This window comes from Sus scrofa, unplaced genomic scaffold, assembly GCF_000003025.6.
Source record: "Sus scrofa isolate TJ Tabasco breed Duroc unplaced genomic scaffold, Sscrofa11.1 Contig1914, whole genome shotgun sequence".
Lineage (NCBI taxonomy): Eukaryota > Metazoa > Chordata > Mammalia > Artiodactyla > Suidae > Sus > Sus scrofa.
Window position 1 is genome coordinate 3,253,464 of NW_018084979.1, and position 268,186 is coordinate 3,521,649.

The window sequence follows — 268,186 nt, forward strand, 5'->3', positions numbered from 1 at the left end:
GCACCCCACCCACTCATGGGGTCGGGAATGCTCTTCCCTCGGCCCTGCGCAGGGCAGCTCGGCTGCCCCCTGGCATCTCGGACGTGTCCCCTCCTGACATGATGTGCCCACAGTGACAGACAGCCCCCAGGAACACCTGTGCCGGGAGGTGCCCATCACTGGGGCACCTATGTCCTGAGTCCGCGGCCTCCCACCCCAGGGCGCTGGGCTCATCGGAGACTGACGCAGACTCCAGCCTGAGGGCCAAAGCCTGGTTTCTTCTGCTCAAGACAGCTGAGCAAGACGGCCCGCGCTCCACTTGCCCCCAACGCACAGGGGCTGAGTTTAAACAATGACACTGGAAGGCGGGGCTAAGGCGGAAAGCAAGAGGAGGGCGGCAGGGAAAGCGGCCGAGCGGGCGCTGACCCCGCAAGGCAGGGCTGGCGGCCCAATGCGGCTGCGAGGGGCTGGGGCCTGGATCCCCAAGGGGCTGGCACTGGGTCCCCGCCCGAAGCAGGCCCCTGAGGGCCGGCCCCAGGGAAGGTCCCTGATGGGGCAGTTGTCCTTCCTGGTAGCAACACCCCGGAGGAGGCTGTGCCCGCAGGAAGAGTCCTGCTCCTTTTGTCCACGTCCAGCCCACATGCCCCTCAGAGGCCAAACACCTCCCTCCAGGCGCAGAAGGCAGCCGCCTGGGGCCCACGGCCCGGAGGGCATCTCCCTGTCAGCACCACGCAGGCCCTGCGCCCCCCGACCCGCTCTGTTTCCTGCCCTTGGATGGGAAGGTGTCCCAGCCCAGCCTCATGTGCGCCCGGGTCCCCATCACAGGAGCTGCTTTGGTAAAGTGTCCAGACAGAGCCCGGGCTCGCGGAGGCATCGTGAAGCGCTTGTTACCTGTGGGCTCCAAGCCGGTCTCCGTCCAAAGGCAGGGGATAGCCCACTTTGGAAGCTGTGTGTCCGTGGCTCTGCGTCCCCCCTAGGGTGGCCCCCCCAGGGACATGCTGGCACCATAACCTCAGCTGTGCCAGCCTCGAGCTTCTGACAAGGAAGGCGACACTGACCAATGAGACCTGGCCCAGCCGGCACAAGCTGTCCTCCACCAGACAGCCGAGGCGACCGAGCCCACGTCGTCCAGGGGTGCGTGCCAACACCAGCTCGAGGCGGCACGTGTCCCAGGTCTGACTCTAGTGCTGGGCCTAGAGGAACGGGGGCTGAGGCTGGGACGAGAGAGCAGCCCCTGCAAAAAGCCACCTAGGAGAGGTCACCCAGGGCATCTGCGATGCTAGAGGGACGCACCTCTGCCCCGCGTCTGGCGCCCACTGTGAGCTCGGGGTCCCAAGACCTCCCTCGGGTCAGAGAACCCACCAGAAGGGCCTCGGGGCTCACAGAGCCTGGCCGGGCTCCTGGCTATGGTTTACACCCCAAAAAGACGGACTTGAGTCTCAGGGGGAGGTGCCTGGGGGGGCAGGAGGGTCGGGCACAGGCCTCCAACTGTGCTCCCCGGACTCAGCATCTGGGACGGTCCCCACGGAGGCTTGCCATCCAGGAGTCCGCGGCTGACCGCCACTCTGGGGCCAAGCTGACCCCAGGCCCCACCCTGAGCCACCCCGCCAACAGGCCCCCAGACGGAAGAGCACACTCTTACGAGGCAGGACGTCCCAGGAGCTGAGGCAAAGGGGCCTTTGAGGACACACCTGTCCAGCAAAGGGAGGCTGGTCTACACAGGGGGGAGGGCGCTTCCGCTGCCCAGGAGGTCGGAGGGGCTGCGGGTGCAGGGCCGTCAAATCCATTTGGCCACCTCACATTCCACCCTGATCTCCCGGCAATGGTGACGGTCACACAGGCACCTGCTGAGGCTCTAACCCAAACTCCCTAGTCCTTCTGCACCTGCAAGCGCAGTTCTGCACCTGGCTTGTAACTAAGTCGGTGCTGAGGCTCCACGAGGTGGTTTTAGGGCTCTCGTGGACATGGCCCACGTCGTAAGCGAAGAACTAAAGCTCCGGGCTCTCACTGGCCTTCAAGAATTGCCCACCACCCCATGCAGGTGTCAGCAGCCAGCCAGTCCTTGGTCCTGTGCTAAAACCATCACAGGAACAGCCACCAGTCCTGACCTCTTCCTGCACCCGCACCCTAACAAGGCAGCTTGGTAAGTCTGCCCACCCCCATCCCACGGTGGCATCTGTCCCCCTTCTCCTGAATCCCGGAGGTGGATCCAAGGCTTCCTTCGTCCCACAGAATGGGTGGGAGGTGCCATATGGCCGTTCCAAGCCTGGGCCTCAAGATACCTTGAGCAAGGACAAAGCATAAACACCCACCATTCAAACATTGCTGGACGAGAGGAAAGCTCTAAATAGCGAGGCATCGTGCTGGACAGCGCCATGCTGCCGAGGCGGCCGCGCTCCCATTTTCGTCCCGGGACCCCCACTGGAACCCCTACCAATCCCAGATGGCTTCTTGGGGCTTTTTTTGGCAGGAACCGGTAGGCTGACCTTAAAATTCATATGGAAATGCAAAGCACCCAGAGGAGCCAAAATCATCTTTAAAAAGAACAACGTTGGAGGAATCACGTTTCCTACCTTCAGAACTTCCTTCAGGAGCTCCCTTCGTGGCTCAGGGGTAAACGAACCCGACTAGTATCCATGAGGATGAGGGTTCGCCCCCTTGCCTCACTCAGTGGGTTCAAGATCTGGTGTGGCGGTGGCTGTGGTGCAGGTCAGCAGCTCCAGCTCTAATTCGACCCCTAGCCTGGGACCTTCCATAGGCCGTGGGTGTGGCCCTCGAAAGACCAAAACGAAAAAGAAAAAAAAGAGAGAAGGCGGTTCTGACGTGGGCTGTAACATGGAGGGACCTTGAGGACATCGTGCTGAGTGAATAATTCAGTGGATAATTCAGACCAAAGGAATGCCGTGGGGCACCACTTGCAGGAGAGACGCAGAGCCGACGGATTCACAGAAGTTGAAGCCACCAGGGGTTCAGGGAGGAGAAAGTGCAGAGCTGCGGTTTGATGGGGACCTAGTTTCAGATGTACGAGACAAGACGTTCCGGGGCAGCCTTCACGATGTGAGCGTGTGTGCCAGCACCGGACCGCTGGGATGCGCTGCCCCGCACGGGGGACACTCCCCAGGCGCTCCCGCTGGACCGTGGCGCAAGACCACAGAGGAAAGGGAAGGGGTAGTCAGGGCGCCCGGGTCACTGTGCTGCCCTGCAGAAATCGGCACAACACTGCAAACCAACCATACTTTGATTTTTTTTTTAATGGTTAGGATGGAAGGTTTATAGCATGTGGGTTTTGCCACAACCAGAAAAAGTCTTTAAATCATGATGCTCGGGTCGCAACGTGAATGTAGCTGAAGCCAAGGAACAGTTCGATTTGTTGGGGTTTTTGGCCGCACCTGTGGCACATGGGAGTTCCCAGGTCAGGGATCAAACCCATGCCTGCACCAGAGCAGTGCCAGATCCTTAGCCCGCTGCACCACACAGAGACTTCTGAACTGTGCACTTTCCAAGCTGTTAAGATGGTGAGTTATTTTACCCGTATTTCACCACAATTTCTTAGAACAGAATGAAAAAGAGCACGGGCGACGTCAACACTGCTTCTCCGGACCTGTCCCGCTTGGCCATCCAGTGGGGACCTGAGCCAGGCCAGGATGGCGCTTCAGGGAGCTCTTTGGAGACCAGGCCACCTCCAGGGTGCCCGCTGGACAGCAGGGTTTGGGGTCTGCTTCCTGGTCAGTGCCCGCCACACTGCCACAGCAGACCTCAGGCCCCGGTGGCACAGGCCTCAGGCCCCAGTGGCACAGGCTCCCAGGCAGCTGCACCAGTGGGCTCACTCACTGGGCACCAGTAGACGGGCCAGCGCTGCCCCCGAGGCTGCGACCATCCCCTCTGCAGGCATCGGTCATCGTCCCACCCCCCGCAGTGTCCCCACCAACCGTGCGGACCTGACCCTCCCCGGGTCATTCCACGCCCACCGTTGCTGTCCCACTGGGAGCCTCATGCCGATGTCTCAAATTGTCAGGAAGTTGGAGTGGCTTTGCTTTCTTTGTGGGGTCCCAGTTGCTGCCACGACAAAGTGCCACATACTCAGCCACATGGGTTCATGATCTGGCGGTCACAGAGGCCAGAATCACGCCCTGGGTCTTGAGGGGCTGTGCTCAGGGTGTGGGCAGCACTTTGTCCTCCTGGAGCCTCGGGGGAGAAGCCGTGGCCGCACCTGTTCCAGCTTCTAGAGGAGCCGCGTCTCTGACCTTCTTCCAGGCACTCCCCAGCCGTGGCGGCTTCCTCAGGACTCGGCCAGACAACCCAGGACCATCACGCATCTCAAGACCCTGCTTCGTCACATCTGCAAAGTCCCTTTTCCCAGGCCAGTCCCGTCGTCACAGGCTCCAGGATGGGAACGGCCTCAGTGCTCTGTTGCTCTTTGGGTTTGCTCTTCAGAGAAGCCCTGCCCCGTCTTCACCTAGTTTCTTTTCTCTTTTTCTCTCTCTCTCTCTTTTTTTTTTTTTTTTTTTTTTTTTGTCTTTTGCCTTTTCTAGGGCTGCTCCTGTGACATGTGGAGGTTCCCAGGCTAGGGGTCCAATCAGAGCTGTAGCCACGTCTGTGACCCTACACCACAGCTCACGGCAACGCCGGATCCTTAACCCGCTGAGCGAGGCCAGGGACCGAACCCACAACCTCATGGTTCCTAGTTGGATTCGTTAACCACTGCGCCACGACGGGAACTCCTAGCCTAGTTTTCTGTCGCACGTATTTGTCTTCCGCATTAATTCGCAGAAGAGCTTAGAACCGCGTAGCACCAACCTCTCAGCTTTATGCTGAAGTCTTTGCAAATTTTGTTGACAGAAGGTGGGAGCCCTGTGCAAACACGCTTCCGAAAGGACCCATCCCTGAAATCCCACTTTGTCACCTGGGTTCTTTCTCCTTCAGAGCAGAGATTTTAGGTTCTGTTCCGCTGCTGAGAAGTCAATGTGCGTGTGAGAGTGTCAGCGTGCGTGGCTCGGGCACTCACAGCTGGCGGACGGGTTCCTAACCCCGCTGATCACCGTGCCGGGCCCCGGGGCCCGAGGGCAGAGGGCAGAGGGCCCCGCTTCACCCGTGCCGGGTGCTCGGCACCCCCGCTGGCTCCTCCTGCTCCGGCCAGGCTGGCTTGATGCCCAAGCTCACGTCTGCCTCCCACCCCCGCCTCCCACCCCCGCGCCTCCTGGGAGTGGGACTCGCCTGCGCTCCTGCTCAGACACAGCAACCCCCTGCCCTTGGCAGCCGCGCTGCACCCCGCGGAGGAGCCTGTGGCCTCACACGCTCCCCCCGACCCCAGGCGACGTGGACACGCTCGCCGCCCGCTCGGTCCCTCAGTGGAGACGCTTGGCTTCTCGGCTCCGTTTTCTTACGACGGTTGCCTCTGTCTCCGCCGCTGGTTCTCCGCATCCTCCATCCATCCCAACTTGATGGTCTGTGCTCAGGCTCTTGGTTGGTCCAGGCGCTGGAGGCACAGCCCCTCCTCCTCTGCCGGCTCCCTGGGGGGCCGAGGCCTTGGGGAGGGGCCTCTGCTTAGTGCTCTGTGGGTCTCTCTCAGCTGCAGGTGCTGGTCACTGCCCTCCTCAGGACAGGGTGGCACATTTTGAGTTCCTTGGAGCCCCCACCTGCGGGACCACGCGGCTCTCCCCTCTCTCAGCCCGAGGGCCTGGAGACACCCGCCGCGTAACCTCCCTCGAGGTCCTGATGCTGTGGACGCCGGCACCCAGCCACTCCTGCAGGGCCCTTGTCCCCTCCTGAGCCAGGAGGCAGGGTCCCCCTGTGCCTCTGTGCCCGGGGCACTGGTCAAGCCCCCACTGAGCCCCCTACACTCTGACCTCAGGACCCACGCTCAGCTCTGTGGATTCTGCAGCTCGCAGACCCCCGCCAGGGCGTGGGGCGGGCTCCCTCCTCCAGGCCCCCCTCACCAGGCTGGAAGGCAGGTGGCCTCCAGCCCCTGCGCCACAGCTGCATGGATGGGAGCTGGGCCACCGGGGAGGTGCTGGCCCCGCCAGGCGCCCTGGGCGGGCGGGCACCTCTCCCTGGAGGGTGGGGAGAGGCCCCCGGCTCGGACTCTGGGGCTCGGCTGGGTGGGGAGTCCCAGGCCCTGTGGCAGCCTCTCCTCCTCTCTCTGGAGGACAGAGGACAGGGTGGGGAGGGCAGCAGAGAGCCGTCCGGCTCTGCCTCTCCTCCTCAGCCGCTTAGCGTCCATCCTGGAAGGTTCTCGGCTTCCGTGAGGGTGAGTGAGACCCTCTCCGTGCCTCGCCCATCCCGGGTCTCTCACACTGGCTGCAGCGGGCCCTGGCACTGGTCCTCCTCCCTCAGCAGCCACGCCCAGGGCCACATGCGCCCCACAGGGCCAGGTATGCTCCCGCCCTTGGTGCTTGTAAATTGTCCCAAGTCCCCCTGCTCGGACTGGACGTCCCAGTGGAGCAGGCGCAGGGCCCGGGGGCAGTCCTCAAGGCCTCAGCCCCTGTCCTGCGGCCCCAGGCCCCTGGCTGTGGGGAAGCCCCCGTCACCCTGCAAGGACACTGGAGCAGCATGTGGGCCCTCGGGCTGAGGCGTCAGGCCCCAGAGAGCAAGGGAGCTCAGAGCAGAAACGGAGGTGATAGGCGATTTGCCATTTTAAGCTGCTCGGCTTTGTGGTAACATGGGAGGCAACAGCAGAAAACCAAGACTAGCGCAGGCGGCCCTCACAGATCCTGCGGGTTTGGGCCCAGGCCATGCCCGGGCGGGGGCTGCAATCAGATGGATCAGGCGAATGCTTTGGTTCCCAGCGCAGATAAAAGCAATGCGTACCCCCCACTGTGTCTACGAAGCGTGAACAGCAACAGATCTAATTTAAAAAATGGACAGACCTGCGCCGTGGGGTCTGGGAAGGGCCAGGCAAGCCAGGCTGGGTCCAGGGACAGCTCCTGGGACAGCTGGAGTTGGGCCGCCAAGAAGCCTCCAGTGCCTTCTGCGGCCTGGCCGGCAGGGGTTAATGGGCCCAGCCGCCCTGGGGATGAGTGTGGAGTCTCCTCCCTGCTCCCCGGGGCCTGGTTTCTTCGGAGACCCAGCAGTCAGAGCTGTCGCCAAGCAGAGCCAGCAGGCACAGTCCCCAGGGCGAGCACCAAGGAAGCGCGGGTGGCCCTGGGGGCGGAGGCGGGAGGCACGGATCCTGGCCTCGGATCTGCTCCACTGCAGGCACCGGTCCTGTCGCGTCCGTGGCCCAGGCCAGGCCGGGGTGGGACCCTGCTCCCTGCTCTGACTGTGTGGGAGTGAGAAGAGGAGGTGAGAGAGGGCAATGGGACCCCAGCCCCACAGAGGCAGCTCTCCAGCTGGGGGGTGCACCTCCACCGCCTCCACCCTGGCCATGGAACCTGCAGCGCTGTGGACCAGTCCCTCTGGCCAGCGGGCACCGCAGGGCTCTCAGGGTCCCCTGCCCTTGGGGAGAGCGCCCGCTGCCCAGGGCTGCCCCGTCTCCACACCTCCCCCAGCACAGCCCGGTAAGGCAGCCACCCGGGACCTCAGACGTCTGCCTGGACCTACCCCATCCCAGGCCGACACCTCAGACCTGCCTTGGGAGCCGCCTCGGCCCTGCACCCCTTTCTCGGTGGTGGACCCTGTCTGCACCCTGCCAGCCCCCAGCACGTGTCTGCAGCCCACCTCCCTCCTGACGGCTGCCCTGACCCCACCACCTTCTCAGGTGCACAGCACTGGGGTCACAGATGTAAATGTGGGGACACAGAGACCCTGCGGGGCCCACTCAGCCTCCCAGGACCCCAACCCGGAGCAAGTCTAAGGGTCCTGGCTGGACTGTCCTCTCAGGAGCCCTGAGGTCCACACCCGGGGGCTTTGTGCGGCCCCCAGAGCCCAGGGCCCACCAGGCTCTCTCTGGCGACATGTGCCCCAAGGAAGAGGCCCCGCCAGGCACGTCAGCCACTCGCGCCACGCCCCGCCGTCTCGGAGCTGCATCCGGGTTGTCTTCTTCTGCCTCCTCACTCACGCTTTCTCCAGCAGTGTCGCATCACAGAGCCGCTCTCCGGGTTTTCACTTGGGGGTGGTAACTGGTCATTTCTACGGGTCCCACCCGGTTTCTTCTTCAAAACTGCGAGGTTACTTCCCGGCTCCCATCCGCTTTGCCCAGCCGTCTTGTTTGAGCAGCGCCAGCAAATGCCTTTCAGACTCTGGGTCCGAGAGTCCGACATGCACCTGCAGCCCGTCAGGCAACTTGCGGCAGTTCTTGTTCACGGAGCCTGGGTTTCGTATGTGCTGGGCTTTGAACAGTGGTCTGTCCCCTGACCTCGCAGGGAGCTCCAGGACAAAGGTCCTTGGCACTTGCCTCTCCCAGGAACACGGGCCCAAGTCACATACACTGTTTGAAAGGAGACTCGAAGCTTGGGGCCTCTCCAGCCGGGGCGGCCGTGAGCGCTGTGCACACGAGGCTGAAGGAAATCCCACGACCGGGCGACCGCCCGCCCCTCAGCGGCCCGCGCCCAGACTGGTGGAGGCCAGAGGCAGCCCTTGTCACCGCCCCCCAGGGGGCCAAGCTGCATCCCAATTTGCCCAGTCCGCCCACTCAGATGCGAGAGCCACTCACAGCCTCGGGTGCCGTGGGCCCAGTCCCCTGAGCCCTGCCAGCTCTTCATGGCTGAGAGACGTCACACTCCCTTACAGGCGTTCCCAGCCCATGGGGACTCCAGGGTCAGCAGGACCATCGGGCCGCTCACGCGAGGTCCACCCTCCAGCCCCCAGACACCCGGTCCCCGGCCCAACTCTAGGAAACAAAGTCACAGCATCCAAAGAACAGGGAGGCCAAAACGTTTAAGTTATTAAATCAAATATACAGAGTGATTCATTTAATATGTACATATTTACAAAAATGCACTTTCACGAGGAGGGGTGGCCGGGGCCGGCAGGCGGGCAGCGGCTCGGTGCCCACGGCAGACGCTGACAGTTGCGAGGGGAGAGTCTGTGTGAAGGCACTTGTCACAAGCTTCGATACTGCCACCGTCCCGGGGAACAGAGCAGCCAGGAAGGGCACTTCTGAAAGCACAGTGGAGAGATCTCTGGGGCAGGTGTTCCGGGCGGGAGCAAGCGAGGACGGCGGACCGCAGGGGACGGGCCGGCGAGGGTCTGTCCACGGGCCTCGGGCCCACCAAGGACCTCACGCCCCGCTGCAACCACAGGTGCCACCGACAGCCACGCGCCACGCCGAACGTCACGGGTCCCACCAAGAGCCGTGGGTCCCACTGCCAGCCACAGGTGGTCCCACTGACAGCCACGGGTCCCACGGGCTCTCCGGCCTGGGGCCACCGAGAACCCCGAGTGAGGAATGAAGGAGGAGTCTGTAAATGGTTCGCCACCTCTGGTGACAGACGATAAGCAATCCGGTGCGAACACGGACACACCTGCTCTCTTCGGCCACACGCGCGTGCGACACAGACACGTTACAAAAATAGCAACTATCTGAGAATACTCCATTGTTTCCCACCTGTCATCCAATAATTTATACAAGGTTAAAGAAACACAGAAAATAAACATTTGTTTTTTGCTTTGGGTGGGGCTTTTTTACACAAAATAAACTATGCACACGGCCTCGGCCTCCTGTGGTCCGGTGGGGGGCGCGGCGCCCGGCGCCCAGCGAGGGTCCCGGGGCGCCCGGCGGGCTCCCGGGTCGCCCTACTCCTTGCCGGCGCGGCGCGCAGCGCTGATGCTCCGGACGGCGCGGTTGTCCACTTTGGGGCCCGGGGCCCAGCGGGCCGGCCTCCCGGGCGAGCAGCTGGGGTCTTTGGTGAGTTTGCGCGCAAGGAACTTCTCGGCCTCCGGGGCGTCGTCCTCGCCCCGGCCGGGCTCCTCGTCCTCCTCGTCCTCCCCGCCGCCCGCCGGCCCGGGCAGCGCCTCGCCCACCCTGCGCGGGGGCGGCGTGAAGTTCTTGCACGGGCAGAGCACATCCTTGGGGCCGCCGCCTGGGCCGCCCGGCCGCTCGATGGGGTTGCGGATGGGGTTGAGCGGGGCCCACTGGTTGTTGGCGCTCTCCTCCCGCGGCAGCCGGCTCCTCTCCCGCTCTTTCCTGCGCTTGCGGGTCCACCACACGCAGGTGACCACGCACGCCAGACACAGCACGCTGAACACGCCGCACAGCACCGACACCAGCAGACCTGGGGCGGGGGTGCCGTGAGCGCCCCGGGCCGGGCTCGCCCGCTCCTCCGGCCCCCGGCGGCGGCGACGGGGAGGGCGCTGGGGCCGGGGCCCCTCCCCTGGCCGGCGGTTCAGGGTCCCGCAGGCTGGACGCCCCGACGGCCAAGGCGCCGCCCCCGACTGCTCACCTGTGGACGAGCTGCCTATGACGACCGTCTCCACCTTGACCTCGCTGACGGCCAGCAGCAGCGAGCCGTTGCCCCGCTGGGTGATGGCGGCCACGATGGCGTGGGCCGCGCTCTGGATCAGGCTGCTGTCGGGCAGGTCCCGGGCCGGGCTGAAGGACTGGGACAGAGGACAGTGCTGAGAGGCCGCCCGCGACACCGCCCCGCTGGGAGCATGGCCCCAGGAAAGGCCGAGGCGTCCCCCCAGGCCGGCAGCTCCAGGAGGCGGCAGTCTGGGAGCTGGGCTGACCTGGGGGAGCGCGCTGGGGGGTTGGGGGGGGGCCCTGAGGGGTTGCCTGCACACTGGGCAGTTGGCAGGGAAGCGGGGGTGGCCTGCTCTGCGCCTCCCACGGACCCCCGGACACCGGGGCAGGGATGGCTGTCCCTGCCAGGCAAGCTCCCGACCCTGGCTGGCTATGCCAGGAGACCCGGGGACGCCGTAGACCCAGCACCACCCCTGCTGCCACCGTGCAGGCCCAGCTACTCCAATGCTGGCACCCTGCCAGCACCCTGAAAAACTGCTCTGCCCTTCCCCTCCTCCCCATCCACGTCCCCCCAACTTCAGCCTCCCCGACCCTGTGCCACCTACTGACATCTGAGACCTACTTGGGTAGGACACCCACTCAGCCAAGGACCCACGCAGATACCCAGGCCCAGACCCCATAACTCAGGGCAGCCTAAGCCCGTGGGCACCCTCCTACCACAAACACCGGGGCACAGGCAGAGTAGGGGGCAAGGTGCAGACGAGGCTGCAGGAGACCGAGGCTTCCACCTACGACCCTACCCACCCATCCAGAGAGCAGGCCCCGGCCTTGTCACGGCACCCAGGCCCCAACCTGCCCCACAGTTCAGCCCCACGGTCCCAAGTCAGGATCCGAGGGCCCCCCACCCTGATGGCCCAGCCCCTGGCCGAGTGGCCGAGCTTTCCTCACCCCCTCCCTGCCCTCGAGGGGTCCCCCAGCTGTACCCCGTCGCTGTCCACCCGGGCCCTTGGCCAGTCCCCTTCCCTGTCTGGGTACAGTCCCTGAACCCCACCACCTGCTGCCTCCCACAGTTCCAGGGACCCTTGCCCCGAGTCCCCGCTGCTTGCACTGGCCCCCTAAGCTGCAGGGGTGTCCTGCCCGCTCCTGTCCTCTAGTCCCGCCAGGCTCCACCAGCCTCCAGCAGGGAGCACGGAGATGTCACAGCCCCATCACTCGGAGCTGCGCCCGAGGGGACTCCTGCGTCTATGAGCCCCAGTACCTAAGGGCCAGCCTGGCCCAGGCCCTTCGCCCCAGCCCCTCCCAGGAGCTCCTTCAGAGCGGGACCCTGGAAGAGGAAGGCCCCCACTCGCCACTCACCAAGGCCACCTCCACTGCGCTGGCCTCTGAGGACGGCCGGTCACAGAGCAGCACAAGCAAGCGGTCCCGGGCCACCGCCCGCGTGGCTGGGAGAGCCCGGATCCCTGAGCAGATGGCACCCACGGTGGTGCCCTGGGCAGAGAGGAGCTACATGTGAGCAGGGCCCCGAGGCCAAGGAGCTAAGGGTACCCACCCCTCAGCTGGCACCCTGGGCACAGCCCGTTGCGGGCAGAGAGCAGAGACATGGGGGCCAGGGCTGGAACTGGCTTCCCACAGCGCCCCTGCTGGGACGCAGGTCACGGCCACGCGCAGGGCTGCCGGGCCTTGGGGGCCAGGCCTCACCCAGTCCTAAAGCCCTCCCTCCTGGGTTCCAGCGCTCAGGCTGGAAGGAGCAGGAGCTAGCTGAAGAGCTGCAGGCTGGCCTGGCCTGCCCGGAAGCCCACAGGCCCAGGGTGGGCAGCCCACGGCCACCTTCAGCCCTGGGACAGCTGGACGAATGGGCACCTGGGCCCAGGCCGGCCACGCACAGCCTCTCCTGGGCTCAACACTCCTTCTCATCTAACCCCACGAGTGACGGTACAGCCACCCCCACCGCTGCACAGGCGCTGAACTGCAGCCAGGCGGCTGCGCAGCCAAGCGGGGTCTTGGGCCATCTGAGGGGCCCCCCCGCGGCGCTGGGGCTCTGCAGACCCGCGGGGGGCTCACCTGGGGCACCTGGTCGCGGTTGAAGCGCAGGGTGAGGCGAGCACAGTTGTTGTCCAGGTGGCCGGAGCGCGGCCGGCAGGGGGTGCTGGGCAGCAGGGCCTCCTCGGCGCCACACTCCCCCCAGGCCGCACAGGGTGGCTGCAAGCATTGGCCTGGGGCCTTCTCCTGGCACCGCTGCCCAGGCGGGCACTGGGCATTCAGGGCAGCAGACCGGCCGGCCAGCAGGCAAGGCTTCCTCCCACACCACACCTGGGCCGGACACGCACGTGGAGAGCACCGCCAGGGGAGGAGAACATGGCCGCAGTCAGCGAGGCCTGCGACCCCGCCCCAGCTGCCAGGGTGCACTCGGCCCCGGGAAGGACCCCACCAGAGCAGGGGCGGCCCTGAGAACAGCCAGGCAGGGCCCAGGGCTCTGAGGCCGGAGCCAGGTCGCGCCTCAGTTTCCCAACCGCACCAGGAAGGCCTGGCTGTACCCAGGGGCCTGCCTCCCAGGGCACCCAGCAGAGCCCCTCCCCAAGCACCCCCCAGGGTGCCCAGTGAGGTCGAAGATGGACGGCGGGGGGGGACCCCAGGCCAGGGACACTGCGACGTCAGGCACAGGCAGGGCTGCGGGCGGGGGCTGGGGAGACGGGCAGGGCCAGACGGAGCGGCCTCGCCCCCACACCTTGCTGCAGTCCCGGCGGCCATCCAGGCAGCGGCAGCTGTTGCAATCCTCCACCCAGGAGCTCCCGTGTGGGAAGGGCACACCCTGCGACCAGCAAGACCTCCCGAACACCATCACTGCGGGGTAGAGAGGTGGGGGGTCGGTGGCGGAGGCCAGGCCCCCACAAAGCACAGCCGCGCCCTGGGGTCCCACACCTACCCTCCTGGCACCGCGGGCCGGCCCGGCCGGGCGGGCAGCTGCAGCGGTAGCCGTTGATCTCGTCCACACACGTGGCCCCGTAGGCACAAGGCGAAGACTGGCACTCGTCAATGTCTGCGGGAGAGACGGCCGGCTCAGCGAGCAGCGAGGAGGCGGCTCAGGACAGCAGGGAGGCCCCGCCAACAGGAGGCAGCAGCCCCCCGGCCAGTCTGGGCCACAGGCACCAACACCCCAGCCCTTGTGGGGCAGCCCCAGCTGCTGGGGTGCTGCCAGCAGGGCACAGGCAGGGAGAGCTGCGGCTCAGAGTCTGGCTGGACTTGGCCGTGGCTACACCATCCTCCAGGGTGCGTGGACGTCACCGACCCTGGCTCCAGGCGCCTGGGCCCGGCCGGGAGCAGCCCCCAAGGCTGGGGCCCCACCGCCCCGCCCGCTCGGTGCCCCTGGCCCCTCACTGATGCGGCAGTCGGGACCCGCGAAGCCGGGCGCACACTCGCAGCGGAACCAGTTGACACCATCCACGCAGACGCCACCGTTGTAGCTGCAGGAGAGACGGCAGGTGTCACAGAGGCCCCAAAGCAGGCCGAGCCCCCCGTTGGCTCGCCTCCAGGGCTGGCACTCACCAAGGCAGAGGATTGCAGTCGTTGGTATCTGCACGAGAGAAAAGGGGACGATGGGCATGGCAGCCACCTGCCCGGCACCCTGTGCCCATCTGGGGTACCTGTGGACACTGCCCTACGCCAGTCCCCCGGGACCAGGTTGGGGGGCTGGGTGGCCCTGGGAGGCTGCGTAGGAGGCTGGGCTGCAGGGTGAGGGGCTGGCAGGTGGTGAGCAGAGGCCAGAATGCACGGGAGAGACCAAGGCTGGGCAGCCTAGGCTCCGTCAGAGGCGGGCCAGCATCTTGGGGTTTGCCTGGGCTGGGGGGACACGTGCAGAGGGCAGGTCCACAGGGCAGAGTCCAGGGGGGCAGGCCTAGGGGGCAGGGTGGAAAGGAGTGGGGCCCCACCCCCAAGCCTCCCTCCCACAGCGCGAGCTCACTGTGCGTGCAGGTTCGGCCCTCCCAGCCGTCCCGGCAGATGCAGGAGAAAGAGTCCCCGCTGCCCACACAGGTGCCCCCGTTCACACAGGGATTGGGCAGGCAGCTGCTGTTCTTGGCTGTGGGGGGGGGAAGGATTTTTCACTCAGCTCTGGGGAGACGGGGTCCCCACACGCCTCTGCCCCAGACAGGGTGGCCAGGGCCAGGGGGCTCCTCACCGATGTTGCAGGTGCTGCCCCTCCAGCCGGGGGGGCAGGCGCAGCGGAAGGTGTCGCCGCTGTCATAGCAGGTGCCCCCATTGCCGCAGGTGTAAGCGTCACACTGGGACTCACCTGCAGGTACATGGTGCTCAGTGGGCACGCCCCGCAGCAGCGGGCAGCGTCCTGGCACGCAGCCCCCCGTGCGGGGGCCCGGCAGGCACTCACGCGAGTGGCAGGTCTTGCCCTTCCAGCCGTCGTCACACGCGCAGTAGAAGTCGTTGACCAGGTCGTAGCAGCGGCCGCGGCTGTGGCAGGGATCGGGGAGGCAGTCGTTGGGATCTGGGGGCGAGGACGCCGGTCAGCGAGGGGTCGCCGGCGCTCAGGGAGGGGTTCCCGGGGAAGAGGCACCAGAGCTGGGCCGGGAAGAGATGGAGGTGGGCGAGGAGGGAAGGCCCGGTGCCCGGGGGTGGGGTGGGGGGGCTTGCCACACACACAGGCCAAGCAGAGCCCGCCACCCCCTGGGACCGGTGGGCAGCGAGGTGCGCCGGTGCTGGGCGCCCAAGGCCCGAGGGAGGGCAGTGCCACCCACTCACTGGTGTCGCAGAGCTCGCCCTCCCAGCCACTGGGGCAGAAGCAGCGGAAGGCGTCCACCTCGTCGATGCAGGTGCCCCCGTTGCGGCACGGCTGGCCCAGGCAGTCGTCGATGTCTGCGGGAGGCGGGGGTTAGCTGGGGCTCAGCCGCCCAGCCCCCGCCCGGCCACGGGCCACAGCCACTCACTCTCGTGGCAGTAGGTGCCCGTGAAGCCGCTGTCACAGACACAGGAAAAGTTGCCCCCAGGCTGGCTGACACAGTGTCCGTGGGGGCCACACACGCTGGAGGGGGCCACGCCGCCGGCCACCCGGGTCCCGGGCTCCAACCCGCAGCCATCGACCACTGCCAGAGAGACGGGAGGAGTCAGCCCGCTCCGCCTCCACACCCCCGCCCCGCAGGCCCCACCCACCCCGCCCATCCCCTAAGGCCCCGCCCACCCTAGAGACCTCACCTACACCCTGCCCACCTGTCTCCAGGCCCCACCCCCTGCAGGCCACACCCACGTCTACCAGCCCACCCACGCCCCACCCACCCTGCAGGCCCCGCCCACACCACACCCACCTCTGCAGCCCCGCCCATAAGGCCCCCACTCTGCAGGCCACACCAAGCTGCACCCACCTCTGCAGGCCCCACCCACAACACACCCACCTCTGCGGGCCCCGCCCACAACACACCCACTCTGCAGGCCACACCCACACCGCACCCACCCACCTCTGCAGGCCCCGCCTGGGCAAGGCTCACGCAGCTCAGAGCAGTTCTTGCCGCTCACGTGGTCAGGGCACGCACAGTAATAGTCGCCCTCCAGGTTGTAGCAAGGGGCACCATTCTGGCAGGGGCTTGGCTCACAGAAGTCGATGTCCACCTGCGGGGCACGGGGCATCCACAAGGGCCACTGATAAGGGGGGACGAGTCAGACCTGGTGTCCAGTCAAGGAATCACCAAGGTCCAGGCCCCATTCAGCTTGCGGGCCTCAGCCTCTGCAGCCAGAGCGCTAGGGCTGCCCAGCCAAGACCGTCCAGGCCCCTCGGCTGCACGGCTGCACGGACACACCTGCAGGGCCCCTCCTGCCACCCTCAGCTTCAGGGCAGGAAGGCCAGCTCCTGGCCCCCTCCCCAACCCCCAGGGCTACCCTGAGCCCAGTCTGTGGGTCCTTCCCAAAGCACAGCCACCAGGCTCCGTGGCCCAGAGAGTTAGGACCTCTACCCTGGACCTCAGGAAGCCTGCTGAGGGGCAGCCAGCTGACCAGCCAGGGCTCCCACCCACTCCTAGAAGGGACGGGTCAGGACAAGCAGCGACCCTGCACCCCCCACGGCCCCTGCCCAGCCAGGGAGCTGGGACTCTGGATCTAACCCTGAGCCCGGGGCACTGCAGGGCCAACACCCACCGTGGCCCCTCCTGGGCAGCCACTGGGGCCCAGAGCGCAGGCAGTGCATCCGCAGGCCTCACCTCACAGAGCGGCCCGGAGAAGCCCTGGGGGCAGTGGCAGCGGAAACCGTCAACCAGGTCTTGGCAGAAGCCGCCGTGGCAGGGGCTGCTGGCGCACTCGTCCAGTTCGCGCTCACAGTGCCGGCCACCGAAACCCCGTGGGCACACGCACTGGTAGCCATTCACCAGGTCCTGGGTGGGCGCAAGGGGCAGGGTGGGGGGTGAGCCCCCTGCATGAGCCCCGCAGGCACCTCCAGCCCCAAGGCCCCTCCCACAGGTGCACGACAGTGGCTGGTCCCACCTCACCTTGCAGGTGCCGCCATGCTGACACTGCCCCCGACAGTCATTGATGTCTGCGGGCAGAGGAGCGGGTCACAGGGCGCCCTCCCTCTCCCCCAGCCCTGCCCGCCTGCTGCCCACCCGCCCACCCATACTGACTGATGTGGCAGTTGACGCCCATCCAGCCCGGGACGCAATCACAGTAATAGCCACCAATCAGGTTTTTGCAAGAAAAAGCATTAAGGCACGGCTTCCCTTCGCACTCATTGGCGTCTGTGAACGAGACAAGGGGCGTGCTGGGCCCAGGCCCCGCCTGCCCCGCCAGCCCCGGAGCCCGCAGCCCAGCAGCGCCAGCAGCATGCGCAGCGTGGTCCATGCACGCCCCCCCCACCTCTGGGGGCCCTTACCCAGCTGGCAGGTGGCCCCCACCCACTGCTCAGGACAGATGCACTCGAAGCCGTCCACCTGGTCCACGCAGGTGCCCCCAGCTGCACAGGGACTGGAGGCGCACTCGTCAATGTCTGCAGAGGGTCAGAGGGAGGGATGTGGGAGGTGTAGGGGGGTCGCACAGGGAGGGGCAGTGGGGCCCTGAGAGGCCGGGAGTCTGTGCAGGAAGGAAGGGACACACCTGGGTCTTTCTGTCACCCTCCCCCGACCACTAGGCCCACAGCCACAGGCAGGGACTCGGCCACTCCACCCCCAACCCCAGCACGCTGTCCACCCCCCACCCGCCGGAGCCCCCCAGACGCACTGCAGTGGGCACTCACCAAGCGCACAGGTGGGCCCGCTCCAGCCCGCCGGGCAGTGGCATTCAAAGCCCGAGGGCACCTCGTGGCAGGAGCCCCCATTGGCACACGGGTTGGAGGCGCAGGCGTGCTCAGCTGTGTTGGAACCAGAGGGGTGGGTGTGGAGGCCCAGGCCTCCCTTCCCATCCCCCAGGGCCCTGAGGTGGGGAGGCAGTGCCCACCACACAAAGGCCAGAGAGAAGCCCGCCCTGCCAGACGCCCCGCCCCGACGTACCCCGCTCGCAGTTCCTGCCCGAGTAGCCGTCCGGGCAGACGCAGCGGTACTGGTCGGGCTCTGCGTTGATGCATGTACCGCCGTGGGTACAGGGGTGGTGGCTGCCACAGTAGTTCAAGTCTGGGGGCAGGAGTGGGTGCTCAGGGGGCAGGCCGCGCTCCTCGCTCCCCACTTGCCTGGAGCCGCCCACAGGGGCCCCCCAGCCGCCCTGCCGCCCACCCTGCACCTTTGTTGCAGAGCAGGCCGCCCCAGTTGGTCTCGCAGTTGCATTGCCAGGGCTCCACACAGCTGCCGTGCACGCAGCCCGGGTACGGGACGCACTCGTCACAGAATCTCCCCTGCCAGCCGTAGCTGCACCTGGGGGAGGCCGAGGGGCGTGACGCCCAGAGCAGGGACATGAGGGCCCCTGGGTGAGCGCGGGGCCCCAGGAGCTGTGGCCACTCCTAGGGTGGCTTGGGGACACGTGCGCTGAGTCACGTGAGCCACCCGCGGGCTGGCGGCCTCAGCCTTTGAACTGGAGCAGGCCCCGGGCCAGGCGTGGGTCACGGGCACTTCCCGGGCGCTGGCCTCGCGTGGTTGGCCGCAGCTGTCCAGTCACTCCTTCCAGAGCTATTTTGGGACTCAACCTGGGCAGGGCCCCAGGAGCAGACGCAGGAAAGGCAGGCCCTGCTGGGACCCCAGGGGTGAGAGTGCTACTCAGGCCAGGTGCTGCCAGGGCCAGGGGGCAGCAGGGCCTGGAGGGGGGGGACTGCCAGCCCTGGGCACAGCGCAGCCTCACCTGCGATCCAAGGGCAGTAGCTTCTCTTGCCACCAGGCCCACCCAGGGCGTGTCCGCAGATAGGACACTGAGACCCACAGGCTGCGAAAGACCCGATCCAGGGATCTCCTGATCCAGCAGGAGTCACCCGCTCCCTGGCAAAGGGCCCGAGAGACCTCTTGGCTCCCAGGCCATGACCCTGAGGCCTGGGCCTGCCCGAGCGGCGGGCTGGCGTCCTAGCCGGGAAGTCCTTCAGGAGGCGGGCCATCAGCGCAGGCCCACCGCAGGCGTGGCCAGCCCTCCGGGCCCGGACCTCCGCCTGCCCGGGCCCTGCCCTGCGAGGGGGAAGCCGGGCACCCTGCAGCGAATGCCCAGGTCCCAGGACCCCTAGGACCCGCCCTGGAACTCAGAGGTCTCACGGGAAGGAGGGGTGTCTGCGCCCCCCCACCCCCACGCGATTATTCTTGTAAAGGAGAAGAGGCACGGCCCTTCCTGGGCTGCCCCCAGGTCCACGGCACCCAGGAGGGACAGCGGCCAGCTGGGCGGGTGCAGGACAGGGGAAACCAAGGCTGTGGGACGGGGCTCCGCCGTCCAGGCCCCAACACAGGGTGCGGGCTACGTGTCTCCACGCAGGATCCGCCTTGCAGGCGACGTGGGGAGACCGCGGCCGAGGGGGGGCCGTGACAGGCCACCCGCCAGGGAGCGCGAGGGTCCCAAGAGTCTGTTCCCAGCCCTGGGTGGGGCAGCCCTCTCCAGGCCCCACCTCCCCAGCTTTCCTGGCCTGCGGCTCCAGAGGCGCAGGGAGGAGGCGGCAGGAAGGCACCGCCATCTCCGCGGCATCCGGTGGGGGTGGGGGGTTGTCCTGCGCTGTAACCTGAGCCCTGAGTCCAGGCAGCAGCTGGGCCTCACCCACGGGGCCAGGGGGGAGGCCAAGGAGGGGGGGCTCACCTACGGCCTCTGTCCCTGGGCGTCCCGCCCCCGCCCCATCTTCCCACACAGCCCACACGGACGGTGGAGGATGCGCCAACGGGCCTCTCCCACCCGCCCGCCACCCAGCTGCAGGGTCACTGGCCACCCAGAGCCCCAGCAGGACCCAACCTGCACCGCTTGGGGCCAGGCCAGGGTGCGTGGGGTGGGGACCCAGCCCCGCCTCGCTCAGGACCCGCGGACCTGTCTGCCAGGGTCATGCCCACCCCACAGGCTAGGGGCAGGGCTCAGGGGAAGGGAGCAGTCCCACACCCAGCTCTCCTGCCCAGAATGCAGCTCCCAGAGGGGCCTGCCCCCCCAGACGTGGACCCACCTGGGCCGGGCCCCAGCTGCCCTCCCCCGGCCCGTCTCCACACCGCTTAGAGACCCACTCATCTCCTCTGGAGCCTGGCAGGGCCAGCGGCTGGGTGGGCGAAGGCCCAGCCCCACCCTTCCCTGGGCGGCCCGCCTTACCTCCCTGCCCTGTCCCACGTGCCACCGCCCAGGCCAAAGCCACCACAGGACAAGCAGGGGGTCCGCGCCCTCCCTTCCTGACTCCCACGCCCGCCAGCTCCCAGGCCCGGCCCTTCCATAAACTTCCCCTCCGTGGGTGTCTGCCCTCAACTGAGAAACGCACAGAAAGCGGACCCGCCCCCAGAGGGGGTCCTGGGACGGGGGACACCAGGCCTGGGACAGAGGCCCGCTCACCGCACCTGCTGCCCCAGCCAACTCGCCGGCCCCTCCAGAGGGCCTGCCCTTGGCATCACCTCGTCCCCAGCCCCGCCTCCCAGGCCATCCTCAGACACCCCCAGCACCCACACTGTAGAAACGCCCTGCGCTAAGCCCTCACCACCCAAGCCCCTGGCCCCGCGCCCCAGCTGCTCCACGCACCTGCTCTCCGCTCTCCCACCAGGCAGAAGGGCTCCCCTCAAGCCCGACCCTGCCCAAGCTGGCAATGATGCCCGCCCCAGGTCTCCAATGGCCTCCCCCTGCTGTGGGACCCCTTGCTCTCGGGCCAACCCTGTGTCACCCCTTGGTTCCCTCCGACTCCTGGCAGTGACCCCTGCCAGCTCCTCCTCGTCACCGCCCAGCTTCACCCGCAGGAGACCACAGCTGGCTCCACGATCTCGCCTCTGCCTCTGCCCGGGCGGCAGCACTGCCTGAACGCTGCAGGGCCCTCCCCACAAAGCCGCCAAGGCAGAGACCACCTCCCCTTCACCTCCGCTCTGCCCCCGTCCCAGCGGCTCCACCGCTCAGTGGCACAGAACACGGAAGACTCGGGGTCCGCCCTGATCCCCACCAAGTCGAAGCCGCTCCGAGACCCCGCAGCACGCAGCCCCCTCTCCCCTCCCAGGGACCCTGGCAGCACACACCCCCCATCCCGGATCCCCACGGGTCAGTGGCGGGGGGGGGGGGGGCTCTGCTTGGCTCCTCCCACACGGAGGCCTCCCGCTCCACGTGCCTCTGCTCCAAACCCTGCTGCAGCCCCTCCGGCGCTCCCTGTCACCCCAGGAGCCCGAGCCACCGAGCCCTCCATGCTCCTGTGCTGCAGACCCCGGCCCTGGGCGTTCGTGCGCCAGACCGCCTCAGCCACGTTCCTGCAAAATGGCCCTTGGCCACCCTCCCCGGCCCTGGCCACACCACCTTCAAGGGCTGTCCCCACCGGGTGCCCGGGGCTGCGCAGAGCAGGCACTTAGCCGGCTCCCACCAAGGCAGCGAGCACGCGCAGAGCGAAGAGGGGCCGGCGGCCGGCACTCACCGACACTCCCCGGGCACCGCGCACCCTCCGTGCAGCAGGTTGCATCCTTGTTTACACACAGCTGCGAACAAAGGGAGCAGAGACGCGCCGCTGCAGCCAGCTGTGCCCAGCCCGGCGGGCCGGGAGAGGGCTGGGTGCCCGCGGCCCCGCGGCTGGCTCACCTTCCTTGCATTCCTTGCCCATCCAGCCGTCCATGCAGGCCTTGTTGCCGTACTGGTCGCAGGTGTAGTGGCCAAAGAAGTCGTTGCGGGGCCGGCAGAACTTGTTGCAGGTGGCGCTGTAGTAGTTCTCGTCGCAGCGCACGCGGATCTTCAGCTCCAGGTGCGCCACGTGGCCGCTGAAGTGCAGGCTCTTCCAGCGGTCCTCGGGGTTGATCATGCCCGCGTGCGACACCCGCTCGATCAGCAGCTCCTCTTGGGGAGGCGGCGGAGTCAGCCAGGGCCGCCCTGTCCCGGGGGGGGGCAGCCCAGCCCGGAAACCACCCAGCCGGCAGCCCCAGAGCATCAGAGCGGCTGGGCAAGGAGGGCCCCGAGCCAGGACAGCGGGGACCCCCGGCCAGGGACTCCAGCGCCCCAAATGCAGAACAGGAGGGCTGGGCTGGGGCCGCCCCGCCTGTGCCCCGGGCGCCACCACGGCCTGGGCGTCCCCCCCCCGGGAGGCCCTTCCCCCGTGAGCCCACTGCTGGCTGCTGCCCCCATCTTAAAACAGGCCCGAGAACGCGTGGATCCAGCGATCCAGGGGCTGGGCCTCACTGCAAACCAAGCTGCCGTGCGGGTGGCAGCGCCCTGAGATGGCAACCACGGCCACGTGGGGTCCCTGGTACGTTTCCCTCTGCGTTTGTACCAGTTTGGAAAATCCTGCAGCAGAAAGCTAAGGCTCCCGCTGCACCCTCTCCCTCCAGCTGCACACGAAGGCTGGCCCTCTCCTCGCCAGGCCCCGGCCACGCACCGTGTCATCGCCGTGTCCTCCACGGCGGCCCTAGGCGATGCCCTAGGCGGCCATCGCCTGCCCACCCAGTCCCCACTGACGGCTGCCCCCAACCGGGCCCTCTGCATCTCCACGGCATCATCCCCTGTGGGACCCAAGCCTGGTCTGATGCTGCCCCGAACGCAGCCCACGCGCCCTGTGCCCCAGCCCGTCCCTGGGATGGCCTCTCCACCCTGCAGCTGCTCGGGCCACCCCTACCCGCGCTCCCTACGTCCAGCTCGTCAGCAAGACCCCGCCTCCGCCTTTAGGGCGGCCAGAGTCCTTCTCAGCCGCACAGCTGCTCCTGGTCCACATACATGCCACCAGCACCTGGATTCGCTTAACAGCCTCCCCCCGGGCCTGGCAGTCTGCCCGCCTCGCTGCAGCCTGAGCAGTCCCGCTTCCAGGACCCCGCAGCCTCAGATGAGCCCACAGAACTGCCACGACCTGACCTCAGCCTTGCCGATGTCATCACCACGCCCCCAAACACGTGGTCCTCACTCCTGCCTCAGGGCCTTTGCTCCTGCTGCTCCTGCTGCACACGCAGTGCTCACCCCATCCAGCCACAGAACACCTCAGGCCTTCACAGACACCCCCCCACATGCAGGCCTGCCGGCAGGTAGGCCTCAAAAAGACACACAGCAGGGACACTGGCCAGGGACTCCCGCTGTTCCGGGACAGACAGGCAGGGAGGGGGCCGCTATGCCACTGCCACGGCCCCCCAAAACAGGCTCAGGGGTGGGCATCAGCAGGGGCTACAGGACGCTGGTGATGGCTCAGGGAGAAGCGTGCCCAGCAGAACAGCACCAGTGAAGCTGAGGCTGGGGAGGAGGACAGCGCGTGTGCACAGCCACCAACGTGGATGAGCTTCCTGGCAGCCAGGGCAAAGCGGGAGATAGCTCGCAAGACCTCAGGATAGAGACAGCTTTCCTGCCGTCCCCAGCAGGCCAAGGACCAGGAGCCTGGCTACACACATCTCCGTGAATGAGGGGTCAGCCTCCCAGCGCCCTGGGGAAGGCCCCCAGACAGAGCCCACCCAGGCCCGCCCAGCCAGGCTGACTCACCATCAGGTGTGGTGTCGTTGTCCCAGTCCCAGGCCTCCACAATGAGGGTGAAGGAGCGCTGTGGACACAGGGAAGGGACTGGTCAGGTACCTGAGGTTCCCTCTGCCGGCCGCAACACGGCCATAGCCCAGCCCTGGCCCACTGCCCCCCACCCTCAGCCCTCAGCTGCCTGGCACCATCCTGGGCCACGTCTCAGCAGATTGCAAGCAGACCCCCTGAAGGAGAGACGCTGCCCCTCCGTGGCACAAAGGCTCGGGCCAGCACAGGAAGGAGGACGAATGACCCAGACAGAGCAGCAGGCACGGCCAGAGGCGCCGCAGACAGGGGCCCCCGGGCACCGCACTGGGGCCCGAGCCGCCGTGGGGAACAGGACGACCGACCCGCCTCAAGCCCGTGTCAGAGACGATGCCCCGTCACCACTCAGTGTCCTCTGCCAGGCACACGGAGACAGCGGGACGGAGGGGCGCCCACCGTGAGGCCCCCTGGTGCAGCCCCCCCAGATGCGGCAGGCCCACTGCAAAGCGGCCCACCCGCGACCCCCCGGCCTCCTCCCCCGAGAACGGGAAGTGCGGCAGACGGGGCCCCCGTCCACACAGACGGCGGTGAAGCGGAGACCCAGGGACCGCCCGAGGCAGCCTTAGCCCGGGGTCGTGCCCCAGCCCCAGGCCATCTGGCCCTCGGGGCGCAATGGGGTGACCACCCCGTGAGGATGACCGCGCGCCGCAGCACAGCTCGGCCCTCGCCTCGCGCCCCCTGCCCGGTTCCGGGCTGCCGCACCTCTCCCTCCACACCACCCGCCCTCTCTTCGGACCAGCCGTCCACCAGCCCAGCTCCGCCCTGGCCCGGGGGCCTCAGGCTGGCCAGCGGCCTGCCTGAGGGGCACCACGCCGGGGGGGGGGGGGGGGGGCGGGGAGGCTGCTCCCGCCCTCGGCCCCCCCTTCCACTCCTGCAATCTGGCTGTGCCTGGAAAACCACCCCTCACCCCTGCAGCCTCCTGCCAGTGCCCAAACCCCAGCCCCCGCCTGGCCAGCCGGCCTGGCCCCACGGCCCCCAGGAGCAGCCTGCCGCGCCCAAGCGCACACAGCCGTGGGACCCTGAGCACAGCACAGCCCTCCCCTTGTCCCAGCTCCCGCCTGCGACTGCCCTTCCTCCTCCCGCCCCTCCAACGGCCTCAGGGCTCAGACAGGGGTGCCCACCCTCAGCTTCCTGCAGCCCCGCCCATCCCGCCGCCCCTGCCCTGAGCCCAGCCTACCCACACCTGCCCCTCGACACCCCCAAACACACAAGTAGCCACACTAGGACCCCCACCCACCCAAGGAACCACCCTCTATCCTTCTAGAACCCTCACCACCCCGTGGGGCTGTCCCCAGGCTCTCAATTCCACCTCTTCAGAGGCCCTGAAGCCCATCTGCCCAATCCTGCCACTGCTCCCCACCCGCCAGGCCAGCAGGCCCAGTGTCCAGCCTGCCCATCTCCTCCAAAGGCTTCCTGCAGCCACGCGAGCTCCAGGGACACTGTCCACCGCCCCACCCCACCCTCCTTGCTGCTCAGAGCCCTCTCAGGGCTCCCTGTGGCTCCCGCCTCCTCCCAAGCACCCAACACGCCCACCCTGGCCCTGAGCCTTTGCCCACACAGCGCCCCCTTTCTGCCTGGAATGATGCCCTCAGCCAGCCTGTCTCTGGCCGGTCCCACTCCCAGGGACAGCTGCCGTGCCTGGAACCTCCACAGGCTGCATCCACTCTATTCGTTCAATCATCCACCCACCCACCCACCATCCACCCATCATCCGTCCCTCCACCCACCCGTCAAGGGTGCACCAAGTTGTGCTCCAGGGGACTGGAGCCTCTGCCCGTGTGGATGGGTGAGTCAGAGGGGCTCCAGGGGGAGGGAACGGAGATACCGTTCTAACAGGGGGTCAGGGCAGGCCTTGGGGAGGGTGCTGCTTAGGTTGAGGCTGCACAGAGCAAGGCAGGACACATCCCAAGCAGAAGGCCCTGCGGCGGGGCCCCAGGGCTGGAAGAGCAGGGCTGTGGGCACAGAGGACTCAGGGTCAGACGTGTGGGGCCGTCAGACCCTTGCCCACTCTGGTGCTGAGCAAAGCGGGCAGCCGTTAGCTGAGTCTAAATGAGACCAGAAGCCACCAGGGCTTCGGCAGCCACCCCGGCCACCTGGCAGAGCTGGCCATGAGGGAGGCCCGGAAGGGAGCAAGAGCTGACCAGGGGCTGCGCCCAAGAGGACGGGGCCATGGCGCTCAAGCCGGCCGGCAGGGCCGGTGGAGGAATGTCCCAGGGTGCCCTCCCACGGGCCGCCACGGCCCACCTCCCCGCGCCTGGGCTTCTGGGAGCTGGGAGCTCCTCCCGGCTCCTAGGAAACCCCATGCCAGCCTCCCGGGTAGAATTACCGCGGCCTTCGCCCAAGCCCAGGGCTCCGATTACCTGCTCCCACAGGGACGCGCACCTGCCCGCCCACCCCAAGGGCCCCATCGCCCGCCAGCTGGGCTCCCTCCACCTGGACGGCAGGAAGTCACCTGGAGAGAACCTGAGCCGGCGGCACTGGCGCCCCCTCCACCCCGGCCTCAGTTTCTCCTCTGCAAACGGCAACCTCTCACTCCAGAGCTGCTGCTCATGGGCCTCCAGCCAGGACAGGACTCTGTCACACCTCTTCAGAACAGGAAAAGGCGACAGGCCTGGAGGCCTCGGAGGACTCCCTGCCACGCCGGGCCGGAGCCGGCTTCCCTGGTGAGCAGGCAGAGGAAGCTCCCTGGCTAAGCTCCCTGGGCCACCAGCCTGCCGACCTCGAGAGACCCATCCGGTCGGCTGGCCTTAATCCCTGAAGGCCCAGCCACCCCTCTTCCAGAAACCCTGCCCTGACCCACCGCACAGACCCTCAGCCCAGCCTCCCTGGCCCACCCCTGAGGCTGGGTTTGAACCCTTCGTCTGACCCCAGAAAGGGATGAGGAAGCAGCAGCGCAAAGACAGGAAAACGGCATAGGGCAGAGCACACCCCACAGCACCCCGTGGCCCAGGGCACCCCAGGCTGAGAAGGCCTAGCACAGCCCAGGGACCCCCTGCCCTGGCCCTAGGCACCAACCTGCTTCCCCCACCCCCGAGGGGCCCTGCATCAGCGACCGGGCTCCCCCACAGCGCCAGGAGCTCTAGGCGCAGATACAGTTCCTGAAACCCGAGCTTCGCAGAGTCCCAGGGCTCTGCCTCCATTGTCATTGTGGGGGGGGGTCACCTCCCCAGAAGGCGCTGGGCCCCAGGGCCACAGCAGGAGTGGACCACAGCCCTCCCACGAGGGAACCCAGGGGCCCGCACTCCACACCAGCGACCCACCAGGGCTGGCCTGGGTGCACCCCACCCGCCGTGGGCAGGCAGCCCTCGGTGTGGCAGCACCCCATCGTGCGCACCCTGGGGACGGCAGCAGAGCCCGTGACCAAGCCAAACCCGGTCACACCAGACACACCTGGGGATAGAGACCCCTGCTCAGGCCTGACAAGGAGAGATGCTTGTCTCCACCACAAAATCCAGCATCGGCCCAGCCCATCCCAGACACCACCTCCGAGTGCCCCCGGGAGCCTGGCTCCCTCAGCAGCCTCTTCCTGGCCAAGCTGCGGCCCTGCTCCCCGACCCCCCAAGGCTCAGGGACAAAGCCCCGAGCCAGGCCCAAGCCCTCCACTGGCTGAGGCAGCCCTCCTGGGTCCACCCTTGGCCAGGGCACCCAGAGCCCACCCACTGCCCCAGGACCAAAGCCCTGACCTAGACCTGGGTCTACCAGACCCGTGACTGGGCACAGGGCGGGTGCAGCCTGCTAAGCCCCTGCTGAAAGGGCACGGGGTGGGGAGACGCTGGGCCCCTGGGCACAGAGGGGATCCTGGGAGGGCTGGAGGGGTCAGGGTGCACGGCAGCCCCCACGCTCCCACGGCAGCCCCAGCTCCTCGGGGGCAGGGAGCAAGGAGAAGACGGAGCCTCATGGCACCAAGGGCGACCTTGGCCTGGCCCACCGTGGGCCGAGGGCTCATGCGGCAGCTAAGCCCCCGGCAGCTGGATGAGGTGAGGCTGGGCCCTGTGCTCACACCCCAGTGGCCCACCTGGGGCAGCCCGCCCCCACCAGCCAAAGTCCCCCCCACAACCCTCAGCACACCAGTCCTCAAGGGACTCTAGCCTGCTGGGCAGCTGGGGCGGGGGGTGGGACAAGGCCGGCGGGAAGCGAGGCTGGGGGCTTCCCTGAGCATAAGCCCTGCAGCCCCTCCCCCTTTCGCAAGACCACGTGCTGGCACCATTTCACAAGTGGGAAAGTGGGTCGCTAGGGTCTCAGGGGAGCTGTACTGTCAGAACGGGGTCAGCCCCAGGGCCCCCTCCAAGAGGACAAAGCCCACGCCCACCTGGGTTCTCCCGACTCCAGCTTTGCTGTCCACAAGTGGCTGCTGCCTCTCCCTGCGACCACACACAGTCACCTGCTAGAAGCCACTATGCCCCTGCGGGGAGAGGGCTCCACCTGGAAACCGGGTCCTGGGTACCACAACGGGGGCCAGGCAGGCAGGGCTGGCCTCTAGCTGGGCAGCAGCCCCCCTCACTCAAGGCAGGGCCCCCAGTGCCAGACACACCTCCATCAGCCCACCCCACCAGGACCCACCACAAGCCCCGGTGGCCCCCTGCCACGCCCCAGCAGAGCGTGCATGTGTGCGCACAGCCTCCACCCCACTAGCTACAGGCCAGGCACCGGAGCCAAAAGGCCTCCCGGGGGGCCGTGGGAGGTAGAGGGCATCAGAAGAGATGCCAGGCTGCACTGCCCCCCATCCAAGACCCTGAACCCACCCCTCTCCAAAAAGCTGAGCCTGACACCAACCTGAAACCACAGATGACAGATGGCACGCGGACCCCAGACTAGGCGACCAGATCAGGGTGCAGAGGGTCACCTCACCAGCCAGGCCTGGGGCACTGGCCGAGGCCGGGGGGGCAGGGGATGGGGGGGAAGGGTCCCTGGAGGGGCAGAGAGAGTGCGGAGCCCAGGCTGGCTCCCAGTCCCCCTGCCTCAGGGGACCTGGGCTGGGAGCAGAGGGTGGCTCCCCACACCCCATTCTCCAGGGGATCTGAGAGTCGAGAGCCCCAGGACAGGAGCCCCCCTCTCCCCCAAAGCCCCCTCCTTGGGCCCCAGGCAGCAAGGCACAGCCCTCGCCGGACTCCCCAGTGGGCACTCGGGGTTCCGAACTCAGCCCAACTCGTGGGATGGAGCTGGTCTTGCACGAAGCAGAAACAGCGTGGCCACGGGGCTGCGGCCTGCCGAGCAGAAATACCAGGGCGCTGGCATCACCGCACCCGCTACATGCCCAGCAGCCAGGCTACACTGCCGGCGGGGAAGGGGAGACAGGCATGGCCCCCCAACGCAAGACCCCTCTCCCTGCCTGGGGGTGGGCCAGCCACCCCTCCCAGGGGGACGAAGCTGGGAGCAGCAGGAAGGGAGGCGAGCTGGCCCAAGACCTGGTACCCCGACTATAGACTCCTGCCTGGGGAGGCCAGGGCCTGCCCCATCCCGTTCCACCCAGGGCCGGCCAGCGGGGCCGAGAGCCGTGAGGGACACGCGGTGGCCCGCCACATTCCTCCAAGGCCTCCCTGCCCCCACGCCCACTGCTGCCAACTCGAGCAGAAAACACATCCTCAGGTAGCGATTTTGAACCCTGCTGGCTCTGGCCCCAGTGCAGATGACAGGCTGCGGGCCCTGCTCAGACCTGCCTGCCGCGCCGCTGCGGGGGCGAGGGGGCTGGGCTCATCCTAGCGCCCGGGGCCTCCCAGGCCTGCCCCTGCCTTTTCCTCCTCAGCGACGCATCCCCCACCTGCAGCCCCAGGGTCAAGAGAGACCCCAGAGGCCAGCCTAGCATGTGGGGGCAGGGCTGTGACCAGAGATCAGAAAGGGGAGAGACGGGGGAGCAGGTGGGGCCCCGGCCCAGACTCAGGAAAAGACGCCAATGGGGGGCTTAGAGCCCGGGGGGGGGGGGGGGCTCTGCAAAGGACGCCAGGTCTCCACGCCTCGTCTCCTTCAGACCAGGGCACCAGGTGGATCTACTGCCATTGCCTCCTACTGGCTGGTCCGGTCAGAGCTCCCGGGTCAGAAGGACAGTCATTCAGTCACAGCCCAGCACCCTGCTCCGGCCACCACCTGCTCACAAGCCCGGGCCAGCCGAAGACCCAGTCCTGCACAGGGAGGTCCCACTTTTCAGGGTGCTCTCTCATTCCCGCCCCACCCAGGTCGGTGCCCACAGCACAAAGAACTGAAGGGCCAGGGCCAGAGCGAGGCCTGCTCAGGCCACTTCAGGCAGCAAGAGGCCTTGGCCGGCCGCCCATGTCCCAGCCCTCACCCACCATGGCCCGGGACAGCCCTCACCGGTGGGCCACATCTTTATCGCCATCCCCTGGCCCAGGGCTCCTGCGCCACAGGCTCCCACCCCTCCTGCAGAGGACAAACAGGACCAAAACCCAAGGATGGAAAACGGCCGGCAGAGAACCCAACACCTAGCCCCGCTGAGTCCTCCCGGGGTCTGGGCAACGGCAAAGGCTGCCACCAACACAAGCGCCTTAGGCCCTCCGGGAGCCCTAGGTCCCCGGGTGCCCGCCGGAGCCGCACCCCCACCCCCACCCCCGGGCATCCAGGAAACAGTGGGGCGGGCGCAGGCTGGCCGCGGGCCCGGGCGGCTCCGCCGGGGCCTGCCCCAGACCAGCCCCAGCACGCGCGGCGCACATGCCTCCGCGGCCTGCCCGGCCCGAGGCGCCTCGCGGGGCCTCCCCACCCAGACAGACACGCGCAGGGCGACGCAGGCACACGCCGCGGGCCGCCGCCGCGCACGCGGGCTCAGGCCACCCCGCCCCCGCAGCGACCCTCGCGCGCCCACGTGGCCGGGCGCGGACCCGGCCCCACGGAGCAGGCGCCCGGGGTCTGCCCACCGCGCGGCGCCCCCTGCCGGCCCCGCCCCGCCCGGTCCGGGTGCGCGCGGCTCGCACGCCGGGCCGGGGCCGCAGGTGCCGGGAGGCCGAGGGACTGAGGGGCCCAGGGGCGGGCGCGGCGGGGGCCGGGCGCCGAGGGAGGGGAAGGCCGAGGGACGGGGGTGGGGGCGCACGTACCGGCCAGGCGAACTGGAAGGGGATGACGACGAGGCCCGGGTCCTGGTCGCCGCCGGCCCGGGCCCGCGCCCGCGCCCGGTCCCCCGCGGCGCCCGCCGGCGGCAGGTAGAAAGAGTTGCCGCCCAGCACGGGCGTGGCGCCGTGGCCGTAGTTGCAGGGCCCCGTGGGCGTCACCTTGGCCTGGTACTCCTTGAGGCACACGCGCACGTACGTGTCGCACTCGTCGTGACCGCAGCCCCCCGCGCGCGTCGTCCGGCCGTCGCCGTCACAGCAGGCGCCGCTCAGCAGCTCCCCGTTCACGTTCCGCAGCGCGCTCAGCTGCAGCTCGAAATAGCCCATGGGCCGTGCCGCCTAAAAATAAGGCAGAGCGAGAGCGCAGGGAGGCGCGGGCCGGGGTCGCGAGCCGGGGCGCCCCGCCCCCACCCCTCCGCGCGCCGCGCAGCCTCGAGGGCTTGCGAACCGCGGCGTCTGCAGGCGGTGCCGCCGGCCCCGAGGGGCAACCGGTGCGTTCCGTCCGCGCCCCCGGCTCACCTGCACGCAGAGCGCCAGCAGAAGCAGCAGCCGCCGGGGCAGGCGCCCCCGTCCCCAAGCCCGCATCGCCGCCTCGACCCCGCCCGCCGGCCCGCCGCCGCCGCCGCCCCTGCGCGCCCGGCCCCGGCCTCCCAGCGCCCGCTGCCCGCCCTCCGAGCGCCGGCGGCAGCGGCAGCGGCAGCAGCAGAGGCGGCGGCAGCGGGCGGGGTCGAGGCGGCGCCGCGCGGACCCGGGCGGTAGGCGCGCGGGGGCGGCGGACGCGCGGGGGCGGTGGCTCTCGGCTCCCAGGCAGCCGCGCTCCGGCCGGACCCGGCTCCCTCCCGGTGGCGGCAGTAGTGGCGGCGGCGGCGGCGGCGGCGGCGGCTGCGGCGGTTCCCGGCCTCGGCTCTGCGCGCCCGCGCTCCCGGCGCCCGCAGCCAACAAGTTCGGGACGAGACTGACAGCTCGCTCGCCCATTCGTCACCCGCGTACCTGCATATGCATGAGGGGGCGGGGCCTCGCTGCGGGGTGGGGCTGTGGGGGGGCCCGGGCGCCCGGGATTTAAAGGCAGCGGAGGGCTCCTTCTGCCAGCGCCCGGGCCTGGCGCACGCTACCCAGGCTCTTGGCGGCGGGGCCGCGGGGGGTTCCGCTAACGCCCCCGCCGAGCTGGAAGAGCCGGGACCAGCGCCTCGAAGCGTCCTCGCCTCTCCCAGGCCCCGCCGGGTGTCAGGAGCCCGCGGGTGGGGCGCCCCCTGAGGTCACCGCCGTGGTCCCCTCCCATCAGTGCGCTGCCGCGCTCCTCGCGCTCCCAGAAGAGATGCCGCCTCTTGCACAAATCGGGGCTCAGTTCCACGGGGGGCGGGCGCAGCCCGGTACCCCAGCCCGCCGGGCTTACTCCGCGCCCCCCACCTCCGGGAGTGCCCTCCTCCGCGCGCCGCTCCTACCGCCTCCACTCCAGCCGCAGGGGGCGCTGCTCCCTTCCTACGTCCCTGCCCTACCCGCCTCACGGCCGGCGGGTCGGGAAGCCAGGGAACAAACGCTTTTCCGCGCAGGCTGTGTGCCAGGCTCTGCGCTGCCGCTGGGGTCGCCAGGCCACACTTTTAAGGAACGCCCGGGATGGGGGTCCGGGCTCGGGCCGAGGGGAGGGGTGCGAATAAGCGAGAGCCACCCAGGGAGGCTCCTGCTGCTGCCCTGGTCGGCCAGGCCCCCGTATCCCACCCTTCTGTCTTCACCTTGTGCCCTCTGGTGGAGCAACCTCGCCTCACCTCCACGGAGTCAGTACCAGGCTGCTGGTCTCCAAACACCGCCTCTCCTCGGCCAATCAGTGTCCCTCCAAGGCTGGAGGTCCCCTTGGCCGTTAGGGTTACTGATATGGTCTAAAGGGGTCTTCTGGCCCAGCCCCCATAGTAACGGGGCTGTTTTCATTCCTCTGGCTCCTCGTGCAATTCCGCTTCCAGCCCTGGGCTGGAGGCCGACCCTGCCCAGAGCTAGTCACTGCTACAGCGGTGGAGGGGGCCAGGCTTCCTGGAGCAGAGCTTTGCAGCAGGCCAGGTTCAGGGGCTGGGAGCACTGTGCAGAAGGACCTCGGGACCACAGGCACTGCCCTCTCTTACACTCGAATGCATGGGCACAGCCACTTAAAGGCCCAACGCCCTGGTTTCACTGCCCAGCCCTGGAGTCCAGCCCTCAGGAGTAACCGAGGGACCCGGGATCCCTCCCTCCGAGTGCCCGTCCCTACCTGAGCCCCTCCGTACTCTGGGAGGGAGCAGGACACAAGCCAGGCACGGCACGCACAGCGACACCCAGCAAATAAGGGAATGTGGGCTGTGTTTAGGGCCTTCTGGTTGTTTCTTCCTCAGGGTGGGCAGTGGCTACTGCTTGTGGGGGCGGGGGGCTCGCTGGGGGGAGATACTGAGTCCCGGAGGCCCCTGCAAGGGCGAGGAATCCCCCCATCACCCCAGGAGTCCAAGGCTCCATCCCACCCATGCCCATGGCCCTACTACCCACTCAGTCAAGTGGTGGCCAAGGGGGACACAGCCCCTGCCCACCCTCGGGGGTTCCTGGCCCAGGGGTGGGCAGAGAACTTGGACAAATAGCAGAGAAGGGCAAACTGAAAGGGGGAGGCGTTGGGGGCACTCAGGGAGGAGGCCTGCAAAGACCCAGCTGGGGACAGCAGGTGCAAAGGCCCGGGGGCTGAGGACAAGGACACGCGGCCAGGGCAGAGGGAGTGAGGGATGCAGGGGAGGCTGGAGGTGGTGGTGAGAGCTGGCTGCACCGGGCCTGCCCGGCTGGAGTCTTCCTGCTAAGACTGACGGGAAGTCACGGAAAGCAGCTGGGCTGGGCTGGGCTGTACATTACATTGTCACAAAGATCCCTGGCTGCAGGGGGAGGGGCAACAGGGGGCGAGGTTGGACAGGGATGCCATTGGGGGGCCAGGGCCAGAGCACAAACCAGAGGGGCAGAGGCCGGGCCAGGCCTGGTGGTGCAGGTGGTGAGGACGGGGACTCCAGCCAAGGCAGAGCCAGAATCGAGTCCAGTCCCCTGTGTGCCCCTCGCTCATCCACCTCCGAAGCTTCCTGCTTGGGACCAGCTGTGTGGGAAAGGACGGCCCGGACTGGCTCACACGGTTCCAGAAGCCACTGCGTTTCAGCTGAGACTTTTTCTGCTCAGGGCGGTCTCGGCTTGAAGGCCCCAGTGAGTGACACTCACCCCATGGCAAGACTCCAGCTCAACACACCAGGGGACGCAGACTCCCTGAGGCCCTGCCGTGGGGCACAAAGAGCGCCCACCCGCCCTGCAGCACTGGGGAGACGTCGGCCTGGCCCCATCTGCCTCCCTGCCCAGGTGCCACCCTGCAGGGCACAGAAGCCCTCCCCACCCACCACGTTCTCCTTCCTCCTCCTGCCTCCCAGGAGCCACAGCCTGGATCAAATGGACCAGGAGAGATTCGAGGAAGGAAGCTGGCCACTCCAGGGAAGGCATAGGCGTTGGGGCTGCTGAGAGGTGCCCTCCCTCCCGGGGTCCCCTCCTGCTGGGATTTCCGCAGCCTCGGGGCCATAGGGCAGGAGGTCCAGTGGCAGCCAGGGCTCCTGCCTTCACCCTTGCAGGGCCAGGCAGCCCTGCCCTTTCCAGGAAGACCCCCCCATCACTGTTCTGGGGCCCCTTGAGCCACGACACCCCTCAGCCTCCCAGTTCCACCTGCCTCCTAACCCAAGAGCCCCCTCAGGAGCCCCCCAGCATCAGGGGCCCAGGCCCACTCAGGGATGGGAGCTCAGCTGGTGCTGGATGAGGGCCGGACCCCTGCTCGGCCTGGCCAGGGGCCTCAGGACCAGATCGGGTGCAGGCTGTCAGGCGTCGGGGACAGAGGCACTGCGATGGAGTGAGCTGCGCTTCCGCCCGCTCTGCGGTGCTAAATATAGCAGCCAGGGAGGGGAGTTTCCGGTTACAGCCCCCCCCCCAGTGCTGGGAAATCGATGCCAGCTCCATTAGGCCCAGCGGCGGTGCCTGCTGACCTGTCCCATTGGGCTGCAGAGCAGAGTGAGGGGCTGGACGGCGCCCAAGCCCAAGGGCGCTGTCCCCCACCCCTGCCCCACCCATCCAGAGCCCTGCATGCTTCCCAGGGCAGAGGGCCCCCAGTCTCACCAGGTACCCACCAGAGGCCCCTCTGAGAAGCCGGCAGTGCCCGCAGGCCAGCGCAGAAGACCCCGGAGGGCAGGAGGTGGCCATCGAGCGGGTGGCAAGCCGGAGGCAGGGTGGGGCCGCTCTAGCCTGGGCCCTGTTCTGGCCCCAGGAGCCTCCAGATGTTCTGGGCCCTGAAAGCCCACCAGGCCTCCTCTGGACACGGCGGAGCTGGGCTGCTCAGGACCCCACCCCACCCCTGGGCCACGCATCCGTGCCTGGGGGCCCCTCCCCAGCCGTGCGTCACTGCCCGGCTGGGCTCCGGAGAAGCCACCTGGGTGGCCTCACCTGGGTCACAGCTGGCATTTGCATACAGGTGGTGCTGCTTGAGTGGGCCCCTTGGGCACAGCCGCCTCGGGGCAGCTCCCAATGCCAGGCCCAGGGGCTGTTGGCCCTGAGCCGCTCTGGGCTGGGTTCAGCCACAGCACGTCCCAGGCTGGCAGGAAGAAAAGCACCTGCCTGCGCTGGGGGCGGGGGGATGACAGGAGCGGGTGACGGTGAGGTCCCAGCAGGAGCCGAGGCGTCATGTCCTGTCGCGGTGTCCTCTACCACTCCGGCCCAGCCCAGCCTGGGGCACGTGGGGGCACAGAGCACTAAGTCAGGCTCCCAGCAGGGCTCCTGGTCACTTGGGCTCCCCAGGCCCCCACCTGCCTGTCTGGCAGCACCCCCCGCACAGCAACCCCCCCCTCCCCCCCCCGGTCAGTGGACTGAGACCGGGCTGCCCCTGTTCTATCCCCCAGAGCCTTGTCCCCAACCAGAAGATTCGGGGACTTCTGGGAAAGGGCCAGGCCAGGTCACTACCCCCAGAAAGGATCCCTATCCCCAACTGAGCCCAGCCGCACCCACAAATGTCCATGGCCACGGCGACCAGCACACTCCCCACAGCGACCGCCAGCCCATCTGTGACATACGGAGGCCTTCTTACTGGGTACCCGGCTAAGCGGGCATCCAGCCCCCCGTGACCCCCAGTGCTCGAGGGTTATGGCAGGTGGCTCACGCAGTCCCTGGCCACCAGGACAGGCCAGTGTGCAGGGCAGGGGTCCCTAGGGGCTTGCAGGCCAGCAGGCATCAATGTCCTGAGGACACAGGGGTACTGAGGTGCCAGCCCAGCCCCGTTCAGGGTGGGGACCCCTCACCAGCCTCAGGAGAGCAGGGAGCACATGCGCTGTGGTTCTGTCCACACCCACCACTCCCCTGGCCTCAGCTCCATCCACGGCCCGGTGCCCAGTGGGCCCTGAGTGCCTGGCCTGGCTGAGCCCCTGTCCCCAACATCTCCTGCCCCAGAAGCCTGGCACTCCCTGCCTGACCCTGCCCCTTGCTGGCCCCACCTCAGCCTATGGCCCTACGCAGGGTCCAGCCTCGCCGTCGGCCAGCCGCCAGTCCCTGCACAGCCTGCAGCCAAGGCTTCTGTTCCGGGGAGCTGAGAGGCTCTTGCAGAGACCCCATCCTCCCGGCCCCCAGCCTGCCCCCGACCCCCAGTCACAGCTCAGAGTCGGCAGACACAGGCTAGAGCTCCACCAGCCTTTATTGGGTCTGTAGGGCAGGTGGCCGGAACCGGCCTCATCCAGACCCCTGGGGGCCCAGGGTCTCACTGGGGGCCCAGGACAGGGGCCACGCAGCTGAGGAACCACGAGATGCCAAAGATGACTCCGAGGGTCTTGGGAACATCTGGGTCATCGGCGAAGGCCTGGGCGCCGTCCAGGGGCAGGTGCACAACCTCAATGAGCTCGCCCTCCTCGGCCAGGCCCCCGCCGGGGCCGCCCCTCTGGGCATCTGTCACCGCTGCGTAGAACATGGTCTGGCTGGAGCCAGTCAGTCCAACGCCAGACCTACAGGACGAGACAGCCTTGCAGAGATACCCACGCAGGCCCCCCCCCCCCGGCCACCCCTGCCCTTCCCGGCCCCGGGAAGGCAGGGCTCCAGGAGGCCCCCCGCCCCCCAGATGCCCTCCCCTTGAGCCTGGGGGAGACCTGGGAACATGCTGGCTGTGACTTCCCAACATGGTTTAGCTCCCAGCGTGAGCAGGCTGGGTCAGGTGATGAAAGAATTCTGCAGACGGAATTAAGGGCCCTAATCAGTGGCTGGAAGTTCCTCAAGAGGGACCCGACCCTGGGCGGGCCTGACCCGAGCAGGGCCCTCCCCACAGATTTAGAGCTCGGAGATGGAGAAAGTCTTGACGCCAAAGCGAGCCGCCAGGCTGCAGGAGGCGCCACATGGCCAGGGCCTGCAAGCAGCCTCTAAGAGCTGACCGTAGGCCCCAGCCGACAGCCAGCCAGGAGACAGAGGCCTTGGTCACAAGGCCACAAGAGCTGGGTTCTGCCACAACCGAGTTAGCTGGGAAGACGGCCCTGAGCCTCAGCTTAGACCTCAGGCCCGGCCGACGCCTAACTGCAGCCTGGTGAGACCCTGAGCGGTGGGGCCAGACCGCGGACCCACAGCAACCGTGAGGCTGCAAATGTGGGTTCCTGCAAGTGCTCAAGTCTCTGGCAGGTTGCCCTGCAGCACAGACCATTAGCAGGCTCTGCGCCTCAGCTCATGCTGCGCCCTCAGCCAGGGCCTCCCTGCCACAGCAGACCCCACTCGCACCCAGGGCTCCTGCCGTGCCGCCCGGGTCTGTGAGCACCCCCACGCTGGCACCTGGAAGATGCCAGCTCCAGACTGGGTGAAGGACTGGGGCTCGTGGGGGTGTTGCGGGAGGGGTGGCAAGGCCCCCAGGGGCGCAAAGGAGTCCCCTCTCTCCAGGGGTTGGGGGCAGGAGGGGGCTGCTGGCTACCAAGAGGAGAACAAGCACCCAGGGCGTGGGCAGGGCTTTAGGCCAATGCCAGTGGAGGGCAGGCGCGGGCAGTCGTGGTGAGCGCTGGCCGGGAGGACGGGCTGACAGAGGGGCCAATTCAGATTCCAGAACAGGAAAGGCGGGGGCTTCTGGGGAGATGTCCACAGGCCGGGGAGGCCCAGGCCGGCCAGGGGGTGAGCGGGGCCTGCCGGCCACAGCCTGGAAGCTGCCCTGGAGCAGCCGGGAGCAGACCTGGAGGGGCTTCCATCCCACTCCCCCCAGGCGAGGGCCCCAGCAGACTGACCTCGCCCAGCTGCTTCCTCCGCCCTCCAGCCCTTATCTCCCTGGACCCTTCCTGATGGCCCATTTCCGCCGGCAGCCACAGCCTGCGCCTTTGATGGAAGCGCTGGTCTGTGGAGTTTCCAGGCCCAGTTTCCGCCGGCTTGTGCGGGAGACCGGCGCCAAGAAGAATGTGCCCAGCCAGGCCGGGCACTGCCTCTCCCGCCACTCCATCACATCCTCAGCTGGGGGATTGCAGACAAGGGCCCGGGCCTTGTCACCTGGGACCGGCAGCTGAGTGGCCTGGCTCAGCCCCTGGCCCCACGACGGGCAGCAGGAGCCTGCTGCTTGTCCAGCCCACCGTCAGGCTCCGGTGGGGGGAGCGCTCGGCTCCAGCCCCTTCCAGGCCAGCCTCCCCACAGCCATTCCTCATCTCTAGAGCACAGGCTGAGCAGGCTACACACTGCCTAGGGCCCTCCCTGGCTCCCGAGTACCCTCAGCATCAGGCCAAGCCCAGAGGCCCGGCTTGCGGAACCACAGCAGCCAGGGCTGCCATCCCCCCGCCCCATGCCTTTGCCACGCAGCCCCTCGGCCGGGACTCGGCTCAGACTCACCTCCTCGGGGGACCCCAGCCGTCCAGGGCACCTCCGCCTGCCCCCGGCTCGCCCCTACCCTACCTAGCTCAGGCCCCTTGGATTCTCCCCCCGCCCCCCAAACCTCCAGCCCAAAAGGCTCCAGGGCCGAGTGGCCACCAGTGGGCCCCGTGGAGGGTGCCTGCACATAACCAAGACCCCTCTCCCTGAGAGGCTGGATCCTCCGACGTAGAAATCCCACACTGAACGGGGAGGCGCCAGGCCCTGGATCGTCTCCTTCGGCCAACTCCGTCCCCACGCTCGAGGCCCTGTGTGTTTGAGGCAGGGCCCCACCCTGAGTGGCCCCTGCGCTAGACTAAAGGTGGCAGAGCTTCCCGAGGCCCCCTCCCCGTCTGGAGAAGGTCGCCAGGGGCTGGTGCTCAGCGTCGGGGGCACTTCTCCTGCCGGGGCTTCACCGGGGTCAGGGACCCATCGCATGTCCCCAGGGGAAAGGCAGGCTTCGGGCCACCATCCTGTTCTGGGAATGTGGCCCCAGTGTGACCTCCCGGGAGCGGGTGCAGGCGGGCACCTAGGCTCTGAGGGGCAGCCCTGACGTCCAGGCCCCGGGCTGCACTTCCTCCCCTCCCAGGAGGGCCCGAGCCCCACCCCCCCCACCAGCCCCGGCCCAGGACTCTCCCTCCCCTCACTGCCGAGCCGCCGTCCGAGCAGACCTGTGACTCACCCCACCGCCAGTGCCCGGTGCTTAATCCCGCAGGAAGTGGAGGCATCAGTCAGCAGCAGCTGCCACCCGAGCAGGCCCCACACGGCTCGGGGCTGCGGGGGGCGGGGGGCTACAGAACAAGGCCCTGGAGCCCTGGGTTCCGGCCTGGATCAGGAGCTGAAGGGCTGTCCAGCCAACCTTCCCAAACAACTCCAGGCTGCAGAGCAGGGATTCGCCCTGCCTGGCACGCCTCTGGGGACGGGGCGCTCCCTGCCCCCCGGGCAGCCCGGCCCAGCCCCTGCGCTGACTACGGGACCCCACGGCCCAGCCCCACTCACTTGTACGAGGCGACCCGGCGCAGGTCAGAGGGGGCCAGGCGGTAGCCGCACTCCTCCCAGGCTTCCTTGCAGGCAACTTCCTCCAGCGAGAGCCCGGGCTGATCCACGAGGCCGGCGCACAGCTCGAAGGTCACCCCGGCCGAGCCGGGCAGCGCTGCCGGCAGCTCCCGGGGCCTGTCCTGGTCGGCGGCGACCAGGGAGCCGGGGAAGAGGCGCTCCACCGCGCCAGCATACACAGCTGGGCGGGGGCGGCAGACCGCGGTCACAGCCGGTGGCGGCCCCCTCCACGTGACCGGGGGCGGCCTCAGGCTCCCCACGTCCGCGCCCTGACCCGCGGGCCTCCCCTCCCCGCTCCCGCTCGGGCCCCCTCACCTGGCCGGAACTGCTTCACCAACACCAGGCTCCTCCGGGAAGCGTTGAACATGAGAAGGGTCACACTGCAGCGGGGACAGTGCTCAGCGCGCCGCCCTGGGGGCCCCGGCGTCCCATCTCCTGTTCCCAGCATGCCCAGCCCACCGCCTCTCCTCAAAGGCCCGGGAAGGTGGGGTCCCTTGTTCAGAGGGACACTGTGAGGCCAGGCCGGGTCAGAGGTCCCCAGGGTCGCGCAGTCAGGCCAGGACCCAGGCCGAGGGCACGGGGTGGAAGGACACGCTGGGCGGCCGCTGGGCAGGCTGGGGGCGGCAGCAGCTGAGAACGGGTGACTGACAAGACATGTGGCCCCTGCTGGCCAGCTGTTGCCAGCTGTGCTCCTGAAGCCACACTGCCACCCGGCCCACACCCCCAATGTCAGGGGCAAGGGCACCCGGGCGGCCTCTCTCGGGTCCCAGAGGGCCCGTCGCCCACCACGGTCCAGGAGGTCTGAGCTCGGGGCCCAGGCCTTGGGCTGACCCCCCAGTGAAAGGAAATGAGGGCGGGGACTTCAGAAATACAGGGTCCCCGTGGGCATCAGGCTGGGGCTTCCCCCGTGGCCAGCCCGGCTGGGACCTCACCTGTCATGAGTCTTCACAAAGTCCCACGACTTCTGGGTGCCGTTCTGAAAGAGGCGGGCAGCAGTCAGGGAGGGCGGAAGGGCTGCCAGTGCAGGCGGAGGTGCTCCGGGAGCTGAGAGGGCCACGCAGACCTGCCACACCAGCTCCGACCAGGGAGACCCAGTCACCGCCCGGGTCCATCAGGAGCCAGAGCTGTAGCAGGTCAGGGTCGGGGGCAGGGTCAAGGACAGCCTGACTCTCTCAAGGGGTGAGGGTCCGAAGGCGTCCCAGACCCAGCGTGAGCCACCACCCAGCACGGGCTGAGCACGAAGCGCTGCAGAGAGCTGTGCGCTGTCACCAATGCGGGAAAGACGGGGGGTGGGAGAAGAGGGGCAGGCGTGAGTGTCCTCACGGTCGGGGGGGGGGGGTGTCCCAAGTGGGCGGAGCAGGTATCAGGCTTTCGCTGCTGAGGCTTCCTTGGGCCGCTGGACAAAGCACGACAGGCGGGCAGGAGGGACAGGCAGGCCTCCTGCGAGCAGCAGCCTCGGGACCAGCTGGGGAAGGGCGTGCCGGGGCTCACACCACAGGACACAGTGATTCAGGGATGGTGCCTGGACCATGGGACAACCCCTTCCAGCCCAGTTTCTGTCTTGAGCTGTCTCTCCGACATCCTGCGGTCCTGCTGCTCAGTCACTTCCCTCCGCCATCCTGCTCCCTGCACCCCGCCCCGACCCCAGGCACTCTGCCCCGGCGGGCTCAGCATTCAGGGACCAAAAGGCAGGGCAGGGGCCCGGGCCAGGACCACCAAGGGCAGTCACAACTGATGCTAACGTGGCAGGCGGGGCGTGTGAGAGGCCAGCACCCTGCCGCTAGACAAGCAGGCGAGGCAGGCTCCCGTCCCCGGGGCCATCCTGTCCGGCCCGACCCCTCCCCAACGGGTCTCTGAGGTTGGGGCTGGCCCGGGGACCCTGGAGCCCTGCCCTGCAGACACCTGTCACCAGCTTGCTTAGCCCCTCAGCCACTGGGTCAGGCCACGTTGACATGGACAAGACCTGAGACACAAAGAGTGGAGCCAGGGCTGCAGAAGAGGCAGGACCCTAAGGAACATCCTCTGTGAGGACTTCCTGGAGGAGGTGACATGCACCAGGCCTCGCAAGGAGAAGAGAGCAGCGCAGGAGCGGGATGTTACAGGCAGCGGCCCACGCGCCGCTCCGAGGGGAGTGGCCAGAGGCAGAGGCAGCCTGGATGGGCAGCAGCCTTGGTTTCTAAGGGCAGGGCAAGCTGGCGTCCCGTGCTGGGCCGGGCCAGCTGCCTCGGAGGCCGTTGCGAAGCACCACCCCTAAGAGGCAAGCCTGGGCCTGCCTGCCACCCGGCTGCCCCCCAGGCCGGGCTCCAGGGAAGGCCAGCCCCCTCGTCCGCCAGGAGCCTGCTGTGTCCCCTGCCTCCCTCAGGGTGTCTGTCACCCTGGACAGGCTTCAGGGGCCTTGTTGGTTCAAGATCAAAACACCTGTCAGAGCCTTAGGTCCAGCCAAGGAGGGTGCAGGAGGAGGTTCCAGCCTGCCCCTCCCACGGGACCCCACCCAGCTAGTTAGGACCCAGGCCCAGCTCGGCCTCCACAGCCTTGGGATGAACAGGACTGAAGCGGAAACACAGGCCCCTCCCCCTCAGGGCCACGGGGTGCCCTGCCTCTGGTTGGTCTGTCTGCCCATCCACCAGCTCTCCCCTGGCTGTGAGTGGCTAATGACCAACGGCTGCAGATACCCCTCGGTGCATGCACCACCCAGCCCGCGTCCCACGGCCCCTCAGCCCGTGCCCACCACAGCCCGCCCCCCACCGGGGCCCAGCTTTAGCTACCAGCATCCCCCTGCACTTCTCAGGGCGTCGGGGAGAGAGTGCCACAGCCACAGACCAGGGCGGCTACGTACCTGGCCCACCCCATGCGACCTGCTGCACCCAGAACCCCAGTCCAAATCAGGCAGCCCGCTCCAGGCCACACCAGGCAAAGGCCAGCGGCCCCCACGGTCCTCCACTCTGCCCCCACCGCACCCTGGCTTCTGCCCCGACCTGGGTCCATCCCAGGCAGAGGAATTCCCTGTGCCCAGGACCCGAGTGGGCAACAGTGACAGGGAAAGCAGGAGGCTGCAAAAGAGGCAGGACCCTAAGGGACAGCCTCTGTGAGGACTTCCTGGAGCAGGTGACACTGCAGTGTCTCTCAGGCTGGGGGCCAAGAGGGCCTCGCAGGCCGGGAAGGGGAAGGGGCCTGGGGGAACAGAGGGACAGAAGGCTGCAGGCCCAGGGCTGCGACGACCTGGACCACCTATCCGCACAAAGCAGCGGTGGGGGTGGGGGGAGAGCGCACCAGGTGCTGCAGGAGTGCAGGCCTCACCTGCATGGCCTGGAGGAACGCAGCAGGACCCCAGCGCTGGGGACTGGTGAAGCAGCAGGCAAAAGCGGGAGGGGGGGGGGGCAGAGACGGTCATCTATCACCCATCACATGTTTCTTGTGCACCTGCTATAGACTTGGGGCTGGGGGCAGCCTTGCTCCTGCGCTCCCCCGGGGCAGAGGCAGCCCGCCAGTAGGGCAGGTGGGACGAGGAAGAGGAGCCTTCGGGAGGAAGCCCCGCGGGAGAGGCTCTCCACTGCTCACCAGCTTTCTCTCCTCCTACCTTCTCCCTCCATTCCCCTTCCTCTTCTGCCCAGAACGGAGACCGCCACCTCCAGGAAGCTTTCCCCGAGCCTCGGGGCGCCCGCCACGTCCCACTGCACAAAGGGCCAGTACCCAGCAAAGCTTCCTTTGAGGAATGGGTGGTCCCCCGAGGTATTCCGGCCTGCACCCGTCCCCGACCTGGCCGGCAAACCTGGCCTCACCCGCCCGGCGCTCGGCGGGGGAGGCGGGGTCTGCGGGGCGGGGGCGGGGCTCCGGGCGGGGGCGGGGCCCGGGGCCGCGGGCCGCGGAGGGCGGGACAGGCGCGGGAGGCGCGGAGGCCGGGCAGGCGGGCTCACCTGGCGGTAGTGCAGCGTGAGCGGCCGCAGATAGGGCGAGTCTGCACAGCGGCCCACGGCCGCCCCCTCGATGCGCTCCATGGCGGCGCGCGGGACAGCCCGTGCCGGGGGGCGGACTCGGGCCAGGTCCGCGCGGGACTCGAGCGGGCGGGCGCGCGCGTGACCGGGCCCCGGGCATGCGCAGTGCGCGCGGGGCGGGGCGGGGCGGGGCCAGCGCGCAGGTAGCGCCCTTCCCAGTCCGCGAGGAGGCGGGGCGCCGCCGGAACCGTGCAGGGTGTGGCCGGGACGGCGCTGCGGGGGCTCGCCAGGTGGGCCCCGCGGCAGGGTCCAGGCAGCCGGCCGTGTGGCCAGGAGGGGCGGCCGCGGCTGGAGGGGGCGGTCTGCGAAGGTTACGGCCGGCGCCGGGGATAGTCAGGCGTCCGGGTTAGAGGCGAGAAGGCTGCGCGGCGCCGCCCTGGCCCAAGAGGATGCCTCCGCCACCGGGACTGATCCAACCCCGAAGTCAGGTCACCGGGGGCGGAGCAGGCCCCCAGGGAAGGAGCGCCTAGGCCCTGAAGAGAGAAACTGACGGTCCCAGCTTGCCTAGCGGAGCCAGCAGCGGAGGGAAGCAGAGGGGGACTGGGGGCTGCGCGCAGTGTCGCTGCGTGGGCGGTGGTGGGGAAAGAGTGCAGACACCTCTAGGGGCCGGTGGGTGGCAGGAGAGAAGGCTCTGGAAAGAGGGCAAGGCGAGAAGAGCCTGATGGCAGAGCCAGACCCTCCCACCCGCGTTCCAGACTCTTTCCGCGCCCCGCCCCGCCGGGAGGAGCTGTCACTCCCCGTCTCTGGTGGCTGTCCTTCCTCCGCCTCGGCAACCCACCGCTGTTGCCTCCCCCAAGAAGCCCCTCCCTGCGGTGGCAGGGCCCATCCCTCCTTGGGTGTGGATCCTAAAGGAGCCCCTCCAAACGCGTCCCCCTGCCCACCAGGGGCAGGCACAAATGGTGGGGTGGGGCACCTGAGCCCTGAGCTGCTTTCTGAACTATGGTTCCAGGGGGAGCAGGGCCTGGTGGGGGGGTCACGTGGCCTTGAAGTTGACCACCAGGTCCCCATTATCAGTTGCTGTGTAGCAGCTCCCTCCCAGTGGGTGGCTTCAAGCAGCTGCTCGTGCCTCTTCTTCCCAGTCTGTGGACCGCCCGGCTCACTAGGCAGCTCCCCCTTGGGCTTCTCTGCAGTGTGAGCTGGTGCCAACCGGGCAGGGTCTTCTGAAGGCCGACCGGGACTTCGAGGTTGGGTGGCTGGGACAGCTGGAGCTGGCTAGCCGTGTCCCTGTGTGTGGCCCCTCCGGCTTGGGCTTCCTCAGAGCAGGGCCGTCTCAGAGTCACAGGGTTCTTCCACGCAGCTCCCCGGGGAAAAGGGTCATGGGGCCAAGCTTCTCACCACCCAGCCCCAAATGCCCGACAGCAGCATTCGCACTGCGCTCTCTGGGCCAGAAAGCATTCCTGGCTACCCCGATTCCAGGGGAAGGGCCTTCCCAAGGGTAGAGCACCAGGACGCGTGGTTCACTGTGAGACACTGGCTCTGCAGGGGACTCAGCTTCCTGGCCGCGGCCTGGCCGCCTAGTGTCCTGGGGGCCGGGCAGACCACCTTCCAGAGAGCCCCTCCCAGGCGCTGGTCCCACGTGCCCAACAAGCAGGCAGTCTCTTCCAACACGCGGGGCCGGGGGTGTGTTCCCTCCCCTCGCACACAGGCCACTTCCTGCTGCCTGCCCCTCAGCCCGCCCGGCTGCGCCGCCCCCGGGAGACCCGGGTAGGAACTCGAGGGAAGAACCGGCGTCTCCACAGAGCATCGTCTGCTCCTGTCTGGGGGGGAAGCAACATTGACAACGATGCCGAGGCAGCCTGCAGCGCTGATTGCAGAAGGGGTGAGCCTGCAAAACATCCGCGAGGTGCCACCCACCAGGAAACCGCAGGCGGTCCTTGGGTGTTCAACACAGAGCTGTGTCCGGTGACCCAGCAGCTCTGCCCCCTGGTGTCCAGCCCTGGAATCGCGACCAGCTGAAACACGTTTGCGCCATTGACAGGCACGAAGGTCGAAGGTCGGGGCGCCCCAGGGGTGCGTCAGGTGAGGGACCAAGTGTGGTCTAGACGCCCCGGGAATATGACTCGACTTGAAGAGGAGTGACGTTCTGACACATGCTCCTCCTGGGGTGAGCCGGGGAGACATGGTGCCGAGTGAAGAAGGTGCCACCAGAGGTCGTGTGTCGTGTGACCCCTTAGGCTAAATTTCCCGAGTGGGGAAGCCCCGGTCGAAGCACCTAGCCGGTGAGACTCTCTATGCCGTGGGTGCAGCTTTAAAAGCCACCAACCAACCAAACAACAACAAAAAACAGCACAGCTTGGGAGTTCCCGCTGTGGTGCGATGGAATCCGTGGCATCTTGGGAGTGCTGGGACAGAGGCTCAGTCACAGTGCGTTGAAGATCTGTCGTTGCAGCAGCCGCAGCTGCGGCTCGGATCTGATCCTTGGCCTGGGAACTCCATATGCTGCAGGGCAGCCAAGAAGGAAATAAATAAAAAATAAAGCAGCACAGCTTGGCTGTCCCGGGGTTGTGAGGGCAGAAGCCCCGTGTGAGCCGGGCTGCGTGCCTTCCGGGGGCTTCAGGGGAGAGCCCGTCCCTGGCCTTTTCCAGCTTCTGGAGGCGGCAGCCCTGGCTCCCCGCTCCCGGCTCCGTCTTCACAGCAGCCCCGTCCTCTGACTCTGCTTCCTGCCGGCCCGCCTCCTCTACCCTGACCCACCCGCCTCCCCCTCACAGGGGCCCTGTGGTGACGCAGCCCCGCCACCACCCAGGATCACCCCATCCCAGGGTCCCTCACTCAGTCACATCTTTGCCGCGTAAGGCTCCACGTTCGCAGGATCTGGGCTCGGGGTGTGGACACGGGGAGCTTGGGCCCGGGCGGGGCCTGAGCCAGCTCCGTGCTGCTGCTGGACTGGAGGAAGCTGCTGCCCCCCTTTTCTCTGTAAGAGGGGGGTAGGGTCATCTGCCAAGATTGGGGTGGGAGAGAGGCGGACTGCGCGTGGTCCCATGGGGCGGGGGACCCCGTGAGCACCAGGCCGGAGGATGCCTGCGGGCGCCCAGCCCCTGAACAGGTGCACGTCAGCCTCCTCCAGGGCTCTGCCTTTCTCCGGAAAGGTCCAGGGAGCTGAGGTGCTGGTCAGGGAGTTGCAGACCCCTAGGCTGGCGGGCGGCGAGGGTCAGAGGGGCTGGGAGTCCAGAGCAGACGTGGCACGAGCACCCGGACCCAGGCCCAGCCAGAGGGCAGACGGGAGGGTCAAGGTCAGGGCACGAGGGCGTGTCAGAGGAAGCCTGAGCAGGGGAGGTGAGGGGGGGGCTGCAGGGGTAATGAGGTGAGCTGGGGGGTGGGCGGAGGAAGAGTGATACCCCGAAGGCAGGGAGTGTGGAGAAGAGCAGAGCACGGAGCCACCACCGAGTGTGTGTGTGGCGTCCTAACCCCTGCATCTGCAGCGGCAGGCAGAGGGCACCAGGCTGGGCACCGGTGGGTCTGCCGAGCAAAGGGTCTGAGGACCCAGGCGCTGAAGGCCTCACCTCGGTGGTGCCGGGGCAGCAGCAGAAAACTGGGGCCGGACAGACCCCCTGGTTTTCAGGGCACCTGGAGGAGCCTGGCTTTCTCACCTGAATTAGGGGGTTTTGGTGATGGTTAGGTGTTTCTTAGGGGCGGCGGGTTTTGGTTTGGTTTGGGCATTTTGCTTTTTTTACATTAACTTAATTTTTTTCAGAGTAACGCGTACAGCGCAAAAGGAAAAAAGAACATTAAGTATTCCTGCAAGACTCTTACGCCCAAATTAGTTCCTGCCACCCTCTCCACGCCTCCACCCCCAGAGGCGGCCACTGTCCACCCTTCAGGCTGGTTCTTCTGATGGTTCCCTCCGTGCGTCTCTGCTCCCTCGGCTTCTTGATTCTGTGGTTGTGGGCATTTTCCTCTCACTGCACGGTGTGTGGAACGCACTGGTTGGGCCAGCAGAGCCGCCAAAGCTGCTCAGACAGCATAGGGTCCGACGTCTTATGTGAGACACCGAGAAGGAGTCTCTGAAGCCGTCCTTAGAGCTCATCCCCCGGGCACAGCAGGTCAGCACACCCCCCCCCCCGCCCCTAAACCTCACGGTCATAATGTGGCTGCTGTGGCCCAGGCATCACCTACAGACCCAGTGGCGGCAGTAGAGGGGAGGGTGTCTCTTCGCAAATGAGGAGGAGACCCTTGCCCAGAAGCCCCCATTGTGAGGACTGATGACCATTCACGTCCAAGGTCTGGGCCAGGGTGTGGGGGGCGAACGCCCCCAGGTGGAGGCTACGCCCATGAAGAGCAGGCCAGGTCGATGTAGGAGAGCATCTCCTGCCTCGGCCTCGCAGCCCTGGAGGGCTCGGGTCTCGCACCTGCCCACGTCCTTGTGTCCCGCCTCACCTCAGGTCTCAGCTGGTCAGCAGTGGGTGTCGCCGTCCTGGACGAGCGTGTGCACCCAGCACCTCGGGAGCACCCTGAGGCCCCTTCCTGACGTAACCCCTGCCTCTTCCTCCCTCTGTGTTAGCTCATTTCATGCGTCCGGGCGGCTGGCCACGGGGGCCCGGGGATTCGGCGGAACATGCCTCTGGGCGTCTCTGGGTGAGCCTGGCATCTGAACGGACTGGTGAGCTGAGCAAGGCAGGTGCCCTCGGGCGCCGTGGGCCTCATCCAGCCTGGAGACCTGAAGAGCGCAAAGGCGAGTCCACTCTCCCCGCCCCGGGGCCTCGACTCGAACAGCGGTCTCCTGCCTTTGGACGTGGACTGGAACCACGGCGGCTGCCCCGGTCCTCAGCCGGCCGCCTGCAGATCCGAGGACCCGTCGGCTGCCAGAGCTGCTGCCAGCTCCCCACGAGGCTGCACGTGTGTGTGTCCACTCGGCAGGTTCGTTCGCGAGCTCTCCCTGGACAGCCTGTGGCCCCGCCAGGCCGCCGCCCCGCTCGTCCCACCGTGGGTCCTTCTGGGCCGCCGCCCTGCCCCCGGCCCCCGGGGCCCAAGGTCCATCCCGAGGCACTGGCCCCAGCCGGCCTCTTCCCCGGTCCACCCCCTCTGCTGGCCGCGTCCTCCTTGTCCTCGAAGTGCCTCGCCAAAGCTGAGGAGGGGGGACCTTGCATGGGTATGGAAATGTCACCAGCCCCTCGCCCTGCCGGGCGCCTGACCGGATGGTTGGTTCTGGCCAGAACGTCATCTGCCCACGGCGAGGGCTGCCCGGGCCGCCCATGGAGCCTGTCCAGCCCGCGGGCCCTCGAGGGGCCTCCCTGCGCGGTGCGCCAGGGAGTGTTTGCGCCCGGAGCGAGCGGTGCCCGGCCTCTGGGGACTTCCTGCGGTTTCCTCTATCATCTTCTCTTCTGTCTGGAGGTCCAGTTCCACGTGCGGTTATGGGAATGGGCCCCTCTTTCCGTACCTTTCCTCTTTATGTCTCTGTCTCTACAAGAGAGTTTCTCAATTTTATCTTTCAATCCAACTGTCTTTTCCACATTTCCACCAACACATGGAGTCCGTCCTGCTTCCTCTTTATAGCGTGTCCTTGTTTTGTGGACGTGTCGCCCCCAAAGGCCATCGCAGTTGGGTTTTTCTGGCCCACGCTCACGGTCCCCGTTTCCTTGAATTTGGAGCTTGGGCGGTAGCCCTGTCTGGGGCTGTGTTGTCAGCGGGGGGCCAAACTGTCAACCCAGCACCCTTGCGGGGCCCCCAAGTCTCAGTGCCGGGGGGGGCGCTTTTCTGTGGGCCAAGGGGAGCCCTGGGACCACTGGCCTGGGCCACAGAGGCAGAGTGGCTGGCACCTCTTTGCCCACAGCCTCAGCTTCACGAAAGCAGGTCCTCGGACCAGGTCCTGAAGCTTCCCGCCTCCATGTGCCCTTCCCAGAGTCTTGCCCTCGCCAGCCTTTCTCCACCCTTCCCTGGAATGGCAGGGGGCTCTCCACCCTCCCGAGGCCATGCCTTCGGCTCCCTGAGCCCCTGTGCTTTGAGCTTCTCTTCGAAGCCCCTCTCTGGTCTGCCAGCCCGGCCCCCAGAGTGGCTGGGCCATGGGGCTTCTCTCCCCTCCTTGCCCGGTGCCCAGGCTCCACTGTGGAGCTTGCAGAGCTGGGAGAGTAGTGCTTGCCCCCTCCTCGGGCCCTCCAGGGTCACCAACAGCCCAGCCCCTTCTTGCCCTTGCCTGTAGAAGCCCCCAATCCCCCCCTGCCCCCGCTACCCTGCCTGAGCCCTGCCCCCCCTCACCTGTCTCAGCTCTGGTCTGGGGCTCAGTGCTGGGGGCCCTGGGGTCTGGAGTTCCTGCTGGAGCAGCCCCATAGCTATACTCCCCGGTGCCCACACTCCTTGGTGGGGTCCCCCAGGATGTGGGGAGGGGTGCATGCTGTCCATGACCCTTCTGGGCACTACTCAGAGTCACCGGGGACCCCCTCGGCCACCTGGCACTCCCCATGTGCAGCCCAGTTGTGCACGAGCAATGCCACCTCCCCTCCCACGGTGGCTCACACACCCAGGTGGGACTCGATGTTAGGCCCGGGGCAGGTGTGGGGGCAGATGCAGGCTGTCTGTCCCCACACTCCCCCCACCCCCTGGGGCCTAGGCTGAAATTCCCGGCCACGCAGGCAGGTCTCCGGGGCAAGAGTGGCCCGTGCAGGCCAGAGCCGGGTTGAGCTGGGGCAGCAGGACAGCTCCGTGCCCCGGCTGGGTCTCAAAGGCTACTGGGGGCACAGGTGGAGGTGGGGGGATCCCCCGGAGGGGGGGGAGGAGGAGAGGGGTGGGGCCTGGGCCAGGTGCTGGACCCCAGCTCTGACCTCACATGCACCCCCACCCTGCCCAGCGCTGGCGCCAGGCACAAGCACCATCTTGCGGGCGTTGTGGGCGTGCTGGTGTCGCCTGGCTGCCGGCTGGACCGGGGCCCCACGTTCTCAGCATCTAGGCGCCCCTGGGTCTTGAAGGGAAACAGCCCAGCCGGGAGCCCCAGGACCGCACAAGTCCCATCACAGCCGAGCCCAGCGGAAGGCACAAGCCCGCAAACAATGACCTTCGTGTGACAGACTCTCCCTCTGTGGGAGAAAATAGTTGAACAGAATGGCGATTTCCTGCATTTGTGCCTGCGTCTGAGGGTGACTCACAGAGACCTCCCACAAAGAGGAGCTTCTAGCCAAGTCAGCCAGGGCTGGGTGCCCCGAGGGCCCTGCACCCGCTGGGGCCAAGCGAGGGCCCACCAGCCTCCTCCGAGCCCCCCCGCCCCCTCCCAGCTCCAGCTCCAACCCATCAGGCAGCAGCAGGGCTGGGAAGGGACATGGGGGGCTTCCTGGAGGAGGGGGCCCTGGACAGAGCGCTATCAGCTGAGCAGGAGCCAGCCAGGGGGACCTGAAAGAGCTTCTCGGGGGACAGAGTGGCCAGCAGGTCTCCGTCTCAGGAGGTCAGGGATGGGGTGCCAGGGTGGGGTAGGCCAGGGGCCCTGGGTGGAGGGCAGCGGGTTCTGAGCAGCAGGGCCTGAGCCTCCTTCCACGTTCTGATGAGGAGGGTGGGGTGGCCTGTGGGCATCGACAAGGGTCGTCACGCAGGCTGAGGCCCAAGGTACCAGGTGCCCGCCAGCAGGTCCCGGGTGGCATGTAGTCCTGAATGGCCCACGTGGTCGGACCCAGAGCCCAGGGGGCGTGTGACCTGCTCACAGGGTGGGGATAGGGTCCTGAGCTCTGGGCCCTGCCCCAGTGTCTTTCCCCTCTGGAGACCTGACGCCCCCGACCCAGGGGATCCTAGGGGCCGTGAGAAGGAAGCTCTCAGCCCTTGCAAAGGGGCTGCAGGCCGAGTGCTTACAGCCCTGACGGTCTCCAGGGCGCTCAGCCTATAGTTAGGCCTCATCCCCACCTACACGTCCACACCTTTCTTTTTTTCTTTCTTTTTTCTTTTTAGGGCCGCACCTGCGCCACATGGAAGTTCCCAGGCTAGGGGTCGAATCAGAGCTCCAGCTGGCGGCCTGCAGCTCAGCCACAGCCACACCAGATCTGAACCACGTCTGTGACCCCCAGCACAGCTCACAGCAATGCCTGATCCGTAACCCACTGAGCGAGGCCAGGGATCGAACCTGCGTCCTCATGGGTTCTAGTTGGATTCGTTAACCGCCGAGCCATGACAGGAACTCCTATATGTCAACCTTTCTGTGGCCCCCAGGGCACAGGGACTGGTGACCCATGGGCAGCCTGGCCACCACCCCCAGCCTGCTGCCTCTCTTGGTCTTGCCTGGGCGGGAGCCCTGGCCTTCTGCCGCCCCCACACCAAAACCTCACCAGGGCTGGCCCTTCTCCTGGAGCGCCGAGGCCTCCCCTGCTCTCACTTTCCTCCCTGTCGCAGCAGAGAGGGTGGGAGCAACCCCTCTGCTCTGGGGACACCCTGCCCTTCTCTGTGGGCATCCAGGATAACTGTGCGGCCACTGCCTGCCCACAAGGGGTGCAGAGGCCCCACTCCGCAGCCACACGGCGGCTGTGGCCCCTGCTGCCCACATCTTGCCTCTCCCTCGCGTTCCTGGGGGTGGCGCCCTGCGTGGGGTCTGGGCCCCCCCACTGTAGCTCCCTCCTGGATTCTTCACAGGCGTTTCCCCCAATCTCCTCCCCCTCAGCTCCCCACCTGGCCTCTCAGATGGGATCAAGGTCAAGCCACCACCTCTCCGGGATCTTGTGACCTCCAGCTCCTCAGGCCAAGCCTCTGGGGTGCCACGGCTCCCCTCTCCCTGGTGGGCGCCCAGGCCCTCGGCAAATGCTCTCTGCTCTCTGCGAAGCCGTCCTGGTGCTGTGCTGGGCTCTCCGCCTGACCCCTCATGTCTGCACAAACCCCGGTGTTATCATGAGCTCAGAAGGGGGCACGGCCATGGTGGGTGGGGATGACAGCTCTCCCCTGGGCTCCTCAGGCCTCAGGCAGAGGCCTCCAGCCCTCCCAAGGCCTCTGGGGCCAACGCTTCTTACGAAATCCTGCCATTTGAAATACACGCGGTATCTTTTCCTGGCTGAGTTGGAGAAGGCTTTGCAGGCTGGGCCACAGGGGGTTTCAGAGGAAGGAACTGCAAGAGGTTCCAGGGGACAGGGAGCGGGCGGGCTGGGGGCTGGCCAAGGAGGTCCATGCTGCGCCCTGCGAGATCGGGTAGGGGCTGGGCTGTTGGCGCCTTGGCTGGCTTGGTGAGATCTGAGGAGCTGGGGTTCTGGGCAGCCCCTGCCCTGCTTCCTTCCCACAGACCCCCGCCAGAGCACCTCAGGGCTGGGAAGTGGGCAGCCTTGGAGCAGAGAGGACTAGAGAGAAGGCGGCCTGGCGAGGGCCCAGGTGGACAGGCTGTTCACAGTGGGTGGGACGGCAGGGCAGAGCCCGTGTGCCGGAGGGAAGGGTGGCCTGGCCCAGGTGGGGTCCCAGTGGGCTCCTTCTTCTGTGATGAAGGGGTGGCGGCCTGGAACTTGAGTCCTGGCTGATCAGGCTGCCTCTCGGAGACTGGCACCGCTGCCAGGGATCCCAGGACGAGAGCAGACCTGGGAGGGGCACCCTTTGCCAGAGGATCTCCCCCTGCCCCAAACCCCAGCTCTACCGGGTCTGATCTCCTGAGCCCAGCCCCCACCAGGCTCCCCCCAGGGGACATTCTGGCTCACCCTGCAGATGGGCAGACTGAGACCCAGCGGAAAGGGCTGAGCTGAGCCCAGCTGATCTCCCGGCCCCGAGCCCAGAGTGGCCCAGGGCAGGTGGCCGTCGCCTCTGACCCCGAGCTGGGGAGGCCTCGGAATCTGAGCCTCGGCTCGGAGCGTTTCCTGTCCACCCGCCCCAGCCCAGCCCCGCAGGAAGTGCCGCCTCCTGAACAAAGGGGCTGGCGGACAATGGCCATTGAATTGGGCCGGGGCGCTAGCGCACGGACAGGCCACCAGCTGCCCGCGCTGATAAGACTGCACCGCGGGCTCCGCCGGCTCCGGGACCCGCCGGCGGGAGCGCGGGGCCGGCCCAGGCAGGCGGCCAATGGGGAGCCGGCGCGCCCCGCCAGCCGCTCGGACACCAATCGGGGAGCTCACGGGAAAGAGGCCCCGCCTTCTGAGCGGCCCCGCCCCCGGGTCTGGCCCCGCCCCCTGCCAGGCCCAGCGAGCGTGGAGTTGGCCACCTGGCCGCCGGCCTGAATCCTGCTTGGGCCAACGAAGCCACACTCTGGAGAGGGTTTTCCCTCCAGCAGCCTCGCTGCGTTTCATTCGCCTACTTTGGTGGAACAGTCCAGTCTGGGAGGGCGGCATCTCCAGGCTCTCTTTAAGGATCACCAGGTCCCGCTGTGCCAGGGATGGGGGCGGGGGGCAGCCTGGTCCTCACGCCTGCCTGGGCGACTCCTCCTCCGGAAGGCCCCTGGACACATGGTGAACATGAGAGCCACTTCCAAGAGTGGTCCCTGCCCAGGCTGAGCCTGGGAGCTGAGGTCCTGGGTCTGCCCTGTGCTGGCTGGAGGGCCCAGGTGCAGCTGTGTCGCACCCCCGTCTGGGAGGCTTTGTGAGTGAAGCAGCCACAGAACTGTAATCTGTGGGAAAGTGACGGGGTGCATGTGTCCTGAGGGACTCACAGCGTCTTGAGCCCCTGGGAAGAAGTCCAGCCCCAGCCACCCTAGGAAGCTGCAGGTGGAGGAGGGCTGAGCGGGGCAGACCTAGAGGTTCTGGAGAACTGAGACCAGTCCTTTCTCCCCGGCTGAAGTGGCCCACTCTGGTCCTGGCGGGCCCAGGCAGGGCAGGGGTCTGGGCAGAAGCCAGAGCTCAGGCCCACAGCAGCCCCCTGCTCTGTCCAGCCCACAGCTCTGCCACCACTCCCTGGCCTTGCCTTTTCCAGCCTGCAGTCCCCGCCCTCAGCAAGCCTCTGGCCTGTTGGGTGCTGTCCCCAGGACAGGGGTGACAGGGTAGGCAAAGTCCGGGCAGAGCCCAGTCATAGGAAGGCTTCTTGGAAGAGGTGACTCCCATGCACATTTGCCAGGGCAGAACGGGGTGGGGGATAGAGCCACCAGGAGAAGGGGCCACCCAGTCACAGGCTGCAGCCAGGGAGGACCCGGGTATGCGGGGAAGGCAGGCGGCCCAGGAGCGCAGGTGGAGCGGTGGGGGGCAGGGGGGAGGGGGCGCCCAGCCGAGGGGGTGCCCAGCCAAGGCGGCGTCCTGGCACAGTGGCCTCTTGGGCCTCTTCGGCCCACTCTACTCTGCCATGATGGTGGCCGTGGCTGTGGAGAAGGGGGCTGCTGGAGGCCAGTGCTAGCAGGGGAATTGCATGCATGGTGACCCTGCTGAGGTCCCCAGAGTTGGGTTGGGTGGGGGGGACTGTGGTGGTGGTGCTGCTGGTGATGCAGGCCCAGCCCAGCTGGTGACAGTCCTGCTGGTGGGCTGGCATGTTGTGGCCACTGGCATGGCCCAAGGGCTGGGATACAAAAGGGCTTTAGTTCCCAGGCACGGTGCTGTAGGGCTGCCCACGAGGCAGGGCCCAGACTGGCACTCGATGGCCTGGGGTCACGCCCTCCAAGGAGCCAGGTGCCCCCTGCAATTCCTCCTGCCCCTTCCACATGCTACGAGCAGCCTGGGTAACTGACCCCTCAGTGGCCTGGGCAGATGGACACACCTGCCTTTCAGGTGGACGCAGTCAGACCCTCCAGGGGCCGCACACCAACCCTGGCCTGCCTGCCGTGCTCTCCTGGCACTGGCTGCACCCTCGCCCTAACCACCTTGCCACTCCACACCCCCACTTTTTTTTAGGGCTGCACCTGCAGCATATGGATGTTTCCAGGCTAGGGGCGAATTGGAGCTGCAGGTGCCACCCTGCATCCTCATGGATACTAGTCAGGTTCTTAACCCGCTGAGCCGCAACGGGAACTCCCTCCACTCCGCCCTTTGATCTGAAGCCTCAAAACTGCGGCTGTCCTTCCTGCCAGCTGCCCCATGAAGCTCCCCACGCCCACCATGCTGTCTCCCACCATGTCCTGCAAGCTCAGCCAGGTGGTCCCAGGTCACATTGGCAGTGTTCCATGAGCCACGCAGGACCAGCCCTGTCCAGCGCCAAGCCCTGCTGCTTGGGCTGCAGGAAGTGGGAGGCCCGGCGGCTTCTGACTCCCGCCCTTTATCAGCCCACGAGGCTTCCTGTGGCCTACATGGCCTGGGCCCCTGTGGCGCCGGACACCAGGTCGGCAGTGACTCACCGGGAGCCTGGCCTGGGGACACCCCGGCCCACACCCGCCTGTCCCCTTTGAGTCCCTGCCCTCACCCCTGCCCACACCTGGCTGGCAGGGCTGCCCTGGGCCTCCCCCCAAACCCCCCACCATCCTCCACTCGCCAGCATCTCCCCATCCTGACCAGCAGGGCTGAGGCAGCCCCGCCTGTTTGCAGCCCCCCAGTCCCCAGGGCCCATAGCCAGCAGGTGGGCAGCCAGGGCTGCGGAGCCCACTCCATAGCCACACGCTTTCTCCCTTCCCACCAGCTCTGCTGGCCGCCCCTCGGCAAGGAGCACAGCAGGCTGACCTCTGGGGACCCTGACCCTCTGACCCGTAGTCCTCCCCGCCTCTCTCTTTGCCCTTTGTCCCCAACTCCAGGTGGCCAGCCCACCTGCCTTCCCCTCCCCATCATGGCCTGACCAGTTCCTCCTCCTCCTGCTCCCAGTGGGCCCCTCCTCCTCCAGGAAGCCTTGCTGGCCTAAGCCCTTCACCCCTCCCACCCGGGGGCTCCCAGGGCATGTCCCCTCTCCATGGAACTTGTCTCTCGGCGTTTCTGGACCCTCAGCGGGAGCCCAGAGTACACAGCTCAGCGGCAGCGCCCACCCTCATCCCTTGCCCAGCGTGCCTGGGCACACTGCGTGGATCGGGATGGGGTCGGATGTTGGGGACAGGACAGAGAGGGGCCTGGGATACTCATCTCAGTCTCATCCCGCAGGCCACTCCTCTCCGCGTCGGGGCACACAACCCCCCCCCCCCGGGGCAGGTGTAAATGGCGAAGGAACCAGCTGTCTGGGTGGCCCTCCCGGAGGTGCCGGCCCCTCCCCAGCAGGGCTTCCCATGAAACTGACCCACGTGCGTGCCCATGTGCCCACAAAACCTGCAGGAGGGTCATCCTGCATGTCCAGCCGTCCACCTTGGGCCCGCCTGGGTGTCCTGTAGTGCCGCCTGCTGGCTGACCACGCGGGACCCCCTTCCGCTTGCCCAGCCTGCCAGGCCGGGGAGTGGGTGCTGTGCCCAGCGTGTGCGTGGCTGCTGCTTTGCATCCTATGGCCTGGGCCCCGTGACCACCGCACCACCCCCGACATTCTCATGCCCAGGCCCAGGTCAGTGATGGTGGTTTGGGAAATCTGTGTCTGAATAAATAGCAGGGCTGCCAGGGGCCAGGCTGGGGGTGCACTGACGAGGGGCTGGTGAGTCCCGGATCTCCATGCCTGGCGCGGCCCCTGCATCACTCCAGGCTCTCCCACCTGCTCCCCTGCTCCCTCCAGGGACAGCCACAGGGCCACCTGCTCAGTCCCTGCCTGCCTCCACACCTCTCACCTCCGCCCCTCGCTGCACCCCGGCCCTGCCTGCTGTCTGTCCCCTGCCTGCTGTATTTCCCCACCACGTGGAGGCTGTTCCCTGTCCCCACGGCCGCCCTCAGAACCTCAGAGCTTTGCCACGAGGCTCTGCCAGCGCTTCCTGAGGAAGTAGGTCTGCAACCTCATGAATGGGAAGCATGTGCTCTGCAGGGTCTGGTGTGGCTGGGGGGCTGCGCTGGGGAAGGAAACCCCGAGGTGGGGAGACAGGGAGAGCCTCGCGGGCGGGGCGCACACAGAACCCGGGCCTCCGGCTCCCCATCGCCGACCCACACCGTGTGTGCCTGGCCCTCGCCGACCCACGCTGGCGCTGTGGCTGGGGGCGGGTCCACGGTGGCCACGGTCAGGCTCAGTGCCACACAGGGGCTTCCCAGGCCCCTCCGGATGGGGGCGCGGCTGCTCAGTCTGGTCTGTGTGAAGGCCCCTTGACGCAGAGGAAAGGACGCGCCCCCTTTTTGGGCCGAGCGGCATAGCCTCTGGTCAGCGAGGGCCCCCCGGGCTCTGGCTGGGTCTCGTGGCCTCAGCGGTTTGCTCCTCGCAAAGCGTGACGACCCCCACTGCCCACCCCCGAGTCAGCCTGACGACCCCCACTGCCCACCCGAGTTGGCCTGACGACCCCCACTGCCCACCCGAATCGGCCTGGCACCTGCTCCACCACAGCCCCATCGCAACCCCTCAGACGGGGACAGCCTTCCACTGGCCGGGCCAGGGTCAGCGGTGGATCAGGGTCAAGGTTGTGGCGAGGGTCAGGGGCAGGGCTGAGGTCAGGGGGAGGTCCCACCAGTCTGGGGTCCCTGCCCTGGCAAGTCCCAGCCGGGCCCATTGTGTGGGGACAATGGCTTCCTGAGCCAGGTTCCTCTCCCGGCAGGAAAACCACACAGCCTCCACTCTGCCACCGCCCACGGCCCCTTTGAAGGGCCTGGGCCGCCAGGGCTTGAGGCCCAAAGCCTTGGAGCTGGTCCCTAGGCCCCCACCCCTTGCCAGCCTGGCCGGGGCCCAGGCCTCCCCAGGGACTGGCCAAGCCTCCCGGCACGTAGGCTCAGGACGGTGCAGACAGAACTGACCCATTGGGGATGCTGGTGGCCGCACGCAGGCACAGGCCCCCACAAGGCACCAGAGCTGGACATGGCACGATGCCTGGAGGCCCTGACCAGGAGCCCCTCCCCTGGGAACCAGCTCTCGGCGTCCCACACACAGGGTGGCTGAGTATCCTGCCGAAGTGGCAGCTCGGGGCTCAGGAGGGTGTTGGCAGGACACCTGGGCTGGGGGTGAGGGCCCAGAACCCACAGCCCCAAGAAGGGCTGCCCAGGAGCTGAGTGTCCTGCCCGGGCCAGGCCAGGCCAGCCGGTCCTGGGGCGCCCCCTGCTGCCTGGGGTGCCACCGCACAGTTAGGTGCAGCCTGCGGCTCTCTAAGCTCACAGGGACTGGCTCTGAGAGCCCCAGTGGCCCAGGGGCCCTGTGGCAACGTGTGGGGAGCAGCCACGACCTGGGCAGCGGGGGCCTGGAGTGGGCTCGGGCTGTTTTCCCGCCACACCGGTCGTCCTTGGCTGGGCAGGGGGGTCTTCAGATCCAGGAAGAGACCAGGGTGGGGTGAGGATGGTGGGGTCGGGGCGGTGGGCGGAGCAGCTGGCCCAGCGGGCAGGCCCCACGTGACTGGAAGAGGTGTCCGGGGACGGAGCCCCGGCCCCACCCCGGCTCTCGGGGACGGAGTGTCCCTGAGTGCGGGGTCCCCGATCCCTGTGCTTTCGACTGGACCTAGTGTGGCCTGGAAGCAGGAAGCCAGCGGGGGACTAGCCTGGGGAGTCTGAGGGCCATGGCTGCCTGCCCACCTCCAGGCCGAGCAATGGTGGCCGTGGGGCTGGAGACAAGGACCTGGCTTTTCCTGCCCACGTGGGCACGGCCCGCCGGCAGGATCTGCACGCATAGACCCCTGGGTACCCGCCAGCCCCTTGGTGGGTCCATGGTCGTGCCCGCTGTGTGCCCAGAGCTGTGCCCTCACCAGGCCTGCCAGGCAATCTGCTGGGCAGGGGGTGAGGGGCGGCGACACCTCCCAGGCCAGTGACAAGGCCCCCTGCTCCGCCAGCGTTTCAGCCTCCCGGAGGTGGAGGTGGCGGAGGCGGGGCCAGGGAACGGCCGCAGGGAGGGTGGTTGGTCTGCAACTTGCCTCGGCTACCAGATGGTGGGAGCAGCGTGTTTCGGGGGCACCGGGGGTGGGGGGGACACTCACCCCAGGAGGGCACGGCTGGGGCTCAGTGAGGTGGCGTCAGGGGACCTTTGTCCCCGGCCCAGGTGGCCTTGGTGGCCATCAGCCCTGTTGCCTGCCTGGAGGCCTGACCGATCCAGAAACCACTGGGGGGCTGCGTGAGGACATGTGGGGGAGCAGCTGGGAGCTGGTGGGGGGGTGTGGAGCCACCCCAAGCAAGCAGTACCTGGAAGGACAGAGGGGCTCCCTCTGACCCCAACCCCCACCCCCGGGTCTCCACTGCCAGCTCCAGGCACCTGGAGCCAGGTTGCCAAGGCCCCAGCCAGGGCAGCCTACAGCAGGCTGGCTCTGGATGTGGCCCACCCCCACCTGAGGGCCCTGGGTGGGGAGGGATCTCAGGCCTGCCTGAGCCCACCCTAATCCTGAAAGGGGCTCAGGCAGTGAGTGGCACTGTCTACCCAGTCCTGCCAGGAAGGTTTCCTGGGGTCCCAGCTCTGTGGCTTGGAGAGGGGCAGGAACGCGTGGGCTGTGACAAGCAGCTCCATGCTCTTTGGGCGGTGGGCCGGTGGGCAGCCGTCACAGGTGCCCTGCAGAAGCACTGTCAGAACCACTGATGCCCAGGGGCACCTGAGACTGGCTACCATTGGGGTGTGGACCCGGGTCCTGTCAGAGCTCAGCACCTGGGACCCTGTGGGGTGGTCCAGAGGCTGCAGCCCCTCAGGACCTATGCATCACAGGGCGGGTCAGGGCACATGTGTGTGCACCAGCAGGAGCGGGCAGGCATGTGTGTGCATGGATGGTGCAGACCTGAGCTGCACACGTGTGAACACGCACGTAGCCTGTGTGCAGTGCTGGGAGGCCGCCTGCGCCATCCTCCAGGCCGGCCTGGCCCCGCGACCCTCCCCTGGGCCTCTGGACGCTGGCAAAGGAGCCTTGACTCGGGGGAGGGCAGGAAACCCAGGGGAGGGCTGCTCGGGACCCCCCACTTGGAGTATGCCCGCCGGCCCCTCAAAGGGTCTGGCCTATTGCAGTATATTGGGGGGCGGGCCTGGGCTTCACCCTGGAGGACAAGGGGGCACACTCGTGTGCAAACCCGTCCCCAGATGTCACAGCACGGCACGCAGCCCCACCCGTCAGATGGGGGGCTCAGACACAGGGAGCAGGCTGCCTCCTCCTGGGGACGGCGTGCGCCCTCCTCGGGGGGAGCTGCCTCCCCGGCCAGACCCCGCCCCCTGCGCCCACTTCCCCAGAAAGGCGGTGGCTGTCAGGACACGGAGGCCACCTCCCGGCTGGGTGACTGTGGGTGGTGTCACAAGCTCCTGTTCCTCTCTGGCCTCACCTGGGACTCAGAAGAGACTGGACCCACCTGTCAGGAGCTGGGGCGGGTGGGGCCTGAGTTTACAGCAGCGGCTGGGGTTCACTTGGATGGGATGAGCCACCCTTGCGTCCCCATCCCCGGGTGAGCGGGCTGGCCCGCACTCCCCACACACTGCACACAGGCCTCGGGCAGCAGGGAGAGGCCAGAGGTACCCCAAGGCTGCCCCCCAGCCGGGGGCCTGATCGCTGTCACCACTCCTGGGGACCATGCACTGGCAATCAGGGCCTCAGAGACGGACAAGCAGCAGAGGCTTCTGAGGGACCAGCTCTGCTCACCAGGAAGTGGCGGGGGGCGGGCCCTGTCCTGGGTGGCCAGGCCTCTCCAGGCCCTTGCAGTGCCAGCTCCTGCTGCCCACCCAGCAGGGCCACAGACGCAGGCTGGGGGAGAGTGGCCATGCCCGAGACCTGTCCCGGGAGCCGCAGGGTCCCCCCCTGGCTTCAGGCAGACTCCAGGCAGCAAACTTGGGGTGCCCTGTCCCCTTGCCTCCCCTCCCTGTGGCCCCCAGGTCACAAGAGCAGCACATTCTCTGGGCGAGGAGAGAAGCCTGCCGACCTGAGATGGAGGAGCACAGGTCTGCATGTCCCCAGGGGCTGTGGCCAGGGTGCAGAGGTAGCCCCGGTCGTCCTGGGGCTTGGCTCCTACCTCCACCCCACCCCCCGCTGGGTACCACCTGCGCCCAGACCTCCCTGCTGCAGCCCCTCTGCCTCTCAGACTCCTTTCCCAGTGTGACAATCCCTCTGTCCCTAGGGTGGGGAAAGCACAGCTGGATTCCCATACCACCTCTGGGCCTGAGCCCTGCCCATTACCCTGGGCACCTGTCCCCCGCCCACTCAGGGACCTGCCTGCATCTTACTGGGCTGGGCAGCACCATCCCCTCCTCTGCAAAGCTCTGGGGCAGTGGTGCCTGCAGGACAGCCCCCCACGCCTCCACCAGAGCCCCTTCCGTCCCGGCTGCCTAGTGCGAGCATCCAGACAGGGCTCCCTCTTGAAAGGCAGCCTGGCACAGCTGGGCGACAAGGCCACTCTACCAGCCACAGGCCCACCTCCCCCTGGAGGTTCCCCAAGCACCCCCAACCCACAAGGGCCCGGGCCCAGGGACATGTGGCTGAGGAGGCCAGAAGAGGTGGTTCCCCATCGTGCACCAAGCAACGCCCCCCGGCCCCCACCTCAGCCCGCCAGAGAATCACAGACCACAGACACAGGTTTCTGCTCAAGTAACAATCTGTTTGACCAAACCAACCTTCCGCTCCAGCTTTCCGGGGCTCCTGGGTCCAGGCTGAGGGGCAGAGCCACAGACCTCAAAACCCCACCCCACCCCCGCCCGCCAACGCTGGTGCACTCTGGGAGGGGGTCGCCCACCCCAGGAGATGGGGGCGGGGGCTGGGCCCCAGGAAGACAGTGGGGTGAGGCTATGCCATTGTAAGGGTGGGCGGCCGAGGCTGGGGCCTCGAAGGACAGAGCGTCCGCCCCCCTCCCTGGACACCTCCAGGCAGCGCCGCCCAAGCCAAGGCCAGATGGCCCCGGGCCCTCTGATGATGAGGCCCAGCCCGGGCAGCTCGGGGCGGGCAGGAACCGTCGAGAGCAGGGCTGCCAAGCCCGAGGATCCTCTGCCCACCACCCCGTGTAGGATGGCATGCTGGCTCGCGCATAGCTCTCTGGCCCAGGCCGGACACGCAGGCCACCCAGGGCCACCGTGCATGTGCCTGCTGAGGGATGCTGGACTGACTCGATTCAGCAGCTGCCAGGCTGGAGCCAGGCAGCCTCTGGGCTCCTGGTATCGACCCACGTGGTCCCCGGGCCCAGACAGCAGCAGGGGGCACAAGGGCCTGGCCGGGAACTCCAGTTGGAGACACGGGACCAGTTCTGGACCAGCAAAAGGAGGGCTGCTGGCAAAATGCTTCTCAGACAGCGGGGGGCGGGCAGGGCAGCCGACCCCACGCACGAGGACGAGCGGCCAGGCCGCCCGGTGCTCGTTCTCTCGCGGAGACAGGACGGCGCCTCCGGCAAGCCTTCCTGGGCTGTGAGACCCACGTCTGTTTGACCAGACGCACGGACACCGGTCCCGGCCCTTGCTGGGCGGAAACATGCCTCACGTGACTCAAATTGTGGTCGCAATGGCAAGAGCCACAGAGGCCACGTGTGGCTGCGGACAAAGCTGCAGGGCAGCACCCAGCTTGTCACCAAGAGTCCGACGCTCTCCCCGATGAGCCCTGGCCCCAGAGGCCCTGCCTGGTCCCTCGTGAGACACCCGCGGGGTGGTGTCCAGCACCAGGACACAGCGGCGGCGAGGGCCCGTCTCAGTAGTTGTCGTCGTCGTCGCCGTCACAGCCATAATCTGCAAAGCGCCAGGAGGGTCAGGCCTTGGGGGCGCGGCCCCACCGCCGTGATGGGGACGGCCCGGGGCCCTTTCCTTCTGCGGGCGGGCAGCCCTCCCAGCAAGCCCAGAGCCCACGGCCTTCACGGCCAGCGCCCTCGGCCCTTCCTGAGACGGCAAAAGCCCCCCGCATGCGAGCGGTCCGCCCCGGCCCGGCCCCGGCCCCGGCCCACGCGAGCAGGGCCCTCACCGCTGCCGCCCATCATCTGCAGGGCGCTGACGCAGGGCTCGGCGTCCTCCTCGTCGGCGTCCTCCTCGTCGGCGTCCTCCTCGGGGTGGTACGACACAGGCCCGCTCTCCACCACCACCGCCGTGGGCCTGGCGGGCTCGGCTGCCAGGGAGCGAGGACCTGGTGGCGAGGCCTGCGGGCGAGGGGCGAGCTGGGGACCCCTCCAGTCCCCTGGGGGCAGTGCTGCGGGCCGTGAGGCACCATGGGGACCCTTCCCACCTTTCAAGAGCCATCGGTGAGGACCCCCTGAGCCCCGCAGCCTCCCCCCGACCCCACCCTTGGAAAGCCTCCCCCCTGCCGAGGCCCCGCCTGGGGGAGGCACCCGCCCGCAGACGGAGCTGGCAGCTGCCCTGGGACCCCTCAGGGACCACCCTTCCCTGCTTCGCCCTTTGGCCCCTGGAGCAGACCAGGACCCTGACCAGGCTGGACCCCAGCCCTGGGCCTCTCTTCCCGTGAGGACACCGGGGGGCTGCTGGCTGGTGCACACTGGCACCCTGGGGGCAGGGGCTCCCCCCAACAGGGCCCCCCGGCCAGCTGGGTCCACACAACACACCTCTCCAACGGCCGCCTTCTTAGCCGCCTGCGTGGACACCATCGGCCTCAACCTACAAGAGAGCACAGCACGGCGGCCTCAGCCAGGCCGCACCGCCGGCCAAGAGGACGTGGGCCCCGTCCTGAGGCCTGTGCTCCAGCCAAAGGGCAGGACGGCGCGTGCTCTGAGGTTCTGGTCACACCACCCTGCCGTCATGGTCCCTCCCTCCACGGTCCTTGCCCCGCCCAAGGCTGGGCAGGGGACACGTGTGCCCAACAGACACGGCAGAGCCGAGGTCCCCCCCAGCCCCCAGTCCAGGTGAGCACTGCACCCAAGGCGGGGCGGGCACAGTGCCAGGAGCGGGGGGGTCACCAGAAGAAGTCAGAAACGCAGACTCTTGTATAAAAGCTTCTTTCTACATGATGGTAACAAAAATCAAATTACTTAAGCCACTACACAGGCCGTTAGGTCTTTCCGGACAGAACCGCTGCCTGCCTGTCAACATGTGACGAAGGATAAAACACGAAAATCGGAATTCCCACTGCGGCTCGGCCGAAATGAATCTGACTGGTATCCATGAGGAGGCAGGTTTGATCCCTGGCCTCACTAAGTAGGTTAAGGATCCGGCGTTGCTGGCCTCTGTAGACCACAGCTGTGGCTGGGATCTGGTGTTGCCGTGCCTGTGGTGCAGGCTTGCAGCTGCAGGTCCAATTCAGCCCCGGCCTAGGAACCTCTGTGTACCCCACATGCCGGCCCTGGGTAGGGAGCACCGTGGAGAGGAGGGGGAAGGGGGAGGAGGGGGTTGGAGGAGAGGGGAGAGGGGAGGGGAGGGGAAGAGGAGGGGGGGAGAGGCGCGTCCCAAGACCCAAGCCTGCCCCGCCCCTCCAGCCTGAGAGCCTGGGCTGCCCCCCACCCCCAGCAGCCGCATCTCACAGCACCGCTTCCAGGGGCCTGCTCTCTCCTGCTCAGACCCTGTTCCAACCTCCAACAGGGGGGACACCTGACAGCAGGGGTGAGACCTCAGCAGCAGGTGGCGCAGGGCTCGGGGGAGACCCGCGCTGGCGGGGATGGGCGGGCGGCCTGGAGGGAGGAGAGGGCCAACGCAGCGGTGCCAGCAGTCTGCAGGCAGGCCTGAGAAGAACCTCCCACTGCTCTCCCGGTCGGTCCCCACCTGCTACCTGGGGAAACCTGAGCTCGGAGCCATGGGGGCAATGATCTGAGGCCCAGCAGAGAAGGCCAGGGTCCCCAGAACCCAGGAGGCGGGCGGGCAACTGCCACGGTGCGCCCCACTGAGGGCTGGCATGGCGGCCAGTGGAGCGGGGTGAGGGGGTCACAGGCCCTGCTGGTACAAGAGCACCTGGCAGTCGTCCACGTGTCCTGCATGCGGCCCACAGAACATGCTCCACCCTCGGCCCCCGGCCCCGGAGGACGTGGCTGCCGCACAGCTCCCGCAGATCAGGTCAGGACGGCAAACACCACGCCCGCGAGGGCACCACCAGACGGCGAGACAGGGCTCACCCGCAACTTTTCAGCGACACAGGCGGGCAGGGCCGGGGCTCTGGGAGGGCAGCCCCCAGCCCGTGCACGGGGAGCAGACGCCAAGCACTGCTGCCCACACGGCAGACGAGGCCCCACGAGCCACAGCTCGGGGTGCACCCACGCTCCACCTCGCCAGAGGCCAGGCTGGACCGGAGGGAGAAGGCTCGGGGTCCCCTGGCTACCTGCCACAGCCCTAGAGGACAGGCAGTGACCACACTATGCCCACAGAGCGAGGAGGCAGGCTGGGGGGCGCTGCCTAGGAAGGGGGGCAGACGTCCCCCCCCAGTGCCCACTCCTGTGCCTGTCATCAGAGGGGACACGGGGACACTGGCAGACAAGCCAACCAGGTCCCTGGGACAGGACTGGGCTGACCAGCCGCCTGGAGGGAGGCAGGCTGTAATGGGCACCTGAGCATGCGGGGGCTTGGGGACCTGAGAGGAAGGAGCGGGGCAGGCGAGCTACAGAAAAAATGCCACAAAAATCGCGAAAAACGATTACTTCCACCCGAGAGCAGCAGACCCGCCAACCAGAACATCTTCACGTCTCGGGCGAATTGTGGCTAGAAAACCACAGCGGACCGGGGCCGGGGCCGGGCAGGGCAGCCCCAGAGCGCCGGGCACTGCCCCTCCCCGGGGTGACCCGTGAGTCCCCAGCCCCAGCAGTGCTCCCAGGAGCCAGGCTCTAGCTGGGGGCTGCCCGGCCCCGGCCCCAGCCCCGCAGGACGGTGGGTCTGCCGGGTGACGGGGACCCCTCCCTGGAGAAGAGACCCCTGGGACGGAGAATGGGCCAGGCCCAGAACAGACCTCACGCCCAGGCCCCCTTCCAGGGCAGCAGGGGGCCACGCAGGGGAGAGGTGAAGGCCCCGCACGGTACCTCTTCCCCACGCTGGTCACCAGGCTGGCCCTGCTCCTGCTGGCGGGCCTCTTCCTCCGGGACAGCTTCTTGGCGCCGGCCCTCTCCTGGGGCCCGGCGTCCCCCCGGGGCTGGCCGCCGCCGCCCTTGCTGTCCAGGTCGCGGAGCACGCTGTAGTTGATCTTGCTGGAGATCTTCTTCTGCTCCAGCATCTTCTCGATGGCTTCCCCAGCTGTGCTGGCTTGGATCGGCTCCCGCCGCTTGCAGGACTTCTTGGGCTGGAGGGAAACACCAAAGTCACATTCCTGTGGGCCCCGTGCTGTGACCCTGCCAGGTACCGCCGAGGACGTGGGCTCTGGGCCAGGCAAGCCCGGGAACAGGAGGGTTCGAGCAACCTGCGTCGACTGGGGAGCCCCACCCTCCACGGAGTAGGGCGCTCGGGCAGCCCCCGCCACGGGCAGGAGGCAGGTGCGGGGCGTGTAGTCAGCCCAGCGCTGGAGCCGGGGAGCTGCAACCCGGCCACAGCCCCCTACGCAGACCCGTCCCTGCTGGGCCTCACGCAGGCCTTCCCAGGTCACGGGGCCGGGAGGGCTCCTGCGGGCGGGCAGGCGCTCGCAGGTCCTGGGCAGAGGCTGCGGCCTACCTTGTGCTCCTTGTAGACGCCCAGCTCTCTCTCCTTCGCTATTCTCGCCTCTTTCTCTGAAAGGCCAAGGAGCGGGGTCAGCACGGCCGGCGCCCCCGGGCAGGGGTGGTCGAGGGGCTCGGGTCCGGGCGCCTGGGCGGGCGCTTACCCCGCTGCTCCCGCAGGTACTCCGCGTTCTCGCGCATCCACAGCTCGGCCTTCACACGGGTTTCCGCCTCATTCAGGATGTACTGGAGCAGAGCACAGCATCCCGTGGAGGGCACGCTCGGGTCCCAGCCACAAACCTGCTCCCCTCCACACGCACTGGTCGGGAAGCAGGCCTCCGACCCACGAGGGGACACGCATGAGACCTGGCCGAGGGCTCGGCATCACCCGGCCTTTCCAGGCCAGCCCGGGGGGCGGCACCCGTGAACCACGCCCATGCCCATGCCCCCGCCCACCCTGGGCAGCTGCAAGCTCCACGGGCACAGGCACCTGGCCAGTCAGAGTGCAGGGCCCAGGCCGAAGGTGACGAGTGGCGACTTGGAGAAAGGCTTCCCACGTGCCAGGGGACGGCACTGCCGGGCACACTGCTGCCCACAGGCCAGGGCTCTGGGACGCGCAGACATGCCCCGCACCCCGCAGGGGGGCCAAGGCCAGGTGCAGGGACAGCGGGTACAGGGGGCCCCCACGGCCGCCACCCAGCGCTGGGAGGGCCAGAGAGCACGCGGCGCTCACTCTGTCGATCTCCAGGTCGTCGATCCCGCTGAGGTCCAGCTCGCCGTCTGCAGAAGGGTCCTCTGGAGGAAAGCACAGCCTGTGGTTCAGGGTCAACACCCAGCTGGCCACCTCGGGACTGGGCAGTGGCCAAGGGCTTCAACTACCTACAGGGGAGCCGCCCTGCCTCGCACGCTGCTACGCGTGGAGCTTTTCCCATCAACAAGCCCAGGAGAGGGGCCACGGGAGCTCCGGGTGCCCAGGCTCAGGACACCCCCAACCCGTCGGCCAGCACCCTCCTGCCACAGCAGGGCCAAGAGCACGACCTGCCCCAAGGTGGGACTGGTCCTCCTGCTGCTGCCCCTCATCCACCCTGCTGAGTCCTGGCGACTCCGGCCCAGCGCTGTGAGCCGTGAGCCCGTCCGTGGCCAAGGCCCTAGAAGCGCTCGCTGTGGCTCTGAGGCCTGCCCCACGCCCACACCCTCGGCTCCAGCCAGAGGGGCCTCTGCCTGCTCCGGGTCACCGAGCCCCCAGCTGCCTCGGGCATCTACACAGCTGCTCTCCGGCCCCAGGTCCCACTCAAAGAGCAGCCCCTTTGCGGTGCAGCCTGCCACACCTCGCTGTCCCTCTCCCCCGGTCCACCCCGCCCCTGGGGCAGGTGCACGAGTGCCCATCACCAGGCTGGGCCGACAGGGCACATTGCCCCCGCAGCGGCTCCTGGCATCCAGAGGGCCTGCCCTCGCGGTGCAGTGCGACGGAGCCCTGCGCGCCCTCCTCCGGGCGCCTCCCCCCGAGGGGAGGAGCAGCTGCCCCCGCCAGGGGTCTGTGTCTGCGGGCACTGGAGCCCAGCAAGTGAGGCCCGAGCAACCAGTGGGGCTGGTGCCTTTAGCACTGCCAGGTTAGACGGATGTGGAGGGACAGGCAGGGGACGCCAGGTGGTCCCCGTGGCCCCACTGTGACATGTGGCGGCTATGACTTCTTAGCCGAGATTTGCAGGTGCTCTCTGCACGGACGCCTCCCAAAGTGTGAGGAGCAGTCCCAACCCAACCCAACGGGGGTCCTAGAGATGGGACAAGCCTGCTGGCACTCGGGGGTCAGCACGGCTGGGGGCACTGGCTGCTCACACAGCCCTGCAGTGGGGCTGGCAGTGTCCCTTCCCAGCACCCCCTCAGAAGCAGTGGCTCCACTCCCACAGGCAGGGCAGCCCCCAGCCCCCAGGGACTCACTGGGGTCCTGGCTCTGGGAGGAGATGCACTCGCGGATGGAGTCTGAGATGCCCAGGCTGGCTGCTGTGGGCAGAGGGCCGAGTAGGGACTCCAGGGCAGGGGGTCTGACGCCCCCCTCGGGGCCTCCTGCTGCCTCTGAGCTGCCAGGAATGCCACTGCCAAGGAGCTCCTGGTAAAAGTCCTTGTTCAGGTGGCTGGCGGCGGCCTCCAGCTCCTCGTCCTCGGCGTCCTCCTCACCAAACGGGCTGGACGTGCCATCCTCAGCGGAGCCTGGGGACACAATTCCACACGCCGCCTGTTAACCAGGCGGGAAGCAGGGCGCCAGCTTGGTGCACAGCAGCACCCCCACCGGCTGCAAGGGCACACGTTCCCAAAGACACGTCTGCCCCCAAAGGGCGTCCGACATGCAGCCGTGAGTGGGCCTCGGCCCGCACCTCGCACTTGATGCAGAAATTACTCAGAGTGGATCAAATGTACCAGCTGCAAGTGCCAGCGTCTCAGAGGAAGAACAAGGAGGGCTGGGACTCTGGTTAGACGGGCACTTCCGAAGGGACACTAAAAGCAGAGTCCAGAAAGCACTGGTGCATCAAACGCTGCAGAAGGTGTGAACTCCACCTTTGAAAGACACCGTGAAGAGAGCAAGACCACCCAGGACCTACCCAGAGACCCACGTCTGATAAACACTCGTCTCCAGGACACGTACACCACCCGCAACGTCCCGCAGGGACGGATGGAACGTGGGGCGTGGAGGTCACAGTAGCGCGTCCCTGCGTTGTGACGGGCACACAAAGGCCACAAGGAGCGGCCACTCCCACCTCCAAGAACAGTCAGTGCCAGGGGTGTGGCACGGCAGACGCCACACTCCCAACACGACCCCGCCGGAACCCAGTGGGTAGCTTCTCACAGACCTAAACGCACCAGTGTTTACATGCGACAGCCCAAGGCCAGAAGGGACTCCAGGGCCCTCGTCCCAGGGCTGGGGATAGGTGCGGACCCCCGCACCGCAGAGGGTGACGCTGAGCAGACAGTTCACTGCAACCCGCTGGGGGCACCGGGGAGGAGCAGGGCACATGCACACCCCCTCATGCCGTACAAGCCCTTTCTCACGGCGGGCACACCCCCGTCCATGTGCCCAGCTCCCTCACGTCCTCCAGCCCCTCCACCGGGCCCACCCCTGGCCACGCGTGGGTACATGCCACACCCCCAGAGGAAGGACGGCCGCTGCGTCTCCTCGCCAGGTGGGTGTCTGCCACAGGGCTGGGGCTCCCAGACTGGCTCAGGCGGCGGCAGGTCAGCTCAGCCCAGACCGCAGGAGCGCCGCCGGCAGCCGAAACGAGGCTGGTGGGCACGACCAGCCACTGTCCAGGAGACAGAGGACGGCGGGGGGGGGGTGGTCAGGCCAAGGAGACCCTGGGACCCAAACGCACACTCGCCAAGGTCTGGAGAAGGCCACGCAGAAAGGCCCATCAGCAGAGGAAGGGGGCCGCCGCCGCCACGCAGAGGGACCGTGGGACCCGCGGCCGCATGGCTGAGGGAGGCCGGCCGCTGGGGCAGCGGACGCGCGGATCCACGGAGGGCGCCGCAAACAGGCCAGTCACCGCCGGAAAACGGCGACCACCCCTGCGGGTGAGAGGATGGCGAACCCGGCCGACGTGGGGGGCGGGCGCCCAGCCCAGGGGCCAGAGTGGGGCATCCAGCCGACGACCCGGCCACCAACAGCAGAGGGCGCGAGCAGGGACAGCAACGCTCGCGGTCCCACGGCGGGATCGCGGAGCTGAACGTGGCAGGCAGAGACCAGAGCCCCTGCGTCCCGATGCCAATCTCCCTCACTCAACCCTCAGCATCCGAGAAAGACCCCGCGAGACGGCGGGCGGCGGACAGGACCCGACCCAGGACAGCGGCCCTGCAGCAGCACACCGGTCGGCGGGGCCCGGGGGCTGAGAACACGGAGGAGGCTGCCGGGAGGGCGGCAGCAGAGACAGAGGCAGCGAACCGACCCGCAGGCGGAGAGGAGGGAACGAGGGACAGCAGGCGAGGCCGTGAGATGCGACCGCGGGAGCGCCTGGCGCTCTGGGGTCGGGCCTCGACACCATCACGGCTGCGGCCTGCGTTCGATCCCTGGTCTGGGGACGGAGGTCTCACGTCAAGCCGCTGCAGGCCACGGCCAAAAAAAAAGGTACAACTCGGCTCGGTTCTGGGCCTGGATGGGACTCACCGTCCGGCCAAGCGGAGCCCCCGGGACCAAGGCAGGCTGGATGCGGGCGCCCGTGAAAACGACGGGTTGAGTCTCCCGACCCAGAAGTGCCGTGTCCTCTCTGCAGCCCCGCAGCATCGCGGGCAGCACCAGGCCTCATGGGGGAGCCTGGCGACGCGCCCGCTGTCACCCCCAAGACTCAGCTTGGTCTCAGCGGGAGACGCGGGGCTCCACGGGCGTAAAGGCCGTGACAGCCGCCGGCCGCCCAGGACCCGACACGCTCCAGAGACGAACCAAGAGGCTCTCAACGCGGCGCCGGGGCCCCGAACGTGAGCACACAAAGGCAGCACCTCGGAGCCGGGACCTTCCACGGACACAGCAGTGAAGAGGAAGGCGGCGTGGCCGGGACCCAGGGCACTGCAGGTGGCCTTGGACTTGGAGAAAACCCAACGGAGGGAGGAGGACGGGCGGGCACGGGCGCCGGAGAACAAGCAGGGTGGCTGCAGAGCCCAGGGAGGGGACCCTGAGGCTGCACCCCCTCCAGACCAAAGAACCGACAGAACCAACGTCCACTCGGCAGCCGGTCCTGGGTGGCCTGAGAGAGACGGCAGGTGGAGGGCACGATGGGGGCAGTGCCCCAAGCCAGACGGAAGGCCACATGGGGGGATGAAAGCCAGGCACACAAGGACCTGGCCAAGAGCGCTCCTGCGGCCTGGCGAGGCCCCGCGGGGCAGCGGGCGGCTGCTGAGATCGAGTGAGGCCCTGGGGCGCCTGAGACGGCGGCTGGCGCCTGGCACGGCGCGGGGAGGCCCGGGCGTGGGGAGGCGAACCCACCAGGCGGGGCGACACGGCTGTACTCACCGTCTTTGGTCAGGCTGGCAAGGGCCCCCTTTGCCTTTGGCCGGCTGTTCTCCAGCTCGATCTCAATCGCGTCCTGGTAGCTGCAAATTTCCCCTGGAGCAGCGAAATCAGAAGCAGAGTCGGCAGGAGATCCACTCCTGGAACGACCCGACGCGCCTGCGCAGGAGGATGAGCCGGTTACCTTCCACCTCCTCCAGCTGCTTCGACAGGACTCGTTCAAGCTGAAAGGAAGAGGACGGGCGACTGAGCGACCAGGCGTGAAACCAGGTGCTCGCGGGCCTCTCGGCCCTGAGAGCTGCCTGGCATGGAGCGCCCTGCAGCACAGGGCTGCTCCCCCGGGCTGACCAGCGGCATGCGTCCGGGCGCTGGGAGACAGAGCTGAGGCCCGGGGCCCCCACCTGTGACGACGGGCCACAGGCTTCAGCGCCTGGCACATGCTGACAACAGGGCCCTGCGGGCAGGCAGCTTCCCTGAGACTCCGCGCCAGAGGCCCTGGAGGGGCGGGGGACCCTCCCAGCTGATGACGGGCTGGGGCCCGGTCTGCCTGAGTCCAGTGTGGCCTACCCCAGCGCCCCCCAGCTCAGCACCCATCCCACAAGCTCTGCGTGGACACAGACCCTCGGCCAGCCGGGCCTGCGGGTGGGCTCACCTCTTTCATCCGCAGCTTGCGCTGCCCGGCCGTGTACGAGGGGGGGTCGCACTCCTCCTCCAGGTCGATCTTCATAAACTCATCCACGGTCAGCTGACTGGTGGGGGTGTCCTCAAACTCCGTGAGCCTGAGACAGACACGGGGACCCGGCACACGGTGTGTCCTGTGCGGTGGCCACAGGCCTAGGGACTGTCTGGCAGCCTCTCAATCCCTCCTCCATCCACCAGAAGCTCGGGTCCCCAGGAGAAGAGGGCACAGCACCCAGGTGGCTCCCCCTGCTAGACCCAGAGGGGTCCCTAGAGGAGCGAGGCCCAGCAGGCAGGGCTTCCGGGGTGCAGCGAGCCCGGCCATGGCCAATCCTCGACAACGTGGCCTCTTGGCTGCACCCCACACGCTCTTCCAAACATCTAAGGGAAGAGCTTTGAAAGAGAACCAAGAGTCTTCACTCAGCAAGATCAAGTCCTGCCTCTGAAAACGGCCACAGGACGTGGCCTCGGTGGGAAAGCAGCCCCAAGCGCCCCAGGCTCCTGGGGAACACGTGCAACGACCCCGTGAACACGGCACCCCGAAGGGGGAGCTCACCGGCCGCCCCACTGCAGTGGCCCTCTGTCTGAGCCTGTCTTTCCCCAGGGAGAGCGGTCGCTCAGGCTGCACCGACCAGGGGACGGGCAAGGCCACGGCCGGTGCCCGTTTCCTGCTGGGTGAGCTGCAGGTCCACCGCACGGGGCTGGAGGAAGGGCCACCCCGGAGACCAGCCGCGAGGCAGGAGGCACCCACCTCTTGCGCAGCGTGGACTCGCACACCTTGACCACGCCGATGACCTCTTTGACAGTCCTCCGGAAATCATGCATCCTGGCTGCAACCAGAAGCGCTGGGGAGGAAAGCAACAAGGAGCCAGAGCAGCCCCGCTGAAACCAGGGCCCGGGTCCCCGGGTGACACCGCCCCCTCCCTGCTGTGGGTGGTACTGCTGAGTCCGCACGCCTGCCAGGGCACCTGAGCGCCACAGGCTGCTGGGCACGCTGTCACCCAGTCATGTTAAAAGCACAAAAAATAGGAGTTCCCGTCGTGGCGCAGTGGTTAACGAATCCGACTAGGAACCATGAGGTTGCGGGTTCGGTCCCTGGCCTTGCTCAGTGGGTTAAGGATCCGGCGTTGCCGTGAGCTGTGGGGTAGGTCGCAGACGCGGACCGGATCCTGCGTTGCTGTGGCCCTGGTGTAGGCCACGGGCTACAGCTCCAATTCGACCCCTAGTCTGGGAACCTTGATATGCCGCGGGAGCGGCCCAAAGAAATAGCAAAAAGACAAAAAAAAAAAAAAAAAAAACACAAAAAAAATTGCATCGCATGTTCCTTTTTGAAGTGCGAGAAAAATTAAAGGTACGTTTTTTTTTGAGGACTTCGCATAGCCCTGCAGAACGAGGAAACTTGAAGGTGACCCGTATAGGAAACTCTGGCTGGTGAAGGGCAAGCCTGGCGCTGGGGAGGGAAGGAGCGAGGCTGGCATGCCCCACGGGGTGACCACCACCTGCTGGAGCCGAGAGGCCCGGAATCCAGGCTGCAAGCTTGGGAAGCAGGCACGGAGGTGGAAACACATCCCGGCCCTGCTGACCCTGCCGGCCACCGGCTGTCCCGGGAAGGAGTGGACTGGACCTTGTGGTGCTGGGCAAGGGTCCTCCTAGGGAGGGGTCCAGGAGCAGCACCAGCCTGAAAGGCCAGGGTGCTGTCTGCAGCGCTGGGGCCGGACTGGCCACACGGCTGTGCCCCAGGAGTCAATGGACGGTCAACACAGGAAGCCTGTGCTCACCTTGGCCTCTGAGGGTCCTGGTCCTGCCCCGAGACTGCGGAGGCCGAGAGGAAGTGGGAGGAAGTCCTGGCAGGCTGTTAGGCCTGGGCAAGGGAGTCGGGAGGTACCCTGGACCCCCAGCTGCCGGCTCGGCTGCCAAAAGCCCCAGCAGGCTGGCAGTGTCCCGGCCAGCGTGACCCCACGGTCGCCTTACCTGCCCCGCAGAGGCCCGAGGGGCGCCGGCCCGTGTGCATCCAGTCCCTCTTCATCCTCTGCAGCAGCCTCAGGGCCGTCATGGACACCTCGTGGTTCTTGTCGCCAAACTCCAGCAGGTGGGCGAAGCGAGGGATGTACAGGCAGGGGTCTGCGGAAGACACCACCTCAGTGCAGCCACGCGCAGAGGGCCCATGCCGCACGCCCACTCCAGACTGACCGCCCCCGAAACGGGCCCCTGCGGACACGAGCTCGCCCCACCCCAGATGCCTCGGCTCCCGGGCCCTCCTCTCCGATAGGAGCCTCCCTCCTGGACATGCAGAGCGCACAGCACACGCTCCTCCAGACGCACACAGGGAGCCTGCTGGCATCACCTGGGTCACCTGGCACTCCGCGGACGACCAGCGAGGCCGAGCACAGCGCGCACGCACTTCCTCTCGCGAACCGCCAGCTCCCACCTCCCGCACCGCCTACGGGCGCACACACACGCGCCTCTCTGCAGGAAGGCTGCCCGGCTCAGGGGGGCCCGCTGCGCCCACACACGCGCCCCCCGCCTCCTGCCTGGCCCTCCCTCACGCGGCCCCGGGCCTCACGGAGTGGGCGGACACCACCAAGGGGTGGACGGACCGCGACTGACTGTCAGGACCGCCAGAGGCGAGAGAAGGGCGCGCCCAGGGTTCGATGGCACAGACAACTGGCACAAGACCCCTGCTGGACAGAGTCCTCAGGTGGCCGCGCTCAAGACAGGCTGGGCCGGGCCCGGGGACGAGGCTCCCGCAGAGGAGGCGCTGCCTGGAAGCAGGCTGCTGGGGGGGAAGGGGGCCGGTAGGAAAGACCCTGTGAGACCCCAAACAGCTGCAGAAGCAAGTGCAAGAGACCTCGGCTGCTTTCCAGCACCTTCCCTCTGGGCGCCAGCTTCTCCAGGAGCATTCAGGACGGGGCTCTGGGCCCTGGAAACCCCGAAAGGTCCTACAGGCACCCCTTCCATCCCCTGCCAGCCTTGGTTCACAGGGAGGACCCAGAAAAGGTTCCTGAGGCCACAGAGACCGCGGCTGCTGGACGCAGCCTGGTCCCCCAGGGACCCTGGACTCGAGCGGGCCCTCCTCCCCACCAGCTGACCGAGGAGGCCGGGCAAAAGGAAGCTGTGCCTCCTGGCTGTGCCACTGCCCCAGGATCCCAACAGCCTGTCAGCAGCCCACCCAACCGCGAAGACCAACACAGGGAAAGACCTCATGGAAAACGGAGTCAGGAAGCCCTGAAGGGGCTCCCGCGCACGCCCGGGCTTCCCGGGCAGGAAGGACGAGGAGGAAGGGAGCTCTCCGCCCGGCCGGCCCGGCCACGACACCCCCACTGCCCAGACGCTCACTTCCCTCCAAAGGAAACCTGAGAACCTTCCAGGCGGCCCTCCCTCCTCCTCCTGCCCTGCGCACTGGGCCCCCTGGAGTCGGCCACTCCCCTGCCAGGCGCAAACCTGCAGATGCGGGGAATACAGCAAGAATTAGGGCACGAAGTGTTGGAAACAAATGTCCACACTTGGTATGAAACCTTAGCAGGTTTCTAACTCACTTCTCCCAACACGACGGACTGACCTGGGGGAGAAAAGCGAATGGCGGAGTGGGAAGCAAACGACTCATCGGCACAGGCTCGAAGTAACGTGTGCTTTAAAATCGGCGTCCTGTGAAAGCAATCACTGCTTTCCAAGGTCTGTGAGGCAGCTGTGAAAGCTGACCACGCGTTAACAAAGGAAGAGACCCCCCCCACCTCTCAGAGAGCAAAACACCACCGCACGCGCCTTTGACCTCAAATGCAAGAAAACTAAAACCGAGCAGGAAAGAGACACGCAATTCCCTCACCTCCATGCAAATTACCAGGAAGTTAAAGAACAACTCTTCAGGTAACTTGATAGCCTTAAACGCTTGATTGAGGAAGAAATAACACATGAAGTAGCTGAATAAAAAGCTAAGGCTGACAAAGTGAGAACTGGGGCTGCACCTGCGGCTTGCGGAGGTTCCCAGGCTAGGGGGCGAACTGGAGCTTCGGCTGCCATCCTGCACCACAGCCATGGCCACGTCAGAGCTGCCACATCTGTGACCCGCTGCCACAACCTAGCATAACACTGGATCCTGAACCCACTGAGCGAGGCCAGGGATCGAACCCACGTACTCACGGACACTATGTCCAGTTCTTGACCCACTGAGCCACGTGGCAACTCCCAAAGCAAAATATTTAAAATAGGGAGGAAAGAGTAAAAAGGAAAACTAAGTATATAAATAAACTACTTTCACGAGGCAAAGAATTTTCACAGATTAAACCCCAATGAACCTATCTGCAGAACAGAAACAGACTCACGGACATGGAGGACAGACTTGGGGCTGCCAAGGGGAGAGCGAGGGAACGGGATGGACGGGGAGTTTGTGGCTAAGAGATGCAAACCCTGGCACTGGAGTGGATAAGCAATGAGGTCCTGCTGCGCAGCACAGGGAACTAGATCCAACCTCTTGTGACAGAATATGATAGGACATTTCAAGTCAACTACACATTAGTTTTAAAAAATCTAAAAATGCAAAAATAGCGTGATGCTGATACAAAGACAAACCCAGAGACCAACGAAACAGAAGAGAGCTCAGAAACACACCCACACCTACACGGCCACATGACCTCTGAAAAAGGTGCCAAGACCACCCAAGAGGGACAGGGCAAGGCCTCGACAAATGGTGCTGGGAACACTGGACACCCACGTGCCAGAGAAACAAGACCGATCCTCATCTCACATGCCACACACACACACTAACTCCCAATGAATTAAAGACCTAACCACGGGACGGGAAGCGGTCAAGCCCTGAAAGAAACGAAGGGCTACAGCGTGACCTTGGAATGTGCCGTGATTCCCTGAATGGGACACCAAGAGCACAGACAACAAAAGCTAGCACAGGCCTTCCTGCCCTGGCTCAGCGGAAATGAATCCAGCTGATACCCACGAGGATGCGGGTTCGATGCCTGGTCTTGCTCAGTGGGTTAGGGATCCCGTGTTGCCGTGAGCTGTGGTGTAGGTGGCAGACGCAGCTCCAATCCCCTTTGCTGTAGCTGTGGTGCAGGCGGGCAGCTGTGGCTCAGGTTCCACTCCTAGCCTGGGAACTTTCAAATGCCACACGTGTGGCCCCAAAGAGGAAAAAGAAAAAAAAATAGGCAAACGGGACTATGTCAAAGTTAAAACCTGTGAAGCAAAGGAAACAACCAATATAGTAGAAGATGCAACTAACAAAATGAGAGAATGTATTTGCAAATCATACACCTGGTAAGACCTTAACCTCCCGAAAACGCAGAGAACGCCTAAATCTCGATAAGGACAAAAGCCGATTCAAACGTGGGCAAAGTGGTTGACGAGACATTTCTCCAGGGACATAAAAATGACCCACAAACACCTGACTCGGATCCACACCCCTGACCATCAGTGAGACAGCATCGGACCGGTTCCGGGAGCGAGCGGCCCAGGGTGGGTCAGGCCCAGGGACCCCTCCCCTGACCGCGCCCCCGCCCCCGGCCCCGCCCCCGCCCCGAACAGCCCCCCCACCAACCCGCTCGGCGCCCGCGCGGGCTGCCGGCTCCGCGCCCCCCGCAACTCCGCCGGCGGGGCGGGGCCGGGCCTGGGAGCGGGGCCGCGCGCGCGCACGCCGGCCGCGCGGGGCGGGGCGACAGGCGCGCACGTCGGCCGCGCGGGGCGGGGCCGGGCCGTGACGCGCGGGCGGCGCGGTGGTGCGGGTGCGGGCGAGCTGGAGGCTCAGGCCGGCGGGCGGGGCGGCCCGAGGGAGCCGCGCCCGCCGCCCCCGGCAGGCCGCCACCGCGCGCCCCCGGCCGCCGCGGCCCCATGCTGCTGCCCCTGGCCTGCCTGCACGGCCGGGTGGCGCAGTGCCTCACCGCGCTCCTGGTGCTCGCAGAGCCGCCACCCAGGCCCCGCCGCGTCGCGAGGGTGCACGGCGCGCGGCCCCCGCGCGCGGAGGCCGCCCTGCCCGCGAAGATGGCCGCGGAGCTCTACGCGCCCGCCGGCGCCGCGGCCGCCACCGCCACCGCCACGGACATCGCCAACAGCAACGCCGCCGCCGCCGCCGCCGCGGGCAGGAAGGGCCGGCCCAGCGCCCCCCTGCCCGCCCCGCCTCCGCCTGCGCCCGAGCCGCCCGCGCCGGACAACAACAACTTGGAGAGCCCGAACTGGCAGTCCTTCCATCCGACCCTGCGCGAGAGGTGAGGCCGCGCCCGCCCCGCCCCGGCCCTGCCCGCGCCCCCGCCCCGCGCCGCGCCCCCAGCCCCGAGCCGTGTGCCTCTGCCCTTTGCAGGAACGCGCTGATGTTCAACAACGAGCTCATGGCCGACGTGCACTTCGTCGTGGGGCCCCCGGGCGCGGCCCGCAGGGTGCCTGCCCACAAGGTTGGTAGAGGCTCGGCCCTTTGAGCTCCCAGAGGCGGCCGGTCCTCTAGCCCGGGCGTGGCAGCCGCCGGGGGCGCGCAGGGCCCCGGGCTCAGGGCGCGCTCTCTCGTCCACAGTACGTGCTGGCCGTGGGGAGCTCTGTCTTCTATGCCATGTTTTACGGGGACCTGGCCGAAGTCAAGTCCGAGATCCACATCCCTGACGTGGAGCCCGCGGCCTTTCTGATCCTGCTGAAGTAAGCCGGCTCAGCTAGAGGGGGAGGCCTGAGGTCCACGAGGCCGGGGGCGGGCGGGGGGGCGGGGGGCTCCTCTCCCAGACCCGGTTGCCGGGCGGCGTGTCCCTCGCAGCCTGTGACCTGGCGCCGCCTCCTGCCTAGGTACATGTACAGTGACGAGATCGACCTGGAAGCCGACACGGTGCTGGCCACTCTCTACGCCGCCAAGAAGTACATTGTCCCCGCGCTAGCCAAGGCCTGTGTCAACTTTCTGGAGACGAGCCTGGAAGCCAAAAACGCCTGCGTCCTGCTGTCCCAGAGCCGGCTGTTCGAGGAGCCCGAGCTGACCCAGCGCTGCTGGGAGGTCATCGACGCGCAGGCCGAGATGGCGCTCAGGTCGGAGGGCTTCTGCGAAATCGACTGGCAAACGCTGGAGATCATCGTGATGCGGGAGGCGCTCAACGCCAAGGAGGCCGTGGTCTTCGAGGCGGTGCTGAGCTGGGCCGAGGCCGAGTGCAAGAGGCAGGGCCTGCCCGCCACCCCCCGCAACAAGAGGCACGTCCTGGGGCCGGCGCTGTACCTGGTGCGGATCCCGACCATGACCCTGGAGGAGTTCGCCAACGGCGCCGCCCAGTCGGACATCCTGACGCTGGAGGAGACCCACAACATCTTCCTGTGGTACACGGCGGCCAACAAGCCCCTCCTCGAGTTCCCCCTGACCAAGAGGAAAGGCCTGGCCCCCCAGAGGTGCCACCGCTTCCAGTCCTCCGCCTACCGCAGCAACCAGTGGCGCTACCGGGGGCGCTGCGACAGCATCCAGTTTGCCGTGGACAGGAGGGTGTTCATCGCGGGGCTGGGCCTGTACGGCTCCAGCTCGGGGAAGGCCGAGTACAGCGTGAAGATCGAGCTCAAGCGCCTGGGGGTGGTCCTGGCGCAGAACCTGACCAAGTTCGTCTCCGACGGCTCCAGCAGCACCTTCCCCGTCTGGTTCGAGCACCCCGTGCAGGTGGAGCAGGACACCTTCTACACGGCCAGCGCCGTCCTGGACGGCAGCGAGCTCAGCTACTTCGGGCAGGAGGGCATGACGGAGGTGCAGTGCGGGAAGGTGGCCTTCCAGTTCCAGTGCTCCTCGGACAGCACCAACGGCACGGGGGTGCAGGGCGGGCAGATCCCCGAGCTCATCTTCTACGCCTGAGGCGCCGCGCCGCTTGCGGCCGCCTCGCCGATGCCTGACGGCCCCGCGCCCCGGCCTCTCGGGAGCGGCTGTGGCCGAAGGCGTGACACAGACCCGCTCCTACACGGCCGGAGCCTGGGTCTCTGGATTCTGGCCACTGGGCCCGCTGGCATCTCCTGTACGCTGGGGTGCACGTCTCAGGTGGAGGGCAGGTTTGGGGGGCACGAGGCAGGCCCAGTTCCCTCCCAGTGGCGCCTGTTTTGAGGGCTCTGCCACCCCTCCCAGCCTCTTGGATTCTCCTCTAGGTGGTTCTAGGCTTCTGATCCTCTCTTCAAATCCAAAATGGAAACATCACTTAAAGTACGTCAGCTATTTAAGTGGATTTTCATAATAAAGTTTTAACAAAACGAGAGGCACACGCAGCTAACGACCGTGAGTCTCGAAGCGGGGCGCCCGCCGTCTCCCAGGACTGACATGCACAGAGGACACCTCGGCCCTGACGGCGCTTAGCGGGGAGTCCCCAGAGGCCCACCTGTTCGCGAACGCCTGCGAACGCGTCCTAAACTATCACTAGCCACTTGAAGTCCTCCTGTGGGGGTGGGGGTGGGGGTGGGGGTTCTCTGCCAGGGGGGCCCCAGCCCCTGGGAACAAACCCAGCTCGGGCTCACTGGCTCCTGCGTGGGCGTGCTGCCCGTCCTTCACTGCAAACGCCTCAGCAGTGGCTGTTTTGGGGGAGCCTCAGCGTGTGCCCCAGAGGGAGGCCCTGTGGCCCTCAGCGCGGGGCTGTAGCCCCTCGGGAGCAGACCACCCCAGCCAGTGTCTCCCTGCCGCTCTCCTGCTGGCTGTGTCTTCTCGCATCACCCAGTGCCGTGGGTGTTCTGGGACTGCACCCGGGCCCCACGTCCTGCCTCCTTGACGTGCAGAGACAGGCTTCTAGACAACAGGCGGGGGAGGGAGCAGCCCCTCCGGGCAGACCCAGCTCCAGTCAGGGCCAGTCTGCGGCCAATAGGTCCTGCCTTCTGTGGGGCACCGCACTGCCAGGGGTACCCTTCCAGGTGTCCCTGCTTCCCTCCCTCTACACCTGCCTCCGACCACGGGCATGCTGGTCCTAAGCCAGAGGCAGCCCCCATGGCAGTTCCGCTGTGGCGCAGCAACAATGAATCCGACCAGTAACTGTGACGATGCGGGTTCGACCCCTAGCGTTGCTCAATGGGTTTTGCCGTGAGCTGTGGTGTAGGTCCCAGATGTGGTTCGGATCTGGTGTGGCTGTGGCTGTGGCCGGCAGCGGTAGCTCCGATTGGACCCCTAGCCTGGGAACCTCCATATGCCACAGGTGCGGCCCTAAAAAAAAAAAAAGAAAGAAAGAAAAAGGAAAAAAAAGAAATAACCCCCATGCTGCTGGGCTCCTGGCCCCTCCCAGGGGCCTTTCTTACCTGGCAGGGGGCGGGTCCTTGCCCTCGCACTTGCCTCCCCCACCCCCGAGCGCTGGGTGCCAGCGTGCCCCGCGGTACCTATGGCCGGCGCGTTGATGCACAGCTCTCTCGCCAGAAGAAGGAACGTCTTCCCCAGCACGTAAACGTTCACCTGTCGTGAAGAAACCACAGCTGAGGAAGGCGAGGCGCTGGTGGGCAACAAGTGTGTCAGCCTTTCATCGTTCCGTCTCTGAAAGCCCCTGCCGGCCCCCAGGACCCCGCAGCACAACCCAGGGCCCTCCCTGCGCCCAGGTGGCCTTTTTAGACTCCACCGCGACCTTGGCAACACGTGAACCTGCTGCGAAGGAAAACTGCCAGGCCTGCGGGCTCTGCCGCCCACCACTCTCCCCCTCGTTCCTCGGGGCTCCCTGGGGGTCCTCGTCTGTGTCCTTGGGGTCTCTGCAGACCTCACCACCCGCCATGGCTCCCAGCGCGGGTCTCTTCCGCGGAGCCCACCCTGACCCGGATCCCTCCAGCAGGGCATGGGCTGAGCAGCGGGTGCAGACCCCCAGCGCCCCTGAGCCTGGGGCTTGGCCAGACATTGTCCTAAGAGCCTGACCGAGGGCTGGGCAGCCTGTGGGGCAGCGGCTACTGAGCGGGGTTTGGTGACAGGCTCTCAAGGAACCGTCCAGCACTGGTGGGAAGACGGGTTGGCCTGCAGAGCCAGTTGAAGACTGAGCTCCCACCTCAGGCCCGAGCTATGGCTCCGCCACCCCAGCCTGAGCAGGAGACAGCCCCACACCCCTCGGGCCCTGACACAACCTCTTCCCCAGCCCTGCTCATGGGACTCAGGCCTCCCTCTGAGGGGCCGTGGCCCAGGCAGCTGAGGGCCTGTGTCAGCCACACTGTAAGAGGGGGACAAAGGGGCCCCCTGCCAGGACCCTCGGTGTGCGTGGTCCCGCCCAGCTCCGGCCAAAGGGGGTGTTTGCGTCCGTGCCACCTGGAGGAAGCCTAACCTTGCTGTGCGTGTGTGAGCGGGGATGAAGCCAGCCCTGAGCCCGGCCCGCCTGCCAACCCTGTCCAAGCGGCCAGCCCCGGGCAGGGAAGCAAGCCCCCGAGGGATGCTCGCCCAAGAGGCACACTCCACACCCACCGTCCAGTGCAGAAACACCTGCCCTGTGAGTGCCCGGCCTGTCCCAGCCCCAGGAAGACAGTGCCAGAGGGCAGGGACGTGTCAAGGCCAGTGTGAGGCCGGCAGGGGTGACAGCTGCCGTGTCACCTCACACACTCCCAGTGTCCAGGCTGGGCTCTGCCAAGGCCCAGGGGGCCAGACGCACCCCCCTCCACCCGAAGTGTTAAAAGTCCGAAGCAAAGTCTGGGCGGTCTCGCCAGTCGGCAGTGACCTTCCCCTGGGCCCTGACCATCCCCGGGGGCGCTCCAGGACTCCCGTCACCCTCTCCCGCCTCAAGCAGCTGCTTCCCACGTCCCAGGGTGTGAAGCAGGAAACTCCTGGAAGTTCCCAAGCACTTTGGCTCCAGCTTTCGCTCCTGTCTGTCCTGGGAAGTCAACAGGACAGAAGCCAGGCCGAGTGGCCTTGCTCACCAAGCACAGCACATGGGGGGCTGGATTTTCATGATTCCAAGGGATTATTTTTAGCCTGACCCCAGCACATTGCAGCAGGACTTCTGAGAAGTGCCGTTCATAAGGACAGCTGGGAGGACAAATACAGGCGGCATCGGAGACACGGGAGTGGCCCTGCCGCCCAGCAGCACAGCGCAGGCTTGGGCGGGAGCTGCTCTCGGAGGGGGCGGGGGTGCAGAGTTCATGGGTCCCTGAGGGAGTCCCCACACTGCCGTCACCTCTGCTTTCGATGGCATTATTTTTCTTCCTGAGTCCCCACTGGTGATCACCACAGGGCCCAACCCCAGGGCCCAGGGACGAGCCTGCCCCAGCGCCACCACCAGGGACACAGGCAGAACGGCGGGGGCCCCACCCTGGTGCTGCCCCCACCCTGAGACCGTGCCCCTCGCTGGGTCTTCCCATCGTGGGCAGGCATCTGGAAACGAGAGACGCGGCCCTGTACCCAGGAAGCCAGTCTCTCTAGACAGAGTCTAAGCCTGAGTATCATTTCAAGTGCACACAGGTGCGTCTGCTTCCTTCTTTTCTAAGTCTCCCGGCCCTGGATAAAGTCTACCTGAGGCTCTGCCCTGGTCCAGAGGCCAGGGCTGCCGGGACCACACCGTGACCCGTGTCCACTGCCTCCCTACCCGCTCCACTTGCCAGCTTCCACCGAGACCCACGCCCTGGGTGGCCTTCCCCCGTGGACCCTCCCGACTGGGGCAGGAGCACGCCTGGCCTCCGGGCACAGCCCCTGGAGAGGGTTGAGAGAGGAGGTGTGGCTACCTGGAGCAGGTCGCTGAGGTCCAGCAGCATGTCTGCGAGAGAGTCAAGGAGCAGCGCCCAGGCCCAAGGGCTCCGGTCACCTGACAACTTCCAGGAGGCAGACGCCGGCTGTAGAACTAGGTTCAGCCCTGGATCCCGCCGGCAGAGGGAGGGGCTGCATCGGGGGGACCAGAACCTCGGGAGACGCCTGAGTCCCTACCACACTGAGGGAGGCAGGGCAGGGCCTTCCACTCAGTCCTCAGGAGGCACCTGCATGGGCCCCGCCCAGCCACCTGTCCCCAGCACTGGGTGGCCTTCTGTCCCGCAGGCCCTGCAAGTGCACGACCCCGCTTGCTGCATGCCGCAAGCACCCCTGAGCACCTACTGGGCACTGGGCAGTGTCGTCTGTCCTCATGGCTCCCGATGCTCCAGGGGCAGCGGTGGGACTCAGGAGGGGGACCTGTGTTCACGCACAGCAGACGCCGAGTACGCCCTAAGCGATTCAGAACTCGGCCAGACGCTGACATGAAAGGATAAAGCCCAAGCCACCGAGAAGGGCAGCTCATCAAATGAGGTGGAAGCAGTGTGACCCGTGGGTCTGCGAGGGCTCCGAGGAGGAACTAAGAAAGAGACCCTGAGGACGCTGACCCAGAGCCCAGGCCAAGTGTTCAGAGGGACAGCCTGGCCCAGCACAGCAAGGAGAAAGGAAGCCACAGCCCCACACGAGGCGGCGAGGCTCTCCACACGACCTCCCGGGCCCTTGAGGAGAAGCCAACTCGTCTCTCCACCTCTGAAGGCAGGGGCTTCATCAGGGAGTGGAGACAGGTGACACCGCAGTGCAGCCCGCGGCTACTGAGAACTCTGAGAAAGAGGAGGACAGCGCCAAGGAGCCTAAGGGAGGCCACGTGCACACGCGGGCGGGCCGCTGACATCGCGGAGGAGAGCCGGGAGCAGCCACACGAGGCCGAGGCGCTCCCCTGAGGTCCCAACCACACGACCTTGCGGAAAAGGCACAACGATGGAGAGAGAAACAGGACCCGGGGCTGCTCAGGACCGGGCGGGAGGGCGCGGCGGCGGAGCCCAGGGCCTTGCCTGCACGGCACCGCACCGGCGCACGACAGCCTGGGTCACCTGTCAAAGCCCTGGAGCGCAGACAGCGAGCGAGCCGCGGCAGCTGTCACGTCACCACCACCCGACAGTCCCACATGGGTCCTGGGCCGTCACTGCAGCACCCGGCTCGCTGACATGAGGGGCCCGCAGAGAGACTGCACGGTTTCGCCACAAACCTCTAACCGCCCTTAAAACGAAGTCTAGGAGTTCCCGTCGTGGCTCAGCCGTTAGTTAACAAACCCGACTAGTATCCGTGAGGACGCGGGTTCGATCCCTGGCTTGCTCAGTGGGTTAAGGAGCTGGCATGGCTGTGAGCTGTGGTGTAGGTCGCAGACGCGGCTCGGATCCTGCGTGGCTGTGGCTGTGGCTGTGGCGGAGGCCGGCAGCTATAGCTCTGATTCAGCCCCTCGCCTGGGAACCTCCATGTGCCACGGGTGCAGCTCTTAAAAAAATAGGAAAAAAAGAAAAAATGAAGTCTATTTAAAAAGCAATAGTAATAAAGGCAGGAGCGCCTGCTGTGATGCAACGGGCTCAGCAGCTCTTTGCTGCTGGGACGCGGGTTCAATCCCCGGCTCGGCACAGTGGGTTAAGGATCCCATGCTGCCACAGCTGTGGTTTCGGTTGTGCCTTTGGCTTGGATCCGATCCCTGGCCCGCGAACTCAAAATGCCTTAGGGCAGCCAAAAGGGAAAAAAATAAAACAAAAAATAAAATAAAGGCAAAAAAACAGACAAATGTCTTGAGCAGATGTTTCACGAAGAGAAGCAAAGAGCTCCCTTGGCAGCTATCGCAGAAACGCAAGTGACAGCGCCCAGCACGGCCGCGAGTGCTGGCAAGGCCGTGCAGCGGACGCCAGGGCACAGCCCACACGCCCCACTGGCAGGACGCACGACGGAAGGGCCTTGGAAGAGGCCTGCAGGCTCTCAGGACACCGAGCACACACCACCCTCTGACCATAAGGAGACTGCGGAAGAGCCTTCACGGGAGCCTTGCGCACAAAAGCAAAGGCCGGGAACAGCCCTGGTGTCAGTGGACAGAAGCAGTGACGCCCACCACACTCCCCAGGACGCTGAGCTCCCAGGAGAGAGCGCGCAGGCACAGGGCCTTCCAGAACTAGAGGGCGCCCTGGGGACCGGGGCAAAGATGTGGGCAATGCCCTCGAACGGGTGAGACCTGATTGCGCAGGCGCGTGCTCATCACAACTCCCCAGAGGGCACGCGTACACCGCCTCCTGCCAGTTTCCCTGTACAAGGTAAGCAGGTATTGGTACTGGCCAGTGACTCATCTGTCTGCTAGAGGACTTGGGGACAGGGGACACATGTCTGCAACTCACTTCGGAATGTGCCGAAAAGAAGAGGCTGACGGCGGGCTGGCGGGCGGAGCACAGGCTGGCTGGGCGTGGACGGCAGACCCCGGGGTGGGCGACAGTGGGCAAGCTTTCCAAGTTTGCCTCATGTTTGAGAGGGTTTTTTGTCCTTTTAGGGCCGCACCCGCGGCCTATGGAGGTTCCCAGGCTAGGGGTCGAATCGGAGCTGCAGCCGCCGGCCTCCGCCACAGCCACAGCCTCGCCAGATGCGAGCTGCGTGTGCGACCCACACCACAGCGCACGGCGACGCCGGACCCTTCCTCACGGTTCCTGGTCGGATTTGCTTCTGCTGCACCACGATGGGAACTCCATGTCTGAGATTTTTCATACTAAAATAACCGGGGGGACGTCCCGGTGACTCAGCCAGTCAAGGAGCACCCCCACGGCTGTGGCCCCGGGTCGCCACTGTGGTGCAGACTCCATCCCTGGCCTGGGAACTTCCACACGCCACAAGTGTGGCCAAAAGTAAATGAGATGAAATAACTGGGGGGAAAGTGCATATTTTGAAAAGGAAGTTGGGATTCAAAGTGTAACTAAGTTGAAAGGATTGCTGTCCCTGAAGTGACACTGGCAGGGCACCCGGCCCTGTCCGTGGAGTGTTTGGTCAGCTCAGGGTCCTCCCTGAGCCAAAGGATCTGACTGCTGCTTCCTGAACAAGGCGCCACACTCCCCTCGTGCCCCATCCTGGCAGAGCCCACCAATGCCCTTGGGGCCCGGGGCCACAGGGTCCCCCGGCTAATGGGCATGTGGGGACCCTGTGCGGCTGGGGAAAAGCCTCCTGTCTGGCTGCTGGCCCCCAGCCGACGTCCTTCTCCACGGTGTCCCCTTCTGCTAGGCAGCTGCTTCCAAGCTCGCCGCAGAGACCCCAGACCTCCCCGGCGGCGGCCCGTGTGAAGCCGATGCAGCCCGAGCGTGGTGCTCATGGCCTGGGAAACTCTGCCTCCTCCGTCCGTCTGGGTCCCTGCCACTTTCTGCAGGTGGCACTTCTGCTCAGGGAGCACCCGCTTGAGCGCTGCTCCTCTGAGAGACACGTCGGCTCAAAGAAGGGCAGCGGATGAAGCACCTTCAGAAGACCCGGCCCTTCCTGCCCGTGTGTCCATCAGAGTGTGCGGCTGGCTCTGGTGCCACAGGGCCCCAGCCCACGCTGTGCCACACTGACCCGGGGGCCCAGGAGACCCCCTGGCAGGCCTGCACGGTGCTTCTGGGAGAACAATCGCAGACAGGAGCCGAGTGAAACTGAGACTCATTTTCCAAAACTGGGAAAAGCTCACAGACATTCTGGGAGGACAGAACTGAGGGTTAAAGGTGAGCAGGCTCGACGCGGCTCCACCCGGCCTTGCGCAGCGCCTCCTCGGGCGCCCAAGGGAGACTCCCCAGGCTGCCCGTGCGTGTCCGGAAGGCCGGAAATGCCGTGGGTGCGAGGTGACGGGCGGGGTCAGTGGGGCGGCCTCGTGAGCCAGCACCACGTTCCCGGCACCCTGACACGAGAGGGTGGGTTCCAGGAACAAGAGGGCCATCAGCACCAAGGACCGGGGGCCTCGACCCCCCGGGGCCCAGCACCCGCCACCCTCCCCGCTTCTGTGATGTCCCCCGTCTGGCTAGTTTCTCAGCAGGAGCTCGAGGCCGCCAAGGACAAAGGTCACCAAGACACCACGCCCCACCCCGTGCCCTGCTGCACTGGCTAGACCTGGCGGTGAGAGGCTGCACCTGCAGAGCGACACCGAGCCCCCTCCCCGGCACACACTGAGCGCCTCTGGCAGAGGCCCTGAGCCCTGCCAGAGCCCCGGGAGTAAGCACGCAACAGGGCAGCAACTGCCCTGTGGACTCCAGCCCTCGCTCCTTCCTCCCGAGCTGCTGCGGTCTGGCCACGGGCAGAGGGCACAGTGAACCCCTCACCCCCAGGGCGGGCGCCACCGGAGCTTGTCTACAAGCTGGGTGTCGCCTCTGAGCTTGGGCAGCCCCCGTACCACGATGTCAGCCCCCGAGGACCCGCGGCCCAGCTCGCGTCTCCCCTGGGGAAGTCACACCTAGAGTTCAGGGACTTCCAAGACAGCAGACTCGAGGGACCCAACCGCCAAGAAGGGGCCAAACAGCCTGTGCACAGGCCCCCAGGCCCACACCAGGCCCACACCCAGCCCCGAAGGCCCAGGCCTAGCTTCCCACGCACCCTCTGCCTGCAGGGAAATGAAATCCCCTCCGGGCGCAAAATTATCCACAGCTGCCACAATTTCTCAAACACTACATCCAGCAATTCAATAAAAACTTACCAAGCATGACAGCTGGCAGGACCAATAACCAAAAGCCAAGAGAAACTCAGGCAGTGAAAACAGAAACGCTGCGGATCCCACTGTGTGGTTATTAAAGGCTTCCACGGAGCTGCAGTGACGGAGACTCTCATCAGAGAGCCGGAGTCTAGAAACAGAATCTAATGAAGGCTGTGACTGCAGTGAGGAAGTAAATCGGCGGGTTTAGCACCCGTTAGACACAAAGAGGGGACGCGTCACTGGACGGGACTCAGAGTGAAGCAGAAAACCAGGCTGGAAAGCCCGGCACACAAGCCGAGACATGGTCAAAGGGTCCAGCGTGGAAGCGACTGGGGTTCGAGGAAGGGAACACAGAGAATGGGGGAGAACCCGTGTGTGCAAAGACTTTCCCCAAACAGACAAAAGGCATTAAGCCACAAATCCCGGAACCCGGAAACAGGTACTTTTTAAAAATAGGTAGGGGAGTGCCCTCGGGGGCAGGGGGTTAAGGATCCGGTGTTGTCTCTGCAGCAGCTCAGGTTCAATCCCTGGCCGGAACCTCCTCGTGCCTCGGGCACAGCCAGGAGGTGGGGTGCGGCGGGGCAGGGAGTGACAGGAGGTGTCACCTTCCAACAGTGACAAGACGACGTAAAGCCCACTGAGTGGAACCAGGGGAGGCAGGAGAAAGGGGGAAACCGCAGCAAAGCTGCAGAGAAAACACCTGCTGACCTGGAATTCCACCTCAACAGAATTATCTTTTTTTCTTAGGGCTGCACACGTGGCACATGGAGGTTCCCAGGCTAAGGGGTGAATCGAGCTACAGCTGCTGGCCTACACCACAGCCACAGCAACACCAGATCCTTAACCTGCTGAGCGAGGCCAGGGATTGAAGCCCCGTCCTCACGGATCCTAGTCGGGTTCATTAGGACTGCGCCGTCATGGGAACTCCCAAGCACATTAAATTTATTTATGTATTTTCTTTTTTTTTTCCACATTAAATCTAAATGGATGAGGAGTTCCCGTCGTGGCGCAGTGGTTAACAAATCCAACTAGGAACCACGAGGTTGGTGGGTTCGGTCCCTGGACTCGCTCCGTGGGTTAAGGATCCGGTGTTGCTGTGAGCTGTAGTGCAGGTGGCAGATGTGGCTCGGATATGGCCTTGCTGTGGCTCTGGTGGAGGCCAGCAGCTACAGTTCCAATTCCACCCCCAGCCCGGGACCCTCTATATGCCACCGGTGTGGCTCTATAAAGACAAAAGACAAAAAAAAAAAAAAAAAAAAGATCTAAAAGAAATAAAAATGGAAATCAGGAAAGATTTTGAACTGATCATAGTATAAACATGACACATCAAACTGTTCAATGTAACTAAAATCTGCCCAGAGAGAAATTAATAGTCTCACAAGCTTATATTAAGAAAAACAGAAAAATTTAAACCAAGAACCTAAAAATACCTGCCTCAGGAAGCTGGAAATATAGTAAATTAAACTCAAAGAAATTAAAAGGCGAAAGTAACAAAAAAAGAAATCAGAGGGATACACAATGTACGTACAGCAGAGATAAATAACAGAGCCAACGTTTGGTTCTTCAAGAAAGCCGAGCGCGCTGGGAGGATGTGGAGATCGCGGAGCCCTGGCCACGGCTGGCGGGCCCGCGAGCTGGCCCAGCACCTCACAACGTCACACAAGACAGGGGCCCAGCGACGAGGGCGTGACTCCGTTTACAAGACTGTGGAGAACCAGCGAGCAGACAGCAGCAGAAAGCAGGCTGCTGGCCGCTTAGGACAGTGACACGAGCGACACGAGTGACGGCTGCACAACTAACTTTGTGAAGAGATCTAAAAGTCACTGACTTGTACCTGGTGGTGAATGACACCCCAATACAGCTGTTACTCGAAAAAGACAAAGGAAACTGGTAACCCCCTAGCCACTCGGAGCCGAGAAAAAAGGCAGAGTTACCACCACGAGACGGAGGTGAAAGCAGGATGTCACTACGAGGGCTGCAGGGGATGGATGACCACTTTACACCAAGCAAGGCCTCGAAGTGACACGGAAGACGTCACGAGAAACAGTCTGGAGCGTTCTCCCGTCTGCTGGAGAAACTGCAGCTGCAGCTCCAACCGAGCCAGAGAACCTACGCTACGGCCCCCGCGGCTTCCCTGTGGGTCAAACCCCCGGACCGCCCAGAGCGGGAGCTCGAGGGGCACCCTCCGGGGCGGGGGGCGCGTGTGACTGGGACACGCTAAGTTGACAAGGACACTGCAAGCAGACAGACTCAGGCCAGCCAACCGCACAAGTCCACACAAAACGGCCGCAGTCGCTACAGAGCAGGACGTGTCATGACCGCGTCTGGGTCCGCCCGGTGGTTTAATCCTCGAATGTCAGTGTTGTCCCTGCAGCAGCTCAGGTCACTGCTGTGGTATGGGTTCGATTCCCTGGCCCAGGAACTTCCACATGCCGTGGGTGCGACCAAAAAAAACCAAAAGTGTCACTCACGCTGGTGCAGTTTAAGGGGAAGACCCTGCACAGCGACCACCGCGGACCGCGCCGCTCTCCTCCCGACCGAGGCTCTGCCGTCACCGAGGAGGAAACCCCCTCAGTCGGGCCCCAGCAGAGGCACCCGGAGAAAACCTGGGGCAGAATCTCCGCCAACACCCTCCCTCAGGGCACTGCGGGCGGGCCACGGCCACAGGGCATCGCGTGGCGTGTGGCCTCCTGTGTGGGTGCCTCCCCTCTGTGTCCCGGGTCCAGCTTCACCCACCACCTGCGCGGGTGGCCCCCGGCCCCGGGGTGCACGCTGGGCCCGGCACCACGGGCTCCTGGGAGCAGGACCCCCACGCGAGCAAGAGCGGGGCTGCCAGGCCGACTCCCGCCTGTCCAGCTCGTCCGGGCCACCTTCTCCCACAGGAGCACCGCACTGCCCCCGCGCCCTGGAGCTGGGCTTCCCGCACCCCCGCCTCGCCGCCCAACCTCCAGAGCCCGGCCCGCCTCCCTGCCCAGACCGGGGCAGAGCCTATGCCAGGGACCGTGCTCAGAGCGAGAAGGGCAAGGCGGTGACCACAAGGTCCCCTGCCCCACCCCCCGGGGGGGGCTGCCAGGGCACTGAGCTTCACCCCCTAAAACAAAGGCTACTTTTATGCCGAAATGATACGTTTCAAATTTAGAGACATTCTACTAAAGATTCTGATACTGAGGCTGGCCCAACCGGAAGGGCAGTGCACGGTGTCTGGGACCAGGCCACCGCGGTGGAGCCCAAAGGCTCAAGAGAGGAGAGCTCAGAGGCCGCCAAGCCCGCAGCCCAGGAGCGCGCATCGCGGGGGCAGATCAGCACCACGGAGGGCGGCTCCCATCAGAGCAGGAGGGCAGAGGCCGAGATCCGGCTGGAAGCCGGGGGGACAAGAAAGAAGAAACCAGGACGGGCAGTGGGACAGCGGAGTGCAGGACACTGAGGGAGAGGCTGCAGGGGCATCGCACGGGGACCTCTGAGCCCGCAGACAGGCAGGAGGCGCTTCAGGCCGCAAGCAGCCCACCAGCCCACAGGGGACCGGAGCCAGGGCGTGCGAGACCACAGGCGCCACGTCCAAATTCTGGGGCAGCCGCTGTGCGACCTGGAACCCTGCCAGACGGTCTCCAAGGCGCGGGTGGAAAGCCACCCTCAGAGGCTCACGGGGCCAGGAGAGGCAAGGGGCCCGGTGTCGGGAAGAGACCCAAGGGGCAGGCGGAGCAGACGCAGTGGGGGCCAGGGAGACGACACGGACCGACGCCTGGAGCCGGGGGAGCGTCCCAGGGCCGCTGGCAGAGGAAGTGGGCTCCGACCCGCAGAGGGCCGGGCTGGCGAGGAGGGGCAGACACCCACCGGGGGGGCCTCGGACGCCGGCCTGGCTCCCAGCGTCCGCCCCAAGGCCGAGGGGGCAGGCACGCAGCCGCCCAGCCCTGAAAGCCCAGTGTCCGTCCAGACGTCCACCCAACGAGGTGTTCCCGTGAAACACGAGCACCGGCCTCGGAGCCCAGAGCCCGCGCGGCGGCAGAGGGAGGCGGAGCTGAGACAGGGCCTCCGCGAGGCCCGGGCCAAAGGATACGCGGGGTGCCCTCCGTGCGGCACACCAGGTAGAGGCAGGCGGCGATGACGTGGGCCATCCTGCGGCCGCGGGTCAGGTGCTTGCTCACGGCCATCTTGAAGAAGTTGAAGGCCGTGTCCAGGCAGTGCTGGTTCAGCTGCAGCTGGTTCCCCAGGTGATGGATCTGCCGCCGCCCTAGGACACAACACGAGATGTTACCGCGCGTTCCCAACCGCCCGGCGACCCACAGGCGTGTTACACAGACTGCGCCCCGCCCCTGCCTCGCGGCCTCGGGTGCAGCAGGAAGACGGGCCCTTTTCTTCGCACGCGAGGTCCCAGTAAAATGCGATGCAGGGACCGTGGATGCGAACTGCCCACGACGCCACGGGCCATGAGGTGCCCCTCCCCACCCCGGAACAGCCTCGCCCCAGGACCAGGGCCGGCCGGGCACCCCCTTGAGGCCCCTGAGCGCGTGTGTCTGCAAAGCGCTCCGGGGAGGCCCGCCAGCCTGGCGCTAAAACAACGTCCCTAACAAGCTCACGCTCCCCCTCGAACGCCCCCTCCCTGTGGCTGAGCACCCCAGGCCCTGCTGCCCGGCCACCTGCCCCCACAGGCCAGGATGGCAGCTGACCCCAGAACACAATCTGGACACACCCTTCATGGAGCAAGCCCAGCTCACAAGCTGTGGGCCAGAGACAGCAGCAGGAGAGGAAGCAGAGCGCTGTCCACACAGCAGAGAGGCCACCAGGGCAGAGCAGAGGAGCCCAGGGCCGCGGCAGGAGCCCAAGAGCCGGCAGCTCCCCACGGCTCTGCTCCGGGCCCCCCCGCCCTGCACACCCCCTCCATCTGCAGTGTCGGCTCCGGGCAGACAGTCCCATCACAGATGCCCGGGCCCACCGGCGTCCTCCGGCACCCCAGACCCTCACCCCTCTGGCAAAGGCCTCCCTGCCCAGGGCCGGGGACCTCTGCTTTGCCCACAAGGAGCTAAGGCCCAAATCCCCGCCTCAACACACACACTAACCCTGACCAGCACTCAGGATGGGCACCCAGGCAGACAAAACCCGGGGAACTGGCCCCAGGGGTGCGGGCTGGCAGCTGGGGGCGACAGGCCCAACCACCTAGGGTGGCGCGTCCCAATGGCTCCCCCCACACGGCCCCCCTGTCCTTCACGGTCCTGCTCCCTCACCCCCCAACGAAGCCTGACCAGAGCCCAGGCGGCTCTGAGGGGTCCTGCCACAGCCCCAGAGCAGGGCCTGAGCAGAGCCATCGCCACTTCAGCACAGCACACGTTCACACACGGGACAGAGGTGGTCCACCCCACGGCCCAGCGAGGCTCGGGGGTCAGCAGGGCGGCTGACGGACAGCCCTGCCACCAGCTCCTCCGTGCACGCTGGGCGCTCCTGAAACAGGCAGGAGAGGGGCTTGCAGAGGGTGTGCACTCCAGGCCGGAGACAAAGCCACCCCCATGACCACAGGCCGGGCTGCCTGGCAGCGCGGGGGCTTGAACTTGTCACAGTAAGTTGTTTCACAGCAACTTTACTGCAAAGTCACAAGCTGTAACACTCACCCTCATCAACTGTATGATTCAGTGATTTCATGTATCCATGGAGTCGTGCGCCATCACAATTCAGTACCTTTTCAACATCCCACAGGAAGTTCTGTACCCACTGACACTTACTCCCCACCTCTCAAAGAGGAGCCGTTATTGTTTTTATTTATTTGTTCTTCATGGCCACACCCTCAGGATATGGAAGCTCCTGGGCCAGGCACTGAATCTGAGCCAGAACTGCAACCTATGCCACAGCTTTGGTAAGGCCAGACCTTGAACCGCTGCGCTGCATGGGCTACCATGGTAGGTTTAGGATCCCAGGCTCGGGGTTGAACCTGCACCTCCACAGTGACCTGAGCCACTGCGGTCGGATTCTTAACCCTCTGCACCACAGCAGGGACTCCCCGAAAACGAGGTTTTAACTCACGCGGTTCAGCAGGCCCCCCCGGCAGACTGAGCAAGTCCCCTGGTGCAGACGCGCGCGGGTTTTCAACGCCGGCTGTGCTGATAGACACGAAGTCACGAAGGCAGAGTCCTAACAACCACAGCGCCCTCTCCGTGGATAACGAGAGACGATGAGACGTGAAGGCGGCAGCAGCTAGGTACCCTCACACTCCGACACTTTGTAAAAGTAAGGCCTGCCTTTCCATCCGAGACGGTGGCTGACCGGCGTCCCTCTGGCCCGCAGTGACAGCAGAGAACAAGCGTGAACGTGGCGGCAGCACCGGCAGACAGATACCCCGGCAGCAGGAGGAGAAGGACCTAGGCAGCCCGGCCGCAGAAGGCCCACCCTAGGCCAGCAGGACTTTCCCGATGCCAGCCGCGACTCAGAGCTGCGGGGGCTGCAGGCTGCCCGTCACACCCGCCCCCGCGTGGTGACACACCAGAAGCCCCTCCCGAGAGCAGGTCCTGGGGCACCCAGAGGCCAACAGGTGCCCTGGGAGGGGGGGCTATGGATGTGAAGGCTTCACTTTGAGACCCACATTCATGTAAACGTGAGCCACGGGCAGAGAATCAGCCAGCTCTGCAGAAAGGAGCACCGCGGAGGGAAACCCCGCGTCACCCAGCAGGCGCCGGCGGAGAAAGCCTTCGAAGGCCCGTTCCGGCCTCCGAGACGCCCATCCACAGAGATGGGTGAACGGGCTGCGACCAGAGAGACACGGCCCCGGGACGTGAGCAGGGAGGCCACTGATCCTGTGGTAGAACCCGAGAAGCAGCACACCACGGAGCGGGCAGAGGAGGACTCCGGGGGCGCCAGGAGGCAGGGGAGGGACAGGCCCAGGATGCAGCCCCGGCTGGCAGAGGCCACAGAGGGAGGCTTGCGGCCGACAGGGCAGGCCCGTCCCTCCAGACAGGCGCAGAGGCAAGGAGCAGCCTCAGAGACAAAGAGGGCAAACGAACTCCACCGGCAGCAGCGACCACCTACACACAGTGTGAAACGCAGCAAAGGGAAACCTCGGGTAAGGTGGAACCGGGGAGCTCTCGTGGCGCAGTGGGTCACCGACCTGGCACTGTCGCTGCAGCGGCTCAGGTCGCTGCGGTGCCGCAGGTCTGCTCCCTGGCCCGGGAACCTCCACGTGCCACGGGCACGACCAGAAACAATGGAGTCAGGAAGCCCCGAAGGGCAGGAAGGACGAGGAGGAAGGACGATCTCCTGGCCTGGCCAGGGCACCCCCACTGCCCAGAACACTCACTTCCCTCCAAGGGAAACCTGAGCCGCTTCCAGGCAGCCCCCCCGCCCCTGCTCTGCTTGCAGGGCCCCCTGGGGCCGGCCACTCCCCTGCCAGGCACAGATGCTGTAAAACACCCGCTTTATTTCAGGGAACACCTCCCAACAGTGCTCGCACCGTGACCCGCCCGAGGAGGCGGGCTCAGTCTCCCTCCCCGGGCTGAGTGCGGCTGCTCTCACGGAACCGTGTGGAAAAGAAACACGTGTGACCTCTCCTGGTGACCTTCTGTGGAGGAGCCAGCAGTGATCTAGGCCAGCGTCGCCAGCGGCCCATCACGGGACCTGAGGGACACCTGCCACGGGGCAAAGAGAAAGGTGCCAGGCCCCTGGGACGGCACCCCAAAGCCACAGCAAACTCAGCCGAGAGACTTCCACAGTGTACCCCAAACAGCCCAGCTGGGGGGAGCTGTCACGGGGGAGGAGCCTAAGAAAGGCCCGGGGTCCCCCAGGGCCCTGCAGCATGGAGGGCACGGGAGGGCAGAGCGCTCGGAGTCTGCAGCTCTGACGCTGTCGTAAAACAGACGTCCAAACCCCACGGAAGTCAAAGGAGAAAGAGCCATCTCCAAACCTGGGGTTACCGTTACACCAAAGCCTAGAGGAACCTACAGCTGAGATGCAAGCATCAGGAAGAGAAAGCCCGGACAACCGACGAAGCTCCCAGCTTAAGAGGCTGAGAAAGAAAAGCTAAACAGAAGACGTGGAGGAAAGGGACGGATGAGGAGCAGAAGCCAGTTGAATAGAAAACAAACACCAGAAGGGCAACAAAGCCAAGCTCACTCTACGCTAAGATTAACGCAATTGCTAAACTGAGAGCGTCCTAGCAAGATCTTTCAAGAATAAGAGGGATAAAGCACAAATGACCAATGTCAGGAATAAATGAGAACATCGCTGAAAATCTAGGAAGCAGGTAAAGGCAGAAGCGGATATTAGGAATAAACCTCCGTACTCCGACCACCTCCACGTGAATGCGAATTTGCGTGACTGAGACAGAGAGTAATTTGAAAAGCTTGTCTTAGCAAAACTGACAGGAAGAGACAGAAAATCTAGGGGGTCCCATGAAAATACTATTTACAACAGTCCTACCAAAGAAACCTATCCGGGGCTCCCATCGTGGCAAAGCGGGATGGGCGGCGTCTCGGGGGCCGGGGACACAGGCTCGGTCCCCGGCCCAGCACGGCTGAGCATCTGGCAGGTCTCGGATCTGGTCCCCGGCCCAGAAGCGCCATATGCCGCGGGGCGGCCAAAAAAGGAAAAAATGAAGAAACTGTTGTTAAACACAAGTCAAAAAGAACGAACGAACGAAATTGTTATTAAAGTCTCCTCACAGAAAACTCAAGGCCCAGACGGTCTCCGAATAAACTTTCCCCCATGTTCGAGGAGCAAAGTGGCAAAGGGCACAGAGACTGGACAGGGGCAGAGAAGCCCGGAGCCGCAAGGTGAGTTCATCGATCCAAACACCGGTCAGCGTTTAAGTCACTACGGCGACCGAACGAGCAGGAAGAGACGGACGGTCATCCTGGCGGAAACGAAGAGCAGGCGACACAACGCAGACCCCCCCTCCAATAACAGACGCGGACGGGACAGACCGGCCCCCGGGCAGCCGGCAAAGAGCGCGTGCCCGCGGGGTCTCACCAGAGTCTGGCTTCGAGGCCTCTGTCTCTGGCCATCGGATGTGTGGCGAGGCACTGTGCCAGCCAGCAAAGGACCGTCTTTCCGACGGGCGCCGCTGCCCAGCTGGGCGTCCAGGCTGAAACCCGCCCACCTCACACCGCACGTGAGAGCCGGCCCGCGGCGGATCACAGGCGCACACACGACACACACGGCAAGGCAGCTTCGGAAGCATCTTCAGAGGCTGCGACAGACAAGAATTTCCTTTTTCTTTCGCCTTTTTTCTTTCTAGGGCCACACCCGCGGCATACGGAGGTTTCAGGCTCGGGGTCCAGCGGGAGCTGCGGCCACCGGCCTGCGCCAGAGCCGCAGCGACACGGGATCCGAGCCGCGTCTGTGACCCACACCACAGCGCACGGCCACGCCAGATCCTTGACCCACGGAGCGAGGCCAGGGATTGAACCCACAACCTCACGGTTCATAGTTGGATTCGCTTCCGCTGCCCCACGACAGCAACTCCTTTTTTTTTCCTTTTCATGGCCACACTCACGGTATATGGAAGTTCCCGGGCCAGGGGCTGAATCCGAACAACGCTGAATCCACTAACCCACCGGGCCAGGGATGGAACCTGACCCTCTGCAGCAACCTGAGCCCCTGCACTCAGGTTCTAAGCCACTGCGCCACGGCAGGAACTCCGGAGGAGAATTTCTTAAGTCACAAAATCCTCTTAACATAAAAACTGATACAGTGGGACTCTGCCAAAACTAAGACATTTCTGGAGTTCCTCTGTGCCTCAGCAGTTTAAGGATCCCTTGCTGTCGCAGCAGTGGCCCAGGTCACTGCTATGGCTTGGATTCCATTCCCGGCCTGGGAACTCCCATACACTGCGGGCGCGGCCCTAAAAAAAAAAAGAAAAAGAAATTGTGCGGGGAGTTCCCCTGTGGCTCAGCAGGCTAAGGAGCTGGTGTCGTCACTACCATGGCTCCGGTCACTGCTGTGGCTCAGGTTCAGCCCCTGGACTGGGAAGTTGCACGTGCCACAGGTATGGCCAAAAAAACCTGTGCAGGAGATGCGTCAAACAGGCACTCTCCAAACAGCCAAAAAACATACCCAAAAAATACGCAAAAGTAGTCGGCGTAACCATTCACCGGGGTAAGCAAACTAAGGCACCATGAGTGCGGTGCCCGCCTGCCAGAAAGACCCACGGATGCCTGGCGCCGCCAAGGCCCCGAGCTCGGGCTGCCGTGTGCCACGCGGCTGGAGGGTGAGTCAGGATGGCCCGGCCGGAGGGCCCCTGGCCGAGTCCGCTGAGGACGACGAGGCCAGCAGACCAGACGCCCCAGGAGTCTCGCCCACAGGCACAGTCCCCAGAGAAGGGTCCATCCAAGGGGGCTGAAATGGGAACAGCAAACGTCCCTGGACAGGAAAGGCAGCTAAACTGCTATGTTCACAACTGGAACCTACAGAGCAGTGAACAGACGGCTGACCCACACACAAAGGGGACATTCGCTGTGGTCCCAACTGCCTGAAGCAGAAAAGCAAAGCAAACTAACCGACAGCAGGGAGCATTCTGGGTACAAGGAACGCTCCACCTCCTCTGTGAGGCCACCTCAAGGCGCATAATGTCACCCAGCAGAGTCCACTTAAGGTCGGGACGCTGCATGCTCTTTGCTACGCATACGTCAGATCACAAAAAACAAACACACAAAAAGACCTCAGGAGTTCCCTGGTGGCCGTGTGGTTAAGGAGTTGGTGGCGTCACTGCTGTGGCTCAGGTCGCTGCCATGGTGCAGGTTCCACCCCCCACCCAGAAACTTCCACATGCCACAGGCATGGCCAGAAAAACAAAACGAACAAACAAACGGAAAAACAAGAAGAAGAAGACGAGAACAAAGTTCCCCCAAGAAATATTTCCAGGGAGTCCCCTTTGTGGCCCAGCGGTTCACGAACTCGACTAGGGTCCACGAGGATCCCTGGCCTCGCTCAGTGGGTTAGGGAGCTGGCGTTGCCGGGAGCTGTGTGTAGGTCCCGATGTGGCTTGGATCTGGTGTGGCTGTGGCGTAGGCCAGCGATGTAGCTCCGATTAGACCCATAGCCTGGGAACTTCCCTGTGCCAAGGGTGCGGCCCTAAAAAGACACACACACACACACACACACGCGCGCGCACAAAGTCCCAAGAAGTATTTTCCAAATGAAAGGGCTTGTCAAATCAGTGAAAAAAGCTCTGGCCCGGAGGCCTTTCAGCACGCCAGAGGCAGAGAGAAACCCAAAAGGCGCCAGCTAAGAAGGAAAGGGATGGGAGCCTAGACTGGGATAAACCCCTTCCCTGGGGGCACTGCCCCCCTTCCCCGTGCTCTGTGGGGCACCAGAGGGAAGGCAAAGGCGGGTGTGCACAGGGGGTCCAGGGTGTTTATCTCACCGACCACGCCTCTACCGTGACCTGCGTACCTTCCCAACATAACCAGAGCCAAGCTGGGAGGGGCGGGTGTGGGGGGAGGGGAGCTGGCAGGTGCGGGGCAGGGGGGCGGGGGGGGGCAGGTGCCAGGACACACCTCCAGGAGGGCGGGAGGGGCCACATGAACAGAGCAGCCCCCGGCATCCCCCTCCCAACTCTCTTGTTTTCTCATTTCTTTCAGCAACCAAAACTTAACAGAAATAGTAAGAGCTGAAGTGAAATCCACAGATTTCAACCAAACCCAACAGGTTCGGGGCAGGTGGGGGCGCGTGCAGGGAGGACCACAGACCGGCTCTGGCCGCCGGGGAGAGCGCTGGGGGTGGCCGGCCCCACGCCTGTGAGCCCAGTGAGACTCCCGGCGCTGGGGCAAGAGGAGTGGGGGACACACGTTCCCGAGACAGGCAAAAGGAGCACACACCGTGGTTAAACCAGCGAACGGCCGTGAAGGGGTTAAAAAGCTCAGCGCAGGGGAGCTCCCATCTCGGCGCAGGGGTTAACGAATCCGACTAGGAACCACGAGGTTGCGGGTTCGATCCCTGGCCTCGCCCAGAGGGTTAAGGATGCAGCATTGCCGTGCGCTGTGGTATAGGTCGCAGACGCAGCGTGGATCTGGCATTGCTGAGGCTGTGGTGTAGACCAGCAGCTGCAGCTCCGATTTGACCCCTAGCCTGGGAACCTCCACATGCAGGAGCGGCCCTAGAAAAGGCAAAAAGACAAAAAAATAAAAAAATAAAAGGTCTGTGCAGAGCATGAAATGAGAGACAGGAGCAGGGTCCCCACGTCGGAAATGCAGCCGGGGCGTCTCAGAGGAAGCGCAGAAGACAGGCTGCCGTCAGCCCTCGCCTCTCCCCAAAAGCTCCAGGGAAATGACAGCAAGGGGGTGAAATCGGCGCAACCTCGCCCAGGCAGAGAGAAGAGCCCGGAGAGGCCAGGGCGCGGCATTCGCCCTGGCGCGGCCAGTCAGCACTGGCAAAGCCCTGGCCGGCCCGAGGGCCTCCTCCACCCTCCGACCAGCCCCAGCCCCACAGGCAGGCCGCTGACGGCGGAGGCGGCCGCGGAGACGGGAGAGACGCGCCCGGGTGGCTGGAGGGAGAGCCGGCCCCTCCTCAGGCGCCAGGCCGCTGGGGCTGGGCGCAGACCCTGGGCAGGAACCCTGGGGAAAGGGGTGCAGGGGGGACGGCCCGGGGTTCTCCCAGGGCTGCGGGCCCCCCTCAGCGGAGCGGCTCCACCTTGGCCTCAGACCCCACGCTGTTCCCAGGAGGCTGATGGCTCACTTAGACCAAGGGTTATTTCAAGTGTTTTAACCAGGATGGGTTCTTTCTCTTTATGGTTAGCTCCCAATTTTACCGCCATGAGCAGGTCTGCGTAAGCGTTGCTCCTGGTAACCGATTTGGGTCTGGTGAAGAAGCTACTCGAGGTTTTCAGAAGGATGCCCTTTCTTCACGTGCGGGAGAGCTGATGAAGGCAGCCCCAGAGGGGAAAGATTCTGTGACAGCACCACCTAGGAGCAAGCCGAGGAGCAAGGCCTGCACAGCGGGCATGAAGGCCGAGCAAAGGGAGGTCAGGCTGCCAGCCAGGAGGTCTCCAAATCTGCAAGTGCAGCGTCTTCATAGAGGCAAAACAGGCCCCCCTGCGACAGCCAAGCAGACCCGAAACCACGGAGCCCTGGAGGGAGATCCCACCCAAGTGACACGTACGGAACGGCCACTTGCTGCAGAAAAGCCTCTTCCTTCAAGGGCCCAAGCTGCTGACTGTAACTGACCACATGTTAGGCCATAAAGCAAGCGTCAAATCATTTCAAACGGCTGAAATCCTGTGATTTCGAAACACAGAAGGATCAAGCTGGAGATGAGAAAAGAGCCAGCAACACCAAAGACCCCACGGGGTCAAAGGAAAAAGCTCAAAGGAAACTGGAAAACGTTTTGATGCGAGTCGTAATTAGAAGCCCACCACCTGCCCTCACAGCAGTCAGCCCTCCCGGACAGGGGAGCTGCTGGCCACTCCCCCGCCACCAAAGCCGCCGTGCGAGGGAGGTGCAGCCTTGAGAGCCAAGGGGAAAGGGACCCACACGCAGCGAGGGTGCTCAGTTTACGCAGCCCCCGCTCCCGGCATGCACGGGAGACACGCTCACTCCAGAGGCGCCCGCAGGCCAGGGCGTTCCCGAGACTGTTCCCCCAGAAACGTCTGAGGTGGCAGCAGAGACTGCCCGGCCCGAGCTGACCACAGCTAACATCGCACCTGACGGTGAGAGGCCGGGCCTCTCCCCTGAAACCGGGAACTAGACGCTTGTACAGAGCGAGCTGCGGGGGCTACAGCCAGGGCTGTCGGGGGGACAGTGACTCGAAAGGCATCTAGGCTGGAAAGTAAAGCTAAGCTCTATCTATCTGCAGGTGTTATGATCTTGTATATAGAAAATTCCCAAGAATCCACTAAAAGACTGTTTTAATAAGTGAGTTTCTCACGGGCTGCAGAGGACAAGATCAATATACAAACCTCTACCATGTTTCTTTTTTTTTATTTTGTCTTTTTCCAGGGCCACATCCACGGCATATGGAGGTTCCCAGGCTGGGGGTCTAATCAGAGCTATAGCTGCCGGCCTACGCCACAGCCACGGCAACGCCGGATCCTTAACCCACTGAGCAAGGCCAGGGATCGGAACCCGCCACCTCACGGTTCCCAGTCGGATTCGTTAACCACTGAGCCACGACAGGAACTCCAAATATCTATCATGTTTCTATGAACTGGCAACAAACACTCAAAAAAAAATGAAATTAAGACAGCAATTCCGGAGTTCCCGTCGTGGTGCAGTGGTTAATGAATCCAATGAGGAACCATGAGGTGGCGGGTTTGGTCCCTGCCCCTGCTCAGTGGGTTAAGGATCCGGCATTGCCGTGCGCTGTGGTGTAGGTTGCAGACGCGGCTCGGATCCCGCGTTGCTGTGGCTCTGGTGTAGGCCGGTGGCTACAGCTCCGATTCGACCCCTAGCCTGGGAACCTCCATATGCCGCGGGAGCAGCCCAAGAAATAGCAAAAAGACCGAAAAAAAGAAAAAAAAAAAAAAAAAAAAGACAGCAACTCCATTTACAATAGCATGGAAAAGAGGAAACTATTCAGGAATAAATTTAGCAAAGAAGAACAAACCTCAGGGAGCTCCCTGGTGGCCTAACGGCGAGCCCATGGCACTCTCGCTGCTGTGGCCAGGGTCTGTCCCTGGCCTAGGAGCCCGGACCCCACATCCGGCTGCTGCACAAGCAGAGAGGAGGAGAGGAGGCAGGAGGAAGAGATGTAAACAGAAGTTGCTGAAGCAAATGAAGGAAACCCTAACTCAATGGAAAGCTGCTGCAGGTTTCCACATTCAGGGATCAGAGGACCTTGGCTGGTTGTCTTTTCTTTTCTCAGCTTTTCGGGGCTGCACCTGCGGCCCACGGAGGTTCCCGGGCTAGGGGGCCGAATCTGAGCTGCAGTTGCCACAGCTCACGGCAACACCGGATCCTTAACCCACTGAGCGAGGCCAGGGATCGAACCGGCGTCCTCATGGTTCCCAGTCATATTCGTTAACTGCTGAGCCGCGACGGGCACTCCGACCTCGGCTCGTTAAGGGGGCCGTCCTCCCCAAGTTGGTCTGTGGATTCAGCCAATCCCTATCAAAACCCTAGGGGCCTGCTTTGCAGGAACGGACACGCTGATCCTCAACCCGTAGGGAAAGCCAAGGGACTCAGACGAGTCGACAAAACCATGTTAAATGAAGAATAAACGGGAGGACCCGGCTTCCTGATTCCAAAACTCGCTACGAAGACACAACAACCGCAAGAGTGTGACACTTGCAAAAGGAGAAGAGACGGTCCATGGGGCAGAGGGAGAATCTGCACGTCAACCCTCACCTGTACGCCTGCCGACTCTGACAAAGGTGCCAACTGGGCAAACAGTCTCTTCAGCAAACAGCGCCGGGACAGCGGGAGACCCGCGTGCGAGCGTGAAGCTGAGCCCTTTCCCACACGGATGTAAACCCCACCGCAAAGAGGATCAAAATCTCAACCAAGAGCGAGCCCATAAAACCCAGAAGGGAGCGGAAGCAGAGACCTTTGCGATTCGGATTGAATGGGGCAATTTTTCCCAGTTATGACACAAAAAACACAAACGACAAAGGAATACACTGACAAGCTGCACATCATCAAAACTAACACCTTTGTGCTTCAAAGCTCACCATCAAGAAAGGGAAAAACACCCCAGAACGAAGGAAGATTTTCTGTAAATCACGACTAGAAGCGATAAGAGCCTTGTGTCTAAACGTATAAAGACCTTTTACAATTCACTGAGGAGGCGAATAACCCGCTTAAAAACAGACCAATATCGGAACAGACACTGCCCGTCCGCTGCGGCCTGGAACTGCAACGGAGCTCAAGGAAAATGGTACCTGTCACAGCACTTTTCTCGGCAAAACCACTAACCAACAGGTGTGGGCCCAGCAGCATCCAGAGATCTCAGGGAGAAGCCCTGACAGAGTCTCTGCGGGAGACCCGGGGGTCCTGCAGACCTGGGGGTGGGACTCTGGGTCACCCAGGGAGTCCCTGACAGTCTGGGGTGGGACTCTGGGTCACCCAGGGAGGTCCTGACAGTCTGGGGGTAGGACTCTGGGTCACCCAGGGAGTCCCTGACAGTCTGGGGGTGGGACTCTGGGTCACCCAGGGTGGTCCTGACAGTCTGGGGGTGGGACTCTGGGTCACCCAGGGAGGTCCTGACAGTCTGGGGTGGGGCTCTGGGTCACCCAGGGAGTCCCTGACAGTCTGGGGGTGGGACTCTGGGTCACCCAGGGAGTTCCTGACAGTCTGGGGTGGGACTCTGGGTCACCCAGGGAGTCCCTGACAGTCTGGGGGTGGGACTCTGGGTCACCCAGGGAGTCCCTGACAGTCTGGGGGTGGGACTCTGGGTCACCCAGGGAGTCCCTGACAGTCTGGGGGTGGGACTCTGGGTCACCCAGGGAGTCCCTGACAGTCTGGGGGTGGGACTCTGGGTCACCCAGGGAGTCCCTGACAGTCTGGGGTGGGACTCTGGGTCACCCAGGGAGTCCCTGACAGTCTGGGGGTGGGACTCTGGGTCACCCAGGGAGTTCCTGACAGTCGGGGGTGGGGCTCTGGGTCACCCAGGGAGTCCCTGACAGTCTGGGGGTGGGACTCTGGGTCACCCAGGGAGTCCCTGACAGTCTGGGGTGGGGCTCTGGGTCACCCAGGGAGTCCCTGACAGTCTGGGGTGGGACTCTGGGTCACCCAGGGAGGTCCTGACAGTCTGGGGTGGGGCTCTGGGTCACCCAGGGAGTCCCTGACAGTCTGGGGGTGGGACTCTGGGTCACCCAGGGAGTTCCTGACAGTCTGGGGTGGGACTCTGGGTCACCCAGGGAGTCCCTGACAGTCTGGGGGTGGGACTCTGGGTCACCCAGGGAGTCCCTGACAGTCTGGGGGTGGGACTCTGGGTCACCCAGGGAGTCCCTGACAGTCTGGGGTGGGACTCTGGGTCACCCAGGGAGGTCCTGACAGTCTGGGGGTAGGACTCTGGGTCACCCAGGGAGTCCCTGACAGTCTGGGGTGGGACTCTGGGTCACCCAGGGAGTCCCTGACAGTCTGGGGGTGGGACTCTGGGTCACCCAGGGAGTCCCTGACAGTCTGGGGTGGGGCTCTGGGTCACCCAGGGAGTCCCTGACAGTCTGGGGGTGGGACTCTGGGTCACCCAGGGAGTCCCTGACAGTCTGGGGTGGGACTCTGGGTCACCCAGGGAGTCCCTGACAGTCTGGGGGTGGGACTCTGGGTCACCCAGGGAGTTCCTGACAGTCGGGGGTGGGGCTCTGGGTCACCCAGGGAGTCCCTGACAGTCTGGGGGTGGGACTCTGGGTCACCCAGGGAGTCCCTGACAGTCTGGGGTGGGGCTCTGGGTCACCCAGGGAGTCCCTGACAGTCTGGGGTGGGACTCCAGGACGGTCTGGATGACCCAGGGTGGGGGCTCCACAGACATGCCCCCTCCAGGAGCCAGGCCTGCAGCAAGCCTGGAGGGAGACAAGGCTGGGGAGGGACTCGCTGCAGGCTGCCCTCTCGCCTTTCGTGCCACCCCCCCGCCCCAGGAGCCCGCCCTCTTCCAGCAGCACCCGTGGTGGACACACCGTTCTGCAGGGTCTGTGCTCGTGACTCCTTTCCCAGGTTCACATGGAAGCCGCCGCCCAGGGTTGGGGTTTTGCCAGCACCTGGAAACGCAAATCAGACTGATCAGGCAAAATCTGGTGGAGACCTGTGTTGACAGCCCTTTGGGGGCATAAGGTGCTTCTGGAGCAAGAACACAGCGGGGTCAGCAGCAAGTGCCCCCCAGCGCCGTTCACACCTCTGTCCTGCCAACAGGGTCGTGGCCTTGACCTGGAGCTAAGGCAGGTGGGCCGTGCCCGTCTGCATCCTCCCCGAGTGGCTAGACCACCGTCACCAGGCGGCTGAGTGGGAGCACAGCTCTCCAGGGCGCAGGCCTGGCCCAAGCCCAGCCCAGCCCCTCGCCCTGGCCCTCGGGTGCCCTGGGCCGGCCCGCTCCCAGCAGCTACACCTGCACCACGACCGTCTCAGTGCATCTCTTTCCCCGGGGGGACTGCGGGCTCCTGGAGGGCAGGGACCTTGTCCCTTGTGGCCTGGGGCCTCGGAGCCACGCGTCTGCAGGAGGCACACGCACCTCGACCCATCTGGGTGCTGCCTGCCTACCCACAGAGTGGCAACCTGCAGAGCCTAGTCTTGCCGTAGCTGGACCCATGGGCACCGTTCTGAAACTGCCGCTGTCTCTGAGCCAGTCCAGGAAGTCCTGCAGGGCTTCCGGACCGGGGTCCTGCTCTGCTTCCCTGTGAAGACAGCCAGGTGGACACATCCGGACGGCTCACCAGACGTATCCATCCCACCACTGAAGACAGATCTTCCAATGGGGACCAGCTGCTGCCAAAGTGAGGGCCCGGGGACCCAGCAAAGGCTGCGAGCGGAAGGTGCTGCCCGTCCCACAGGCCAGTGTGTTTGTTACAAAGTACAGACCCCGGGGTGAGAGGCCCCTGAAGCTAGGGACACGACCTCACACTCTCAGCCACCTGGGGGAGGTCAGGAGGCAGGGCCTGCTGGAGGGACCGGGACCCCAGTGCGGATGAAATGGACACGCAGAAGTGACAGGGACCTGGAAAGCCAGCTCTCTGAATTCTGACAAGAGGCCTCTGAGGACAGCACGTGGCCCACCTCCCGGGGCCAGCAGGGCCCCGTGTTGTCCATGGGCGGCCACCAGCACAGGCAGCTGAGGACAAGCTGGCCTCCAGCTGGCCTGTGACTGCATCCAAGTCCCAAACCAATCCCAAACCAAGACTATTTACAAGATCCGAACAAAATGAGTCTCAAGTTCAACTGGGAAAAAAAGAAGCAAGACGGGCTAAGGGAACTCTGACGAGTGTCAAGGAGGCCTGGCTGCGCAGTTTCCGGGCCACGAGTGGCTGGACGAAGCCAGGAGCAGAGCAGGGGCCGTCAGGGGGCCAAGCACCCAGCGCTCCCCACCTCAGGAGTCTCCCTGGGGCCGAGGCCCCCGCCTCCTGGGGTCCAACAATGGGGACAGGCAGGGGGCCTGTGGCCCCTCCCACAGGGCGTGGTGCCTGGGGACAGGCACGGTCCCTGGAGATGGTTTTGTCATCACACCCGGCATATGGCGGTTTCCTACTGCTGCCCTTGCAAGTTACCACAAACTCGGCATCTTCAAGAGCCGGCAGCACAGAGCAGGGAAGGCGAGACCAGGCGGGGCATGCTGGGGCCTGGAGAGGGCCGGGGCAGCACAGGCTCCGGGGAGACCTGTCCCCGGGCCCAGAAATGAGGGGCTCTGACACACCAGCGCTACCGTGACGCTGCAGAGGCCCTGCATCTTCTACCCTATCCCGGAGGTAGTAGCTTTTTTGCTTTTTTGGGGCCACAGGCAGCATGCAGAATTTCCCAGGCCGGGGATGGAACCCGGGCCGCAGCCATGACAATGCCGAGTCCTTAACCCTGAGGCTACCAGGGAACTCCAGCTTTCTAACCTTTAGAATTTTTATTTTTACGATCTTTTAGACATAGGAACCACTGAAGAAGGCACAAGCCCTCAGTCACCTGACCAGCAGAGACGCATTTTCACCTGCATCCTGTGCTGCCCAACTTTTATTTCACAAAAGGTAAGAAAACACCTTGTTTAACTAGAGTGGGCATGTGCTTTAACAAACAATTACAAAATATCACATGCAAAGGGACAGCGAACAGTACAAATCTGGAGGCCCCCCTTCCAGAACAAAGACCCTGGGTGGCCTCCCTCCCAGCCACTCTCCTGCTTAGACGCAGGTGGGGGACCAGGAGAGAGCCCACGAGGACACTGCTGAGTCAGAGGGGACACCCGCTCTGGTGAGTGTGACTCCCACCACCTACCCCTGCCCCTCCCCTGCACTCCAGCTCTGGGCGCCCCTCCTTGCACCCCAGGGACCTCGACTTCCTGGTGCTGTGCTGTCCTTCCCTGCCTCTCCCAAAGCCCCGTCACCCCTCCTGGGGCTGTCCCGGGCACATCTGCTCCTGGAGCTGACTCCCGACTCTTGCTCCCCACGCACACTCACACACACTGCACACCAGCCTGTGCGCCCCGAGGGCCTCGTGTGCAGCCTCAGGTCATCCCTGCGCCCAAGAGAAACATGGATTAAGCTCCGGCAAGGAAGGCGCCTTACGGGGTCCAGCCGGCTAGGAGCAGGGAGCAGGCAGGAGGCCAGAACCTGTTGGCCAAATTGATGCAGGTTCTTTCATCTATTTATTCATCTGGGGGTCCTTTTTGGCCGCGCCGGGGCACACGGAGCTCCCGGGCCAGGGATCAGACTAAGCTGCAGCTGCAGCAACGCCGGATCCCTGACCCGCTGGGCGGGACCTGGGATCCAACCCGAGGCCCGGCCGGATCCCTGACCCGCTGGGCGGGACCTGGGATCCAACCCGAGGCCCGGCGGCCCCGGGACAGCGCCGATCCCGCCCGCCACAGCCGAGCTCCAGACGCAGGTTCTTCTACTCAGCGAACACTCCCCCGGGAGCCGGTTACCAGACAATGTCTGGACAGCGAGGTGGACGGTAGGAAAGTGCCGCTTATTCAGCAAACCTCTGACCACTAACACCCCGGGGCTGGGGTCCCTGAAGGAGGAAAGAAAGCTTGGGCACCCCTCTGGCCGAAACCACCGAAGCATGCTGTTCCAAGACTGCTCCTCTCCCTCAAAACACCTGGTATTTTCCACCAAGAGAGGCTGCCTCCAAGAAGAAGCGCACACGAAGTCGCGGCTTTTGTCCAGGGCGGTGAGGCCAAGCCTGCCCCCTCGTGGCGAGCAGGAGAGAGGCCCCAAGTTCCCCCTGCCGCCCTCTGGGCTGAGGGCTGGCGGCCGCAAAGCAAGGGGGGGACAGGCACGGGCTCGGCCACTCGGAGCCCTGAGGACCAAGCACCACCTGCACCACGAGACCAGAAAGAGAGAAGCAGCAACGGGGAGCGGCCCAGACCCACACAGCACCAGCCTCCGTTTCACCCTCAGACCCTCCGCGGTGGGCGAGCAAAAGCTTAGTGAGTTTGTGTTCGTTCTGTTTTACACTTGCTCTTTAGGGCTGCGCCCGCGGCATACGGAGGTTCCCAGGTTAGGAGTCAAATGAGAGCTACAGCTGCCGGCCTACACCACAGCCACAGCAACGCAGGATCCGAGCCACATCTCCAACCCACACCCCAGCTCACGGCAACGCCGGATCCTTAACCCACTGAGCGAGGCCAGGGATCGAACCTACCACCTCACAGTTCCTCGTCGGATTCGTTTCCACTGCGCCACAACGGGAACTCCAGTTTGTGCTCATTGTAAAATGAAGGGTTTCTGTCGCTGTCTTGAAACTCCTCTTGAGGGGGGACACCCATACGAGGTCCAGCTGAGGGCTCCAGAACAGAAGAGAAGTCCAGCAGCCCCTCAGCCGAGCTCAGACATAACTCCTCCAAAGCGCGCAAAAGACAATGGACAAGGCCTTATCAGGGCCCGGACGCAGGGCCGTGGCCCCAGCATGGACTTTGCTGCGGGCAATAAACAAGCCTAAACACCTTTCAACCAGACATAGCGACCCAAGGGCCTGCATCGTCCCAATTATGATACAGAAACATACAGCAAGGAGCACGGGACGTGGCAAAAGCAGCAAATGACTTTTTTTTCTGGCTGCACCTGCAGCACATGGAAGTTCCCAGGCCATGGATCGAATCCCAGCCACAGCTGAGACAATGCTGGACCCTTAAGCGCTGCGCCAGGCCAGGGATCAAATCTGCACCGCTGCAGAGACAACACGGATCCCCAACCCAGTGCACCACAGCGGGAACTCCATAGGTGACAGTCCTCTCTCACCTGAGGCTTCCAGGACAGAACTCGGCTACTTCCTGAGAGCAGGAGAGAGCTGAGGCCAGCCGGGAACTCAGTGGGGCTCTGAGGGGGGGCCACAGGACAGAAGGAAAGATGCAGAACCTTCTAAGCTCCAGGACCAGAGCCTGGCCAGGACCCCAGCAGGCCGTGCCTGACAGAGCCCCCTCCAGGCAGGGCTGCTGTTCTTTGAGACAGAAGGAGTGCCCCCAACCAGCACGCTCTGCCTCCTCGGGGTCAAAGCCGGGCTTCCTCCCTCACAACTGCACGAACACAGGCACCGACAGACACCTGCCTTCAAAGACCCAGTTTCCAAAGGTTAAAAGTGTGTCTGGCAGGACTTCAGTCAGAGAACGAATCTGACTGATACCACGAGGACACAGGTTTGATCCCTGGCCTCCCTCAGTGGGTTAAGGATCCGGTCTTGCTGTGAGCTGGGGTGCAGGCCACAGATGCAGCTGGGATCTGGTGTTGCTGTGGCTGTGCCACAGGCCAGTGGCTACAGCTCCAATTCAACCCCTCGCCTGGGAACCTAAAAAAAAAAAAAGTGTGTGCCTGGGGACCCCCAGGAGATGCTCCCCAGAAGAGGGGGGAGGAGGAGCCACGTTGCTCGGAGCGGGAGCTCCCTCTGCCTCCAGGCTGCATCCCAGGGGACAGCTCCTAGGAGGGCCGCCAGATGAGAAGGGAGGCCCCAGGGACGGATCGGCTACCCAACACCCTCCAAGGAGGCTGCCTCTGCGCCTGAGGCCGTGACTCCGAGCAAGCCCCGCCCTCCGCGGAGTGAGCGGCAGCACCAGCCGCAGGAGGGCAGAGGCCCGCTGCCCCAGCCGGCCCCCTGCCAGGCCCTTCTGCGGTCCTCGCACCCATCCCTTCTCTCCGCCATGCCCGCCCCTCACCAGCTGCCCATCAACTGAAAGGCCCAGCCCAGATGTCCCCAGCACCACGGCTGCCACCAGCATTCAGCAAGGTGCCATCTGTGCATCCGGCCAGGACACTGGACTCCCTCTGCTGGCCCTCGAACGTCTACCAGGGGACCCGGGGCAAGCGGGCGCCTTCTCCTCGGGATCCCGGCAGGAGCGCCAGTCACGGCAGGGCCTCTGGCCACGGGGCCCTGATGTCTCACTCACACACACTCAAGTCACCTGCCGAAGTCATCACCCACCACTCATTCTCAAAGACGCAGCAAGGACACTTAGGAGACACAGCGGCCTCGGGACCCAGAAAAGGGCATCCCAGAGAGAAAGCTAAGCTTCCGGGATGAGGCTGGCGCAGAGGAAGAGCAGAGGAGGGCCAGCTGGGCACACACTCCTGTGCCAGGGAGGTTCAGGGGCCCAGTGAGACTGCCCTGCATGACTGCTGCCGTGATGGGGAAGGGAGGAGGCCTGGCGTCCAGGAGATCCCTGGAGGCCCCACCTGCGTGGGGTGGAGGGTTTGCTGGAGGCAGGTAACACCCCCCAGCCCCCGCCAACAGCCACCTCCCTGGGTCCCCCCGGAGCTAAGGACCCATCATGAGCCCCTGTAGCGCTTCCCTGTGGGCCCTCCAGAGAGGGAGCCCACAGGACAGAGCCCGCCTGGGCCTCGTCCCACCTTTAATCACACGGCGCAGCCCGAAGCCTGGGCTGAGCTCACCCCCACATCCAGACCCCAGGCGTCCACCTCCTCTGCACCCGGCCTTCTCGTCTGCGCGAGGAAGGGCTGTCTGTCGTCGGTCGCGGCACTCAGCACAGCGCCTCCCACGGAAAACCTACGTGTCAGCCAGGAAGGTTCTTCCTTTTTTTTTTTTTGGCTTTTTAGGGCTGCACCTGTGGCACAGGGAGGTTCCCAGGCTCGGGGGCAAATCCAAGCTGCAGCTGCCGGCCTGGGCCGCAGCCACAGCAACGCAGGAACTGAGCTGCGTCTGCGACCTACACGACAGCTCTTGGCAACACCGGATCCCTAACCCACTGAGTGAGGCCAGGGATTAAAGCCGAGTCCTCAGGATGCCAGCTGGGTTTGTTACGGCTGAGCCTCAATGGGAACTCCTGGTCCTTCCTGTTGTTGCTCTTCTTCTCCTCCCGAGAGACATCCAGGTCTGGGAGAACTTGAGGGGACAGTCTGGCAACATGTGACAAAGGTGCAAACACAGCCATGGAGACGTGGGGACTCCTGGGACCACAGAAGCCCCAGGAAGTTGCTCAGGAAGAACATGAAGATGTTTGCTGTGCAGAAAACAGGAGGAAAGAGCAGTGAAACTCAAAACTGGTTCTTTGAAAAGACCAATACAATTGATAAACTTCTAGCGAGAGAGACAAAGGGAAAAAGAAAAAACACCAAAGCCCCACCAATATCTAAAAGGAAAATGGGACACTGCCACAGACCCTGTGGACATCAAAAGACTAAAGGAACAGTACCAACAACTCAGCTTGCACAAATTCGACAATCTAGAAAACCACAAGCCCACCCAAGATAAGGAGACAACCTAAAACACGAGCAGGGGTTGCTGTTGCGGCTCAGTGGGTTCGGGACCTGACACTGTCTCTGCAGGATGCAGGCTGGATCCTGGTCCGGCTCAGTGGGTTCACAAGCTGTGGCACAGGTTGCAGATGTACTCCAATCCGGCAGTAAAAAAAAAAGAAAAAGAAAATAAAACCAAACCAAACAAAATATAAGTAAAACCTATAACTATTAAAGGAACTGAATCTGCAATTTAAAACTCGTGAAAAAGAAACTTGCAGGCCCAGACAGCAAAGTGGTGGATTCCACGAGAGTCAAGAAGGCAATGCCAACTCCACACATCTCTCCCAGCAAAGAGAGGACAAGAAACATCTCCCACCTCAGCCAGGAGACGCGTGACCTTGAGAGCAAAGCCAAAGGCATCAGGAGCAAACTGCACACTAATACCCCACACGGACATAAACACCCGAGTCCTCAACAAAGTATCAACTCATCTGATCCAGCAACACCCACGAAGACTAAGAGCTCATCATCAAGTGGGTTTGCCCCAGGAACGCCCAGCAGGCTGAACCTTCAAAAAACCAGCTGCCCTGATTGACTGAAGAAAGAAAACATATGACTGAACCGGCTGATGCAGGAAGGACGTGGGACCAAATTAACATCCACTCATGACAAACAACTTCCAGCAAACAAGGAGAAGAAAGGGAACTTCCTGAACTTTACTGACTAAAAAAGAGCTATAAAGGAAAAAAAAACCAGCTATCAAAACCCTATAGCTAACACCATACTGAGAGGGGAGAGAGCCAATGCCTCCCTGTAAGACTGGGAAGGAAGCAAGCATGCGTGCTCACACGTGAGAGAGAGAAACAAAAGAAAGGGAAACAGCCCCTATTTGTGGACAATGTGCTTGTCCACATGGAGCATTCCAAGGAACCTATTAAAAATTCCTGGAACTAAAGTTTAGTAAGGTCACAAGAAACAGGCCAATGGTAGAAATCAGCCATATTTCTATAATCTAGCAATAAGCAAGCAAAAAATGCACTTTAGACTTCTCTTGTTGAGAAGCTGTTTAAGGGTCTGGCATTGCCACTGAAGGGGTTTGGGTTGCTGATGTGGTGCGGGTTCAATCCCTGGCTTGGAAACTTCCTCATGCCCCAGGCACCAAACAATGAAATTTTGAAAAATACCTTTTACCAGAGCTCTATTTGGATCTTCGGTAAACAGCTCAACCACGTACAAAACCTGATGACAGAGCAAAGGAGACCTAATGAACAGAGAAGCAAACCTGTTCTCACGGACTGGAAGACGCAATGCAGTGAAAACGCCAAATCTCCTCAAATTTACCAAGAGATCCAACGCCATTCCCATCAAAGCCCCAGCAGGATTTTCATAAAAACACACAGACTTACTTTAAAATTGAATGAAAAAGGAACTACAGTGACCGAAACACTCTGAAAGGAAGAGCAAAGCTGGAGGAACACAGCATCTGGTTTTGAGACTCACTGTAAACGTGCAGGAGACAAACCCTTGCGCTGCAGACACAGAAGCTGGCACCCGCCTCCAAGGGGTGGAACAGGGGGCCCAGAGAGACCCACAGAAACCCGGCCCCATGCCGAGTGCCAACGGAGCAAAGGCCGTCCGAGAAAGGACAGTCTCGCAACATGGTGCCGAAGCAACCGGCCGTCCACTGCAAACCACCACCTCGACCTGCACACCTCGCCTGAAACTTAAGACGGTCATCCATCTAAATGCAAAACATGAAAAATAAAGCTTTTAGGCGTTCCCTCGTGGGCAGTGGAAACGAATCCGACTGGGAACCATGAAGATGCAGGTCTGATCCCTGGCCTCGCTCAGTGGGTGAAGGATCCAGTGTTGCCCTGAGCCGTGGCATAGGTCACAGTCGCAGCTCAGATCTGGTGTTGCTGTGCCTGTGGTGTAGGCCAGCAGCTGTAGCTCCGAATCAGCCCCTAGTCTGGGAACCGCCATATGCCTCAGGGGCGGCCCTAAAAAGCAAAAAAATAAAATAAAATAAAGTTTTAGAAGAACATCATGCCTTAGGCTTAAGAGATTTCTGAGAAGGACAGGAAAAATACAATCCACGAAAGACAAAATCAATAGACTCCATCACATTTTAAAACTTTTAATCAAAATTTTAAACTTCTGCTCTGCAAACACCTATCCAACAAAGGACTTATAGGGGAACATTTAAAGAGTGTGCAAAACTCAACACTTGTTTGTTGTAAGAAAACAAACAACTTGAATACAAAAATGAAGAAGACACTACCTGCAGAGCCACGTGAGCAAGGAGGATTAAGGGTGGCCAGTGAGCACCTGAAAAGCCATTAAGATCCCTCTGCACTAGGGAAACGCGTTAACACGGATTCGAGGCACCGACACGCTCACTGCAAGGACTACAGTACGAAGACACCCCAAGTACATATATATATGTATACACACAGACGAAAACACAGACAACACAAGATCTGGTCAAGAGGGGAAGCAGCCGAGAAGAATGCAAAACGCTAGGGAAGTCAGCCTGGAGCTTTGCCATAAAGGTGAAGTGAGGCTACCCCCACTCTGGGTAACCACCCCGGAGATGAAAACTGGCGTCCACGAGAGAAGCCACACACTACGTTTTCAGCAGCTCTGCTCACCACCCCACACTGGCCACACACCCTAGCGTCCTCCAACAAACTGGGTCTCTGTGCAGGTCCACGCGCTCCGGAGCCACCACGGAGTGGGGCTCAACACCTGGGCCCATCGCACAGGCACTGGCCCAGGGAAAGACGCTGCTCCCCGAAGTTTGGGTCCCTTCGCCGGCACCCCTGGAACACGCGGCTGCAGGGAGCAGGGCGCCGCGGGCAGGGCTGCTCCCCGAGCGCTGGGGCTGGACCTTCTCCTGGTCCTCGCCGTGGTGCTACGAGAACCCAAGGGTCACAACTGCCCCCAAGGAGCGAGGCCGCCAGAATGACAGAGGGAACTGGCCCACGACCCCGACCCCAATCTCACACAACTGTCCCCAAGGAGCGAGGCGACTCTAAGGACGGAGGGGGCTGGGCTGCGACCCCGACCGCGACCCCAGGCCGCCTCCCGCTTCCTCCTCCGCTGAATGCCGTGACGAAGACCAGGCCCGCACACGCACCGCGTTCCAGCGCCGCCCGGGGCTCCCCCGCCCGCCCCGCCGGGACCCACCGTCCAGCGACACGAACTGGCCCACGGCCGACGAGCCGCCGCCGCTGTTCTCCACGAACTGCACCTCGGACACGATGATGTTGTCCTCGAGCACCGAGCCGCAGCCGGTGCACACGGCGTCTCCGCGCGCCGCGTCCAGCTCGATGTCCGTGCCGCCGCAGCCGCGGCACACGCGGCCCGTCATGCTGGCGGCTCCGGCCGGGCCCCCGCCCGCCAGCCCCGGCCCCGGTTCCAGTCAGCCGGCCCGCGCGACGCCGGGCCCGCCCGCACCCCGTCCGCAGCCGCGTCCGCGCCACCCAGACTCTCGCGAGACCGCCGCCGCCGCCGCCGCCGCCGCCTCCGATTCGCAGCGGCAGATTCGCCGCGCGCGCCGGCACTGCACCGCCCGCAACGGCCTCGCCCCGGGGGACGGGCACGGGCTCCGCCGCCGCGGCGAGGACGCGAGGGCTGAGCCCGCGACCTCCGGCCCGGACGCTGCCCCTGGGCCTCGGAACTAGGCACCAACAAGCCTCGCCGGCGGCTGCAGGAGCGGCGGGGACCAGGGCTTCGGGGGCGTGACCAGCTGGGCGGGCTGTTTTGGTGGGCGGGGCTCAGGGCTTCGGGGGCGTGGTCCGGCAGGTTGTGGTTGGAGTGGGCGGGGCTCAGGGCTTCGGGGCGGGCCCGGGTGGTGGGCGGGGCCCGAGGCGGGGTCAGAGAAACTGAGCTCCGCGAATGGTTGGTGCTGGGTTGTCCGCCCCTCCCTCCAGCCTCCAGGGGCTGCGGGGGTGGCTTGGTGACCGACTTTCAGACGGTCTCTTCGGCTCTCTGGCTCCCCGGGCTGCCCCCAAGCGAGCCCCACTCCCTATCGTGTTTCCCAGGACTCCCCACCTCCTGACAGGTGATTGTGCCACCTGTGGTTGCCCATGATAGTCACATTTCTGTGTCCCACCCACCCCACCCATGCATGCCCTCAGTTATCTTCAGATGCCATCACAATCACCCAAACACCCCACGGGGTCCCCAAGAATGAGCCTGAAAAGAAACGTGTGAAGTGCCTTGTGGTGCAGTGGGTTAAAGATCCAGTGTTGTCATCGCAGCGGCCCAGGTCACTGCTGCGGCCCCAGTTCCATCTGGCCCCGGGAACTTCCTTCTGGCACCGCCAAAAGCAAAACAAAACTCTAAACCTTGACTGTAATTTAGTGCTAGCTAAATCAGAAAACTCCCCCTTCCCTCTTGAAAGCTGAGTTGTAAACTCTTAAACTCCTCGCCAGTCAGATTGTAAAGTCAATTTAATCCCAACCAAGGTGTCAACAGGATTTTCGCATAACTTGATGAGCTGATCCTAAAGTCATCTGGAAGAGATAATCCACAAGAAGAGTCAAGAAAATTCTAAAAGAAATAAGAAAACCTGTGGAGACAGGTGCCCATCTGTACATCTAAATATATCAAATACCTCCATTAAACCATGTGGTATTTGTATGGGGACAGACAAATGGACAAGTAGAATAAAACCGGGTGTCCAGAAAAAAACCCAACCATATGCAGAAATGCAGGGGCCTCAAATCACTGACGATAAGACACACTCTTCAATGGTGTTAGAATTTCCATAGAGAGAGAAGGAAAAGGGTAGATCCAATCCCAACTTTCCATGGTTCTAAAAATAAATTCCAAGTGGCATTAAATGCTGAAAGTGGAAACGGAATTGCAAGAGTCCTGGAATCAGATACAGGAAGGTATTGTAAGTCTCTGTCCTGATGGGGAGGGTGCTTGGCCCCCACCCCCTTGGTCCACATCAAAGTCTCACCTGCCAGGGCCAGGGGGCTGCCCTCCCAGCAGGGAATGGACGATCAAGCCAGCGAAGCTAGAACACAGCACAGTCCAGGACAACACACAAAGCAACCTGAGAGGCTAACCCCGGAACAACACGCCTGCTTTGAAAAGCCTCAACGAGTGACTTCAATTTGTTAAGAAAAATACCTCAAGTAAACCTAAGAGCAAAGAGAAAACACGAAAAGACAGTCACTCGGCCACACCCCAAAATTAGGATTTTCTCATATTTCTTCTTTGTTTTGTCTTGTTTTGATGTAACTCTGTTTTGTGAAGAACACAGCCCATGAGTCCACCCAAAGTCCGGTTTCCTCCCTCCTTGCCCAAGGATAACTACTACCCAGCCCTGGGCTGGGCCATCACTAATGCCAGGCAGGTTTTTATACTGCCCGTCATCAATGGACATGAGGGTTCTGCGTGGGGTTTTTTGTCTGTTTTCATCTTTTTATGGCTGAGCCCATGGCATATGGGAGTTCCTAGGCTAGGGGCTGAATCAGAGCAGCAGCTGCTGGCCTACACCAAAGCCACAGCAAAGCCGGATTCGAGCCAAGTCTGTGGCCGACACCACAGCTTGCAGCAATGCTGGATCCTTAACCCACTGAGCGAGGCCGGGGATCAAACCCGTACCCTCTTGGATACTGGTCGGATTCTTAACCCACTGAGCCACAGTGGCATCTCCTGCATGTTTTTAAACTGTACATAAACAATCTCAGGGAGCTCCCGTCCTGGCGCAGTGGTTAACGAACCCAACTAGGAACCATGAGGTTGCGGGTTCGGTCCCTGGCCTCGCTCAGTGGGTTAAGGATCCCGCATTGCCGTGAGCTGTGGTGTAGGTCGCAGACACGGCTAGGATCCCCTGTTGGTGTGGCTGTAGTGTAGGCCAGCGGCTACAGCTTTGATTCGACCCCTAGCCTGGGAACCTCCATATGCCACGCGTGCGGCCCTAGAAAAGGCAAAAAGACCAAAAAAAAAAAAAAAAAAAAACCCCAAAAAACCTCATATCTCACCTTCTACAAGGTGCTTTTCTTTCTCATCAATGTTTGTGAGATGCATTTGCCTCGAGACCTTCCTTTTCGCTGCCATACAGTCTTTGGTTGGAAGGACAGAGCAGAGATTTTGTTACAGTCTCATACTGGGGAACCTGAGGCTGCTCAAGTGACAGTCCCTCTTCGTGTCCCGCGCACACGCAGACACGGCCGAGGAGGGCACCTCCGGGGCAGAGCATTGGGACGCAATTCCCCGAGCACAGCGAGCCAATGCCTGTTATGACCTAGTTATGACCTAAGGCGCAGCTGTGGCAATGCCGGGTCCCCAACGCACGGTGCCAGCCTGCGCGCCCATTGTGCCACAGCGGGAACTCTGACTTCGTATCTTTTTGCTGTACTTTGAAGGTAATGATGCTTTTACAATTCCGGCTTTCAGCAATTTTACCAGGATATTCCTAGGTGTACTTTCTTTGTATTTATGCTAATTAAAATTCATAGAGTTTCTTCAGTCTACACTCATTTGTCTTCAATCCTTTTTAGGGCTGCACCCGAGGCACATGGAAGTTCCCAGGTTAGGGTCGAATCAGGGCTACAGCTGCTGGCCTCCACCACAGCTCATGGCAACGCCGGATCCTTAACCCACTGAGCGAGGCCAGGGATCAAACCCACATCCTCATGGTTCTTAGTCGGATCCACCTCCACAGCGCCACGACGGGCACTCCTGGAAGCATCTTCTTTGGAAGGCAGGGGTCTGCACCTGTGCCTGTCTGTTCTGCCCACCCGCGTCCTGTGTGACAGTGAGGGCGGGCAGTCCACCGCAACCACAGGAGCCAAGGGCCGGGGCCACCTCCTCCTGGCCCGACACAGCCATACAACCTTGCACAGCCGGTCACGGGCTCCCAGCTCCACAAGGTGTCACCTCCCTGACCGTCCCCGGGAGCACACTGAGGGCCCCGGTCGGCCGTCACGCACAGAGCCCAGAGGATCTGAGAGACTTGCCTGGTTTCTCCGTGCTGGGCATCCTTGGGGAGTGGACCCCGAGGTTAAGGACGGGGGACCTCTGGATGGCCTCACGTGTCCAAGCCTCAGCTGACTCTCACGACCCCAACACATGTCCTAAGAAGAGAAGGACCTGGGGAGGAGACAGTGTGGCCGTGACACGGCCCCGTCCCAGGACCACCTGGATGGTTCCCAGGCTGGGGGTCGAATCAGAGCTACCGGCCTAGGCCACAGCCACAGCCAAAGCAACACGGAATCCTAGCCCCATCTGCAACCTACACCACAGCTAAAGGCAATGCCAGATCCTCAACCCACTGAGCCAGGCCAGGGATCCAACCCATATCCTCATGGACACTATATGAGGTTCGTGACCTGCTGAGCCTCGACGGGAACGCCTAGCTGGACCCCCTGCAAGCTTTAATGTTACGTACAAACACATCATCTCTGACCCAAAGTGGAGGATCTGCCTACTGGTCATTTCCCAGATGGGTCAGGTTCTCCCTAGACCAGGACAACCCCACAGCTGCCCTCCGCTGGGCAGGCCTGGCCTGGGAAGCTCAAGGCCGTCCCTCAGCCCCAGGCAGGCAGCCCCTGGGGTGACTCTCCCCCTCTGTGTCTCCAGGGCATGCCCGTCCATCCAGCCTGTTGCCCCTAGCAGACGGGCCGGGGACACCCTGTCCACAGTGTCCGTGGCTTGCTGGGAAGCGGGCAGAGTATGCCCGCCCCTTGTAGGCTCCCCAGCCCGCAGCACCGCTGCCCAGACGCTCCTTCTTCCTTTGGGTGTTACCTCGCTTTCGGTACCATGGCTCCCCCACAGGAATTTACTCTTTCTCCTGGGAGAGACACTCACCCTCCAAACCGGGGCTGGTTCGGACTCCTCTCTCCCCCAAACCCTGGCAGTCACCGCGTCACTGCCTGGCCGACCCCCGGGGCTCTCTCAGCAGGCAGCCAGGCCCACGCCCGGCTGTGGCAATTCACCCCTGGACTCCTGCGGCCCAGGTGCCCCAGAGGTCCCTCTCCTGTGTCCCATGCCACCATCACAAATCTTTGAAATGTGCCAGGTCACTGGGTCTCTTTTTGCTCAGCCCCGTGCCATCCTTCCCACGTGTGCATTTGGTACAAACCTCGGCATGCGGGGCCCACCTCCACCTGCCCGACTCTATTTCTTTGGCTTGAGAAACAAGGGTGCTACCGAGGTCATTTTTCCTAATTGCAAAACATCAAGAAACAAAGACAACTCCGAGGAAAACTAGGAATCATCTGAACGGGAGTTCCCGGCGTGGCTCAGCAGGAACGAGTCTAACTAGCAACCATGAGGTTGTGGGGTCGATCCTTGGCCTCGCTCAGTGGGTTAACGGATCCGGCATTGCCGTGAGCTGTGGTGTAGGTTGCAGACGTGGCTCGGATCCTGAGTTGCTGTGGCTCTGGTGGAGGCCCGTAGCTACAGCTCCAATTTGACACCTAGCCTGGGAATCTCCACATGGCGCAGGTGCGGCCCTAAAAATGCAAAGAAAGAAAGGAAGAAAGTCATCTGAACGGCCCTGAGGGGAACATAGATGCGAAGGTGCCGGTGTCGCCTTGTGCGTCCGTAGAAGCTCTCTGAAGGTTCTCTGCTGGCCTCTGCAGCAGGGCCTTGCTGTTTTCCTTTCTTTTCCAGCATTTAACTCTTGTACCACGTTGTTGGGACACAATTCCCACCATGCGAAGCACAGGAAAGTATTAAAATGTACCTCCAAAGGGGCCCTTCGTCTCAGGGCCCAGACCAACCAGGTGCGAGACAGGAGGGCGTCTGTGCATCACCCGGACCCAGGGCGGGCTGGGCCCAGCGGCACAGGGATCTCGCACCGTCTGCTCTGGGCGCCTGCCCCAGGTCCTGAGAGCTGCACAGCCGTCCACTTTGCCAGCCCTTGGACCACAGAAGCTGCTGCTGTCACTGTCCTTTCTTCTCCTTGCACAACTGACACAGTCGTCACGGAGAAAACATGAAATAAAGATAAGCGAGCAGGGAAAGCTAAATCAACTGCGTTTCCACCAAAGACATAATTTCTTAACACTTTGGATTCATTTCTAACCTTTCAGTATTTTCCCCAAACGTGTTTTTGGTTTTTTTGTCCCTCCCCACCCCCCGCACCTGGACGTTCCCAGGCCAGGGATCGAACCTGTGCCGCCACTGCAACCAGAGCCACAGTAGTGACCACACTGGATCCTTAACCCACTGAGCCACCAGGGAACTCCTTTTCCTGTGCTTTGAATATAAGCCTTTCAGGAGTTCCCTGGTGGCTCACAGGGTTCAGAATCTGGCATCGTCACTGCTGTGGCTCAGTTGCTGCTCTGGTGTGGGTTCGATCCCTGGCCTGGGCACTTCTACATGTCACACGCATTGCTGACAAAAAGAAAATAGGTCTTTTACATGCAGAATCACTCACACGTAAGTACATATTTTAACCACACAACTTACATAAACATGATGCACTTACACGTGCTTCGTTAACCGAACAGGATCGTGTTGGGCCGTCTATCGGCAGCCGTTTCTTAACTTACCATCTGTCACAGCTGTCTGCTCCGGGGGTGGCTGTGAGGTGGCCGACCAGACCTCACCCGGCTCTCTGACCCTGGAGGCGGGGCCAGGCTTCCCTCTCAGGGGCCCGGCTGGCTGGCGCGGGGCAGACCTACTCCCCGGGGTCCTCGGTGACCTCGGAAACCTCCTGTAAAGTGTCGCTGCTGCGCAGTGCCGTGCATCTCCAGAGAGGGTCTGCAGCAGCCCCTGCAGTCTCGGGCACGCACTTCCCACCAGCACCAACGCAGGCATCCCGGTGCTGGATGCTGGAAATCTGCGGGCGAAACGGGTATCTCCCTATGTGAGAAGCCTATTCCCGCGGCTGCCGGCCCATCCGCCACGCTCCCCAGGTCCTTTGGAAGGCCTTTCCCCGTCTCTGCAAGGGTCCTACCCCCTTGCGGTGGCACTGGTGGGCAACTCTGGCCCGCGACACACATCACAGACGTTCTCCCGTTTGCCTTGACTTCGCCGATGGCGTTGGTGTTGGTTTTGGAGACAGCGGCCATCTCCGGGCACACGAACACCGCAGGGCCGTCAGCCAGCGACCCCCTCCGGTGTCTCTGTGCTCAGAAAGTGCAGGGTGGCTCTGCCTATTGGATGCTGTATCGTGATGGTGTCGTCCACCTGGGGCTGGGGTTGGTGTCTCTTGCGAGGGCAGCTCCCCCTGGTTTTCTTGGAGCAGCTCCCACGCCTGCTCTGCGTTTCCGACCCCTCTTGAGCTCCTGCAGTGACAACTGTCACTGCCATCTCTTGAGACCTCAAATACTGGTTACCAAGACTCCCCTTCTTCCAAGGCCTGGTCTGGCAATGACCATAAGAACGCTGCCCACTTCTCCCGGGGCCCTTCTGGGCAGCAGCTCTGTCCGTTTGCCTCCAGGGCCATGGGCAACCCAATGACCAACCCCACGACAGGGTGGCACCATAGCCATCCCGTGTCACGAGTGAGGAGACGAGAAAGGGTTTCTCTGCTATGACAGCTGGTGTCGTCTGCCAGCCTAACTTCAGCATCAGGTGTTCAAGCTCCTTGCGCTGGTCAGCGTTCCAGAGACACAGCGCAAGTGGGACATGCACAGAAAGGGGGTTTATTGGGAGGAGTCGGCTCTTATCCTCCCGGAGGCTGAGGCTCCCATGGGTGCGATTCATCCAAAGTCTGAAGGTGGGACAGCAGGAAGGTCTCTCGTTCCTCGCCTCTGTACTAGTCAGACCCTCAGCGATGGGCGAGGCCCACCTGCCTGGGGCGGGGGCACCTGCCTCACTGAGTCACCCATTCAGGTGCTGGGCTCCCCCAGAAACACCCTCACACACACCCAGAAGCAGTGCTTGATCTGGGCCCCTGCAGCCGGTCAGCTTGACCCAATCACACGTGAGTCTCCTCACCGACCATTTTGGATGCCTCCGCCTGTTGGGGAGCAGCTGATGGGTCTCCCAGAGAGGACACCCCCCGGGGCACTGCTGTCCACACACAGGGGTTCCTTCACAGCCCAGCCGCATGCCCCTGGCCTCTGCTGGACGCTGGCGGGGGTGGGCAGGGAGGGTGTCTCTCTTCGGGGGCCTGTGTCCAGCCCCAGACCAGGAGCTCCGTCCCTGTGGAAAAGGAGAGAGCAGGTGTGGGGGCCAGCCGGCTCCCTCTGCCAGAGAGGTATTTTGCGTGGCTGTTGGCGGTGTCAGGGGATGGACTGCCCCCTTTACTTCCGACAGCCTGCATCAGCCTTGGCTCTGGTTAGCTTCCCCACTTTGCCACATTCTTCTCTTGGGTTTTTCTCAGGATACAACCAGATTCTATTCATTAGAATTAATGACACCATAACCGTCTCGTTCCACCCACTACAACCTTAGCTCTTATTCATGTTTTAAGGACCAAGGGACTTTTCTTTCTTTCTTTCCTTTCATCTTTGGCCACCCCGCAGCATATGGGCCAGGGATTGAACCTGCGGGTCTGCAGCGACCCGAGCTGCTGTAGTCGGATCCCCCGCCCAGAGACAGATGGAGTTCCAGGGCCAGGACCAGATCTGAATTGCAACCTACCCTGCAGCTGCGTCAATGCTGGATCCTTTAACCCACTGTGCCGGGCCTGGGATGGAACCTGCGTCCTGGGGCTGCAGAGACACTGCCATCCCATTGCAGCACAGCAGGAACTCCTACAGCTGGTTTCTTGTTTATTCAGTGAACAAATGTGTGAACCTCTGGACCCTACTCGGCTCTGTAAGGGTCCCCTGTGACCTGTTTACTGGGCAGCCCCAACGGTAGGGTCAGTGGGGCACCTGCTCCACGGCCGCCGCTAGAGGGCATCCTGGGGAGGTGCTGAACTCCGTTTTGACTTCGGGAGCTCAGGCTCTGTCGGGGTGGACAGGTAAATGAGACCGGCAGAGTCCTCAGCGCCCGCATCTCTAACCCGGAGTGGACTGTCAGCAGGTGGAGCATTGGTGGCGCCTCAAGCTGAGCCCCCACCCCGCTCCTGCCCACCTCGCAGGGCCCCTCTCAGACCCACCCTGGGGGCTGGCGCTGTGGGGCCCGCCTTTCTGCTCACATGGCTCCCAGGACACCAGCCCTGAGCTGGGAGCTCCCAGCTCTTTCTTGTGAGAGGACTGCTCCCTGGCCACTGCCCGCTGTCGGCTGAGCCTTCTGCAGAGTGTTTCCGTCCCTGCCCCAGACGGTCCCTCAGCCGCGCGGCGTCCTTCACCCCCGGCAGCGGTGGCTCCTAGGTCACATCGGGGCATGGATCAGGACCTGTTCCACTCCCGCGCGGCTCCTTCCGCGCCACCCCCAGGAAGGGGAGATGACGCATGGCTGCGGGCTGGAGCCGCTAGAGCCATCCTGCTGATCCAGTGGCCCTGGCCACTCCCCTGCCCGGCTGGAGCGGCTCCAGGGCGGAGGAGCACAGAGCCCCCCACCCCCGCGATCCCCACCGGGTGAGCGGGACAGAGGCCGGAGCCAGCGTGCCCCCTCTCTGGCGCGCGCCCGCCTGCTGCGCTCCCGGCCTCCGGACCCCGAGCTGCGCATCGCGGTTCTTGCCGGAGGGGACCCTGCGGGGTCCACACCCGGAGGCGAGCGTCTTGCCAGCCGGGGCCGCCCTGCCCGGTGCCGGGTCGCTCCCACGCCTGGGGTGATTTACCTTAACTCGGGCTGAAGAGGCGTTTCCAAACAGCCCGAGGTCCAGAGGGCTCGCACAGACGGGCGAGAGCCGGGACTTGCAGGCGCAGGCCCCCCCGCGACGCTGGGTGGGACCGCAGGAAAGCGGGGGAGCCTCCACCCGGAGTGGGGAGGTGGCAGCGGGGCGGCTTCCACGCAGCCGAGTCCTGTCACCTTTTGGAAATCCGAGGCTTTTATGCATTGGAGCAGCTTGGCAGGCAGGTGGCGCAGTCAGGGCCTCAGCAAGGGATTTCAGGGTGCCCGCCTGGGACCTCAGGGCTCTGGACAGCCCTCTCCTCCAGCTTCCTCCCCAACCATGCCAGCCCAGTTGTCCAGGGAGGTTCCTCTTTAACCAGCTTCCTGTTTTAGAGGAACAGCCATTAGGAAAAAACAGACGGCTTCCAACATTTGTTTATGTGTCGCACTGTCCCGTGAGGAGGGGTGTCCTCTCAGACTTCAGGGCGCTCATCCAGGGACTCACAGTCCACGGTCATCTTCAAATACAGAGGGTGGCAATGTGTGCAACAGGTTCTCGCCAAAAAGTGACTCTGATCAGCAAAGTGACAGCCTGCCACTCTGTCTCACCACCACTAACAGTTCGGCGCCCAAATGATCCCACCTTTAAAAATAAGTGGGAGGGAGTTCCCGTCGTGGCTCAGTGGTTAACAAATCCGACTGGGAACCATGAGGTTGCGGGTTCGATCCCTGGCCTCGCTCAGTGGGTTAACGATCGGGGTTGCTGTGAGCTGTGGTGTAGGTGCAGATGCGGCTTGGATCTGGCGTTGCTGTGGCTGTCGTGTAGACCAGTGGCTACAGCTCTGATTAGACCCCTCGCCTGGGAACCTCCATATGCTGCAGGAGCAGCCCTAGAAAAGATAAAAAGACAAAACAAAACAAAAACAAATGGGAGTTCCCTTGAAACTCAGGAGGTTAAGGAGCCGGCATCGTCACTGCTGTGGCTCTGGTTACAGCTGTGGGGCCAGGGGACTTCCACATGCCCCGGGTGTGGCCAAAAACCAAAACCAAAAAATAAACGTAAATGGAGTCACAGGTCCAGCACACACAGCATGTCTCTGCCTCCCTGCCTTGCAGGAGGGTTTGAGCATTTCCACCATGGTGGTTATTGGGGCAGCTCTGGACCGGACTGTGCCACCCCCCTGCCTGGCTCCCGCCTGGGTAGCTGCATATAACCTCATGGGCCTCAGTTTCCTCGTCTGTAAAATGGTATGGGAAAGGCCGTCGTATCCATGAAGGGCTCACAATGGTGCCTAGTACAGAGGAGGGGCGTAGCTTTACTGTGGGGGGCAGCTCGTGTCACACCCCGCTTAGTCACCCCACGTTTCTTTAGTTGACCCCCAGGTACGCACCCCTCCTGGGTGAGATGCCAGGGCACACAGACCCGAAGTATCCGGCCCACTCTCCTGACACCACCAGCATGTGGGACGCAGAAGGCAGCGGGGTCCGTGTCCTCACGGGGGGGGGGGGGGGCTGCAACCCACTCTCTGAACACCCCCCACCCCATCTCGTTGGTGTGAGACCCACAGGTGGCGTTGTAAGACAAGACCCCGTCAGCTGCTGGGACAGACAGCCCCGTGTGGCTTTCAGCTGTACCACCCCGAAGGAGCAGGAACATGTGGGAGACACAGATTCTCTTGTTCTCTCCGAGGGCCACCCCGGCTTTCAGCAGCCACAGCTGTTTGCAGCTCCAGAGAGGGAGCTGGTGCTGGAGCTGGAGGCCGGCCTCTCACAAAGGAGGGGGCCGCCGGGGGGCTCCTCTGCAGGAGAAAAACTAGCCGCCCTGGGATGGTAAAACCCACGGGTAAGGCGAGAAAGTCCGTTTGCATGGGCTGAGGTTGTTTCACTAGGAACCAGAGAGAAAAGCAACTGTGGATACTGTGGCTACAAAGGAACAGAAGAGTTAGTTGCCCAGAAAGCTCTTCCTAAATCGCAGCAGCTGATGTGGCATCTGATGGGAGGAGGGGACTCCTCCTTGGGCCCCCAAACCTAGAGGTTCTTTTCTAGGGACTCTTCCCACCTGCCCTTCTTCCGGGGCGTCATTCTGTCATTGCCTCCTGCTGACCTGAGTCCCCAGGTTCACTGTCACCCCCACCACGGTCAGGAGCCACGCCTGCCTCCAGACGTTTGTTCTGCATCGACCTGTGTAAAAACAACAGAAGGGGCATTGCTGGGTGATAGGAGGCTCGTGCAAGGAGGGCCCTCTGGAGGGACTTTCTGGAGGACCAGTCTATGCACCCAGCCTACAGGCGGCCCAGCGCGCCTGGGGCCGAGGGGGGGCGAGGGGGCTGGGCCTTCAGCGACCCAGGTCCTCCTGCTTCACTCCCCATCCCAGCTATCCTCCAAGGGAGACGGTGCTGGGGGAGGGTAGAAGGAGACGGTGGGGGAACCACGAAAGTTCTCGGGGTGGGTAAGCCTCTGGGGTACACGGGGGGCGCGGGAGCCCAGTGGTCTAGGGGTCGGTGCGGAGGACACAGGGGCCCGCAGGGGACAGGACAGGGCCAAGGGACACAGAGGGTGCGGCGGGTGGGGAGACTCGGAGGATGCGTAGGACTGGGGGGGCGGGGTCAGTGACACGCAGAGGTCCGGGGGACGCAGGGAGACAATACGTGCTCCTGGGGCGGAGCGGGGGGGGGGTCTTGGGACACAGGGCTGCAGGCTGAACCTGAAGTCTCTCCCGACCCCTCCCAACCTCTCCCGGGGGGGCGGGGCGCGGCGCGGGGTGGGGGTGGGCCTGTGCGCAGGCGCGGATGCGCGCTCCCGCGAGCCGCGGGCTGGGGCACCTCCTGGGGCGCGGACGGGAGGGGGCGCACGAACCTCACTTCCGGCGAGAGCTCCGCGGGCTGTGATTGGGCCTGAGGCGGCGAGCGCGCGCCCGCCCAGCCAATCGGGGGGGCGGCGCTGTCGGGGGGGAGGGGTGCTCGGCGGGGGCGCGCGCGGGCGGGGCGGGGCGGGGCGGCCGCAGCCTGGTTGCCGCCCGCGGGCCCGTCCGACGCCCGCCCGGCTGTCCCCGCCGCCCGGCAGCCATGTGACCGCGCCGCCGCCCTCCGCGCGCCCGGCCCGCCCGCCCGCCCGCCGCGCGTCCGCGGCCCGGCCGCAGCCCAGGCCGCCCAGGGAGCGGCGGGGCCGGCGCCATGGCCGAGCGGGGCCGCCTGGGCCTGGCCGGCGCTCCCGCCGCGCTCAACACGCCGGTGCCCATGAACCTGTTCGCCACCTGGGAGGTGGACGGCTCCAGCCCCAGCTGCGTGCCCAGGTACGCCGCCGCCCGCCCGCCGCTTTGTTCCCGCGCGCACCTGCCGGCCACCCGGGACTGGCTCCCGGGGGCCTCGCGCCTGGGCCCCCATTCGGGGCCTGCAAGCCGGGGGCCCCCACTCGGTACGGTACCCCCGGGACCACCCACTCCAGGATCCCCACCCGGGAAAGTCCACCCTGGGACCTCCACCGGGAACCGCTCACCGCGGGACCACCATCTGGGGCCTGCACCCGGGCTGTCCACTCCGGAGTCCCCACGGGGACCGTCCACTCGAGGCTCCCATCCTGGGCCGTCGCCTTTGCGCCCCACCTCCGGGCACGCGCCTTCCCTGCGAGCAACCCCTGCCGCGTGGATGGTCCCTGAGGTCCGCGTCCCGTGCTGCGGAGGAAGCGGCCGGATTTCTCAGGCCCTGCGGACCTGCGAGGCTCTCCCAGGCGCTCACCTGGTTGGCTCCCCACTGACATCCTTGCACCTGCCTAGATGCGGTGCTGGTGGAGCTGACTTAGGTTGTCTCCTCTCTCCACCGGGTACCATATCCTTCTGATCCAGCCATACTGTCAAGTCCGAGGAGCCTGGGAGTCTCTCTCAGAGTACGTGGTGTGCCGGGGACATGCAAATCTGGGACCTGAGACCAAGATTGTATTCCTCTGGCCCTCGCCCTTGTGAGTGTCTGGCAAGACCCTCTCTGTCCTGCTGGCCGCGGGTATCCGCCCTTGCACTGTTTGCACTGTGCTTTGTGATTTAGAGACTTCCTTATACAAAAGCACAGCTCTTTGCATTGTGCTGTTAGTTTTGTCATCGCAAAAGACGCTGTCCTCTCCACTTGGTGCCTGTCCCCAGTGGTACAACAGGACCGCACTGTGGCCGTCCCGGCTCAGAACGGCGGCTTCCGCGTTCCCCTCGTGGGGCATGAAGCTCTGCGGGTTTCTTCCTGACTCAGTGGTCTGGCTGAGGGCAAGGAGATAAACCCACGCCAGGACGTGGTTCTGGTGTAGACCCCAGGCCACGAGGGCTGCAGGTGGGCAGCAGGGGAGGACACTCCCTGGGGAGACCTCCCGGCAGGGCCAGAGGAAGTGGCCAGTGTGTGCCTGGGTTGGGGGGTGGGCGCCACCACAGCTCCTTCAACAGGTGTGTGACGAAGTGTTGGGGATGCAGGGGGTGCAGGACGCCAGGGTTTGCCCTCCTGGAGCGCAGGGCTGGCCACGTGGAAAGGAGGGATGCCCCCAGGCCTGTGTGGGGCCTCCTGGACGGTGCAGTGTCCCCATGAGACGCCCCCCCGCTTGCCTCTTCTCTGGGAAGTCTCTGGGCCTCTAGGTGCAGTTCAGGAGCACTCCCCAGGCCTGGCCTCCTCTCCCTTCCCGTCCTGGCACCTGGCTCAGTGTTGGGCCCCCTGGACCCTCCCCCAAGGCTTGTCCATTCCCTCTGCACCCCCACCCCCACAGACGTGGTGCTCTGGATGCCTTTCCAGCACTCAAGTGACACTTGCCCCGGCCTGGCCAGAGCCCCCTCCGGAGCAGAGTGTAGCCTGCCTTCCCCGCACCTCCTCAGCAGCTTTCCCGGGCTCCTGGAAGACCACTGGGGTCTTTACGGGGGGGGGCACAGACGGGCTATGTCCCGGGGCCCCCTCAGCCCCCGTGGAGCTGGTCCAGGAAACCCACTCGTGTGTGCCGGGCGAGGAGAGGGTGGACAGGGTAGGGGGCCTGGGCAGGACTGCGTTAGGTGTCGGGGTTCCCTGGCTCTGCCTGGTGAGGGGGGCACTGGGGGCCGGGATGGCAGGTTGCTCTATGGGTGTGGGGCTGAGCAGCCATCCAGTTGGGCAGGCGCAGCTTCGCCATAGCGTGCCCAGTACGGGGTGCCGAATGCCCCTGCCTGTCCCCGTGCCACCCTCCCCGAAAGGTGGTGCTGATGCCCTCCTGGGACAGGCTGGTCCTTGTTCTGCTGCTTGGGAGACTTTATGTGAAGGGCTCACACCCTCAGTGCACTTAGGCGTCTCCCCCTTGCCCAGCCTTCAGGTCTCCGAGCGGCCTTGAGCCTCTGGATGCTGCTGCCGCGGCGGTTCCCCTGAAACAACCGCACGTGTGTGGGTCTGTTGTGGGCCCCCCCACCCGCCCCCGGCTGCTCCCAGGTCCTGCCCCGAGGGTGTTCTCACACCTGCCCTCTGTGTGTGTCTCCTGTCCCTGTTCCACGCTTGGCCGGTGGTAGCTTTGGGCTGTGCTCGTGTTACCCCTGGGAAGCTCCCCAGGGTGGTTGTGCCAGCTCGGCCCCCGCCGTGTCCCCACTGCTCTGCATTCCTGCCAGCCTGGTGGGTGTGAGATGGTCCTGCGGTTTATTTGAATTTCTCTGATTACCAGCGTAGGCCGTTTGGATCTCCTCGTCAGCGAAATTCCTGTTCATTTTTTTTGTTGCCAACTTTCTTCTCCTTTTTGTGCTCCCTGCTCCAATCTCAGCTGCTTCTTAGGGGGCGGTACTCCCCTTTGGCTTGATGTGTTGCAGCCTCCGTCTTTGGACCGTGTGTCTCGCGTGCCACGAGGCTGTCTTTGTGATGCCCCCCAAGGTGCCCCTGGCTTTAGCCTTGGTCCTCTTCTGGGCTCCCTCCTTCCTGGAGGTGGCAGGAGAGCGCTCTGCTCTTCCCAGGGGCTCGCGCCGGGCCCACGGGGCTGTACCACGCAGCAGGGCTTCCTGGAGGGGACATCGCCCCTCCCTGGTGACCGCCGCGTTGCACCTCCTGTCTCTGCCCCTATTCTGGGACCCCGGAGTGGCCTCCTGTGCCCTCACCTCCCAGCCTCCGCAGCGTCTGGGTCGTTTTGGACCCTTGCACTCCCTCGGGATTTTTCCTTCTGGCGGGTCTACTCCTTTGTTTCGTGGGGTTGGACATCCTTCCACGTGCACGTGGTCCCTCACGTCCTTCTGCCCCTCTTGTCCTGTCTTTCCTCTGCCCGTCTGACTGAGGGTCCGCTCGCCAAGGGTCTTCAGCTGGTCGCGGGAGGTTGGCGGCCCTCGGCGGCCCTGCTGCTTCTCTCGCCTCGTCGCACCGGGTCGGGTGTGGGAAGAAGCCGCGTGTGGTTGGAGGCAGGTTCAGGTCTTGTGGGTGAGGGTTTGTTAGAGGTGTGTCCCCGGATTCTCTCTGTTTCAGGGGATGTGAGGGACAGTCAAACACTGAGAGCCTGATGGGATGGTTCTCCTTTAATTACCGATACGGCAAATCACGTAAGTGGATTTGCTAGCATCGTTTCTTTAGCTTTCGGAAAAATACCAGCGTGCCGGGCTGCCCTTCCTGCACGTTGGTAGCTGTAGATTGGGGTTCCGTTTGAGACTTGGGCGTCTCTGTCTAGGTCTGGATCTCCTGCTCACCCACTGCCCTCACCAGATTCTGCTGCCAGGATGCCCTGTCCAGAGAACTCTCCTCTGAAGCTGGACTTGCTGTGCCCTGGGTGTTCGGGAGAAGTCAGCTGTATAGTCGCCTGGGTTCACAGTTGTTTTGGGGAAAGTGTAATCTCTGGTTTAATTTGTTTAATGATGGTAGGACCCCCCCCCCGAGTTAGTTTTGGAAATATGGTTTTCGGGGAATTGTCCATGTTGTCCAGATTTTTGAGTTTATTGCCATGAAGTTGTTCCTAATGTTCTTTTTTAAAAAGATATCCGTAGAGCTGTCCCCGTTTAACTCCGTCTGTGGAGCATTTGGGCGGGTGGATGTCCACCTCTGGTCGCTGTCACTAGGGCTCATTCGTTTTTTAAAACAAGGATGTTCTTATCTTTATTTCCTTCCCTTTAGGCGCCTTCATTTTATTTTGCGGTCCTTGTTCTAATTTCTTAAATACATAGCTCATTACTTTTCCTCCTTTCCTTTCACAAAAGATTTTCTAGCTACAAAGTAAGTAACGCCTTGGATGCACCCCATGAGCTTTCATGTGTAGAATCATTCGGTGAAATACAGAAAATGTTTCCATTGTTCTTACTTTAACGTGATGGGATATTTCAGTTTCTTCACGTCCAGACACACGTGGTTTTTCCTTGGTCATCTTTCCGTTGTCGAGTCGGCTTCTTCCCCGCCCTCCCCTTCTAACCGGGTTATGCTGTGGTCAGTCTGACGCGAGGTCCTCGCACCGTGTCGTGTCGGGCTGGCAGTGCGGCTCAGTGGGAGTCCGCGTTCCCAGTGTTCTGTTTGTCCTGAGAGGGTGTGTGTCTGGCAGTGGGCGGCGCGGTGACTGTCGCCTGTCCCTCGAGGTCAGGGGTGGTTTGTTGCGGTCTTCAGGCCGTTTCCTCTCCGTCTGCCTGAGGAGCGAGCTCCGTCGCCTCCGTTGGCGGTGGGTCTGCCACCCGGCAGGGACACGCGGCGTCCCCGTCCAGTTTTTGCGACTTCTGACCGGTGGTGGTGGTGCTTTGCATCAGAGGACAGGTTTGGTAAGAGTGCAGCTCTCTGAGCTCTTCCTTTGGGAGAGTGTGTGCGGGTTGCTTCTTTCCCCACCTGCCTCCCGTGAACCGTCCTCTGGTCCTAGGCGTCCTGCCCGGGCCCCAGCCGCAGAGCACGTGCCGGGGGTCTGGCTGTCAGGCCTGATCTAGGTCTCGTTTCCCTTCCGGCTGACAGTCTTGACTTTTAACTGGGACATCGGTCCGTTGTCATTTTTCTAAATTGCGGGTGTCTTGGTTCACGTCTACCGTTTTGTTTTATTATTTATTTATATATTTATTTTTGGCCGCACCTGCAGCATGTGGAAGTTCCTGGGCCAGGGGTCGCATCTGCTGCCAGGTGCGGCAACGCTTGATCCTTAACCTCCTGTGCCGGGCCGGGGATCGAACCTTGGCAGCAACTTGAGACGCTGCAAAGACAACAGTGGATCCTTAACGTTCTGCACCATGGCAGGAATTCCCGCTACCATTTTATTTTTGTGCTTATTATTGTTCAATTTTTTTTTTTTAATCTTTTTGCCCTTTTGCCATTTCTTGGGCCGCTCCCGTGGCATATGGAGGTTCCCAGGCTAGGGGTCGAATCAGAGCTGTAGCCACCGGCCTACACCACAGCCACAGCAACACAGGATCCGAGCCATGTCTGCGACCTACACCACAGCCCACGGCAACGCCGGATCCTTAACCCACTGAGCAAGGCCAGGGACCGAACCCGCAACCTCATGGTTCCTAGTTGGATCTGTTAACCACTGCGCCACGACGGGAACTCCTGCCAAGGTATTTTAAAAGGTGTTTAGCACATTGCTCCATTAGGTCTGAGTTCTTGAATATTTTATTTTATTATTCCTATTTTTTCTTTTTAGGGCTGCACCCGAGGCATATGGAAGTTCCAGGCTAGGGGTCTAATTGGAGATACAGCTGTAGCTGTAGCACAGCCACAGCAACGCCAAATCCGAGCAGCGTCTGCAACCTACACCATGGCTCAGGGCAAAGCTGGATCCTTAACCCACTGAGCGAGGCCAGGGACCAAACCCGCAACCTCATGGTTCCTAGTTGGATTCGTTAACCACTGCGCCACGATGGGAACTCCTGTTTTACATTTTTTATATTTGTTTCATCTTACTTCATTTTGCATTGTTTTTTTTCCCTTTTTTTTTTTTTTTTTTGCGTTTTAGGGCCTCACCTGCAGCATATGGAAGTTCCCAGCCTAGGGGCTGAATCGGAGCTGCAGCTGGAGCCACAGCCACAGCCACAGTCCAAGCCATGTCTGCGACCTACACCACGGCTCACGGCAATGCCGGATGCCTAACCCACTGAGCGAGGCCAGGGATTGAACCTGCATCCTCACGGGTACTAGTTGGGTTCTTAACTGCTGAGCCATAACGGGGACTCCCACATTGACTTTTTTTCTTATTCCATTGTGCCCTAGGTTTGAAACTTGTCACTGTTTCTGTTTTTTGGTGGTTGCCGAGTAGATCGTAAACTGCACAGTTGCTGCTGTATTGTAGGATTGATTGTACGCTCTCCTCCTGAACAGAAATCTTAGGGAATGTTTTCTCGACCTAATGCTTTTCACGTCTGTGTGCTCTTGCCTAGTGTTTTTTATTATTTATTTATTTATTTATTTATTTCTTGTCTTTTGTCTTTTTAGGGCCGCACCTGCAGCCTATGGGGATTCCCAGGCTAGCGGTCCAATTGGAGCTACAGCTGCCGGCCTGCACCACAGCCACAGCAACGCCGGATCCTTAACCCACTGCGCGAGGCCAGGGATCGAACCCGCAACCTCATGGTTCCTAGTTGGATTCATTTCCGCTGCGCCACGACGGGAACCCCTCACTTTCTTCTTTTTAACCCGTGTGAGCGGCTGTTGTTGCTCGTGTTGTTAGCAGCCGATGCCTCTCCCACGTCTCTGCTCTCTTTATTCGTCTGTAGCTCAGGACTCGGGCTCACGTCCTCCTCTCCCTGAAGACGCCGCTTCAGGGGTCTCTTCGGCGAGGCGTGCGGATCATTAACCCTTCTTCTGGTGTCTCTGAAAATGCCGACCCCGTCCTGGAGGGCGTTCTGTGGTTGTGGGTCCTGGGCACCCCTCCCGCGGGTGCAGGTGCTCAGGCTGTGGGGTCCCGGTGGCATCTTCTCTCACTTCCCCCGTCAGATGTGTCCCGTTTGAAGGTCTGTCCTCTCGCCCTGGTGGCTCTGAGGCCACCTGTCGTGTCCCGGTGTGGGTTGCTCTCGTGCGCCTGCGTCGGGCTCCCTGGACTTTTTGACTTTGTGGGTTGGTGGTTTTCATTAGTTTCAAGAAGTTCTTAGGCACCTTCCCTTCGGCTCACGCCTCTTCCCGGCCTCTCTTGGCCTCCTGGACACAGCAGGACTGACGGCGTCCCTCTGCTCTCGGCAGAGACCGGCCGGCTGGGCAGGCCCGCAGGGTCGCCGTCCCCCACTGGGCACAGAGCGGCTACTCGGCGTGTGCCTGCAGTCGAGCAGGACGCTGTGTCGGGGACCAGGGCTTTGCGAGCAGTTGCGGGGAGGTCCCTGGTCTGTGGGGCGGGAGTGTGCTGGGAGCGGTGCTGGTTGGCGGTGGGCTACAGCCGGGGCCGGTTCGCAGGTGTGCGTGGGGCGGGACGGGGACCGCGGGGCTTCGAGAGGGGACTTGAGGCTTTTGCAGCTTCGGAGGGCTGAGCGCGCACGGGGGTGGGGTTTGGGGGGAGACTCAGGGATCTGAGCCCAGCCGTCCAGGCCTGGGCCCTGGCTGCGGTCAGTGCAGCTCCGTTTAGTGCACCCCTGCTGTGCCGGGCAGTGCCCAGCCGCGCCGGGCCCCGGATTGCTCCTAGGAGGTGGTCTGCTCCCCCATGATGCTTAGTGGCCTGCCCACCAGGTGGGGCCCGTCTAGTCACCCTGCCGCCTGTTCCTCTCTTCTCAGGATCGGGGCCCCAAAACATGCTGCCCGCCCTCTGGCCAGCGTGCCTCGCACCGCACCCCGGGAGGGTTGGGTGAGGGAGGGCCTCTGGGTGCAGGCGGGTGGGGTCGGGGTGGTGCCAGAGTGGCTCTGCAGTTGGGAGAGGTGTCAGGGGTCTTTGGCCCCTATGATGGGCACGTGGTCAGACCTCCAGGGTCCTTCAGGAGCCTGGGCGGCACAGTGAAGCCAGAGTGACCCACCTTGGGGATAGGGGTGCCCAGGGGCAGGTGGGAAGGGCGCGGGAGGTGGGGGTTGCCTCTGAGGCTGCGGCCTGGCGCTGCTCCTTCTCCCGGGGACAGACATTCCAGATGCAGCCCCTAGGCTTCTAGGGAGCGGCTCCCAGCTGTCCTTCCTGTGGGCGCTGGGTGTGACTCCAGGGCACAGGAGGCTGGCACAGGAGGCTGTGAGTGCGGAGCTGCTGGCTCCTCCCAGCCGCCTGTCCCAGTCGCTCGACAGTGGCATGGAGGGGAGCCCTAAAAATAGCACGTGAGCTGTTCAGAAGCTGAGCTCCCTCCTGGCCTGAGGTGGGTTGGCACGGATGTGTCGCCAGCCAAGGAGGACTTTGCAGAGGGCTGGGCGTGTGCTGAGGACATCCCTGTCCCAAAGGACAGATTTTGCTAGAAAGAAAGTCAAGCCTTTGCTGCTGCTGAGTGTCTCCAGCCCGCACTGCCCTGGCCGCCTCTGCAGGCTCTGCTGGCTGGTGGTTAGTTTGCCCCTTTCGAGGTCAAGGCCATGGACCTGCAGCGTAGGCCAGCCTGGGTCCTGGGGGGTGTCCGGAAGCACGAGGCAGGGGGGCGTGCCACGGACTGGGTGCATCAGCCATCCTGCTGCTGGGTTTGCGGCCACCCTGTCCCTGCTGCCCCCGCCCACCTTTCCGCATCACCCCAGCAGATTCCCCAGGAGCCCGGTGTCTTCTCGGCCGCAAGGAAGACGCCTCTCCCGCCTCCTGCCCTGTGTGTCACCTGGCTCCATTGCCAGTGTCCGTGGGGTGATTCTGCCCTCAGCACAGGCACACTCCGTGAACCCTGGGCGAGCAGCTTGGGTGTCTGCCCCCCTCGAAGGTGGAACCCTGCGGGTGGGGGGTTGGCCCACGACCTTCTTCCCCCGCCAGGCCCGCGGTGAGGTCCGACGTGGCTGTGACCTCGGTGCCTGGGTTCCCACTGCCTCTGGCCTGCATCCACTGCAAGGGCCGCGTAGGGCACACGTCCCCCTTGGGACAGTGGAGATGCCCCATGGGGACACCCTTAGTGAGCAGCGAGCGCCCGGGCCGCGGGGACCCCTGGCATCTTTCACTTGTCTTGAGCCTCGTTTTCCAGCGTCACCCTTCAGCACCCCCTCTGTTGCTTCCAGCAGCCGGGGCCTCCTGCTTAGTTGCAGGAGCCTTGGTGGAGCTGTTCTGGCAGGATTTGCATTCCCGGCCTCGGGGGGCTGCCATGTGAGGGTCAGCTCTGTGAGGGTGGCCCCAGGACTCAGAGGAAGGGGTCACCACCCTGGGGCTCCTGGCAACCAGTGCCCGAGTCCCTGCTTCTGAACCTGGCAGGGGCCTCTCCTTGCTTGGGGGTGTCGTGGCTCGCACGGAGGGGGTCCCCGCCTTCCGGGAGTGGACACAGCCCTTCTCCAGGATGCCCGACCGTGCCTCAGGAAGGGGCTGCGCTGCTCCAGGAGCCCCCTCGGTTCCTTCACCTGAGCTCTGCTGAGGGGCTGGCCGGCTGAGGCACCCGGAGATGCCCGTTCCACACACTGGTGTGCCAGACGGCGGGGGGCAGGCAGGCTTTGTCTGTAAAGACCTGTCCTTGCTTCTGGGCTCTTGTGACCAACCCCGCAGCCGGGGCCTGCTGCCTGGTCCTGGTCCAGGTCTCTGGGGGGATCCTGGTGGCTCCAGCCCCACCGTGGCTTGCATGCCCACTGTGCTCGGTCAGCACCAGTCACTCCGGGAGCACCGCTCTTCTGGATTCCAGCTTGGGCTCTTCCAGACTTTCTGCCGGAATCGGCTGCATTGTGCCTTAGGGGTTATCAGCTTTGGAAAGTTAGGGGAGAATGGCAGTCCCCGCACCCTCCTGGCTGGCTCAGCGCCGGCAGGGGACAGGCGGAGTGTGGAGCATGTTTACAGATGCTGCGCTTGTTAGCGCAGCACCGGGGCACCGGAAACCTCCTGCGTGGGCCGGTTTGCTTGGAGAGTGAAAACTGGCCTGAGGCCCCACGGCAGACCACCTGCCCCCCGACCCCAGGAGTAAGGACGGGGCGGGCATGGCCCCCCGGAGTGAGGAGGAGGCGGGCGTGGGGCCCCATCAGAACCAGCCTTTGTGGGGGCGGGCAATGGAGGGGGCTTCCCAGAGGGGCAGGCACGGGAAAGGCCCTGACAGCCGGGTCTGGGGGGCAGTGGGGCTGTGCTCAGATGGGAGAGGCAGGTCCGGTCCGGCTCCCTGCCAGCCAGTCGGGTCCTGGGCTGGCAGCACCATAAGCAGGGAGCCACGTCCGGCCTCGGCAGAGCTGAGGGCAGCGCCTGCTGCAGGTCCTTCCTGGGGACCAACACCTCGACGGTCGGGGTCTGGGCGCGGGAAGCCTGCTGCCTCTGCCCCCCACTCCCCCCACGCCTGCGGCCCTTGGTCTGGCAGGTCATCTGAGGTCTCAGACTTTGTTTGTTAGTAACCCAGGTCAGGGACCACTGGCGACTGAGCCCCTGGACCCCGATGGGGTCACAGCCTTGTGTGGCCAGCGCACCAGCTTTAGGGCCGCGGTGGAGGGCCTCGAGGGGGACTCAGCACAGGCGGGAGCCCGGAGGCCCCGCGTGGCCGTGGCGCGAGCCCCAGCCCTCTGCTTCCCTCTCTCCTGTCTGCCTCCTGAAGAGGTGACCAGGCCTGATGGAAGCACCGCCCTCCTCAGGGGCCTGGCTCGGCCTGTCGCCCTGCCACCATGCAGGGGGGCCGAGGGGGACAGCTGCCACTCCAGCCGCTGCTCTGGGCACAGGAAGACTGCTCTGGGCGGGGCTCGCCGTCCCTGGGAAGCTGGGGCCACCGTGGGAGCCCAGTGCCGCCGCCCTTAAGAAGAGGAGGCTCCTGGGCTGCGTGCATGGCGTACAGGGCCCGTGCAGACCCCAGCCCGGCCCCTTCCTGCTGAAAACCAGCCCCTGGAAGGGAGGGCCTGGCGCGAGCTGTAGGAGTGGAAGGGGGTGCGTCTGGCGGGCCCTGAGAGGACGGCTCACCGGGAAGCCCTCCCACCCAGGCGTCCTCAGGAGCATCTTTAAGAGCAGAGGGGGGTGAGCCTTTCTCAGTGAGAGATGCGGCCTGGCAGGCGGCCCTTCGCCTACTCCTGACCAGAGACTCAGAGTGTCGGGTTCACGGGGGCCCAGAGCCTTGTGGGAGGGAGTGTGGGCAGACTCGGAGGAGCAGCGGTCGCAGCCCGAGGGCTCCACGCTCCCGTCCTCCCGTGGCTGCGGCGTTGACTTAACTCAAAAGCTGGGACTCAGAGCCGCTGCTCCTGCGGGGCTCGACCGGCTCCGCCCCCTTCGCCTCCACCCCCTTCCTCTGGGCATGGCAGCCACAGAGCGGTGGCTGGGTGACAGCCTCTGGCCAGGCACGCTGGTGGGCCACAGCGCCCCCTCCGCAGTGCCTCTCCTTGCCCTCTCAGGCCCGTGTGCCTGGCACCTGTGCCCTGGCCGTCCCAGGGTCCAGACTGGCTGGTGGTCGAGGAGGGACACGGACCTCCAGGGGCTCTGATGCCCAGGCTCGGCCTCCACAGTGCAGTTCTTCAGGGGTCCGGGGCCCCGAGCATCCTGGGGGGACCGTGGGGTTGGGCTTCTCGCAGAGGCCCAACGAGGTCCAGGCAGCCCTTCGCTTGGGCAAAGCTGGGACGCACACCTGCAGTGCTCTTTCCACACCGGGCTCCCAGTGGCTGGCAGGGCCTGGTGCCCTGGTTGAGAGTGAGCCTGCAGGTCCTCAGCAGGTCCACCCCCTGAAGAACAGGCCGGAACCTCTGTGGTTGGAAAACAGAACTTGGGGCATGTGCCCACTGTGCCCACGCCCTCGCCCGTGACCAGGGGGGTGTCTCCAGCTGGCACTGACCCCACCCCTTCCCCCTGGGGCCTTGGGGCCCCTCCACGGAGGACAGGCTATGAGGCAGGACCCACCTGAACAGATGCAAGGGTGGCTTCGTACCAGGGAAGGATTGGGGGCAGGAAGGACCACTGTGCCTGTGGTGAGAAGCCGGGGAGCTGCTGGGCCTGCCCACTGGCCCTGCCTCTGTCAAACTTCCCCAACTCCTGGTGACAGCCCGGCGTGGCCCCTGCCTGCCCTAGTGGTTTGGCTCGGAAGAGTGTCGAGCCCTGGGGCCTCAGAGGTTGGAGGATGGACCGTCCCAGGCAGCCTGGGGCCCGAGAGCCAGTGTTTCCAGAGGGGGCAGCCGGACGCAGTCCTGCAGAGGCACGTGGCTCTGGACCCTGTCTGGGCCGCCCCATCCCCGGTGGGGGAGGGAGGGGCAGGGCAGCCCGAGGGGCTCGGCGTGGGCGTGTGCCATGACGGCTGTACCAGGAGGCGCTGGTGCCAGTGATGGGGTGGGGAGCGGCGGGGGGAGCCCAGGAAGGCTGGAGGCTGGACGTCTGTGTCCTGGGCCTGGGCGGCGGCTGGTGCTCAGAGTTCTTCAGGGCTGTGTGTCCAACATCTCAGGGGCAGAGTAGTTGGTGAACTGGGTGCCCCAGGTGGAGCCAGAGGGAAGGAGAGGGGATTCAGGGTTCCAGGCGGTGGCTGGCATGGGGTGGCAGGCGTGGGTCCGGTCTGGAGGATGTGGGCTAAAAAATGGGCAGTGGTCTGAGAGGAGGCCCAGGCGTGGCGCCTCCTGGGCAGGGCAAGGCCCGGTGGGTCGGAGGTGCCCGCGACTGTGTCAGGGGAGAGCGGGGCAGCCTGGGCGGAGAGGGACTAGGGTTCCTGGGGTTCTGTTTAGTGGGGTGTCCCTTCCAGCTGAGGTCACGTAGGTGACCGGGCGTGCTGCATTGCTGCTTGGCAGATCTCCTACCGTTCAGGCCTCTGTGACACACCCTGTCAGCTGGGCACAGCATCTCCGTGGCCCCGGGTGCCCAGGTGGCTGCCGGTACTTCCCAGGTCAGTGCCCTGCTGGGACCCGCAGGTTCCCACCGATCCCAGAGGGAGGCAGGCTGGGTGGTCCCCCTTCCGGGGGACGAGCCCTCTTATGGCCTGTTGTCACCTTTACCTGAATCCTGCTTTTTGCCTCAAGCGTATCTCGGCTCCATCTCAGTGCGCGAACCCGGCCCAGCCCGTGACGTCAGCCTGCCTGGCCCTCGGGAACAGCGTCCTGAGACCCCGTGGGCACGTCCGTGTTTCCGTGCCACCAGGTGCAGCTGCAGGTGCTTCCCCCGTCGTTTCTTCTCCTCTGCGCCTGCCGGGGTCTTGTTCCTTGGGTGCTGAGGACTGGCCGGCTTTTCTTTGCCTCCAGGGATCTGTGTCCAGGTTCACGTATGCATCACAGCCTGCTTGAACCGTGAAGGGGACCGGTGCCCCTGGTGGCCTCCTGAGCACGCAGGGGCTCCAGAGCGCAGGGCCGCCCCCTCCCAGCCCCCAGCGGCTCCCCGCTGCCCCGGCCACACCCCAGGCCGTGCGCCCTTGTCCTCAGTGGAGGCCCGGCTGGGGTTCTGTCCCCCGCTGGCTCTGGCCTCTGGTGGTTTTGACGCGTTGGTGATACACCTGCTGGAGACCCCGTGGGCGGTGGGCGCTCCCCGGTTACTGGGAGGGGGTTTGGACTCGGCGGGTCTGGGCGTGTTTGTCGCCAGCACCGTTACCTCGACCTCCTCGGTGCCCGGGTCTTGCCGGGGGTCTGGTCGCTGTCCTGCGTCCCCTCCTCCACCTCTCTCCATGCCCTTCCCTGCGGGAGCCGCGCTGCAGCGCCTGGGCAGCCCTGACCAGGAGGGGCGGCCCTCAGCCCCGTGGTTGTCCTTCTCACCGGGGTCAGGGTTCACAGGTCATGCGAGTCCCAGGCTGTGCTGGGAGCAGGGGCCCACCATGGTGGCCTCTGCGGCCAGCCTCCCAGGGCAGGGGGGAGCTCCTGAGCAGAAGCTGCGGCCGTGTCCAGGGCTCTGGGCCGCCCTCACCTGTGGGCTTCTGGACCCAGGGTTCCAAGGGCTCAGGCTCCTGCTGGACGCCCCCTAGCCCCCCGTCCCTTGGGCCCCGTGACCCCCAGAGGGGGCGGGTCTTGATCCTTAGTGAGGAGTTGAGTCCTAGACGTGCCTGCCTGTTGGGCCAGAGCACGGGCTCGCACCCACCCCAGCGCCTCGACGCCAGGGCTTAAACAGCAGGCACCTGCCCCTCACGGTCCTGGCGCTGGTGGATTCAGCACCTGTGGGGGCGTGTCTCACCTGCGGAAGGGGCCGGGGTGCTGTCTGGGCCCTTGGACCGGGCCTGATCCCGTCCCCTGGGGCGGCGCCGCGCTAGGCTTCTCCTCCTGGACGTCCCTCCTCCCGTTAGCGTCAGGCTGGGGCTCGGGCTTCAGCGGAGGAGCTTGGGGAGGTGGCGCCTGCCGTGCCCCGGGTCCCCGCAGATGCTCCAAGGGTGATTGGCACCCCCCGCGTGAGCCCTGGAGCCTCCTGCAGTGGGCCTGCTTGGCACGTGCCCGGAGGGGGCTCCAGACGTGTGTGGGGCGGGTTGGGGGCCTTGTCGGCCGCCTGCTGGAGGACGCCAGGAGGACAGGCAGATTCCCGCCACCCCGCTGCCCTGGGTCCCTTCACCTCGTGTGATCTGACAACACGAGCCGCCTAAGGTCCCCAGATGACCACGCTTCTGGCCCAGTGGCAGCGTCACTTGTGGTGGCCCGTGGGGCCTGTCGCGGAGGACGGTGCTGCCTGGACCGGGGGCCTCAGGGTCCGGGAGTGGAGACTCCAGGCCTTGCTGCCGTCTGCCTTCCCTGAACCTCGGGAGGCGAGTGTCCAAGGAGCAGGGAGACCGTCTCCTCCCAGGCCCGGCTGGTGCCCTTTCTGCCTCCCAGCCCTGGTAGATTTTGGCAAGACGTGTTGCCAAAAGGAAGGAAAGCGTTGCCCACGCCCTGTGCGGGCGGACCCCCGCCCCGCAGCCCGCTGGGCCCTCCCATCCTGGCTCCCTGGAGCACCGCTTCCCGTGGAGCAGGGCTGCCTGGGACCGTCACTCAGTCCCAGGAATCCGCTGTGCTGAGGTCCAGCCGGCAGGCTGAGCCGGAGGGCACGTGGCCTGGCTTCCCTGCGCTGGCCTGTGCCACCCCCACCAAAACAAAGCCCCTCGCTGGGGGAGGCTCACCTGCAGGAAAGCGCTGGGCAGCTGGGACGGCGCAGGGCTCCCCTCCAGCGGCAGGCCTGCCTGCGTTCCTGGGACCTCCAGGTCGCCCGGGCAGAGGACACAGGCCCAGCGGGCCCAAGGAAGGGGTCCTGGTGTGGCCGACACGCAGTGCAGCCGTGCGGCGGAGCTGCTGGGTCCCGGGCCTGTGCTGAGGTTGTACGTGTGTTCCCGTCTTGTCTGCACAGCCCCCGCCCCACTGCAGATGCGGGGTGCTCTCTGCAGGCGCCTGGGCTGCTGTGGCCTCCGTGGGCACCCGTGCTCGGCCCACGCGCAAGCAGGCTCCTCCGTGTACGTGCCACGCTGGACTCCCGCACTCGCCACTCCCTCTGAGGGACCAGCCCTCCCTGAGCCCTGGCCGTGGTGGGGTGGCCTCTGCCGGGGCAGGAGGGGCTCACAGTGACTCAGCTTCCCCCATCAGCCCCCTCCATCCCTTCCAGGGGTCCCGGCCTTGGGGCCAAAGGGTCGGGCTGTCCTGGCTTCCTGCAGCCCCACGCTGGCTGCAGGGACAGTGAGGCGGCACCTCTGACCTTCTCTCCTGATTAGCAGGAAGCAGCCGTGTCCAGATAAGGCTCGGACAGCAGAGAAAGCTGAGCTGGGCCAGTCTGAGCTGGCAGCCACCCCAGGTTGCCGCAGAAAGGTGCCCAGTGCCCAGGGTGTGGGTGGAACTGGAGCCCACGGCCTGTGGCAGGCTTCACCCAGAGCCATCGGCCACAGGCGCCACTGCTGGAGCTTTTTCTTCATTATCTCTTTTTTTTTTGGCTGCCCCACAGCATATGGAGTTCCCGAGCCAGGAATCAGATCTGAGCTGCAGTGTCAACTTAAGCCTCAGCTGTGACAAAGAACTTTAACCCACTGCGTGGGGCTGGGGATCGAACCTGCGTCCCAGTGCTCCAGAGACGCAGCCCGTTCAGTTGTGCTGCAGCAGGGAACTCCTGGATCTTTTTTTTTTTTTTTTTTTTTGAATTGTTTTGTTAGAGTATAAATTTTTTATTAGATTTACAATGTTCTGTCAATTTCTGCTGTAGAGCAAAGTGACCCAGTTTGGTACATACATACATACACACGCACATTCTTTTTCCCACAGTGTCTTCCATCATGTTCCATCTCAAGAGATTGGATATAGTTCCCTGAATCTTTTTGTTTGTTTGTTTTGTCTTTTTAGGGCGGCCCTGCAGCATATGGAGGTTCCCAGGCCAGGGGCCGAATCGGAGCTGTGGCCTCTGGCCTACACCAGAGCTGCAGCAATGCCAGATCCAAGCCACATCTGCAACTTAGACCACAGCTCATGGCAGCACTGGGTCCTTAACCCACGGAGCAAGGCCAGGGATTGAACCTGCATCCTTGTGGATCCTGGGAAGATTTGTTTCCGCTGCACCATGACAGAAATGCCTCCTGGACCCTTTTTAAAGCAGGTGCATTGGGCCCCCTGCTGCTCCCCAGGCCTCCACGTGCCCCACCCTGCCCTGCAGCCATGCTGTGGCCTCGCTATGTGGACCTGGAGGCTGAGTGAGGCGGGGCATGTGCCCACCCCATGCCGCTCCTGGGCCTCCTGAGCCAGCCAGTCCCAGAAGGCAGGCTGGGCACGGGGGCTGCCTGGCCACCTGCCACTGTAGAGCCCCAGCTCCCACGAGGGCAGACACGCGGCTGCACAGATGGGTCAGCTCCTGGAGACAAAAGGCCCCTTAGTTTCCCTCCCACTGAACACAGTGCGTTTGGGGCCACAGAGGCAGCGCTGCACGTGGCCACAGCTTAACCTCTGACGTCCTGTGCGCCTGGACAAAAACAGCCGTGTCCATGTGCCCCTGGGAGGGCCAGCCTGGCACTGGGGCGGAAATGCACGGAATGCCCTCCTGTCCTTTGCGGGCTGGGCCCGCGCAGCCCCGAGGGGCTCATGTGGTCTGTCTGTGCCCCGAGCCGCGCGTGCTGCCACCGGCGTGTATGTGGGGGCAGCTGCCCTGGAAAGTCTGCAGCCCCTCAAAAGGCACGAGCCCATGTCTCCACGTGGCCAGCAAATCCCTCTTTCAAAAGACGAGGAGCTGGGCCCAGAGCCGCCCCCACGCCCCCGTGTTCACAGCAGCCCGGGGCCCAGGGTCCGGCCTGAGACAGGAGGGACGTCCCCGGGCCTGCCAGGCAGGCGCGCTGGGCCGAGGCCCTCAGAGGAGGAGCCAGCGCGGAGGCCACACCTGTACAAAACGACAGCCCAGGCGGCCCAGGGAGCGGTCGTGCGGCTGCCAGGGCAGGGGCGGCCGTGGGGGTGAGGCCGGGCTGGACGCCGAGGCGACGTCGCTCTTCCGCGTGAATGTGCTGCGCGCCCCGGCTCTACACGTGAGAGTGCTTACGGTGTCGGCTTTACGCTGTGTGTGTTTTACCACATTAAAGAAGAGTTTTTAAAGGGGGGCAGGGACAGTTCCAGATCCCAGGAAGCCAGCCAGGCGGGCGAGCCGGGGTGGCGTGTGGCGGGCTCGGACCCGTGCTGTGAGGCTGGGAGGACCCCTGGGGCGCGGACGGCGGGCTCCCTGCCCCCCGGAGCGTGCTGAGCCCTGGCTCACCCTCCACCGGGTGGCCTGAAACCCCGGCGCCCTCGGGAGGGGTGCCTCTGGTCGGGGCCGGGGTGTTGGCCGAGCTCAAGCTGCCCCTGGAGAAGCGGGGGGCGGCCGGCTCCTGGGCGGGGGGTGAACGCCTGCCCCGGCGGGGCCTGGAGCCGAGGTGCCGGCGCGGGTCTGCGCCTCGCGCACACTCCGGGCCGACTGTGCCCGCGCTCCCGCCCCGTGCGAGGGCCTTTGTGCTGGGACGTTAGCCCTTTGTTCGGCATCACGGCCCTTTGCCCGCAGCCACTGTCCGTCTCGGAGCTTTTGCTCACGGAACTGTCTCAGGTAGTTGGTGTCCACGGAGCTGGGGAGCCCCGGCTTGGGCGCGCCCAGCGCTCGTCCTCTGAGGCCCTGGGGAACATACCCCCGTCTGAGGAGACACCCAGGGCGCGAGGTGGAGGAGGACCTGTCTGGTTGCCAGGGCGACAGCGTGGACCAGCCTGGCTGCAGCTCGGTGGCGGGGCCGCTCGGATCCTGTGCTGGGAGTGCAGGAGGCTGGCCAGGGCCGGTCACCGGGCTGTCGGCAGGTGCCTGCCCCTGGCTGGCGGCCACAGGATGGCTCGGCGGCGGGAGGGCCTGGGATCAGCCCCGGGCGGTCGGGGAACACTGGCTTTGCTCTGGACGGACTGCACCCTGGGCTGGAGCGGTTCATTTCGGAGGGAAGATGTCGAGACGAGCAAAGGGGGGCAAAGGCGGAGATCTGCCCGCAGACGGGCCCCGCCTCCCCAGGCCGGTCAAGACCAGGAGTGGCCAGACACCTGGGAGGGGACAGGGAGGAGCCCGCGGCCACCGGGTGGACTGGCAGGGGGAGCTGAGGACCGGCCGGGTCGGGGCACAGACCCCGGGGCTGAGAGAGGAGCCTGGTGGCCTCATCGCCCCTGCTCTGGGCACAAGCAGACGTCAGAGTCCGGGCCCGGCAGGGTGACGGTGAGCGGCTGTCATGGAGTAGGAGGCTCTGGTGAGAGAGCATTCCAGAACAAGAGTCGAGAGTCCGTGAAAGCCAAGTCCATGGCAGACAAGGAAGCCTCCGTGTGAGGAGCGGTGGGCAGGGGAAGGAGGAGCCCCCGCCGACCCCCAGCCCATCCGCTCTAACTGCCAGTGTAACCGCCCTGCCCTGCGCTCTGTCCACCCTGCGCACAGGCAGCCAAGGGTCCCCCCGGCTGATGGTCCTGTGTCCCCCGTCCAGGGGTGGGGGCAGCGTCCCAGAGGGAGAGCAGGGGGCAGTGAAGGGGTGAAGTCTTGCCACGGGGCAGCCCGGGGCAGCCGGGAGAGACCACTTGCCCTCCCGTTAGGGTTGGGGAGCCCTGTTGACAGAACCCCTTTTAATCCAAAGGTAAAATCGGCCGGCGCTGCTGGTGAGCGCGAGGAGTGGTCTGGTTCCGCCCCAGGGCGAAGCGTGGAGCCCCCGCGATCCAGCACGCGTCTGGTCTGGGTGCCGGAGGGCGAGGCAGGCTGGCCCGTGTCACGGCCACCGTGTTCCCCAGCACAGAGCACGGCGGGCCAGAGGCCGGCGCGCTGGGTGCCCTGGACCAGGAAGGCGATCCTGACACGGCTGCCCGCGGATGGACCCGCGGATGGTGGGCTGGCTGCCCACGGACGGACCCGCGGACGGCGGGTTGGCTGCCCGCGGATGGACCTTGAGGCTGATCCCACTCCTGCCTCTGGAGCAGCCAGGGTCCTGGGCAGAAAGAGGGAGGGCAGGGGGTGAGGGTTTGGTGGGGACGGGGTCGCAGTGCGGCCAGATGACGAGAGTTCTGCGCATGGCTGTGCGGGCGCGTCTGTGCGCCTGATACCACTGAACCCTGCGTTGTCACTGCTGTGACGCAGGTTTGATCCCCTGCCCAGGAACTTCTACATGCCATCAGCGCAGCCAGGAAAAAAATAAGCAAGTTTTGTGTTACGTATTTTTTACCGCAATAAAAAAAAGAGTGAGATAGACATGGCCAAACAGTTCCTCAAAAGACGGCTGTCGCAATTAACACCCTCCCCAGAGACGGGAAAGGTAAAACCAAGAGCCGCAGCGTTAACCAGCGCCCACCCTCAGGGGCCAGTCTGCCTGGGGTCCTGCTCAGGGGACGAGCTGACACCCTGCCTTTGCCTTTGCTGTGTCCCGCCCAGACCCCACCCTCAGAGAGCCTGGCTCCACCCAGCCACCTGCACCCTCCTGCAGCTGGAAGGAGCCCAGGCTCCCGGAATCTGGTTTAAAGGAGGTGCCCACCCTGCTCCACAGGGACACCAGGGCCCCCTGGTCACCACGTATGTGCCCGTCTCTGGTTGGCTTCACATGCAGGGAGGCGGGGGCAGTCATTCTTCCAGAGGGAACTGCTTTGTGCTGTTTCCAGCCTACCCCCCCACACTTGGAAGGTTTGAGATGGGTGGGCTGAAGTTTTTGTCCTGGGGCCGCGCCCGGGTGCCAGCCAGGGTTCCGAGGCAGCAAAGAGGAGCAGGAGCTTTCTCGCCTGCCACGGGGGCTCAGGGGGGCGGGCAGACTGGTCTCCCGCAGCCCCTGGGATGGTAACACGAGACATGCCCATCAGATGGAAACGCCCCGCAAGCCTGCGTGTATAAAAACGTCTGTAAAACCGGATTCCATGGACTTTCTGAAATGTCACTTGCTTCACAACTCTCAAAACCAGGGTGTCAGGAAAGGGCCTGACCCCTTGTCCCTCCCCCAAGTGGTGCAGGTTCTGGCCCGGGGGGCGGGGTGGGGGCTTGTTGAGTGACCCTGTGGGGAGGTGCCTGCTGCCCCCGTGCTCCCATTTCCAGGGTTCTTGGCTTATCTTCATGTCCCTGTCCCTCCCCCAGCATCTGTCCCGGGGCTCAGTGTCCATTCACTGCGACCCTGACGCCATGCTCGATTTGACCCCTACCCTGCAGGGCCCACAGCATCCCGTGGAGCCAGGTCAACTCCCGACCCTGGAAACCCCCCCAAGGCCTGGCACCTCCCTCTTCCTCCGGCTCCGGCCCTTGCAGCACAGCCTTCTGGGCATTGGTGGCTCCCGCCTCCCACAGCCTCACCAGGCGAGGACCAGCCCCAGGAGGCTGCCCGCAGGCTCTATCCCTACAGACTGCCGGGGTGGGCCTCAGGCCTTGGTGGTGGTGGTGGGGGCTTGAGGGCTGACTCCTGGGAGCCCCCTGGGCAGGAAGTGGCTCTGCGGAGGTCACACCTGCCTTTAGTCCTTTACAGCCCGGCCTGGGGTGTTCAGGTGCCTTGGGCTGTGGGCACCTCTGCCATCACAGCGACTTCTCCTCGGTTCCTGCTTTGTAAGTGCCTAGGGATACATGGTTGTCCCCGAGTATCCCTTGGAGTTTGCAGTGAGCATGAAGGCCCAGCTTCCCCAGCACAGCAAACCAGACCCTGAGGACAAGTCACAGGCGTCCCCTTCCAAGGGCCGGGGTGTCTTCCGTTGTCTTTAGGACAACCCCAAATCAGAGCAGCTCCTCCCGCCCCCACCAAGGTGACCTCTCAGCCAGACGGCTTAATTGGAACTGCAGGGAGGGGAGGGCTTCTGCCCATCACCACTCCCAGAGCAAGACCAGCTGCTCTGAAAGCCCATCAGATACGCAAGGACAGAACAGGAACCATTCTTAGCTGTGTCCACGCTTGAACAAAGGGGGACTTGCCTGGATGAGGAGGGACTTGGGCCAACTGGAGCCATGGAGGTGACTGGGGGAGGCTGGAGGCCTCAGAAGCGGGGTGGTGGTGATGGGGCTGGTGAAACAGGAGCAGTGAGTGGGGGCCTTGGGTCCATCCGCCCTGGGGGTTAGGGACCCCACAGCAGCAAGGAGGCTGCCCTGCGAGTAGGATGGTGGACTGCTGTTTGCATCAAAACCCCATGTTGCTGTTGAGTGTGGGTGTCCATTCTGAACCCCGAAATGCCTCGTCTTGAATACCAGTGTTAGCGTGAGACTGAGCCTTCGGTCGTGGAAACCCCTGACTCCAGTTACATAAAGAACAGAGCATATCTTTTTTTAAAAAATTAGAGGAGGGGAGTTCCCGTCGTGGCTCAGTGGTTAACGAATCCGACGAGGAACCATGAGGTTGCGGGTTCGATCCCTGGCCTTGCTCAGTGGGTTAGGGATCCGGCGTTGCTGTGAGCTGTGGTGTGGGTTGCAGACGCGGCTCGGATCCCGTGTTGCTGTGGCTCTGGTGCAGGCCGGCGGCTACAGCTCCGATTCGACCCCTAGCCTGGGAACCTTCATATGCTGTGGAAGTGGCCCAAGAAATGGCAAAAAGACTAAATAAATAAATAAATAAAAATTAGAGGAATGGAGATGATAAGAGCAGAACTTAATGAGATAGAAAAAATCAAATACTAACAAAAGCCAGAAGCCAACTGCTTGGAAAGACTTATAATGTAGCAAACTTCGGCAAAAGTGATCGAAAGAGAAAGCATACACATAAAGCGCTTCGGAATGAAATGAGAGCAAGTCGAAGAACACTGTAATCAACGTCGTCAGTAAATGTGAAAAGCAGGAAGGATTCTTTTCCGGAAAAAAATGTGGATTACTTAATAATTGACTTAGTAAAACAGAAAATGTGTGAAGACCAACTGCATTAAAACCTCCTCTCTTCCTGAAAGAGCATTAGAGGGTTTTATTTGTGAATTTTACCAATTCTTTAAGCAATAAGCCCTGTCTCACATGAAGAGGTTGAGAAGATACTGAAAATGAGGTGAAGCTGTGCATTTTATTAGGACGGCAGATCCATGGAAACTCCCAGGAGCAGGTGACCTCACGAACATAGATGTGAAAACCCTCGATAAAATGTTGACCCAAAAAAACGCCCACCAGGCACGAAATGGCAAAAGTGTATCATGAAATGGGAATTATCTCGGGAATGCGTGGGTGATTTATTTAACATGAGAATATTTATTATTTTTATCTCATACACAGAGTGAAAGAGAAAAATCATGTGATATATCCAGAAAAAACATTTGATGAAATGTAATAGACATTCTTAGGGATATGGAAATAAGCAGGAACTTTAGCCTGTTATAGGATACCTACTAAAGATCTACAGACCTGCACGATCAAATATGGTGGTCTACGTTTGGCTAATGATTAATCCATTGATTCATTAAAATGTGTGATTCACTTCTTCAGTTGCACCAGCCACGGGTAAGTGCTGGCTCCTGGCTGCCATGTTAAACAGGGCAGCTATACATCATTTCTGTCGTCGTGAAAAGCTTACGGGACTGTTCACAGCATTAGAAATATTGCCTTTAAAATCAAGACGTGAGGTAGCTGCTATTATTCTTGAGGTACTGAACAATGCGATAAGACACGAAAAGTAAATAAGATCAGTTTGAAAGGAACAAAACGGCCATTTGCAGATGACGTTACTGTTCAAATGGACAGTGTACAAGAGTGTACAGGGGGCAGTTCCGAAAGGTCAGTTGATACAAGATAAACATACAGAATCCGTAGTGTTGAAACGCCTGTAGTAATCAATTTGAACATAAGACAAACAATGACGTTCATAAAAGCAGCTGGCAGTTTAGGAATAACTCGCACAAAGGGTATCATTGGAGACGTTCACAGGAGGCATGTCCGACCACGGATGCGAGGTGAGACACCTGAGTGGGAGGACACTGTGACCCGGTGACACCTAAAGATGGCCGTTCTCCCTCAGGGCCTGTGAGTTCATCCAATTCCATGTGGGAACTGAACTTGGCAAGCACACTGTGAAGCTTATGTGAAACTTTAAAGGAAACGAAGTGTGTTTGTGTTAAGGGAGTGTTTCCTTCGGGAGGTGCGTGCGCATTTAAATAAGCTATATGGGTTAAAGTGATACGCAGTCCGGGTGGGTTCATGACCTCAGGGTGAAAGAGGAAGTAAAAAATTGGGGGGAGGGCTGTGAAATTAAAGGGAGTATCCAGGAGGCGTTCATCGTAAAAGATATTTAATTAAATCATCACTGTCTAGAAACTCAGTCACACGACCCATGCAGCCAGGAGATGGTACGGGTAACACGTGGAACCCAGTGGTTCCCTCTAGACAACGTGAAGAATTCCTCGACGGCGGGCAGCTGTCAGCGCGGTAACAGGCAGAGTCGGGGTCAGGCTTGGGGAGTTGCTCCACCAACAACGGACCCTTGGAAAAGTTTCCCAGCTTTTGCTGGGAGTTGGGGACCAGAAAAACCACAGCGAGGCTCTCACGTGTCAGATGCCCCAAATCGAAAGCTGCTGTTCCTTCGGGTGTTGTTGAGTGTCAGGGGCTGATGCCCCCCCACCCCATTCACGTTGAGTTCCTACCTCGGAGCACGTCCTGTGACTGCTTGAACAGAGGCCTTCGAAGAGGCGGTTAGGTTGGAATGAGGCCCTGGGCAGGTCCACCTGCAGTGTGACCTTGTCCTTCTAACGAGGTTAGGACGCGCATGCCGAGGCGTGCGTGCGCAGAGGCAAGGCCGTCGGGGGCGGCCGTCTGCAAGCCAGGGAGAGGCCCGAACAGCTCACGACAGAGGGAACCGCCCTGCAGGCCCCCCATCCAGGACTCCCAGCCTCCAGAACCGTGAGAAACCAGTCTGTTGTCTCGGCCACCCGAGGACACTGGCTCCGTGCGCGGGTGGGATCAGCCCCTGCTCAGGGCCGGCAGGAGGTCACGTTAGTCCCACGACCTGGAAGCACAGTTGGACGGGTTCTGGGTGCGCGGAGCTGGACCCAGCAACTCCGCTCAGGCAGAAGATGCCCCAGAGAGGCTCTCAGCGGCTGTGTAGACCTGGCCAGAGCATGCAGTGTAGGTCTCTGGAGCAGACAGGGTGGCCATGGTGTGGGGGGAGCGGTCATGGACTCCTGTGGTGAAGATGTGCAGTTATTCAACCCAGCTAACAGGTGGGGAAGGGGCACGAGCACCGCAGGGTGGTGGTGGCCGCCACTTAGGACAGAACAGTGGCACGGAGTTCCCATCGTGGCTCAGCAGTTGACAAACCCGACTGGCATCCATGAGGACACGGGTTCGATCCCTCACCCCTCTCAGGGTCTGGTGTTGCTGTGAGCCCTGGTGTAGGTCACAGACGCAGCTCGGATCCCGAGTTGCTGTGACTGTGGTGTAGACCAGCAGCTACAGCTCCAATTTGACTCCTAGCCTGTGGACTTCTAGGTACTGTGGGTGCGGCCCTAAAAAGACAATTTAAAAAAAAAAAGGCAGAATGACATACACCCTGCCCAAATGTGATAAGAATTGGGTGTGATTGGCAGTCTAGGCACAGCTGGCCTCCAGCGAGAGCCCGCGAGGCAGAGCTGGCCGAGCGGTGCTGGTCTCTGCCTCGTGTTGCAGCCCAGGTGTCACTGGTGCAGGGATGGCTGGGCACCCTGCCGTGCTCGGTTGTGTGGCTTCCACTTCTGGGTCCAAGGTGGCTGCCTGGGTGCTGCCACTGCACCCAGGGGAGGGGCTCGCCGCCCAGCACGTGGTGCTCAAGGCCTCTGCTCGAGTTCCACCGCCTGGCTGCTTGGGGGCCTTGCCCAGCTGCCCGAGGCAGGACCGAGGCCCCTGACCGGGAGGCCAGCACTCAGCTAACAGGGGAGCCGGGGTCTGGGACTGCTGCCTGGCTCCGAGAAGGGGGCCCTCCCAGGTGGTGCTTCCTTCAGTGCGAGAGGTGGGGAGGGCACACGAGGGCTCTGGGTGGCTCTGGTCGCCTTGTTTCTCTACAGAGACCTCAGTGCGGGAGCATTTGTTAATTCCTCTTGGCGGGTGTGTGGGTTTTGTGGCTTTGCTCTGCTCGAGTGCTGCTTCTCTGGGTTTGGCGCCGAGCTTGGCGCTTCCCTCTCCTGTTTGGAGCAGAGACAGTCAGAGGACGGGGCAGCGCAGGCAGCGGCCCTTCGCCTGGGGAGACTGGGTGTCTTGGGGTAAGATGCCCTTGGCTTCCTCTCGGCCCAGAGTGATGTGAGTGCAGGGCTTTTACAGAATAATGGCCCCAGGGTCCTGATGAATCGTTTGTGGGCTTTTTAGTGTGTGTTCCTGATTTCCTGGAGGGCTAAGCCTTATGGAGTAAGTCTCGTCCTGTCATCCAGCCTTGGGTTAAAAAACGAACAGCATCTGGGTTAAGGATGCGGCGGCCCCTCAGCCGCGGTGAAGGTCATGGCTGCGGCTTGTAGCCAGTCCCTGGCCGGGAACTTCCACGTGCAGAGGAGGTGGACCGAAAAAGAGAAAGGAAGAAAACAATCGTAGTAATTGTATTTGCTCTGTTGACCTGGCTCGGCTTCTCTATGCAGGTGGTCCTTTTGATCCTTTTAATGCCGTTTGCACAAATTGCAATAACCTGACCTACCTTCGAACACACACGTGTGTGCACACATGCACGCGCGCGCGCGCACACACGAGAAACCCAGCCGGCGGTGGTGTCACAGCCTCTGGCGGATGAGCCTCTACTCTGCGCGGAGGCCTCTACTCTCCAGGGGCCCCTGGAGGTGTTCGGGGCCCCTCGCGCCTGTGGGGTCGTCGCATTAACGAGGGGTGCCCAGCTCTGCTCCTGAAGAGTCACCTCCCCGTCAGACACGCTGTGAGGAATGCCAGCTTCTAGAAACACGAGCCGTGAAAGCCCCCAAAGTAAGACGTGGAGACCCTGAGGCCTCCACCCCCAAATGAGGACTGGAAGGGTCTTGGGCCTCTTGGGGCCGTGGCCGCGGCGAATGCAAGTTCCCGGGCCTGGGGTCGAATCGGAGCTGCCGCTGCCGCAGCTGCAGCCACAGCCACGCGGGATCCGAGCAGCTGCCACATCCACCACAGCGCACGGCAACGCCGGATCCTTAGCCCACGGAGCCAAGCCAGGGATCAAGCCCGCGTCCTCGTGGGTGCGGGTCAGGTTCCTGACCTGCCGAACCGCAACAGGAACGCCTGTTTTTTTGACGTCCAGTTGTGCGAGCTGCTCACGTGTTTTGAGTGTGGCTTGCCCTGCATCGGTCACACCACTCACAAAATGCTCCTGCACCCCCTAGGTTGTCTTTTTCTCTTGTCAGTGGTTTCCTTCGCAGTGCAAAAGCTTTAAGCTTAGCTAGGTCCCGTTTGTTTATTTTTGCTTTATTTCAAAGTTATTTTGATTATTCTAGTTCCTCTGCCTTGTCATGTAAATTTAAGTCAGCTTATTGACAGCTCCAAAACAAAGTCTTGCTGAGCTTTCACTGGAAATGGGTTAAAGTGTAGATCTCTTTTGGGGAGAATTAGGGTCCCCGGGCCTGGGACATTTTTGATTCCTTGTCACAGCTGCGGGAGCTGGAAGCACGCAGATCCTGCGTTTGTTGGGTTAGACTTGGGTGTTCCGTTTTGTAAATGCAAGGTTTTTAACATCGACGTCAGTTCATTGCCTCTCACCCGCCGGCCGGTTTCTGGGGCCTCGCTGAGCTGGTCGGTTCTCAGGGCCCGTGTCCCGACTCCCTCCTTCCTCGGGCCGTCCCACCCACCCAGCGGCCCTGTGGGCTGCGAGAGGAGAGCCTGACTCTCTGGCCTTCCCGCCCTGGCCGGGTCCTCGGCGCGGCTGTGCGGGTGCAGGGCTGCCGTCCCGTCTCTCCGCGTCTGCCCCGTGGACGTGTGCGCCCCATCGGGCCAAAGGAGAGCCCGTCTCTTCCTGGCTCAGCAGAGACTGTAATCGAGGGCGGGTGTTGGGGTTTGGTTGTGGTGTGTGACCTACTGTTCCTTTCACGCGTATCTGGATTCCGTTTGCTAATATTGTGTGGAAGATGTTTCCACGTGTGTCCTTAAAGGAACACCCGTCTGTAGCTTCCTTTCTTACCGCTCTTGTCTGGTGGTGGGGCTGGGATCGGGGTGTTTGCTAAGCTCATAAAACGATTTGAGAAGTACTCCTTCCTCTTGTTTTCTGGAAGATGTTTTGCAGAGCTGGGGGGGTTTTGGTTTGTTTGTTTTTGTTTTTGTCTTTGGTCTTTTGTCCCTTTAGGCCACACCCGGGCGTATGGAGGTTCCCAGGCTAGGGGTTGAATCAGAGCTGTCGCTGCCAGCCTATGCCAGAGCCACAGCCATGCCAGATCCGAGCCTCATCTGCGACCTACACCACAGCTCACGGCAAGCCTGGATCCTTAACCCACGGAGCCAACACGCAACCTCATGGTTCCTCGTCGGATTTGTTTCCGCTGCACCAAAATGGGAACTCCCAGAGTTGGTTTTATTTCTTCTTTTTTTTTTTTTTTTTTTCTTTTTGGCCACACCTGTGGCATGTGGAAGTTCCTGGGCTAGGGATGGAGTTCACACCACAGCCTTGACCGTGCGGGTCCTTAACCTGCTGAACCACCGGGAAACTCCCGTTCTCCGAAGGACGGGCACCGAGTGGTCTGCAGTGTCCCCGGCCACGTCGGTCAGTTCCGCCGTGATGTCCCTCTCGGGCCCTGCTGCCGGTCACGGTTCTCTTCTCTTGCTCTTTCCTTGGTGTGGCTAGAGTTTACCCATCACGTAGCTCTTCCCAAAGAACCAGATTTGGGCGGTTTTTTTCCCGATTCTTGTTGTTGTTCTCAACTTCATTGTTTCTGCTCTTATCCTCCTTATTTGCTTCTTTCTCCCTTTTGGTTTAATTTGGGCTTCTCCTGGTGTCTTAAGGTAAAGCGTGGAATGTGTACTTGAGAATGTTTTTCTCTCGAATGTAAGCATTTAATGCTGCAAGTCCTCCTCTCAGGACTGCTTTAGCTGCACCCCGCCTTTCATGCCACACGAAATATGTCTGATGTCTTTCCAGGCTTCCTCTTTGGCCTGTTGGTGCAGTTGAGTTTCCCAAGGAGCTGGCGTTTTCCAGCTGTCTTTCTGTTGTTGGTTTCTAGCTAATTCCGTTTTTGTCAGCGAGCACACTTTATATGATTTCAGTTCTCATGAGTGTGTGTGAGCATTGTTTTATGGCCCAGGCTGTGGTCTGTCCTGGTGAATATTAACTCCTTTCATCCGCCTTTACTCTCACTTTTTTTTTCCCCTGTAGTTTGTTTGCCTAGTAAGATGGGGCCTTGCAGAATCAGAGCCGTCCCCTCTGCTCTGAGGGACTGGGCTGGGGTCCGGCAGAGAAGCATTTGCTCAGCTCCCTCCCAGTGCTGGTGTCAGGGACTGTCAGGGACGCTTTCCGTCTGTCTCCAACCCGGAGCTGCCCCTGCTGTCAAATCAGGGGCATCTCCTGCCCCAGCAAGCCCTGGTGTCTGTCACCTGGCCCCTCAGCTTGGCAGAGCCAGCACATGACAGGCTGGCGTCACACCCTGTGCTGGGTAGGGCCCTATAGCGGGGTGGGAAGGGCCAGGTGGGGCCTGCAGGATGGGTGGACCCTGGAGAGGAGGGAGCCAGGCCCTGGGGTGGAGCCGAGAGGGCAGGGGGCCCCGGGAGGCAGGCACGCTTACTGCTGGGAGGGGCTTCCCCAGGTGCTGGTCCCCTGGTCCCCGGGGGCTTCCTGGCTCTGTGGTCTCAGGTGTCCTGTCTGCCCCCCCCCCCGCCCACTGTCCTTGGACCCACCCAGGCCACTTTGCGAGCCCTCGAGGACCCCAGCAGAGGGGCTCTGGTCAACCAGCCGTGGTGCCGACGGCCCTCGGGTGCAGGGGCCCTGGGGATGGGCCTGGCCGGGCCTGGGCAAAGGCTCACGGGCGTCCCTGTGAGCGACCAGGGTACCGGGGGCAGGGAGCCTGAGGCTGGGGCCGCTGCACAGCAGGGCCTTCCCGAGCCTGTCTGTGCCCCTTGCAGGTTGTGCAGCCTGACCTTGAAGAAGCTGGTGGTGCTCAAGGAGCTGGAGAAGGAGCTCATCGCCGTGGTGATTGCCGTCAAGATGCAGGTGCGGCCTCCTGCGCGGGCGGCGGGACCTTCCCTGTGGGCCCGGAGCCCATGCGGATGCTCTGGCGGGTCGGAGCCGCGCCCCTGTGCACAGTGAGGGCAGGAGCCCGCCGTCCCGGGCCGTGGAGGGAGCAGAGCCGGGGGGACTGTCCCCCCCAAGGCCCCGCACTGTGTGGCCTCAGCCAGCAGCGCCGCCCCCTACAGGGCCTGGTGTGCTTGCCTCTCTCTCCCAGGCTGTCATGCTCCATGTCCCAGGGCCTCCCAGGTTCCTCTTTCTGCTTTTGAACGAGGATCAGTGTTTCAGGGGGGCCCGGCCCGCCTGCCCCTCCTTGGGGAAAACAGCCCCCTGCTCTCAGAGCTGCCTTGGCCCAGAGGCCCCGGGGGGCACCCCATGCCACGTGGGCTGCCTTGGCCATTTGGGGACCACCAGGTTCCAGGTCGCTTCTGGGGATGGGAGGTCTGTCACCCCGGGGCAGCCAGATGGCACCTCCTGCGGCTCTTTGCAGCCAACCTGCAGGTGTGGGGCCCCGTGCCCGGCCACCGCTGCAGGCCCCTACCCCCTGGCATTGCTCACAGGTGGCACTGTGTGGCAGGAATGTCCTTGGGGGGGCCCGTGGCTGAAGCAGGGTGGCTCTCAGTGCCTATCCTGTTAGGACCCCAGGCTGTGGGCACCACAGGGCGGGAGTCCTGCTTCACCCTCAGCCCCGGGCTGCTGGAGCCCAGCACACCTGGCCCAGGCTCTGGGCGAGGGTCAGCAGGGCCTCCTGGCTGGACCTCCAGGAGCAGCAGGGCCTCGGGCCCAGGCTTCCTCCAAACTGGGCGCTCAGGTTGGAGCCTGGAAGGCGTGAGGCCCGTCCTTCTGGTCACTTGTCACCCCCTGAGGAGCAGGGCGCTCTTCAACAAAGATCTGAAGAAATAAATCATTTCACTAAAGAGGCTGCTGTTCTCAATTCAAAGCAGCAGTGCCAGGCTGCACACTGGGGTCAAGGGAACCGGCCCTGCTGGCGTGTGGGTGGCACCGGCTGTGACCCATTGCTGGCCTCTGACGTGACCGACCTGCTCACACTCTGGCCCTGCTCGTCCAGCGCCCAGTCCCCAGCCCCCTGAGCCGCCCTGGACCTGGACCTGATGGAGAACTCGGCCTCTGCTCAGGATCCCAGGCCCCCTCGGAGCCACCCTGTCCCTCCCCCTGCCCCCCTCCCCCGCTTAGCTCCCTTGCCGGCAGACCCTCGGCTCCAGGCCTGCCTCCCTTTGGGCATCCTCTCCTACCTGGCCGCCTGCCTCCAGACCTGGTCCTGGCCATTCCGCCCCCAGATCCTTGTGTCTTGGTCCCCAGGAAGCAGAGGTGCTGGCCTCCCGCGCTGACCTGTCCACACACGTGTGCTCCCTGTCCCCCTGCTCCCTTCTGTGCCTGGACCCGCCACCTGCCACAGGCCCATCGGTGCAGGGCCTGACGTGAAAGGGGTCAGATGTGCAAGAACTTTGGGGGAACGGCTGTGAGGGACAAAGGGGAACGGGTTGGGGGGTAGGGAGAGTGCCAGACCCCACCTTGGGTGCCTGCTCCCCCCCGACCCTGAAGGCAGAGGGAGGGGCACTTGTGCACTGACCCTGCCAGGAGCAGCTGCAAGCAGCGAGGCCTCGGCACCACATGCGTCCAGAGGGCAACAGCTGGCCGCCGTCCACCAGCTTGTGCAGCCTGGTCTCAGCCCACGGGCCACCCCACATGCATGCCCAGAACCCCTCCCTGGGGCTCCCTTCGGCACAGTGTCCTGCCCCCCCCCCCAGCCCTCACTCATTTGCCTGCACCCTCATTGGAAGTCACCCAGCACCACCCCTGCCGCATCAGAGCCACCTGGAGGCGGCCGCTCCTCCCAGCTCTGGGTCTGGCTCCTCCTGGTGCCCCCACGTGGTTCACCCAGGCTTTGTCCTGCTGTGTCTGGCTCCCCACACACAGCAGTGTCCCTCAGGCTCGGCCTTGTTGGGACGGCTATTTTTAAAACAATGCTACAGTGGGCATCTTTAATCCGTTTGGAATTTATTCTGGTGTGGGTGAGTTTTGAGGTTGGGACCTGTGCTTTCCACACAGGATTCAGCAGCCTCGCATCAGAGCATTTAGTGAGCAGCTTTGCCTAGCTGACCCGAAGGCTCGTGATTACATCCTGCTTCATATCAACACGTCCGTGTGTGTTTTGGATCTGGTTCTAGACTTCTGTCCTCCCTAGCCTGGGACGGCGCTGCTGTGCTTTGGTTGTTGATCTTTGCACCCGCTTTGCTCTCTGGGGGGCAGTCACCCCTCACGGTACTGCTTTCGCAGGAACGTGTGGCCCCACCCCTGCTCCTGCAGGTACTTGCCCTAACCACCTGCCCCTCGCACTGCACCTGCGTCCAGTCGTTACATTAAACTTGGCAGCACCCATTCTTACTCTCTCACGGCTTAGGAACAGATTTCTAGAGGTGGACTTGCCTTCTAGCATATGGACTTTTTTTAAGGCTCTAGATAAATCTTCCCCACAGTGCCTTTGGGAATCGCTGCCCTCAGGCCTCCACCCCAGCCTGCGGCTCTCATCTTCCTGTTTCATTTTCAGATGCCCTCTTCTGGGAGTTCCCCTTGTGGCTCAGTGGGTTAAGAACCCGACTAGTATCCATAAAGACGCAGGTTGGATCCCTGGCCCCGCTCAGCGGGTGAAGGAGCCAGCATTGCATGGGCTGTGGTGTAGGTCGCAGTTGCTGCTGGGACCTGGTGTTGCCATGGCTGTGGTGTAGGCCGGCAGCTGTAGCTCGATGAGACCCCGAGCCTGGGACCTTACAGATGCAGCGGGTGTGGCCCTCAAAAGACAAAAAGAAAAAAAAGTAAAGACGCCCTCTTCTGAGCCTGAGGTGTCTCCTTCCGTCTCAGGGCTCCAAACGGATCCTGCGGTCCCACGAGATCGTGCTGCCCCCCAGCGGACAAGTGGAGACCGACCTGGCGCTGACGTTCTCCCTGCAGGTGGGCCGGGCGGCCCCGCCCTCCGCGCCGCCCCTCGCCCCGCGCCGCCCCCGACGGTCGCCCCGCAGGTGGGCCGGGCGGCCCCGCCCCGCGGAGGTCTCCGTGGGGGGTTCCGTGTGTTTTTGCCCAGCGAGAGCTTTTCATGGCATCGCCATGATGAAGTGAATGTAGTGAGGTCCAAACTCAAATGATCAGTTTAGGTCATTTCATTCCCGTGTTTAGAAAAGATGGGGTAAAAAGCAACTCAAAACATTTGCTAAGAAAAAATGAGGAAGAGCCTGTGGAAGCGTGTTGTAAGGCAGACCCTTTGGAGGCATTTTGGGGGGTGCTGGTGGTGTGAAGGAGGGCTGTTCAGACCCAACCCACCCCCAGGGCAGCATCCCCTGCCTGCAGTCCTCTTCCCTTCTTCGCCTGGATTGAGCAGGTGTGCCAGCTTCCTACCCAGCACGCTTGTGTTTGGGAAGTAATGCCAGGAGTTCCAGGTGGTGCAGCGAGTCACTGCTGTGGCACGGGTTCCATCCTTGGCCCAGGAACTTCCGCATGCCCTGGAGGCCCCCAAAACGAGAGAACTAGCGCTATTTAGTATCAAATCAATGCACCTCAAACCATTTTTGTCCCCTTTCTTGGAAGACAGGCCTGTGGTTTCATGAGAACCCTACCAGCCCAGGGCCTGCCCTCCCCCAAGGCCACCTCACCCCAGCTCTGCCTGGCTTTACCCGAACCTTCACCCACAGCAGCTCCTGGGTTTTGTGTTGGTTCTTCTTTCGGGGGGGTGAGGAGAGTCAGGTTTAGTGGAGTATAATTTACAGAATATACAGTTCACCGTTTTAGGTTTAGGTAAAGGTCCCCAGGTGTATAACCACTGCCAGTCAATGTGGCGGGCAGGCCTGTTGGCCCCGACTTTTGAAGTAGGTTTTTATGGCATCCCCTTGTGGCTCAGCAGGTTACGAACCTCAGTAGTGTCCATGAGGATTCAGGTTCCATCCCCGGCCTCGAGCGGTGGGTGAAGGATCCGCATTGCCGTGAGCTGTGGTGTAGACCGCAGACACGACCTGGATCCCATATCGATGTGGCTGTGGTGTAGGCCAGTAGCTGCAGCTCTGATTAGAGCACTCGCCTGGGAACCTCCATATGTCGCAGGTGCGGCCCTAAAAAAAGCAAACAAACAAACGAAAAAGTAAAAGTAGTTCTATTTGTGAACCCTAAGGAAGGCTGTGCACGTCAGCCGCATGCACACGAGCGAACGCAGGCGGCCTGCACCGCCAGGCGGAGCTGCCCCAAGCAGTTACCGTCGATCCCGGGATTGCCCCCACCGCCACCCCAGGGCCTGGGCACTGCGCACGCCCCCGGGGATGACCAGCAGGGAGTGAGCCCCCGCCCGGCCGGGTGAGACCTGGCAGGTGTGGTGGGCGTGGCCGCCCGCGTGGCCGTGACACCCCCTTCTCCCGTAGTACCCCCACTTCTTGAAAAGAGAAGGCAATAAGCTTCAGATCATGTTGCAGCGAAGAAAGCGGTACAAGAACCGGACCATCCTCGGCTACAAGACGCTGGCCGCCGGCTCCATCAACATGGCCGAGGTGAGGCTCGGCCGGGCGGCGGGACCTCAGCTTCCCACTCTGCGGGCACCGGCCCTGGCCAGCGGGACGCGTGCTCGGGTGGGTCAGGGGGTGGCATCAAGTTGACGTCCCTGGCAAGGAAACAGGCAAAGGGCCTCCACGAAGAACCAGCCGACCCCACTGAGTCTTGGGGGAATGCGGGGCCCTGAGGGGTGCTTGGGGGGCAGAAGCAGAGGGTCCCCAGGCCCAGGAGCTCTGAGTTCTGGATGGGCCCTGGGGGAGGGGCAGCCGGGAACCCCTGTGTTCTGCCCCAGAGCCTGCCTGAGCCTTCAGGCCTCCTGCCCACCCGCCCGTCCAGGACAGGCACAGTCGGTGCCCTGGCTTGGCCCTCCCAGCCACCTACACCCAGGGAGACCCAGAGCAGAGCGGGAGCCAGGTGTGTGAGCTGGCTGGGCCTGAGCTTCTCTGTGATGCTGCCAGGCTGTGGCTGAGCGTCCTGGCTGCTGGACTGCAGAAGCGGGCCGGCAGGCAGGGCCTGGACTCCTCAGGGCCCTGGCAGGCTCCTCTGCTGACCCAGGGTCACCAGTCATCGCCGCTGGCCCCTGTGCTGGTCCAGGGCCTCTGGTCATCCCGGGGCCCCTGCCTGCAGGCCGTTAGTGCTCAGAGGACGCTGGAAGATGCCGCCTTGTCCTGCCTGAGTGGAGCGTGATGAGCGCGTGACCACCAGGGCTGTAAAGCCAGCCGTGGTCTCAGTGCGCTGCCCAGACCAGGTGGCCTCTGCAAGAGGCCCGGCTTCCCTCCTGCCCCCTGGTGTTCTTCTGGGGCTTCTGGCGTGGTTCTGAGAGTGCTGGGCCCCCCGCCCAGGCCTAACCCCCTCCCCGCCAGCTGCCGAGCTGAATCTGACGTGCCCAGGCCCTCGCCCCTGCCCTTCCCAGAGCAGCTGAGCCCCGGCCCAGTGGCCGTGAGGTCCGCCCCCTCACTGTATTGGAGTTCGTACCCAGGTTGGTTTCTGGGCCAAGCTGGGCATGTTCTCACAGCTCTAAGATAGGGAGACTCAGCCAAGTCAGACTTCCCGTTAGGAAGGTGACACAGGTGTGCCGGGAGCACGGCCGGCAGGGTCTGGCCTCAGAGGGCACGTGCGCACGCACGCCGTCAGAGTGACTTGGCCATGGCAGGAAGCAGCCAAATGGCCTTTTTTTTTTTTTTTTTTTTTTTTGTCTTTTTAGGGCCACACTTGCAGCACATGGAGGTTCCCAGGCTAGGGGTCTAATCAGGTGGCGGCCTACGCCACAGCCACAGCAACGCCAAGCCGCATCTGCAACCTACACCACAGCTCATGGCAATGCTGGATCCTTACCCCACTGAGCGAGGCCAGGGATCGAACCTGCGTCCTCATGCTTACCAGTTGGGTTCGTTACCGCTGCGCCACGGTGGGAACTCCCAGGGGGCCTTTTTAACTTGGTTTCTTAAACGGTGGTGATGGTCGTTTCCTCAAAATTATTTCCTTATTTGGCTAAAGAGTTGGCCTCCCCCTGAGTTCCCGCTGTGGCACAGGGGTTAATGATCCAGCTTGTCTCTCTGGGGGTGCAGGTTCAATCCCCAGCCCAGCACAGTGGGTGACGGGTCTGACGTTGCTGCAGCTGTAGTGTAGGTTGCAGCTCCTGCTCAGGCTCGATCCCTGGCCTGGGAACTTTCATATGCTGCCAGGGCAGCGGAAAAAGAAAGAATAGAGAAATAAAATGCAGATGTGTGTGTTCTCTGGCATGTCACGGTGAGCCCCCCGTCAGGGTGAATTGCTTGGCTGCCTGGGGCCAGCGTGGGGCGCAGGCCAGTGAGGAGCGGGGGCACGAGGGGTCCTCTCCCCAGTTTGTTGGAAATCTCAAGACGAATGGCCCCAGGGCCTCGCCAACCTAGGTGGTCCCAACCCGGTGGGTGTCCGCACAGCTGGGCGGGGCTGCGGGCACAGGCCACGCCCCACGCTCTAGAGCCACACCCTGCCCTCAGGTGATGCAGCACCCCTCCGAGGGCGGCCAGGTGCTGAGCCTCTGCAGCAACGTCAAGGAGGCCTCGGTCAAGGTGGCCGAGATCTGGATCTTCTCCCTGTCCAGCCAGCCCATTGACCACGAGGACAGTGCCATGCAGGCGGGCCCCAAGGCCAAGTCTACAGGTGAGTCCCGCCGAGAGCAGTGTCTCTGCCACGGGCACCACCTCCCGGCCACCGCCTTGGGTCTGCAGGCTGCCCTCTGGGCAGCGGGCGTCTGGTCCTGCCCCCACCCTATGACATGGTCCGTAAGCAGGTCAGGGGCCTTCCCGGGTCCAGCAAGACCCCTCCATTCACAGCTGGGGCCGTCTGCCCTGAGCGGAGGGTGGGCAGGCAGGGACCCTGTTGAGCCCGGTGATGGGTAGGAAGGGCCACCATGGGATGGGGTGGGGCATGTGGGGGCTGGAAGCGCGGCCCCTCCCCCCGGACGGTCCACCTGCCAGGGCGGGCGGGCCCAGTCCCTACCGCGTAGGGCTGTCTCCCTGCGGTGGCCCTGCTCACGGGGGTGGGGGCGTCACTGGGCGCCGGCTCATTGCCGGGACACCGGCCGGAACCCCGAGGCGCCCCCCTTCCATCTGCTCGTTCCGCAGATAACTACTCCGAGGAGGAGTACGAGAGCTTCTCCTCCGAGCAGGAGGCCAGTGACGACGCCGTGCAGGGGCAGGTAACCAGGCGCCACGGGGGCAGGTCGCAGGGCCACGCGGGACCCCGGGGGAGACGCCAGCTTTGGGGCCCCAGCGCCCAGCTTCTCCTGACCCCCGGCAGCAGCGCAGTCCCCGGTGGGCCCACCCAAGACCCTCCAGGGCCAGCGTCCCAAGCACCCAGGGCGGGGCCCCGTCCGGGCAGGGAGGGCCTGGGGCGCTGCGCGGGGCCTCAGGGGCCGGGTCTCTGCAGGACTTGGACGAGGATGACTTCGACGTGGGGAAGCCCAAGAAGCAGCGGCGCTCGATAGTAAGAACGACGTCCATGACCAGGGTCGGTGGAGACTGGTTTTACTAACACTGGGGGTGGGGGCCGGGGCCGGGGGGCGGGCCGCGTGGGGCCCTCGGGAGGGGTTCAGGACGCGAGGCGGCTGTCCCGGGCCGTCTCCGGGCACACGTGCTGTCCCCTGAAGCCCAGCTCTGTGGCTTCTTCTGAGGTCCAGTCTCTTTCCCAAATACAGCGCGATGGCGGGAGGCCCCACGCAGTGGCCTTGCCCTGGGAGGGGGGCTGCGAGGCGCTGGCCGTCGTCAGAGCTTTGCTGGCGTGGGCGAGCCGGGTGGGCGTCCCATGCCAGCCCCAGGCCGCAGGCCCAGAGGCAGCGGGCCAGGTGGGGCTGCTGTGGTCTTGCCCAGGCCACTCCCCACCGGAGCCCAGGGCGGTTCCCTCCCTGCCCAGACACACCCAGTGGGAGGCCAGTTCCGGTCTGTCCGGGGCAGGTGGGCCCAGGGGCTCAGAAGGACTGTCAGGTCCTCCGGGAGGAAAGTCCAGACGGAGGCCTCGGCCCGTCACAGAACGTCCCTCTCCACTGGGGGGGCTCATGGTGTCAAGCTGCCCACATGCCGGGTCGTGGCCCCAGAACCGCTCCCAACCGTGCTGGGAAGCCGTGGCTGACCCTGTGCACCAGGGAGCCGTGTGTTCTAGACGGCGGTGCAGCAGCCCCCACGCGCTACGGCAGTACCTGTTTGAGCCTCGGTGCCAGGACCGAGGCCCAGCTTCTGGACAGGAGTGGGGGTCCCCAAGGGTGGCCTTGGTCGGCGGCCGAGGGCGCCCCCGAGCAGATGGGCTCCTGCTCTCAGCCTCCAAATCCCACCGAGCAGGGCGGGTTGGAGGTGGGGCACGGAGGCCTCCAGGAGAACCGCGGGTCTGGCTCTGGGACGGTAGCTCCGTCCTGGGTCCGCTGCTGGGTCTGACTGCGGCTGTGGTTTCCGATGCTCCTGAAAATGCGTATGGTTGTTGCGGTGCCAGAGCCGTGCTGGTCGTCCGCGCGGTTAAGCCGCACTGCCTCCTGCCAGGGCCGCAGGCAGCCTGGGAAGCCAGGGGCCCTGACCCCGCCCCGCTTGTCTTGCAGCAACAGAACTTCAAGCAGAAAGTCGTGGCTCTGCTGCGGAGATTTAAAGTCTCGGACGAGGTGAGCGAGCGGCCAGAGGAGGGCTCTGGGGGTCCGGGCCGGGCGGAGGCTGGCTCTGCTGCCCACTGTCCACACGGCCCAGCCGGTGCCTGCGGTGTGTCCTGAATTACAACTTGCTGGACAGACCCGGGGCGGGGGGGTGGGGGGCTTCATCTTTGGAGGGCGTGACTTGGGTTTTTGTGTTTTGTGGCTTTTTATGAACTGACTGCATTTCTAGGGCAGCTTCAGGTTCACAGCAGAACTGAGCAGGTGTGCAGCTTCCCCGTGCCCCCATCGGCACCATGTGGCCTCCCCACTGCCAACGTACCAAGTGTTTCAATGTTTTTTTTAGCTTGTTTCTAGTCTCCAAATTTTCATTTTGTTCTTTCTTCTTTTTTTTTTTTTTTTTTTTTTTTTTGGCTTTTTAGGGCCACACCTGTGGCACATGGAGGTTCCCAGGCTACGGGTCGAACCGGAGCTACAGCTGCCGGTCCACACCACAGCCACCGCCACACCGGATCCTTAGCCCACGGAGTGAGGCCAGGGCTCGCACCCGCATCCTCGTAGATGCTGTCGGATTTGTTTCCACTGCGCTCCGACCGCAACTCCTAGTCTCCACATTTCTCTGATGAGCTCGTGTAGCTTTTAAAACCGGAAGAAAAATGTCTTTTCCTGTGATCAGGAGATTAGTCCCCAGAGTTTGGACCCACCGAGGAGGTGTGGTGGTGCAGTAGGTAAGCCCCAAAGCCTGGTCCTCACACGTGGTCATGACAGTCCGTGAGGCCACGTCCACACAGGAGGGCAGCCCTCGGCAGGTGCTGAAACGGGCCCCCCAGCCGGCCCTCCCCAGCCTGATGTCCGCATTCGTGCTGTTCCTGTCGGGGCTCCAGCGGGCTTTCTGCAGAAATCAGCCAGCCAGTCCTCACGCTCACCTGTAAACACGAGGAGCCCAGAACCAACAAAATAATCGTGAAAAAGCGCAAGGTTGGGGGCCTCACACTGTCCGTTTTCAGAACTGCCCGCAGAGCTATGGCCATCAGGCGTGTGTCGGGGGGCAGGCAGTGAAGTGAGGATAAGAATCCAGAAATAAATCCTCCTCTTTGTGGTCGGTTGATTTTCAACAAGATGCCAAGAGCTTTCAATAGAGGGGAAAATAGCCTTTTCAGCAAACAATCCTGGGGCAACTGGATATCTGCCTGCAAAGGAAGGACACGGACTCCTCACCTCACACCATGTAAAGAAATGAACCCACAGGGGCCAAAGACCTAAATGTGAAGGAGAAAACCATACAACACTTGGAAGAAAACGTAGGAGTAAATGTTTGTGACCTTGGGTTGGAAAATGGCTCCTTCTTTTTCTTTTTAGGGCCACACCCTTGGCACGTGGAAGTTCCCAGGCTAGGGGTTGATTCAGAGCTGCAGCTGCCAGCCTCCACCGCAACCACAGCAACGCAGGATCCAAGCCACACCGGCCACCTCCACCACAGCTCACGGCAACGCCAGATCCTTAACCCACTGAGGGAGGCCAGGGATCGAGCCCGCATCCTCATGGGTACTAGTCAGGTTCATAACCTGCTGAGCCACAGTGGGAACGCCAAGAATGGCTGCTTAGATCTGACACCAAGAGCGTGAGCAAATAAAAAATAGATAAGTTGGGTTGCATCAATATTTAAAACTTCTGTGCCCCAAGTAATACCGTCCAGAAAATGAAACAGCAGTCCACAGGATGGGAGAAAAAATTTTACAAATCACGTATCTGATAAGGGACTCGTATCCAGAATATGGAACATTGGCAACTCAAAAGCAACACAGTTCAAAAAGCAACTGTCTGCTTTAAAAATCAGGCAAAGGCTCTGACCAGCTGTTTCTCCAAAGAAGAACTGCCAACAGCCACTAAGTACGCGCCAAGGTGCGTGGCGTCGCCTGGTCAGCAGCAGACCGGGACCACAGCGAGACCGAGGCCTGGTGCCCACCAGGGCGCCGTCAGCAGGAACGTGGAGAATGAGTGTCAGTGAGGGTGCGTGACCGGCGGGGCCCTTGCACGCGCTGCAGGGAACCAGAAACGGTGCGGCCACTTCGGGAGACAGGCGGGGTTCCTCAGGGTTAGACGCAGACGCTTTCCCGGAGGCCAGCGACCCCTGCTGAGCTGACCTACAGGACGGAAGCACGTCCACACAAAGTCTGCCAAACGGTCACAGAAGCTCCACACGTCGCGGCAGACGCTGGGAACGCCCGCCGCCCTCCGCCGGCCACGGGCCGGCAGGCTGAGCCCCGCCGTCGAGGGCGCGCTGCCTGAAGGGGCCCGCTGTGGGCGGACGCACGCTGCCATAGGTACCTCGCGCTGAGCACGAGGAGGCCGCATGCCAAGGGCTTCCACTTTGCTGTCCTGAGAAGGGCCCAGCGCGGGGGACGGGGGCACGGCCAGAGGGCGGGGACACCTGGCCAGGGCGGCCTTTTGCCTCCCGTGGTAGGGGTCCCGCACGGCCCGCACTGTCAGCGCCGCCCTGTGCTCCTGTGCTGAGCACACTGCCCAGAACAGCCTTGCCACGCACAGTGCCCGGTGCCTGGAGGCGCAGGGGACGCCCCGCGGTCTGGAGCACGTGGCGGGAGGAAAGCTGCCCGGTGGCCTCTCCCCTCGCCGGCGGCTGCCCCCCCCCCCAGGCCGGCCTCTCACAGCCGACGTCCCCGCAGGTCCTGGACTCGGAGCAGGACCCTGCCGAGCATGTCCCCGAGGTGGAGGAGGACCTGGACCTGCTGTACGACACGCTGGACGTGGAGAACCCCAGCGACAGCGGCCCCGACATGGACGACGACGACAGTGTCCTCAGCACCCCCAAGCCCAAGCTCAGGTGGGCGCAGCCGCGCGCCTGCAGCGCATGCGCGGGAGCCGCCCGGCGGCGGGGGCCACGCCGGGGCCGCGGGGGCCGGAAAGGGGGCGTGGGCTCGGCACGGGGGAGGCGGGGGACACAGAGCCCAAGCCTGGCCTCGGTCCGCGGCGCCTCCACAGGTGAGGGGGCAGAGGGACAGGGACCGGTTTGCCTTCGGGAGAGGCCTCTGGAACCTGCTGGGCCCAGTTGGAAGGCAGCTGGGGGCACTCCTCCAGGAGGTGGCTGTGGGCTGGGGGGGCACTGGGGGGGCTGTCGCAGGAGGGCAGTGAGCATGTGGCCACAGGGCTCTGTCCTGCGGCGAGACGATGGTGTCCTGCCCCTGCTGGGCGCCCGCGTGAGGCACAGGTGCATGGGGGGGGGGAGGCAGGGTGCGTGTTGGGAACACCAAGGCCCGCGGGCAGCAGCCGGGAGCCAAGGGCACAGGGACCTCCAAGTCAGCCAGGAGCAGGTTTTTGTCTGTTTGCTTTCTTTCTTTTCAGGGCCGCACCCGCGGCACATGGAGGCTCCCAGGCTAGGGTTGAATCGGAGCTACAGCTGCCGGCCTACACCACAGCCACAGCAACAGGGGATCCCAGCCGTGTCTGCGACCTACACCGCAGCTCACGGCAACACCGGATCCTTAACCCACTGAGCGAGGCCAGGGATCAAACCCGAAACCTCATGGTTCCTAGTCGTTTGCACTGCACCACGATGGGAACTCCTGGTTTTTGAAACTCCTCTAAAGACTCGTAGAAGCTCCCTAGTAGTGCAGCAGGTTAAGGGTCTGGTATTTTCTTTGCAGTGGCGTGAGTTCAATCCCTGGCTGTGTGTGGGACCCAAAAAACTCCCCAAACCCAAGTGTACGTAAGACCCCGGCAAGAACACAGGCAGGGGCTTGCTCTCCTGCACCTGCTGCAGCCCTCAGACCCACGTCCGGCCTGACCCAGCTCACAGCACAGGCTCCCTCAGCTGACAACCAGAAGTTACGCTCCTTCTCGAGGCTGGGGTCTGGGGGCTCAGCCGTGTGGCTACAGGACAGGGGTCCCGCTTCCCTTCTGGCCTGCTGCCCCCTCCACGTTCACGGGCAGCACCACGGTCCTGTCCCTCAGCCTCCCTCTGCCTTCAGCTGGAGAAGAGCTCCACTTTCACCGGTCCCCTGCCCGAAGCCCCGAAACACCAGCTGTGCCTGCAGGCGAGCCCTGGCCAGCTAGCGCCCAGGCCTGGGGGTGAGGCACGGGCGTCTTGGGGCCCTGATCCTGCTGGCCAGAGTTCCCACCCCTCGTTTCAGCGTGGCCCTGACTCTGCCCTCCATGACCTGCTACCTGCTGAGTGGGGCGCTCGGCCTGGGTTCGCCCCACCCAGCTCTTCGCTGGCAGCTGGCTGTGGCCCCAGGCCCCTGCCAGCCCTCCAGCAGGTTGTGGCTGGAGGTGGGGCGTCTGCCGCCAGGACTAAGGCCCGGAGCAGAGGGGCTTCCGCTACTCCCAGACCCTCTGCGCCCTCGCCTGTGCCGTGGTCCTCCAGGCTGGGGCCCTGCTCGGCCCCAGACACCCCGCCAGGCGTAGCGGCTGGGCCTTCACCTTGGGGGGTACTGGACAGTAACCTCCTCTCTGTCCCGCCCCCCCCCCAGGCCGTACTTCGAAGGCCTGTCCCACTCCAGCTCGCAGACAGAGGTCGGGAGCATCCACAGCGCCCGGAGCCAGAAGGAGCCGCCGAGTCCAGTGAGTGACCAGGACCAGGGGCTCCGCTGGGGTCTCTGAGTCACCCCGGGAGTCTGACACGGTGGCGCACTCCTGGGTTCTGGCGTGGCCAGTGCCAGGTGGCTGTTGTGGGTGACCGTGAGCCCATGGTCCAGGACATGCCAGCCGGTCTCGCCGGGCTGCCTCCAAGCCCGGAGCCCCTGCCCGGGGTGCACCAGCCTCTGCACCAGCGCCCACCACAGCCCGATTCCTTCCCGCCTCCTCCCCACAGGCCGACGTGCCCGAGAAGATGCGGGCTCTGGGCACCAAGCAGCCGAGCGACAGCACCTCCGATTCCGTGGCCCAGGTAAGCGGGGGTGGGGCTGCGTTTGGACACGGCATGCCAGCACGGAGCCCACTTCCACGCTGCCTTAGCACAGGGGCTGCCGACGTGGCGGGCTGCAGAGGCAGGTGCTCCTGTTGCCAGAGCTCAGAACTGGCACCCAGAACCACAGGGAGGGCCCCCTGCATTCACGCCCCCAGGTGTGGTCGGGGCCCTGGGTTCACAGCAGCTCTGGGTGGACAGCAGGAACAGGCCCGTGAACACCGTGTTGGTCCTGCTGCCCTTGTGGGGGTTCCCAAGGAAGGCCCAGGGCAGGTTTGGGGGGTTCGGTGCTGCTCTCCCGTGGCGGCCTGGCCTAGGGCCTTGTGGTTGGCAGTTAGGGTCAGCTGGCTTCCCAGGGCACACTCGGGGAGCCCCCAGCCCCAGATTGGCCCAAACTCCATCACCCAGACCATGGCCCCTGGGGCCCAGGAGTACAGCAGGCAGCAGGCCTTCGTCCCCAGTGCATCCCTTCTCTGCCCGTCAGAGTGTACCCGCCCCCGGCGAGCAGCCATCACAGCCTGAGGACAGCCCGGAGGCGGAGACCTCTGCTCTGGACGTGTTCACCGAGAAGCTGCCACCCAGCGGACGCATCACCAAGACGGAGTCCCTGGTCATCCCGTCCACCAGGTGACTGGCCGCTCCGGGGGAGCCTTCGGCCAGGCGATGCCTGCCTGGGCCAGCGTGGGAGGGCGTGTGGGCGTCCCCCGGGGGCATCACTCAGTGTCACAGATCCCCAGGCCCTTCGCTGGGGGGGTCATACTGGCCCCCCTCCCCCTTTTGCCGCCAGCCATGCACAGGTCTGACCGCCTGGGTGTGGCTGCTGTGAGGGCAGGGAGGCCCGTGGTCCCCGTCTCCCGTCCCCTGGACCAGACAGCGTCAGCCGTGGCTGCTGGGGCCATGCTTGTGCTGGAGCTGGTGGATGGCACCTGCCAAGGCCCTGTGCTGGGCGCCGGGGGAGCCGGCCCCACGGCCATGCGCCGCCTGGAGGGCGCAGGGTCCAGGACCGGCCCCTGCCTCCGGCGTGGGTCCGCCGATGGGGTGGGGGTCTGAGTTGCCGTGACCCGGGCGGCTTCCTGGTGGCACCCGCCTGCCGGGTGTCTCCCGTGCCCTCGTCCCCTCCCCCACCGGAGCCCCTCCCCGGTCCCTGTGCTGTCCTGCCCGGTCCTCCACTGCCTCCAGGGCCTTGGAGGGAGCGCGGGGCTGGGGCGGGTCCCCGGCCGCTCCCGAGGTCGCGGCCCCGCAGCTGAGCGGCCCTGACTTTAAAGCGCATGTGTTCCGTGTCAGCCCCCACCTCACAGAGCAGCACCCCCCGCCCGCCGTGGCGCGCACACCCCTCACAGAAGCGAGACGCAGGCTGGTTTTCACCCCCGGGAGCCCGGCAGTGGGAGTCAGTGGGGCAGGCCCATGAGGCGCCCAGTCCCACAGGGCTTGGTGTGGTTTCTGGGACAGGAACTTTCCAGAGCAGTGGGTCTGGAGGCTGGCGTTTGCCGGCGGGGGGGGGCGCACAGGGGCCTGTGCCTGATTGGGAAGGGGTCACTCTGAGCGCCAGGATGCTGGGCCCTGGCCTGCACCAGGCTTGTCCCCGGGTGGGGGTCCTCAGTCCTCACAGACGCCCCCCAGGGCCCTCCGAGGTGCCCTGTGTGCCCACGAGCCGACAGCAGTGGGCGGGGTCCACCCAGGGCACCTGGCACCGGGGCGCAGCCCTGTGCCCTCCGGGGCTGGTGGGCTCTTGGGGCCCGCGGCCCTGCTGTGACCGCCCTTCGTGGCCTCCAATGCCACGTGCTTCCCTGGGGCCCTGAGCGCCTGTGGACGGCTTCCCCGCAGGTCCGAGGGGAAGCAGGCCGGCCGCCGGGGCCGGAGCACTTCCCTAAAGGAGCGGCAGCCGGCGCGTCCGCAGAGCGAGCGGGCCAACAGCTTGGACAACGAGCGCTGCCCGGACACGCGGAGCCAGCTGCAGGTGCGGGGCGGGGGCCGCCCACCCGGGCAGGGACCACGGCCTCCCCAGGGCCCACCCCGGGCTGAGCAGCTTGAGGGTGAGGTCGCCTGCTCCCTGGAGGGCTTGTTGGGGCTGCCCACCCTGGTCCCCGGCGGCCGTGGGCCCCGCAGCCCCTTCAGCCCCGCGCCTCTGTCCAGGCAAAGCCAGGGTCTGCACGTGGGGCCGGTGAGGGGCAGCTCCCCTCACGCCCGGCGTGGTCGGGCCTGTGTTTCCAGATCCCTAGGAAGACCGTGTATGACCAGTTAAACCACATCCTCGTCTCCGACGACCAGCTCCCCGAGAACATCATTCTGGTCAACACCTCAGACTGGCAGGGGCAGGTGGGGCGGGGCTGGCTGGGCGGCCTCCCTGCGGGGGCGGGGGTCAGCGCATCCTCCCTGCGGGGGCGGCGGGGGGGTCGGTGCGTGTCCCCCCCCCTGCAGTGGGGGAGGGGCTGGGCAGCCTCCGCGGTGGGCGCGTCTGGCCAGCCTTGCCCCCTGTGGACCCTGAACCCCGCGGCTCACGCCCCCGGCCCCCAGTTCCTCTCAGACGTCCTGCAGCGGCACACGCTCCCGGTGGTGTGCACGTGCTCTCCGGCCGACGTCCAGGCGGCCTTCAGCACCATCGTGTCTCGGATACAGAGATAGTGAGTCCCGCACCTTCCCTGCCGTGTGTGCGGGTCTCGGCACCCCGGCGATCCGTGGGGCTCCCGCGGGCTGGTCTGAGCGGATCCGGGCGGCGGGGGGGGAGCAGCGGGCCAGGCGGGGCCCGCAGACCCGGCTCGGGTTTGGGGGCCGAGGGCTGCCTGCCGTGGGCAGTTGGAGGGGCTCGGTTTAGGGGCGCAGCGACGCCCCGAGCTCTGTGCCCCGAGCTGTGCCCCGGGGGCTCAGCGAGGTTGGTCCTCCCAGCAAGGACAGTTCCCTGAGGCGTCCGTCCCCTGTCCCCGCAGCTGCAACTGTAACTCGCAGCCCCCGACCCCCGTGAAGATCGCGGTGGCCGGAGCGCAGCATTACCTCAGCGCCATCCTGCGGCTCTTCGTGGAGCAGCTGTCACACAAGACCCCCGACTGGCTGGGCTACATGCGCTTCCTGGTCATCCCGCTGGGTGAGGGCCCCCGCGGCTCGGTTCTGCCGGCGGCCCTCCCGGACCGGCCCACAGTTAGGACGGCCCGATGCCGTTCGGGCTTGGGGTCAGGGGCACTGGCCGGGTGGGCATTGGCCCTTTGAAGTGACCCGGGTCCCGAGTGCTCGAACTTCCCCGGCTTCTGGTTTGCATGGTTTGTCTCAGCACCAACTCATGTCCCCCTGGCAAGTGCTGCGTCCTCGAGGAGACCCTCGCCCGCCCCACAGCGCCAGGCCACGGGCGCCCGAGGCTGGTCTGGGCGGCGGGCTGCCAGCTGCGGGTCGGAGCCGCGCCCCCTGATGCGCTCCCCTTGGCCCGCAGGCTCCCACCCGGTGGCCAGGTACCTGGGCTCCGTGGACTACAGGTACAACAACTTCTTCCAGGACCTGGCCTGGAGAGACCTCTTCAACAAGCTGGAGGCCCAGAGCACAGGTGAGGCCTGGCACCTGCCCCACACCCACGCCTCGCCCCTGCCCGCACTCCGGGGGTGTGGCCTGTTCGCTGCCTCCCCAGGGGAGAGCTGTGTGCTGAGCGCCTGGGAGGGAGGTGGGGTCAGGGGACAGGGCCGGTGTGACCTCCGCCAGGGTGCTCCCCTCTGCCTGCTGTGAGCCACGGCGCTCTCTGGTGACTGGGCCCAGGGGGATGTGGAGAGACCTGGCTGCCCTGGCCTAGGGCCCTCGGAGGGTGGCGGCCACAGGACCCCTCCCGGTCTCCTCGCGCAGTGCAGGACACGCCGGACATTGTGTCGAGAATCACGCAGTACATCTCGGGGGCCAACTGCGCCCACCAGCTGCCCATCGCAGAGGCCATGCTGACCTACAAGCAGAAGAGGTACCTCTGGGAGCGGGCGGGTGCGTGGTGGCCAGGGGGACCCGCTGTCCCTCTGCAGTCTCGGCCCAGGCGGCCTGCGTCCTCGCGGACCCAGCTCACTGGGGGCTCCTCGGGGCTCCCGTGCTGGGATGGGGGTGCCTGCGAGCCACCCAGGCGGCTCCCCGTTTTCCTGGGCCACCGCACCCTTCCCCGGCCTGCGTCGGAGTTAGGAGAAGCTGGTTGCTTTTTCTGTTTTTGTGCGTCTTGGGATTTCCCAGAATAAACGTTGCGGGAATAGTGGTTACGCTGCTGCTCCCTGCGGTCTGGGCGCAGCTCCTTCCACCACTTGGGCGTGTTGCCCAAGGCTCCTCACGTCCACCTGCCCAGAGCCGACGGCGGCCAGGAGCCCTGGCTGGGATGCCCGCACACGGGGGGCAGGGCTGGGGGCACAGGCTGGGGCCCTGAAGGTTCAGGAGACCGGGCGGCCCCTTAGCCGGGCCTCGGACTGGGTGGGGAAGGGCCAGTGCGGGAGGTGGGCTCGTGGGGCGGGCGGGCGGCTGCGGCTGATCTCGTGGACCAGGCAGAGGGTCTCTGCTCCGCAGAGGGGCCGATGCGGACCCGCTGAGGCGGAGACAGACCCGAGCCGAAGCCTCCGCCCGGTGCCCGGGCCGCTCAGGGGCCCCGCTCGCCAGGGGTGTGCTGAACCCCCGCGGCCTGCGGAGCCGCTCCCGGGCGCCTGACAACGTCCTGTTTTTCTCTTTGGCGGCTTTCTAAAAAGGAGAAAGAACTTTCACTTTGACTTTACCCTCAGGTACCGCTGTCCCTGGGTCCGAGCGCCTGTCCGTCCGCTGGCTGGTCTTTAGGGCTGTTTAGCAGTGTCCGCAGCTGGGGCTGCACCCTCAGATTTGTGTCCCTACCTGGAGTCGGGTTGGGGAGCCCTTTCCCACCCCCTCCTCCCCCTGCCCACCCCCGGCTCCAGGGACCGCAAAGCCTGGATGTAGCCAGGCAGGCCCTTTGTTTCAGTCCAGAGTTTGGGTGAAGAAGCGGCTGGTTTGACCTTTCAGCAGGTCGCTGTGGGACCACCTCTTAGAGCAGCGGGGCCGGTGTCCCCTGAGAGCCGCTGACCTTGGGCACATCGTGCTTGTTAACTGGCTCGCACGCCAGCAGCTGCTGCAGGACGGCGCTCACGCTGCCTCCACCCTGGGGAAGGGGAGGCCAGGCAGTGGGGAGCATGCCAGGGCGCCCTGGTCAGTGGCCAGCTCGAGCCCAGCTCCAGGGCACCCCCAGGCGGCAGAGAGCAGCTCGGGCGTTTTCCCAGCGAGGTTTTGTGGCTCATCTGGATGGGTGGCCGACCCAGGCAAGGAGCTCTTCCACCCTGGGCACCCTGAGAGCTGCCCTTCCACATGGGGCCCCTGCCTGCCTGGCACCCGGTGCTGGGTCCCTCGGGGCACTGCTCTGCCCAGGTCTCCTGGGAAAGCCCCCCACAGAGGGTCCTTGAGTCCCTGGCAGTTTCATGGCTGGGCCCTGGGACAGGCCAGGAGGAGGGTCTGAGCTGGTGCAACTGTCCTGCTAAACAAGCCTCAGCGGGCTAGAGAAAGACCAGCCGTGGTGTGCCCTGCTGACCCCGCGGGCTGTCCTCAGGCCGGCGCCGCTGTCCGCACCCGCCTTAAGTGGAGGCTCCAGGAGCCTGCCGTGTGCTTCGCTGCCTGGGCTGCAGCTTCTGTCTGTACCACACTCGGCTGGTCTGAGCAGCAGGCAGGGGCTCTGGAGACCCTGCACCTCATCCTGCCTCCTGCCCCAGCCTCCGCGTCACAGTGGTGACACCGGCACCGGGGGAGGGGCCTCCAGATGCCTTGGGTGCAGCCCCCCTCGGAGCCCAGGGCCAGGAGGGCAGGCTCTGTCCTGGAGGGGTCCTGAGACCCGGGGCCCATGAGGGCCTCGGCAGGGGGATCCTCTCTGCCCAGCACCGGCACCCGCCTGAGGTTGGACCCCATCGTTGGTGCCCCCGGCACCTGCTGGAGGTCTGCCCAGCGCCCCACACCGGCCTCACGAGGGTTGCGCCCCCTTAGCTCCCACCTCCCGACCTGAGAAGTGGACGCACGTTTCGCACCTCCCCCCACAGGCCGTCTCCTGAGCCAGGCCTGGGGGGCCTCGCCCGGGGTCCTCGCCCAGAGCCACGGGCTCCAGCCGCAGGAGCTCTGGCCGCTCCCCCCGCCTAGAATCCTCCTCCACGTGCAGGGTCCGGGCCGAGGGGTCTCAGTGGAAGCCGGTGTCACCCCCGTCCCGCGGGGCGCATGCCCTGTGCTGGATGTCGTCTGCATGGCCGGGGGCACGGCTTGGCTTTGCCGCTTCGTGCTGTGGAGTCCCCTGAGCCCCGCCCGAGGCCTCGTCTGCCTCCCTGCCTGGGGTCGGGGGAGGGCTGTGGGGCGGTGGCTCGTGGAGGGAGTCCCTGAGGGTCGGAGCCCGGGGCCGCCCAGGACCTCCTGCCCCTCGCATGCAGAGGAGGCCTGGGCACAGGATTTGGGTTGTTTTATTATCTGAAATGAAATAAGGAGGCGTCACCTCTTTCAACTGTGTCCCCTTAGAAAAGAAGAAGACCCGGGATTTTCCGTGGAAAGAACCTGCAGGTTCTTTCATCCAAAGATGGTCCTTGCGGGGAGGAGGGGCGGGGCTGGGGCAGAGGTCGTGGGTCCCCGTGTCCAGGTGGCGCCCGGGGGAGACGGTCCTGCCAGGCCCAGGAGTCCCGTGCGGGGACTGCAGTCTACGCTGGCCCCGGGCCAGGGCCCCGGTCCCGCTGGGGCCACCCTTCATGGGGCGCGGGCCTTGCAACCCGCGGGGCAGCGAGGGCGGGGCCGCTTACGAGGCTCCTGTTCCCGAGAGCTGGTGCCTGGGAGCCCCGCTGGGCCAGAGACTTCTCCCCGAGCGACACCCCGGGCCCCTGACCTGCATGGCCTGCGCGTGAGTGGGCGCCTGCCGAGAGCCGCTCTGTCTGGGGAGATGAGTCAGAGCAGAGCTGAGAAAACGGCTCAGAGAGAGCAGGTCCTCGGCTGCATGGACGCCACCAGCCAAGGAGACACCTCTTTTCCCTGAGGTGGGGGCAAGGGGGAGATGGCCCAGGACCGGCCCTGCCCCCAGAACCGACCGGAAGGCCCAGGTGGAGGCGCTCTTCCTGCTGCTGATGGAGCCTCCTTCTCGAGTCCCGAGGGAGAGCCCTGGACCACAGCCCAGGCCAAGGGGGACATCAGTGGGCAGCCTGGCCAGCCCTGGCCTCAGAGGAGGAGGAGGGGAGATGCCGACACTGGACAGGCTGTGACCAGCGGTGCCGTCGAGGCTGAGGTCCCGCCAAGAGTCACACCGAGCTGCTGAGCTCCCCGCAGCAGCTTGGCCCAGGGCACCGCGTCTCACCTCGGGCTGCTCTCTGGGCATCGTTCTGCTCCAGCGTGGCATGCGCACCCATCACCGAGGCCCCCAGGGGCAGCAACTTTACCCGGACCATCTGGGAAAAAAGTCTTCGTGGTCTGGCTTGGGAGGAGGCCCAGCCGTGCCCGGGCACCCTGGGGTACCCCCCTCTCTTGGGGCCGAGTGGGGAAGGCCAGCCGCGGGGCTGGCACAAAGGCCTCTGGGCAGCGGGCCGCAGGACGGCAACCTTGCCTGGACCTCGGCGAGGCTGCAGGCTCCACCCGTCCCCTCTGAGCTGCCCCACGGGCCTCTGGGCCTCAGGTCCAGAGACGGGTCTGCCTTCCTGTGTATCGGAAGGGACCTGCGGGCGGGGTGGGGCCGGCGCCCGTCCTGGGGGAGAGGGTAACTCTGTTTTCCTTGTCTCAGCCCGGACGAGGAGTCCTCTCAGAAGTTCATTCCCTTTGTTGGGGTGAGTACTTCCCGCGTGGGCCGTTGCTTTGCCCAGCCCGGTGCTGCCTTTTGTCGCAAAAAAGGTCTTTTATAAGCAGTGTCTTTTTGCGTTCATGCGGCATATTCCAGAACTTCCTTCACCAGTTTGAGTTGAGGGCCGCCTCTCGTGTGCCGAGTGGGATGAGCACTGCTGGCGTCTGCGGAGCTGGCAGCCCCGCGGGCCGAGGGGTCCAGTTCTCAGCACTGCCCTGGGCCTCGCGGCCAGTGTCAGACTCGGCTGTCGGGACAGGCCCCACCGCATGGGTCAGAGGGCCACCTCTGTCCTTCAGGACCTGCAGGGCAGGCCTGCTTGGCCAGGTCGTGGCCTGTCTGTTGGGAGGTTTTGCTTTTCCTGCCCTGAGGAGTCCGGGCTGCTCCCCGCCGCCGGCCCAGTTTCCGCAGCCCCGTCCCCTGTGGTCTCCAGCCCAGGCGTCTGCTGTGAGAGCCACGCAGCCGCTTGGTAGACAGGGCCACGGGCGGGGCGGGGCCTCCGGGCCTCGGTTTACCCTGGTCAGGCGTCCAGGTGGCTGCTGGCCTTGCCGAGAGAGCCAGCCTGGAGCAGCCCGTCCTGTGGAAGCTGCCCTGGTGACGGGAGGGCTCTGTGCCCTTGGCTGCACTTGAGGCGCCACTGCGTGCCTGAGGCGGGGCTTGTTGTGATTTTCTTTAACCTGACACTGCCCCCACCCTGTCTCCATGGGTCTAGGACCCCCTCAGCCTCGCAGGGTCGGCGTGGCACCCGCCTGGTGTGGTCCAGGCACTTCCCGCCCTGCTGGACGGGGCTCCCCCTCCAGTGTCTGGGACCCCCTCTCTCACGGGGTCCACACAGGGCCAGTCACACAGGCTCCCAGCTGGCAGGGCTCCAGAGTGGGACCCGAGAGGTTGGGCCGTGGGAGAGGGTGCCCCCCAACCCCGGCGAGGCCCCCGTGTCCTGACCCCTGGCCACAGAGCTGGCACCTGTGGGCCTGTGCCTTCGTTCTGGGAGCGCGGCGTGGCCAGAGCGCTGCCGCTGAAGGGCGTCTCCCAGGCCGCCTGCAGGGGGTCCCTCACTGTGACCTGTGCTGCGGCTGACCAGCCAGGCAGTGGCCCCCTGAGCCCAGCTCTGCCCCAAGGACAGGAGGGGCTGCGACCCCGCTTGGCCCCAGGAGCCCCGGGGGGGTGGGGGGTAGGGGGCGCAGACAGCAGGAGCAGGAAGCGGGTCTGGAGCCCGGGGGTGGGGGGTGACGGCCCAGCCCCACGCCACTGCCCGCAGCACCCTGTTGCCTTCCAGGTCGTGAAGGTTGGGATAGTGGAACCAGCTTCGGCCACATCAGGTAACCTGGGGCTGGAGGGAGGGCGGGGGTGAGCAGGACCTCTCCCCGGGGCTTCTGTGCCCCGAGGGGCCAGCCCTGCCCCGCACTCGCCCCGCAGCTCACGGCCGCCTCGGCCTCAGAGGGCCTGGGGCTGCGGGCAGCCCGCGGGGTGCTCAGCCCCTCCTGACTCCTTCCCCAGGCGACTCAGACGACGCGGCTCCCTCCGGCTCCTGTGTGCTCTCATCCACCCCGCCGTCCACGTCTCCTGCGGCCAAGGAGGCCTCCCCCACCCCGCCGTCCTCCCCGTCCGTGAGCGGGGGCCTGTCCTCCCCCAGGTAAACGCAGCCGTGCGCGCGGTCTGCCCCCCGCCCGCTCACGGCACCCACCCCCGTGCAGCAGAGGCTGAAGACGGCCAGGGTCCCTCACGTCCTGGGACCCGGGAGCCAGGGAGCAGAGGGTCGGGCAGAAGGCCTCGGGGCACCCCCAGATGGAGATGCCCGGTCTGAGGGGTGGGGGCGCCAGACCGCCCAGTGCCCGGGGTGACCAGGGCCCGGCCCCGGCCTTCCTGGGGACAGAAGCCAGAGTCTGTGAGGGGGGTGCTCCGCACATGGCGGGTTTGGGGGACGCGGCTGCGAGTAGCAGGCTCGGGAGAGGTGGGTGGCGTGGCCAACAGCCCCTCGGCCACCCGTGGGCGCACACGAGCAGAACCAGCCCAGATAGGACGGCCGCACGGTGGGGGGCCGTGCCTCAGGGGGTGGTTGAGCTGGCCCTCCAGACGCCAGCGGCAGTGGGGCGGGCAGCGGGCCCGGACACTCCTGGACGAGCCCAGCACCATGACGACGCCAGGGCTGTGCGCAGGCCGGGCTGTCCCAGGAGACCCGTGCGGCCCCCGGCGGGCTGCAGGCCGGGGTTCCCTCCGCTGGTCAGCCGCTGCAGGCGGGCACCTCCTCCCTGTGCCCGCCTCCGGGATGCTGATCACCTGCTGAGGACGGAGGGGTGAGCCTCCCTCGTCTTTCACAGCCAGGGCGTCGGCGCCGAGCTGATGGGGCTGCAGGTGGATTACTGGACGGCAGCCCAGCCCGCAGACAGGAAGAGAGACGCGGAGAAGAAGGACCCGCCCACCACCAAAAACACACTCAAGTGCACCTTCCGGTCTCTCCAGGTCAGCAGGCTGCCCAGCAGCGGCGAGGCCGCGGCCACGCCCACCATGTCCATGACCGTGGTCACCAAGGAGAAGAACAAGAAGGGTGAGGTGGGGGAGGTGGGCCGGCCGACGGGCACACGGAGGGGCAGCCGCGCCGGGCCTGGGGGCGGCCTCCGACCGGAGCCCGAGCGAGGCGACCTGGCGGGCGGGCGGGCAGGGGTCCGGGTCGGTGGGGTCCAGGGCCGGGGTGAGCCCGCTGGCCCCTGGCCCTGGAGGAGCGGTGGGAGGACAGCCTGGCCCCTTTTCCTTAGTGATGTTCCTGCCCAAGAAAGCCAAGGACAAGGACACCGAGCCCAAAAGCCAGTGCATCGAGGGCATCAGCCGCCTGATCTGCACGGCCAAGCACCAGCAGAACATGCTGCGGGGTGAGCTCCGGGGCCCCGGGGGCGGGTCCAGGCCGGTCCCGTAAGAAGCGAGGCTGAGCCAGGGACCGCTGCTCTTGGGAAGCTGTGGTCTTGCCGCAGAGCGCGTTCCCTCGTTTGAGCTCACTGGGAGGCGGCCCCTCGTGTGCTCAGGCCAGCTCTTCACGTTCCGAGAAGTGACGTCTCAGTCCTTTCCGCTCTCTTTTTGGGAGCGTGCCTGAGGCATGAGCAAGTTCCCGGGCCGGGGCTCGAACCCGCGCCACAGAGGTGACCATGCCGAACCCTTAACCCAGCAGGCCACCAGAGAACTCCCTTTCTGCTTTCTTAAGAGATTTACATATCTCAGACTTTTTCTAGAACATACCCTGCAACTAACCCATTCGGAAGGTGGGGCTCTGAAGACTTCTCTTTCACGAGCTCAAGGCTGCCTGCCGACCGCAGTGGGCGGGAAGCACCCCGGCCCTCCTGGGTTGATTTTCTGGTTTCAAGCCAGTTGGCAGACTCCGGCTGGCACGGGGCGGCAGGGGTGGGGGGTGGACACGCAGCTGCCCCAAGGCCAGGGAGAGGCTGGCCGCCGCGGGAAAGGCGGGCGGCCGGGTCAGCAGGCTGGGCTGGGCCCTCCCAGCCCACTTCCCGGGGGGCCCCTCCAGCCCTGCTCTGCTCCGGGCCTGGCGGGCAGCGGGGTCAGGCGGTCTTGTCCCCACAGTCCTCATCGACGGGGTGGAGTGGAACGATGTCAAGTTCTTCCAGCTGGCGGCCCAGTGGTCCTCCCACGTCAAGCACTTTCCCATCTGCGTCTTCGGGCACTCCAAGTCCCCCTTCTAGCCCCGCCGGCACGGCCTCGCCAGCTCCCCGCCCTGCAGCCCCGCGGCTTCCCGGTTAACATTTCAGTTTACGCGGAGACAGACCCTCGCACACGCAGAGACAGTCTTAAGTATGAACACGCCGGCGACCTGGAAACGAACGGGGCGGCTGCCCCCGGGCCCGTGACAGCTCCGCTTATTAACCAGAGTGTCCGGCAGGGCTGGGGGGTCAGGGGCACAGTGTCGGGGGGGGCTTGAGAATCATGGAAGGCGTGATTCGGCCTCAGGACCCCGCGCCAGCCCCCCCAAGACGGGTTCTCGCCTTCGCCTCCTGTCCTGAGAGCTCCCTGCTTCCTCGGGGAGCCGGGGTCAGGCGCACAGCCGCGCGGGCCCCCAGGCACCGAGCCGGGGGCCCCGAGGCCCGAGGCCAGCCTTCTGCTGGGGGCGTCCTGAGCAGAACACAGAGGCCAGTCAGCCCAGCCCTGGGCCCCAGCTCCGCCCTCTCGTGGTTCCCAATAAACTCCAGCCTCGTGGGGCAGTGGAGGCTTTATAGGAGCGGATATTTCTAATGCTTTTAAATACATGTTATAATGTAGCTGCCAAACAGACATTGCTCTTCTGAAGTCCCAGCAGCGCCTCAGGGCTGTGGCCGAGCCAGCAGTGCTGTCCCGCATCCCAGCCCCGCAACCCCCGCCTCGCCCCAGTGGCTCGCTCCCGCCGTGTCCTGTAAGCACCGCTGTGCTGCCAGGCGTCCCCACCCCACACTGGGCCAGCCCAGTGGGCCTCCGCAGCTGCCCCCACCCCGGCCTGCCTGCTGGCTGGGAGGCCTCCGAGCCTGGCAACCAAGTGTGTCACCTGCCACACTAACGTGGCCAGACCGTAGGCGCTCCACCGGGGCCGTGGGTGTGGGCAGCCCAGCACCTCACGGGCCAGGACCTCGCCTCTCTAGGCCAGGCTCCTCAGAGAGAGGTTTTGGGTTTGGGGCCCATGTGGGGACAGCTGCACGCGCCACCTCCCCAGGCAGCAGGAGAGGGGCGTCCTGACCCAGGGTCCTGCCCAGTCCCCCTGCTCCCCAACAGCCCTGCACTCCAGGACTCCGCAGGGAGAGCCTGCCGGCTCCTCGCCCTTGTCAGCTGTGGCCATAGGACACGGGGATCCCCCCGTGGGGCTGTGAGCCCCCCAGGCTGCACTCAGAAAAACAGTGCCAAACGCAGCACCGGCTGCAGGCCTTTCTGGTTCCTCTGGAGGACGGGCCTTGCCAACAGCCCGTGGCACAGCGGAGTCCCACTCGGGGCTGAAAGAGAGCCCCTCTCTCTTGCCTGGGACCTAGCTGCTTACCTCCTCCCCCAGGCGGCCACACAAAGTCTGAGTGCCCGACACACTGGGTCCCAGTGGCAGAAAGGATTTGCATGTGGCCCGGGACCAGGGCTCCTGCCCCTCCCTGGGAAGCCCTGGGCGAGGCTGCCGGTGCTGAGCCCACCGCCTCGGGCCGGCCTGGGCAGGTCCCCCGTGGCTGTGCTCAGAAGCGGCCTCGGGACCTGGAGCCTCCCCACCCTCACTCCCGCTGCTGGGCTCAGGGCAGGGCCGTGGTCAGAGCTCGTTTCCTTTCCAAAGGTCGCGCTCAGCGGGAAGAAGCTCTGGTTGAGACGCCCATGCCGGGCCCTCTGGCTGCAGAGCTAGTTTTCATTAGAGGAAAGGGCCAAAGTGGGGCTCTCCTGTCCACCGTGGCTGGGAGCTGCCCTCCTCCCCACTCCCCGGCTTCTGGTCTGTGCCCCTGTGCCCACGAGGCGAAGACGCCCGCCCCTCTGCTCCAGGCCCCAGGGCCCGGCCGCCGCTCTGCTCCTGGACTGGGAGCTCGTGCCACCAGCCCTGGTCACCCCAGCTCCCGCTGGTGCCTCAGTGTCCCCATCAGCTGAACAGGGATGGTCTTGCCTGCCCCGCCTACCTCATGGAGCTGTTCTGAGGGTTCGTGTAAGAGCACTTTGTCTCTCAGAGGACGATGACACACAAGCCAAAGCCGTCTGTGACTGAGCCAGTGCAGCCATGAGCACGGGGAGGGCGGTGTGGGGCACGCGTGAGGTATGTGGGCCCCAGACGTGGCCCCACGGGACAGGAGCAGCCCCCTCACAGCCGGGGTCTCAGCCCAGTGAGTGACCAGAGGCAACTGGGACTCAAAGGTTAAGCCACCAGTCACCTTCAGGCAAGGCCAGGCTCCTTGTGGGCCTGGCGGCACAGTGTGGGCAGGCCCTGCCCTTGCTCAGGCCAGGTGGAGGCCAGCTCGCCCGGTACCTGGGCCACTGGGCCACTGCTTCCTCCTTCCTCATGTTGGTCCCCTGGGCCACCGTCTCCTCAGGGCATGCAGGCCAGTGTCCTGAGTCAGTGTCACGGCCACAGCTCTGTGCAGGGATGGCCTCGGTCCAGAGCCGAAGGCCTCTGGCAAGGCTGGCGGGATCAGAGCCGCCAAGGCCAGCCGTGCTGGCCTCAGTCCGAGAGGAAGACCCGACTGGCCTTTGTCCCCGAACAGACTCCCCACGACAAAACCGGGCCACGCGCTTCCAAAGGCCAGTTTCCTGAGCCCCACGCCTGTCCCTCCGCCCCCTTCTCACCACCTGTCCTGTCCTGTCCTGTCCTCCAGTGAGGTGGGAAGACAAGGGCCTGGCAGGGGCCAGGCTGGGCTTGGGGCGCCCTCCCCGAGGGTCTGACCCTGCAGGCCAAGGGGGGCCACTGTTCCGTCCTGCAGCCCCCACGCGGGTCTGCGCGTTGCTTGGTTCCTAGGATGTACGTGTTGCTAGTTTGGTTTTTTTTTTAATGGAAAACAAGATAAATGTAAATAGCCTTTTGGGAAACAGAGTCTAACCCGTCCCGTATGTGACCACGTGGACTATTTAAGGTGCTGATGCGAGACTAATAAAGCCGGGAGCACGCCTCCAGGTCCTCCCCGCCTGTGTGTGATTCCTGCCCGGCCGCTGCCGTCCCCAGCCCGGCGCCCGCGCGCCGCGGGCAGGCGGACACCCGAGGGGCCGGGGGTCGCGGCGCGCCCGGCTGGGGGCGTGGCCCGCGCGGCGAGCCCCCCCCCCACCGCGGCCGCGGAGCCTGGACTCGGGGCTGGAGGGGGAGCGGGGAGCGGGGTGCGGGGCCGCCGGGGCCGAGTCGCGGGCCCCGGGCGGGGCCGCGTCCGCGTGGCGAGCGGAACTCCGGGCGCGCCTGACCGTCGAGCCCGGACGCAGGCGCAACGCGGGCCGGAAGCGGAAGCGGCGGGCCCTGCAGAAGCGGAAGTCCCGCCCACCGCGGTGGGCCCGCCCGCCCCCTCCTCTCGATCCGGGGTACCCCTCCCTCCGGCCGGGTGCCGTCCGTGCCCACCTCTGGCCCCGGCCCCAGCGTACCTCACCCCGCATGTCCTTGGCGGGTGTGCCCCGCCCTCCCCTCCCCGCCGCCCGGTACCCTAGTGTACCGCACCTCCTTGGCTTCGGACTCCTTGGGTACCCCACCTGCCCGCCGCCTCCGTACCCCCAGTGCATCCCGCCCCGCCCCCGCTGGCCGATGCACCCTCCGCAGTTCCCTCCGCTTGACCCTCCACTGTGCTTCCCCCCGACCCCGGCGCTGCCACCCGCCAGCGGACTTCTCCCGGCCCCATGGAGTGGAGAGGGGCGGCTGCGGCCTCCTCGCGCGGACCTGCGGGCGGGGTGGGGGTGCGTGGTGCGCGGAGCCCGGCTTCGGGGTGTGGCTGGGGTGGCGTAGAGGTGAGGTCACAAGGGTCTGGAGAGGGGAGGCGGGCAGTGCCTCCTTTCTCTCTTGGTGGCCTGGTCATTCTTCCTGAGAAGTCACCCCAGGGCCTCGGAGGGGGAAGCCAAGGATCTGGAGCCATGGTGGGAGAGGGGGCTTCCCTGGGGGAGGCTGCGGGAGGGCAGGGGGCTGCTGTAGCTGCTCCAGCCTGGGGTGACCATGTGAAAACCAGCTGCAGGAGCTGGGAGACCCAGGACACCCAGTGTGGGGGACCTTTTGGGGCTCACTGGCTGAGGTCCACCCAGCACTGTCTAGCCAGTGGCTGGAGGATGAGCCCAGCAGACCCTGACGCGGCTTCCCTCTGCCTGAGGGGCCCAGGTAGGTGGGGCCCTCCCCCCAGAGCCCCAGAGGTGCAGCTGAACAGCCCAAGGGGCTGGACATGGATGGCGTGAAGCCCTGGTTTAAGGCCCTCAAGGGGAAGAAGCCAGAGTCGTGGCTGCCTGAAGCGAACGGGCAGCCCTCTGCCCCGCCAAGCCCAGCGATGGCCTGGGGCCAGCCCAGTGCCCAGAGCGGCAGTCAGCAGGTGCTGCAGACTCAGGACTGGGTAAGCTGAAGGAAGCCGTGGCCTCTGCACCCCTGGAACCCCCAGCACTGGCTGGGGGGGGCGGTGTGGGTGGAGACGGGGCCTCTCAAGCTGGCGGAGGGCCGAGTGGCCTTGGGTAAGAAGCAGGTGCTGAGGCGAGGACCACAGAGCGTCAGCATTCTCCTCCCCAGAGCCCCGAGTGGAAACCAAGGTGGGCGTGCACCCCTCTTGCCTCCCACCACTGTGGCCACCCCGACACCAGGCGGCACCAAGCTGGGGGAGCCCAGGCAGGGGAGCTCTGCCCCCATGGCAGGGACCGTCCTCCTGACCAGGTAGGTGAACAGTCGGTCAGCAGGAGGAATTTGTCACCAGAGGTCATGAGCAAACACTCCTGGAGCTCTGCTGTGTGACAGCTCCAATCTGGAGGCACCTCCGTCTGCCCCCAGTGAGCACGTGGGCAGCTGCCCCGCTGCTGCGCAGCCGTGAGCAGACGGGACACAGCTGCTGTTGCCCCAGGGATGCTTCCTAGGCAAAGGCTCCCTGGGGGGGCAGGGGGCAGGGCCTGGCCAGACGGAGCTGGGCTGTGGCCAGCCGAGTGTTCGGTGTGTGCACATGTGTGATGGCAGGTTGAGAGTAAGAGGTGGTGGGGGAAAGCGCGGGCTCCGTGCACCCCACCAGCCGCGCCCCCGCCCGAATGCCTGTGGGGCACCTTTGGGGGTGCTGGGGGACCAAACGAGCAGACCGTCGGCTTTCATGAGGCCGGCATCTCGGGACAGGTCGTCCAGGATATAAACCACCAGCAAGTTGCCTGTTGGGCTGTCACGGCAGGAGCCGCTCCGGAGGGCGCGGGACCTGGGGACATCCCTCCTGGCCTGGCGGCCCTCAGGCAGGGGCCACCTGCTGTGTCTGCAGTTCTGAGTGGTGGGTGGGTGGCTGTAGGTCGGGGGTGGCAGGAGATGGGGGGCAGGTGGGAGGCAGCAGAGCAGGAAAGGCGCGCCAGCGGGAAGCTGCACGGCAAGGGCCCAGGCCCGTCTCCATCTCCGCAGGCTCCTGGGGCCGGGGCGTCCCTGCCTGGGGTGGGGGTGAGGGGGCTCCCCACACCCTGGTCGCCCCTCTGGTGTCCTCCCACCTCTTCCCCCTCGGGGCTGCAGCCCCTGGGGCAGTGTCAGCCGCTTGCTGCGGCCTTGAGGTGCACAGCAGGCGACGCTCCCCGGCTGTCCTGCAGGGAGTCTTCCCCGTGGCGTGGGATCGTCCTCCGGATCTCCCTCTGGCCCCTTGTCAGGCCTCGTCCTTCAGGGACCAGCCTGGGTGACACGAGTCAGCGGCACTGCTCCCTTCGCCCCTGTCCCTCCCGGCCCAAGCCCCGTGGACGCCGCCCACCCCTGCTGCGGCCCCCAGAAGGGCAGCCACGTCAGGTCTGAGGAGACCCCTCCCGACAGGCCTCTGCAGAAGGCTGGGCGAGCCTGTGCCCTTCTGCCCGCGACCTGTCCTGCTGGAACGGCCACACAGGGCGCCGAAGAAGGCAAGAACCACAGGACGGAGTTAGGCAGGAGGGGCCGACCACATGCCGGTGGGCGAAGCTGCCCTGGCTCCTGAGCCCCGGTCCCCCGTGCTGCTCGCTGCATCTTAATCCCCACTTCCAATGTGAACTAACAGTGCAGGGCGCCGGACATCTGAAGGCGATCTCTTGCGAAGGAGCGGGAAACACCTCGGAAAAGGGGCATCAGAGGGAGCACAGGCCCGGCAGAGCAGGGCAGCGGTGGGGGGTGTGGCCGCGACCAGGGTGACCTGCGCCATCTCAGAAGGACTGGCCCTGCGGCCAAACGACAGGGACCCGGAAGGGAGCCCTGGGGAGGCGGCGATGCGGGCACCACGGGAGGCACGTGACCGTGCCAGGTCAGTGCAGAGACGGGGCGAGGCAGAGGGTACAGACAACCATTCAGAAACCTGTAGCCGCTACGGATGTAATCAACAGATGCAGAGGACAGGCGAGTGGAGAAGGCACACTTGTTTGTTGTTTTCTTTCTTTTTTTTCCTATCGACTGTACTTGCGGCATTCAGAAGTTCCCGGACCAGGGATCAGACCCATCCCACAGCAGTGACCCAACCTGCTGCAGTAAAAACGCCTGAGCCTTAACTCACAGAGCCACAGGGAGACTCCGAAAGGCACATTCGACAACAGGAAGAAGCCTAGCAGGACTCATGGAAACCTGAGAGAAACTTTAGGACACCCCGAGGTGTTAGCGGAAACTTGGCAGTGGGAGAGACCGCGTGCTCTTGGAGAGGGAGACCCGCCGGCAGAGAGGGTTGTCCCAGGCCTGTCCCAACCCAGTGACGTCGCAATGAAGACGCTAAACGCTCGTCTTCCTTTTTCGACTTGGCAAACGGTCAGGTGGAGAAATAAGCAAGAATAGGTCCGGCTCTAGCAGCTATGACTTCATGTCAAGCTCGTCCGTCATCAACGCGACGGGGTCCTGTCACGTGACGCCTGCGCAGCAGCACCGAATGGGGACCTAGAAACTGACCCAGATGCCCACGGGCACTGCGTGCAGGCTTCGACGGCATCTCGGATCGCGGAGGAAGCGTAGACGGGGTGATGAGTTGTGCTGGGACACTGGGAGCTGTCTGGACGCCGTCCCTCGCATTGAGCGAAGAAAAAGCAGACCACAAGAGGACTAGGAACTCTGGGCAGATCCCTTTGTGACGGTGGGGAGGAGGCGGCCTTTGGAACCACGCTGCAGAGTCCAGAAGCTGTAGAAGCAAAGATGGACACGTTCAACCACGTGGAAAACAAACTCTCATCCAGGCAAAAAACACACCACGAGCAAAGTCAAAATAACGGACACGGTTGCCCAGACTCTCGAGTGGCAGCAGGCAGAGTCCAGATACGTGGTGCTGGAACACGGGCTGTCTCCAAGCCAAGGGATGGAGTCGGGCTCTCGCCTGAAGCTGAGGACAAAAGTTACCTTGAGATGGATCAAAGGCATACACCTTCGAGCGAAAACGGTGAAACTTCTTGAAGAAAACCAGGGGAAACTTTGTGGCGTTGGGTTTGGCAATGATTTCTTGGGTGTGACACCAGTGGTACAGGTGACAGGAGTCAAAGTAAAGGGGACTTGATCGAAATTTAAAAATTTGGTCGTCAAAGGACGGCATCAACAGAGGGGACAGTCAACCTGTGGAACGGGGGAGAACGTAACTGCGAGGCTTGGGGGTGCTGACCCCCCAGTCGTCAGAAATCTGAGCAAAACTTTACAGTTTGACCCTCTGCATCCAAAGTTCCACGTGCAAAAGCTCAAGCAGCACAGACCATGAAGTATCACAGCACACGTTTTTTTCTTAATGTTTATCTTTTTGTCTTTTTGTCTTTTTAGGGCCGCACCCGTGGCATGTGGAGGTTCCCAGGCTAGGGGTCGAATCAGAGCTGTAGCCGCCGGCCTCCAACACAGCCACAGCAACACGTCTGCAACCTACACCACAGCGCACGGCAACGCCGGATCCTTAACCCACTGAGCGAGGCCAGGGACCGAACCCGCAACCTCATGGTTCCTAGTCGGATTCGTTAACCACTGCGCCTCAACGGGAACTCCCAACACATGGGTATTTTTAAAAAATCCTTCTAGAAGTAGATGCATGCAGTTCACACCCATGTGGTTCACGATTCAGCTGTCCTTGCGAATTCCATATCCGCTAAGGGATTAATGCCTTGAGTATCTAGAGAACTCTGAAAGCAACAATGACAACAATCACTTGATTCAAAAGTGGGCAAAGGGCACCCCCGTTGTGGCTCAGTGGTAAAGAACCTGGATCTATGAGGTTGCAGGTTCGATCCCTGGCCTCGTTCAGTGGGTTAAGGATCTGCTGTTGCCGTGCGCTGTGGTTCCACATGCCGCAAGTGTGGCCTTAAAAGAAAAAAACGGGCCAAGGACTTGTCCCTCCGTGGTGCAACGGGATCAGGGCGTCTTGGGAGCAGTGGGACGCAGGTTCGATCCCCAGCCCAGCCCAGTGGGTTAAGGATCCAGCATTGCCACAGCTGTGGCTTAGGTTGAGACCGCAGCATGGATCTGATCCCTGGTCCAGGAACTCCATATGCCAAGGGGCAGTTCCATTGTGGCTCAGTTGTAACCAAGCCAACTAGTATCCACGAGTAATCGGGTTTGATCCCTGGCCCCGCTCAGTGGGTTAAGGATCCAGCGTTGCTGTGAGCTGTGGTGTAACAGGTTGCAGACACAGCTCGGATCTGGTGTTGCTGTGGCTGTGGTGGAGACCAGCAGCTACAGCTCCAATTCGACCCCTAGCCTGGGAACTTCCATGTGCCGTGGATGCAGCCCTAAAAAGACAAATGCCAATAATTTAAATAAAAGAACAAGGTGAAGATGTGGGGAAATCGGAACTCTTGTCTGCGGCTGGCGGGAACGTAAGATGGTGCAGTCGCCACGGGGAGCAAGACGGAAGGTCCTCAGAGGCGTAGGCACAGCACCGCCACGAGCCCCAGCAGCTCTAATTCTGGGCAGACGTCTGCAAGAGGCAAAGGCAGGGACCCAGAATCCTGCCCATCCATGTTTGCAGGAGCCCTGCTCACAGTCGCCAGAAGGTGGATGCAAAGCAAATGTCACTGACGGATGAATGTGGGAAAAACATACAACGGAGTGTTATTCAGCTTAAAGAAGAAGGACGTTCTGGCACCTGCTGCAGCACGGATGCGCCTGAGGACGTGGGCTGAGTGAGCTGAGCCAGACCCAGAGGGACAGTCGCTATATGGCCACGACGTGAGGTCCCTGGTAGTGTCCACTTTCGAGACAGGAAGTAGAACGGTGGTGTCTGGATGGGGAGTTAGAGTTCATGGGACAGAGGCTCAGTGTGGGGAGAAGAAAAGTTCGGAGTTGAGAGCGGTGACGGTTGCACGACAGTGTGGAAGCACTGAGGCCAGTGAGCTGTGCATGTAAAAATGACTGAATGTACATCTTGTTATGTGTATTTTATCACAGTTAAAAAAAAATAATGGGGGGGAGTCCCCGTTGTGCCTCAGCAGGTTAAGAACTCAACACAGGTGTCCGTGGGGATGTGCACTTGATCTGTCCTCACTCAGTGGGTTAAGGGTCTGGCGATACCCCGAGCCGCAGATGCAGCTCGGATCCCGTGTGGCTGTGGCTTAAGCAGGCAGCTGCAGCTCCGGTTCTGCCTCCAGCCCGGGACCTTCCATATGCTGAGGGTGCGGCCCTAAAAAGACACACCCCAAAAAAGGACCCAGAGACTGTCTGCTGAGGCACAGCTGCCTGTGGAGGAGAAGCAAAACCAGCCCCTTCAAGTCCCAGACAGCAAGCTTCCCGGCAGCCAGCCAGGTCGGCCTGGCACAGAAGGGCGGGCCTCTGAGCGGGAGCTGGTCCCGAGCTGTAAGGAAACAGCGGTGAGCGCGAAGTACAGAGGAGACGGCGGGGACCTGGAGCGCAGCCGGCGCCGGTGCGCGTCCCTGAAGGCTGGGAGGGAGGCGGTGCGGGGCCTCGATGGCCCTGGTGCTCCAACCGCCAGTCCTGCAGGGCTCTGCCAGTCTGGCCTGGAGACCACAGCCTGGGCCAGCTGGGGCCAGCAGGTTGTACGAAACGGATCGCAGGCCGTCCCGTGCGGACCTCCCCTTGAGGAAGCACCGGGTGCGGCTGGAGCGCCCAGCGGGCCACGCACACGCGGCTGCGGGAAAGGGGCGGACGGCGCCCAGAACCCACAGGCCTTTTGCCGAAGGGGAGCCCCGACTGACCAGAGAGAGAACTAAATGCTATGAGGTGTCAGGGACATAAAAGACATTGAATTGACAAAACTAGGAAAGGCCAGGGGCGGCCTAGGTGCCGGCAGCAGGGTCGGCGCCCCTGCTGGTGCGGGGATCCGAGCGGGAGAAACGCCCCTCGTCCGTCCGGCAGCAGGCGCCCGGTGGTCCGGGCCTGGGGGTGGTTAGATGACGCGCCCGTTGCTTCAGGCGAGAGCAGAAGGGCAGTGACCCCATGAATGAGCCCCTAGGAATCCACATGGAAAAGTCTCAGAAGCTAAGGGAACAGCAGGTGGAAAGCGTCCTGGCCGCTGCGGGGACTTCCGGCAAAGAGCAGCCCCGTGCCGCTCGTGGTCGCTGCCCACGTCTGTCTGAGGCAGGGACCGAACCGGCTCCTGGCGCCTGGGGTGGACCGGGAGCCTTGCTCCAGACCTTATCAATAGGTTTTATTTCTCGAGGAAAAGATCCGAAGCCGGCGTGGCATTGTTCATGTGGGGGGCACATTCGCGGGTTCTAAAATATCGTTTCCTTTACAGTCTCCTCCCATTTCAAACTAAATGCACGCGTGAGGCCAGGTCTCTCACAGGTGGATCCCAGGGTGCAGACCTGGGGCCCCAGGGAACTGTAGCTGGCTGCAGGGGCCTCCCCTGTGGTTCGCACAGCCCTCCCCTCACCTGCAGTGGCCCAAGAAAGCCCAGCCCCGCCCAGCCCTGCCAGAGCTGTGGGTGGGGTGCAGCACCCGGAAGCTCGGGGGCAGCCCACAGTCGCGTTCAGAAAGAAGTGGCCAAGCCATAAATCTGTAGCAATCCCATGAGAAATCCCACACGCGCCATCCCAGTGCTTTCAACATGCCAGTCTCAGCAAAAAGGCGTCATGTGACCAAAAGAGCAAAGAAAAAAGAGGCGTAGCCTTGAGCAGCACAGTCATCGCCGGGTGTGGCTGGCTGGGCACGTGGATGCTGAACTCGGCGAGGAGAGCAGCAGTCGCCTTTTCTTTCCGCTGGAGCCTAGGGAGTTCAGCAACACCTCCTGTCCCCTCACCCCTGAGCAGGGCGGGAAACCTGTCTGGGGAGCAGATGCCCCAGGGACAGAGACCCTGAGAGGTGGGAGCAATGAAGCGGGAAGGTGGACAGCAGGTGGCCGAGTGGTAGCCGGCATCACAGCTGCCCTTTTGGAGAGACCGCTGTCCCCGTCCCACGGGAGCGCGGAGCGGGGCCCTGAGACGGCCAAGGCAGCACCAACCCGGGAGGTTAGAAAGACGTCCCCGGGGGCGGGGGGGAGACAAGCGTCCCCTGCCCCTGTGTATAGCACAGAAAGGAGTCCGCTTTTCCCAGGGAACGTGGGAAGATGAAAGAGCTTCTGGTAAGTAAACAGAGGAGAACAGAGCTTAGACGTGTGGTGGAGGGACTGGGAGACGGGGAGCTTGGCGCCAAGCGGGAGAAAGACGAGAGGCTGGAAGGACCACCCAGAGGGCCCATGGTGCAGCCGAGCGGGCACGGGGGTCCTCGCCAGAGAGCCGGCGGGATGGAGCCCCCGGGGCCAGCACCACGCACCAGGTGGGGGGTGCCTTTACCACGGGGTCTCACCGCATGGGGAGCAAAGCAAAGACCCTGAATCCTGATGATCTGGATTGTCTTACAAACTGATTTTCTTCCTCTCTCTTTTTTTTTTTTTTTTTTTTTTTTTGGGTTTTGGAGCCACACTCGTGGCATATGGAAGTTCCCTGGCTTGGGGTCCAACTGGAGCTCCAGCTGCCGGCCTACACCACAGCCCCAGCAACGCCAGATCAGAGCCGCCTCTTCGACCTACACCACAGCTCATGGCAACACCAGATCCTTAACCCACTAAGCGAGGCCAGGGATCGAACCTGCATCCTCACGGATACTAGTTGGGTTTGCTACCACTGATCCACGCCAGGAACTCTCACACTGGTTTTCAAACACCTGAAGACACGAATAACAACTCTAAAGTGGTCCCTGGTGGCCTAGGGGCTGACGATGTGGTGTTTTTACTGCTGTGGCGCAGGTTCTATTCCAGCCCCGGGAACTTCTGCACACTTCGGGCGCAGCCAGAGACGAGTCAGGCAAGGTTCATGCTGCCCAGAGCGGCCACGTGTACGTAGGGAGCCAGCATCCCCGGACAGCAGTGCTGGGGAAGGCGAGGAGGGGCCAGAGCCAAGGAGGAGCGATGCGTGAAGCACGGGTTGAATGCCCTGAACGCGCAGTAAGCACGTCCAGCCAAGCCGCAGACTTGACGGCCCTGGGAGGAAGCACCGCGGGCTCCGGCCTCCGGGACTGCGGTGCGGGGACCCTGTTCGCCACGTTTCTGTCCCCAGCGCCCAGGAGGGCACAGGACACAGAAGACATACTGTGCTCAAGGCGTGTGTTCTGAATACAGGACGTTGCTTATAAACACAAGGAAACCGTGTCCTGCTTGGAAATCTACTGATAAAATTCTCGTCAGTAGCAGGAGGAGGGAGCTCACGTGATTCTCTCCTGGGCGTCGAAAAATTCCCTGCCTGCCTGTCAGCCACCTTGGGAAACAAACGAACGTAGGAAGACCTGGGCCTTTCCGTGAGCTGCCAAGCGAGCAGGGCCCGCGGCACACGTCGTCCAAAGGGCCGCCCAGCGTTCAAGCGGCAGGCGGGCATCGTCACCGCAGTGAGACGGCTGGCCGGCAGCGGGAGCCGGTGCCAGAGTCGGGAAGGGGAGTGAGCCGTGAGGACCTAAAAGGAAAAGATGAAACGGTCACTGTTTGCAGTTGACGTGTTGTCTAAAATCCACGCAGACCGAGGAAAGTAAAAGACCAGGCGCAAAAGAGGGAGACTGGCTAAGTGATCCCCGATGCAAACGTGACAGCTTCCAATACGATGAAAACAACCAGAAAATGCAGAGGAAGAAGGGAGGGATCCCTTCCCTCCAGCAGCAGAAACCACGGCTCCTAGAAGCAACCTGTGCGTGTGTGATACCCGCACGGAGGACGCTGCGAAATGTGACTCACCGGCCGAGGATGCCCCGGAAACCTGTCCCGTGTTATTGGGTGGGAAGGCTCAAGGCGGCGGGCGCTTTGGGTGTTTTGGCTGTGCCCGCAGCCTGCAGAAATCCCAGGCCAGGGATTGAAGCTGAGCCACAGCAGTGACAATGCTGAATCCTTAGCCATATGCCACCAGCGGACTCCATGTTTTCAACCTTTCAGAATTCCCCCAATAACTAATTCAGGTACTCCTGACTTAAAAAAAAGAAACACTTGGAGTTCCCTCAGGGCTCAGTGGGTTAAGGATCTGGCATTGTCACTGCGGCAGCTCTGGTTCTAGCTGTGCTGTGGGTTTGATCCCTGACTCAGGAACTTCCATGTACTGTGGGCATAGCCTAAAGAAAAAAAAAAAAAAAAAGAAAGAAGAAAGAAAGAAAGAGAGAAAGAAAGAGAAAGAAAGAAAAAAGAAAAACACTTTTCATGAATTTTGAAAACTTTATCTTAAAAGTACATAGTGTTTCCAGCGGTGAATTGTTATCTGTTGTTGTGTAATAAACGTCTCCATAATTTAGCTGCTCGGAATTAAAGAAGTTTCATAATAATTTCTTCAGGAGCTCCCTGGTGGCTCAGCAGGTTAAGGATCCCAGGTTGTCACTCTAATGGCTCAGGTTGCTGCCTGGGCACTGGTTAAATCCCTGACCGGGAAACTTCCGCATGCCGCAGGTGGATCCAAGAAAAAAAAAAAAAAAGGGGGCGTTTTAAAAAATAAGAGCAGGGCGTTCCCATTGTGACTCAGAAGTAACAAACCTGACTTAGGATCCATGAGGATGCAGGTTCCATCCCTGGCCTCGCTCAGTGGGTTAAGGATCTGGTGTTGCCGTGAGCCGTGGTGTAGGTCACAGACGTGGGTTGGACCCTGCAGTGCTGTGGCTGTGGTGTAGGCTGGCAGCTGCAGCTCCGATTCTATCCCTGGCCTGGGGACTTCCATGTGGCTCAGGCATGGCCCTAAAAAGCAAACAATAATAATAACGACAACAACAATAGATAAGAGCAAGGCCTTGGTCCCAGCGAGGAGATCCACAACCCAGCACAAACAGTCCAGGACGGATCGGATCCTTGTTTAAATTTGGGGGTTTGCCTTAGGCTCCGCATGGCACCGCAGAGCGGGGGGGCGGACTTTTCCTTGATTGATATTGGGGTGACTGGCTGTCCATTTAGAAAACCACAGCTGTCTCACCACTCCTCTCGCGCACACACTGTTAAAGCCTGACCGCAGGGGTTCCTGCTGGGGCGCAACGGGACCAGTGGTGTGTCTGCCGTGCTGGGACCCAGGTCTGATCCCTGGCCCGGCAAAAAAGAAAAAACAAACAAAAAATTCCGAAACACAGAAGCACTGGGAGAATGTGCCTGTGTTTAGAATCTGTGTGGGAAATGCCCACTTTAGGCCAAATCCATACAGGAAAGTTCCGGCCAGTAGAACTGCTGTTTGAAAGGTTGGTACGAGGGGAGTCAAAGCGTTACAGGACCGTCTGGAAGAAAATATTAGTAATATTTAAGATATTCAAATGTTCGCCAGCCAGAATCTATGAAGTTTGCTTCAGAATAACAGCAAAATGCTTTTTAAAACTGAGCAGAAAAGCGGGTAAAGGGTGTGGACGTAGAATTCATAAGAAAGAGACCGAATGGGCCAAGACCATAAGGACAGACCTGCCTGGCGTTGGTGAGGAGACGAGGAGAATAATAACTCTGCGTTGTTGGTCTGTCTTTCTTTCTTTCCTTTTTTTTTTTTTTTTCCGTCTTTTTAGGGCCGCACCCACGGTATATGGAGCTTCCCAGGCTAGGAGTCCACTTGGAGCTGTTGCTGCCGGCCTACACCACAGTCACAGCCACAGCCATATGGGATCTGAACCTCATCTTTGGCCAACACTACAGCTCACAGCAACACCGGATCCTTAATCCAGTGAGTGAGGACAGGGACCGAACCTGCATCCTCAGGGTTACTAGTCAGGTTTGGTACCAATGAGCCACGATGGGAACTCCCTACTGGTTTCTCAAAGAACCAGTTTGTGCTCATTTTCCATTATTTTCACTTTAATGCAACAGTCTTTCCTTGTTCTCTCTTTAAACTTGAACTTCTTTGGTTGGTCTTTTCCTAGATCCTGAATCACTTTCTTTGTCCCTTGTCCTGGGGCTTTTTTCTAACTTTCTGCTTGAGAGCTATCATGTGTCCTCAGAGGACGGCTTTGGCCACCCTTCTGCCGCTCCTCCCCCAGGGGACCCTGGGCTTCCACCCCAGTGTTCCCAGTGTCTGTGCCCAGAGGAGTGTCTCATCCTTCTGTGACTGGGTTCCCACTGGGTGGCTCTGCCGCCACATGCAGGATGTCACTGTGGTGCCCGCGGTGGGTGTAGGGTGGGTGTCTGTGCTTCCTGAGGCCTCAAGCTCGGCCATTGTTTGGCTTGTGAGAGTGGGTCCCCTGTGCATGCTGTCAGGTCCCTCTGCTTAAGTACTTGAATCTCTCCTTTTAAAATGTGCTGTTTTTATAAACACAGGGGAGCCCGTAACGGGGAAGGGCAGCCCGCTGGCCCCCAGCCCCCTTGGCTCCCCGCTCTCCTAGTCGTTGCTGCTGCACCTTCAAGAACACACTCTGCTGGCTTCCAGCCGGCGTCCTGCTGAGGCTGCGGGCTTGCTCGGCCCCTGCAGGCACGTGCCTCCTGCCTTGGCCCCTCAGTTCACACGCATGCTGCCCCCAGGGAGCCTGGTCCTCAGCTGGGCGAGGGCAAGTTTTCCCCAGAAGCTGAGCTTTGGCTCCCCTTTTTCCCTGCAGGTGACGCCTGGGCACCCTTCCTTATCTTGTGTGTGACGACTGCGTCTTCCCCAAATGTGCCGTGAAGCCGCGACCCTCGGCTCACAAATGGCTGACGGCTCAGCTCTGGGGGCTCTGCTGTCCCTCCGAGGACCCTCCTGCGGCTCCTGTGGGACCGGCTCAGGCCCCACCTTCCCCCCGGGCGGCCTTGCCTGGCAGGGCTCTCATCTCACAGCTTCCACAGCGCCCCGAGGAGGTTCAAGTTCCCGAGACTTTAACTTCCACATGTTTGTTTTCTTTCTATTTTTTTTTTTTTTTAGGGCCGCTCCCACAGCATATGGAGGTTCCCAGTCTAGGGGTCCAATCAGAGCTACAGCTGCCGGTCTATACCACAGCCACAGCAACATGGGATCCAAGCCACGTCTGTGACCCACACCACAGCTCACGGCCATGCTGGATCCTTAACCCACTGAGCGAGGCCAGGGATCAAACCTGGAGCCTCATGGATACGAGTCAGGTTTGTTACCCCCGAGCCGCGACGGGAGCTCCAGGCCGTGTGTTTCTGTTGCCTTCACACGAGCGATGCTTTGTTGTGAGCAATTGCCCCTTGGCCTTCCTGCCTCCAGGGAGGCTGGGCCCCCAGGTGGTGCCAGCTTCTGCCCCTTTGTGAGCGCCCTGCTTTGTAGGCTCTGGAACGTGGGCTCTCTCTCCTCCTACAGCGGTTCTGAGCTCTCCCCACCCTGCCCTCTGTGCCAGCCGGCTGCCTTTCCTGCTCCTGCCCAAGCCCTTCAGTCTGGACCCTTGTTCCCTCCGGGGGTGTGTGGTGTGTGCGTGTGTGTGCGTGCACGCGTGTGCATGTTCTCTGTTCTCTTTTTTCCTGAAAAATGTCTATGTGATTGACTCTCCCATTTTCTCATATTTTGGTAACTTTTCCTTTGTTGGTTGGTTTGGCTGCGCCCACGGCACGTGGAAGTTCCCGGGCCAGGAACAGACTCCGAGCCACAGCAGCAACAACGCGGGTCCTTAACCCGCTAGGCCACCAGGCCCTCCTTGTCACCTGTTTTCTATATCAGATTTCTGTGATCAGCATTTGCTGTGACGATGCTCTGAGGCAAGCAGCTCCAAAATGTCCACGCTGCTCAACCACGGACTTTGGTTCCCTGCTCGCAGGTCCGCGGGCAGCAGGGTGTGTGCCCCTCATTCCTGGAGGTCTCCCTGGGGGCTGCGCTTGTGCCGTGTGGTGGACACTTGGAGGCCCACTCGGTCTGCACAGGCAGAGGTGCCCCGGCAACATTCTGTGGATTGCCGGGCGCCAGTGGGCAGGGTGACCCCCTCGAGCAGGAACCACTGTGCCATCGCGTATCAGAGGGCAGGCTCGGGTGTCATTACAGGAGGGGTGGAGCGTTTGGGCAACAGTCTCCCGCACCCTCTCTAAGGGTCTTAACTCGGAGCTGACTCTTTTCTTCCTTTTTCAGCTGCACCCTCAGCATATGGCAGTTCCCAGGCCGGGGATCAAATCAGAGCTGCAACTTCGACCTCTGCCACAGCTGTGGCAACGCCTGGGGATTGAACTGGCAGCGCCACAGAGGCAAGCCGGGTCATAAAAGCCACTGGGCCCAGCGGGAACTCCTGACACCACGCTTTTCATTTTAAAGAGCTTACCCTTCTCTGAACGGTCCTTTCCCACACCGCTCGCCTGGTGGAGAGGACAGGACCACAGCTACGGGGGAGGTGCCGTGCTTTCTTCGCTCCCTGTCACAGCTCCTTGGCCTCTGGCTGGTGGTTTGGGTTCTGTGCTTCATGCCGAGGCTTCCTCCAGTGGGGGGGCTGCTGTCAGTCTGCCCTGACCAGTGGGGCACCAGGGCTGGCGGAGGGCTCCCTGTGCCAGGGCAGCCTCAGCAGCCGTCCGGTGCCCTGGGGTGTGATGGGTGGGGTTCTGACACCCCACTCTCGTGTCTGTGCGCCTCTTCTCTGGGGCTGGTCTCTTCCCCCAGAAAGGACCCTCCTCTCCTGGGTGGAGGGGACACAGCCGGGCTGCCACCGTGGGGGGTGCAGAGTGGCAAGGAGGCTGGGAACGTCACTTTACTTTTTGGCTTAAACAACAGAAGTCTGTAGTCTCACAGTCTGGGGCTGCAAGTTCAAAGTGTAAGTGTCAGCGGGTTGGTGCCCCCGAGGCTGGGGGCGCCGAGCGCCGAGCAGCCTCCGTGGCTGCAGACAGTCGCCTCTCCCCCGTCTCCGCTCACGGTCTTCCTTCTATGTGCATTTTTCGGGTCCAAATATCCACTTTTTTTGCCATGCGAACCCTTTTCAAGTGTGTGGTTCAGTCGTGGGAAGTATATTCACGCTGTTGTGAAACACATCTCTAGAACTTTCTACCTTGCAAATTTGAAGGTCTCCCCGTTACACAACCCAACCCCCACCCAGCCAGCCCTGGCAGCCATGGTTCCATGCTCTGACTCCAAATCCCACGGTGTCCCCGCTAACTCCTGTGAGCAGACGAAGCAGTGTCTGTGCTCTTTGGTGACTGGCTCTTCCCCGCAGGGTCTCCGAGGGGCACCCATGCTGCTGCAAGTGTCAGAATGTCCTCCTAAGGCTGGGTCACACTCCATTGTGTGCATTGCCCCTTTAGGCTTATTCCCGCGTCTGCTGATGGGCGTTTGGGTTGCAGCCACTTTTTGGCTACTGTGAACAATGCTGCTGCGAACACGAGTGCAGAAATATCTTTGAGGCTTGCTTTCAGTTCTTTGGATGTACACCCAGAAGTGGGATTGCTGGATCATATGGTAGTTCTATTTTTAAGGTTTTGAGGAATGGGGATTGAGTCTGTCTTAATCCTCTTTTTATTTTTAGCATCCCCCCACCCCCCGTGTCCTCCCGGAGGTAGCCTACCTGGGGAGGAGGGGTCCCACGGGAGCACAGCGTGCTTCTGGCCTTTCCCAGTTGGGAACCTCTTCCAGCCTCCTCCCTCCTGGGGACAGCTCTCTTTCACGGACGCCCCACCCACTCTTCTTGCGTCCTTATGGACATCTGAGCCTTATTTTTTCGCCTACACCTCTTTACTCTCATTTTAGAGGGGCTGGGGGGCGGCTGAACTTTGGGTCCCACCTCCTTTGAGGCACATACAGCCTGAGTGCCTGTTCTGGGGGCCTCCCCAGGGCGGGCATGGGGGCCAGGTCCAGAGGGCTGCTTCTGCCCAGCCATGCCTGGGGAACCAGCTGCATGGACTTCACTGCCTAAGGGGCTGACAGTGCACACAGAAAAGCAAGGAAGGTGCTGGGGCCGGGGTGTCCACGCGCAGAGCTGCTGTGCAAAGCCACGCGAGGCCACAGGACCAGAGGCTGAGGTCCTGCCTACTCACCGGTGCTGGCTGGGGGAGAGGGGCGACCAACTCAACTTTGGAACGCGCCCCCCTGGTGGCGAGGGCGACGAGAGTTGGTGGGTGCGGGGACCCCCAAAGGGTGGCCGGCGCGGACCCCTGACTGTCCCCGCAGGTGTGCGAGCCGCAGGAGAGCAGCTACCCGAGCCGGCGCTGGAGCCTCAGCATCGATCAGCGCCGGCGGCAGGCTCTGCGGGGCGGCAACGACGGCGGGTGGACACAGTCCCTCAGGGTGCGCGGGGCGGGGCGCGCGGAGGGTCCGGCCCCTGCCCCGCCCCCGCCCCGCCCCCGCCCCGCCCGTCTGCCCCTCCCGACCCCGCCCTGGCCCGCTGCGATCCCTGACCCAGCCCTCCCCGCAGGACCTCTCGCAGATCGTGGCCCAGCTGGTGTCCGAGGACGTGGACAAGGACGTGCTCCTCCCCCATCCGCCGAGGACCGCCGAGTCCACCAAGGCCTTCCAAGCCGCCTTGGTCCGGAGTGCGCCTTTCCGGCACAACGTGACTTTGGAGGCCCAGGCCTCGAGGTCTCGGCCCTCTTAAGAGCCCACTCAGCCCAGTGTCTGTCTGCCAGCGCCTTTCCTGTGGGTTCTGGGGAGACAGCCTGCCAGGTCTGGGCCGCACGTCCCCTGTGCCCCATCACAGCCCACCTGACGGTCACCACCAGCCAGGGAGGAGGACACAGGCCGGGAGGGCGTCTGGCTGCCCCTCCTCAGAGCTCACACCCCAGAGGCCTTGGAGGCCCCCCAGTTGGTGTGATGTGTTCAGCCCAGCCTTCAAGAGGCTGTCCAGAGAGGCCTGGGGGACAGTGCAGTGGCACCTTCCGGGGTGGCCCCCTAGGCTGCCAGGGGCCATTACCCTGGGGATGAGCAGCTGTTGGTGGCCTGGGAGGGGTGTGGCTCTTGGCGCCTGGACCACCTCTCACCTGGCCTGGGTGGAGGGAGTCCGGGCTGAGGTGCATGGCCCCCTCGGGAATTGGGCACCTGCCTGCGTGGAGCAGAGGTGTGCAGGGACCAGCAGTCTTCCAGGAGAGTGGGGTTTTGATGTCATGAGCCGCCTTTACTGGTGCCTGCCCGCGGGGAGCACTGGGTCTCACTTTGGATCTTCGGGAGGCCCACAGGGGCACATGGACCTTGGGTGATGCTGTGATGGGGAGAAGCGGGCGGCAGGGAGGCTTCCTGGAGGAGGCGGTCCTCCTTGCCTGTGCACCAGGAGTTTGGTGGGCAGAGGGCCTGGGGTAGCTGTGAAGGTGTCTGACTTTGTCTCCGTGTTGAGGGGTGGGTGGAGGGTTTGGGGGTCGGTGAGGCGGGGCTGCGTTTTGGGGAGACCGAGCTGGAGGGGCAGGAGGTGGGAGGAGGGGGGGAGGGAGGTGACCTTAGGCTCCCAGCCTCGGCCCGCAGGGTGGGCGTTTCTTCCCTTGGACTCGGCACCGGACCAGCAGGGGGCTGGGGGCAGTGTGTGTGGTCAGCTTGCGGGGGGCGCTTTAGGCCAAAGGAGGTGATCCTCCCCCAGGCCCAGGGTGAGGGCAGCGCTGGGGGTCCTGCGTGCACTGGCTAGTGGGCAAGGCTGCCCCGCCTGGCCCCTCGCAGACCGGCTGCGGAGAGGCTGCGACCCGCCCTGCTGCCCATCCCTGCCTCTCGCTGCTCCTCACTGTAAGGCCGCAGAGGTCCTTCCCTAGGAAGACGTCCAAGGTCACGCCGCTGGGCCCGCCACCTGCCCCATTCTGTCTGGAGTCCCTTGGGCATAATTTTGTTCCTCCGGGAGTTCCCGTTGTGGCTCAGTGGTAATGAATCCAGCTAGGATCCATGAGGATGCGGGTTCGATCCCCGGCCTCGCTCAGTGGGTTTAGGATCCTGTGTTGCTGTGGCTGTGGTGTAGGTCCCAGATGTGCCTCAGATCCCACGTTGCCGTGGCTCTGGTGTAGGCCAGCGGCTGCAGCTCCGCTTCAACCCCTAGCCTGGGAACTTCCATATGCTGTGGGTGCGGCCCTAAAAAGACAAAAAGAAAAATGGTTCCTGTGTATTCCTCAGCATCTCTAAGTTGGTGCAGAGCCACAGGGATGGTGGGGCTGGGAGGAGCTGGGAGGCGCGTCCCGAGGGGCAGAGAAGGGCAGGGGTGAGGTTTGGGCAGGGCCACGGGAGACCCCATGGCACCCCCTCCTCCTTCTCCAGCCCCCCCCCCCAATGAAGTGGGGAGGAGGTGTCAGGGGCCAAAATCTGCCCTGGGCCAGACACCACGCTGGGCAGGAAAACCCCCAGCCTCTAAGCTGAAGTGTTAGCAGCTATGACGGCAATGACAGGGGCTGGGGCCCCGAGTGGTTCTCAAGGACAGCGTGTCTTCAGCAGAGGCCCAGGGCCTCACCTGCTCACCCTGCCAGGCCTCCTGGGGTGTCAGATGGGGTGGGTCCAGGGCCCTCTGGCCTGCACGAAGGCTCACTCCCTGGGACCACCCAGCGCTCCCCACCACAGCAGCAGAAGCTGCACAGCCTCCCTGGAGCTGGGGCCCAAGGCTGGGCATCGTCCCCCGCTGGCCCTGGGGGGACGAGCAGGGAGGCCATGGCCCTCTCCAGTTGGGCCTGGTGTCCAGGGAGAGGTGATAGTGCCTGGAGACAGTTTTTTGTCCGCCAAGTGTGTGGGTTTCCTGCCACCACCCTAACAAGCTACCACGGAGTCAGTGCCTTCAGGCAGATCCCCGAAGGGGAGGGTCTGCTGAGGCTGAGGCGGCCTCACCGGGCTGTGCCGGGCGGCGGGGCTGCTGTCTTGCCTCGGGCGCCAGCCCCGCTGGGCTTCCAGAGCCCCCACCCCCGTTCTCCGCCTCCGCCTTCGGAGCCAGGGGCCCACAACTCTCTTCTGCCCTGTCCCCACGTCAGGGCCACAGGATGGCCTCAGGCCCGCTTGGTGATCAAGAGACTGTTCTAAGGTCGCTGGTCAGCCAGCTTCCCCACACTCTTGCCACCAGCTGAGCACAGTGACAGGTTTGGGGTGAAGACCTTTGAGGGGCGGCACCTGCCTTCCACTGGGGCGCCTGGCATCGGCTGGGTAAGAGTGCTGCTCAGTTCCCGCAGAGCCCAGGCCCCCAGCAACCAAGAGTTGCGGGGCCCCAGGGTCCCCAGTGCCCTGGCTGGGAGCCTGCATGAGAGGCGGGGCCCCAGGGCACACAGGTCGGGCAGCTCACACTGCTCAGGACAGGGTGCCCAGTCACCACAGAGAGGGGACACTGTAGTGTGACCACTGTGCATCCATTCTAAACTGTCCCAAGCAGGTAGGTCTCTCCCTAAAGTCTGGGAGGACCAGTATGACTCCCCAGACTCAAGGGACACCACTCGGGTGCCCCTGTGGCGGCAAGGACGGTCACCTGGGCTGGCTCGCGGGTCAGGTGGCTCAGAGCAGGAAGCAGAAGCCCCTCTGGATACGCCCGGCAGAAGGGAGAGCTGCCCTTGGCTCCCCTCGCAGGGCACGGCCCCCAGGGCTGGCCGGGCACCTGGGAGGTGTCACTGGAGCCCTCCCCAGGCCAGCATGCAGTTGCTGCCCAGCACTGACCGTTGACCACAATGACTTCGTTGGTCTTACAGAAGCCTTGCTCGCTGTTCAGCGACCCAACAAAGTTTTAAAAATCTCGCCAAGAATTTTATCCTCAAGACTGCTGTTAACAGGGTGAAGTTTGTTCGGATATTTCTAAAGGCCCAGGCAGACACAAGAGCATGTACAGAAATGCAGACTAAGTGTAGAATAGTCCTTTCAGATTTTAAAATGTAGAGAGAAGACATGATTGCTGAAATTAGATGAATGCTTCCTTCCTTCCTCTGAGTTTAAGAATCAAATTATTTTTGTTTTTTGTTTTTATTCAAAAATTTTTTTTGTCTCTTTAGGGCCGCACCCATGGCCTATGGAGGTTCCCAGGCTGGGGTCTAACTGGAGCTGTAGCCGCCGGCCTACATCACGGCCACAGCAAGGCCGGATCTGAGCTGCATCTGCGACCTACACCACAGCCCATGGCAACGCTGGCTCCTTGACCCACTGAGCGAGGCCAGGGATGGAACCCGTTCCACTGCGCCACGACAGGAACTCCTCACCCCTGTCCTTTTTGCCAAGTGACTTGTCCCAGAGCTGGTCTAGGGGCTGGGCCTTGTGTGCAGTCTCCTTTCTGTCCATCTTGGGAGAGGAACACAGGGCGAAAGCCAGCCGAGGAGCGGGCGCGGGCTTGGCGGCCTCTCCCAAGGGTTTATTAGAAGTCACGGTGCTTTGGGAGGGCGATTCCTCCTCCTTGGGGGAGTCGTGCAATTCCAATGGCTTCCGACTGCCACTCACCTGCCAGCACCCGCGCCGGGAGGAAAACGGCCCCCACCTTTCAGCTGCCTCTGCTCTCCAGGGGCTGTCTTATTTCCAGAAGGGAGGCAGGAGCAGGCACTTTACAGGCAGGACGTTGTGGGCACTCTCTGTGACCAGCAGCTGCCTGGGCATGTATTTATTGGGGGTTCTGATTAAGTTTTGGTCCACCTGTTAGGTAGTGCTGCAGCTTCGCCGTCCAGATGAGGAGATGCAGGCCCCGGAGGCAGGGACCAGGCCTGCGGGGAGCGAGGGAGACCATCGCACCTCGCGACACTTGGGGGACGGCCTACATGTCAGCAGCACCTAGCCCCTGCTCCTCTGCCTTTCCTGGCAGGCGGTCAGCCCTGGGGCCTCTGGAGCCCCAGCCCCTCCAGGTCCCACAGGGCTGGCTCCTCCTTTGCAGCCCCCTGGCAGTCAGGTTGATCCTGGACCCGGCCCCTTGCTTCTCTCCGTGCGGGGCTCCATCCCCTCCGCCCAGCAGCCTCCCCACCCGCCTCCCCGGGCAGCGTCCGGGCCGTCCTGGACCTCAGGCGCCCAGCTCACACGCGGGGCTGGGAGGACAGGCGGGAGCCTCGCTCGCTCCCGCGGCCCCCGCGCCTCCCTGCACCCCCTGGTCTGGGCTGTGCCTGCGGGGGGGGGCCCCCCCGGGGGCGGGGGGCGCCTTCCGGAGGGCGGCCTCCTCCGGGCACGCCCACCCCTCCTCCCTCGGGCACCGTCAGGGGGGCCGTGCCAGCTGAGAGGTGGGGGAAAGCGGCCCGCAACTGTGTGCCGGGGGCCGTGCGGGCGGGGCGCCGAGGGCCGGGGCCGGAGGGCCCGGGCCGCCCACGGAGCGGCGGGCGGCCGAGCGCCTGCGAACGCGCGGACTCGGAGGGCGCCCTCGGGCGGGAGGCTGCGCGGAAAGGGCCGGGCGGGGGGCGGGGGGGGGCCAGGGCGGACCCGGGGCGGAGGGCCGATGGGCCGCTGCGGCCCGGGGCCCGGGGTGCGGGCGGGGCGGGGCGGGGGCGCGGGAGGCGGCGGGGAGCGCGCGGCCGCGGGGCGGGTAACGGCCCGCGCGGTGGGCGGTGGCGCCCGAGGCCCCTCCCTCCCCGCGGCCGCTCCTCCTCTTCCTCTCCCGCCCGCGCCGCGGCCCTCGGTCCCTGCGCGGCCTCGGCGGCCTCGGCGGCCTCGGCGGCGGCGGCGGCGGCGGCGGCGGCGGCGGCGGCAGCGGCGGCGGCGGCGGCGGCGGCGGCAGCGCGGCCCCTTTAAACCGCCCGCCCGCCCGCGCCCCCGCGCCCCGCGCCCGCGCGCCTCCATTTTCCAGGCCGCCCGCGCCGAGCCCAGCGCCCAGCCCGGCCCAGCCCGCGGCCTCCGCCGCCGCCGCCGGACATGGCCGCCAACATGTACAGGGTCGGAGGTAAGGCCGCCGCCCGCCCGCCGCCGCCGCCGCGAGGCGCCGCGGGCCCCGGCCCCGCCACCCGCGTCCCCGCCGGGCCCCCCATCGCGCCGCCCCGCCGCGCCTCAGGCCCCGGTCGGCGCCCCGGGCCTCGCCGTCCGCCGCCCCCTTCCCCCCGCGCGCGCCCCCTCGGCACCCCCTGCCCGGGTCCCCCATCTTGTCCCGCCCCTCCCCCCGTTCCGCTTCCCCCCTCCCCCTCCGCCCGCCTCCCCATCGCCCCCCCATCGGCCCACTTCTGGTCCCCTCCCTCCACCTCTGCACCCCTCCCCCACTGCAGGCCGCCTGCCTGGGCCACCCTCCCTCCTGCCCGCGGCGCCCACTCCTCTGCTGCGCCCCCCCCCCCGCCCCTGTCTCCTTCCCCTTCCCGCTCCATCTTTTCTGAGCAGCCGGCTCCTCCACCACCACCTCTGCCCTGGCCGTGCTCGTCGCCACCCGACTTGGCCCCTTGGCCCGGCCCCTCCTGGAGCCGGTGGGGGGTAGTGGCTGGGCCGGCAGCGGCCAGGCGGGGGCTCTGCCCACCTGTTGGGGGCTGAGCGTGGGGCTGAGGAGCTCTGGGAGTCGCAGAGCATCCTTTGGGGCTGGGGCGCCTGGCGGGATCCCCCCAACTCGGGAGCAGGAGCACGTGGCATTGGGAGGTGCTGGCGGCTCCTGGGAGTGGGAGTTTGGGGCCCTTGTGGTGTGGAGAGCACCCCCGCGGCGGCGCCGAGGGCTGGTTCAGCTGCTGGGGGCGGGGGGCAGTGGTCCCCTCGGGGGGTGGGGAGCTGTATGTGGCGGCCGCGTTCCCGCCGCGAGCCTGCGGTCACCTGGGAGCTGCCCTCTGGGCCGGCGTGGGCCTGGGGGCTTCCCCGGCAGGATTCCCTCTCCAGGTCCTCAGCGGCCTGTGCTCCCCCCAGCGTGCTGCTGGCACCCTGATCTTTTCTCTGCTGTCTCCTGTTTCTGCGGCCCAGCAGGGAGGTGCTTTGCATTTGGGAAAGAGGCAGGTGGCCCCCTGGTTAGGGGGTGCAGAGCTAGCTGAGATCCGGGGTGGGGGCTTCCTTCCTGGGGCTGTTGCTTCTCCCACTCAAGCCCCAGGAAGCCTCCAGCTTTGGGCTTTGCCCCACTTTGTGGGGAGGGGGCTCTAGGAGGCTCGTGCTACGGGTCCCCACGGGGTCCCGAGCTGGCCTCATCTGGTCCTTCACAGGTGGTGAGATGCCCACCCTCTCGGAGACTTTGAGCCGCCCACTTGCCCCCCTTTGGTCAGGGCTGAGGACAGCTCTGGCCTGGCTTTCCAAGTCACCTGTGTCTTCAGTCTACCCTCTCTCGCTGGCCGGCTGACCCCCGAGTGCCAGGCCAACCTTGTGACCTTGGGCGCACCCGCCCCGCTGTCCAGCCCTCCCTCCTCTCTGGCTCAGAGGTGTCACGGAAATGGGGGCCCTTACCCCATTCGGCAGCAGGCCCCTGGTGGACACGGCGGTGGCGGGGGGAGAGCAGGCTAGGGGGCGGGGGCCTTCAGAGAGGGGCCTGTTGGTTTCCCAACTTCTCCAGTCCGGGGGGGAGCCGATCTGTGGAGGGAGGCCCCCGGGGTCTCTCAATACACTGCCAGGCTGGGTGGCCCCCCGTGGAACCCCACGGACGGAGTCGCTTTCTCCGTCCGTTGGCCCCTAGCCCAGCTGCTGCAGCCCAGGGCTCCTGCCCGCCTCGCAGCTGCCCCCTTTCAGTGCCACCCCCTCGCCCTCCTGGAACGCCTTTCCTCAGCGCAGACCCCCTCCTGCCCAGCCCAAGGCCCTCCTCTGGTCTGGCCGTCCCCCCGCCCACTCGGTGCCCCTTGGCTTTCCCCACGCAGAGCCTCTCTGCAGGTGTGGGCTCACCTCCCACCCCAGGCTGTGGCCCTGAAGTCTTGCTCAGCGTGTTCAGTAAATGGAGTGTTCCCAGGGCAGGGGCGCCCAGCTCCCGGCCGGCCGCAGACACCGAGGCTGGAGAGGGAGGCTTGGGTGTCACCCAGAGGCCCTCCGTGGCCTCCTCTGCCTCTCCCTCCCAGGCCCCCCGCCCCGTGCCTGCTTGTCGCGACTGGTTCCAAGGGCCGGGGTGCCCCTGGACTTGGACTTCTGTCACCCTCCTCTTGGCAACCCCCCTCCCTTGGTGTAAACAGGGGTCCTGTGGTGTAGCCCATGGGTGGGGCTGCTTCCACTTGGACCCCTTCGGTCCCTGCAGGGAAGCCTCGTTTGCCCCTGTCCACTGGGCCGTGGGCTCGGCCGGCCTGGTGCGGGCCGGCTGGGCTGCTGTCCCGAGGTGCTGCTGCTGCGCGGGGGTCCGTGTCTGGGTGTCTCAGGGTCCAGATGGAGGCGTCCTGCCCTGGCCGGGGGCCTGCCCCCGCCCGCCTCCGGGGTCTCCTCCACTAAAGACCCGGAGAGCAGAGCCTTTGCCGAAGGTGCCGGCTTCAGCAGGGAGAAGCACAGGACGCCTGTTAAATTTGAATTTCAGATAAACAGTTTCTTAGCATACGTGTGTCCCGAATACTGTGTGGGCCACACTTACATGAGAAGTTGCTCGCAGAGTCCCGCGTCACTTGGGAGTCCTGCGTGTCCCACCTGGCAGGCTGTCCCAAGGCCCTGCCAGGAGTCGGGCGGGGTGAAGGCCTGGCTGCAGCTTTGGGCCAGCTGACCGCCTGGGCCGATTGGGTCGGCCTGGGAGGGGCAGGGCCTGCTTCGTCCCTGGGAAGTGACCTGGCCTGGACAGAGGCCTTCTGTCGGCAGTGGCAGCTGTGGCCGCAAGGGTGGCAGGCGAGGTCTCGGTGTGTACGGCGGGGTCAGCCACGGCCCGGCTCCTCTGGGGTCCGTGCCCTGAGGGCAGGGGGGCCTCGAGCAGGCGTCCAGAACCAGCCATGGGCTGAGGGCCCCACAGACAGCTCTTCTCTCTGGACGGTTCATGCAGAAACCTGGTCTGCTGTGTCTCAGGACAGAAAGGCGAAAGCCAGCAGCCCGGAGCCTCCTGACAACACAGCCACTGTTTGGGGAGGTGTGGTTTTTGTGTTTTTTGCGTTTTTTCTTAGGGCGGTGTGTGCGGCATATGAAAGTTCCCAGGCTAGGGGTCGAATCGGAGCTCCAGCCGCCAGCCTACACCACAGCCACAGCCACGCCGCCAGATCCGGGCCACATCTGCGACCTCCACCACAGCTCCCGGCGACGCCGGGTCCTCAACCTGCTGAGCTGGCCCAGGAATCGAACCAGCATCCTCGGGGTACTAGTTGGGTTTGTTACTGCTGCGCCACAGCGGGAACCCCTGGGCGGGTGTGTTTTAATTGGCGGTCGGTAGCTGCACCCATGTCAGGGTTTCTGTTTTCCCTTCTTTGGGAGAAGGCAGCGTCCCCTCTTTCCGGTAGTTTGATTTTTAAAGATACACTTGGGAGAGGTAACGGGCCCGCCCCTCACCCTGCAGGCAGCTTGAAGTGTCCCTGTGGCCAGAAATGCATCTTTGGTTTTTGGGTAAACTTTTGAACAGGTGCGGCCTTCACACATGACAGTTCCGCACTTGGGCAGGGCCAGCCGGGCTGCGCCGGGGACCCAGGCGAGGCGGGGGTCCCGGCATGGGCCTTGGGCTGCGAGGGGCCGGGCTGGGCCGGGGCCTTCCGTGGTGCCTCCCGGGGGAAACGGGGCCGTTAAAAACTCGGGCTGATGAGAAGAGGAGCCGTGGTTCAGGGAGGTCGGCGTAGACGGTCCCAAGAAGCACGTCCTTCAGGCCCGAGGTCCCCTTGGCCCTGCACCCCTGCTGTCTGCAGTGACCTGCCCATGCGGCCGGCTGGACACACCTGCTCCCCAGCTTGCCTGCCCAGGAACTTGCGATCCTGCGCTGTCCCATGCTGCCCCGGCTCCGGCTGTCCCTGGGCCCCCGCGTCTCTGCCCCCCAGGCCCGCCTGTCCTCAGGGAGCAGCTGGGCCATGTCTGAGGGCCTGGCGTCCTGGGGCTCCCGGGCCCCGCGTGGACAGGCGAGGCTGCCGGTGCCGTCCCCAGGGCCACCCGTGTCCTGCGGCGTCTGGGGAGAGCCCGGGAGGCACCCTTGGCCCCCGCACCCTCTGCCTGGCGCCACGTCACAGCCACGGGGCTGCTCCCTCCCCCCCCGTACCCCAGGTTTCTTGGGGCCTCCGTGCTCCTCGTCCGTGGGACGTGGATGGGTGCCTTCTCGCAGGGACGCTGGGCCCTGCGGCCCCTCCCTGGCCCTTTTCCAGCCGCGGTCCGTGTCCAGCCTTGGAGGTGGCGCTTCTGAGGAGCAGGTCTGGTGGCCCCCCCTGGAAACCGCCCCTTGGCTCCCGCAGTGGAAAGTTAAGTCTGAACGCCCTAGAGGCCGGGCAGCTGGGCCCTGCCCCCGGTGCCGCTGGGCTCTGCTGGGTGACGAGTGTGACAGTGACACCTTGAGGTGCGGGCTGCTTGTCTCAAGGGGAGGGCGGGGCTCCCCTGGGCTTGAGAGGGCAGCCTCAGCTCAAAGGCCGGGCCCAGGGGGTTGTCGGCATTCTAGGCCAAGGGCCCTGGGAGGGCCTTCTCTGGGGTCTGCTTGGAGATGATGCTGTCCCCTCATCCAGTGTCCAGAGGGATGGGGACACCTGCCGCGCTCAGGTGTGGCGCCTGGCGGTCCTCAGCCCCCGCCCTGTGCTCCAGCCCTCGAGGGAGGCCAGGCCCCTTGGTTACTGGCCACTTCCCCCTCTAGGCAGGTCCCATCTCATTCCTGAACTTTTGCGGGGACTGCACATGGCCGTCACTGGCTGTCCTTGCAGGGCCATCACTGTATGCGGGGGCCCACCGGGGTCCCTTCGTGCTGCAGCCTGCGGGGGCGCGTGGCTGGGAGGCCTGGCTGGGAGATGGAGCTGCCGGGCGGGGTGGATGCGGTGGTCCTCCAGAGTCCCGGGTCCGGGTTCCCCAGACGCCCTACCCTCGCAGGGAGCGGCTCCTGGGCTGTGCTGAGTTCCTCCCAGTCCATCCCCAGGCTTGGCTTGCCCACGCCTGGGGTCTCTGCTCCGCCGTTCCCGCTGCAAGGAGCCCGGAGGGCCCGGGGCTTCGGGGTCCCGCCCGGAGAGCTGGTGCACGTCAGCTGTGGAGGGAGGCTCCGGGGCCTGGCCGTGCATGTGTGCGTCACCCCACGTGGCCTGGCCCTCCAGGGTGGTCCCCGCGTTCTTGCGGAACTTGCTTTTGTCGCCCTGGCTCCCCTGCGAGCGAGTGCCTGCTGGCTGTGGCCACCCTGCCCGCTCACTGTGGACGCGCATCCCGTCCAGCCTCATCACCCCGCGCGATTGTCTGAGCCTCCGCCGGCTCCCTGAGGGTGAGGTGTGACCAGTCACGCTGGCACGTCCGTGGTCACGTGTAGCTGGCGCCCTGCCCTTAATGGTGTCCACGTCTGGCCTGCTTAGAACCACACTTGGGGAGTTTCTGTCGCGGCTCAGCGGTTATGAACCTGACTAACATCCGTGAAGTTAAGGGTTCCATCCCTGGGCTCGCTCAGTGGGTTAAGGATCTGCTGTTGCCGTGAGCCGCAGTGTAGGTCGCAGACGTGGCTCGGATCTGGCGTGGCTGTGGCTGTGGTGTAGGCCGGCAGCTGCAGCTCCAATTTGATCCCTAGCCTGGGATCCTCCGTATGCTGCGGGGGTGGCCCTAAATAGCAAAAAAAAAAAAAGTAAATCAAGTGGCCCCAGCCTAGCCCTGAAGGGTGTCCCGCGTCCCTAAGCGCAGCGAGGCTCCGTGCGGCCCCAGGAGCAAACCCGTGTGTCACAGGGCAGCCGGCGTGAGTCGGGTGCTCAGGAACCCGTGGTACCGCATGTTCCAAACCCAGCGTCTTTAAACCGAGTTGCACAGAGAGCAAGGCTGTGTGTCGGTCGGCTGGTGGCAACGTGGCCGGAGCCTGGGGGGACCCTGCCCCCGGCTCCCCCGGGGCAGTGGCTCCGTTCTCGCTAGTTCGGTGTTGGTGCTGACTTCAGGGAACGCAATTACTGTGACTAGTGGGGCGGCCTGTGTGTGTGCGTGCGTTTAAAAATTAAAGTCAGGTCTGTTGAAGCTCCCTTTCAACATACCCTTTTGTGTATCTGGCTCTTTGATTTTGGCAAATGCACCCACTTGTGTCAGCTGCACATCTTGGGAACGTTGGTGGACCTGCAGGTCTCCCTTTTGCCTTTTGTTGTTTGCCCCTCCCCCAGCTCCAGCCACCTCTGATCTGTCCCTGTCACTCCAGGTTTCCCTTTTGCCGAATGTCACTCGAGGAACCACGCAGTGTGCCGGCTTCTTTGCCGGAGCGTGAGGCCTCCGGGGCTGTCAGCGCGTTCGGCGAGCTGCCTGCCTGCTGCGTGGGGCCTGGTGCGTGCATGCACCAGGGTTTGTTCAGTCGACGGACCGGTGACGCTTGAACTTGGCACTGCAGGCTGCCCTGGCGTGGTCCTCGAGGCGGCGGCTTGTTAGCAGCAGGCGGTCATTGCTCACGGTTCCGGAGGCTGCTGTCCCTCATCGAGGCTCCGACAGACTCCGTGTCTGACGGGAGCCCACTTCCTGGGCAGGGAGCTCTGGGGGCTTTTAGAAGAAAGAACTCGGATCCCACTTGGGGGTGCACCCCGAGCACCTCCCACAGCGCCCGCCAGTGCCGTCGTGCCGGGGGTCAGGCTTCGGCATGAATTTTTGAAAGACATGAGTGTCCACGTTGTACGGGGGTTATTTCCGGCTTCCGCGGCGGCCGCGGGAGGCCGCTGTGCACACCCCTGCCCAGCTTTCCCTGGGAACACGTGTCCTCGCCGGGGGAGAAGGGGCCCGGCAGCGGGCTGGCCTGGACCTGTGCCAGGGCCTCCTCACAGCACTCGATCTGGGCAGGTGGTTCCGCAAGGCTTTCGGACAGGTGTGCCCGGCACCTCACCACAGTTTCTTCTCTTTTCTTTCCTTTTAGGGCCGCACCCACGGCATCTGAACGTTCTCAGGCTGGGGGTGGAGGTGCAGCGGCGGCTCCTCCAGATCCTGAACCCGCTGAGCGAGGCCAGGGACCGACCGCACCCTCACACACTCGAGTCAGGTTCTTGACCTGCCGAGCCACAGCGCGCGCTCCCGCAGCGTCAGTACGCGCTTGCCTGAGGGTCCCCGATTCCCGGAGGCGTGCCGTGGGTTTGCTCGCCTCCCTGTGCCTTCGGTCCGGTGTTTACACAGATCTGTGGCTGGTTGTTCACATTAGAAAGAAGCTTTTGGTTGAGGTGTGTGAGTGGTATGTTCTGGATGTCAGCCTTTTACCAAACAGGTATTTTGCAAACTTTTCTCTATTTTTTTGCACATTTTGTGTATGGACTCTGCCTGCTCTGAGGTCACAGAGATTTTTTCCTGTTTTCTTGTCCGATGTTTATGGTTTTGGGTTTGACATGGAGGGTTGTGGCCCATCTTGTGGCCGAGGTCTCTGGTGTCTGGCTCGGTGTGCGAGTGTCCCATTAGGCCTCCCATTTCGTGACCTCTTGACCTCCGTGCCAAACGAGCGGCACTTCTCTCGCACCCATTTCCCGCGTGTCCGTCATCCCCTGGGCTCCTCGGCCCCCTTCCATCCGGCATGCGCGCTGCCCGGATGGCCGGGACTTCGCAGGGACCTTGGTCCGGGAACGGGCATCTCCGACTCTGTCCTTTGTTCCGTGTTGCTCAGCCAACCCCGGCCTGGCGTTTCCTGCATAAAGTCGGGGGTTGGCTCCCTGGTTTCTACAGAAAAGAAGAGTGGCGTTTAGATCCGGGGTAGGTTGAGCCCGTGGTTTAGACCAGTTTGGGGACAACTGGCATCTTCACCTGTGCCGCGTCCTCGGCTGTGGCCCGCTGCCTGTTTCTGTATGACTCACGAGCTAAGAATGGCTCTTACGTTTTTAAATGGTTGAGAAAAAAAAAAAATCAAAAGAGGACACATGAAAAATCCATGAAATTCAAATCCCAGCCCATAAATAAAGTTGTGTTGGCAGCGGCCGTGCTCCAGGGTTTGCACGAGTCCCGGGCTGCTCTGGGGCTCAGTGCCCTCAGGCTGTAGTGGGCCCACCTGTTCACCTGCTTACCTGTGGGCTCACCTGTGGTCCCTGTTCCTGGGAGCCGCGGTGCCCATTGCCCAGAGTTCCGCGTGAGAGCCTGGGCCCAGGGCCTTGTGGCTTTAGGGGCGTGCATGGCGATTGTCACTGGCCAACGTGGCTCACGTGGTGACACTGCAGCGTTCCCACCGCGAGAAGGTAAAGGTCGGAAAAGCCGGAAGCTGTTAGGTGGGCTTGTCAGTCATCACAGCCGCGTAGCCTCGTGGAGGTAAACGGGTCGGGATGGAGGCCCTGTGTCGCTGCGCGGCCCGGGCGTGCAGACGGCCTTGGGGCGGGCAGCTCCTGGGACCGAGAATTCGGGTTCTGGCCCGGGGCCTGCACTCCCTGCGGGATGGGCGGGTCCTGGGGTCCGGGCCTCTGAGGACTCTGTGTGGGCCAGGCGGGACCGAGGTTTTCAAACAAGTGGGGAAGACGCCAGCTTGGTGCAAGATGAAGCCGGTCAGGGTGGCCCGCGGAGCGGGTGAGCTGCAGGGCCTGGGTGTGTCTGCCCGGGCATTCGGGGGCAGCCCTGGGTCGGAGCGCTGGTTCTTGAGCTTCTGGACTGGCACCAGTCCCCCAGTTCTCAGACCTTCAGACGCAGAGGGAATCTCAGCACCAGCCTGCGGACAGCAGGTCTTGGGACCTCAGCCTCCGTTCCTGTGTGAGCTGATCCACAGGGTAAACCCGCACGTGTGCACACACGTGTGTGTCAGATTCACGCGTGCGTCTGTCTCCTGTCGGTTCTGGTTCCCTGGAGAACCCTGGCCGGTTGCAGATGACCCTGCTAAGGCGTGTGGAGCAGGAGAGGGCCTGGCCCGACACCTTGACAGAGCTCGTTGGACCTGAGTGCCCGGGGCCTGGCGTCGGTCCTGCTGCATGTCAGCAGGTGCTTCAGGCAGAGGTTCGAACCTCCTGCTGTACCCAGCCTGTGGTGTCAGCAGCGCGCGTCCCCTGACCTCGCCGACGTGGCGGCCATCAGTTCTGTGGTTTTATCAGAACCAGAAGCTGGATGCCTGCCCTGCCTACCGTGCAGCCGTTTGAGGACGTAGCTGTGGTTAAATTTGACTGCAGTTTCTTAAACCCAGGGTGGAAATTGGAATTTTTCAGTATGAGAAGAACCATTCTCAGCCGCATTATCAAACACTGAATGCCTTTGGAAATTAGTTTTTGCTGCATACTTGGTAACAGTCCTTTATGAATTCATCTGAAAAGTACGTGCAATAGCACTTAATGCAAAACTTACACTGAGTGCAGTTACTTTGGTGATGGAAACACCACTTTATACGGTTTGCTCACTGTCAAAAGCAGAAACGAGTCTGCTATGGCTCGGAGGGTTAAGGGCCTGATGCTGGCTCTGCTGTGGCTCGGGTCACTGCTGGGGTGCGGGTTCAGTCCTTGGCCCGGGAACTTCCACATGCCGTGGGCACAGCCAGAAAAGAAAAAAAAGGTGGAAATGAGGAAGGGGAGGGGGGGTGCTCTGTCCCCCCAGGTGGCCGCGGGCGTGCTTGCCGAGCTCAGCCGCGGTCCCAGCCCAGCCCCTGGGCCTCGGTGCTCCAGAGCCGTGTAGCTGCCGCGAGGGCCTTGCCCCCAAGCTTCTGCACCGCAGTCACCCGCGGGGCTCAGGGTGCCCGTCCTCGGGCGACGCAGGGGCAGGAGGCAGGAGTTGTGTGCTTGGCACAGCAGCTGTGCTCCGGGTTGAGCTCAGGCCGGCAGACGGGTGTGGACCAGAGCAGCCCGGAGGTCTGCGTCAGGGTGTCTGACGGGCCTCCCCTGGGGTCTCGGACACGTGACCACACGCAGCGCGCCTTGGCGTCCAGGGTGTGTGTCCCAGGCTGGTCACATGGTCGTGGCCGACCATCTGGGTGGCTGGGCTTGGTCAGTTTCCGGCCCTCTGGAGGTCAGGTTGACCCCTGACCCCAGCCGCAAATCACCCTGGGCCACGTGCCCAGGTGAGCAAGACCCCCGTCATGCAGGACAGAAGGGGTTCTGAGGTGACCTTCCAGAAGCAGGCCAAGGGCCACCCCTTGGACTGCGCGGGTGTGGACAGCCAGGCCCCGCCCAGGTGCTGAAGGGATCTGGTTCAGCCGCAGGGATGCGCTCCGTGACAGTCCCGCCGCGTGGAGGGAGGCCCTCGGCCGCGTCGCGGGTCCGGGCTGTCCGGACCATCGTGCCGGGGAGGGACGGTCAGCCACGCCGACTCCGAACCCGGAAGCAGGTCGTCTCTCCGCGCAGCTGCGTCGCGGACCAGCGCGGCCGCGGGAGGCGCACCCGGTCTGTTTTCATTTCACGGCAAAGCGTGTGGGCGCGTGTTGTGTTAGCACCCCGTGGTCTCCGGTTTGGCCTCCTGTCCTGCAGAGCCTGGCGTCATCAGCGGTCTGGGTTCTCACCCACCACAGCTTACGTGTTGCTCCGTGTTTGGGTTTTGTTGATGTTTCGACCAGGGTTTCGTAGTTTTCAGCGTGTAGATCTTTGCGCGGAACTTGGTTTGGTTTGGTCTGGTCTGGTCTGGTCTGGTCAGGGCTGCAGCCGTGGCACATGGAGGTTCCTAGGTTAGGGGTCAAGTCGTAGCTGTAGCCGCCAGCCTACACCACAGCTCGCAGCAACGCCGGGTCCTTAACCCACTGAGCGAGGCCAGGGATGAAACCCACATCCTCGTGGATACTGGTTGGGTTCCTTAATCCCTGAGCCATAGTGGGAACTCCTGGATGGAATTTTTGATCTTTAAAAACCTGTAGCTTGTTCAGTTGTTACCTAAGCTTGCTAAACCCTCACTCCTTAGTTTTATTTTTTTAAATTTTTTTGTCTTTTGTTGTTTTCGGACCTCACCTGTGGCATACGGAGGTTCCCAGGCTGGGGGTCTCATCGGAGCTGCAGCCGCCGGCCTATGCCACAGCTCACAAGGCCGGATCCTTAACCCACTAATAAGCAAGGCCAGGGACTGAACCCGCCACCTCATGGTTCCCGGTCAGATTCCTTTCTGCTGCACCATGACGGGAACTCCTCTCCTTGGTTTTAAAACAGGTCTTTGGAGATTCTTTGAGAGTTCCCCTGTGGACGGTCACGCCACGTGCATGTAGAGCCCCTGACCTCTGCCTGCCTTTCCCGTGTGCAAGGACCCCGGGAGCATGGCTGTGAGGACGGTGCACGTGGGTGCCCAGTTCCCGGCCTGAGGGGAAGCCCCGGGGACTGGTCATTCTTCCTCAGAGGTGATTCACGTGGGCTCCCGTGAATGTCTGCTGGCAGGGGAGCAGGAGCTCCTCCATCCTGTTAGCGTCGGCCTTTGTATCAGAGGTGCTGAGGGGTGTTGAGAGGTCACCTGCATTTTCTGCTTCCCAGGGTTGAGGCGTGTTGCCCACTTCCTCCAGCTGAGGGGTGTGGAGGGTTGTGCATCTTTGGCCGGGGGCACAGCTCTGTGGGTCCTGTGATGTCTGCTTGTGGTGTCAGCGTGGTGCTGGCCGCCTGAGCGGGGGGCTTTCTCCCCCTGTCTGCTGGGGCTCCACCGGCCAAGGCTGCTGGCCGGGCCGGGCCGGGCCGGGCCGGGCCGGGGGCGGGGCCAGGGCCGGGCGGGGGCGGGGCGGGGCGTCTCTTCTTTCCTCCTTTGGAAGGTTTCCCTCCGCGGGTGGTGGGGCGGCAGCTGGTGGGGCCCAGCATCTGCACGGGAGGCCCTGTCTTCCTTGTCTCCCACCTGCTGGCGAGGCATTTCCGGGCCGTAAAGCCCCGTCCTCTTCAGTGCAGGGCTGTGGGTGTTGGCTGATGTTGGCAATTGTGTAACTGCTGCCCGGGTCACTGGTTGCCCGGTTCCTCCCCAAGCCCCCTGCCCTCTGGTGGCCCTCCTGCCGCCCCCCGTGGCCAGGGCACCTTGCCTGGGGCTCTGCGGCTGGATGCAGACCTGCTGCCAGGCTGCCTGGACCCTCCCCCGCCCCGCCCCAGCCAGGGCCATACGAGGCTTGGTTCCAGTTCTTGGCACAGGGGAGTAATCACCGCAGGGTGGGTTTGCTCTTGTGCTGGATTCTTAGAGTGACAGCTTGCATGATTGACTGGAGACCTTTTTCATAAAAACTGCTTTATTGAGATGAAGCCCATATGCATGAGGCCCACCCATTTGGTTTTTGTTTTTTTGTTTTTGTCTCTCGAGGGCCACACCCACAGCACATGGAGGTTCCCAGGCTAGGGGTCGAATCAGAGCTGCAGCTGCCGGCCTACACCACAGCCACAGCCACGCCAGATCCTTAACCCACTGAGCGAGGCCAGATATCGAACCCGCGTCCTCATGGATGCTAGTTGGGGTTTTACTGCCGAGCCCCGCAGGACTCCCAGCGTTTGGTGTTCAGGATGTTTCCATTCCCTGAGACCAGGCCCGCTGCACCTGCAGCCCCGTGCACTCCTCTGCAGCCGCCTGGCACTATGGCTGGTCCGCCAGGGGTTGTTGCTGTTGTCCCGTCTGTGGCACTTGGGCCGCTTGCCTGTGCAGGCCTCAGTGAAGTCCAGCCAAGACCGCGTCCCGGCCAGCCGTCCCCCACCGGGCTGGACTGGGTGGCGAGGGGCAGGGGACGGAACCCCCGGTGTAGATTGGTGGAGACCGGGGCTGCGGCCAGGCTGGCAGCTGGGGGGGGCCACGTGGCTGTCCTGGGCTTTCTGGAGTGAGCCTCGTGGACTCCTTGACCAGAGCCCTGCCCGCTCCTGGTGGCTTTGAGGAGCCGGGTAGCCTGTGTGGCTCTTCTTTGAAGGGAGTTTGCTGACCTGAGGTCTGAGGGACCCGGCAGGGTGCCAGTGCCCACGGGACCCTGCTCCCTGGCGCCTGGCCTCATGCCCGTCCCAGTGAGCTCTCGCTCTGTTCACCGCTCTTGTCTTCGGGGGCAAGGGTGGGAGGACCCTGGGGCTTGTGCTCGGGGCAGGGGCGGGGGCTGGCAGCCCCCCCACTGCCGTGGTCTCTGGGGTGGCCGTGGCCGCGCCTGTGGCTCTCCTTCCTGCTCTGGCCGTAGGACTCTTGGGCCCACCCTCCAGGCCAGCATCAGGCCCTGCCCGCCCCCGCCTTGTGCTCCTGCTACCTCGCAGCCCCCGCCCCCGCCGCCTTTCCCCTCGGTCCCGGGCCCCAGCCGCGGGGGCGCAGGCGAGCCGGGCCCAGAGCCCGGGCCGCGGGCTGACTCTCTTGTCCCGTTTGCAGACTACGTCTACTTTGAGAACTCCTCCAGCAACCCGTACCTGATCCGCAGGATCGAGGAGCTCAACAAGGTAGCGTGTGCGGCTTGTTTGGGTGGGGGGCAGTTCCCAGGGCCCCTGTGGCGGCTGGGGGGATGTGCCCAGGGCCACTGTTGGATGAGACCCGCGCCCAGCCCCGAGCCAGGACTGCATGCGGGCATCTTGGGCTTCAGGTCGGCCACCTGCTCAGACCACAGTGGCTTCCATCCCAGGGCCACCTGCCCAGGACCAGGTCCCCCTCCTCGGAGAGCCCATTCACATGGGCCCCTGGTGGCCTCACTCAGTGTTTGGAGAGGGTCCAGGTTGGACAGTTTCAAGCAAAGAGCCGAGGATGCCGCCTGTGACCACAGCCCAAGGGTCCCTGCGGGGTCCCTGCCCAAATCCCGCTCCCGCCCTGTCTGTGGGCACCCTTGGCAGGTGCTCACGTCTGGGTTGGGGGCAGGGAGTTGTGTGGGAGTGGACTCTCAGGTTCAGAGTGGCATCTCTCAGGACTGGGCAGTCTCCCTGTGACCGTGGCGGCCCAGAGGTGTGAGCCGCCCTTCCCCCCCCCCCAGTTGGGATGTTGGCTCGGCAGCTGCTTCCTTCCCCGTCCCCACAGAGGGCCGCTGTGGCCCCCTCTCTGGAGCTGCCCTCTCAGAAGCACCTGTCGTCACCTGGGCCAGGGAGGGGCCACCTTGCTGTACCCCATACTGCCAGTTTGCCAGAAGCTGCTTTCCTGGACCTCGAGCCTTGTGGCCATGTGGCCTGATTCTGGGGACTGGGGGTGGAGTGGGGGTGTTGACCCCCCCAAAGATCAGACTCCGCTACACCTGCACCCTGACCCTGTGGCCATGCTCACCAAACGGGAGGGGGTGCCTGTGCCCCTGAAGTCCTGGCCTGGGCAGGGCAGGCTGCATGGCGCATCCTGGAGCTGCCACAAGGCCTGGGCGGGGGCAGTGGCTGCAGTGTCCCTTGGGGCCACTGCACCGCTGGAGCCTGTACTCCCATCAGAAGAGACTGAGAAACGAGGTGGTGGGGGCAGCAGGGAGCTAAAGGCCAGACAAGCCCGGGCATCCTCGGACCCGCGGCGGTGGCTGTGACTGGAGAGCCGGGCGGAGCGCAGCTCCACGAAGTTGGAATGAAACCGGAAGTTCCCAGCAGAGGCGGGACCTGCAGGGAAGGGTTGGATGGGAGAGTGGAGACCCGCCCAGCAGCCTGACGGAGACAAAGAGGAGGAGTTCCTGCCGCGGCAGCAGGTTGGGAACCTGGCTGCCGTGAGCGGCTCAGGTGGCAGCCTGGCACGGATTCCATCCCTGGCCCAGGAGCTTCCAGGTGCTGCAGGTGCGGCCATTTAAAAAAAAAAAAAATCAGAGAGGCAGAGCCTCCCTCCAGTGCCCCAGCATCCGCTTAGCAGGAATTGGAGGGACCGAAGGCTCTGCAAACAAGAAGTGACCCAGGAGAGAGCCCATCTCCCCCCGGAACCGCAGCCCCGTCCAGCCCTGAAGACAGAGGACGCCCCAGCAGAGGGACAGCCTGCAGGCCGCTGACCGGTCCTCACGACTCTGCGGCCCAGAGCAGTGTGGGGACCCTGGAGTGAGCACCAGGGCTCGGAGCCAAGTCGGGGTGTCGGTGGCCCGGCAGCAGGGCTGCTCCCGCTTCATCCCTTTCCTGTGAATGAAGACGATTCTGCGGTGACTTTTCCGTGAGGAAACCCCAGTGGCTGTCACTGCAGACAGGCTGCTCTGGGCAAAGCCAGGCTTGTTCCAACTCGTCGAAACCCTTCCACCAGTGGCAGGGGGTGCCCTCTGCCGCCTCCCCCAGCCCTCCCAGGACTCTGGGCTTTCCTGAGCTTTCAGAACAATTGTCAAGTTTTCTCCTGAGAACTTGGATTGGAAATAATATTGCATTCGCATTGTTTCCATGGGAAATTAAATCTTTACAGTACTGGAGCAAAGCGCCCTTTTGAAAGAACAGGGAACGGCAGACTAGGGGCGTGAGAATGGGGTGGGAGGGCAAGCCCCACGTGGGCCCCTGGGTGCCGGCCAGGCAGGAGAAGCCCAGAAAGGACCAGAGGGCAGGCGGGAGGCCTCCTGGGAAGGAGCCAGATTGTAGAGTCGGGTTTGGAATAGGGGCGTGGCAACCTCCCAAAATGACAACAGAGAACAAACAGTAGAAGGGGGGGCCCCGACCCCAGTGTCCACCTGGGTCAGCCTGGACCAGGGATCCCACTGGGCCTGCTCTGGAGCCATGGCCACCTCCAGCCGTGTGGGACTTCTGTCCAAGGGCCCCTGCCCTGGCTCCCACCAGATCGAGGAGAGGCTGGAGTTGCGAGGGGCCCGCGCAGCAGAGATCTGGGCAGAGCCCCAGAGGGAGGCTCTTGGAAAGAAGGTTCTGGAAATCTGGGGTCTCCTGGGTGTCGCCTGAGCCAGGCTTGTAGAGACGAGGCTGCAGCGGGCAGGTGGGCAACCCGTGTGAAAGGGCGCACCCTCGGGGCTGGCACCGGGCGGGGCTGCAGGCCCACCGGGAGCCGGAGCGCGGACCGGACCGCGGCCGCCGTGTGAGGTGCTCGTGCCGGTCGCCTTAGACTGTCAAGGTGCCGGATGTCGCCGGGGTGTGGAAGCCCCGGCCATTCTGCGCCCAGCGGACCGTCTGCAGAACCGTTTCTGGGAGGCAGGTTTTGGCCTGGGGTTCCCAGCCCGGGCACAGCTCTGAACACCGCTGCATATGGACAGTGTCTACAGGCCCGACGTGGCTGTTCTGACAGGTCGTGCTTCTCAAGTCCAGTCTCCACGCGCCAAAGACCTGTCTTCAGGTGGTCTTGCAGCCACGAGTTTCGCTGGTCGATTGGAGAATAAAATTTGGTTGGTTGCAGTTCTGGAAAAGTCGTTCACTCTCTTTAAGCAACTCGGTGGTCCGGGGTGAGGACGCCTATGGCCGGCGCCCCCTGCAGTCGCCGTGGTGGAGGCAAGAAGCCCGAGAGAGTGGACAACGCTTTGAATTTATGCTCCAGGATGCGAAAAATTCCTACGGCTTCTTGAAAGGTTTCCGGCTTAAGGGAATTTAGTGACTGAAACTTAAATACTTCCCTTAGAGGTCATTTTGTCTAGTGTTGTAAATGCTGCTGTACTAGCTTCTACGAAGATAAGAGTGGTGATATAACCTTTGCATCATTATTAAAAACTTCGTAACACTGGTTAGTTTAAAAGAGACACAATTGGGAGTTCCCGCTGTGGCTCAGCAGTTAACGAATCTGACTAGCATCCATGAAGGTGCAGGGTCGATCCCTGGCCTTGCTCAGTGGGTTAAGGATCCGGTGTTGCCATGAGCTGTGGTGTAGGTGGCAGACATGACTCGGCTCTGGCGTGGCTGTGGCTATGGTGCAGGCCGGCAGCTGCAGCTCCATGTCGACCCCTACCCTGGGAACCTCCATGTGCAGCCCTTAAAAAAAACAAAAAAAAAAGATGCAATTGGCCCCAGTCACTGGGCCACTGGCCAGCGCCCCCCTCGCCCGCCTTCCTGCCCCCAGAGAGGAGTCAGCGCCTGCATCCGTCTGCCCTCTGCTCTTCCAGCCTTTGCTGATGACCCGCTTCCTGCCGCCCCGAGGGTTGACTTAGCAGAGAAGAAACGGCAGGGGAGCCTTCTCTTCCCTGGGGTCGCTGACTGTCACGAGGCAGGGGACTAGGGGAGGCATCCGAGGGGAAATTCGCCCCCAGAGGTTCTGTGATGAGCCTCCAGAGTTTGGAGAGGTCATTCAGTACAGGGTGACCAGCCAGGGATGCGTGCTGGGCCCCGAGGGGCTGGGCTGGCCGGGACGACCCGCTGGGGGTTCCTGGGGGTTCCGTGCTTCCGGCTCACTGACGCTCGGGTGAGGGTTTCCTGGCAGCGAAGAGAGTTTCCCTTCTGCCCCTTGCCAGGCGTTTAGGACCCCATAGCCTGTAGAAGGCACACCCGTTGGGGTCTGCGTTCCACTTGGACCTGTGGGACTCCTTCACGCAGTAAACCGAAAAGAGCCCCTGCGATAAGCTAAGGGCAAAGGAGAGCAGACGTGCTTGCCCCGGAGGGTCTTCCCCGCGGGGGGTCTTCCCCGCAGGCTTGCTCAGTGGCCCTGCTGCCTCTCGGTCTCCATCCTTCTCACACTCCGGGCAACCCCTCCAGTGTCTGGACATCTGCCCTGTCCTGTGCCAGGCTGCCTGCCATCGGGGTTGTGGATCCAGGTTGCAGGGCGGCCCCTGGGCCAGGGCAGAGCCGGCTCTGGCCAAAGCCTCGTCACAGGCGTCCTTTCTGGTGGCCCGGGGTTCCCCTGGTGTCCACAGGGGGCACCGGACGGAGGTGGGCGCAGGGCGGGCTTAGGTCCCGTGTGCCTCCCCCACCCGCGAGGCCCTGCCGCAGCGGCCCTGCTGGAGCGGAGCCCGGGGGCGGGCGGCGCTCAGACCCTGCCTTGCTCTTGCAGACGGCCAGCGGGAACGTGGAGGCCAAGGTGGTGTGCTTCTACCGGAGGCGGGACATCTCCAGCTCCCTCGTCGCCCTGGCCGACAAGCATGCCAGTGAGTGCCGGCCCGCCCGTCCCCCGGAAGTCACCGGCTGTGCGCGCTTGGGGGCACTGCTGGCATCAGTCCCCTGAGAAGTTTCTCGCTTCAAGATGGATTTGGGGGCCTTCTCAAATCCTTGGCTGGTGCTGCCCTGCGCCACGGCGGGGTCCACGGGGTGTGTGCGTCCGGTCCAGGGAGCAGTCACTTCTCTGCTGACCCCGTCTGGCCCCCCGGGAGGATGGGTTCCCCGTGAGGCCTCCCACCTTGGGGTTTTGGCCTGTGTGCGCTTGTGCGGCCCGCTGCATCAGCGGCGTCCCCGTGGTACGCGTGACTCTGTGTCCACTGGTGGACCATGATGCTGTGCCCAGAGCGGCCACCTTAGAGGTGGGACCCAGTGGCCGCTTGGTGGCCTCTGGTGCCGAGGCAAAGAGCCAGGTCCCTTGGGGTACAGTGCTGCGCATCCCAGAGGCGCGGTCCGTGTGGGCGCGGGCCCCGCCCTGCAGGTGACCCGTGTTGGCTCATGTTCTTGCTGTCAGAACCCTGGCGGTGGCCCTGGGGCGGGACTGCAGGGCCACGGACCTGCTGGCGACTTGGGGTGAGGATGACCATGGGCCTCCTTCCCTGTGTCTGGGGCCAGCTCTGTGCTCTCAGGCGCCGGAGCTCAGCCAGGAGCCAGCAGGGCTCTGGGGGGAGCGTGGCCGGGGAGACCGCAGGAGCAGCAGCTTCTCCAGAAGCGCTGAGTTGGCGGCAGAGGCCCCCAGGCGCTGGTGGGGCTCCCGTGCGCATGTGACGTCCCTCGCCAGGGACCGAAGGCCACGCGGTGGGGACATGTGTCGTGCACGTGGCACGTGCCGCTCTGGGGAGGTGGCCGGCTTGCCCGGCCCAGCATAGGCCCTGTGTTCTCGGAGCCGTGTCCGTTCGGGCCGCCCTGTCCCGCAGTGATTTCTGCAGGAACCGCGAGCTCATCAGCCCCCTGCCAGCGTCTGCTGGGGTGGGGGGATGCCCCCTGCGAGGTCAGAGCGGCTGCTCCAGTCTCGTCTGGGCCCGCAGCCCCCGTCCTTCCCCTGCCAGGGTGTCCAGCCCCAGAGCAGTTGCCCTGGAGAAGCCCTTACTAGGGTGTCCAGGCCAGTGTGCTCCCCACGGCCCCTGCTCGAAGTGTGTCTCCCCGCCACGCACACAGAGCTGTTGTCCTGAGAGTGAGACCTTGCCCGAGGGAGCAGCGGCACAGATTGCAGCCCCCCGGACCCCCTGGGGTGAGCTGCAGGGCCTGGGAGAGTCAGCAGGGTGTCAGCCCTGCTGGGCGGGTGGGAGCAGAGTCTGCCTGCGCCTTGGGGGTGGGCCCCCAGCTCTGAGCCCAGGGCCAGGGCACGCCAGATTCCAGAGGGAGGGGCTTTTGTGCCAGGGACCACCTGCCCCTGGGTTCTTAGAGGCCGAGTGCCGCGGCCCATGCGTGCTCACAGGTCTGCTGGGGACGGGGCTCGGGGCTGTCCTGGTCAGGGAGCTGGACGCTGTCCTGGCCCCAGCTCTGGCCACCCTGAGGCTGTACGCACGGCCCTGGGACCTGCTGACGGCAGGGAGCCCTGGTGGGCTGGGGCCTCGGAGCCACTGTGAGCCTGTGTCAGGGTGGGACAGGGCAGGGTCTGCAGGCCTAAAGCGGGTGTCCAGGGGCCCTGGGCTGGCAGGCCCCCGGCAGAGGAGCCAGCCCAGGCTGGCTGCGAGCATGTTAGGGTGCGGGGCTGCTGGGCCGGCGTCGGACACTGGGCGTGTCCTCCGTGGGGATGCACTGGGATCCGGGTGGGGGGTGGCAGCCATGTCGGGGCTCGGGTGTCTGGCCTGGTCCCAGTCTGAGCTGCAGGCACCGGGTGGGGGGTGCGGCTCCCCTGCCCACTGGCACGAGGACTCCCCGAAGCCGCCTCCGGGGGGCAGCAGAGGGCTGCGGCCCGGCTGGTGGCCCAGGGCCCCAGGGCTGGGGACTGGCTGGGGAGGGCTTGCCATGCCCCCACCTTTGGGCTTTGGGGCAGAGGATGGGGTTCAGCTGTGTCTGGCTTCCCCTCAACTCCTGCACGGCCGCAGACTCCACTGTGCCTCGAGGGCACCCAGCTCCCGTGGCCAGGCTCTCCCTGTGGCTGAGGCCGCAGGCAGTGAGTTTGCGTGGGTGACCTGCCTCGGTGGCTGAGACGCACCCCCGCCCAGTCCGTGCTCTGAGGCGTGTCTGGCTGCCCCAGCTCTGAGGGGCAGGTGTGTTCTATGTGCAGGGAGGGAGGGGGTGCCACCCAGGCTCACAGAGTCTCAGGCAGCAGGGCGTTGGGGTGGGCGGGGGGCCAAGCCTGGCTGGCTGGGCTGTCCAGAGGCCCAGGTGTTCTCTGGTTTCGGCTGGGTGGTCTGCGGCCCCCTTGTCCACCCTGCCTCCCAGCTTTGCAGCCCTCGGTCCAGGCCGGGCAGGGAGTGGGCAGCTAACCCGCCGTCTGGACGCTGTCTGTCTGTTGTATAGCCCTGTCAGTCTGCTATAAAACCGGACCGGGGGCCGACAACGGCGAGGAAGGTAAGAGCCACCCTCAGCCAGAGGGTCCTGGCGTCTGTGCGCCGGCCGCCTGCATGCCCGTCCCTGCGTTCCCTGCCATGAGGCGGCCCGAGGAGGGGCCTGCGCTCTGCAGCTTGGCTCCGAGGGGCCGGGAGGCTCCAGGCAAGGTGTGCGGTGGGCCTTGGGCCCAGGCCGTGGGGTCTCTGCCCTTCTGGACGTGTAGCACCGGCTCTCTTGTTCTCCTCCTCCTGCCCGCTGCTTCCCGGGCCAGCGGAAGCGCAGTGCTCCTTCCTGCTCAGATGCCCGGGGCTCCAGGGCTTTGGGCCCCGTGGGGTGGCTGGGCTGCAACGGGCGCACTGGCACCAGCATGTCTGCCGGGGCCCTGCGGGGACCTCCCCTGCCATCCCCCTGGGTCCAGCAGGGGGTGGTGTCCGTGAAGCCGGCGGGCGGGCCTTTGTCCAGTGGCCCGAGTGTGTGTCTCTGTCCTTCAGGAGAGGTAGAGGAGGAGGTGGAGAACCCGGAAATGGTAGACCTGCCCGAGAAGCTCAAGCACCAGCTGAGGCATCGGGAGCTGTTCCTCTCGAGGCAGCTGGAGTCCCTGCCTGCCACCCACATCAGGTACCCGGAGGCCCCGGGCGGGCGGGAGGCTCTGCCCGCCGCCGCTGACGCGCGTGCTTCTCTTACAGAGGGAAGTGCAGCGTCACTTTGCTCAACGAGACCGAGTCCCTCAAGTCCTACCTGGAGCGGGAGGTGAGGCCCCGACCCTGCGGGCTCGCGCGTCCTGGGGGGCGGAGGCAGAGGCTGGGCACTGGCCTCCACCCGTCTCCGTGGAGACCGCTGCTCCCGGCTCACCTTGGGCTCAGACCCTTCCCTGCCCGCGGCGCCCCGAGGCCAGGTGCTGGTCCTTTTTCCTCCCGGGGTCCCGTGCAGCCTCGCTCGTGCCTCCAGAGCAAGGGGGCCTCAGGGAGTCTGCCTGCCTCATCCGCAGGCAGGTCCAGGAGGCACAGCTCGTCCTGGAAGACAGGAAGCGGCCACGTGCTGGCGCTCGGCCCTCCCAGTGGTCACCGCGCAGCAGTCCAGGCCACTGTCTGGTCCTCACTGAGTCGACCCAGAACTGTGTCGGCTGAGTGACAAGAAGGGTTCCTGAATTTATGAGATCTAAAATGTCACTGCTGCCAGGGGGCCATGGAACCGACCTCCTTGTCCCACGGTGGCCCCAGGGCGGGTGGCTCTCGGGGGCTGCCGGCCCAGCACCGCTTCCCTGAGGCGTGATCCCTAGAAACCTCTCCAGATGCTGCATGAGTGTGTCCTGGGAGCAGGAGAGCCCCGTTCGGAGATCTGGCGGGGGTGGGGGGGGCACCTGAAGCCACTGTTACCTAGAGGGGCCGGGGGCCTGCCTGCCTGCGGTGACCCCTGTCCTCAGCCACAGGCCCTTCCCAGGCAGGGCCCAGTGAGATGAGGGGGGTCAGCCTGGGCCACAGGCTCTCGGGGGCCTGGCGCGCACCTGCCCTCAAGAGGACTGTGGTGGGGCCCGGCAGCCCCCAGGTGTGTGTTCCCTCGAGGATAGGGGTGCTGTCTGCGGTTGGGGAACCCCTTAGCGACAGCCACACAGGGAGTGACGTGAGGGGCATCCGTGAGCAAAGCGGTGGCTGTGAAGTGGTTTCTTGCTGCCGAGCTTGTGGGCCGTGCAGGGTGTGTGTGGATGTGGCCTTTGGGGACCTGTGTGTGTCTCCAGGGCGCCCGCCCGGGTGCTTTCTGCTTATCTCCACTCACCTGTCCGGGAAGCGGGTTACTCCCACACCTTGAAAGAGCAGGTGCCGCAGTGGGCCGGCTTCCTTCCTGGTCGGGACGGCCCAGGCCTCCGGGGGCCCGCAGGCACAGGTGCGGGCGCCCGCCACCCGGCGCCCCAGGGAGTGAGCCAGATTCCGCGTGGTTCCTGAAAGGGGGCGGACGGGGCGGCTGCAGGTGTGCAGAGCAGGATGCAGAGCAACCTCGGAGTCAGGAAGGACCAGGCTGGGACGGGGCAGGCGGGCGTCCTGGCGCTGCGCCCCTGGGGAGGGCTGGGTGGGCAGGCTTTGCTTCTGGAAAGCAGCCCCAGCCAGCTGAGTGCAGATTCCGAGAAACAAAATCAAGCCTGAGAGCGTAGAGTCAGGAGAGCGAAGGGCCGGGAAGGCCCGCAGGGGACGCCGTGCTTGGAGGCCGGGCCGTGGTCCGCGACGCCCGAGCGGCGAGGCCAGAGCCTCTGTACCCTTTGTGTGCGTCTCTTGTGCCGACGACGGCGGGAAAACGTACCCCCTGCCTGAAGGCCGTGCCCAGACTCTGTCGGACTTGTCCCCAGATGCCTCGGGATTTTTGCTGCTATTAACTGCTTTTATCAGATCGATTTTCAAACGGGTGCTGCTGATAAAAGGCGCTGGCGTGGGCCTGGCCCTGCCGTCGAGGCTGCCGAGGCCCCGCGCGGCCCCGGGCCGTGTGCTGACCGCCGCCCCGCCTGCTCTTGCCCAGGACTTCTTCTTCTACTCTCTGGTCTACGACCCGCAGCAGAAGACGCTCCTGGCCGACAAGGGGGAGATCCGAGTGGGAAACCGCTACCAGGCAGACATCACCGACCTGCTGAAGGAAGGTCGGTGGGGACCCTCGGGGGCGGCGCGGGGTCTGGTCGGGGCGCCGGGCCCAGGACCCTGCGCAGGGCACACCATCAGGCCTTGCTGGCCCCTGGAGACTGTGTTGGCTTTTGGCAGTTGTTTTCATAACTTGGAAAAGCTCCTTTTCTCCCCAAAACCTCCTTTGAACGAATCTGCCCATGTCACGCCTGGGGGGGGCACTGTCCTTGCGGCCACAGTGACGTGGCGCTCTGCTCCCCTGCCCCCTCCTGGGGGCCCTGGGTGGGCGGGACCCCTGCCCTCAGCTGGGGGCCGCCCTGTTGGCACCCCCGTTTCTGAGTGTTGTTCATGCCCGCGGCCACCTGCCGCCCCCGCTGTGGTTTGCACGCCACCACCCCACCCCCCGCCCCCGCTTGCATAACCGCGCCACTGCTCCTGTGTGCAGTGGCCGCGAGGCAGGCCTGACGGCTGGTTCTTGCCACCACTGCCCGCGCGGTTCTCAGGACGAGGCTGTGCTGGGGCCCTACTGCCTGGGGCCTCCAGCTCCCTCGGGCAGGGGCAGCCGCTGCCCTTGTGCCCACGGTCGGCTCCTCTTGGCGAGCACGTCCCGCGTCCTGCTCCCGCCTCACGGTGTCCTCTGTGTGCGGGACCCCCTGACGTCCCCTCTTCCTGTGGCCACTGCTCCTTTTAGGGACGTGACAGCAGATGTCCCTGAGGCTGGTCTAGTTAAATGTTTGCTCTTGGCTTGGGGGCGAGTTTCCAGACCCGTGAACCCAGGCCCCCCACCCCACCCTTGCATGTGCACACATGACTCCCCTGCTTCTCCTCCTGGGGATCTTGCTCTGTCTTTGGGGGACCCTGCTCGTCTGATGGCAGGTGAGAGGGAGGCATCAAGCCGGGCCAGCCGGCCGCAGCTCCCTCTGCCAGGTCCCGTGTGCCAGGCTTCGTCCCAGGTGTGGGAAGCCTGCCTCCCTGCTGGCCCCGGGGCTCTGCCCTGTGGTCCTGCTTTGCGGCCACTGGTGTCACTAATTGGGGGTCCCCAGAATGCTGGCACAGCCCCTCCCGGGCCAGTGAGGGGCCTGTCCCCTGCTGGGGGTGTAGCCGAGGCCCTGCTCTGGGGACCTCCGGAGCCTGTGTCCCAGGCTGTGGCTGAGGGTGCAGGGCCTGGGGACAGCCACATCCAGTGGGAAACAGGAGAGGCCACGTGAGAGCCAGAGCAGGCTGTGGAGTGGCCGGAACGTCCGAGGACCCCACTGGCAGGGGACGCACCTCTGGTCGAGGGGCACCTGGGGAAGCCTGGCCTGTGTCCGGGGGCCGCAGTCAGTCCTGACTGCCGGGCCGTTGGAGTGAGACGAGGCCCCACAGCCTCGGCTTCCCGGGTTTCCGCCCTCCTGGAGCCCAGACCCTTCCTGGGAGCGAAGCCACGCTCCTGCCTCCAGCGTGCGGCGTGAGTGAGCCAGTGTGGCGCCGGGACCGGTGGGGCCAGAGCCGCTGGGGGCAGCCCTGGGCTCAGCTGCCTGGCAGGTGCTGGAGCTGGTTGTGGCCCAGCCCTTGGGTCCTGGAGGAGTGGGACCCAGCCTCCCTGGCGCCCACCCGTCCCTGGTGAGGGGCCTCGCTGCCGAGTCTCCACCAGGAAGGAGCCCCCTCGGGACACCGGGAAAATCCCGCCTGCGCTCAGCCCGAAGATGCCACTTCCCCTTGGAGCAGCCCTGGGACCCTGACCCGCAGATCCTTGCACCCCCTCCGCTGGGTCCCTTCTGCGCATCCGCCCTGTAGGGCTCTCCTGGAGCCCCCGGCCATGCCTGACCTTCTGCCTGGCTGGGGGCGTGCCTTACCTGGGCAGCGTCCAGCTGTGCCAGCCCTGCCAGGCTCGCGCCGGGCTCCCGTGGGCTCCCGTGTGCTAGGCGGCCTATCCTAGGTCTGAAAGGTGGTCGCTGCCAAGACCCCCAAGGCCGAGGGGTCTGCAGACATGCAGCCTGAGAGCCTGAGCTGAGTGCGGCCGAGGTGTGGCCTCCGCCAGGTACCTGCTCCAGGCCCCTGGGTGCCTCCTGTCCCTGTGCCGGCCTGGCCACGCTCAAGCCGGGACCCTGGTTCCGGTCTCAGGGAAGCTTCCTTGTCCCCTGCTGAGGAGCCCTCAGAGAGGGCGCTTGGCACCAGCAGTTGCCCAGGACAGAAACTCCCAGGCCTGGGGCCCTGAGCGCCCCTGGGGCTCCCTCCAGGAAAGGAAAGGTACTCTGGGACGGGCCTGTCCGGGTGGCAGGTGTGTGTCCGCACGCAGTGGACGTCTGTGTCCCGGCTGCGACGGGCTGATGACGTGAGTGCAGCTGGGGGGCGCTGTGCTGAGTCCGCGACGTCTCAGACTAGAAAGCCTGACTGATCTGAGCCCAGTCGCCTCTGCCCCTGCGTCCAGCTGGCTGTGGACCCCCCGCCCCCCACCGGGCGCCTTCGTCAGGCGCTGCCCCGAGGACCGTGTGCCAGGCTCACTTGCCCGCCCCGCCCCTCCCGGCACTGCAGGAGGGCGAGCGGCGCCCCCGCCACAGGCAGGCCGGTCCCTCGTGGGACCCTTGGCCCCGAGTGGCTGGGTTGGGGCCCTGGGGCTTCTCCCAGCCTCGGGTCAGGAGCCGTTGCTGGCTTCGCAGGGGAGGAGGATGGCCGGGACCAGTCCAAACTCGAGACCAAGGTGTGGGAGGCACACAACCCGCTCGTCGACAAGCAGATCGACCAGTTCCTGGTGGTGGCCCGGTGAGTTCCCGGCTGGGATGGCCGTGCACTGCCCGGACCCCCGGGCACAAGACTGGCACGGGGACGCGGCCGCCTCCCCACCCCCCACCCACTCCCGGAGTGGGCTTCGGGACATGAGGCCTTGGCGTCTGTCGGGAGGGGGGTAGTTCGGGGGGCTGGGACCTTGCTCTGTTGAGAACCCCTCTCCCTGCCAAGGAGGCCTGGCAGAGTCGGGCCCGGCCCTTCCCTGAATGTGGAGCCAGCTTTTCAGGGCTGCGGATGCTGCCGCTGGGTCCCTGGGCAGCTCAGCACCTGCACCCCGACCCACATCCCTCAGGGGCAGAGGCTGAGTAAGCTAGGCACAGACTGCAGGGCTGGACAGAGGGGCTTGTCCACTTCTAGACCGGGTGTGGCTGTGCCCTTGAGACTGCGGAGGCAGCTGGGAGGCCCAGGGCCTTCCAGGCAGAGGAGAGGCTCCTGCCGGGTTCCAGGCGGGGGGGATGTGCCCAGAAGGCTCCTGGGCTGGGCGCTGCAGAGACAAAGCAGAGGCGGCCTCTGAGCGTCGGGACCTGCAGGCTGTTTATGAGAAGCGCCGTCCCTGTGCTCCAGACCAAAGCGCTCTGTCCCCAGGCGGCTGGGGCGTCTCAGTGTGTCCAGGTTGGTCCGGCCGCCCCTCCTGCTGGTCCACTCCAGTGGTCCGTGTCTCCCCTCCCCCCCCAGCTCCGTGGGCACCTTCGCGCGGGCCCTGGACTGCAGCAGCTCCGTCCGCCAGCCCAGCCTGCACATGAGCGCTGCGGCCGCCTCCAGGGACATTACACTGGTGAGTGGGCCAGTGGACAGCGGCCGCGGGGCACGTCTGCTCAGGGTCAGCATCCACCGGGGCCACAGCCCCCCCCAGCACGGGGCTCTCGTTGCCCCAGCACTGGCCAGAGGCCGCTGGCCGGCAGGTGGTCGGGCCTGCTGGGCCCTTGCTGGGCCACGGACTGTGCGCCCCGGGCTGCCCTGTTCCTTCCGCACTTCGTGTCTGGGGGAAGCTGCATCTTGCCCAGGGCTCCTCCTCCCGGGGTCAGTCCCCCCCGCCCCCGTCTGCTGGCTGCTCGTGGCTGGAAGAATCCCCAGAACAGGCCCAGCTGAGCTGGGTCCTCCGTGGAGCGGCGGCCCACCGAGGTCGGCCTGGGGACACGCCTGCTCCCTCCTCTCTGCTCCGAGCCCCCCCGCCCCCCGAGTCTCCCCCATCTCCTCCTCAGCGGGGGAGGGGGGAGGCAAGCCCCACGTGGGGTGGGGCCCCCGCGTCCTGTGGCCTCCCACCCATGGCCCAGGTGTGTCCCCTGCTTCTGCCACAGTTCCACGCCATGGACACGCTGCACAGGAGCGTCTACGATGTCGCCAAGGCCATCTCGGCCCTGGTGCCCCAGGGCGGGCCTGTGCTCTGCAGGGACGAGATGGAGGAGTGGTCGGCCTCCGAGGCCAGCCTTTTCGAGGAGGCCCTGGAAAAATATGGGAAGGATTTTACAGACATTCAGCAAGATTTTGTGAGTACTGCGGGCGGGCTGGACCCTGCCACTCCCCCCGGGGCACCGTGTTTCTGCCCCCTCATCCGTCAGGTGTGCCCCCTCAGTCGGTGGTGGCTCCAGAGGTGGGGCCTGGCACTCAGCACCCCATGCTGCTTTGGTCTTGGTGGTGGGTTTTAGCTGCACCCTTGTTTTGCGTCCTTTGAAATTGTTCACTCCCGCTTGGGCAGGACCTGTGCCTTCAGGGCCCCCTCCTACCCTTACAGCCCTGGAAACACTTAAACTTGCCTGGAAGGAATGTGGCCTCGCTGCCGTGGCCAACCAGCAGGTCACTCAGGAGAGCGTGTCCAGGCAGAGGGCGGCGGGGTGGCTGGGCCGGCCTGAGCACGAGCTCCGAGGAGGAGTCGGGACAGGTGGCCTTGACAGCATCTGCTTCCCAGTGGCATTTTGCAAGGCCTCCAGCAGGCTGCTGGAGAAGCAGTGTCAGTGCCCAGAGGCCGCCAGAGGGACCTCCCAGCCCCTTGGAGACGTGGCAGAGGCTGAGCCCGGGAGCTGGCCCCTCTGCGTGGAACTGGCTGCAGACCTAGGCAGAGTAGTGAGACCGACTCAGACGGAGCTAAGCGGGGCTGCGGGGCCCTCATGCTCCTTCGAGGCTGGCCAGGTGCATGAAGCATTGGCTCTGGGTCCCTGACGCACAGGCAGACGCTGTAGACAAATCCGAGCCCTGGAACCTCCTCCTCGTGCGCTCGTAGGAACCGGGTCCGCGGGTTGTGCGGTAAACCCAGGGCAGCCCAACCCGCACCAGCGAGAATTGCCCCCCCCCCCGCCGCCCTCCCTCTCGGCGGACTCAGATCAGCTGTAGGAGCCCAGAGCTGGCACCTGGACCCGGGGTGGGGGAGCCGGAGCCCGGGAGCAGACAGTCAAACCCGCAGGCCTGGGGGGGGCGGAGGAGGGGGCAGGCCTGGGGGGGGCGGAGGAGGGGGGCACACTCGCACCGAGCGGGGGGCGAGGAGGAAGCCCGCGCATGGGAGCGGTTTGGGAAATGTGGGGTTTGCCCGAGAGGAAGTTCGCCTTGAAGGCGCGTCCCCGGGCCCCCGTGACGGGCCCTCCTCCCGCAGCTGCCCTGGAAGTCGCTCACCAGCATCATCGAGTACTACTACATGTGGAAGACCACCGACAGATACGTGCAGCAGGTGGGCGCCGCCGCGGCTCCGTGGCCTGGGGGCCGCTCAGGGTGGCCAGGCAGAGGCGGGCGGCGTGGGGACCCACCTGCGGGTCCTTCTGACCCTCTGTTTTTTGTGTTTTAAGAAACGCTTGAAGGCAGCCGAAGCAGAGAGCAAGTTAAAGCAAGTTTACATCCCCAACTAGTAAGTGCGCCTCTAAGCACCATTGCCGGCTGTCCTTGGCCAGGCTGGGTGGGCCGGGGGAGGGGCACTGCCTGGCTCGAGACCAGGGGGGTCCGGGGGCGGCGGGCCCGGCCCTGGCTCTCCCTCAGCCTCCCAGCTGGCACAGGCGTCAGGACTCAAACCTGCTCAGCCCAGGGTTCACTGGGGCGGGTGGAGCTCGGCTGTAGACAGGAGCTGCTCTGGGACCCGAGGAGAGAAAGGCCACATAGGGGGCATGGGTCAGCGGCTCCCCCAGGGCCAGGCGGGTCCCGCGGTGCGAAGCTGGGCGCTCCCGTGACGGCTCCCTCTCTCCCTCCCCCAAGTAACAAGCCAAACCCGAACCAGATCAGCGTCAATAGCATCAAGGCAGGCGTGGTGAACGGCGGGGCGCCGGGCCAGAGCCCTGGGGCCGGCCGGGCCTGCGAGAGCTGTTACAGTAAGTGCCCCGCCCAGCACCCAGGGCACACCCCGCCCCTCAGCGCGGGGTGGGGGGGGCAGGAGGGGGGCCAGGGGGTGGGGGTGGGGCCTGGCCTGGGGGCGGGGGCCCACCCTGCCTGGGGAAAGAAGCCCTCTCGGAGCGGGTGCCGGGGTGCCCGGGCCCGGGGCGGGCAGGGTGGCGGGCGGGCGACAGCTGTGTAATGCTCTCTTGCCATCACTGGTTCTGCTTAAGAATCCGTCTATTTCCAACTTTGTTGTCCGTAGCCACCCAGTCTTACCAGTGGTATTCTTGGGGTCCCCCTAACATGCAGTGTCGTCTCTGCGCGTCTTGTTGGACATATTGGAAGAAATATGGTGGCTTGAAAATGCCAACCCGGTTAGATGGAGAGAGGCCAGGACCCAACCGCAGTAACATGGTGAGTGCCCACCCCCCGCCCCCCGTGCCCCGCGGCCTGGCCCGCGGTCACGGCGCTGTGTTGGGGCGGCCTGCCCCCTTCCGCAGAGCCCCCACGGCATCCCAGCCCGGAGCAGCGGGAGCCCCAAGTTTGCCATGAAGACGCGACAGGCTTTCTACCTGCACACCACCAAGCTCACGCGGATCGCCCGGCGCCTGTGCCGAGAGATCCTGCGCCCGTGGCACGCCGCCCGGCACCCCTACATGCCCATCAACAGCGCGGCCATCAAGGCCGAGTGTGAGTGTCCGCCCGTGGGTCACGGTCTCTGGGGGGAGGAGATGCCAGCGGGGCGGGAGGAGGAGCTCTGACCCGGACCCCTCACGCCCACGGCCCCCACAGGTACGGCCCGGCTGCCCGAAGCCGCCCAGAGCCCGCTGGTGCTGAAGCAGGCCGTGCGGAAGCCCCTGGAAGCTGTGCTGCGGTACCTCGGTGAGCTGCCCTCCCACCCCAGGGCCCGGCCGGCCGTCTCCCTCCCTGCTCCCCCCTTGCCCCTGAAGTCCCCGGGCTTCCCCATGCCCACCCCGCGCCCCCAGGGCAGGCTCCCGGCTGGCTGGGAGGTGTGCCCAGCTCTGCAGCAGCCTCTGAGAGAGGGCCCTCGTGGCCTGGGGCTCCTGAGCCCCTCTGCTGGCTCGGCCAGGGGCTTGGGCGGGGCGGGGCGGCCCGCTTTGCCGGGCTTGGCCGTGTTCGCGAGTCAGTTCCTCCTGCTGCCATGGCGGCCTTCCCTCTCGAAGGACATTCCAGAACCGTGAGCCAAGCGTGCTCACGGCAGATACAAGTGGCCCTGACACCATTTGCTGTCTGGGTCCTGAGGCTGACCTTGTCCCGACCTGTGGGAGGGGGTGACCTGTGTCCCCTGAGAGCCCCTGAGGGCTGGGGAGCCTTGGTAGCTGTGACCTGTGGCTGCCAGGACAGCCCTGGGGGCTTGTCCTTGCCCAGCCGGCCGAGCCGTTGATGCAGTATCTGGCTGGTGGCCAGCCCTGTGCCATGAGTGCCGTTGACCCCTTCGTGGGCCTGCTTATTTATGGGTGCCTAGAGCCCCACTGGCTGGGGCTGAGACCGAGGAAATCGGCGCCAGGGGCTGTCCTTGCTCAGGATGCCCAGGGCCCTGGTCGCCATGGACCCCCCGTGTGAACTGGGGCCCTCGGCCAGGGCCTGGCGTCACAGCTGATGACCCACAGCGTGCCTGCCGCGTTGTCCCCCACAGAGACCCATCCCCGGCCCCCAAAGCCCGACCCCGTGAAGAACGTGTCGGGTGTGCTCAGCGGCCTGGCCCCCGCCAAGTCGGCCCCCGTCATCAACAACGGCTCCCCCACCATCCTAGGCAAGAGGAGCTACGAGCAGCACAACGGGGTGGACGGTGAGTCAGGGGGCTTGACCAGCTCAGCCCGTGGTCCCGGGGCTCCCGGCCCTGGACCCGCCCCACCCATGCCCACTGACTGTGTGTTCTCTCCTCTCTCCTGCCGTCGGGCGCTGCCAGGCAACGTGAAGAAGCGCCTCTTGATGCCCAGTAGGGGTAAGGCCCGGGGCGCCGCTGGCGTGGTTGCTCTGCCGGCCCTCTGCGCGGAGCCTGTGTGTGCTGTGCTCACGCATGCGCGGCAGCCGGCTCAGGGCACGTCCAAGGGCAGTCCACGCGGGCTGGGCCGCGCCCTGCTGCCCCCCTTCTCCCGATTCACCTGTCACTCGGCAGAGATCTGAGCGCTGGCCTCTGGCTCACGGGCCACCCCTCCTTCCTGGCCCAGTGCCCGGTCAGTGGACTGTCCTTGCTCGGGTGGCCCTGGTGCCCCCGCTGCCTGCCTGCACTGTCTGCCTTCGCGTTGTGACCGCCCGCATGCCATCAGCCTCAGCTTGCGTGGCCGCCTGCGCTGTGCTTGCAACCTCAGCCTATGTCCCTGCCCAGTGGGGGGTTCTGGGACCCTGGTTCCTTGGGGGCAGATGAGACACATTTGTGGTCCAGCTGGCATGGCTTGGTGGGGGTTTACAAGACCTGGGTGGACTCCTAGGCCAGGGCCCCACAGGGAGGCACAGCCAGGGCTGGGGGACCCAGAGCTGAGGCAACAGTGCCCTTCCAGGTGGGTGGGTGGGTGGGGGTGCCATCGGGAGCCAGGTGGGCAGTGTCCTCTGGTGTGGGGCGCCCCTAGCTTGCCCAGAGCCCTGCTTTTGCCCCCTTAGCTGGGGAAGGCGTGTCTGGGCACGGGCTGCCCCAGCATGGGCGCCGGGAGGGGGTCGCAGCGGCAGCGAGGGATGTGTCCGGCGCCCGCGAGGGTCAGCCTACAGTAGGATCCCCTGCGGACGGTGAGCAGGGAGCCAAGCCCAGGGGGCGGACCAGGAAATGCACCTGGCGCTCCTCCTGCCTGTCACTCGTGATGGGAAGGTCAGGTCCCATGTGGGCACTGTGCCTTGTGGACATGCCAAGGGCCCCCACCCAAGCTCAGGACTGGGAGCGCTGCCGGCCCTGGGAAACTGGCCCAGGTGGTCGGCCAGGCTGGGTTATCCTGGCGCCTGTGGGGGGTGGGTGCCAGCCATGGGGACTTGGGAGGTGGCAGCAGGCAGTGGCCATCTCCAGTCCAGCCCTGTCCTCTGGGTGCTCCCTTTCTCGGCTGTGTCTGGGAGCCTGGCAGGTGTGTTCTGTGGGGTCAGCCGGTGGTGCCAGTGCCAGGTTCTGCCAGCGCACTTGTCTGGATGCAGGCTCTTGCCTGCCCTGCTGCCTCATCTACGACCCCCTTGGTGGGGACGAGGGGCCCCCAGGGCAGGCACCAGCACGCCTGGTCCCCAGCCGCGTCCTCCCTGTCGTCCCCTGTAGCCGGGGCTGCCAAGGTGCTAGGGCTCAGCAGTAGGGGCTGACCTGCCCTGCTGCCCCCACGACAGGCCCCTAGGGATGGTCCTCACGTCCCATAAGAGAGGCCGCCGCAGGCAGGCGCCCGCCAGCAGGCACAGTGGGGCCGCAGTGTGCAAGGCTGCTCATCAGCCGGGGGAGAAAGTCCATTTCCCTCTGCAGCTTTTCCCAAACCGATGTGTTTGCACATCTGCTTCAGCCCCGAGTGCAGGTCCTGGGAGCCCTGGGAGGCGGCCCCGGCTGGCCTTGGGGTGCTGCGGGCGCGGGCCAGCGGCAGGGCCTAACTCGGCCTCCACCCCGGCCGCCGCGGCACACGCGCCCGCTCCCGGTTAACTGCGCTCTCTTTCCTCCGCCGCTGTCCCTCTGCTAGGCACCTACCTGGGTAAGTAGCCGGGCCGCAGGGCTGCCGGCGGTGCCAGGCCCTCCCCCCGCCTGCGGGGCGGGGGCTGAGTTAGCGCGCGCGGTTGGTGGGGAGGGCGGCCGCTTGGCTCTTGTTCTGCTCGTCCAGGGACAAACCTCACACGACCACGTGCACACACCTGTTGCACACGGACTCTCGTGACCACGCAGCCCTCACACGCCGGCTCACGACCACGCACACGCGCTCCCCACACACAGACACCAACTCATTACCCCGCACACGCCTTCCTCACAGGCCGACTCAATCTGAGTGTGTTTGGGAGTTGGGGTCTTAGGGACCGGTTCACGGTGTGGACTCTGACTCAGGACAGCACCTTTCCTGAGTCGCTGGCATGGCTTGTGGCTCCAGCCCCCAGGCCACAGGGTGGAAGTGCAGGTGCCCTGGCCGGAGCCTGGCCAGCTGGCAGCTCCGCCTCCCGGGGTCCAGCAGGGCTGCCGGGGCCCTGGCCGCCCTGCAGAGGGCCTCTCGGTGCTCTATTTACAGCTGTGCCAAGCGTCGCCTGGTTACTGTGTAAACCAGGTTCCATCTGTCCCGCCCAGGCAAAGCCAGGGAGCGAGCTGAGATCCGAGACTCCTGGCTCCCACCCAGAGTCCCGGCTGGTGGCCCTCAGAGCGCCAGAGAGGGGCCCGGGCAAGGCCAGGACCCAGGGGAGCAGAGGCCCCCTGGGTGTGGGCTGTGGCTTTGGGGGGATGTGGCCCAGGTTTCCTGCTGCTCAGCTGTGGGTCCTGGGGAGGAGGTGGGCGTGGGGGGCGGTGGCCCAGGGCTCAGCTCCGGCCTTCCTCCCCTCAGGTCTGGCGAACCACGGGCAGACCAGGCACATGGTAAGAGGAACCCACCTTCACACGCTCCGCCGGCAGCCCCGCCAGGCGCTGCGCAGGAGCTCGCCCCCCCCCCCCCCGCCTCCGCGGGACCAGAGGTGGGGTGCGCCTTGGGGTCCCCACGGCCCTCCGAGGGTCCCCTGCCCGCCGGAGTGGCCGAGTCAGCCCCCGGGGTTTCAGGGCTGACCGCTCCCGCTTCCCCCCACAGGGACCAAGCCGGAACCTCCTGCTCAACGGGAAGGCGTACCCCACCAAGGTGCGCCTCATCCGCGGGGGCTCCCTGCCCCCCGTCAAGCGGCGGCGGATGAACTGGATCGACGCCCCCGACGACGTCTTCTACATGGCCACCGAGGAGACCAGGTGCGGCCCGCGGGGGCGGGGCGGGGCGGGGGCACCGCGTCCCCGTCGGTCCCGTCGGTCCCCGTCACCCGCGGCTCCGCTCACAGGAAGATCCGCAAGCTGCTCTCGTCCTCGGAGACCAAGCGCGCGGCCCGCCGGCCCTACAAGCCCATCGCCCTGCGCCAGAGCCAGGCCCTGCCGCTGCGGCCGCCGCCGCCCGCGCCCGTCAACGACGAGCCCATCGTCATCGAGGACTAGGCGCCGCCGCCGCCGCCCCCTCGCGGCTGCTCGGACCACAGGCCGCGCCCCCGCCGCCGCCCGCCCGCCCGCCCGCCGCCCGCCGCCCGCCGCCCGGTTTTGGTAGTGCCCCTGCCCGCCCTCACCTGCCGAGAAACTGCGCCTCGCCTGGGAGAGCCCGGGAGCCGGCGCGGTCCCTCGCCCGGAGCGCCCGCCCGCCCGCCCAGGGGTCGTTTTTTTAGCTTTGTGTTTACTTTTTGGCCGGAGCGGAGCCGAGGAGCCGCCCCGAGTGCCTGCTCCCCGCTGGGCCTCGTGGGCCGGCCAGGAGTTCTGTTGTGTTCTGTTGAAGGTGCCATTTTAAATTTTATTTTTATTACTTTTTTTGTAGATGAACTTAAGCTCTGTAACTTACACCCGGAATGTTAGGGTCGGCGTGGCCAGCGGCCGGCCGAGCTGCCTGGTGGGGTGGCCCCTTGTCTTTTCAAGTAATTTTCATATTAAAAAAAACAAAGAAAAAAAAACTCATAAAAACAAAAAACCAGCTAACCCTTCCCGTGTCTTTTGTCCCTGGTCCGTCTCCCTCCCTTGGGCCCACCAGCCCCGACTCTCAAGGGCCCGCTGGGCACGTGGCCCTTGCTGTGCCGGCCTCCAGGCTGGGCTGGGCCTCCTGGTGCTCCCCGACCCTCTGCCCCGTGTCCCTGGCTCCTGCATCCCTCCCCTGGGGCAGGAAAGAGTCCTGCCAAGGCTCAGGGCTCTCATGGGGGAGCTGAGGTCCCCTCTGTCTGTCCAGGGTTGCGGGGGTGGGGTGGGGGTGGGGGTCTGGACCTGGCCTGGGACCGCCTGGCAGGTGCCGGGCTCCCATCGTGGCAGCCGGCTGGCCAGCCTGCTCCTGGCAGAGCCCTGCCTCAGCTGTCTGAGGATTTCTGCCAGGAGCCATGGGGCCACCCCAGCAGGTGTGGAGTTTCCGTTGGCGAATTTGCTCAGATTTCAGCAAGTCCGTTCTCAGAAATCCTACCTCGGGCTGGCCCTCTGCACACACCTTCGCGAGCTCGCGGAGCAGGGGCAGCCGCTGGGGGGAATCCAAGAGTGCCGCCTCTCAGGCTGCGCCGCCTCCACCACCGCAGAGAGGGGTCAGCTCGGCCCTCCTGGAGGGGCTCCCTCCTCCCCAAGCTCTGCCGCCTGCTGCTCCAGCCCTGCCGAAGTGTAGACAACTCAGCTGGGGAGCTAAAATAGAAACCACTCTGCTCCCTCACCGGAGGCAGATAAGGGGTGGCAGGCCAGGGTGTCAGAGAAGTGCCTGTGGCACCCCCGGCCATTTCTAATCTGCCGTTCTGGCGCCACCCCCGCCCGTGCCCCACTGCCCTAGGACTTGCTGCGGTGTCTGCGGGGGGCTGGGAGACCAGGCTGGTGACCTTGAGAAAGACATTAGCTTCCTCCGGGGCCTTCTCCAGACCTGGGGTCTGAGCCTGCGGACCCCCCAGGCCCGAGTGAGCTAGCTCTCATCCTGACACAGCTCTCTGTCCCAGAAACAGACAAGCCCCGAGGAGAGTCGGGCTCCCTGCCCGCATCGCAGCACCTGGGAGGTCTGAGCCCGAGCGTAGGGATTGGGTGGGGATCGGGCACCGGCTGGCAGGGACCAGGGTCCTGGGCACCCCAACATACGTTTGCCAGCTTTGCCCTGTTCTCGTGGACCCGGCAGGGGGCTGAAGCCATCCTCCCCAGCCCCCAGGGCCAAGGGTAACTCAGGTGGGCAAGAGTCCCCACAAGGGCCTCAGCCTGGGGCCCCCTCCCTGCCTGGACCTCCCGCCCCCCGCCCCCCGCCCCTGGACCCTGCAGGAAAGAAAGTAAGTCTGGGCTCCTCTGTGTAGCCGGGATGACAGGTGATCCGCAGGGCACCATGCTGCTGTGGCCCCAGGGGAGGGGCCTCCGCCGCACCTGGCCACCTGGCCTGGCCACCTTGGGGCCCTGCCTGTTTCCCTCAAACTCTGCTGTCCTCGCTGGGAGCTGCCCGGCCTGTGCCTGCCTCGCCCTCCAGTCCTCAGTGGCCTCGGAGGCAGATGCTGCTGCTCTGCCCCTTCCCAATCCAGGCCCAGAACAGCTGGGGGACGGCACTGCCCCACTCCCCTCCCTGCCCCTGGGACACCCAGCCAGGGCTCCATGCCCATTCACTCTCCAAGCAGGGCTGGGGCCCACAAGTAGATTCCTTCCCAGGAAACACCTGTGCCCCACCAGCCTGCCCTCCAGAGCAGTCCTGCAAACTTCGGGGGCTGGGCGGAGTCAGGGAGGCCGATGCCCCTGGGGGTCCCCAGGGGCTCCCAAGCTGCCGAGGAGGACCTGGTAACGGATGCCAAACGGGGGCAGAGAGACCATGAATTATTCAGAGACACCTGACGCCCAACCTGAGCTAGGAGCAGGCTGTGAATGCTGACCCACACTGGCCACCTTGTCCAGGGAGCTCCAGCAGGCCTCCCCTCCGGCTCCACCCTGACTGGCAGGGGGCCAGAGCTGGAGTGTAGAGGGAGGGGGGCCGGTCAGGCTGGTCAGTCAGGCTTGGGGGCCACATGTTTCTGGGTTGTTGACCTCCCTTGGGAATGGCAGTGGCTGAAGGGTGTGCGTGCAGGCCCAGGGGTGCCTCAGGGAGCAGGGCCAGGGTCGGGCTGCCATGAGAGGGCTGAGACGCTGGCTCACTCACTCAACCACCCCGTGAACATGCTGGGGCTAGGGGCCAGGAGCAGGTGCCAGGGCCACCAGGCAGAGGAAATGGGGAGTGGGGGGCAGACCTCAGTGTCTGGCACAGAGCCTCAGACACAGGGCAACGGGTGAGGCTCGGCTGGGGATGGAGGCCCCGAAAAGAGCCTATGAACGAGCAGAGCCCCTGGGAAGTGGGACAGGTCCTCCAGGTCCCCACGTCCTGGGGGTTAGGGCGAGGTTCTGTATGGCTCAAGGGCGGAGACAGGGAGAGCCAGCCGGGAGCTGTCAGCCAGGTCCCTGTCGACCGGAGGACTGTGGACCCCTGGGGGGGGGGACTCCGAGTGCCGGCAGACCCCTGGCTCCCCAGCCTTCCAGAAAGATGCTTTGGGACCAGGCTGGAGGTCAGAGGCCCTGGGTCCTAAGCCAGGTCTGGAGAAGAGATGCCCGAGGCAGGTGTCTTGAGGAGTGGGGCAGAATGCAGAAGGTGTGCACCTGGGCATCTGGGAAGAGGGCACTCCAGGAGCGCCCCATCTCCTCCCCCTCCTCCCCTCCCAGTCCTACCGCCACCTTCCCCTCGGGTTCCCTTGCTGCCAGCATCCCCTCCCCCACCCTCTTCCTGCAGTTTCTCTCAGGATGTTTTGTTTGCCTTGGGCCGCCCCATGGCGTATGGAGCTCCGGGCCAGGGATCAGATCTGAGCCAGCCGCAGTCGCAACCTAAGCCGCAGCTGCGGCAACACCGGGTCCTTAACCTACTGGGCCGACGGGGGGGCGGCGGAGGGGGTGGCGGGGGAATGGAACTTGCGTCGCGGCTCTCCCTAGACGCCCTACCCCGTTGGGCCTCAGCGGGAACTCCCTCTCGCGCTGTTTTTGGAAGTGGCGGGCGCCCAATCCTCCACCCGCCGAGACTTCAGCACACTCACAGCCTTAGGTGGGGTCGGTGGGGGTCTGAACCCGGTGGCGCCCCCATCCAGAATCCCGCTCCTATCCAAGCGCGCGGGTTACTATAGAAACCAAGAAACAAAGGGAAGCGGGCGGCGGCGCGAGGCAGGGTGGGGTAGGGTCCTCCGGGGACCCAAGCGCCAGGATCAGGCAGGACCGGCCAGTCCGCCGTTGCCGTCAGTCTGCGTGTCGGGACGCCGCCCTTCCGGACAGAGGCCAGCTGGCCAGGACTCCCCCGGTCAAGGGGGCCCGCGGACTCTCGGCCCCACCCCGCCGTCCCGCTGGCGGCCCCCACGTTGTCATGGAAACGGGCGAGGAGCGGGCGGGCCTGGGTAGAGGGCACCTCGCGCGCGCGGCCGGGGGAGGCCGAGCGGGTCTCGCCCGACCCCCCGTCCGCCCCAGCAGGTGCGCCCCCGCCCCCGCGGCGTCCGGGGCTCCCAGACCCGAGGGCGGGCTCCCGACGCCCCGCCCCGGCCGCGGAGCCAATGGGTGCGCGGACAGCCCGGCAGGCGGGGAGGGCGCGGCGGCGGCGGCAGCGCGGAGACGGGCGCGGGCGGAGGACGCGGGCTGACTGTGCGCGCCGACCATGGCCTCCAAGTGCCCCAAGTGCGACAAGACCGTGTACTTCGGTGAGTGGTCGGCCGGGCCAGCGCCGCGCCGCCCTTCGCGGCCCGCTCCCTGCTGCAGGGCCGCGCGCCCCCATCGCCACTTGGCGAGCACAGGGCCACCGCCCCAGGATGCGCGGCCCCGATCTGGCTCGCCGCGCTGCCCACGCGGGTGCGGCCAGAAGGGGGTGCGGCGACGAGCTGGGGGCAGCCGCACCCGAACCCCGAAGCGGCCGGTCGGGGGCTCGAGGCCGGGCGGGCGGGGGCGCGTGGTTGCCCACCCCCCCACGCCCCCGGGATGAGGCCGGGCTTGGGGAGCGCTCAGGTTCGCGGGCGCGCATCGCGATCCTCCCGGGGCGTGCGGAACCGGGCGGGGTCGGGCGGGGTCGGGCCGGGGCAGCAAGCTCGCGGCTCCTCGCGAGCCCTTTCTCACAGCTCCGAGTCCTGCCTCCCCGCGGACACGTGGCCAGGCCGGCGCGGCCCCGACCCGTGACCCCGAACTCCCACCCCGACCTCTGCCCAAGCCAGGCTGGGCCTGATCTGGGCTCTGCCTAGACTCAGTCCATGTGGGGGCGACCTTGGCCTCTACCTCCTGCGTGTGCCAACGCGCTCCATTCCTTGGCATAAGTTCCCCAGGACTTTCCCGCGGGTGGGGTGGGGTGACAAACGAGTCCCCACAAGCATGAGAGGATGCTGGAGCCCAGGTGGCCAGGCCCCTGCTTCCTCAAGGTCAGAACAGGCACCGAGGTCTCAGGGTAGGAGGGGTTGTCTCTGTCAGGACACCACCTGGATCATGTCGTGTCCCCCCCCCCCCCCCCCCCCCGGCACTGCTCACCCTGTCTCTGGCGCTCCCACCCTGTTGCCTGGCTCACTCGCCCCCCCTCCCTCATTCTGGCTGATCCCCCCTCCCCCCGACTTTGCCAAGGCGGTGGCGGAGTCCCTGCCCACCCAGCCTCCCACCAACGCCCCCACAGACAGACTTAGTGGCAGAAGCCAGGATGGCCAGAAAGGCAGGGACAGACGGGGGACCCTTCTATTGTCATCCTAGGGGCAGTGGTCAGGGTCTGGGATGGGGACGGGCTGAGGGGAAGATGGCCACTTGGCCTCCAAGCTGACCAGAGGGAGGAGGCAGACGTTGTTTGCTGTTCCCAGAGGGGAGGGACCCGATTGGGCCTGGAGAGCTTCTGGCCTGGCTGGAAGCCGAGGGGCTTCCGGCTGCCTCCCAGGAGCCCGCCCAGCTCTCAGTGCCCGTCCCAGATGGGGCTCATCCCTCTAAGACTCAGAGTGGGGGCCAGTTCCAGGGCCCTCCTGCTAGCCCCACGGCTCACAACTGTGGCTCCAGACAGGCCAGCTCAGGACTGGGCTGACAGTTCCATGGACAACCCGGAAAAGCGCTTCTGCCTGCTTGGGCGGCTGCTGGCTCCCAGCAGAAAACAAAGGCGGCTCAGACCCGGCTGGCTTCTGTCCTGGTCTGGAGGCGCTGGTGGAGGAAGGGGCTCGGGAGGGGCCAGGGTCTGGCCCACTTCCAGTCAGGCTGCATCCCAGCAGTCAGCACCCCAGAACCTGGGCCAGGCGCTGAGGGACCTCAGGATGCTGACTCTTCGTGTCCCCAACAACTGTGCAGCCGAGCGGGAGCCGGTTCCCTTCCAGGCTATTAGACGCAATCGATTCTGCCTTCCCAGCGTGCCCGCTGACCTGCCCAGCGGGTGCGCGGGTCATTCCCCTGCCCTCGCGGCCACATCCTAAAGGCCGGCCAGTGCAGAGTGGTTCTGGCAGCCCTGAGCTGCGGAGGAGAACTGGGAGAGGACGCCAGGCTGGCATGGGATCCGAGCCCGCCTTGTGCTCAGCCAGCTCCCGTCTGCCCTGGTATGGACAAGGGGGGAGGCCTGGCCAGCCTATGTCCCAGCCTCCTTGGATGGATTGTCCAGAAGGATCTAAGCCCATGCTGCCCCCAGGAAGGGGGTGGTGGGTGGGGATCCTGAAGGCGACCCCTGGCCTGGCCAGGCCCAGCAGGTTCCACCTGGGCCGTCGGCAACTAGCACCCAGGGCCCCGAGACTGGGCCATCAGGAGGTTCTCACTGCCCTCCGGCAGCAGCCACGGGCCTCCCGGGGCTGGGACGTCCTGGCCAGGCCCTCTCTCCCTGCTCTGCCGGGACCCAGGGGAGGCCTGGCCCAGGCAAAGACCTCTCAGTGAGGGAGACCAGAAGAGCCCCTGGTCCTCAGCCTCCTTGGGGGGCGTAGCCAGATCCCGCCAGGGTGGAGGGGCCCAGCCCTCCTGACCCCTGCTCCCTGATGCCTCTGGCGGGGCCCTTTCCACTGGGGCCCTTTCCACTGCGAGGAATCCCAGCCCGCTGGCTCGGCCTTTCTTCCTGCCCTGGCCTCCGCCCTTTTCCTGCCGAGCTCCCCTGGGGAAGTCTGGCTTCCGTCCATTGGGAGGCGGCTCGGCAGTCCCAGCGTGGAGCGGGGCGGGGGTGGGGGGGCAGGGAGGGCCCCCGACCTGACCCTCAGCAGCTGGTCTCAGACCCTGGGCGCCAAAGCAGCAGCCGGAGGTGGGAGGAGGGGAGCTCAGAGCTTAGGGCCGGGAAGCCAAATATAGCCAGGAGGGCCTCCGGTGGCACGGCCTCTGCACGGGGGTCGGGGGCTCTGCCAACTCCCCTAGGGCCTGATAGGAGGGGCCACGTGTGAGGAGGCCGGCGTGGGGCGGAGGGCCAGGTGTGAGCGCCAGGGTCTGAGGGAGCCGGAGCGGGGCACATGGAGGCCACAGGGCCCTGGGCCGGGACCCGGGGGTAGGTGCCCGAGGCCCTGAGGAAGAGCAGGGCCCGAGGCGCTCAAGGTGGCCCTGGTGTGCCAGGGCTGGGGGCGTGGGGAGGACAGCGGGGCAGCGGCAGCCGAGCTCCGGAGGGCAGCCGGGCGCTGGCCCTGACCTGCCCTCCTGTCCCAGCTGAGAAGGTGAGCTCCCTGGGCAAGGACTGGCACAGATTCTGCCTCAGGTGCGAACACTGCAGCAAGACGCTGACGCCCGGGGGCCATGCCGAGGTGAGCCCTCCCCCGGGCAGGGAGGGGGGCCAAGGATCCAGGCCGGGGCGCCGCCCTCACCCCCTGCCCCTCTCTGCCTAGCACGACGGGAAGCCCTTCTGCCACAAGCCCTGCTATGCCACGCTGTTCGGACCCAAAGGTGAGCCTGTGCCTGGCCCTGGCCCTGGGAGGGGTGGCCAGCGTGGACCCCCCACCAAGCACAGACTGGGGGCCGGCAGGACGCTGGGGGGGCTGTGGGCTCCCCGCACCCCCTCTCCCCTTGCCCAGCCCCTCCCGCCCTTGGCCCACTGGTGCCCTCTGGGTCGGGGGTCCTGACCCCTCAGTGGGCTGCGGAGGGCACTTTTCCGAGAGGTTGGGAGGTGGCCCTGAGGGCCGGCTGGTGGGAAAGGCCTACAGAGCCCGCCGCCCGACAGGGGTGAATATCGGTGGAGCCGGGTCCTACATCTACGAGAAGCCCTCTGCAGAGAGACCTCAGGTCACTGGCCCCATCGAGGTCCCCGTGGCCCGAGCTGAGGAGCGGAAGGCCGGCGGCCCCCCTAAGGGGCCCAGCAAAGGTGGGCTGGGCTCCTGTCTGGGGGAGGGCGGCACAGAGGCTCTGTTGGGGCCTGACACGTCCTCCCTCCCAGCCTCCAGCGTCACCACGTTCACCGGGGAGCCCAACATGTGTCCTCGCTGCAACAAGAGGGTCTATTTCGGTGAGTGACTCCGGCCACCCCGTCCTGTGCGGTGGGGGGCGGCCTCCCCCCGGGGGGGCAGTTGCTGGGCATCACCCTCGCTCCCTGTTCCCAGCCGAGAAAGTGACGTCTCTGGGCAAGGACTGGCACCGGCCGTGCCTGCGCTGCGAGCGCTGCGGGAAGACTCTCACCCCGGGCGGGCACGCGGAGGTGAGGCTAGGCCGGGGGCGGCCGGCGGGAAGGGGGAGGGCGGCGCGGGGCGGGGCGCGCTGCCCCCTGGCGGCCAGGCCGGGGCCTGCATGGGCGCGGAGGCTCGGTGGGCGGCGCTGTCGGCGCTGCCGTCCCCCCAACTCCCTCCCAGGTGGGCAGCGGGCCTGGCCGAGGCTTTGGCAGCTGGAGGCTCAGGCGGACGGGCGCCTGGACCGGGAGGAAGTCGCCGGGGGAGCGAGGCCCACGGCCCCCGGCCTCACCGCCCCTGTCCTGTTCCTAGCACGACGGCCAGCCCTACTGCCACAAGCCCTGCTACGGAATACTCTTCGGACCCAAGGGTGAGTGTGGCCAGGAGGGTCGGGATGTGCCCATCCCCCTCCCCGCTTCCTACCACCCTCGCGTCTCTCTCTGCAGGAGTGAACACCGGAGCCGTGGGCAGCTACATCTATGACAAGGACCCCGAGGGCAAAGTTCAGCCCTAGGCCCCCAGCCCCCTCTGCGGGCCTCGGGCCCATCCGCGCAGGCCCCTGGCCCAGGGCCCACCGCTTGGCTCTGTGGGGGAGCGGCCCCCGCCCAGTCCCAGCTCAGCACCCATCCGTTGGCGGCGGCGGCGCCCGGGTGTGGAGAGGAGGAAGCCCGCTGCACCAACTCCAGGGCCTGCCCACCCACCCCTTTTCTCTGGGTGTGTCTGCCCTTGTGTCCCCAGCCGACCCTTACCCTCTTTTGTGTCCTCCCGGCCCCCCGTGTGCCCATGTCTGCGTCTCCTGGCCCCACATGCCCCCGTGTGTCCCTTGGTCCTGGGTGGGCCTTCCTGAGCGGGCCGCCCCACTCGCCCCTCCTGCTGCCCCGTTCCTGCCCCACAGTGTTATTTATGCCTCCCTGGCCGGTGACAGGCACGGTCTCGCCCCTCACAGTGTTCCCAAGTGGAGGGCGGCCTGCCTGGAGCCCTCTGCCCGTCTCCCACGCTGCCACGCCAGCACCCGCCCCTCACCCTCACATGGTTCACACTCAGCTGCGGGACTTCTGCTGCCAATAAAGGGTTTGAGGATCGCAGGTCCCAGCACTGAGTCTGTGGCTGTGGGATGGACTTGGATCCAAGGTGGTGTCCCTTCGTCCCGTCCACGGATGCTCCCGACACCCCTGGGCCCAGCTTCTGAGGCTGATGGCAGGCAGGGAGGCTCGGGTTTGGGCTGGTTTAGGCCGCGGTGCCAACACTGCGTTGGGGTGGGGCCCTGAGAGGAAAGAGACTGGATGAAGGGGGGGCATCGGGGGAGGGGTCCTGGTCCCCAGACCTGGGCACCCACACCAGGAGGTGCCTGGATCCTTCAGAGACCCGGGAAAGAGAGCAGAGGACAGGAGTCGTGGAAGAGAGAGGGTCAGATGACCAGAGGAGGCCCCCCCCCCACCCGGCAGGGGGAGCGGCCAGGGAAGGAGGAGCCTGGAATTGCAGAGGGCTTTGGCGGGGAGGTGACCAGCTTGCCTCGGCGCTGGGGAGGCCAGGACAGCCTGCGGGCCTAGGTGCTCCTGCCTGACCAGCGTTCCTGCGTCTGGGTTTGCAGTGCGGAAGGCGTCCCCTCAGGGGCCGTCCTGAGCCCCTCTGAGCAGCCCCCTTGCCGGCTGCCTTGGCTTTATCTGCCGCTCCCGGGCATCCCACCAGGGGGCGCCCCTTCTCGCCCACTCTGGGCGCTGGGGCGGGGCCCTTGCCGATCTCCCCTCGACCGCGCAGCCCCGCTCCGGAGCGCTCCCAGCACCACACCCTCAGATGCCTCGCCCACCGCCCTCCGGGAGCCGGGAGCAGACGGGCCTGGTTACTTATGGGCCCATGTCCCCAGCACCGTGGGCGCCTGGATCCGTATGTGCCCTGCTCCCCGGGGCCAGCTTGCCGCACCCCAGGCCTTGGCACAGGCCCCTCCCCGGCGCAGCCTCCAGTCCACTGGCGCAGACACAGCTGAGCCTGGACGCCGAGCCCATTGTCCTTCGAGCAGCCATCCGTGTCCCAGGGGTGGAGCGGCCGGCTCCAGTGCCCGGTGTCCGCTTGCCTGGCCGCCCTCCTCCTGGCCAGCCCAGGCGCCCGGCATGGGCTGCAGCGTCTCCCGGCACCGGGCCGGCTCCGAGAATGCAGCCAGGAGGTGCAGGCGGGTTGTGCTGCCCTGCGGGTAGGAGGCGCTGGAGCAGGCGCCCGGGGGTCACCCAGTCCCCGCGCCAGGCAGAGGGGAGTTTCGGGCGAGTAAAAGTACAAGGCGGCGCTCAGAGGAGGGCCTGGGCGATTCCCCTCCCCGCTCCCCCTCCCTCCCGCCAGGCCGAGGCTCCTAAGTTGGGGGGTCGTTTGGGGGAGAACGCAGACTTCCCTGAGCATCCCCAGGCCCGCCCTTGCTGAGGGCTCCCAGTGTCGGATGGGAAATTCCTGCCCTGCGGCCGGTGAGGGGCTGCCCGGAGGCTGCCCCGAGCGCAGCCCGGCGCCTCCCTCGGGAGGCTAGGGTGGAAACTACCCCTGGGGGTCGATGTGGCGTGCGGAGCTCCCTACCCCGACACCCGGCCAGGGCCGGGGCCTATTCCGGGGGGGGGGGGCCTGGGGGAGGGGTGGCGAGGTCTCCTGGGGGAGGATCGCCCCGTCCCCGCCTGGAACGCAGTGCCCTCCCGCCCTCCGGTCTGGCCCGGGGAGGCGCGTTCCATTTCCTGCGTGAGGAGGGTGCCGCGCCTCCGTGTTTGTGTCGAGGGGTTGTCGTGGAAACCGGGGCGGGGCAGCTACCAGCGGTCTCTGCGCGGTCGCTGGGTGTCGCCGGTGGGGGCCGCGCGCTGCCGGGGTTTCCTCGGTGACACCAGCTCCAGGAAGCCTCCCCACAAGCCAGGTGTTTCCTCGGGCGCCCCCGCGAGACTCAAGGGAGGCGGGAATGGGCGCCTGGGCCCGGGTGTGCGGTCTTCCCCACCTCCCCTGCCTGCCCTCCACCACCCACCCGCCACCCCTTTCCCAGCCAGTGAGGCGGCCCCGAAATGCCATCTAACCATCCCTCCACCCTCCAGAACCCCAGGGCTGGGCATAGCAGCGCCCGGCCTCCTCCGCCATCTTGCGTCCCGGCCGCACCCCACTTCCTGGCCAGGACCCTCCAAGCCCCACCTTGCACCCCACCTCTGACATGGGCCCTGGCCGCTACCCTGACCCCTGCAGGCATCTCTGAGGCATCGGCTCTGGCTGCAGCTCCCTCTGCCTCCACTTCCTGAGGCCCAGGATCCTCTGACCCTGGCCCTAGACCCTCAGCCCTGCTCCCTCCCAGCCCTGCCTGGCTTCCCCTGGGCCAGGGACACCCCCTCTCCCTGCCCTAGGGAGGGCAGCCCCCCCCTCCCCCGGCCACTGCTGGAGGCTCTGAGGACCCCGCCCAGCTCAGGCTGCCCTTCCCGAACTTCTTCAGGGCTGAAGGAACATGGCTTTTCTCCTGTCCCAGGTCCACGCACCTGCGCACTGGCCACTGGCTGTGACCCCCCCCGGGGGGGGGGGCGAGGGTCAAGAAATCACCTAGTGCCTGTGACCGTGACTCTGGGCCACTGGGGGTTGGGCTAGGCAAGGACTCGCAGGAGACCAGGGCGGCCAGGGGTGGACTGTGCATTTTCTCTCGCCTGCTGGCCCGCTGGCTGCAGGGGTGGGTTTGGGGCCCTGAGGCTGGACTGGTGAGGCTGGGATTTGAGGCGGTTCCCGGATTCTTGGGATCCAGGCTCGGCCTGGGGCTGGTAGGGGGAGGGCAGGAGCAGCCCACCTGGCCGAAGGAGTTCAAGGTCATCCACGCCCCACCCCCAACCCCCAGCACCTCAGAGGAGAGGAGCCTCCGCCCGAGGCCAGCTGAGGCCTGGCGGGCAGATCAAAGCCCATCCGGGTAAAGCCGTCCAGCCCCTTCCCCGGCCTCGCCCCCCCCGGGGGGCGGGGGCAGGACCTTGGGGCAGACAGGGGTCCTGAGAGACAAGCTGCTAAAAATAGGCCATGGGAATGTCTGCATGCTTGTGACTCAGCGGGTCCTGGGGGAAGGGCAGGGAGGGGTGTCCTCCCCCTGGCCGGCTCCGCACTTGTCCCGGAGCATGTGTGGGCCCCTCAGGGCCTTCAGGTGCGGGAACACTGGACAGGCCTGCCTCCAGGCAAGGGACAGCCTTCCACCTGTCCACAATGAGGAGGGGGCCTGGGGATGGGGGCAGTGGGTGGGGGCTAGTCCCAGGACGATAGGGAAAGGCCTGAGGCAAGTGCCGGCCTGTGGAGTGGTGGGGGGCGGGGAGGGGCAGCGCTCCCTCCGCCCCCGAGGGGCCGAACTTGCCCTGCTGCGGGCACTGGATTTCTCAGTGGTCACTGGGGCCCAGCCCTGCCTTCACGGGTTCTGCCGGTGCCAGGGGCCTAAGCAAGCCCTGTCCTGAGGCCCCATCCAGAGTTCTGCGGCAGGGCGGGGACCTGCCCGGTTCCTGCCTGGGTCTCCAGCTGAGCCTGGGCAGGGCTTGAGCAGGCCACGAAGAGGGTGCGGGAGGGTGCAGGGCGGGGTGACCTTGGCGGGACAGCCAGAACCCCATGGTGGCCTCCCCCAGGGCCGGGCCTGGGTGCCCTCACACTTCCTTGATGCTGAGTGGATATTCTGGGCCCAGAGGCAGCCTGGGGCAAGGAGCTGTCCTGGCCACTCTGTCCCTGACACCCCAGACGCAGCCCTGGTGCCTCCGGCCTTTGCTGGGAGGAAGAGCTGTGGGCGGAGGTGCTGACAGCACCGGGGGCTGCACCGTGCAGAGGAAGGCCTATCGCTCTATCTTCCATGTGTTCCTGCAACAAATGCCACCAGCGCCCCAAAAGAGTAAGGCAAGGGTGGAGGGCCAGGCAGGGCGGGGCTGTGGTCTCTGTCGGGTTGACCTTGGGGCAGGTCAGGGCCCCTCCCCGACAAGTGCATCTGGGCAGTTAAGCTGACAGAAGCCAGAATCCTGCACCCAGCCAAGCCTCAGAGGGCAGCGAGCCTGGCCGTAGGGAGGAAGAAGATGCCCTCCCGGCACAGCCCCCTGACTGAGGGAGGGGCACAGCTTGAGGGGTCCCCACGACCATGGGCAGCATGGGCAGACAGGACAGGTAGGGAGCTGGGGGTTAGAGGGACAGGCCAGTCTGTGGCTGAAGCTTTGGCAAGGTTCCAGGGGGAGAGAGAGAGAGAGGAAGAGGGAGTGTGTGTGTGTGTGTGTGTGTGTGTGTGTATGTGTGTGTGTTGAGTGTCTGGAAAAACTGTGCTATGTACCAACCAGAGGGCAACACCCATGGCTCTTGGCCCCCTTGGCATCCTCCCCGCCAGCACTGTGGCCATGGCAACGGCAATAACAGCAGAGAAGGCCAGGAAGAGACTCATCACCCTGCTTTTCAAGGGGGGGTCTCAGCCCCCTCACCCGCTGGGTTTGGAGGGGGTGTGGGTTTGGAGTCCCCGTGTGGCAGGCAGGGCCATCCCCGGGGCCAGGTGAGTGGAGAGGAGGACAAGCCTGGCTCACTGCCCCACCTGCCCAGAGCCCGGGGCGGGCTGGACCGAAGCCTGGAAGGCAGCTGCTCTGAGTAAGGCCTCATGCACCCCAAGATACCCAGATGGACCTGCCCGTGCACAGGCATGCCTGCAGGCACACCAGCACAGCCACACCCTCAGGCGCTGGGACACACCCGTGCGCATCCTGCAACCTGCCGGTCACTGCACCTCTCGGGCACGTTGTCCTGGTGGAGTTGACCTCTGCCCAGCACACCCCCTCGGGGCAGCCTTCTCAGCGAGTTGCAAGGCGGTGTGTGCAAAGGTGTGTGGCCTGAGCCCCGGGATCCACTGTGACAGATCCCCACCTGCCCTGCCCCAGCCCCCCTGCACCCCCAGGGGTCTTGGCCCTTCATCCCCTCTGGCTGCTTCTGTCTGTCTGCGTATCTGTCCCTGGCTGTGCCTGCGTCTTCGCGCGCCCTGTTCCCCCCTCTCCCGACCCGGGCTTTCCGTCCTCCTGCCTCTCTCTGAATCATGCACCAGTACCACCCTCTGTTCCTGGCCTGGTCTGGCCGCATCAGGCACAGGCCAAGGAGACACCATGGGCCGGGCCGGGTGGGGGAGGTTGTGCTGGTGGTCTCAGTTTCAGAAATCACGCTGCAGTGCTTCCGTGCGGCGGCTGAGGCTTCAGGGCCAGAGTAGGCTGGCATGGATGTGAGGAGACTGGGAGTCCCACCAGTGCAGGGCGTGAACCCCCCCAAAGGGCAGTGAGGGGGCAGCCAGGCCCTGAGGGATCCCAGAGAAGGGTTCGAGCAGAACAGGCTTGCCAAGCCCCAGTGGAGGGGGTCCCAGGGAGGTGGGGACGACTCGGGAGGAGGCCTGGGGGGGCAGGACATGGGTGTGAGGGGACTGGGTGTGGCCCCCTCACTCCTGAACCCTGGCACCTCTCACCCCAGCCCAGCCCAGGCCCAGGGGTGCTGAGCTGGAGGCAGCCGGGCCCAAGAGGGGCCCTGACGCTGGGTGGGTGGGCTTCAGGAAGGGAGAGGTGGGGGTCGCTGTGCAGTCAGGACTGAAAGCCTTCGGGGGCGGGGGGGGGGGGGGGGGGAACCAGGAGCTCCCGGGCCCTGTCGGAACGTGGTCTCCAGCACCCTCTGTGGGGACCGGGCCTGGACAGGCCCAGCCTGGACGTTTTGTTTTTCAAGAGGAGTGTGCGGAGGGGCGGGGAGGACTCTGGTGAAGGTGGGGGGCAGGGTGCAGAGTGCTGGGAACTGGGCTCTGGTAAAGCCAAGAAACAGAGTGCGGTGTGGGGGGCACAGCGGAGCAGGGAGGTAAAGGGTCCGAGAGAGGGAGGTGGCCTGGGTGCCTGTGACCAGGAGGGTTGGGCCACGCAGTGCGGGAGCTGGCAGGGATGTTCCAGGGGGCCAGGAGACCCGACCCCACCCAGGCCACCACCACCGCCTGGGCTAAGGGGCAGATGCGGAGGCCTCCACTCCCTCTGCTGGTGGGCGCAGGCTGGCCCAGGACCCCGGAGCCCCTCGGCGCCAAGCCCCCAGGCCTTCCCCTGTCCCAGGGCGGGTGTGGTCCACGGTCTCTGGCTGGCACCAGGGAGGCGCGCCGCCCCGCGTTCCTTGGAAAGCGAACTCGACGCGCTCTGCACTCGCGCGCTTCCCGCAGAGATAAGGACCCCTCCCCTCGCCGCCCCCGCCCCTCCGAGAGGGCCTGGGCCTTGCCGCACCCGGCTCCACCTGCAGCGCCCTCAGCCTCCGCAGCTTCGGAGGCGGCGGGCATCTTGCGAATTCCCCGGGGCGATCGGAGGGACCTCGCGGGGCCGCCTGGGGCACGCTGGGGTGCGGCCCGAGGAGACCCGGACAGCCCTCGGGGTGGGGGCCTGGGGCGATACCCTCCTGGCCCCGCTTGTGATGAAGGTCAAGGGGAGTTTTGGGGGGAGGGCTACCGGCTGACACTCCCTTGGCCCGTGTCCCCAACCCTCTATCTGGGGAAGGGCCTGGCCGGGAAGGGGTCTGCGTGCTACTTTGCATCTATCTGCATTGTGGAGCTGGCCGGTCTCCTCCTCGGCTCCGATGTATCTGGTGATGGGAGTGGGGTGCTCCCTTCTGTTCCTGGGGAGCCCCCTGCTCCAGATCCTGAACCCCAAGGCTCCAGAGTCCGGGGCAAAGTGCAGGGTGCCTCCGGGCGCTCCAGTCCCGCCCCTTCAGTGAGTTCCCGAGGATCCCCTGAGCTACTCCCTGCCGTACTGCACGCTGTCGTCGGACAGGCCTGGGTGCTGCCCCAAGGCGGGGGTGGACCAGCTGACCTTTCTCGGGCCTTTGGCTTGGGGCCAAGGCCTCCAGGTCCAAGTCCCAGACTCAGGGGGCGGGGCGCTGGGGGCGGGTCCCAAGGGGGCGGGGTCCTGGGGTCCTTGAAAGGCGCGGACCCGCGGGACCCACCCAGTCCCGCGCTCGTCCGCTCCCGCCCCGCCACCCGTCCCGGACCGGCGCCGCCATGCCCAAGTGCCCCAAGTGCAACAAGGAGGTATACTTTGGTGAGTGCGCCCCACTCCCGCCCGCCCGCGCTCCAACCGCGATGCTCCGCGCCGCCCCACCCGGAAGCGCGGCCCAGGGTCCAACCCGTGGGGCCGCTCAGGTGGGCCGGGGGCGCGGGGGGACCCTGGGCACAGGCTCGGAGCGACGCCTCAGGCTGTACGCGGCCGCCTGGGTGTGCGGGTCGGGAGCTCTGCTTTGGACGGCCCTCCGTCTCTGCGCCCCGCCGTCTCTCCGGGTCCCACTGGGTCTCCCGGTTTCCGGGTCTCCTCGACTCTGGGTCTCTTGTCCGTGGGTTTCGCTCACCCGCCTCCTCTGGGTGCGCCCTGGGCGGGGACCCCGCCGGGTGGGAAGGAACGCCGGGCCCCTCCCCGGGCTAAGTAGAAACAGACGCGGAAACGGGCGCCCCGAGCGCGATCCCAGCGCGATCCCAGGCGCACTCAGATCCCAGGCGCACTCAGATCCCGGGCGCCGCCTTCCTGCCCCGGGCTCCGGGGGCCCACCCAGGGGAGTGCAGGAGGGAGTGGGAAGTCCGAGCAGAGGCGGAGGGCCTAACCCGGGGTCAGCTCCAGACCCCAAATCCGCTAGCCGCCTCCTCCACCACCCCCCCTCCAAGCCCCCAGGGGCCCACCCAGGACCAGGGCCCACCCAGCTTGTTTGCCTGGATTGGCTAGGGACTGGAGGTGTCACCCCTCACCCTTGGGGCACAGGTGCCAGCTGAGGCTCTGGGTGGGCCGCCAGGCCTGGGTGGGCGCGGCCTTGAGCAGAGGTGGCCAGAGAAGGAGGTGTGTGAGCTGGTGAGTGTGCCATGTGTCCCCAAAGCAGGATCCCACTTCACGGGGGCCTTGTCTGTACCTCCACAGCTGAGCGGGTGACCTCCCTGGGGAAGGACTGGCACCGGCCTTGCCTGAAGTGTGAGAAATGTGGAAAGACGCTGACCTCGGGGGGCCATGCCGAGGTGAGTAGGGCCTAGGGGGGGCGGGGCACCAGGGCAGAGGGGGGACAGGCCCTCACTCACGGCGGCACTTCTCTCTGCAGCATGAGGGCAAGCCCTACTGCAACCACCCCTGCTACGCGGCCATGTTCGGACCCAAAGGTATGCTCCCCACCGCCTCCCACCCAGACCCCCCCCCCAGGCCCGCCCCCTCTAACCTGCCCACTACTCTCTCGGCAGGCTTTGGACGCGGTGGAGCCGAGAGTCACACCTTCAAGTAAACCCAGGTGCGCTCCCCATCTGCCTCATGCCACCCTGCTCCGCTGGCCCTGAGGACCGGGTCCCCCACACCGAGCGAGCTCTCACCACTCACTGGGCCTGTTTCTCTCGCACAGGTTTTGGAGACCTCATCCCTGGCTGCCCGCCAGGCCACTGCCCGTCTAGGCTGATGGCAGGCCTTCTCCACAGGCACCTGTAGACCCCGTGTCCTCAATAAACGGAACACTCGGAAGCCCTGCTTATGTGTGTGTGTGTCACCCAGGCAACCGTGCAGAGCCCTTGCTTGCTCCTCCGGCTGCAGCCAGCCTTGCCGTCCCTGCCCAGCTCGGGGCTGGGGTGCTCTGTGGGGGGACTGCCATCCTGGACAGGCCCTCGGCCAGCCCTGCGATGCCCAGCCCTCCTCTGCGGTGCTGGGATGCGTGAGCCGGAACTCAAAGCCACAGGGTGAATCTGCCGAGCTGGTTCCGTTTTTGAGAAGCTTTGCTGGGGAGCCTGGCCTGCCCTACCCACTTCCTGCTGCTCTACCCGTGACCCCCGTTCCCCATCCCTACAGCACCCTGCTGGTGCAGCCAGGACACCACCCCCCTCATCTGCTCCGGCCCTGTGCCCAGGGCCTAGTAAGTGGCTGGGGACTTGGAGGACTGGCTGTGCAGCGACGGCTAGGGGCTCTCTGGAAACCCCATGTCAATTCGGGCAGCAGCTGCAGACTGGGCCACCCGCAGAGCCCTCTCCGCCCTCCCCCAACTGGCCACTCACACGCAGGCCCTAGCAGAGGGCCACCACCCCAGGCTTGGCTGATCTAAAGAGCCCAGAGGGGTCATCTCAGCCTTGCATGTGGCCTTGGCCCTGCCCCACGGCCTGAGCCGGACAGGCACATGGGGCCCCAGGGTGGTGCGCGGGTCCCATCTGTGTGTGCGCACGCGTGTGCATTGGTGCAGAGAGGGAAAGACTGGGTGATAAACATTGCGGGCGGGGGGCGTGGGAGTGCTTCTGGGGACAGACGGAATGGGCTGGGGCCGAGGGATCAGAGGGTGAAAGTGAGGCTGGCTTTCTCAGTGGTGGGGTGGGGTGGGGCTGGGGCGGAGGTGTCTTCTGGGGGCCCGGGGACTGAGGGCTTTGTGGCCAGAGCAGGCAGCGTGGGGAGTCTACCCTGAGGCGCTGGGAGAGGCAGCGCTGGAAGCCTTAGAGGGCAGCCCTGGGGTGAGTGCTGAGCCAAGGCAGAGTGGGGTGGGGAGGAGAGCACTCGGAGCAGGAGGCCCAACAGGTGCAAAGCCTGGAGAGGGAAGGGGCCCGCTGGGTTTCAGAGACAGCGGATCAGGAACCACGTCCGGCAGGTACGGACACTGGTCTTGCTTCTGAGGGCTTCAGGGCGCCAGGGCAAGGTCAGCAGGGTGGCCTCTGAGCTGTGGAGGCAGAAGGCAGGGTCAGACTGGAGGCCTGTACTGGTCCCAGCCCCACCTGTGGGAGGATCCCCCAGCTGCAGGAGGAGACGGAGGGTGGGGGTGAGGCTTTCCGCAGCAATGCCCCTGTGGGTGGGTGAGGGGCCCTCTGAAGGTAAGCCACGCTGGGGCCAGGACCTGAAACAGCCTCCCGGGGTGAGGATGCCTGGGGTGAAGGTTATCGGGGCACACGGGGTGAGAGGGGTGGGCGAAGGTGAGGACTGGGAGGCAGATGGGGGATCAGGCTGGACCACACTTCCCGTGGGCTTGGCCAAGGCTGGAGGGAGTTGTTTAAGGAGCACTTGGGATCCAGGGAGGACTGGATTCTTTCTTTTCATCACTTTCTCGCTTTCCCTCTTCCTCCTTCTCTCTTCCTTCTCTCCTTCCCTCACTCTGTCCTTTTTACAGCTTTATTGAGGTATAATTAAATACCATAAAACTCACCAGTCACATTTGAGCTTTTAAACCAGTTCATGGGGTTCTGCAACCATCACCGCAATCCAGCTCTAGACCATCCACACCCACGAAAATTCCCTCGTGCCCAACTGCTGTCACTCCCCGGTCCCAGTCTCTTTCCAGGACGGCACTGACCTGCTTTCTGTCTCTGTACACTTGCTTTTCTGGAAATTTCCTATAGACGGCAGGTGCATGGGACAGAGCGTTTCGCATCAGCCTTCCGGGTCTGCGCTTCCCAGCGCTCCGACAGCATCAGCGGCGCTGGGTGTTCCGTTCTAAGGCTGACTGCTCGGCCGCTGGCCTTTTGGATTGTTTCCATTTGGCTGATATGAGCAGAGCGGCCGTGAACTTCCGCGCACGTGAACCTCAGTCCTCATAGGTTCCTGGCACTGGCATTGTCCGGTAAACTTACGCGTAGCTCTGAAAGAACCGCCGGACTGCTTTCCAAAGTGGCCGTGCTGATGTTACGTCGAAGACTGTCTCTTCCATGGCAGGAAAGAGAGGCTGGCGATGCAAGACAGAGGGAGGCCAGAGGCGGAGGATGGGTGGAGGGTAAAGGGGCCTGGCGGGACAGGGGATGGAGCGAGCGGGGATGGGGGTGGGGGTGGGGGTGGGGGGGAGGATCCGGCGGGGGTCTGCAGGCGTAGGTTTGAAGGGGGAGAGAGTTGCTGGCCTTTCGGGAGCAGCACATGCCCGCGCGCTGTGGGGTCCTGTCTCCTCGGCGGCCACGGCCAGGGTCGCTAATACGGGCGGGTGGAGCCCAGCGGTCCGGCCTTCCCGGCAGCAGGGGGCGCGAGGAGCGCCGCCGCCTACACCCCGGCGGTTGCTAGGCTCCCAATCCGTGCAAGGGGAGGTGGGAAGCTGATTGGTGGGGTCTGGGGAGAGTGAGTGTCAGGTGTCGCCGCGAGCTCTCAACGCGTATAGGTCCCGGACGCAGGGGACGGAACAGACAGTTCGCAAACGCTGGGGGCACCGCTCATTGGGCAAGAGCTAGAGGCGTGTCCCAGACTGCGCGGTGATTGGGCGCAGGCCCAGCAGAGGCGGCACCTGCAGGGCGATTGGGCACGGGGACCCAGCTCGAGCAGGGATTGGGCGAGGGGACGCGGCGGCGGCGGCGCGAGATCCGAGGGAGGCCAGGGGCGGGCTGCATGGGTCGGCGGCGGCGCTGCCGGGTGGGCCCGGACGAGGCGACCCGGGCCTTGCCCGAGGCCATCGCCGCGCTGAGTCGGACGCTGCCCGCTGGGCCCAGCCCCGAGACCTTCCGCCGCGCCAAGTTCGACTGTCCGGAAGCGGTGAGGCCCACGGGGCAGGCTGCCGGGCCAGTGGGGCCCCGGGAGGACACAGGGAGGCGGCCCACCCCGCTGACGGCCGCTCTTTGATCCTCGCAGGCTCCCGCGCTCTGGCGGCTGCTCTTCCGCGTGCTCTCGCCGGGACCGCCAGACGGCGCCTCGGCCTCACTCTCTCTGGGTAAGCCCCGTAAAGCCCCGCCCAGCGCGGGCTCTGGCCCCGCCCACCCAGCAAAGCCCTGCCCACCACGCGACCCGCAAGGCCCGCCCCTCCCGTAAAGACCACGCCCACCCGGCTCCTTGGTGAAGGCCCGCCCCTCCCGTAAAAACCATGCTGGCTCGCTGGTAAAGGCCTACCCTGACAGGCATGGTAAAGGCCTGCCCCTGTAGTCCGGCCGGCTGCCCTGTCTCCTGGGTAAGTCCAGCTGCTCCGGTTGTCCTTTCCAAGCGTGGTCTCTGCTCTGAGGTCACACAGCATCCCTTAGGGGTCTGGGCAGTGTCACCTCCAGTGGGTGGCCTCCCTGAGCTGACATCTCCTACTGCAGAGGCCCAGGCCCGCTCGGTGAAGTCAGCGCTGCGCTCCCAGGGCTACCCTAGCCAGGCGCTGGCACAGCTCCCGGACAACGGCTCCCAGGGCAGCCGCCAGCTGCTGCTGGCCCTGGCCTGGCTCCTGGCCCGCGGGCCCCTGCTTGAGCAGCTGCTGGCCCAGAGCCGCGTGCGGCTGGGTGATGAGATGCCTGTGTGCGAGGTAGGTGCGGGGTGAGTGTGACCCGGGCCCAGTCCGGGCCAGCATCCTGGGTGTGGGCGCGGGACCGGTGGGGGTGAACCCTGTCGGGGTTGGCGTGGCCTTCTGGGGTGAGCACGCAGAAGCAGGCCAGAGTGGGGTGCGTGGACACAGGGTCTGTCCCCAGCTCTCCCTGGCATCCCCGAGACCTGGGGCTCTCTCTCCCAGGGGGGCCTCCTCTCTCTTTCCCCTCCCGGGCCTCTGCCTGGGTTGTGGGAACAGGGCCTGACCCTTGCCCCCTCCCTAGTGTGAGGCCCTGGCCAGCCCTGGCCCGCCTGCTCCCGGGATGGGAGAAGCCGGCCACGTGGACATCCGTCACCTGCAGTGGTTGATGGGGAAGCTGCGGTTCCGGTGGCGAAATCTGATGGCCAGTCAGCAGGAGCAGTGTGCCCTCCTGGGCCAGGTAGGACCCTCCTGCATCAGCCCCCCAGGAGCAGTTACTCCTTGTGCTGCAGGGGCCTGTCCTGCATTCCCAGCTCAGGTTGGGTGCTGGCCAGTTAGGCACAGGCCTAGGGTGGCCCGGAGCCTGACCCTAGGGCTGCAGTTTGTCCAGGACGGGGCCCAGAGCAGGTGTGGCTGGGCATCTGTGGGGCAGGGTGCCTGCAGGGTCCACCTTCCTGTCGCCAGAAGTCCCCAGAGGCCTCCTACTCAGCTCCTGAGCCGTGGAGATGAGATGGGCTCTGGGCCCTGTGAGCCCTGCTGCTGGGACCTGAGGTGGGGAGGAGGCGCCCTCTCCCGCCGCATCCTGTGCAGGCTCCCGGGCGGCATGCAGCTCCTGCAGGGCTCCTCAAGGCCCCAACGGCTCAGCTATAGGGGCACAGGTGTCCCCCCCAGACCCCATGCATGGTCTGGGCTGAGAGAGGGCTGGGTGGGTGGCCCAGGGATCCCCCAGTGCAGGGCTCTTTGGTGCTGGCGCCCCCACCCTGCATCTATCTGCCCCTGGCAGAGGGCCTTCGTTCAGCTCGGCTCTCCCGGGCCCCTTCCTTTGTCTCGTCCAGCCTGGGCTCTGGTCCGCTCCTCCTGTGAGGGACCTGCCTCCCAGTTGGCCGCCCTGCCCCTTCAGGCCTCACTCCCTGGGGTGCCCTCCCTGCCTCCCAACCCGGATAGTCTGTGTCCCTGCCATTGGTCTCACCAGACCACAGAGCCTGTCCGGGGGCTGTTTCTTCCACTGCGTGAGCCTGGCACTTGCTGAACTGCAGGGGAAGCCAGGACACCCCACTCTGCTTCTTCTCTTTCTCGTTTTTTTCCTCTTTCTTTTTTTCTGCAGCTGCACCCGCAGCATGTGGAAGTCCCCAGGCCAGGGGTTGAGTCAGAGCTGCTGGCCTGTGCCACAGCCACAGCCACACAAGATCCGAGCCGGATCCTTGACCTACTGAGTGAGGCCAGGGATTGAACCCTCATCCTCATGGACACTAGTCAGGTTCATTACCGCTGAGCCACAACGGGAACTCCCCCACTCCACTTCTGCCGCACCCCAGGAGCTGGTGGGGGTGCCCTCCCTGTGCAGGGACCTCCTGGTGGGCACTGGGGCCTGGGCCAGGCTCCCACACGTGCTGTACTCTCCTGAGCCCGCCCCTCTCTGGATCCCGTGTCCTTTTCTGTACTGTTCTTGCCTAGTGCTGGGGGCGCCTGCCCCTGCTCAGCCTGGGGTCTATGCCACCTGTTTCAGATCCACTTATACACCCGTGGCTGCCACAGCGACCGCAGTCTTGGCCACCTGTCTGTCACTGAAACGGAGCTGCTCAGGGACCCGGAGGGTGGCCGGCAGGTGAGGGCTGGTGGGACCAAGGTGGGAAGGGGTCCGAGGGGATCCCAGGCTGTGGACGAGCTCTGAGCTGCAGGTTCTGGCCACGCTCACCATCTTGCCTGAGTGGGGGACCATCCGGTGGCTGCTGGGTGTGCGCCCGTATCTGGCTACTGTCAGGGCCGGAGGGGGGCACAGGGGTCTGGGCCAGGTTGGCAGCCAGTGAAGGGTTAAGGAAGACCACTCAAGGGTCTGAGCTGATGGTGCTGGCCCCTGAGTCCGTGCGAGTGTCACTTGGTGGTGGCGGGGCTGCCTCCACTCTGCTGACCTTCTCGGGGGCCTTCCATCCTCCCTGTCCCTTCCCTCGGGCTAGCATGGCTGGGGGACCCTGGGACAGGCCGAGGGCTGGCCATACGTGAGGGTCAGGCTGGCAGTGGCCTGTCCAGAGGCACTTGGCTGGGCAGGAGGGCTGAGGCTCAGGACTGGTGTGTGGCCCTTGCTACCAGGCCCAGCAGATCCTGGCTGCTGAGCCGCGTGCTTCTAGGGGGTCTGCCTCTCCACTGCCAGGTCAGGACGGCTCCCTGGGGAGGCCTGCTGGGTCTGGGTTCCTGGCTGATGCCTGGCTGTCCCGCCTGGGCAGGACTGCGCTTGGCTGTGTGGGTGCTGAGGCAGCATCCAGGTGTCCTGAGATGGCCCTTGGCTCAGTCCCCTTTTAGGGGTGACTCAGCGAGGCCCAGCCTTCCTGCCCCGATCCCCCTGGGCTGGAGTGGGGCAGAAGCCATGCCAGCTCCAGCCTGGTGCTGCCTGGGACCCTAGCCTCTGTGGTGAGGGCTTGGGCTCAGGAAGGTGCTGCTTCTCCTGCTCTCGGGGCTGGTGAGCCTTGGTGCCCCAGGGCTGAACGTGGTGTGGCCGGGTGGATGGGGCCATGGTTGGCTTCCTTCCAAGGTTCTGGATGGGGAGCTTGTGGCAGCCTGGAGCAGCCTACCGGAGGGGCCTGCACTCTTGGGAAGGGTCCCAGAAGCTTCTGGAATGATGTCTGGTTGCCACGTGAGCGGCCAGGCGTGCCGTGGAGTGGCTGGGCTACTAGCTGGGCTTGCAGCCTTCTTCCTACCTCTTGGGTCTCCTCCCTGCCCCGTCCCAGGGTAGTGAGGGCTGGGGGTGGAGGGCTGTATGGGAGGCTCCAGACGGAGGACCGGGCCCACGGCTGCCGTTGGTGCAGGGGCTCGGGAGGGAGGCGGGCACCCTCTGGGACTATTCTTTCTTTTTTTTTTTCTTTTGCCTTTTTTCTTTTTAGGGCCGCGCCCGTGGCATATGGAGGTTTCAGGCTAGGGGTCCAATGGGAGCTGTAGCCACCAGCTTATACTACAGCTGCAGCCACGCAGGAGCCAAGCCTCGTCTGCAACCTATACCACAGCTCACGGCAACGCCGGATCCTTAACCCACTGAGCGAGGCCAGGGATCGAACCCACAACCTCATGGTTCCTAGTCGGATTCTTTAAGCATTGCGCCATGACGGGAACTCCTGGGACAGTTCTTAGGAACCCAGTAAGCTGCTCTTCTCCCTGGCCAGTGTATGAGTGTGTGTACGTGTGTGTACGTCTATGTGAGTGTGTCTCTGTGTGTGAGCACATGTCTGTGTGCGTCTCTGTGTGCATGTGTCCGTGTGTGTGTGTGTGTCTGGACATGTCTGTGTGTGTGTGCGCGCATGTCTGTGTGTGTCTGTGTGCGTGTCTGTGTGTGTGTGCACATGTCTGTGTGCATCTGTGTGTGTGTGTGTCTGTGTGTCTTTGTGCGCGTGTCTGTGTGTCTGCGTGGGTGAAGGGTCCGAGGTGGGGCCGGCGGCTGTGTGGCGCTTCCTGCCCGCGCGAGGGCAGCCAGGCTCTCTCCTCCCTCTGTGCCCTGGCCTGTCTCCCATCACCTCCGAGCTGGGCGCCTGCGGTTACAGGGTTACCGGGACGGTCCCCAGAACCCAGGAAGCTTCCCCCGTCGGAGGCCTCCCCACGCGCCCTAACACCCTGGGAACAGCCCTCCGTCAGGGCAGGACGTGGGCTGGAGGGCCCGTGTGAGGGGGCACCTGGACTCGGCCCCTGACCCTGGGGGCTCATGGTTGGGGTGGATGTGGGGGTCACGGGTGTGCTCAGAGGCCTGGCCTGGCCTGGCTGTACTGGGAGGGGAGGCTGCCCTGCCCTGTGGGGAGATGGCTGGGCCAGCGGTTGGGCCGAGTGGGCTGAGGGGACTGAGATACTGGGGCCTGAGGCCAGAGAGTGGTGGACGTGGTGGGCTGGGTCTCGGTGCGGGAGCGCCTAGCCCTGTGGGGTGGTGGATGGGTTTTTTGGTTTTGTTTTTTTGTCTTTTTAGGGCCGCACCTGTGGCACATGGAGCTTCCCAGGCTAGGGATGGAATCGGAGCTGCAGCTGCCAGCCGGCACCACAGCCACAGCCACGCTGGATCCAAGCCGAGTCTGTGGCCTACACCACAGCTCCCGGCAGTATCAGATCCTTAACCCACTGAGCGAGGCCGGGGATTGAACCTGTGTCCTCATGGATGCTTCGTTAACCGCTGAGCCACGTCAGGAACTCCCTGGTTGATGGTTTGTGTTGCAGTTGCTGCGGAGGCTGGAGAGCGAGAACGCACGTCTGGAGGCCGCCCTGGAGTGGCGGCGCCGGGAGCAGGTCTTCTGGCAGTGGATGGTCAGGAAGCCGTGCCACTCGCCTGACCACGGTGGCCCTGGGCTGGTGTGGGGGGGTCTTTCCATTTTCCAGACAGGGGGAAGCCCCTGACGTTGGTTTGCACCCAGACCTGCCGCTTTTGAGCACGGGGCTCTTTCCAGACGTCTGTCTGTCCACTCGCCACCCTTCCCAGCCCCTGGGGGGAGGTCTCAGACTTCCCAGGGGCCTCAGCCTGCTGCCAGTCTGGCCACTGTGCCTCTCTGGCCGGGCCTGCTGGGTGCCGCTGGCTGTCCAGCTCCCTCTGTGCCCCTGGGTGGGAACTGACCCCTAGGCCTCTGTCCCTGCCCCCAGGGAGCCGGGCCTGTGGTGAGGCCTGTGCCTGCCACCTGCCCTCTCACGTCAGTCTCTCTCTGCAGGACACGGTCCTGGGTGCCTCACAGCCCACGTTTCTGCCCAGGAGCCCCGAGCCAGGGGCTCGAGAGTTGGAGCCGGTGGCACGGGAGCTGCAGGCTCTGTGGGAGCAGCTGCAGGAAGCCGTGGAGGCCCGGCGGGCGGCCTGGGAGGCCAGGGTGAGGCCTTGGGGTGCTGGCCCGGGGTGCTCTGGACTTGGAGTTCCACCATGGGGTTTGCACTGTTTAATCTGGAAGCCAGAGGGTGCGGGTGAGGCGCCCCCACTGCCCCACCCCAGCCACCCCGTCGGAGGTCCGAGCCTTC

At 64.6% G+C, this 268,186-nt stretch overlaps 10 protein-coding genes and 1 long non-coding RNA gene across 54 annotated transcripts in view; 7 read left to right on the plus strand and 4 right to left on the minus strand.

The window, feature by feature from the left end:
* Positions 1-8,774: 8,774 nt before the first annotated feature.
* On the minus strand, positions 8,775-31,032 carry JAG2 (jagged 2). 4 transcript variants are annotated; one of them, XM_021081547.1, is made up of 26 exons: positions 30,949-31,032; positions 30,418-30,768; positions 23,303-23,360; positions 21,434-21,685; positions 21,273-21,333; positions 18,017-18,147; positions 17,791-17,910; positions 17,538-17,651; positions 17,178-17,291; positions 16,930-17,043; positions 16,798-16,844; positions 16,513-16,683; positions 15,778-15,928; positions 15,253-15,408; positions 15,068-15,181; positions 14,700-14,813; positions 14,493-14,606; positions 14,277-14,393; positions 13,862-13,889; positions 13,694-13,779; positions 13,242-13,355; positions 13,044-13,159; positions 12,380-12,628; positions 11,675-11,806; positions 10,299-10,455; positions 8,775-9,015 (listed from the first exon to the last, which is right to left on the minus strand). In XM_021081547.1, the coding sequence occupies exons 1-26, from the start codon at positions 31,012-31,014 to the stop codon at positions 8,825-8,827; spliced, it is 3,438 nt and encodes a 1,145-aa protein (XP_020937206.1). In that variant the 5' UTR covers positions 31,015-31,032; the 3' UTR covers positions 8,775-8,824. The 4 variants fall into 4 exon arrangements, with proteins under 4 accessions (XP_020937206.1, XP_020937207.1, XP_020937204.1 ...); XM_021081545.1 differs by having other exon boundaries at positions 8,793-10,130; XM_021081548.1 differs by lacking the exon at positions 16,930-17,043.
* A 5,080-nt stretch (positions 31,033-36,112) lies between these two features.
* Positions 36,113-43,457, minus strand: NUDT14 (nudix hydrolase 14). 8 transcript variants are annotated; one of them, XM_021081550.1, is made up of 7 exons: positions 43,260-43,457; positions 40,278-40,321; positions 39,661-39,725; positions 39,289-39,526; positions 38,972-39,103; positions 36,576-36,654; positions 36,113-36,434 (listed from the first exon to the last, which is right to left on the minus strand). In XM_021081550.1, the coding sequence occupies exons 1-7, from the start codon at positions 43,338-43,340 to the stop codon at positions 36,324-36,326; spliced, it is 750 nt and encodes a 249-aa protein (XP_020937209.1). In that variant the 5' UTR covers positions 43,341-43,457; the 3' UTR covers positions 36,113-36,323. The 8 variants fall into 8 exon arrangements, with proteins under 8 accessions (XP_020937209.1, XP_020937214.1, XP_020937208.1 ...); XM_021081555.1 differs by lacking the exon at positions 38,972-39,103 and having other exon boundaries at positions 43,260-43,454; XM_021081549.1 differs by lacking the exon at positions 36,576-36,654 and having other exon boundaries at positions 43,260-43,454.
* An 18,155-nt stretch (positions 43,458-61,612) lies between these two features.
* On the minus strand, positions 61,613-129,235 carry BRF1 (BRF1, RNA polymerase III transcription initiation factor subunit). 12 transcript variants are annotated; one of them, XR_002341118.1, is made up of 20 exons: positions 128,907-129,235; positions 127,471-127,592; positions 125,419-125,795; positions 124,834-125,004; positions 122,291-123,890; positions 106,065-106,145; positions 92,598-92,771; positions 83,826-83,857; positions 81,444-81,594; positions 74,202-74,351; positions 72,982-73,075; positions 72,205-72,331; positions 71,737-71,776; positions 71,556-71,648; positions 68,501-68,770; positions 67,296-67,357; positions 66,727-66,808; positions 66,579-66,634; positions 62,974-66,213; positions 61,613-62,744 (listed from the first exon to the last, which is right to left on the minus strand). XR_002341118.1 is itself a non-coding variant. In XM_021081614.1 (18 exons), the coding sequence occupies exons 1-18, from the start codon at positions 122,556-122,558 to the stop codon at positions 62,707-62,709; spliced, it is 2,199 nt and encodes a 732-aa protein (XP_020937273.1). In that variant the 5' UTR covers positions 122,559-123,886; the 3' UTR covers positions 61,613-62,706. The 12 variants fall into 12 exon arrangements, 5 of the variants coding, with proteins under 5 accessions (XP_020937273.1, XP_020937274.1, XP_020937275.1 ...); XR_002341122.1 differs by lacking the exons at positions 124,834-125,004; positions 125,419-125,795; positions 127,471-127,592; positions 128,907-129,235 and having other exon boundaries at positions 62,974-63,145; positions 63,566-63,617; positions 63,989-64,624; positions 65,957-66,213; XM_021081614.1 differs by lacking the exons at positions 124,834-125,004; positions 125,419-125,795; positions 127,471-127,592; positions 128,907-129,235 and having other exon boundaries at positions 62,974-63,145; positions 63,566-63,617; positions 65,957-66,213; positions 122,291-123,886.
* On the plus strand, positions 78,289-80,426 carry BTBD6 (BTB domain containing 6). The gene is made up of 3 exons (XM_021081619.1): positions 78,289-78,439; positions 78,739-78,857; positions 78,999-80,426. Exons 2-3 carry the CDS (start codon positions 78,775-78,777, stop codon positions 80,029-80,031), a joined length of 1,116 nt encoding a protein of 371 aa, XP_020937278.1. The 5' UTR covers positions 78,289-78,439; positions 78,739-78,774; the 3' UTR covers positions 80,032-80,426.
* On the minus strand, positions 117,209-121,125 carry LOC106508289. Its single transcript, XR_001305043.2, has 2 exons — positions 118,772-121,125; positions 117,209-117,925 (listed from the first exon to the last, which is right to left on the minus strand). It is a non-coding gene; the product is annotated as an uncharacterized LOC106508289 (long non-coding RNA).
* Positions 128,528-185,686, plus strand: PACS2 (phosphofurin acidic cluster sorting protein 2). 9 transcript variants are annotated; one of them, XM_021081610.1, is made up of 25 exons: positions 128,531-128,703; positions 157,614-157,701; positions 160,597-160,686; positions 162,138-162,263; positions 164,247-164,409; positions 164,874-164,947; positions 165,178-165,234; positions 166,334-166,393; positions 169,063-169,220; positions 170,866-170,956; positions 171,207-171,281; positions 171,784-171,926; positions 173,124-173,256; positions 173,511-173,615; positions 173,814-173,920; positions 174,224-174,378; positions 174,718-174,828; positions 175,119-175,227; positions 175,985-176,017; positions 179,032-179,074; positions 180,362-180,404; positions 180,583-180,718; positions 181,404-181,630; positions 181,839-181,952; positions 182,656-185,686. In XM_021081610.1, exons 1-25 carry the CDS (start codon positions 128,585-128,587, stop codon positions 182,772-182,774), a joined length of 2,679 nt encoding a protein of 892 aa, XP_020937269.1. In that variant the 5' UTR covers positions 128,531-128,584; the 3' UTR covers positions 182,775-185,686. The 9 variants fall into 9 exon arrangements, 7 of the variants coding, with proteins under 7 accessions (XP_020937271.1, XP_020937269.1, XP_020937270.1 ...); XR_002341116.1 differs by having other exon boundaries at positions 128,535-128,703; positions 165,178-165,258; positions 181,546-181,630; XM_021081609.1 differs by having other exon boundaries at positions 128,536-128,703; positions 165,178-165,258.
* A 351-nt stretch (positions 185,687-186,037) lies between these two features.
* Positions 186,038-202,507, plus strand: TEX22 (testis expressed 22). The gene is made up of 3 exons (XM_021081557.1): positions 186,038-187,079; positions 202,084-202,200; positions 202,328-202,507. The coding sequence occupies exons 1-3, from the start codon at positions 186,915-186,917 to the stop codon at positions 202,505-202,507; spliced, it is 462 nt and encodes a 153-aa protein (XP_020937216.1). The 5' UTR covers positions 186,038-186,914.
* A 5,070-nt stretch (positions 202,508-207,577) lies between these two features.
* Positions 207,578-242,279, plus strand: MTA1 (metastasis associated 1). 9 transcript variants are annotated; one of them, XM_021081634.1, is made up of 22 exons: positions 207,578-207,685; positions 220,912-220,979; positions 225,376-225,469; positions 227,946-227,996; positions 228,467-228,593; positions 228,662-228,725; positions 230,481-230,598; positions 233,218-233,320; positions 233,930-234,119; positions 234,643-234,831; positions 235,929-236,003; positions 236,119-236,177; positions 236,519-236,631; positions 236,898-237,049; positions 237,136-237,325; positions 237,428-237,517; positions 238,293-238,445; positions 238,566-238,601; positions 240,292-240,303; positions 241,132-241,163; positions 241,369-241,520; positions 241,607-242,279. In XM_021081634.1, exons 1-22 carry the CDS (start codon positions 207,658-207,660, stop codon positions 241,755-241,757), a joined length of 2,247 nt encoding a protein of 748 aa, XP_020937293.1. In that variant the 5' UTR covers positions 207,578-207,657; the 3' UTR covers positions 241,758-242,279. The 9 variants fall into 9 exon arrangements, 8 of the variants coding, with proteins under 8 accessions (XP_020937293.1, XP_020937296.1, XP_020937294.1 ...); XM_021081637.1 differs by having other exon boundaries at positions 234,020-234,119; XM_021081635.1 differs by lacking the exon at positions 240,292-240,303.
* Positions 242,280-245,864: 3,585 nt separating this feature from the next.
* CRIP2 (cysteine rich protein 2) lies at positions 245,865-250,944 on the plus strand. Of its 2 annotated transcripts, XM_021081649.1 has the most exons (8): positions 245,867-245,995; positions 248,913-249,007; positions 249,089-249,146; positions 249,421-249,561; positions 249,634-249,702; positions 249,797-249,891; positions 250,172-250,229; positions 250,306-250,944. In XM_021081649.1, exons 1-8 carry the CDS (start codon positions 245,953-245,955, stop codon positions 250,371-250,373), a joined length of 627 nt encoding a protein of 208 aa, XP_020937308.1. In that variant the 5' UTR covers positions 245,867-245,952; the 3' UTR covers positions 250,374-250,944. The 2 variants fall into 2 exon arrangements, with proteins under 2 accessions (XP_020937307.1, XP_020937308.1); XM_021081648.1 differs by having other exon boundaries at positions 245,865-245,995; positions 249,421-249,702.
* A 6,589-nt stretch (positions 250,945-257,533) lies between these two features.
* On the plus strand, positions 257,534-259,326 carry LOC110258364 (cysteine-rich protein 1). The gene is made up of 5 exons (XM_021081650.1): positions 257,534-257,883; positions 258,745-258,839; positions 258,920-258,977; positions 259,056-259,102; positions 259,211-259,326. The coding sequence occupies exons 1-4, from the start codon at positions 257,844-257,846 to the stop codon at positions 259,094-259,096; spliced, it is 234 nt and encodes a 77-aa protein (XP_020937309.1). The 5' UTR covers positions 257,534-257,843; the 3' UTR covers positions 259,097-259,102; positions 259,211-259,326.
* A 1,164-nt stretch (positions 259,327-260,490) lies between these two features.
* The window catches only part of CUNH14orf80 (chromosome unknown C14orf80 homolog), a 10,186-nt gene continuing 2,490 nt past the window's right edge, over positions 260,491-268,186 (plus strand). Inside the window, exons 1-7 of one of the 6 annotated variants that reach the window (XM_021081647.1) lie at positions 260,491-261,541; positions 262,378-262,456; positions 262,821-263,023; positions 263,307-263,462; positions 264,729-264,827; positions 267,407-267,493; positions 267,889-268,041. In XM_021081647.1, coding sequence (XP_020937306.1) covers positions 261,500-261,541; positions 262,378-262,456; positions 262,821-263,023; positions 263,307-263,462; positions 264,729-264,827; positions 267,407-267,493; positions 267,889-268,041 — 819 coding nt within the window. In that variant the 5' untranslated portion in view covers positions 260,491-261,499. Of the gene's footprint in view, positions 261,542-261,756; positions 262,282-262,377; positions 262,457-262,820; positions 263,024-263,306; positions 263,463-264,728; positions 264,828-267,406; positions 267,494-267,888; positions 268,042-268,186 lie in introns of those variants that run through there. The other 5 variants (XM_021081644.1, XM_021081642.1, XM_021081645.1 and 2 more) reach the window with 5 other exon arrangements.

Coding starts and splice junctions, on each gene's coding strand:
- JAG2 (XM_021081545.1), bottom strand. CDS start 31,014: ATGCGGGCTTGGGGACGGGGGCGCCTGCCCCGGCGGCTGCTGCTTCTG. Junction 16,845..16,929: donor GGGCGTCAACTGCCACATCA/GTCAGTATGGGT, acceptor CTCTGCCCGCAG/ACATCAATGACTGTCGGGGG. Junction 16,684..16,797: donor AGCATGGCGGCACCTGCAAG/GTGAGGTGGGAC, acceptor GCGCCCACCCAG/GACCTGGTGAATGGCTACCA.
- LOC110258364 (XM_021081650.1), top strand. CDS start 257,844: ATGCCCAAGTGCCCCAAGTGCAACAAGGAGGTATACTTTG. Junction 258,840..258,919: donor CCTCGGGGGGCCATGCCGAG/GTGAGTAGGGCC, acceptor TTCTCTCTGCAG/CATGAGGGCAAGCCCTACTG. Junction 258,978..259,055: donor GGCCATGTTCGGACCCAAAG/GTATGCTCCCCA, acceptor CTCTCTCGGCAG/GCTTTGGACGCGGTGGAGCC.
- CRIP2 (XM_021081648.1), top strand. CDS start 245,953: ATGGCCTCCAAGTGCCCCAAGTGCGACAAGACCGTGTACTTCG. Junction 249,147..249,420: donor CACGCTGTTCGGACCCAAAG/GTGAGCCTGTGC, acceptor GCCGCCCGACAG/GGGTGAATATCGGTGGAGCC. Junction 250,230..250,305: donor AATACTCTTCGGACCCAAGG/GTGAGTGTGGCC, acceptor CTCTCTCTGCAG/GAGTGAACACCGGAGCCGTG.
- NUDT14 (XM_021081549.1), bottom strand. CDS start 43,340: ATGGAGCGCATCGAGGGGGCGGCCGTGGGCCGCTGTGCAGACTCGCCC. Junction 40,322..43,259: donor TCACGCTGCACTACCGCCAG/GTGAGCCCGCCT, acceptor CGCCTCTTTCAG/AACGGCACCCAGAAGTCGTG. Junction 39,104..39,288: donor CGCCGGGTCGCCTCGTACAA/GTGAGTGGGGCT, acceptor GCCGGAACCCAG/GGCTCCAGGGCCTTGTTCTG.
- PACS2 (XM_021081607.1), top strand. CDS start 128,585: ATGGCCGAGCGGGGCCGCCTGGGCCTGGCCGGCGCTCCCGCCGCGCTC. Junction 174,829..175,123: donor GCTGGAGGCCCAGAGCACAG/GTGAGGCCTGGC, acceptor CGCGCAGTGCAG/GACACGCCGGACATTGTGTC. Junction 181,953..182,655: donor CCAGCAGAACATGCTGCGGG/GTGAGCTCCGGG, acceptor TTGTCCCCACAG/TCCTCATCGACGGGGTGGAG.
- BRF1 (XM_021081614.1), bottom strand. CDS start 122,558: ATGCCTGCGTTGGTGCTGGTGGGAAGTGCGTGCCCGAGACTGCAGGGG. Junction 66,635..66,726: donor GTACCTGCGGGAGCAGCGGG/GTAAGCGCCCGC, acceptor TTGGCCTTTCAG/AGAAAGAGGCGAGAATAGCG. Junction 66,214..66,578: donor GCGTCTACAAGGAGCACAAG/GTAGGCCGCAGC, acceptor GTTTCCCTCCAG/CCCAAGAAGTCCTGCAAGCG.
- TEX22 (XM_021081557.1), top strand. CDS start 186,915: ATGGATGGCGTGAAGCCCTGGTTTAAGGCCCTCAAGGGGAAGAAGCCA. Junction 187,080..202,083: donor TGCTGCAGACTCAGGACTGG/GTAAGCTGAAGG, acceptor CTGTCCCCGCAG/GTGTGCGAGCCGCAGGAGAG. Junction 202,201..202,327: donor GGTGGACACAGTCCCTCAGG/GTGCGCGGGGCG, acceptor CCCTCCCCGCAG/GACCTCTCGCAGATCGTGGC.
- BTBD6 (XM_021081619.1), top strand. CDS start 78,775: ATGTTTTACGGGGACCTGGCCGAAGTCAAGTCCGAGATCCACATCCCT. Junction 78,858..78,998: donor GCCTTTCTGATCCTGCTGAA/GTAAGCCGGCTC, acceptor CCTCCTGCCTAG/GTACATGTACAGTGACGAGA.
- MTA1 (XM_021081634.1), top strand. CDS start 207,658: ATGGCCGCCAACATGTACAGGGTCGGAG. Junction 233,321..233,929: donor CAGTTCCTGGTGGTGGCCCG/GTGAGTTCCCGG, acceptor CTCTGTCCCCAG/GCGGCTGGGGCGTCTCAGTG. Junction 236,178..236,518: donor CAAGTTTACATCCCCAACTA/GTAAGTGCGCCT, acceptor CCCTCCCCCAAG/TAACAAGCCAAACCCGAACC.